The 243,793-nt window shown below is 40.5% G+C and overlaps 1 protein-coding gene across 1 annotated transcript; it reads right to left on the bottom strand.

Moving 5' to 3' along the window:
• Positions 1-813: 813 nt before the first annotated feature.
• Positions 814-123,954, bottom strand: LOC126298423 (metalloendopeptidase OMA1, mitochondrial-like). Its single transcript, XM_049989752.1, has 8 exons — positions 123,763-123,954; positions 94,073-94,860; positions 73,475-73,614; positions 57,322-57,498; positions 43,325-43,432; positions 33,448-33,648; positions 15,085-15,258; positions 814-4,343 (listed from the first exon to the last, which is right to left on the bottom strand). The coding sequence occupies exons 2-8, from the start codon at positions 94,497-94,499 to the stop codon at positions 4,275-4,277; spliced, it is 1,296 nt and encodes a 431-aa protein (XP_049845709.1). The 5' UTR covers positions 94,500-94,860; positions 123,763-123,954; the 3' UTR covers positions 814-4,274.
• Between the last annotated feature and the right edge of the window lie 119,839 nt (positions 123,955-243,793).

The following is a 243,793-nucleotide window of genomic DNA, read 5'->3' as shown; positions in this document are numbered from 1 at the left end:
TTATTTACTGAATATTTTTGAAGACCATTCTGTCAATGTATGGGTTTTAAAAGAACCATACACCAATGATGATAAACAGTCTTTTGGTATAAGGGGCCCATGCTCTCCAGTGGCTTGTTACAGAATAAATAATTGTGTCCCATTTAACTTCTTGCTCTTGCTTGTTGTCGTATCTGTATTGCATTGAAAATATCTGCAAAACAGTGCACTTGCTGACAGTATGCACTCTGCAGCTTGACTGGAAACAAACTTGCTCTATACACCCACAGTAACTGATGCTAATAAGAGTAACATCCACTTTATTATCCACCCTCAATCGTTTGCTCAGTTCTGGGTCAAGTTTGCTTTCTGGCAGTGTTAGTTGTATGTTAACAGTGCCACACAGCAACAGATAGGTTTACTGATGAAGAGTTGGCCAACATGCACCTCAAAAATGATAATATGCTGTGCTGTTCCCACGGTGACAGGAATCATATTACAGTAGTTTTGTATCTATACTGAGGCACCTACAAGAAACCAGATCCTTCACTGCTGTGAAGATATTTTCACAGAAACAAAGATAATTAGGGTAAAAAACAAAATAAATTATAATTACATTATTACTTAGTACCAAACCACTAGAGACTCAAATATCCCTGAACAACTATGAAACTTTGGTGGGAGAGTTTGGGCTCCCCCCTGCTAAGCCCTCTTGTAGTTCTGTTGAGATTCCCACAGACAGTTTATGTATTACATTTGGTTGTAAAATTATTAAATACACAACAATTTCTGGGGGAATATATCAACACTCAATGAAGGAACTGTACACAAAAAAATTAGAGGACTACATTTTTAGAGCAATGTATTTTATTGCAACCTCATTTTTCTACATTGTGGCCAATGGTATAGTCATAAGTATATAATTGTATCATGACTTTCACATTCTCAATACTTTTAATACACATTTTAAAAACATTTAGTTTAGGACTGCACATGTTTGTTAATGATAATCACAAAAACTTTATCACAAATTAAGCCATTTCTGATACATAATTTTAAGCACTGAATATACAAAACTATTCAATAAATAGTTCACAAAAACACACTTATGTAGAACTATAAAAATTTCCAAAAAAAAGGCCAACCTCATAAGGTAACATACCAAACATGACAATTAACTAATTACTTCACACTGATTATTTCTGACAGAATGCAAAAATGAATTTCAATGTTTGGGGACATTTGTGAATATAAAAGTGGCATTTATACAGCAGAAAGACCTTCTAATAAGAGAAGAATGAAACATCAAAGAGTGTGAAAGAAAGGAACTGAATATTTTTCACACAGTTTTACTGTAAGTACTACCAGTTTGATGGTAAAAGCTAATATTTTCACATTTATTTTCATAATATAGACACATTTTGATACTACAAAGGCATGGAAAGCCAAACTCAAAATTAGTACCAACATGAGGTTGAAATTTGACATATTAGTCATTAAGGGTTTGGTTTTTAACCAGTCTTCTGTAACTCTGTACATCTCATTTCAGGTTACACCTCAAGCATAGTTAACAAAACGGAACAAGTATCAAATATTACTTTACTTCTCCAACCCATGCACAAAAATATAAGCAGGTATCACAGAATGGACCCATAAACACAAATTATGCAACAGTCCTTTCACGAGTAACAAACATGCGCTTTTTCAAATGTGCTGATGTTTTAGTTTTATAAGAGTGGATAGGTTATGGGATAGTTGCAGGATCACTGGAGAGAAAAATGTTTTTCTCTGATTTGATCTGATGCAAGTGAATTTAATATTGGGCTTCTGGGCATTCAGCCACACCGTTTCCATTTTATGCACAATATTTTGATGACAGACCCAGCATGAAGGCTGGGATGGTCACTTAAATATTGCACAAAAATGGAAATAACAGTTCATATGAACAGAAGAAAGCTCACTATTAATCACTCAACCTGAGAACATCTCAGAAATCACAAGCAAGTTTACTTTAAATAGCCCCATTTACATTCCAAATGAAAAGAGAGCTTCCAGATATTAATTTTAAGTTCTGACAGATGTACTGGCCCCAATGCCATGCTCTATTTTTCTGTTGGACTCTGTATTACACTCAGAATCCAACTGAAGTTTTTCACGATGAGAAATTACAATTTGGGTGCACTGCTTACAGCTGACAGCTAACTACATTGTGTCAGTATCCATTTGTAACAAAATGGAGGCAGTTAAAGAAATGTCAACACAGACCAAAAGGGAAAAGATATAATAAATGCAAGTGTAGAAGAAACATATAAGCAACAGTGGAAATAGTAACATTACAAATTTCATTTCAATTTCCACACTCCTAGTGGAACTACTACTGTACATAAAAATAATCCAGTAGGTAATATCATTACAGATACAGCTAAGCCACCAGAATGAGTTACATATTTCATAAAACACACATTGCAGTGAATTGGGAAATGCGATATGAGCTTGACAGATACATCCAAGAGAAGGCATGATGACCAAATTAAAGCAGTAATGTATTTTTGAGAAGCATTTTTTTTTTCAGACCAGCAAATGCGAAATCTAAAAAAAATTTTAAGAACCAATACTCAGTGTTCAGTTCATGAATGACTGGAAGGAGTATAGTTATTTATGCATTCCTACATTATCATTAAATTCCCAAATACAATACAGTTTCAGGGCTGCAGTAACGTGCCTGTATGAAGCTGCTGAAGTTCCCATGAAACAGATTCTCACAACACTCACAATGTGAGCACTTTCAAAACAGAGTGTGATCATTGAAATAAGACAACAGGTCCACTTTCGTATCTATGAATGGGCAGAAATGATAGTAACATAGTCACGAGGCTGTACCCTTTACTGTCACACTAACAAACACTGTTCCACAACAACTTCTGCATGACAAATGATCCATGTTACTGGACAATGTTACTCTTGCAGAAAAACAACAGATGTGGTTCATGCACAATGGGGCACCATTTCATCTTCTATCTTTAACCAAAACATTTAATGAGTGATGGATTCATCAAAATGGTCTAGCAGTGTGGTGTCCCTGTTCACTTGAATGTTATGGCAAATGGGACATTTAAAAGCATTGTGTATGACACACATTTCAACAACATGCACAACTTACAGGCGGCTGTTTCTTGTACATATAATTAAATCGGATTATGGTGATGATTTTAAGATTGCCTGGGCGCATGACATTGAGGCCATTGATGCCTACCAAATCTGAGTGCTTTCAGGTGTGTTTGCATGGTTGTTTAATAAGTGCTAAAGGATGATAACACACACCTACTGGAGTGATGAGAAACCAATGGCTGTTCTGACAGAATGGCCCATACATTAACAAGTCTTTGTTTTCACACATATGCTTGCAGGACTTTTGTTAGATTTTGACAAATATTATCTCCAGTATGAACATGGTACACATTTTAAACACCCTGTACCCAAAGTGTTAAATTTAAAAATGTAAATTCTGTCTTTCAGTCAAGAATAGACTGAAAAATAGAAACAGGCTGCTTGCAGACATGCAATCAGGAAAAATACAGAATGCTTTGACAACATTATGCTATTAAATTTCCACACAAGAAAATCCATAGCAGGAGTTGGACCACATATGTTACATATTCATGCAAGTACACTATGGGAAAACTGACAGCCAACAAGTCACTAAAAACTGGTGGCTATCACTATAAAATAATGGAAGCATCATTATTTTGTTGTTTTATAATTTCAAATTACAAATGCACACAAAAATGCAATATAAATTTAAACTGTTGGGATACAGGAAATTCTGTTTAGTATAGACATCAATGTGTTATAGACTACTATTACAAAGCATATGTTGAACACTCCTTAGCAAGATGCACTAACAACTGACAAAAAACAAGATCAATTTCATTTATTTTCTGAGAAAACACACACATCCTGATATCAAGTACAAAAGAATAAGATAGGCTTTAACATTCAGTCGACAAGGTCATCTTTAGAGGTGGAGCACAAGCTCCAATTGTAGAAAGATGGAGTGAAGGAAATCAGGCGTGTAACCTTTACAAAGGAACTACCTTGGCTTATCCTATTTGGGGAAACCATGGAATATTTAAGTCTACATGACTGAATGGGGATTTGAACCACTGTCCTCCCACACAGTTCCAGTGTCTTACCACTGTGATACCTCATATGGTCCTGATCTCAAGTGTTACATGTCCATATATGATGAAACTCCTGTCACCAAGGAGTCTGCGCTGTTGAATCTTGCAACGTTATTATAGTATTTTCCGTGAAATTTCAGTCTTAATAATAGTTCTTGGGTCAAGAGGTGAAAGAGCTGGACACTGAAAAGAATTAAAAATACAACATTTAAAAATAATTACGCAAAATAATAACAATACCAACAATAACAATAATAATAAATAGTGAAAAACATTAAAATATACAGGGAGGCCAAAATAAAAATAGGCACAGTAACACTGACAGAAATAACTTGCTGTCACATGTCTGAACCACTGGAATAAATATAGTTATTTATGACACTTCTACATGATCATTAAATTCCCAAAAGGAGATAGCTGAGAAAGCAGTAAGTGTAATATTCACTGTTTCTGCAATGTCATCTCAAGAAGAGTTTGTTGCTGGTGCAAGACTATAAAGGTCAGCCACAGTTGGAAACAGCACACGCGTGTTCCAGTATGAGTATTCATCTCTGCAGTACAGTGCACACTATTCTGGAACTTCTTGACATTAAAACTGTGTGTTGCATCAGAATACCTTTGCCCCTTTTCAGCAAAGTTCTTACTGGCTAAAGCTAAGCAGGCAGATTGTCAACATGCTTAACAGCTTACATTTGCTGATATCTTTTTCCTATGGTACAAATTCCACATGAGGAGGAGATTAGTGTTTGATGTCCTGCCAAAAACAAGGTCATTAGAGACAGAGCACAAGCAAGGATTAGGGAAATCATGAAACACCTAAATCTGGATGACCAGACATGGGTTTACACCTTCATGTTCCCCAACACAAGTCCAGTGTGCTAAGCACTGAGCCACATTCCCCAGAAGATTCCACATCAGTTTTCCTGTATATCTTACTGGATTAGCACTCCTAAGAGAAAGGATTTTACGATTTTTGGTATAAATAGAATATACATTCCAAGTTCATAATTACACTGGCACAATATTCAATAATTCCGACACACAATAGTCAGTGTGATAATGTGAGGTGTATACATTAAGAAAGATCAATAAGGGTGTTGCAAGTAAACAAGGTAAGTGACGGTCGCTAAACATTAGATAAAACAAGTAGATAAAGAAGTATATCACATTATCTGAAATACAAATAGCTATTATGTTGTTATATCTAATACTGAGTGGGAACAACATTCTGCGTAGGGTCATTCCATGTGAAGTGTCCTAGGGCTCCCAGCTCGACCATCTTCAGTTTTGATGAGATTTGTACAGGATGTACCTGATGGCCTTACATGAACTTATGCAAAATGTCAGGCTCACCTGTAACTTGGTTGAGGCGCTATAGCCACTTTCGTGAAGAAATCATCAAGTTTAGCATTCCATTGTTCCTAATGTAAAAGAGCTAGACTCGTGCTTCTGGGTATAGTAGTAGAACTTTGTGTGCTCTACACACAAATGTTGCAAGCAGAGTTCAGAAAGCAATGCATTTGGCATAACTTCAGTTCAAAGTGGGCAACAAATCATGTCGTGAGAAATTTGCCCTATAGTTTAACGAGGCATAAGTAGTGGAGAAAGTGCGCTATGGACCTGATCTTTTGCCAAACTACTGTCTGTCTGGATGCTAAGTATATCACAAAATTTGGCCTGTCTTGTGTGTTTAATTACTGTTCTACCATCCTGTAAATTTGCTAAAAAACATGAATGTATCAAAATATACCTGTGTTCAAAGTCATGTATCTCAAAATGCACACCTAGCACATTAACACCGTTCAACAGAGCACATTTCATACTGTTAGAAAAACTTATTTTCATTTTGATATCTCTTTGGGTAAGGCACAAAAATGTCGCCAAAAATTTGGAATTTTATTGATTATGTCAACATTGTTTAAATATTCATTTTGCTGTTTATTCGGTGATTTTTAAACCTGTTTGTGACAGGTTCACTGCTAAATTTAACCATTTAACTGTACTAGAGACTGCTACAAAATTTTGGGGAATTTGAATGCTTATTAATTTTATTTCTTTTCTTTATTTAATTTTATTTTCTTTATTTAATTTTAGTGTCTGAAGCATATCAAGTTGTTGCTAAAATGGAAGAATAAGATCAAGATAATTTATGTCATTTAACAACATACAGATGCCTTAAAAGGACTCAAAGCTGTAAAGCAACTTTCCTTAGAAGAACAAGAATTGCTTACTTGATGGAGTGGTCTACACTCTACTGAAAATACTCAAGTATGCTTCCATCGTGAAGCTTTACTCCTAAAAAGATTTGACTTTTTGCAAAAGTCATGCTGCAGGCCATTTGGCAAGAAAAACCACACTGCACGGTAAAGCTTGCACTCGATTAACATAGAAACAGCTGACCTACTAAAAAGGATAACCATGTCTGATATTAAACCAGGCCAAAAAATGTGCCCTTCTACAAAGAATCTGATACACTGAAATATTCACAAATGGATGTTACATATCAGTCAGATGAAGATGATGAGACTAGTGTTGGTCACAATTTGAATACAAGCTTTACATCTGTTGGAATATCGCCATTAAAATTTCAATGAATTGGTGCAAGGGATACAAAAGGATATGCAAAGCACAAAATACATCAAGTTGAAGATGCAATTATTAAGAAAATTGCAGAAGTGGGAGGACTTGATCCCAGTGAATTGGAGCAACCATCCACAAGCAAGCAATGCTTGACCTGTTCAGATTACATTGAGCTGATGCAAGAATTGAAAGAAAAATTACATTTATCAAATAATAATGAGAAAATTCAAATTTTGACCTTAGTTCCCCAAAGTTGGTCTATCGAAAAGACTATGGAATAATTTTGTGTTTCAGAAATAGTGGTAAGGAAGGCTAGGGAAAGCTGAACAGGGAATATTGGCACAGCCCAAAGGTAAATGTGGGAAAACCATTCTGAGAGTCATAGAACATTTTTATGAAGAAGAGTTTAGTCAGATTTGTCCAGTAAAAAAGGACTGTATTACTGTTCGGATGGATGGAGAAAATTTTAAAAAACTGAAATACTTATTACTGAGCAACTTAAAAGAAAGGTTTGTTGCGTACCGCAGTAAAAATGGACCGGTAATTGGATTTTCCATATTTTGTGAATTAAGTCCAAAACGGTGTGTGACTGGAGGCACAGCTAGTTCACATTCAGTTTGTGTCTGCACAATACATCAAAATGTGCAATTAATGTTGGCACATAGTCCAATAAAAGAAGATTACAAAATTTTACTGAGTAAAATCATCTGTAATTTAGAAACAACGGATTGCATACTTCATCACTGTGAAGTATGTCCAGGAACAGAAGCTCTAAATGAATATTTAGAAAGCACTTTTGCAGATATTGATCCTGAGGATACAATTCAGTTCAAACAATGGACTAACAGTGATAGAGATACACTTGAAACCATAGAAATGACAATTGAAGAATTCATTGAACTATTAGTTACAAAACTACTGGTCCTTTCTACTGACCACTACATTGCAAAACATCAGAGCAAGCATTTGCAGTTCACTAAAGGTGGTCTCAAACCAGGAGAATTGATTATATTAATGGATTTCACAGAAAATTACTCCTTTATTGTTCAAGATGCAGTGCAGGGATGCCATTGGGAAAATAGTCAAGCTACAATACATCAATTTGTCATTTACTACAGAAGTAATGAAGACCAAAAGAGTGTCATCTACTGCATTAACAGTGATTGCCTCCGACATGACACAATTGCAGTGCACGTGTTTTTAACGTACTTGATCAAATCCGTTAAGTGCATTTTTAAAGAAATTAGGCATAGCCATTATTTTAGCGATGGTTCTGCAGCTCAGGACAAAACTTTTAAGAGCTTCCTAAATCTTTGCCATCATCAAAAAGGTTTTGGCATTACTGCAGAATGGAATTTTTTCAGAACAAGCCATGGGAAACCACCATGTGATGGAATTGGGGACACAGTTAAGCATTTACCATCAAGAGCTACCCTTCAATGCCCAATAGACAACCAAATCTTAACACCAACTGATCTGTTTGAATACTGTAAAAAAAAAGTTCATGGCATTGAATTTATTTATGTTGTTGTTGTTGTCTTCAGTCCTGAGACTGGTTTGATGCAGCTCTCCATGCTACTCTATCCTGTGCAAGGTGCTTCATCTCCCAGTACCTACTGCAACCTACATCCTTCTGAATCTGCTTAGTGTACTCATCTCTCGGTCTCCCTCTACGATTTTTACCCTCCACGCTGCCCTCCAATGCTAAATTTGTGATCCCTTGATGCCTCAAAACATGTCCTACCAACCGATCCCTTCTTCTAGTCAAGTTGTGCCACAAACTTCTCTTCTCCCCAATCCTATTCAATACCTCCTCATTAGTTACGTGATCTATCCACCCTATCTTCAGTATTCTTCTGTAGCACCACATTTCGAAAGCTTCTATTCTCTTCTTGTCCAAACTAGTTATCGTCCATGTTTCACTTCCATACATGGCTACACTCCAAACAAATACTTTCAGAAACGACTTCCTGATACATAAATCTATATTCGATGTTAACAAATTTCTCTTCTTCAGAAACGCTTTCCTTGCCATTGCCAGTCTACATTTTATATCCTCTCTACTTCGACCATCATCAGTTATTTTACTTCCTAAATAGCAAAACTCCTTTACTACTTTAAGTGTCTCATTTCCTAATCTAATTCCCTCAGCATCACCCGATTTAATTTGACTACATTCCATTATCCTCGTTTTGCTTTTGTTAATGTTCATGTTATATCCTCCTTTCAAGACACTGTCCATTCCGTTCAACTGCTCTTCCAAGTCCTTTGCCATCTCTGACAGAATTACAATGTCATCGGCGAACCTCAAAGTTTTTACTTCGTCTCCATGAATTTTAATACCTACTCCAAATTTTTCTTTTGTTTCCTTTACTGCTTGCTCAATATACAGATTGAATAACATCGGGGAGAGGCTACAACCCTGTCTCACTCCTTTCCCAACCACTGCTTCCCTTTCATGCCCCTCGACTCTTATGACTGCCATCTGGTTTCTGTACAAATTATAAATAGCCTTTCGCTCCCTGTATTTTACCCCTGCCACCTTTAGAATTTGAAAAAGAGTATTCCAGTCAACATTGTCAAAAGCTTTCTCTAAGTCTACAAATGCTAGAAACGTAGGTTTGCCTTTTCTTAATCTTTCTTCTAAGATAAGTCGTAAGGTCAGTATTGCCTCACGTGTTCCAACATTTCGACGGAATCCAAACTGATCCTCCCCGAGGTCTGCATCTACCAGTTTTTCCATTCGTCTGTAAAGAATTCGCGTTAGTATTTTGCAGCCGTGGCTTATTAAACTGATAGTTCGGTAATTTTCACATCTGTCAGCACCTGCTTTCTTTGGGATTGGAATTATTATATTCTTCTTGAAGTCTGAGGGTATTTCGCCTGTCTCATACATCTTGCTCACCAGATGGAAGAGTGTAGTCAGGACTGGCTCTCCCAAGGCCGTCAGTAGTTCTAATGGAATGTTGTCTACTCCGGGGGCCTTGTTTCGACTCAGGTCTTTCAGTGCTCTGTCAAACTCTTCACGCAGTATCGTATCTCCCATTTCGTCTTCATCTACATCCTCTTCCATTTCCATAATATTGTCCTCAAGTACATCACCCTTGTATAAACCTTCTATATACTCCTTCCACCTTTCTGCCTTCCCTTCTTTGCTTAGAACTGGGCTGCCATCTGAGCTCTTGATATTCATACACTTGGTTCTCTTCTCTCCAAAGGTCTCTTTGATTTTCCTGTAGGCAGTATCTATCTTACCCCTAGTGAGATAAGCTTCTACATCCTTACATTTGTCCTCTAGCCATCCCTGCTTAGCCATTTTGCACTTCCTGTCGATCTCATTTTTGAGACGTTTGTATTCCTTTTTGCCTGCTTCATTTACTGCATTTTTATATTTTCTCCTTTCATCAATTAAATTCAATATTTCTTCTGTTACCCAAGGATTTCTAGCAGCCCTCGTCTTTGTACCTACTTTATCCTCTGCTGCCTTCACTACTACATCCCTCAGAGCTACCCATTCTTCTTCTACTGTATTTCTTTCCCCTATTCCTGTCAATTGTTCCCCTATGCTCTCCCTGAAGCTCTGTACAACCTCTGGTTCTTTCAGTTTATCCAGGTCCCATCTCCTTAATTTCCCACATTTTTGCAGTTTCTTCAGTTTTAATCTACAGGTCATAACCAATAGATTGTGGTCAGAGTCCACATCTGCCCCTGGAAATGTCTTACAACTTAAAACCTGGTTCCTAAATCTCTGTCTTACCATTATATAATCTATCTGATACCTTTTAGTATCTCCAGGGTTCTTCCACGTATACAACCTTCTTTCATGATTTTTAAACCAAGTGTTAGCTATGATTAAGCTGTGCTCTGTGCAAAATTCTACTAGGCGGCTTCCTCTTTCATTTCTTAGCCCCAATCCATATTCACCTACTATGTTTCCTTCTCTCCCTTTTCCTACACTCGAATTCCAGTCACCCATTACTATTAAATTTTCGTCTCCCTTCACTATCTGAATAATTTCTTTTATTTCATCATACATTTCTTCAATTTCTTCATCATCTGCAGAGCCAGTTGGCATATAAACTTGTACTACTGTAGTAGGTGTGGGCTTCGTATGTATCTTGGCCACAATAATGCGTTCACTATGCTGTTTGTAGTAGCTTACCCGCATTCCTATTTTCCTATTCATTATTAAACCTACTCCTGCATTACCCCTATTTGATTGTGTGTTTATAACCCTGTAGTCACCTGACCAGAAGTCTTGTTCCTCCTGCCACCGAACTTCACTAATTCCCACTATATCTAACTTTAACCTATCCATTTCCCTTTTTAAATTTTCTAACCTACCTGCCCGATTAAGGGATCTGACATTCCACGCTCCGATCCGTAGAACGCCAGTTTTCTTTCTCCTGATAACGACATCCTCCTGAGTAGTCCCCGCCCGGAGATCCGAATGGGGGACTATTTTACCTCCGGAGTATTTTACCCAAGAGGATGCCATCATCATTTAATCATACAGTAAAGCTGCATGTCCTCGGGAAGAATTACGGCTGTAGTTTCCCCTTGCTTTCAGCCGTTCGCAGTACCAGCACAGCAAGGCCGTTTTGGTTAATGTTGCAAGGCCAGATCAGTCAATCATCCAGACTGTTGCCCCTGCAACTACTGAAAAGGCTGCTGCCCCTTTTCAGGAACCACACGTTTGTCTGGCCTCTCAACAGATACCCCTCCGTTGTGGTTGCACCTACGGTACGGCCATCTGTATCGCTGAGGCACGCAAGCCTCCCCACCAACGGCAAGGTCCATGGTTCATGGGGGGGAAATTTATTTATATTAAAAAATAAATTATTGAAGATGCAAAAATTGATCAAGAGAAACGTTTGGAGGATGGATGTACAGTGTCTGGTACAAGAGACCATCACCATTTTGTGCCAGTTGATGAAAAGTGACTTAAGATTCACAGAGTATCAAATGATACATTGTCCTTTATAGCAAATGTTAACCGACATGCTGAAGTTGCTACTGAGCATGTTGCCATTGATGAACTACAGCCTGGCCAGTATGTTTCTTGCGTTTATGATGGGAAATGGCGGATAGGAAATATCTGTGAAGTTTCATGTGAAGAAAAAGATGCCTTGATTAATTTCATGCATCCTCATGGAGCTGCTCAATCATTTCATTGGCCTACTAGAAAAGACATATGCTGGATCCCGCAACAACAGATAATTGCAGTCATACAAGTCCCAGCTGCTTCAATGATGGGGCAGCAATACAGTTTGCCAAAAGCAATAGTTTTGGACATCAGCAAAAAATTTAAAACATTTAACAACTGAATAATTCTGTATTACAGCTTGGGAATCACAGATAGACCCAAAAAAGGCTTGGAAACCTGAAAGATACCCACATTCAGACTTGGGAACCTGCTAGATATTCACATTGAGGCTTGGGAACCTGCTAGACACCCTCTTTCAGGCTTGGGAACCTGCAGTAAAGAAACCCACCCATGGCTGACCTTGCAAGGCTATCGGGCGTGGCCCCTTGGCGATTAGGTTACCAGTCTTGAGATTGGTAGTGGCATAGCCACCATAATGGAAGGATTTTCCGAATTACCAAAAAGTCAATAGTTTAGGCTAATTTTTTGCACCTTACCCAAAGTGGCACCAAAATAGAAATAAGTTTTTCTAATTGTATGAAATGTGCTCTATTGAATGGTATAAATGAATTTCATGTGCTATGTGTCCATTTTGAGATACATGACTTTGAACACAGATATATTTTGATACATTCACGTTTTTTAGCAAATTTACAGGATGGTAGCACAGTAATTAAACACACAAGACAGGCCAAAATTTGTGATATAATAACACCCAGACTGACATTAGTTTGGCAAAAGACCAGGTCCATAGCGCACTTTCTCCACTACTTATGCCTCGTTAAACTATGGGGCAAATTTCTTGTGACATGATTTGTTGCCCACTTTGAACTGAGATTATGCCAAATGCATTGCTTGCTGAACTCTACTTGCAACATTTGTGTGTAGAGCACACAAAATTGTACCATTATACCCAGAAGCAAGAGTCTAGCTCTTTTACATTAGGAACAGTGGAATGCCAAACTTGATGATTTCTTCATGACTTTACGGTCTCTGTAAAAGTGGTCTTCACAAAAATGGTTCTAGCATCTCAACCAAGTTACAGGTGAGCCTGAAACTTTGCATAAGTTCATGTAAGGGCCTCAGGTACATCCTGTACAAATTTCATCAAAATTGAAGATGGTCGAGCTGCGATCATCTTCTAAACTGGGACACTTGACATGGAATGACCCCATAACAAAATCCAGAACAGCAACAGAATTATTTTACAATATACAAGTAATGTACTTTAAACATTAAACCATTTGGACATCTTTATACAGTACATACATAGGTTGGAACTTAAATAGTGGCAACACTGCTGTGAGACACTATGCAATGGAACCTACTATTGTCACTGATAGCACACGTTGACATACCTACCTTACCTCCGAGCAAATGGACTCGCCCATCCCACGTCACCAGGGTGCGCACAATAGTGGCCAACACAGTCACTTGTGAGTGAGCGATCTAGCGTAATGGTGTCACTATGTTTTCGAAACAGGAACAGTGGAGTTGGATAAAGACTGAATGTTTCAGAGCTCGTACAGCACGACAGTGTCTTCAAAATCTTCAAGAGGTGTGCAGGAAATCAGCATTGCCGTGCGGAACAGTGGCACATTGGGTAAAAGCCTTCAACCAAGGTGAGCAAACTGTGGCAGACATGCATTGAGCAGGTAGTCCTAGCATCTCTGAAGAAGAAGTGCATGCTGTTGCCACGTTAGTGGACAGTGATTGACGCCATACGATTATTGAGCTCGCCCATGAAACCGGATAAGTGCATACAACTGTGCTTCGCATCCTGAGGGAACGCCTGGGCATGTGAAAAGCTGCATCACGATGGGTTCCACATGACTTGACAGAAATGCAGAAATGGATGTGTTACGACACTGCTCAGACACACTTGGAGCATTATGAGTGCGAAGGGGAGGTTTTCTTACACCATATCATATCACTGTATGAGACATGGCCACATCGTAAAAGCCAAAACTGAAATGCCAATCCAATGAATGGTGTCATTATGGGTCGCTGCAAAGGTCAAAGGTCAAAAGTGCATCAAAGCCCCAGTATGGTGAACGTTACGGTGATTCTCGTGTACAACTGTGATGGTGTTATCCTAATGCATTATGTTCCTCCACAGCAGACCATCAATGCACAGTACTACTGTTCATTTTTGTCACTTGTGACTAGCTTTGCGAAACGAGCAGCAACACTTTCTGCGCAACCCACCCATCATTTTGCACGACAATGTGCGGGCGCATACAGCGCAAGCTGTGGCTGCTCTGTTCAGTTGATGGGACTGGGAAGTACTGTACCATCCACCATACTACCTGGACGTAAGTCCTTGTGACTTTGATTTGATTCTGAAGACGAAGGAACCACTTCGTGGCATTTGCTCCAGAACTGTTCCAGAGATTCGACAGGCAGTAGACTGCACCATTTGCACCATCAACAGAACAGGCTCTGCTAACAGTATACCACACCTTCCACATTGCTGGCAACAGGTTCTACACAACACTGGTGACTACTTTGAAGGACAGTAACAGGTGCAAACATGTAACTCTTTTGTATCGGTTGTGAATAAATAGTTGCCACTATTGAGGTTCCAACCCTCATGGAAACACTTCAGATCTTTAGTTACCTGTGAGCTGTCTTGCTAAACTTTCCAAGGTTTAACAGGAAGTTTGGATTCATGTTTCTATGGTCACAAAACTTATTGTGTATGAAGCCTCTCACACATGACATTCATGCTATCCTTTCACATATTCTTCCAAAATTTTCTGCACTCTGCAGTCACAAGGTTCTATCTCTGTTTTTTTTATCTACACTAGCTCTCTCCATATTACTGAAACAACCAGAGCACTCAAATTATACAAATGTCATTTATTATTCTATGACCTTTAACTCCACAATTCCCTCAATGACATTCTCACACTATACAATGAGCTCTGGTTCACCTCACTATCCTCCATAATTCCATCCCCCTAACGAAGATATAAAATAGTCTATCTTTCTGGCTCCTTTAACATACATTACTGCATTTTCAAATTCCAAAGCAGATTATTACATTTTTTTTAAAAACTTAGAGCATGCATATTTCCTTTTTGTGTTCCATAAGGATTCACTGTAGTTATATACATCACCTATTACGATTCATTTCCTTAGCACTCTTTTACAGTGAGGGATACAAAAACAACAACAAATAAACAGCAGACTCACATTGCATTTTTCTCGGAGTTTCATGGCTTCTGGAACTTTCGAATCCAAAAACTTCTTTCTCGTGTCATATGCAGGATGGGTAGACAAGAATTCAATTACTTCCTCAGATTCACTATCACTGAGTGATTTCATCTTCTCCCAAAATGCACTGGCCTCTCTTACATCCAGACATGCCTATGAAAGGAGTATTATTTAACTAAATTATGCAAATGGGGAAACAATTTACGAAGTAATCAATGGCAAGAATTACATCATTGTGGCCACAGTAGTAGTAATAAGGAAGCAGCAGAGGGAGAGAGAATGGATTGATTCATTCAGGTGTTAGACAAAATAATATGATTATCATGTCCAAACCTTCCAACTTCTCTGCAAAGTACTATACTATTGTATGTTTTCAATTTTTAGTATAATATCTGTTGAAGTGTTCTGAGCTGTCAGTATGTTCGATCATATTGGTACTGTACTGATATACTGTGATACCAGACCCCATTACGGCCAACAAGGACAAACTATTGCTATCTGCTTAGTTTCTGTATCTATCACAACAGTTACAAATTGACTAAGGATAACTAGAGATTCCTATGAAAATATGGCAACAACAAAAGTATGACACATTATCTTGCCCTATACTGTACAGGAAAACTGTTGTCGTTCATAACAGCTTCCAAATCATCTTGGAATGGATAAACATAAGTCCTGTATGGTTTTCAACAGAATCTTACGTACCATTCTGCCTGCAATATATGTACGTTCAGGTAATGATGATGTGGCTGGATAGTGATTGTCCATCTCTCTCTCTCCAAAATAGACCACAAAGACTCAATAATATTGAGGTCTGGCATATGTGGCGGCCAGGGGAGATTCTCAGTTCATCCTCATGCTCACAAAACTAATCCTAGATGATGTGAGCTGAGTGAAGAGGGCCCTGCCATCTTGGAACACAGCACCATCACTGGCGAACAAATATTATGCATGGGAAGGACGTGATCAGCCAAACAGGTCAGATAATCCTTGGCAGCAATGTGACCTTGCAGAATAACCACTGGGCCCATGGAATACCATGATATTGCTGCTCAAATCATTACCAAACTCCTGTCATGTTTCACTCTTAGCAGCAAGCAGTCTGCATCACAGGCTTGGGATGACGTATGCCAGATGTACACTCGGTTGGAAGTTGGAAACAGTGTGAAACAACACTCATCAGACCAAATGAGTTACTTCCATAGTCCAGGTTTTATGGCTTCAACACCATGCTTTCACATTACAGGCTTTTGCATCACCGATGAGTGGTTTTGGAATTCCAACTCACTCTTAAGTTCCCATTTTACAGAGTTCTCCCTTTAATACTCTATGTCACTATCACTCAACACTAGTGCTACCAGATGTCCTGTATTTCCCGGGGTATTCCGTATTCCTGACATAGTTTTGAATGTGCCACTGGGACAAGCTCTGTACCATATTTCAACCTTGTTCAATTATTACTGTGAAATCTTTCACACTACAGCTGGCAAGTACATATTATCTATGCATGTACCACATGAAGATACAACTAGCTTGGCTATCAGTCTATAATAGTGCCGAGCAGGGCTAATATTCACTGATTCCCAGCCACTCGTGTGGCGCCGTGTCTCTCTGTTTGCCTCTGTCTGCTTGTTTTATATTCTTCTATTTGTTTATTATCCATCTCACTTTCATTCTACAATTTTGTGTTTAACATTTCATTTGTTTCCTAATTAGTTTAAATTCTATGTCAATGCGTGTTAACAATACTGGAAGGATTTTTTAATTCCAATTTTGGTTGTCATTTTAGTTTATTGTTTTCCAAGAACTGCTACATGTTGAACATGTTAAGCTAGTGAATTATTTCAAAAACTATGGACAAAATGAGTGATTTAAGTGATAGTGACAGACAATTCATCCAGAAATGGTGGAATACCTTCTAAGAAAGATAAAAGGCTGACTAAGTATAATCAGAACTGGGACAATAGTTGTTCCTAGTTAAGACAAGTAAAAGAAAGCTTGTACAATGTGTACTGTTGCCTGTGCAATACAGATTTCTCATGTGCTCATGGAGGCATTGCTGCTGTAAAACAACATGTATCTACTAAATCTCACATGACTGTTGGTAGCAACAGAGCATCAAGTATCTTATGCAAATATTCTGTGAAGTGTGAACCATCTGCCTTGGAGACAGGCAAGATTATTGCTGGGGGAATTGTACTGGCCAAAGAATCGGTTAAAAATATTTTACAGGCCACCCAATGAAAAAATTTACACTTTTCTATAGTGACAGATGCAAGTAATTAAAAAATAAATGTTTCTCATTTGCTTATGATTCTTTGATTATGATACTGGGGTTGTAAACCATCCACTGGAATTTGAAGAATATAACAATGCAAGTTTATATTAAGTTTTGAGGTTATTAATATACACACTGGAGACAAATGGATTGTTTTTAAATAAAATTTCAGCATTCACTGCTGACAACACAAATGTAAACTTCAGAGGAAAGCATTCCATTTATACACTTCCTTTAGCTAAAAATGATGAATTCTCAAAGCTGGCTGCCATGTCCATATTCTCCACAATGCCACAAAATACAGAACTGATAAACTGAAAGTGGATGTAGAAAGTTTGATACTGAAAATATGCAGTCACATCAATAGATCTGTGAAATGAAGAGCGGACTTGCAACTCCAATTTGAAGCGAATGAGGTTCAATAGGAAGAAATAACAAAACATGTTGCCACAAGATTTTTCTCCCTTGGGCCTGCTGTAGAAAGAGAGTTACAAATGTGATCTGCACTAAAAATCTCATTTTCTGGAATTCTGCAAAGCATGTCCTCATTTATTATGAAAGATGATCACATGTAAGAAGACGAGGAAAAAAACTTTGGTGTATTTGTCATTTCTGCATAATATAACATTTTGATAATGAAAAAGACTAATTAACATTCTCTGTCAGTTGCTGAAATGCATGGGATTTGCAAAAAGCTTGACAAATAATAAAAGAATACTTTTTTTTTGGAAGTAAGGCACTAATGCAAAAGAATCTATTCGGAATGATTTTCTGCAGTTCTACACCAATTTTGTAGGATATTTGTTACCATGATATGATTTCTCAGAAAACAACATCCTTTCCAATATGCTGTTTTTAAACTCAAAATCACCAAAAAATACGACCATTTTCAAAAAGCTGTGTAACTTTTAAGGATTGATCAACTGAGTATAGACTCCTTATACAAAGAATTTTAAATAATTAAAAGAAGCCTGGACAAGGCACAGACTTTTGATGACAAAAATAAGAGCACAATGGATAAACGCAAGAAAATCATGGGAGGGTTTTTCAAGAATGAAATCCCTAACATTTTTCACATCCCTAGTTCCAACTGCTTCAGAAAAAGTATTTTTTTTACAGATGGCATTAAAATGAATTGGCGTATGAAATAAATGTACCCAAATTTGGTAAAAAGTGAATTAATGACCATTTTCAACTATGATTATAACTGCATTGACTTTTTTAAAAAAAATTGTAAAATCAAACAACAGAATGTTAAAACTTACACATTATTTGTTAAAATATAATAAAGACCAATAAATCACAAAAAACTGTCCCAGGCAAACAAGGGAAATCCCATTTTTTTGCCAACTGAACATTTGTCCCTTACTGGATACAAAAACTGGCAACACTACTCAGCACACACTTTCATCTGTTATGTGCCTTAGCACATGGTGTTTTTTCTGCTTTCCCTGAATGCTGTATAAATGTTCATAACAGTGTCTTTTAAAACACCAAACACTTTGGCTACCTTGACTATGGAAGCACCCACCATACGAGCACCAACAATTTGCCTACATTCGAATTCACTTAGCTCCAACATAATGCACTCATGATGCAGAACATTGACCTGAACATGGCTGACATTTGCAACATATTTGGGGGCATTAAACAGGTGCCATTTCTGATAAAATGTAACAGCACCACTTGCAGGCTTGGCTACCATCTGCTTTCATTTGTTTACTTATTTCTTTGTTTACTTAACCTGATATGATTAGGGCCAGGGTTTCACATATACAGTACATTTTTTACATTGTAGTTACATAAGAACTTACAATTTCAATGTGACAAATAGTATTAAAATGACATATAGTGACAATGTGAGAAAGTAATACTGACACTCAACTAATAAAGTTAATACTGGTAGTACTTGTACCACTACCATTACTACCACTACTACTACTATTACTACTGCTGCTGCTGCTGCTGCTGCCATCACTAATAGTGATAACACTAATAATAATAATAATAATAATAATAATAATAATAATAATAAACCCCGTGGAGGCCCGGGAAAAGAATAGGCCTCCGGTATATTCTGCCAGTCATAAAAGGCGACGAAAAGAACTAACCATTAATAGGGCTAACCCCCCTTTTAGTGTGATTAGTTGGTTCAGGACAGAACTAAAGAAGCCTTGGACAAGTGCCATCATGATAAGGGACGACGTTTGAACCCTATGCCCACCCACAATGGTAACGACACTGCTAGCCAACTGGAAAATGATTTAAATCCAAATAGAGGTGTTTTGCAGGATATGCTTCCTGCAACCACCCTAGAAGGAAAACAAAGACAGAGGATGAGATGGTCAGATGAAGTTAATCGACACCTCATGTTCTGTTATTACCAAGCAACAAACCTAGGAACCAACACAACTGGATACAGATCACAAGTATACACAACATTTATTATCAGATACCCAGAATTAAAATTTTTAACAGAACAATGACTAGCTGATCAGATCCGTGTAATAATAAAAAATAACAGGATACCCCAGTCAGAAGTAGAAAACATCAAACAACAAGTACAACAAATACTGGAACAAAATAATGTGCAATCAGAAGAAGAAGAAAATACAGTAATGGACTCAAACATCCCAGAGCAAACAAACAAAGTACAACACACATCAATTAAACAATCAGAGGAAAACGAAACCCTAAGACAGCCACCAGAACAAGCACAAATAGAACACAAAGTGACACACATGCTAGATATAGAAGAAAAATTTCAGCTGACATATATAGAATACAAAGATACAAATACAGACATTAGACCATTCTTGCATAGACCACCAAATAACCCACAAGTTGAAACAACAATAAAAACTATCAATACAATCATACACAACAAAATAAATGAAAATACAACTATGGAAGAGTTACAACTACTGGTTTATATAGGAGCATTCACTACACTAAATATACACACTAGGCAGAGATAAGAACCAACCAATGCACAGAAGAAACCCACAAAACCAGCATGGCAACACAGGCTACAGATCAGAATCGAAAAACTGAGAAAAGACATCGGACAGCTAACACAGTTTATAAGAAATGAAATATCAGACAAAAAACGAAAACGGTTAGGTAAAATCTCACAACAAGAAGCGATAGAGCAATCAGATGAAAAGAAGCAGAAATTACAAGCATTGGCCAAACAACTTAGAAGATACAAAAAAAGTGAAAATATAAAGAACGAAAACCAATCATTCAACACAAACCAAAAGAAATTTTTCCAGACAATAGACAACACACACATTAAAATAGACAAAGACATGGAACACTTCTGGAGAAACATATGGTCAACCCGGTATAACATAACAGGCATGCATGGTGGATACTAGCAGAAACAGATACATACAAGATGATACCACAAATGCCTGAAGTGATAATTTTGCAACATGAAGTCACCCAAGCAATTAATTCTACTGACAATTGAAAAGCCCCTGCAAAAGATAAAATAGCAAATTTCTGGCTAAAGAAGTTCACCTATACACATTCACAACTAACTAAATTATTTACCAGTTACATTGCAGACCCATACACATTCCCTGACACACTTACACATGGAATAACTTATCTGAAACCTAAAGATCAAGCACACACAGCAAACCCAGCTAAATATCGCCCCATAACATGCCTACCAACAATATACAAAATATTAACTTCAGTCATTACACAGAAATTAATGACACATACAACACAGAACAAAATTATAAATGAAGAACAAAAAGGCTGTTGCAAAGGAGCACGAGGATGTAAAGAGCAACTGATAATAGATGCAGAGGTGACATATCAAGCTAAAACTAAACAACGGTCGCTATACTATGCATACATTGATTACCAAAAAGCTTTTGATAGCGTACCCCACTAATGGTTACTACAAATATTGGAAATACACAAAGTAGATCCTAAATTGATACAGTTCCTAAACATAGTAATGAAAAATTGGAAAACCACACTTAATATCCAAACAAATTCAAATAATTTCACATCACAGCCAATACAGATTAAGCGTGGAATATACCAAGGAGACTCATTAAGTCCTTTATGGTTCTGCCTTGCTCTGAACCCACTATCCAACATGCTAAATAATAAAACTTATGGATACAATATTACTGGAACATACCCACACAAAATCACACATTTGCTATACATGGATGATCTAAAACTACTGGCAGCAACAAATCAACAACTCAACCAATTACTAAAGATAACAGAAGTATTCAGCAATGATATAAATGTGGCTTTTGGAACAGACAAATTTAAGAAAACTAGCATAGTCAAGGGAAAACACACTAAACGGGAAGATTACATATTGGATAACTACAGTGACTGTAGAGAAGCAATGGAAAAAACAGATGCCTATAAATATCTAGGATACAGACAAAAAATAGGAATAGATAATACAAATATTAAAGAAGAACTAAAAGAAAAATATAGACAGAGACTAACAAAAATACTGAAAACAGAATTGACAGCAAGAAACAAGATAAAAGCTATAAATACTTATGCTATACCAATTTTGACCTACTCATTTGGAGTAGTGAAATGGAGTAACACAGACCTAGAAGCACTCAATACACTTACACGATCACAATGCCACAAATATAGAATACATCACACACATTCAGCAACTGAAAGATTCACATTAAGCAGAAAGGAAGGAGGAAGGGGATTTATCAACATAAAAAAACCTACATTATGGACAGGTAGACAATTTAAGAAAATTCTTTCTAGAACGCGCAGAAACTAGCAAAATACACAAAGCAATCACGCTACAGTCACAGGTTCGAATCCTGCCTCAGGAATGGATGTGTGTGATGTCCTTAGGTTAGTTAGGTTTAAGTAGTTCTATGTTCTAGGGGACTGATGACTTCAAATGCTAAGTCCCATAGTGCTCAGAGTCATTTGAACTCCCAGTGCTGTCAGCAGCAGCAGGCGTAGTAGCAGAAGTACCAATAATAATAACAATAATTATATTATAGTTATTACTATTATTACTATAGTAATAATAGTGGCAAGAGGTGTACAAGATAGATATTTTATGATATAGTTCAGGGGAAAGGAAATATAAGGACACTGCACCAGCTAACAATACTGGGAAATGAGGAAGATTTAGTCAGAAGGAAGGATGTACAAGGGTAATGGATACACACAGGGACAATGGCAATCATTATTGTTGCTTTAGTACGTATGACATCAACTGTCTGGAGATGTTATTCAGTTCTCTAATATAATGCAGGAACAGTGGCTATTTGTAAGTATACATTCTGGGTGTTCACATATTTTTAGATTCAGAAAATTTTGAGAGTGTGAAATCAAGAGCATCTGGTGTATACCAGTTATGATTATCAACAAGTTTTCACAACTACAGCCACTGCCAATAATAATAATAATAATAATAATAATAATAATAATAATAATATGTATAATTTATCTGACAAAAGAAAGAACAAATGGTTCAAATGGCTCTGAGCACTATGGGACTTAACTGCTGTGGTCATCAGTCCCCTAGAACTTAGAACTAGTTAAACCTAACTAACCTAAGGGCATCACTCACATCCATACCCGAGGCAGGATTCGAACCTGCGACCGTAGCAGCCGCGCAGTTCCAGACTGTACCGCGTAGAACTGCTCGGCCACTCCGGCCAGCAAAGAAAGAACACTTTTTGTGGAATTTTGTTGTTTTGTACATCATTAAGAACAGTTTAGGGCAACAACAAAATAATGTGTAAGCTTTTCCAACTCTCCATTTAGCATTTTTGTGTAAGTGAAAGGTTTCATGCTTCTCCATTTTTTCAGTTAATGTACAAGGTCTCTAACAGATGTATTAGTTCACGAATTTACTTCCAGGCTGAAAATCAGATAATCTTGCACTGCACACATACAACAACTTGTGCTAACTGTACACTTCCTTGTTAAGTGTTCACTTGTAGTCACACTAAATACTTAGGGATTACAATTACAAATAACCTAAATTGGGACGATCACATAGATAATATTGTGGGTAGAGCAAACCAAAGACTGTGATTCATTGGCAGAACACTTAGAAGGTGCAACAGGTCTACCAAAGAGACTGCTTACAGTACCCTTGTCCGCCCTATTCTGGAGTACTGCAGTACGGTGTGGGATCCGCATCAGGTGGGACTGACGGATGACATTGAAAAAGAAAGGCAGCTTGTTTTGTATTATCGTGAAATAGGGGAGATAGTGTCACAGACATGATACATGAATTGGAGTGGCAATCATTAAAACAAAGGCGTTTTTCGTTGCGAAGGGATCTTCTCATGAAATTTCAATCACCACTTCTCTCCTCCGATTGCAAAAACAGTCTGTTGGCACCCACCTACATAGGGAGAAATGATCATCATGATAAAATAAGAGAAATCAGGGCTCGCACAGAAAAATTTAAGTGCTTGTTTTTCCAGCGTGCCGTTCGAGAGAGACAGCATGACAGTGGTTCATTGAACCCTCTGCCAGGCACTTTATTGTGAATAGCAGAGTAATCACGTAGATGTATTTGATTTCCTCACTCTCTTGGTCAAAGGATCTGTTCTCGGACGTCCTAGTTCCTTTGCTGCTAACTTTTCCTGGTAATTTAATTTTTTGTTCCCAGAATGAGATTTTCACTCTGCAGTGGAGTTTGCACTGATATGGAACTTCCTGTCAGATTAAATCTGTGTAAAAGACTGAGACTCAAACTCAGGACCTTTCCTTTCGCAGTCAATGGGTCTACTAACTGAGCTACCCAAGCACGACTCACGACCCGTCCTGACAGCTTTACTTTTCCATTAGCATTTAAAATAGATTCAACATAGTTTATGTTTACACTGCACATGAAAGCTGATTCCAGCACAGTAGACAACCAATTCCGAACACAAAGTGCCATTTGTGGAAATGATTACACTCAAGTAGTAATATCTACCAGTATGGTCACTTGACTAGAATAAAAATGAGGCACTGCGATCCATAAGGGCCTAAACCACACCGCTGTTAATCCCACATTTAAGTGAATATCAGAAAAACCAGTGATAGAGCATTTTGTGAATTTTCATATGTACAATGTGGGCCTACAGGGCAGATAAACCTAACTCACCATAAGGTCAATGGATTTCAGAAGTACAAGTAAATGCTACAATTTCACAATTGACAGTGATGTTCTTTAGGTTCTTATGATTCCCACAAGGGAAACTCCCCCTTGCAAACACCTTAGATTTAGTGGTAAGAGGGCCCAGTGGAAAGCCTGTCAAGAATTGAACAAAGATTATGCATGAAAACAGGAAGAAGGTGTACTGAACTGGGGAAAAAGGCAAAACAGAAACAGTGAACAGTCCTGGGTCAAGAAGTACAACATAGAGCACAAACAAAAAGACAGGGTGTCATGGTTAAGTGGCGAACTCTATTAGCAGCCAAAAGAAAGTGGGTTTCACATGGGAACTGCAAACGTTTGATGATAATGCGACAATTCAATTGATCCTCCACCAGAAAACATGTCTGGTGTGTCATACACAGCATTAGTGACAGTATGTGTGTCATATAATAGAAATCTCTTATTGATGCACCAAACCTGTAAGCCTGATGAATGAGTGAGATATGCCTCCTTGCCCTATTTAGGTGTTTGTGTGAATGTGAATGGGATAATTCCCAAAGAAATGATGAAAATATAATAATCTGTCATACAAGCTGTAACAAATGAATGCAACAATTTCACAATCTCTGAGATCTATAAAAAAAACATACATTTTTAGCATTTTTGAAGTTGTGTTTTTTTTGGAAGTTTTGACTCTCGAATTCCTTTGTTGTAACATTGTTCACACATGTTTATTTGTTGTTTTCATGTCTGTGAGATGTCTATGTGGTATCTCACCTGCTCTCACTATTCACCACATTTACTTGTGAATTTATGTATTCTTACCACACAACTCTCATATTCTATCATCAATATATAGAATGAAAATTGCCAAGCCTACAGAAAAAGAACAAACATTCCAATTACCAGAGGTACAGTTAAAATTTTGTTCAAAAAAGTAAATTAAAAAATTTAGTACTATGGAGTTTTGAACACTCCCTATCCATTCTGAAGTCCAACACTGTGACCACTGAACTATGACACTACGGCTGTTGAAACACGCTTGATGCTGTACGTGTTAAGCTTAGACTGTTCACTGTTTCCTGTCCTGAGATTAGATATAGGGTAACTGTAAGTTAAAATCACCAAATATATGTTTACAGTACATTAAAATACTGCTGTGCAGGATTAACACTTGTTTACTGCAAAAATGTGAAGCATCAATCTGAGCAGATAAAATGTTTTCTTAGGCATCTTTGGCAGTTTGCACAGGTCCAGGCACAGACCAGGATTGCAATGTTGCTGGTTCCAAGCGAGAGTTGTGATACGTGCATACATGTGCTTTAGATTTGAAGAAAGTGTGTAGGTAACAAATCATGTCTCTCACTTGCTTATGTAGACATTTTTGCTTACCTCAGCTGTCATCGGCGACAGCTTGCAACAAAGGGAACAAAAATTCACTAAATAACTCACTACAATTATGTTTAATGCTCACATCGGCTATGATATTCACAGCAGAGCACTTAGAACATTACTGGATGGTAATTGATAGTTGGAGAATGGGAGACATAAATGCACATCACAAGCATAAACTCAACTGCCATTGTTCATGACTCCAACTGTAATGATTTGAACCAGCCTTCCCTTCACAGACCTATTTAAGCACAGGTCATGTCCTGTAATGGACCAATTACAGATAGTTGAGACTGGTGCAAGCCCAAATGCATGCAATGTCAGTCATCATTACAGCCATTTCCAACAACCAATAAACTCGATCCACAGGACTGTTGAAACATGGCCAATTATGATGCCAAAACAACTTGATAAAATACACACCACTGACATGAGTTTCAGAAGTTATGTTTTGTCATGGCAACCACTGATATTACATGTCTCATTCATATCTAGGATGCTACCCACACAATCCACTATCACTACATGACCCTCCTGTAAGAAGTTCTTGAACAGAGATCCTGTATCATCTGTTCCCTGAATGATACTAGCATTTGATATGAATATGTTAATGACTTTGCATTCTTGCCCTAGTATTTCCTGCAACTGACTTTTTACACCATATCTGTGTCTACCATCTAGCTGGAGAATATGGTCAACCTACAGTCTGCTGCATTTTTATTATACCTATCTAACATTTCTTTGTTCCACCCATAGCTGATGTGCTCCATTTCTATCTGCTTTTCTACCAACTAACAATTAACTGGATGCAAGATGGTCAAATCAGCAACTGTTGTCAAATAAATACTATGATATGTAAAAATGCAAATTTCTTCTCTTTACCAAGTGAAACTGTAGATTTACTATCTAAGCAGTTACTGGTCTATCAAGATTATTGTAATTGCTACAGCGTGGGAGATTTAGTTCTGACCAGCGGCCGTTTGTCTAGCCATTCGAACATCTGTCTTACTGTAGCTTTGTTACAGTATATTGAGAAAGGGTTGAAAAATGAACTGGAGGTGGGGTTCATGCAAACTGTGTAAATTGATTATTTCCATTTGCAAATGATTTTAATTGGTATAAAATTAATGATCAGCTAATGGCACCACTTGTATGTGCACTGATCAGATTTTATGTGCAAAAGCAGTCACCCTTAAATAACTCCAGACTGGTGTGAGACTAATGGTTCAAATTTGGTCCACCAGTGTATCAAACCTTGGTTTAAGACAACTCTTAATCATATGAATGAAAAAAAATCTTGTTTCATTTGAATTTTATGTGCAAGAAAACATGCTTTTCTGAGACTTTTTGAAACATGCCACTTCTATACTTTAAACTTGTAGGAGTTGGTTCAAACTTTGCATGAAGATTGATAAGTGGATAAAGTACAAACAATTTTTTGAAATCCAATAATCTCTATCCATTGTTGAGATACAATGGTTTACAGACGAGGTACATGTAGCATGTGAAATTCCATGTTTACATGAACTGAGTATGCCAAAATGGTTTTATGTGAATTAAATAAATAAAAAATGCATTCTCATGATAAAATTGAAAACTCACTCTCAAAACTCTAACTTTATTCAGATTTTATGCACAAGAAACACATTGTGTGTGTGTGTGTGTGTGTGTGTGTGTGTGTGTGTGTGTGTGTGTGTGTGTGTGTGCGTGTGTTTTCTTTTTACATGCACCACTTTTATGTTTCAAACTAATGTGAATTGGTTCAAATTTTGTAATAATATGGACAAATATATGTAATTAATGATCATGTTTTGTGAAAGCTTATCCATTGCCATCATATAGCAGTCTAAAGTTGCACATAAAGTGCATGTAAAATCCAGTTTTACACAAATCATACATGTTGAGAAAGTGACACAGATTGTGATAAAAATACATTCTTATGGTAATTATAAAAAGCATATGCAAAAATCCCATTGACGGGTTTTTTGTGCAAAAAGAAAATCACACATTTGCACATGAAACTGTGTTTTGTAGAAATGCACTGCATTTTAAATGCAGAATTTGGATATAATTTAAAATATGGTTATTACAATCTATCATCATTGCATTATTTATACGTTAAAGATTTTATTCACCAATGGCTTAAAATCATTGAACAAATCTTTGGTTGCTCAAAACAATGCACATACCAAACCAGAATTATGCCCAGCTCTGTACAAAACGATACACTGTTTTATCAAGCACTTTCAGCTTTATCAATGACCACCAGAAAATTAATCTAACCCAAACAGGGTATAAAAATAATTGTCAGAAAAAGGTCGCCTTATTTCTAACCAGAATCAAATGTTTTACAGCTTTTTATTTTTTTTCAAAAATTTCTGTTATCTCACAGAAAATTTATTTTCAGACAAAACAAGCTTAAGTTTGTCAATTTTAATAACAGGACTGAAAAGTTGGTAGTATTTTGTTGTGCCCACAATGTTTCACAGTTATTTTCCTTATTTCAGCCAGTAATACTCTTAAGTAATTTACATTGATTGTTGCAATATTTTGCATCAAAATTGTTAATGTGAGTTTTCTTACAGCAGTTTCTTAATTTTCAGTTTTATTATCCATAATAGTAGCAACCTTCAATAACCATTCAGCTTATCATAAAAATTATAACAATTAAAAAGTCAAGAATGACGCGGTGTTTCCAAAAGCCACGTAGCTGCATGAAGGTGCTTTATTCCGAACTAAGTTTCACGTCAGTAGAGATGCAAGTTCAGGTTTACATTTCCATAATGTAGATGGACAATTATGGAGCCCCGGCTTGTGGGAAGTTACTCACATTAAAAGTGAAACATAATGGTGGGTTGTAAAAGTGTACAAAGAATGACTGCTGAATGAGCCAGGCCAGATAACACCATGTAGAATATATTATAAGATTCAGTAGACACCAACTGTATAAAACCAATGAAGTAAAACTTATTTAATATTTCATTTGGTATCATATTATGTTTGCCGTTATTTGGTGCATTGTATTAAGTATATAAGGATATTTTTCACATGTTTGTTTTTTGCATATACAATCTCATGTGTAAATGAATAAAATGTGAGTAAGAAGATTGTGTGTGTGTGTGTGTGTGTGTGTGTGTGTGTGTGTGTGTGTGTGTGTGTGTGTACATGGACATGCTCAACTATACCAGGCAGATAGCCGTAGAAAGGCCAGACTAATGATGCCCAACTCAAGCAACATGGTTCAACAGTCAATTAAAAAAACCTATACCAGACTACTACTCACCTGAGTCAGCAAAAATCTACATTGGTTACTATACTATTGTGGTCTAATGTCAAATTATGATAGAGTAAAAGTTGGGACCCAGAATGAAAAATTTTCCAACCATAGCACAAAAGAAGGCAAATATGTCCTAGGTAGGGTTAGGGATATACAAGAAGGGAACTAGCTTTTGACTTATTTAGCAGCTTCAGAGACATTTAAATGAAAACATCTACAATAGGAAGTATCCAAGAGTGAGCATCCATCTATTAAAGGAAGTATCCCAGAGTGGGGATGCAAGTATCTTAAACTTTAATGACACATTGTGTTATATTGCAAGACATGACAAATGCCTTGTTGGATGACACAATGGCATGAATCATGTTATACAACATTGTTTGTATTGTATTGTATTTTTATTGGTTCTGTTGTCTACATAGCAGCTTATGCATAAGGCATTAGACAAGTCAAGTTATAAATATACAGGCTGAAAGTCATTTCAAGGCATACATATTTAAGGTTACAATAATACACTTAACGAGTAAGTATTTATAAAACACATTTCATGAATTTAAATATTCTTCAATGGAGTAAAAGCTGTGATGCTGTAAATATGAATTTAGAAATTTTCCAAATGTATTGACCTCAGTTATAGCTTTTATGTTTTCAGGAAGTTTGTTATAAAGCTTAACTCCCATATGAAAAGTACATTTTTGGCACAGTGCTGTGCTGATTTGAGTCATATGTAAGTTTCTGTTTTGTCTGGTAAAGTGATCATGTATATCACAGTTTTTTTGCAGTATCCAGTCCTTGGCTATTACATTTAATTTAAAGAACAAAAGGGTTTCCATGATGTATACACATAGTAATGGAGGAATACCATATTTCTTAAACAGGGGTTTACAAGAGTCTCTAGGCTTGTACCCAAAAACGATTCTAATGGCCATTTTTTGTAGATTAAAAGTGCTATTAGCTGTTTCAGAGGTTCCCCAAAAGGTGACCCCATATCTAAGACGAGAATGAGAGTATGCATGATATGCATTCAATACTGTTTTCTCACTACAGCATGATTTTATTGAACAAAGAAGGTAACATGTTTTGCTCAGTTCTGCATTGAGATATTCAATATGCTTATTCCAACTGCTGTTATTCTGAAGCCAAAGTGCTAAGAATTTGGTTTCAGTATTGTTACCAACTGGTTCGTCATTGATAGAGACTGATGGGATAAACATGTCCTTGTTAGGAACATTGTGGAGTTTTAGAGCAATGGTTTTCTTACTGTTTATTACAAGCTGATTACTCTGTGCCCAGCTGCTAAGTTGTTTCGTGACCATGTTTACTGTCTGCTGTAACTGTTCAGCATCGTCTCCTTTCAGTAGAATCATGGTGTCATCTGCAAATATGATTGTTTTGTGTGCATCAACATTTAAGCTTAGATCATTTATGTACAGAAGAAACAGAAGGGGTCCCAATACTGATCCTTGGGGTACACCACATTTAATTTGTTTATAGTCAGATAAGTGATTAGATACAGTTTTTAGTTCAATATTTGTGTGCTTGATGCACACTGCCTGCATACGATTAGTCAGGAAGGAACTGATCCACTTGTTGGACAGACCTCTAATACCGTATCTTTCTAGCTTTGATAGCAGAATTTTATGATCCACCATGTCAAAAGCTTTTGACAAGTCAATAAAGACTGCTATTGTTTCCTGTTTTTTGTCCATCAGGTTTAGGATGGAATTGATGCACTCACAGAAAGCAGTTGTTGTTGGCCTCTTATTTCTGAATCCATGTTGTTCATTACATAGGATGCTGTTTTTATTTATAAATTTCATAAGTATATCATACATAACTTCTTCCAGTACTTTAGAGATGCAGGAGGAAATTGTGATGGGTCTGTAGTTATTTACATTGTCTTTATCCCCTTTTTTTACATACAGGAATAACTTTTAACATTTTCAACACATCGGGGAAAGTGCCTGCCTGAAGTGAGCAGTTGCATATGTGTGTGAGTAGTTCAATTAGGCTCGATGCGCTCTTCTTTAACATTGTTGCATGTATACCATCAACACCTGCAGATTTGGAATTTTTTAGTCCTTTTATTGCTTTAGCTACTTCATCTTGTGAAACAGAACTGATGTACATTGATCCTCTACATGCACTTATTTTATATTCATTTGCCTGGGTGCTCTTAAAGTTTAATTGTAACATATTATCAGCAACACCTGTGAAAAAGTTGTTAAATGTGTTGGCTACTTCTAAGAGGTTTGTTACTTTTTTATTTTTATGTGATAGTGTTATATTTTTGCAAGGTTGTCTGTATTCTCCACATTCTCTTTTCTCAATATTTTGGAGTATTTTTATAGTATGTGTGTACTACAAGTGAGGAATTTTTTGAGTTACATATTTCATGAAGGAGTCTTTTCTTCTGGCATGAAACCCTTATTCCCTTTGTGATCCAGCCATTTGTTCTAGAGTTCCCCCATATGGTTAATGTTATCAGTGGGAATGCAAGTTCAAAGAAATGGGTTAATATAACAATGAAAGCGTTGAATTTTTCCATTTATATCGTTCATTTTGTACACTCCTAGCCATTTTTCTTTCTGTAATAAGTTGTTGAAGTAGTTTACATTATGCTGATTATAACTTTGATATGCTGTTCTGAAAGATATGTTGTTAATATTACTGCCTTGTACTTTTATGCTTAATATTTGAGCAAGATGATCACTAAAACCTGCATTGAAAATTTTTAGTGAGGTGTTGTGTAAACTCTTCTTGACTAGAAATTGATCAAAAGCTGTTTGGCAAGTTTCTGTTACTCGGGAAGCTGCTTTTACTTCAGCCTTTAAATTTTAGGACATTGCAAGGTTCAAAATGGTCTCCCTATTTCCACTATTCATGAGGAAGTCAATATTGAAGTCACCACAGATTATCAATTCACAATCCATGTTATTTACTTTATTTAGCTATGTCTCCATTTTGTTTAAGAAAAGTTCAAAATTCCCAGATGGGATGTAGCAATAACCAGGTTGAACTGAGTAATTTTTATAGCTGCAATTTCATAATCCTTTTCGACATTTACCCTAGTTAAGTAAGGTAGTGTAATAAAATCTACATTATCCTTTGTGTAAATTGCTACCCCACCCTGCTTGCTGTTTTTCCTGCAGTAGTAAGCAGCCAAAACAAATTTGTTTATTTTCGTATTCTGGATTAATTCTGGGTTTAGCCAGTGACATCATGTATCATATTACTTTACTTGACATGATGCATTATATTACATGACATGAGTACTAACATTAACAAGTGAAAAAGCACAAATATGCAATATGTTTTGATTTAAATGTCTTTGAAGCTGTCAAATAAGTTGGAAAGCTAGTTCCCTTTCTTTAAATGCCTAATTCTATATATGAAATAGTCGCCTTTTTGTGCTATGATAAGAGCATTTTTCATTCTGGTTCTGTTAATATTTAAGAAGATAAAAAAATAATTTTATTACAGTAGCTTCTGAGAATCAGAAGAAGACAGTAAGTCAGAGGAGAGGCAGCACAATACACAAGATGGTGATTCAGACACTTTGCTAGAAGGCTGCATGTAATAGCACTCTTCTAAGGTTTTGCATGCAGGGTTAGCTTTCAGTAGGTTTCTTCCCTCACTTCATTGTCAGATAGGGCTCTTGGCAATTGCAAAGCACATGTGGTGTTCAGCAATAGTTTTTACCGTAGTTATGATGATGCATTTAGTTCGATCAGAAACAAAATATTGAGTTTACGCATCCAAATTGCGCTTATTTCAGCAGTACCATCTTATTTAACACTGGTGAATGGGAAACACTAGTGTGTCATGTTCTGATTTTTTAATATCTCACAAAAAAAAGACAAGAGTGAAATTTATGTACAGTGAAATCACCAGAATAATGCAACAGCTCACAAATTGTAATCATCATATCTAGTATTACCACAGTACACAAAAATTCTGTTTAATAATAGGAATTATTTCCTGAAACACATCTTGCAAAAAATAAATAAGGAAAATTGTGACTGGCAGCAGCAAACATAACTTTATAATAAAAAAAAAACTGACTTTTATTCACAATAACAAATGACATGTTTATCATGTGTCAGGCAGTTTCTTCAATGTAACTTCAGTCATTTTCTAATTACTAGCAGTAGTTTATGTTCAATACTTTTTATACACAAAAGATGAAGGATAGAGAAATTTCCATGTACAGGAGCATGTAACATTACAAATATATCATATGCTTAATACAGTCTAAGACATTACCTTGGCAGCCAACTGCAAACCTACTTCATCAGCTTCAGACTCAACACTGCGACTAAACGGTAAGTGAACAAGAGTATTTACAAACAAATTGGACAACCATTGAGAAAACATGGCAACACCATCAGGAAACAATGCCCATAATATAATAATTGGCACAATCATCAATAATTCATGTAAATGCAATCTGCTCATCTGCTCTGCCTGGAAACAAAAGAAAAAAATACACATTAGGACATTGTAATTAATTCCATGACTGGCTTTTACAGAAATACATACATTATATGTTTGCTTCCTATAGTTCAGTCACTGAATGTCCAAACTATTAAAGAAATGTATTGAATAAACTGTTAACAGAGAGAGTGTGGAAAATAAGGACAAGTTGACAGAAGTGGATGGACAACATATTTGACACCATGGCCATAACAGTAAAAGATGTAATGGCATCAGGTAGTTTCTCAGACAATCTAAAGATAACACAAGTAGCCCCATTTACAAGCACCTGTAAATTAGAGGAAGAACTGGCTATGAGTTAATAAAATAGTATATTAGCAATGGGAAACAATTTAATTGATGTGAAGCCATCATAAAACTGTTATTCAAGCAATATTAAGGATTGTTTTATTTGATTTCCTTATTTTTTGCACTTTAAAATGGGATAATATCATCCCGAAATACATTGTGGCAAGGAGGATTGTTTTATCAGGTTTCCTCATTTTTAGCACTTGAAAATGGGGTAAAGTTGTTCCAAAACATGCTGTGGCAATGATCACATGATTGACAACTGGTATGAATGTCCTCAATATTGAAGGAAACAATTTTTGAAGGAAACAATTTTTGATGCTTAAAACAAACATTGGGTCCTTCAAATCCAAAATTACAGATATCATATATGGAGTGCCTCAAGGTTCCATGTTGGGACCCCTTCTTTTCTTGATTTATGTTAACAATATAAAGTACTGTTCTCCTAATTCTAAGAAAAAAATATTGTATGCAGATGATATATCACTTGTGTGCAAATACAAATCCTGTAACAGCCTGGAGGTGCTGTGCAACAGTGTTACCAATGAACCAGCCAAGTATTTCAATGAAGGCACCTATATGAAAGTGCTCCAGGGACTGTAATAATGGCATTTAACACCAGGAAACAAATAAAATTTGATATGAAACTATCCATAGGATATGACACTGTAAAAAAAGGAAAAATGGACAAAATTCTTGGGAATCACAATCCAAGACAACCTGAAGTGGGACATGCATACAGATTCCTTAGGCTGTAAACTATCTAAAAGCAGCTTATGGTTCATTAGTCTCATAAAATTTAAACTAAGCAGTAGAAATATAGGGTGAAACAACACAAACCAACATCAGCACATTATTAACACTGAAGAAGAAGAAAAGAAACTATCAGAATTATTTGTGGTACCAAACCCAAACAATCATGTCAAAACTTGTTCCCAAATTAGGTGTGTTAAACTAAACATAACTTTTCTTATGAACATAATTAATCCAACCTTAAACACTGACCAACACCAGCATAATACAAAACACAAAATTAAGATACCATGTAAATAGCCACTGAACAGCACTACATGAAAAAAAATGAACTATATGCTGGGCTGGCACTAGACAATACCTTACCAAGAAGTCTCACAATTTTCCTGCCAGCAAATTAAAAGAGCAATTAAAAAGGATTTTAAGTGAAAATCCATTTCATTCCCTAAATGAATTTTTATCTTTATTAAATACGCTTTTTAAGTATGTCAAAAATCATAGTTTTAGGTGATTCACAAGTAATCTAATCATACTAATATTTTTCCAACACTGTTATTTGTGTATTAACAAATTTAAAATCTATTAAAATGTAAATTTATTGCTAAAAAGAAATTCTTAATTTATTATTAATAAACTGACATATTCAGAAGAATAGTCTGTGTGATGTTCTGAAACTGTATTATTTCTAGGGATTATATTTGATTAGTTGATGCTGAATAATAATAATAATAATAATAATAATAATACGAGAGTGAATAAAACGGGGACAGGACAATAAATAATAATAATAATAATAATAATAATAATAATAATAATAATTATTATTATTATTATTATTATTATTATTATTATTATTATTTATTGTCCTGTCCCAGTTTTATTCACTCTCGTGTTATTATTATTATTATTATTATTTATTGTCCTGTCCCCGTTTTATTCACTCTCGTGTTATTATTATTATTATTATTATTATTATTATTATTATTTGGTCAATAATCTGAATTGTCATTTCCATTTAAGCAATTTGCATTTTTCATACAGCAGGTTCACTGAGACTGGAATGGCCAATAGAAAGTATTTAGCAGAGATAAAACAGGGAATTATTCTGTGTGTGTCCCTCTGGTAACAATGCACTAATAGTGTAGAAAAAACGCAAGGGGGAACACCAGAAAGTACTTACGAAGACGCAGATAAACAAAATAAAAGAGTTAGATCTTTTTGGACAAGTCAGTCAAAGTAATAAAACAAAAGACACGAGCAGCTGCTCGAGCTTCATCAGCTGAAAGTTCCTGTAAGGTAAACGGCAGACACAGGACAACACGAGAGTGAATAAAACGGGGACAGGACAATAAAACATGGTGCACTGTCAATGGATAACCACAAGGGCACTGTGGGGCAGGGTCACTGGACAACAGGTAGCGGTGGCTAAATCGGCAATGCCCAATCCGCAATGTGGCCAAAATGACCTCCTCTTGCCAGGAAGGTCATGAGTAGGTCATCCAAGCCACTGGGATCAGTTTGATGGCCCTAAGCTTATTTTCATGGAGAGAGGACCAAGCCTTATGCCACAATGATGAAACACACCGACAAAGAACCTCACTAACATCAGTTGATGGAACACAAAAGTAAGCTGTCTGAGGCAGGAGGACAGCAGCCTTGGTCGCAACATCAGCAGCTTAGTTCCCAGGCACACCAATGTGGCCAGGAATCCAAAAAGACATGAGCGCCGGTGTCAGCTAGCGACTGAAGGGACCGTTGAATTTGTTGCACGAGAGGGTGGTCCGAATATGGGTCATGGAGACTCTAAATGGTGCTCAAAGAATCAGAGCAGATGGCATAGCAATAATGATCATGGCGGCGGATATACTGAACAGTCTGATAGAGAGCAAAAGGTATCATCCCCAACGACAAATGCACATGCGACACCAGCAACAGTCTTGGAGCCATCTGTGTAAATAAAGGCATTATTAGAAAGCCTCGAACGAAGTTCGACAAACCTCGAGCGGTATATCGAATCCACGGTCCTCTCCTTTGGGAGTGAGCTGAGTTCAAGGTGAACGCAAACCTGAGCCTGAAGTCAAGGTGGTGTTGGGTTCTCACCCACTCGAAAAGTCATAGGGAGGGTAAAATCAAGTTGCTGAAGCAGGTGACGAAAGCAAACTCCAGGAGGTAACAGGGCAGAGACATACAGCCCGTATTGGCAGTCAAGAGAGTCATCAGAGAAGGAGAAATATGACAAGTGGTCGGGCAATGACATCAGTCGGCAGGCGTACCAACAAAGCAGCATATTGCGCCGGTAGTTTAGCGGTAATGCGGCAGCTTTGGCATACTGACTTTCAACAGGGCTGGTGTAGACTGCTCCAGTTGCCAGATGTAACCCCCGATGGTGGATAGAGTTTAGACAGCCCAAGATGGACGGCCGGGCAGAAGAGTAGACAAAGCTCCCATAATCCAGCTTTGATCGGACAATGGACCGATATAAGCGAAGGAGGACCATTCGCTCTGCTCCCCATGACGTACTGCTGAGAACATGGGGGACATTTAGGGAACACGTACAATGAGCAGCCAAGTACAACACATGTGGAGAACAGCAAATTTTCCTGTCAAATGTAAGACCTAAAAATTTTGTTGTCTCCACAAATGGCAGAGCAATGGGACCGAGATGTAAGGATGGTGGAAGAAACTGTTTGTAACACAGAAAAACAGAAACCGTTAGCAACACTCCAAGAATATAGATGGTCTAGACAATGTTGAAGACATCACTCCAAGAGACATGTCTTCTGAGCGCTGCAGTAGATCATAAAGTCAACCACAAAAAGGGAGCCTGAAACGTCATTGGATTGATAGCTATGGCAAAAAGGGCCATGCTCAAAACGGAACCCTGGGGCACCCCATTCTCCTGGCGAAAGGCATCTGACAAAACAGAACCCACACGTACCCTGAACATTCGATCCATTAAAAACGCATTAATGAAAAGAGGGATGCAACCGCGAAGCACCCAAGTCTGCATGGTGCGGAGAATGCCCACCCTCCAACAGGTGTCGTAAGCCTTCTCCAAATCGAAGAACACAGCCACCGTCTGGCGCTTATGCAAAAAGTTGTTCATACTGTAGGTCGACAAGGTAATTAGGTGGTCAACAGGAGAGCGGTGCCTACGAAAGCCACATAGGACATTGGTAAGGAGGCATCGAGATTCAAGGAGCCAAACCAATCAAGAATTTACCATGCGCTCCATCACCTTGCAGACGCACCTGGTAAGGGAGATGGGGTGATAACTGAAAAGAAAGTTGTTTGTCCTTTCCTGGTTTGGGTACGGGAACAACAATTGCTTCACGCCAGCGTGTGGAAACACGACATTCAGTACAGATGCGATTATAGGTGTGAAGGAGAAAGGTTCTTCAGCATCTGAATATGGATACCATCGGGCCCCGGAGCAGACGATCGGGACCGGGCAAGTGCACTTTAGAGTTCCCACACGGTGAAGGTGGCATTGTAACTTTCACGATTCAAAGATTGGAAAGAAGGTGGCCGTGCCTCCTCTGCTTGTTTTCAGGGGAGGAAGGCAGGGTGGTATTGGGCAGAGCTCAAGCCCTCTGCGAAAAAGCGGCCAAATGCATTTGAGACATCCTCAGGATTCACAAGGACTTCATTCGCTACACTCAGGCCAGAAATCGGGGAGTGGACCTTGGTGCTAGATAGCCGGCGCAGGCCACCCCAGACAACCGAAGGAGGAGTAAAACTGTTGAATGAGCTGGTGAAAGCCACCCAGCAAGCCTTTTTGCTTTCTTTGATAACGACGACAACATTCTACACAGAGTCGTTTGTAAATGATACAGTTCACCATCTTAGGGTGGCGTTGGAAGGTGCGTAAAGCACGTTGCTGAGCATGAATAGCGTCGCTGCATGCTGTAGTCCAACAGGGGACTGGGACTCGACGTGCAGAAGAGAAAGTACGAGGGATAGAATATTCAGCAGCAGTGAGAATAACGTCCGTGAGGTATGCAATCTGACTATCGCAGCTGGAGAAGGTTTGATCATGGAAGGTCGCCAGGGAGGTGAAAAGCCCCCAGTCGGCTTTGGAGATGTTCCAGCTAGTGGAATGTGGAGAAGGGGTTTGATGCAGGAGATGGATTACGCAGGGAAAAAGGTCGCTCGAGTATGTGTCAGACAGAGCAAACCACTCGAACCGACGTGCAGGTTGGATAGTGGATATTGAGAGGTCCAAGTGGGAATAGGTATGCATTGTGTCTGAAAGGAAGGTAGGTGCACCGGTATTTAAGCAGACTAGATGGAGGTTGTTCAAAAGGTCTGCCAAGAGGGAGCCTCTTGGGCAGGATGCTGGAGAGCCCCAAAGGGGATGGTGGGCATTAAAGTCTCCAATCAACAAAAATGGTGTAGGAAGCTGAGCAATCAGTTGTATCACGACTGTCCTAGTAAAAGCAGTGTAAACAGTACAAATGGAAAATGTGGAAGTGGGGAGAGTATTTCGGATAGCAACTGCCAGAAGATATGTATGCAATGTCATTGGATCATAGTAGAAATCATCCCGAACCAGCAACATGACCCCTCCGTGAGCCGCGATACCTGCCACAGGGGGTAGGTCAAAATGCATGGAGGTATAGTGTATCAGGTCAATACGATCACATGGTGTAACTTCGTTTCTTGGAGACATACGACAAGCGGGCAGAGCATTCAAAGGAGGAATTTTAGTTCCTCTCGGTTGGACCGAATGTCGCGACTATTCCATTGAAGAAGTGCCATTAGGTAAACGAAAAGAAAAAGAAGAAACAAGAAAGAGTCACCTTGATGGCTGCTGAGGGCCTGGCTTCGAGGGAGCACTGCTGCTGCAATCAATAGGTGGTGAGTCATGGTCCATCAACTCAACAGTTGTGTCTGCCACCTTCCTGAGTTGGTCAGGGGGGGGGGGGGGGGGGGGGCAGCTTCCTCTGCTGGTGAAATGCCAGATGAGCGGCTACCAGCAGTGTGACCTGGCGAAACTGAAGATGGCCAGGGACGACAACTGCTGGGTGGTGCAGGAGAAGAAACGTGCCTCTGCGGAGATGGAGAACTCTTTTTTCTATGAGCCTTCTTTGAAGAATTACGTTTTGTCGAAAGAACAGTTGATGGCCGTGAAGTTTGTGTACACAAGAAATCTTCATGTGTCGGTTCTTTTTTGAAGGTCCGAGCATCTGATTTAGAGGTCCTCGTCTTAGCAGTAGCAGATGACGATGTTTGAGCCTTAGGGTTGGTGGGAGGAAGAGGAGACGTTGATCGGGCGAACTTAGCACTGGCCGATCTGGTGACCGAATCGCTAAATGTTCGATCGCATACCTGTGTAGGCCGAGGAGAGGTGAGAACAGTACTGTATTGACCTGCCGGAAGCACAGTGGGCTTTCTGCTATTGAATAACTTGCGAGCAGCCGAGGTCGACACCTTCTCTTTCACTCAAATTTCCTGTATACTTTTCTCATCTTTGTAGATGGGGCAGTCGCAAGAGGGGGCAGCATGGTCACCCATACAATTAATGCAACGAGGGGATGGAGGTGGACAGTCTCCCTCATGGGTGTCCCTGCAGTAGGTAACGCATTTAGCCGCACTTGAACAAGACCGCTGACATTGGTAACCCCTTGTAGGGCTCGGTACATGCGGCTGAAGAGAAATGATCTCATAACCCACTTTAATTCGTGAAGGCAATTGTACATTGTCGAATGTCAGGAATATGGTTCGGGTCGGTATGAGGTCCTTGTTGACCCTTTTCATGACCCGATGGACAGCCGTCACTCCCTGATCAGTTAGTCTTTCGAGTGATCTGGTATACACCACACCATGCGACGAATTGAAGGTGCGGTGGGTCTCCACCCATACAGGAAATGTGTGTAAGAGAGTGACTCGAAGTAATTTTTGGGCCTGGAAGGCGCTCTCTATCTCCAATAGTAAGGTACCGTTGCGCAACCAAGTACAAGATTTCACTGGTCCTGCAATCGCATCTACACCCTTCTGAATGACGAAAGGGTTGACTGTTGAGAAATCGTGACCGTCAGATCTTGTGACAACAAGAAACTTCGGTGCTGGTGGTAGAATTTTTGGAACAGGAGTTGCAGCTAGCTTTCTTTTTTGGGCAGAAGACAGGGAAGAAGAAGAAGAAGAAGAAGAAGAAGAAGAAGAAGAAGAAGAAGAGAAATCCATTCTGGATGAATCCCCCATAATTGCCAACGTCTCCGATGGGGTGCTCCTTCCTTGTGGGGGCCCTCTCAGATGGCACTCCCGCCTTAGGTGATTGTCCACACCTCAGGTCACAGCTCCCGACAAAAGAACGGAGGGACCGATTGACACGTTTGGACGGTAACAGCTCAGGCAATCACCCCTCCCTGGGCCTGGCCTTTACCAGGGGGTACGTGCGTGCCTTACTTGTCTACCCAGGGCGGGGAATTATGCGTTACCCCATCACCGGCTACACAGACATGCACAGGGAGGAAAGAAGAGAGGAAAGAGAGAGAGGGATAGAAGAAAGAATCTCAAACGCCAAAGCGGAGAATAAGACACGAAAAAGAAGACAAGGAGAATAGGGCAAGGAGAATAAGGCAGAGATAGAAGTAAGGGCATGAAAGCAAAGAGAAGAGTGAACGTAGGGAAAGACCAATAAAGGAAAAAAGCGCAAGGAAGGAAAAAAACAAAAGAAACAGGATCCTGGAGTTTTCAAACGTCCGTCTCCGTACAAAGGCTTGATACATTACTCCCAAGAAGAAGGAGTGTGAAAGAGAGGTAAGGGGGGGGGGGGGAGGATTGGGGACGAGGAGGGATGGGGAATGGGGGTAGGGCAGTCCGGAAAGGAATGAGAACTGCACTAACTCGGGGGCTGTGCTTGCCACGCACATATCCACAAGGGAGCTGTGGACCCCCTGGGGGGTTACTGGATTGTGATATTGAATTAATTACAAGACCCTGACTATGCAGCTTGCTCAAATATATTGTCACAAAGAGGGGTAAATACCACAAGCAGCCATAGGCCTAACCACAGTTACCAATGCAGAATCCTTGCCATCATAACAGTCTTAAGCAGTGAAAAACCTGAAATTTTGGCAAGTATTATGCTAAATATAATAACAATGAGTACAGACAGTTCCATGAAGCCAAAGTTTCACAATGTCACACTGGTATACTTGTTAAAATCAGAAGAGAGAGGATCTTTAGTAAAAGTGATTGAGATCTATAGTATAAATATCTCTGATAAATTATGTTATGCTATTACTCCACGTAACATTGCAGACACACTGTTCATCTACCCCAGCACTTTAATCCAACATCTGTTGCTCAGATGAAAAAATTACACACTATGACTCTTCCTGTACTGGGCAAATACTGCTAATGAAAATTCCTTCACTCTGCAAATTATCCAGGTATCTTGGCCAACCATAGGCAACAAGCAACCCACTCTTAAAACCTACATGAAATTGCACTCAAAACTGGATTCCAAATCTAACATGTAAATACACAATTTGCAGAAGGGTGTCCATTATACCTAGTCAACCTTTAGCAACTCAGTTATGCAAAGAAGCTGAAAAATCTGAATTCAAATATCTAGTAGAAATCCTCAAGATTACAAGGCAAACCCAGAAAGTAATTCAATTATATATGTAAAAAGCATGTTAGCGAAGATATTGTTGCAAACATTTCAAATCTTTCAAGTAGTCCCCTCTGGCATCTACAGATTTTTTCCAGTGAATATGCCATGCACTGTGAATAGCCTGGAAGGCAATGGAAAGGCTCTCACTTAGAGTTCTTACCATAGAAGTCTGCATTGCTACAGTGGTCACAGCACTGACTACTTTGAGGTTGGTCTTGGTGCTCCGGAACATAAAAAATTCTGTCACAGCCAGGTCGGGACCGCACGTTGGCCAGAAACTACCAAAAAATGCAGAGAAGTACGGATGGGAGCACTATCGTGGTGTAACTGCAGGTTTTGACAATCTCCCTTCCCATTTAGGTGAGCCTTTTTCTTAATCTATTGAAAAACTGAGTGTTTCTGCTATCATTTTCATACTCATTTGACGGTCAGAACTCATGAGATCACTTTTTCTAGTCAAGATCCACCTTAAATGACTTAAATTAGCACATAACTGTCATACTGTGTTGTTCAAATGCTGAGTCCATCACATGACATACACACTATCCAGAAACAGCATCACAATACCAGCAAAGGTTCGAGTGGATTGGGCAAGGCAGTACTTTAAAGTTAAGAGTCTCTCTGATCTTACCCAGCAGACTGGACCAACATTACTTTGCACAAACACTTTGTAAACTGCAAAGTTAATCTAGAGAGTATATAAAAATTAAAGAGTACCTGTAGGATTACCTAAAACAGAAAAAACAATATAATCAGTACCCTGGTATAGGAAACCCAAATACTGCAATCTGGTAATTTATCTTGAATCATTATGTATATGAACTTTAATTTACTATAGGAACTTTGATAATTGCAGACAGATGGCTAATTAAGGATATAGGAGCAAGAAACTCAAATGTATTGGGGTTTATGATCATATACTACATATTTTGGCACGGAACTTCACAGATGAGGATTTCTTTTGAAGGCATAAAAACTTACCATATGTGACAGAAGTACATGTGCTACTTCGTGAGATATAATAATCCCCAGCTGGTCTATGCTATTGCACACTGTCAGCATTCCCGTAAATATAAATATTGTGCCATTCTGAAAGTGAAAGAAATATGTAGGTAAAAAGCCAGTATATGTACAGTTTACTCCTACAGACACATAAGGCAACATTCTGTAAAAATAAAAATGACCACCAAATCAAAATTAATAAAATATTACAGAGCTGCTGTGGATTCTTTCTTTGCATATATCGGAGGACATGTAAGTGTCTATCACTTTTATACCATGGACACACAGTGGAGAATTACTTTTCCTAGCATTAACCTGCCCCCCCCCCCCCCCCCCCCTCCCAAAAAAAATGTAGTCCAATAATGCAGCTGATTCTTAAACCACATGTCTATGCTAGAACAAAAAGTGTGCCTCGCCTCCATTGATCAAAAATAAATTAAGATACTCTGGATGATGAGTTGGGCACATTCTACTACAATTGACTCCCAGTAAGACTGCATCCAATGAAATGGTTTGTAATTACGCTATAGAAATGTTACAGAAGCAATGAACTACATATGCTTAAAATATCAAACTTATTACACAGGTAATATTTCATTAACATTTATTATTCACCAGTTTAACTGAGCTGAGTCTAATGGTATCCATAGTTTATCAGCAAATTTCTTTTAAGACAAATCTGTAATTAATTATGTTTAGGCATCATGTACTCACAAAAAGGTATTGAACAAATAAGTCTTTGTTTTTAAAATGATATAGATCATTTAAAAGTCCTAATTTCCTTTTTTTGAGTAAATGTTTTACTTTTTCTGCAAAGTCATTAATTAAAAAAGGTATCTCTACCTAAAGTTTCTATGTTCCAAAAAATACTTTTGTGATTTCTGCCTTTAATCATGTTTAATTCCAAGAACTAAAGCCATAATTTAGTTCCTCCAATTTTTCTGACCTAGAAAATACATTTGGTTATCAGAATAATGTACTAATTGAGAAATTAAGGAAATCGGGAAATTTGCAAATGTGTGAAATTTACATGAAGCTTGGTACATTCCTGCAAAGGTATACATGGTATTAACAAAATATCCATCTAACTACGTTAATTTTATAGTTATCTAGCAAAGTTAAAACCAAACTGTAACTTGATTCATTGTGGTTCCATAGTGCCTAATTATGACCTTTATATCTCATTATAAAGCAAAATGTAAGTGCTAAATATGATTTGTTCTTAAAATATTTGGAAATAGTACTACTATACATTGTTTCAGACAGTCTGCACCTAGTAACCAATCCAGTAACACGTCTGTATCAGAGTCTTCATTTAGTCACCAATATGAAAAGATCTAAATGTTAAAGTTAACATCTCCACATACATAATTGATTTGTGCTGCAACTAGTTTTCTTTGTTCACCTTCATGAAGTTACATACACATATGAACAGTGTAGACCAGTCTGCATTTAATATTGATGTTGATATTATTGTTGTGTTAAATGTTTGTGACTCAGTCTGAGAACTGTCAATGACTGTCAGTTTTCTTTTAAATTATGATTGGTGGAGTGCCAGTGTTTGTAAAAACATGAGAGCTGAGGAGGTTACAGACTGATATTTAAGTATATTCCCACATCTACACATATCAAAAAAAGTTTTGCATCACCTCAGTTCTGAGAGTTAAGGAAACTGTACAGAAAACTGGAATAGAGATCAACATAAACATCATTTCCACCCTTTTTATTGCTCATGAAAACCACACATTGCATGTTGTACCACCAAACAGAGAGACCTTCAGAGGTCGTGTCCCAGATTGCTGTATGCACCAGTAGCACATCCTCTTGCACTGGTGCATGCCTGTATTCACCGTGGCATACTATCCACAAGTTCATGAAGGTACTGTTGGTCCAGATTGTCCTACTCCTCAATGGTAATTCAGTGTAGATCCCTCAGAGTGGTTGGTGGGTCACATCATCCATATCAGTCCTTTTCAATCTATCCCAGGCATGTTCAATAGGGTTCATGTCTGGAGATCATGATGGCCACTCTAGTTGAATGATATCGTTATCCTGAAGGAAGTCATTTACAAGATGTGCACGATGGTGGTGTGAATTGTCGTCCATAAAAACGAATGCTTTGCCAATATAGTGCCAATATGGTTGCACTATTGGTCGAAGGATGGCATTCATGTATCATAGAGCCGTTACGGCGCCTTCCATGACCACCAGCGGCATACGTCAGCCCCACATAATGCCACCCCAAAACATCAGGGAACCTCCACCTTGCTCATTCAGCATGTTGTTGGACCCATCTGTACCGCACTGCATGATGTGGTTGCAAAGATGGACCTCATCATGGATGGCGGTTGTGAAGTTGCACATTATGCAGCCTATTGCTCACAGTTTGAGTCGTAATACGACATCCTGTGGCTGCACGATAAGCATTATTCAAGATGGTGGCGTTGTTGTCAGGGTTCCTCTGAACCATAGTCCATAGGCAGCAGTCATCCACTGTAGTAGTAGCCCTTGGGCAGCCTGAGCAAGGCGTATCATTGACAGTTCCTGTCTCTCTGTATCTCCTCCATGTCTGAAAGACATTGCTTTGGCTCACTGCAAGACGCCTGGACACTTCCCTTGTTGACAGCCCTTCCTGGGACAAAGAAACAATGCGGACATGACTGAACTACGTTATTGACTGTCTAGGCATGGTTTAACTATAGCTAACATGAGCTGTGTACCTCCTTCCTGGTGGAATGACAGGAGCTGATCAGTTGTCGGACCCCCTCCGTCTAATAGGTGCCTCTCGTGCACGGTTGTTTACATTATTCGGCGGGTTTTGTGACATCTTGGTTTGGTTTGTGGGATTAAAGGGACCAGACTGCGACAGTCATAGGTCCCTTTTTCCAAAAAAAATTAAAACCAACTAAAGAGAATAAAAACGAACAGCAGGAAAGATGTCAGATGACACAGGACAAGAAATACTCTGACAGAGATCAGACAAAACAAATTTAAATCACACAGGGTGTGACAGTGGTTGGCCGACCATAGAGAAAAAAAGGAAAAGCCAACCACCGAGAACACATTAAAAACTCAATTTAAAAAACTGTAGGCCAAAGGCCAGAATCAACACAAAACAATAAAATAAAATAGAAAAATTCAGATTAAATGATAAAAAAAACCTGCCCGAATAAAACGCAAAACTAAGACAGCCTTAGCAGGGTCATCTGTTAAAAGAGCAGAGAGCGTGTCAGGCAGTGCGAACGACTGCCTGAGCACAGCTAAAAGCGGACACTCCAGTAAAATGTGGACCACAGATAAAACAGTCGCAGCGACATAGAGGTGGGTCCTCACGGCGCAATAAGTGGCCGTGCGTCAGCCGAGTGTGCCCAATGCACAGCTGGCAGAGGACAACAGACTCCTGGTGGGAGACCCGCATGGACGACCGCCACACAGTCGTCATCACCTTGATGGGACGGAGTTTGTTGGGCGTGGGCAAATTGCACCAGTCAGTGTCCCACAGCTATAGAACTTTGCGGGGTAAGACTGCCCACAAATCAGTCTCTGGGATGCCAATCTCCAGAGATGGTTAACTGGTGGCCTCTTTTGGCAGGTGGTCAACATTCTCATGGCTGGGTATCCCAACATGGCCTGGGGTCCACACAAAGACCACAGAGCGGCCGTAACGGGCAAGAGTACGCAGGGACTCCTGGATAGCCATCACCAGATGAGAACGAGGGAAACACTGGTCGAGAGCTCGTAAACCGCTCAGGGAATCGCTACAGAGCACAAAGGATTCACCTGAGCAGGAGCGGATATACTCTACAGTACGTAAGATGGCCACCAGCTCAGCAGTGTAAACGCTGCAGCCAGCCAGCAATGAACGTTGTTCGGAATGGTCCCTAGAGTTAGTGCATAACCGACACGACCAGCAACCATCGAGCCGTCAGTGCAAACAATGCCAGAGCCCTGATACGTGGCCAGGATGGAATAAAAGCAGCAGCGGAAGGCCTCCGGAGGGACTGAGTCCTTCGGGCCCTGTGCCAAGTCGAGCCGAAGGCAAGGGCGAGGCACACACCACGGGGGTGTATGCAGAGGGGCCCGGAAAGGAGGTGGAACAGGGAAAAACCCAAGAACAGAGAGAAGCTCTTTGACACATACAGCGATCGGACAACCCGACCGGGGCCTACGTTCTGGCAGATGGACGACTGACTGTGGGAACAGGACACAATAATTTGGATGCCCAGGCAAGCTAAAAACATGGGCAGCATAAGCGGCCAGTAATTGTTGGCGTCCTAACTACAGTGGAGGGACACCTGCCTCCACAAGTATGCTGTCCACAGGGCTGCTCCGGAAGGCACCAGTGGCAAGTCGTATCCCGCTGTGTAGTACTGGGTCCAGCACCCGCAACGCAGATGGGGATGCTGAGCCATAAGCCAGACTCCCATAGTCCAGACGGGACTGGATTAACGCCTGGTAAAGCCGTAGGAGAGTAGACCAGTCGGCGCCCCACCTGGTGTGGCTCAGGCATCGCAGAGCATTTAGATGCCGCCAACACGCCTGTTTAAGCTGCCAAAAATGAGACAGCCAAGTTAACCGGGCATCAAAAACCACCCCCAAAAACCTATGTGACGCCACCACTGTAAGAAGCTCGCCGTCAAGATAAAGCCAGGGCTCCGGGTGGACAGTGTGTCGCTGGCAGAAATTCATAACGCAGGTCTTGGCTGCCAAAAACTGAAAACCATGCGCTACAGCCCAAGACTAAGCCTTGCGGATAGTGCCCTGTAGCTGACATTCAACAGCTGCAATACCAGTAGAGCTGTAGTAAAGGCAGAAGTCGTCAGCATACAGGGAAGCGGAGACAGAATTTCTCACCGCTGCAGCGAGCCCGTTTCTTGCGATTAAAAACAGACAGACACTGAGGACAGATCACTGTAGTACCCCGTTCTGCTGGACTCGGGAGGAACTCTGAGAGGCTGCAACTTGCACGCGGAAGGTACGATACGACAGGAAATTTCAGATAAAGATCGGCAGAGGGCCCCGAAGACCCCATCCATGAAGTGTAGAAAGTATGTGATGATGCCATGTCGTATCGTACGCCTTCCACATGTCGAAAAAGACAGCGACCAGGTGCTGACGGTGGGCAAAGGCAGTATGGATGGCCGACTCCAGACTCACCAGATTGTCGGTGGCGGAGTGGCCTTTACAGAACAAACCCTGAGACGGAGCCAGAAGGCCCCGAGACTCCAGAACCCAATTCAAGCGCCGGCTCACCATCCATACGAGAAGCTTGCAAAGAACATTGGTGAGGCTAATGGGGCGGTAGCTGTCCACCTCCAAAGGGCTCTTGCCCGGTTTCAAAATGGGGATGACAATACTCTCCCGCCATTGCAACGGAAACTCACCCTCGACCCAGAGACTGTTGTAAAGGTCAAGGAGGCGTCGCTTGCAGTCCACTGAAAGGTGTTTCAGCATCTGACAGTGAATGCGATCTGGCCCAGGAGAGGTATCAGGGCAAGTGGCAAGGGCACTGTGAAATTCCCACTCACTGAATGGAGCATTGTAGGATTCAGAATGGTGGGTGCGAAACGAAAGGCTCCGACGTTCCATCCTCTCTTTAATGGAGCGGAAGGCCAGTGGGTAATTGGAAGAAGCGGAATTAAGAGCAAAGTGCTCTGCCAAGCTGTTGGCAATTTCGTCTGAGTCTGTACAAACTGCTCCATTCAGTGAGAGCGCAGGGATGCTGACAGGGGTCTGATAGCCATAGAGGTGTCGGATCTTGGCCCAGATCTGCGATGGAGAGACATGGAGGCCAATGGTGGACAGATATCGCTCCCAGCACTCCTGCTTGCTTTGGCAGATAAGGCAGCGGGCCCGCGCATGCAGCTGATTGAAGGTGATGAGGTATTCAATGCAGGGATGTTGCTTGTGACGCTGTAGCACCCCGGCCGGAGATCTTTAATCGCCTCGGCGATCTCAGGCGACCACCAAGGCACAGTCCGCCACCGAGGGGACCCAGAAGAACTGGGAATGGCAGATTCTGCGGCAGTAACAATGCTGGTGGTGACTGAGTGAACCACCGCATCAATGTCGTCATTAGAGAAAGGCTCACTAGCGGCAATGGAGGAGAACAAGTCCCAGTCAGCCTTATTCATAGCCCATCTGCTGGGGCGTCCAGAAGAGTGATGCCGTGGCAGTGATAGAAAGATTGGAAAATGGTCACTACCACACAGGTCGTCAGGCACTCTCCATTGGACAGACGGTAAGAGGCGAGGGCTACAGATCGAAAGGTCAATGGCGGAGTATGTGCCATGTGCCACACTGAAGTGTGTGGAGGCACCATCATTTAAAATAGAGAGATCGAGCTGCGCCAATAAATGCTCAACGGTGGCACCTCGACCAGTTGCCACTGACCCACCCCACAGAGGGTTATGGGCGTTAAAGTCGCCCAGTAACAAGAAAGGTGGCGGCAATTGGGCTATCAGCACAGACAGGACATGCTGCGTGACATCACCATCCGGTGGAAGGTAAAGACTGCAGACAGTAACAGCCTGTAGCGTCCACACCCGAACAGCGACAGCCTCTAAAGCTGTTTGCAGAGGGACAGACTTGCTGTGAAGAGAGGTAAGGACGTAGATGCAGATGCCACCAGACATCCTTTCATAAGCTGCCCGGTTCTTATAATAACCCAGATAGCCACAGAGGGCGGGGATTCGCATTGCTGGAAACCAAGTTTCCTGAAGAGCAATGCAGAAGAAATGGTGAAGGCTGATAAGTTGGCGGAGCTCAGCTAGATAGTGGAAGAAACTGCTGCAGTTCCACTGGAGGATGGTATTGTCCATGTCTGAGAAAGGCGTGACGGGACTGGGAAGGCAGATTACGCCGCTGGGTCACCTGCCGCCTCCCGATTTAACACCTGTGCTAGTGCTTTCCATGGCATCTGAGGGACCGGGGAGATCGAGGTCCACAACGGACGCCAGAATCTCCACCTCGTCCTCAGACGCAGAGCTTGTAGGAAGCGGTGGGACGGGCGCCACCATAATGTCGGTATTCTTGGGGACTTTCTTCTGTTTCTGTTTCTGTTTCTCTCGTTGTGTCTTCGGTGGTTCAGGCTTGGAGGGATTCACAGGGTCAGTCTCAGGGACGGACGATGACCGTGAGGCCCTACGAGCAGGGACTGGCGGCTGTTTGAGCCGCTTGCGGGTGTCTGGTCGGAACTTGCGAGGGGAGGTCCCCAAGGGACCCCTTCCTTGCGAGAGTAGCCAAAGAAGTCTTACTCTTCTCCGGCTGGGAAGGGGGAACTAATGTCCCCGATTTTGGGGATGGGGGGGTGGGGTGGGGGGTGTTGCTCCTGAAGTAGATGGAGTAGGAACAACAGGTTCAGAAGTGCCCCCCACAAGCAAGGGGGCTGGTGGATTCTGACCGATCTTAGAGCTGATACGTGATGATGGGAGAACCACCGTTGCAGCAGCGGGGTAGGTTGACGTTATTGCCACAGGATGAAGTCGCTCATATTTCCGCCGAGCCTCGAGGTAGGTCAGGTGGTCCAGGGCCTTATATTCCATTATCTTCCTGTCTTTCTGGAAGATCCTACAGTCCGGTGAGCAGGGGGAATGGTGTTCCCCGCAGTTAACACAGATGGGAGGCGGAGCACATGGATTATTGGGATGCGAAGGACGTGCACAATCTCGACATGTGATGCCGGAAGTGCAGCAGGATGACATGTGCCCGAACTTCCAGCATTTAAAACACCGCATTGGAGGAGGGATATATGGTTTCATATCACAGCGGTAAACCATCACCTTGACCTTTTCGGGTAAGACGTCACCCTCAAAGGCCAAGATGAAGGCACCGGTGGCCACCTGATTATCCTTCGGACCCAGATGGACGCGCCGGACGAAGTGAACACCTCGTCGTTCTAGGTTGGCGCGTAGTTCATCGTTGGACTGCAGAAGTAGATTCCTGTGGAATATAATGCCCTGGACCATGTTGAGACTCTTATGCGGTGTGATGCTGACAGAAACGTCCCCTAACTTATTCCAACCGACCAACCTCCGTGACTGGGCAAAGGATTTTGACTGGATTAGAACTGAACCAGAGCGCATTTCAGACAAGCCCTCCACCCTCCCCGAAATTGTCCTCTATATGCTCCACAAAAAACTGGGGCTTGGTTGACATAAAAGATCCACCATTGACTTGGGTACAGACTAGATACCGGGGTGAATAATCTGCACCACCTTCTTTAGTCATACGTTCCTCCCATGGAGTGACCAGGGAGGGAAATGATCTCGGATCAAATTTCTTCCCGTTAAGGTTAGACCTCGATCGATTAGATACAGCGAGAGATGATGTACCACGCTTCATTGTGGGTCATCGCCCTGATGCCACCCACTCCGACCAGGGGCTCTCCCCACAGGCGCCACCCAGCCACAGCAAAGACCACCTGGCAGGATGGCCTTTGCCGGGAGTCCCGATGCCCCAAAGGGATAGGCATCTACTCCTCGGCATACATGGGGAGGTAGCAGCTCAGGCATCATCAGCAGTGCGATCCCTGTATAGTCAGAGGGCTACCACCAAGAGGGTACATGACGACCCCACCACAACGGACTGGCTACCATGCTGGAAGTCGGGTGTCGAAATATCCATGTACATCACGAGGGCAAAGATGGAAGTGCACAATGGAGGGAATATATGCTATCTGGAACACACTGTAGCGGATGTGGCCGGAAGCTCGATGTAAGTCCAACTCCATGAAAATATCAGGTGTGCCAGATCTTAGGGCAAGATGGATTTAAGATGCACCACATAAGGCGTCCTTCCCCAAATGGTACGCACCAACGGAAAATTTAGAAAGGTAGTGGTCAAACCCCATGGGGGACCATCACATTAAAGGCCGAAACAGATGAGACTCCTTTTAGTCGCCTCTTACGACAGGCAGGAATACCACAGGCCTATTCTTACCCCCGAACCCACAGGGGGGGGGGGGGGGAGGGGGGGGAGGGGGCTGGGGGGAGGGGGGAGGCGGCTGGGGGGAGGGGAGGAGGGGGGGAGGGGGCTGGGGGGGAAGGGGGGAGGGGGGAGGGTTGTGACATCTCTGAACAGTCAAAGGGACTGTGTCTGTGATACAATACCCATAGTCAACATCTATGCTCAGGAGTTCTCGTGACCTGGGTGAAGCAAAACTTTTTTTTTTGGTCTGTGTATGTTCATCAATGGTGATTACTAGCCTTAGTTATGTAAACAATATACACAGCTAATACAAAAGCTGATTATAGTAATCTGTTCAGGAAGCAATACATGTTCAAATAATTAAAGTTTAATCCAAGTGTATTGTGTTAGTTATTGAACAACCTGGTTACAAATCTAACAATTTTCAGGGAAGTGGGTCAAGAATACTGTGTTAATGAGGAACTACTGTCATTGACCAGGTTAGTTAACACACATACGTACTGAAGAAATAAGCACTACAGGTCATGAGAGGTACATCTGCCACTACAAAACGAGGTGAGGAGTACAGTGTTGTCAGTAGAGAAACAGTAACAACAGAATGGGTCACTCAGTGACTTCGAACATGGACTAGTCATTGGATGTCAACTGAGTAACAAATCCACCAGGGATATTTCAGCCCATTTAAATCTGCCCAAATTGACTGTCGGTGGTGTGATTATGAAATGGAAGTGCAAAAGAACAACCACCAAGAAAACCTCACATACTGAGAGGCAGGGTCCAATGAGCATTGTGGCGGATGGTTGTAGAAAATATCACAAAACCAGCAGAAGAAATCACTTGAGAGCTCTGACATGCTACCACAATCCAGCTTACACAATGTCCTTGTGTAGAGAGCTAAAAAGAATGGGATGCAATGGTTGAGGAGCTCCTTACAAGGCACAGACTTCTGTAGTCAGTGCTAAGCAATGCTTGAGTGGTGTAAAGAGCAACATCACTGGACAGTGGATGACTGGAAATAAGTGATTTGGAATGATGAATCATGCTGTAACCTGTGGCAATTCAATGGAATGGTTTGGTTTCGGCAAATGCCTGAAGAATGTTACTGCCACAGTGGTGTCACCGCCAGACACCACACTTGCTAGGTGGTAGCCTTTAAATCGGCCGCGGTCCATTAGTATACGTCAGACCCGCGTGTCACCTCTATCAGTGATTGCAGACTGAGTGCTGCCACACGGCAGGTCTAGTCTAGAGAGAATCCCTAGCACTCGCCCCAGTTGTACAGCCGACTTTGCTAGTGATGGTTCACTGTATACAGACGCTCTCATTTGCAGAGATGACAGTTTAGCATAGCCTTCAGCTACGTCATTTGCTACGACCTAGCAAGGCGCCATATTCAGTTACTATATCTTCTGAACAGATAATATTGTGACTCATGTACTGTCAACAGCGACGTTCTTCATTAATGGATTAAAGTTAAGTATCAAACTAATTATGTGCGCTTTCTGAATTCTAATTCCTTGTCATGTTGCAGACCTCACGTCAGTGTAGTCCTTCCCTCTTCACACCATCCTGCGTGAACTAAAACGCGTGCATTTTGGCCTCCACTAGTAACACGGTGTTGGCTCTTCTGCCAACACAACAGCCACCATGTGTAGTGCCAACAGAGAAATATGGAGGAGGTGACGTTACGATCATAATAATGCACCCTATCATAAATCAGCAACTGTGACACAATGGTTTGCACACAATAACTTTTTTTGAAATGGATTGGCCTGCCCAGCGTCCTGACATGAACCCAACAGAACACCTTTGAGATGAGTAAGAATGTTCACTTTGCACAAGACTGCAGCCTGCAACATCACTATATTCTCTAGTTTGTCCCTTAAGGACACGTCCATGTAACCTGTAAGTACATTTCAAAATATTACTACATAGTAGCAAAAAGTAACCACCAGAACTGTTTATAACCTACAGTTTCATTGACCAAAATGTACACTAAATAGCAAAAATATGTACATATTCCAGGCCACTGACAATGCCTTGCAGAAAATAAAGGCAAAATGCGAATGGCACGAAAATTGTGTTTCATTCAGTTGTAGTCAGACAGTTCATGAAGTCAAAAATATCAATATACCATAAAGTTAAAGCTGTCACAAAGGTGAAGGGTGGGCTTTTGATCAGTCAGTGTATAATCTGTATTATACGTTCGATTCTTTCTAATCATCAGTTTTGAAACTTGCAAAGCGACAAGACCTGCAATCTATGAATATGAGGTAATGTTAAGTCAATTAGTGACCTGAACAAAAGAGCTTTCCTCATCCATAGACTAGTATGGAGTGTCATTATAGGATTCACTGCCATATTAGGCAGCAATGGATGATCAACTGACTCATAAGGTTATAGGTCCCAGAGTCATGCTTATACAGTCAGCTTCAATTTGCCATTCATCAATTTAATGTGTGTTATAAAATATTAGTATCAAAAACTGTATTACTTAAACCTCTATTTAATGTTTCATAATGATCTTCAATTACAGAAGACTCAGGCCCAGTGAAAATAGGCGTCAACTGATGGACTCAGTCACAACAGTTTCACATCTTTGCATTTTTGTGACAGGTAAACGAGGGAAGTGCAGAATGGTTTCCTTTGATCAAAGAAATTGAAAAAACAGGATTCATATTTTCAGTGAACAATTTCCTGTCATCCATTTAAGTGTCTGCATGAACAGTAAGTAAAATGATAGAATATTTCCTTTTCATCAGATACTTTCATTTATACCTATGTAGACAGGAATGTGCATATTCTGTATTTTATTTACCTTTTTCATATTTTAAATATTCCAAATTTTTCGGAACCTGTGGTCTGCTTTCAATGCAACTTTCTGGAGCTATTATTAAACACAGTTGATCTTGGCAATTCCAAATTTCCATGCTCACTGTATATTCCCATGTGCTGAATTATACATTTAAACTCATGGAAAGTTCCTCCAATTTCCTCAGATGAATTGAATGTATGGAACTGGCTACACATGTAATTCACATCTGTCTCAGAATACGCGACAGGAAAAAAAAGTTTAGTTGTATTACTTTAACTCTGTACCATTATTCTTCTAATATAACTGCCTGCTAAGTAGGGTAGCAAATCAATCATTTCCTAACGCACTATACTTTTTGGTGTCAATAAACTTTTTCTTTAATAATTGGTGTCAAAATTTTGTGATTCACCAGCATATCTATAGGCACAATAAACAAATTCACACAACACAATTGTTGTTTGATGCATATAATTTTAATATGGAATCTGAACATCACAAACTGTAAGACTGATGTTTGTTAAAAACACTACATAAAGAAACAGGGAGGGGGAGGGGGAGGGGGAGGATAAAAAGGAGGGGGTTAAGTTATAGAACTAATTTCATCCATCATTCACCAACACAAATGAGAGAAACAGTACAACCAGTCACAATTTTGTCAATTATTATTTATCTGTAATTAGTATTTATCTGTAATTAGTTTATGAACTTATCCTGTCTTCAGGCTACTGAAAACGATTCTTGTGAAAAACACAAGTTTTTATTGTATTACAAACAAATAAATGTTAATAATAGTATAGATTAAATTTATTAACCCTCGACTCAGCATATTGTTTTTCGTGACAGGAGCAGGCACGCGTCACACTTTGTACACATATAAACAATAGTCATCTTTATTTTACCAAGGTAAACATGTATGAGCAGACTCACAGTTTAATCTTAGTTTAATTCAACAATAATAAAAAAAACTTACACTATATAAGCTAAAGCTATGTTTAATTAGACAATAATAAAATAAACATACATTATATCACTCTTTTGTCACGTGCGAGCGTTAGCCCACAGTAATGACTCAGTCAAAGCATTAAACAGCACAGTTGCTTCAGATCGCAGCCAACCACTTATTCTATTACTAATTATCTCTCAGACAATTTCCTCATAATGGGATGTGCTGCTAGCTTGTAATCTAGGTCATTTTCTTGCACAGGTCGTAATTTTTTTCTCACATAACTCACTATTTATTTTATGTTACTGCTGCTCATTTGTATGTACAACAACACAGTTTACCACTGTCTTAGCTGATGCAATAATGAAAGAATATGTATAGGCTCACAAGTTTAAAACAGCGGTGGACTGGTACAAGACAACATTGTTTGTGGCTGGTGCACTTTATACATACGTGTACTCACTTGAGGCTTAACAGACCACTGCACTCCCTTGCACTGACAATGTTATTTTAATGAAATGGGCACAAAATATGTGCATCACCAACTGGGAACTGACTTAAGTGTATTACTTCTCATGCATAAATACATCACTCATTCTGCAAAATTGTGACTGATTGAAGTGTTTTTCTTATAGTTACAATTCTGAACACCCATGAATGAAAAGTGAGAATTATGTATCTAATGGTAAAGTTCCAATGACCATTTATATAAACAGACATATTCTCATAAAAAATGAACCATAATATCACCTGATCCCTGAGTTACTATTTTATATACTGTAGTGGAAACATCTGCAACTCTTACCTACAAACAATATGGGCAGATCTGCCAACATACAACATTATTATATGATCTCCCTACATTTTGAAAATACAATCAAATAATTGATGGAAGCAAAATTGTTGCAGGACAATGTTAGACTGAACATAATGCTGAATATAATGATCAAATCTCGAGAGTTCTATGGAAAATCAAATGGTATTAACCACACAGCAGGAGTACTATATGATATTCACATAGTGTAAAAAAAAGTGCTATATGTGTATATGTCTGACAGTGCAAATGTTTCTGTGTGTATAGAGTTCCCTTTCAAAACTGAATAAGAGTAAATAGCTTTTTTATCTTTTACATCACTGGCCTAGGTCATCTGCATTTGTTGCAGCCATATAGTTACATGAGAAATGATGCAAAAACAACAATAGACTGTTGTGAAACTAACAACACTAAGAAGACCAAAGACTGAACACACTATAAGTTAAATTCAAAGTTCAAAGTTGACATAAACTCACCGGAAGAACAAATGCATTTTTATCATCAATGCTGTTGATGACAATGAGAGACCAGTTTGTGTGTTTAACTTTGTCAATATCCATATTGCTTTCCAGAATATGCATTGCCACTTTAGCCACCTCTTTGTAAACTGGATGGGAGGCTGGTAAGACACATCCATGAAACTTACTTAGCATCTGTGATTGTAGAGAATTTTTGTTAGAACAATAATAAAAATAAAAGAAAAGAAATAAACAAATGAATTCATGTTCTAAAATATTTTGTATGTATTTGTCCAAAACACAAAAGATACGTTTCTTAACCTAATGTCTAAAAACAAGATCCAGTGCATAAACCAGCAAGATTACACATAAGTGACACTAATTTCAATTCCTCCAGTTTTCCTTTTCTTCAGTAGTAAGTCTCTACTAGCATTACCTTTGAGAACCAATGGCTTGGATGCCGTAAGTATGTATACTCTTTCCCACACTTGAAGCATGGTTAGCATTCAAGTACCATACAAGTTTCACTAAGGCTTTTGATTACCACACTAAAATTCTGGAAATCATTTCTGTAAGCAGCAGATAAAGGGACTGTAATCAGGATGCATCAATTCAGTGTGACAAGCAGACTGACATATTAAAGCAAGGCAGACAGAGACAAACTCAGCTCTTTGCTTTTCATGGTTAATTATACCTCTCACACAAGGTGTTAAGTTTTAATCTGTCAGGTAGTTCAACTCAGTACGAATTTCTCAGTTTAGTTCCCTTGTAAATATGCCAGTGAAAGGTTGAAATAAATGGAAGTATACCTTGAAATATTTCCATTTTCCTGCAAATTGCTTGTGATCACAAAATTCACTTCCACATGAGGGAACATGCTTATGTTCAAAATAATTCCAAGACTCAGAGAAAATATTTGTGTTGTTATGGCATGTCAAGTCAATAGTGATACTGCAACTCTATTTCTAAATCTACATCTACATCCATACTCCGCAAGCCACCTGACGGTGTGTGGCGGAGGGTACCCTGAGTACCTCTATCGGTTCTCCCTTCTATTCCAGTCTCGTATTGTACATGGAAAGAAGGATTGTCGGTATGCTTCTGTGTGGGCTCTAATCTCTCTGATTTTATCCTCATGGTCTCTTCGCGAGACATACGTAGGAGGGAGCAATAGACTGCTTGACTCTTCGGTGAAGGTATGTTCTCGAAACTTTAACAAAAGCCCGTACCGAGCTACTGAGCGTCTCTCCTGCAGAGTCTTCCACTGGAGTTTATCTATCATCTCCGTAACGCTTTCGCAATTACTAAATGATCCTGTAACGAAGCGCACTGCTCTCCGTTGGATCTTCTCTATCTCTTCTATCAACCCTACCTGGTGCGGATCCCACACTGCTGAGCAGTATTCAAGCATTGGGCGAACAAGCGTACTGTAACCTACTTCCTTTGTTGTCGGATTGCATTTCCTTAGGATTCTTCCAATGAATCTCAGTCTGGCATCTGCATTTAATCTTTTAGGCTACACACTGACTATATTTTGTAATATGTAACTATGCAATACCTGGCATATGGGGGAAGTCCCATTCCTGCATTTGCATTTGTGTCTATCTACATTCACACTCCACAAGTCATATGTTGTATGACACAAGGCACCCTACATCCATATTATTTTCCCATCCTATTCAATTCACAGTTGCTGTGTGGCAGACGTGACTAGTTAAATGGCTATGAATGTACAAAGCTCCTTATTTTTACTGTAGTGATCCATATGTGGGGTGTATTTTACAGGTTCAAAATAAACCCATTGCTTCAAAACTTGAGTTAACTATGTTTATAATAATAACTGCCACATAAAAATTACAGTATCTAGACCATAACACAATTCACTCTTCTATGATGATATATTTGTTTGGGCACCCAATACTTAGGTCTACAACACCCAAACAAAAATGCTATTAGTTTAGTTAAAAATAATAAAATGCTTAAAACTTTGATTGAAATAAGAATTAAAATCCTGTGGAAAAAATTGTATGTATGCACATGTAACATCACTTCTCATATTTACATTAACACAGGAGAAAATCCGAATGAAAATAAATATAATATTACAGCACGTAAATATGGTTCATTGATCACTAGATTAAAAATAGATATGGTCAACCACTCAGGATTACACTTAAACCTTCCATCTGTACATTTAGGCTGGAGTCCAGACAGCACACAAAATTTTAAAATTTGTACCCGAACCATCTTTTCATCCATTAAATTGGAGGACAGGTCCCCAACTAAGTTTACTCTCTGATAACCCCACATTTGCTCTAATACCTAGTATCACACAAAGTTTTGCACTGAAGACTGTATTTTCATTCTGAATAAGGAGATATGGTCAGGGTAAACAATTGGACAGCCTTGCTTTGAGTCACCAGTTCATATTACTGTCGACCTGTACATACAGTTCAGTACAGGGAAAGGCATAACACCGGAAATAAATATAGAGTGTGGGGGAAAATCTTTAGCTAAAGCAGATTGTTCAAAATTTCTGGGTGTCTGTATTGATCAGAATTTAAACTGGAAGACACACATTGACAATCTACTGAAACGATTGAGCTCAGCTACCTATGCTATTAGTGTCATTGCAAATTTTGGAGACAAGCACATCAGTAAGTTAGCTTACCATGCATATTTTCATTCGTTGCTTTCTTACAGAATCATCTTTTGGGGCAATTCATCACAAGAAAGAACGTATTTATTGCACAAAAACGTGTTATCAGAATAACGTCTGGGGCTCATCCAAGATCATCTTGTAGACAATTATTTAAAGAATTAGGGATATTGCCAGTAGCTTCACAATATATATACAGCCTAATGAAATTTGTTGTTAGTAACCCAGATCACTTCAGAATTAATAGCACAGTCCACAGCTACAATACTAGGAGACAGGGTGACCTTCACTACCGTTCATTGAATTTGACATTGGCACAAAAGGGGGTGAATTATACTGCCACAAAGATTTTTGGTCACTTGCCAAACAATATCAAAAGTCTGACAGACAACCAATCGGCATTCAAAAGTAAGTTAAGGGAATTCCTGAATGACAACTCCTTCTACTCCATAGATGAATTTTTAGACATAGGCTAAAGAAATACAGTAAGTATTAACAATTGTACCGTATATAAGACTAACAAAGATTATTTGGGATAAATGAATCTTTTGTACTTTGACACGTTCCACATCATTACGAAAGAATCGTGTTCATGATCCATGGAACAAGTAATATAACTAACTAACTAACTAACCTGTGACATTTATCTGAAATACTATAAAATGAAGACAAAAATTACATTAAGATCATGGTCTTTTCCAGGCTCTGTTAAATCTACAATAATTCTGTCTCTTACAAGAAATCAAGGCGACATGATCCAATACTGGTGTAAAATGCCAATATGAGACATTCATTTGAAATACACAGTCCGAAAAGGCCTGATTGCTCACTGATGTTTATTAAAAAAGCATTTCACTGGTGGCTGTGGCTTGGATGAAATTATATAGGCTCAGTACATCATGACAAGTCGCCACCTCAAGTGCTGGCTCACTGATTTCAGAGGAGTAGAAAGAAACAGGGCTCATCCTAAAAGCCCAACTGACCAGTCATACTCTCTCATGGTACACCACATCTACTATTCTTTAATCGAAATAGGCCAACCAACCCACAGACTGAACGGTCCAACAAACCTGTAGATTATGTACCTATAATCAATACCGCAAAAACAGTTGCACACAAAGCCTGTGTAAAAGAACAGAAAGGTCAATCTGCTTCCTAGGACTACAGAATTTAAAAGTCTAAAGAGTATGCTTTGATATTCCCATTCCGAGTGGTGTATACCTCGATAATTACAGCATTCTGCCCACATTTTTTTTCAATTTCTGCTTCTGCTTCTTTTCCTTCTGTGTTAGTTTCTTGCTACTTCATTTTTAACTTTATTTTAACAGTTAACTCTCTTTCATCACATATATAAACTTTCACTAATGACCACAGCTGTTTTGCGCCCTAAAAACCATAATATAATATACACCTTTTGCATCCCCCCCCCCCCCCCCCCCACAACACCATCCCACAACATTTTTGAGTGATGATTCTTCTCTAGAAATCTGGCAAGTTACATATAATTTAAGAGCAACATTTTCAAAAACTTCTCACTTGTCATCTTCAAGTGAAGTAAGTTCACTACAAGATGAGAAGTAAGGAACTAGTTAAAATGTTGCTATAAAACAAACATACTACTCACCAGCTTTCCTGAGAAAAATTCATCAGAGTAAACCTGAATTCACATATACTGAATAGCTGAAGAAACTGGTACACTTGCCCAATATCATGCAGGACCCCCGTGGACATGCAGAAATGCCACAATATGATGTGGTATGGAGCAGACAAATGTCTGAAGTGGTGCTGGAGGGAACTGACACCATGAAACCTGCAGAGCTGTCCATAAATCTGTAAGAGTATAAGGGGGGGGGGGGGGGGGGGGGGGGAGAGATCTCTTCTGAACAGCATGTTGCAAGGTATCCCAGATATGCTCAATAATGTTCATGTCTCGGGAGTTAGGTGGACAATTCTGGATGTGTGGGGTGTCACATTGCCCTGCTGGAATTGCCCAACTCTGTTGGAATGCACAACTGACATGAATGAATGCAGGTGATCAGACAGAATGCTTAGGGATGTGTCACCTGTCAGAGTCGTATCTAGATGTATCAGGGGTCCCATATCACTCCAACTGCACATGCCCCATACAATTCACAGAGCCTCCACCAGCTTGACCAATCCCTTGCTGACATGCAGGGTCCATGGATTCATGAGGTAGTCTCCACATCCGTACATGTCCATCCACTCTATATCATTTGAAGCTAGACTTGTCTGACCAGGTAACATGTTTGCAGTCATCAACAGTCCAATATTGGTGTCGACAGGCCCATGTGAGGTGTAAAGCTTTTTGTGGTGTAGTCATGAAGGGTATATGAGTGGGCATTGGCTCTGAAAAACCCATAGTGATTATGTTTCACTGAATGGTTTGCATGCTGACAATTGTTGATGGCCCAGCATTGAAATCTGCAGCAATTTGCATAAAGGTTGCACGTCTGTCATGTTGAAAGCTTCTCTTCAGTCATCATTGGTCCTCTTCTTGCCGGATCTTTTTCTGAACATGGCTATGTCAGAGATTTGATGTTTTACCGGATTCCTGGTATTCACGGAACACTCGTGAAATGGTTGTATGGCAAAATTCCCAATTCATTGCTAACTTGGAGATAATGTGTCCCATTTCTCACATGCTGACTATAACACCATGTTCAAACTCACATAAATTTTGATAACCTGCCACTATAGCAGCACTAACCGATTTAACAACTGGGCCAGACACTTGTTGTCTTATATAGACGTCGCCAATGCACTGCCGTATTCTGCCTGTTTACATATCTCTTGTATTTGAATATGCACTCCTACACCACTTTCTTTGATGCTTCAGTGTACAATACACAGTAAGACTGTGTAGTAAAATGAAGAAAATTAGCTCTTACGACTAGAACACCACAACAATAAAATGACAAAGTCTTTACACTTACACTAAATATGCTCTAAATGTGAAATTTGTTTGCTGTGGCAGCTCCTAACTCATTAATGGTTCAGTTATCTTTAACTAACATTTGTTGCTGCTTACTCCCACATTTTTACACAAATACACTCCTGGAAATTGAAATAAGAACACCATGAATTCATTGTCCAAGGAAGGGGAAACTTTATTGACACATTCCTGGGGTCAGATACATCACATGATCACACTGACAGAACCACAGGCACATAGACACAGGCAACAGAGCATGCACAATGTCGGCACTAGTACAGTGTATATCCACCTTTTGCAGCAATGCAGGCTTCTATTCTCCCATGGAGACGATCGTAGAGATGCTGGATGTAGTCCTGTGGAACGGCTTGCCATGCCATTTCCACCTGGCACCTCAGTTGGACCAGCGTTCGTGCTGGACGTGCAGACCGCGTGAGACGACGCTTCATCCAGTCCCAAACATGCTAATGGGGGACAGATCCGGAGATCTTGCTGGCCAGGGTAGTTGACTTGCACCTTCTAGAGCACGTTGGGTGGCACGGGATACATGCGGACGTGCATTGTCCTGTTGGAACAGCAAGTTCCCTTGCCGGTCTAGGAACGGTAGAACGATGGGTTCGATGACGGTTTAGATGTACCGTGCACTATTCAGTGTCCCCTCGACGATCACCAGAGGTGTACGGCCAGTGTAGGAGATCGCTCCCCACACCACGATGCCGGGTGTTGGCCCTGTGTGCCTCGGTCGTATGCAGTCCTGATTGTGGCGCTCACCTGCACGGCGCCAAACACGCATACAACCATCATTGGCACCAAGGCAGAAGCGACTCTCATCACTGAAGACGACACGTCTCCATTCGTCCCTCCATTCACGCCTGTCGCGACACCACTGGAGGCGGGCTGCACGATGTTGGGGCGTGAGCGGAAGACGGCCTAACGGTGTGCGGGACCGTAGCCCAGCTTCATGGAGACGGTTGCGAATGGTCCACACCGATACCCCAGGAGCAACAGTGTCCCTAATTTGCTGGGAAGTGGCGGTGCGGTCCCCTACGGCACTGCGTAGGATCCTATGGTCTTGGCGTGCATCCGTGCGTCGCTGCGGTCCGGTCCCAGGTCGACGGGCACGTGCACCTTCCGCCGACCACTGGCGACAACATCGATGTACTGTGGAGACCTCACGCCCCACGTGTCGAGCAATTCGGTGGTACGTCCATCTGGCCTCCCGCATGCCCACTATACGCCCTCGCTCAAAGTCCGTCAACTGCACATACGGTTCACGTCCATGCTGTCTCGGCATGCTACCAGTATTAAAGACTGCGATGGAGCTCCGTATGCCACGGCAAACTGGCTGACACTGACGGCGGCGGTGCACAAATACTGCACAGCTAGCGCCATTCGACGGCCAACACCGCGGTTCCTGGTGTGTCCGCTCTGCTGTGCGTGTGATCATTGCTTGTACAGCCCTCTCGCAGTGTCCGGAACAAGTATGGTGGGTCTGACACACCGGTGTCAATGTGTTCTTTTTTCCATTTCCAGGAGTGTATTTCTTCACTGTGTGTTCAGCAGCTGAATTTGTTAAATGTCAGATTAGCAATTTAAGTTCCTATTATTGGTTACAACTACAAGTTTTCCGTATCATCTAGCTTGATTTTCACCCCTCAAGATACAATACAGGAAAATGGCCAAATTGCTCTGTGCCTCAGCATTCACCTAAAACTGACCAGACCAACTCAGTATCTAAACAGCAATGTCACAAATAGGAAAACATGGAGTAATTATCAAAACAAACAGGGTCTTGCCTAATTAAGCACTTACGCGATCAAACAAACCTTACGAGTAAAGCAAGAACTCTTACAGAAGGACAAGAAACCATGTCCATGGACTCAATAGCAAATCTGGTTTCTTTTTTGTTTGTGTATTTTGCTTTCAATTACAGTAATTTATTGGCTAAGAAACACAGTCATATCCATTCAGAAACAGTAAAAGGCTTTCGGTATTTATCTGCAGTTATTTATAGTGACAGCAACCCTTACTCATAAAAGAAACTAATTAAAGGCACTGAAATTAAATGAATAGATTAATGGGGATGAAATCAGTAAAGATGTGATGGCATGAAGTAGTATCAGTGGAAACTGTGCACATATGGTGAACCAGAACTGTAGTAAACCTATAGTAACAACTGAAAACTTGCAACAGGCTGGAATTCAGATCCAAATTTTCTACTAATTGTTAGATCAGCTTAATCATTTAGCTATCCGAGTACACCTCCAAGCCTGACTCAAACCTTCATTGTCACTAATCTTTCCGTCTACAATTTCTCAACACTGGATGTGTGCTCAGAGTCCCACTGGTTAAGGCAACTCCTTGTGATAAATGGAGAATCTAGGTTTGTGTCATAACCCTATAGATACAAGTGCCTCCACAGTTGGCCCAGGCAGATCACCTCACAACTTAGACAGACACCGCAGTGAGTGCTGTGCCGTGTGCACAACAGGCTAATATAAGGCCAGGGCACTGGCCCTCAACCTCACTTATCTTTACTTGATTATTGTATGCTCATCTAAAAGACTGTATACTGATGTGTTCTGTAGTTATGAGATTTTGCACTGTTCTATATATCATTAGTGTTGTCGTGGATCTCTTCATGTGGAAGCCTTATAAAACTTAGTTGGTGTTTCTTCTGATATTGCGTCTGTACAACATTGCAGCATACTTGGCAACAAGTGCGGTTTTCTACTCCATGTGTTTCACTTCTTTGGTTTGATATACAGCCAATATGTCAGTGGAAGAAGTTCTTCAACCTCCTGTTGAACAACAGTGAACTGTCACCAACCAGCAGAAGGCCCTCACCATGCCAATAAACAATGCGGCAGCCTTGTTGATACACCAGGGTCCAGCACTGTTGATGTAACCTCCACCATTTCCGACATATCATGGTTCTGTGGAAGACTGGGACAAATATGAACAATGCCTTCGGCAACCCTTTCAAGCTTTTGGAGTCACCGAGCTCTCTAATTATCATTCTCTAATTATCATTCCAAATGTTCTCATGTTATTGTTGCTCGCATTGAGTTCTACCATTGCCAAAAGTAGCCACAACAGTTGTACAGAGTTTTGGCAGCAGAACTTCATAGGCTTAGGTGTCATTGGCAGTTTATTACTGTGGCCCATCGGCACTCATATGCTGATTCAGTGGTTCATGATGCTGTAACACACCTGGCCCCTGATAGGGAAGCTTGTGAACATGTTTTACATTGTGAAAATCCCTCTCTCACAGAGGTTCTGAATGTTGCTAATTCTTTTGAAGTATCTAGGACAACAGGGAATCAGACAGAAGCATGGTGTTAAGTAGCTATCATTGCTTTCTCTCCTCCTCAGCTGTTGTTGGTTAGTTCATAGGAGGGGGGAGCGGGGCGGAGACAACTATGTGGTGGTCATCCACCCGCAGCCTCCATGCCGCATGGGACAGTGCTGTGCTAAGCAGTGGAAGAAGCAGCAGCAGCAGTATCACAACAGCGGCCACATGAATCTCTTCTGTCGTGCCCTTATTATTCAGTTCAACATGGCCAGGCCACATGCCCAATGTGTTGGGCGATATGCAACCACTGTATAAAAAAAGGGCAACTCTCAACCTTCTTCACCAAACATAAACATCTTTATGAACAGTATTTGCCAAGTGATGGTAGCCCCAAACAAACACTATATTGAAGTACATGTAATGGACAAGATGTTAAAAATGAAAGTGGACACAGGTGCAGTAGTGACTTTGTTAAATTCTCAAACCTATGTGGATCTTGGATGACCAGCATTGTCGCCTGCCTCTAGTTGGTTGGTGAATTACTACAAAAAATACCCCTATTGGGACAGTTTTACATTGATTTATGTCTCTGGGCATTATCACACCTGTCTCCTCTAGTGAACAGTCTACTCCATTGGTAATTGTCAAAAACCTACTCGCAACCTTTGGCTCTGTGGTGATTATAAAGTTTCTGTAAATTCACATTCTACTATTCATACTTATACATTACCCCATCTGGATGAAATCCTAGCACATATTTCCTAAGGCCAATATTTTTCCAATATAAACTTGTCACAAGTCTACTAACACCTGTCTGTGGATGTTGATTCCAAACATGTATGTGCTGTGAATACCCCTTTGGGTTACATCAATACTATAGCCTGCCATTCAAAATGGCTACCACAGTTGACATTTTCCAACAATTTTTGGAGCAACTCACAGCCTCCATTCTACGGTGCATTAACTACCTCGAAGATATTGTGGTCCCTGGTGCCTCAGTAGATGAACATTTTTGGAAATTTCATGTATCATTCACGGTGCGACAGGCAGCCAGTTTGAAAAGTAACTTGGACAAATCATAATATTTTCACCCTGTATCATCTATCTCAGTTTTGAAGTATCTTGTACTGGGGTCAAGCCTTTATGCCAGCATGTCAGTGTCATTATTGTTTTCACGTATCCTACAAATGTCAAAGAGTTGCAAGCTTTTGTCGGGAATACTATATACTACCATAAATTTCTTCCCGGTGTGACCACATTGGCCCAGCCACTTCATGCTCTCTTACATAAAGATGTTCCTTTCCATTATTCACCTGCCTATTAAGGTCCAAATTACAGTCAGCATCTTGCTTGGTTACCTTCCAACCAGATCAACACCTCATTCTGGACACAGACACATCCCGGTATGGCCTCAGGGCCATTCTTGCACACAAATATGTGGCCAGTTCTGAATGCCCAATAGCAAATGCTTCCAAAACTCTGAATCAGATGCAACAGCACTACTCACAGATAGCAAATCAAGACCTTGCTATTGCATTTGCATTCCAAAAATTTCATGTTTTCCTACATAGTTCTAAGTTTCATTTGGTTACTGACCATAAACCTCTGGTTTCTCTTTTCACTCATTTGGCATCTTCACCGGACAATGCAGCCCATCACTCACAATGCTGGGCTCTGTTTTTGTTGGCTCTGTTTTTGTCATGCTGTAAGTATGAGATTCAATTCCAACCCACAATGCAAAACACAAATGCAAATGCTCTCTCTTGATTGCCAGTTACCTCTGATCTGGCATTTGTTCAGGATGAACTGTTGGGTTTCCATTTAGAAGTTAAAGCCCATAACACCGCAGATGGTCTTCCCATTACCAGTTCTCAGATTTCAGTGCCTGTCACGGCCAACCCTGTTTTATGTCAGGTTGTTGAATTTGTTCACAATGGCTGGCCAGATAAATCACTGAGCCAAGTGTCAGACTCTTTGCATATTTATTATGCTCTAAATCATCTCTCAACTGGTTACTGAACAGTCAGTACCCAATGCTGTGATCCCGTCCGCATCGTGGCTGGACATTATGCTGCTTCTCCACCTGAACCATTGTGGTGTTTCTCGTACAAAATTGCTGGCCCACCACCATACGTTTTGGCTGGGTCTTGTAAATAAGATCATGTCCTTCAGGATGCCATGAAGGGTACAGGGTGTACCCATCTGCAGGTGGTCACTCATGTCGGCACCAATGATGTGTGTCGCTATGGATCGGAGGAAATCCTCTCCGGCTTCCGGCGGCTATCTGATTTGGTGATGACTACCAGTCTTGCTAGTGAGATGAAAGCACAGCTCACCATCTGCAGCATCGTCGACAGGACTGACTGCGGACCTTTGGTACAGAGCCGAGTGGAGGGTCTGAATCAGAGGCTGAGACGGTTCTGCGACCGTGTGGGCTGCAGGTTCCTCGACTTGCGCCATAGGGTGGTGGGGTTTCGGGTTCCGCTGGATAGGTCAGGAGTCCACTACACGCAACAAGTGGCTGCACGGGTAGCACGGGTTGTGTGGCATGGACTGGGCGGTTTTTTAGGTTAGATGGCCTCGGGCAAGTACAGAAAGGGCAACAGCCTCAAAGGGTGCGGGGCAAAGTCAGGACATGCAGGGACCAAGCAGCAATCGGTATTGTAATTCTAAACTGTCGAAGCTGCATTGGTAAAGTACCGGAACTTCAAGCACTGATAGAAAGCACCGAAGCTGAAATTGTTATAGGTACAGAAAGCTGGCTGAAGCCAGAGATAAACTCTGCCGAAATTTTTACAAAGGCACAGACGGTGTTTAGAAAGGATAGATTGCATGCAACCGGTGGTGGCGTGTTTGTCACTGTTAGTAGTAGTTTATCCTGTAGTGAAGTAGAAGTGGATAGTTCCTGTGAATTATTATGGGTGGAGGTTACACTCAACAACCGAGCTAGGTTAATAATTGGCTCCTTTTACCGACCTCCCGACTCAGTAGCATTAGTGGCAGAAAAACTGAGAGAAAATTTGGAATACATTTCACATAAATTTTCTAAGCATGTTATAGTCTTAGGTGGAGATTTCAATTTACCAGATATAGACTGGGACACTCAGATGTTTAGGATGGGTGGTAGGGACAGAGCATCGAGCAACATTATAGTCGGTGCACAATCCGAAAATTACCTCGAGCAATTAAACAGAGAACAGACTCATGGAGATAACATCTTGGACCTACTGATAACAAACAGACCCAAACTTTTCGACTCTGTAAGTGCAGAACAGGGAATCAGTGATCATAAGGCTGTTGCAGCATCCCTGAATATGGAAGTTAATAGGAATATAAAAAAAAGGGAGGAAGGTTTGTTTATCTGTTTAGCAAGAGTAATAGAAGGCAGATTTCAGACTACCTAACAGATCAAAATGAAAATTTCTGTTCCGACACTGACAATGTTGAGTGTTTATGGAAAAAGTTTAAGGCAATCATAAAATGCGTTTTAGACAGGTACGTGCTGAGTAAAACTGTGAGGGACGGGAAAAACCCACTGTGGTTCAACAACAAAGTTAGCAAACTACTGCTAAAGCAAAGAGACCTACACTCCAAGTTTAAACGCAGCCAAAGCCTCTCAGACAAACAGAAGCTAAATGATGTCAAAGTTAGCGTAAGGAGGGCTATGCGTGAAGCATTCAGTGAATTCGAAAGGAAAATTCTATGTACCGACTTGACAGAAAATCCTAGGAAGTTCTGGTCTTAGGTTAAATCAGTAAGAGGCTCGAAACAGCATATCCAGACACTCCGGGATGATGATGGCATTGAAACAGAGGATGACACACGTAAAGCTGAAATACTAAACACCTTTTTCCAAAGTTTTTTCACAGAGGAAGACCGCACTGCAGTTCCTTCTCTAAATCCTCGCACAAATGAAAAAAATGGCTGACATCGAAATAAGTGTCCAAGGAACAGAAAATCAACTGGAATCACTCAACAGAGGAAAGTCCACTGGACCTGATGGGATACCAATTCGGTTCTACACAGAGTACGCAAAAGAACTTGCCCCCCTTCTAACAGCCGTGTACCGCAAGTCTCTAGAGGAACGGAAGGTTCCAAATGATTGGAAAAGAGCACAGGTAGCCCCAGTCTTCAAGAAGGGTCATCGATCAGATGCGCAAAACTATAGACCTATATCTCTGACGTCGATCTGTTGTAGAATTTTAGAACATGTTTTAGCTCGAGTATCATGTCGTTTTTGGAAACCCAGAATCTACTCTGTAGGAATCAACATGGATTCCGGAAACAGCGATAGTGTGAGACCCAACTCGCTTTATTTGTTCATAAGACCCAGAAAATATTAGATACAGGCTCCCAGGTAGATGCTATTTTCCTTGACTTCCGGAAGGCGTTCGATACAGTTCTGCACTGTCGCCTGATAAACAAAGTAAGAGCCTATGGAATATCAGGCCAGCTGTGTGGCTGGATTGAAGAGTTTTTAGCAAGCAGAACGCAGCATGTTGTTATCAATGGAGAGACGTCTACAGATGTTAAAGTAACCTCTGGCGTGCCACAGGGGAGTGTTATGGGACCATTGCTTTTCACAATATATATAAATGACGTAGTAGATACTGTCGGAAGTTCCATGCAGCTTTTCGCAGATGATGCTGTAGTATACAGAGAAGTTGCAGCATTAGAAAATTGTAGCGAAATGCAGGAAGATCTGCAGCAGATAAGCACTTGGTGCAGGGAGTGACAAATGTAATATATTGCGAATACATAGAAAGAAGGATCCTTTATTGTATGATTATATGATAGCGGAACAAACACTGGTAGCAGTTACTTATGTAAAATATCTGGGAGTATGCGTGCGTAACGATTTGAAGTGGAATGATCATATAAAATTAATTGTTGGTAAGGCGGGTACCAGGTTGAGATTCATTGGGAGAGTCCTAAGAAAATGTAGTCCATCAATAAAGGAGGTGGCTTACAAAACACTCGTTCGACCTATACTTGAGTATTGCTCTTCAGTGTGGGATCCGTACCAGATCAGGTTGACAGAGGAGATAGAGAAGATCCAAAGAAGAGCGGCACGTTTCGTCACAGGGTTATTTGGTAACCGTGATAGCGTTATGGAGATGTTTAGGAAACTCAAGTGGCAGACTCTGCAAGAGAGGCACTCTGCATCGCAGTGTAGCTTGCTCGCCGGGTTTTGAGAGGGTGTGTTTCTGGATGAGGTATTGATTATATTGCTTCCCCCTACTTATACCTCCCGAGGAGATCACGAATGTAAAATTAGAGAGAGAGATTCAAGCGCGCATGGAGGCTTTCAGTCATTCTTCCCGCGAACCATACGCGACTGGAACAGAAAAGGGAGGTAATGACAGTGGCACGTAAAGTGCCCTCCGCCACACACCGTTGGGTGGCTTGCGGAGTATAAATGTAGATGTAGATGTAGATGTGCGTTATGACAACCTGCCTGCAATGCACCACTTGTCAAGCACCACCATGGGCCTGTCTTTCCCTGTGGCCTACCCCAAAGAGTCCTTGGGAGAATATTCACAAATTTTCAGTTGTCACAACAGAATTAATCAGAAATCATACCTACTTTCTTTATGTCTGTCATATCATTTTCAAAGGAAGCGTCCTGACATTTGTCTTAATCAATTTAGTGTAGTCACAGAAACTGCCAGTCTGGGTGGCCAACTGAGGTTTGTGATATCTTGTCCTCCCAAACACAATACCACTGTCTAAACTACTATGCTATTTCACTAACTGGAACACAGTTATAGTGCTTTGTGTGTTTTCAGTGTTTTAAAACTATGAAGTGTGGTGGCTGTCCTCCTGATGTTCAATGGACATTAACTTCATTCCAAACATTCAGTTTTGGTGAAATAAACAGGTAATTACTTTAATTGATGAATACTTCATCAAATTTCACTTGTCTTATTGCTCCTGATGGTCAACGAATTTCTTCCTGAGATGTGTGAATTTTCTAATTCTCTCTCGTACAGAAGGATGATCAAAATGAGGAAGTCACTTACACTTTTCCTATGACTACTTCATGTTCCTCCCTGACTGATAACAAAACTGCAAAATATGTAGTCCATTTCAATTGCCATTTTTAGCAATTGCTTTTCAATATCCTAATGAATAATTTGTTCAGTTTTATAGTTGCTGTAAATGATGATGTAATGAAAATGTACATCTCAGTTTACCAACTTAATTAATGGTGTACTAAAGTTCAATCTGAAAATGCCTCTTCTTATGACAACTGAACAAGAAATGTGCATTAAGATTCGCCTCTTGTCTTTCATGGCTGTCATTTTAGTCCGTGTAATGAGAGCAGTTTTCTCTGATATGTCTCAACATTGATGAAGGTTTTTCTTTTTCTTTTCTATGTCACTAAGCTCTCACAAATACACTTTAAAGTACTTTTTGCACAGCCAATCAAATATTTTGAATGTATTCCATGATGCCAGTTCTTTTCAAAGACAGAGTATTATTATTTAACAAGTGCTTTGTCATACATTTCAACAGTAATAACACCATATTGTTCCTGTGATACTAGGCTTATAGTCAAGATGACTTCTATCAAATTCTGTACAAATCCTGTACAGAACTATACCATAATCAGCAGGAAATTTTTCCATGTGCCACTTTTTGCTTCAGCATCCAATGTAATTTGCATTTTCAACATTTGTACACCACACTTGATGTCATTTTGAAAATAATCTCCATGTGAATATTTATTAGCACCATCCATGATGGAAACTGGTATGCCACACAACTATTACACATAACACAGCTCTAACTGGGTGAAGAATTGAGACACTGCAGCAACCATGACAGCGCAACTAGTATATAAGCTTATCTCAGTACTCAAGTGATCCTGTGACCTTCCTGAGGAGAGTGGAGAATTTATTCTTATTACCACTACTACTGTCAAAATGAGTGTCAACTGTGCATACAAAACTAGTTGAGAGAGAATTTTTTGCACAGCATAGAGCTCTAATAACTGTAACAGCTGCATTGAGAAGTTTGGCAATTTAATTTTAGTGCAATGTTTGTACAACATATAGATTAATTTTGGTGCAATGAATCTGAACTTTGCAGGGTCTCCTTACACATAACCATAATTACTATATATTTATGCAGTATTTAGAAATGTGTCTGTAACTGAATTCCTTGAGACTAAGTCACTTTGCACAATGATAATATAATATCACAAATCACTGTAATACATAACAACTAGTTGCAGAAGACTGACAAAGATGTATCTTACCGCCTCTTGTTCTATCTTCGCCATTGCTTTCATTTGGTCATCAGAGAAGGCAATAAACCTCTCTCGTTTTGTCAGTGGATCAACTTCTAGGTGCGTTATATAAAAATAACAAATTCCACCTCCAATGGATGCCCCAAGACCTATGGACAGAATTATGTAACAGCTGATTCAGTACTTATCCATTATATAATATAACAGTAAACAAGTAGTAGTAAAAGTAGTAGGAGTTGTTGTTGTTGTTGTTGGTGGTGGTGGTGGTGGTGGTGGTGGTGTTTGGGATGTATGGGCACTTAATGGCAAGGTTACCAGCACCCTTATAAATATTAAAACAAACAAAAACGGGGAAAAGAGCTAAAAAGTTTGGCACAATCACACACTCGCGTGTTCCCTCAGCAGCCACCCACTCATCCATCCACCCACTTACACTTCACATACATTGACCAACACAATCACTGCATATCACATGCCACAACACACAGGAGATATACTGAAAGGTGCTCCACCTGAGATGAAAAGAGAAGTAAAATGACACAGGAGATAAAACAATGGAACAGGAAAATGTGACTGGCTGACAAATTACAAAAAAACATGGGTGAGACGGTCACCCTGTTAGCACATTAAGAACATCTCCCTAAAATTTTCAGAAACAAGATGGACAGACCACAAAACGTTAAAATGTTAACCACATTTATTTCAGTACCACTTAAAACAGAGGGGAAAATCTACCACTGCCCTCTGGGCCGAAAACAAAACACAGGCTACTAAAATTTGGCACACAGTGATCTGTATGCCACAAGCACCACATATTGGACGGTCCTCTCATAAGAGCAAAAAGTCACGCTTCGTGGTTGAGAGGAGGTACATCACAGCCACATGCAGCCACTCTTCTTCCCAAAGATATACGACATTATACCTCAACAGAGAGATGGTAGCATGCAGAGAAATGGTACACTGAAATAAAAGAGGATCACAACATGCTCCCTTGGCCGCTACAGCCTCTGTTTTATTCCCCACAATACCCATGTGCCCTGGTACCCAGCAGAAAGACACCACCTTCCCCAGCCATTGCAGTTGGAGGAGGGCATCCTGGATATTCTGCACTACTTTATCTGCCAGATATAAGCATTGCATAGAATGAAGGACACTCAGATCATCATTACAGACAAGGAACTTAGCATTCAAGGCACATGCTCCTGTGCCCACAAAATCACATATAATTCTGCGTCGAAGACAGTGAAGTCTCAAGTCAGTCATAACTTGAGGACATGATCAGGGAAAACAACAGAGCAACCAACGGAGTTCCCCTGCTTCCACCCTTCCATAAAGACAGATGTGGAGCTGTGGTGGTCATTTACAATGCTATAAAATAATGTATTAAAAACATATGCAGGCGTGCAATCTCTCCTTATGGCACCAAATCTGAAATTACTCTGCACCTCTGCACTACCCATGGTACAAGGTTATTAAAAAGCTGGATTTAGAGTTGTGTGTGCTCCACACCACGTGACTCCAGCACACACTGCATGCAGATCCCGAACAGCATTGTTGCTCATGGACAACTGAAGTAAATGCATTCCAGAGGTGGACGAGCAACAGTATGGCATGCAGGTGAAGTTGCAGCAGCAAGAAACTTACATGTCTGATGCATCATGAGGACCTTCCACAGGATGGTGAGTGGTAGTTCCCCATCCTTAACACAAAGACTGGCCCTATCAGCACCACTGGCCAGCTTAATCCCCTCATGGTGGATAGAGCCAATAGTCCTCAGGAAGGAAGGCCTCTATATCCCATACAATGTGCACCCATAGTCTAGCTCTGAACACACGAAAACCCTATAAAACTGGAGCAGACTCACTCTGTCTGCTCTCCAAGACCTGTGGCTAGGACACCTTATTATATTCAGTGCCTTCTGGGTTCTGGCTTTCAAATCACACAGGTGTGGTAAACACACACACTTATCAGCAGAACACTGAAAACCAGTCTTTGCAACCCACTCCTCTAATCACCACTCAGTAATTTGCAACTGATGAGTCACTGTTGCAACAGAAAAAGCAAAATAATCCACAAATATGGAGCATTTTACGGGACTCCATACCGCAGATGTAATACCGTTTATGGCTATGGCAAAGAGGTTCAGACTTAAAATATTGCCCTGAGGTACACCATTCTCTTGCTCAAAATGATCTAACAGCGTGTCACCAACGTGGGACCTAAGAAAATGCTTCAAGGGCCATATCAAGGTCTTTGGGGTGGGGGGGGGGGGGGGGGGGGGAGGGGTGACCATAAAATGCCCATCGATGAAGTTTCTCGAGAATATTGAGTCTCCAAGTAGCGTCATAAGCCTTTCTGATGTCAAAGAATACACCAAGACTTAGCGAAGCCTGTTGAACAGCCACCTCTGCGAGCATGAGTTTGTTGACAGTGGACCGTAATCTCTGGAATCCACAATGAGAGCGGTTAAGGACTTGCCTTGTCTCTAACAACCAGACCAGTTGACAGTTAACCATTCACTCCATGGCCTTTCTGACACAGCAATCAAGGAGGATTGCCTTTGATGCTATAGGTAAATGTCGAAGCATGCAGTACCGGATACGGTTGTGACTGGGTGCAGTATCACGGCTCTCAGACGGTGTCAATTCTAGATCCCACATGGAGAAATGGTAGTTGTAAGACTCAGAATTGTTGGAGCTGAAATCCAACTTGTGCCTCTCCATAGCTGAATGGTAGTGATGAAGGGCTGGATCCTGGCTGGCACTGGTCTGTAGTCTGTGCATGAGCGATGTCTCTGGGCGTTATTTGGAGACACCCTTCTTTCAGCACGCTGCTTTTGGTAAATGACTGTGTTCACCAGAAATCCACCAGATCGTTTGCTATAATTTCGTAGAGCAAGTGGAATAGTTGAGAGTTAATGACACATCAAGCCTTGACTCTCATGACTTAAAAGACAGTGAGTTTGTCTTAATAAACAGTCAAAGAGCCGCATCTCTGTCCAGGATTGCTGAATAACACTCTATAATACTATAGGTTGCCTCCTAAGATGACCTGAAGAGTTTGGGATGGACAAGTCAGCGGCATGATGGATCCCTTGTTTAATATGGTTACATCCATTCCTGGAAGCTGCCACGGTGGTCAAACACAACTGGGTGGTGAAACAGCACCCAGTGAGTCCTGCTGATAATCTGTTTTGGTGGCTCTGTGCAAGCAATCCTCCATTCAGTATGTGGATCCACAGTGGAAAGTGGTCACTGGAATGAAGGTGATCACTTGCTTCCCCATTGTGCTGTGTCTTCAGTGTCTGAAGGGCAGAAAGAGAGGTCAATGGCTGAGGACAATACAGTAGTTTGACCCCTGGGGCTAGTATAGTTTGACCCCATAATACATTATGGGCACTGAAATCACAAGGGAGTTGTGCAATAACACCTGCAAGAGCCTCAGATCAATCGCATCCTGTGGAGGTACAATGGGGACTAGATAGTGATCTTCTGACTCGTATAAACAGCAAGAGCCAGCCTGCTGAGTGCTGCTGTCAAGCGGGGTGCACTCTGCCCTTGTGAGGCAAACTGAGGAACTACTTGATTGAGAAGTAGCGGCTCCGGTCTTGGAAACTGACATACGGCCGGGAGAGCAGTGTGCTGACCACATGCCCCTCCATATCTCCATCCAGTGACGCCTCTGGGCTGAGGATAACACGGTGGCCGGTTGCTTACTGTTGGGCCTTCATGGCCTGTTCGGGAAATGTAAGAGAGAGCAACATCAAAACTGTCAGACTGCTTACCCTCAGTCTCCATCAGTGGCTTGGTCTTTGCCTTTGTCATCAATTCTTTACCAGTGTAGACTTTGGAGCCACAACTATGGCCGTGGTGGCGTCAGCACTGGACAGTCAACCACACTAAACCTTTGGAGGAGCAGAGAGCTCCACAATGCTGGCTACCACAGCCTTGTCTAATGTTCTGGGAGGAAGTGTAAACTTTTAAGTAACTGCAGCAGCACAAGTGCACGGACAAACCTAAGTACCAGTGCTGACACTAACAACCTCCATTTGTGTAGTAGCATCAGCCTTCTGAATAGGCTGTTTAACAACTGAAGCAAAGAAGGTAGCAAACATTGCTGCATGGCCTTATATATCTTCTTGGCCTTACCATAGGGAACCTGTCTTGTACTTTACCCCTGTATCTCCTGTTCTTCAAGGAAGACACAGCAGTCCCTACTCCAGACAGGGTGAGCCCCAGAGAAATTCACACATTTTGGAGGAGATGAACATTCGACTCCTTTGTTGGCAGCCTTACCATGTTTTCCACAAGTGGATCCTGCTTTACATCCAAAAATGGAGAGCACAAAGTGCTGGCATTAAACAGGGTGCATTGGGTTGGGTACGTAGGGCTGCTCGGTTAATCAAATAAAACCTGCCCCAATATGTTCTGGGAGTTTTGTGCTATTAAAAGTGAGGATGAAAGTCAAATTTAATCAGATCCCTCCCATCTTTTCATAATGTTCTGCATGTCTACAATTTCTTCCTGGGCCCACTCAACTTTCAGGTCGTCTTTGGAGGTGGCCACCAAGTCCCTCCATGTCACAATACCTTTACTGTAGTTTAATGGGCTCAGTCTCAATGGCATAGTCTCTAATGCTTTCTGCAAGTTTGTCACTTATTGGGAACTTCAGGTTCCCACCAATAGCGTCCCATTTCACAACTGCTTAACAGATTTTAATGTACACACAATGCCCTCTAAACCCTAATAAATGTAAAAACATCAGTCTTTGATACAGCTTCCCTCTTTCCTTTTAACTAACAAAAATACATTCTGACTAGTACCATGTAAAAATGCTAATTATCAACCAGGGATAGCTCAAGTTAAAAGTTATGGGTAGTTTTATACAAGGAAGAGTTCATTTGTTATTTGTTGTTGCTGTTCAACATACAGAATGACGGCACAAGAACACATACAAAAATTCACTACATTGATTCATGTCAAGGAACCTTTTCTAATCTTCAAGGTATAGCTCCTAGGATGCAGCTGACGACTCTGATCATCACATTCAAAGTGGTTGTTTAATGAGTGATTCCTGTGTAGAGTTTTCTGATTTTCCTGCTGTAAAATTATCTGTATTTAAAAGAAGCAAGAGAGCAGACTTAATGTTCCACTTTTAATAAGAAGAAAAGGATATCAGTATTCCTGATTTCACATGATTCAAAACCACTGCATTTGTTTGAACTGAATTGTGTTTAGTTGAACTGAATTGAATTTTACTTGATCCTGTAGGATTACAATGGCTATTGTAAAGGTATGGTAAATGTAAGTGTAATACAGGACATATCAAGAAACATAAAACCTCCAACATCACCGATTGTAAGAAACAATATAAACAACTTTAATTTTGCGGATACACTTTTTTAAAGGTGTAGAATTCCTTTTCCACCAGAGAGTCTTTAGGTTTCTTTGGAACATTACTGCACGTATATTACCACACAAGTTTTCAAGGCTGACTTCTTAGCAGCTTGACAGTCGAGTACTGAGGTACATTTCCATGAACTGTCAGTCACTGCGGTGTGCTTCGTATATTGTTCTTTCTCTGTGTGTTGTGGGTGTGTACACTGGCAGTTGTAAACCACTGTGAACCATCTTTATTGTTGTTTTATACATGTAAAAAGATGTAAAAGTTAACATGAATAGATTTTTGAAGCTGTTCTGCATATTTCAGATGTCCTCCTACTTAGCATGATTCTAAATGCTTTTTACTGTAAAGTGAACACACTTTCTGTTTCTTGAATGTTGGAATTTCCACACACTGTCACTCCATACTACAGGTACAGTTCAAACAATCGATGGTATCCTGTGCACAGAAGCTGTCTGTCTGTATATTGTAACAGCTGCTTCATTACGAATATGGAAGAGCTGAATTTCTTACAAACAGAGATAATATGCTGTTTCCTACCAGCTCATTGTCCACAGTAATGCCTAAGAATCTTGTTGATTGTACTTCTTCCAAATTTGTATCATCAATCTCTAAATTCATGTTCACAGACTTCATCTCTGAACACTGCATACATAGTCTTTACCAAATTTACAATCAGTTCATTTCCTGTGAATCATCAATTTGTGAAGTTTGCAGAAATATATGCTCTTCTCTCCCATTAGTGTAATATCTTAGTTTTGTATAATTATCATTCACAGTTTTTATATACAGGGTGTACATAAAGTCTTTGAACACTTTCAATTATTTATTGCACAAGAACCAAACATTGTACAGATACTATAAATATGTCAATTTTTTTTTCCATGTATACTGCCACAGCTTAGGTTGGTAATTTGTCAATAGTCAGCACTAGTTGCAAATCATAGCAAGTTCAGGTGCAGAGCGAGCTTTTGTGTGTTGCAGTTTCACGAAAACAAGTGTGCTACAGCTGTTCAATGGATGTTTAGAACCAAGTATGGTAAGAAGCCACCAACAAAGGAGGTCATTTACCACTGGCACAACAAAATCATTACGATGGATTGCTTGTGCCCGGCAAAGAGACGCGGACGTACGAGTGCGAGTGAAGTTAATGTGGAGCGCATACAAGAGACATTCATAAGGAGTGGAAAGAAATCGGTGCATTGTGCATCCTGAGAACTCAAAATGGCTCCAATGAGAGTGGAAAGTCCTGCGACAGAAACTGTCTATGAAACCATTCAAATGGGAGCTAGTGCAGAAGCTCAATGATGACAACAAAGACAACCATTTTGAGTTTTGTTCGCAGTTGCAAAAACTGAATGAGGATGGGGATGGCATTGTTGACAGCTTAATTTTTAGTGACGAAGCCACTTTTCACACTAATGGGAAAGTGAACAGGCATAACTGTCGAATCTGTGCACAAAGCAGCCACATGAATGCATTGAATTTGATTGTGATGCCCCAAAGGTAAATGTTTTTTGTGTCTTGTCATGGGCGAAAACTGTATGGGCCATTCTTCTTCACCAAGAGCACTGTCATTGGATATTCCTACTTGGACATGTTGCAACAATGGTTGATGCCTCAAATGCAATCGGACTCTCTGTTCATCTTTCAGCAGGATGGGGCTCTACCCCACTTTCATCGTAAAGTTCCTGGGTACGTGAACAAGGAGCTGCCGCATCAACTGATCGGCCATGTTACAGAAGGGGACAGCTGTTTCATGAAATGGCCTCCCTGATCAACATATTTCACTCCATGCGAGTTTTTTTCTATGGGGACACATTAAAGATCAGGTGTATGTATTGCCTCTACCATGCAATGCAGCAGAGCTCCAGGAGAGAATACGAGAAGCGATTGCCACAGTCAATGAGCCATGCTGGGATGGGTAAGGCAAGAATTCAATTAATGTATTGACATCTGCTAGGTCACTCATGGTTCACATATCAAATGTTTGTAAAAAAACTTTCAGAGTTTCTCTTCAAAATGCAATATGTATGACATCTGTACAATGTTTAGTTTTTGTGCAATAAATAACTGAAAGAGTTCCCAAACTTTATATACAACCTGTATTTTGGTGTTAGTTAACCCTGTACACTTAAGACACACTTTCATCTCAGAAATGACTACTTTACACCTAACACATTTTGGTGTAAACTCCATTGTGGATGAAATGTAAGTAACATTTTGTTATTTCTTTCACATGGAATAACAATTCAGTTCAGTAGTAAATCCATTTCACTTAAAGGCACTGATGCCATAGATGCCTTGCATGTTCCTAAACATGTGGACTGAAATTCAGAGTAGGTTAATTACAATTTTCTACATCTATGACCATTTCATCCACATTAGTGTCTGGTGTTAGTATATTTATGGTCATTACAATACTTCTGAAACATAATTCAGCATTGTAATTACACACTGAAGACCCAAAGAAACTGGTACACCTGCCTAATATTGTGTAGGGTCCCCTTGAGCATGCAGAAGTGCCACAACACATTGTGACATGAAGTCGATTAATATCTGAAGTAGTTCTGGTAGGAACTGACACCATGAATCCTGCAAGTGTGTCCATAAATCCATATGAGTATAATGGGGTGGAGATTTCTTCTCAACAGCACTTTGCAAGGCATCCCAAATATGCTCAATAATGCTCATGTCTGGGGTGTTTGGTGGACAGCAAGGTGTTTTAACTCAGCAGAGTGTTCCTGGAGCCACTCTGTAGCAATTCTGGATGTATGGGGTGTAACATTGTCCTGCTGGAATTGCCTACGTCCGTTGGAATGCACAATTGACATGAATGGATGCAGGTGATCAGACAGGATGCTTATGTACATGTCACAGTCGTATCTAGACATATCAGGGATCCCATATCACTCCAACTGCACACGCCCTACACCATTACAGAGCCTCCACTAGCTTGAACAGTCTCCTGCAGACATGCAGGGTCCATAGATTCATGAGGTTGTCTCCATACCCGTACACGTCCATCTGCTCGACACAATTTGAATTTGAAATGAGACTTGTCCGACCAGGCAACATGTTTGCAGTCATCAACAGTCCAATGTTGGTGTTGATGGGCCCAGGCGAGGCATAAACCTTTGTGTCATGTAGTCATCAAGGGTACACGAGTGGGCCTTCAGCTCCAAAACTCATATTGATGATGTTTCAGTGAATAGTTCACATGCTCACAATTGTTGATGGCCAAGAGCGGAAATCTGCAGCAATTTGCGGAAGGGTTGCACTTCTGTCACACTGAACAATTCTCTTCAGTCTTCGTTGGTCCTGTTCTTGCAGGATCTCTTTCCGGCAACAGCCATGTCTGAGATTCGATGTTTTACTGGATTCCTGATATTCACGATACACTAGTGAAATGGTCATACGGCAAAATCCCCACTTCACTGCTACCTCAGAGATGTTGTGTCCATTGCTCATGCGCCGACTACAAAACCACATTCAAACTCACTTAAATCTTGATAAAATGCCATTTTAGCAGTAGTAACTGATCTAACAACTACACCAGACACTTGTTGTCTTATATAGGCGTTGCTGACCGTGCCGCCATCTTCTGCCTGTTTACATATCTCTGCATTTGAATACGCATGCCTATAACAGTTTCTTTGGCGCTTCAGTGTATAACAGGTTCAAGTTCTTAATATTAGTTTCTCTTTTGATGCATCTAGGTCCCCAAAACTGCGAAACCATACCATTTTGTTTTGCATCATCATTATCGAGTGCCGACATCATAATGCTAGATGGTGCACTATACTGTGGTGGTGTAAAATGAAATTAACAGTGTCTCAGCATCTATTTTTTACAGTGACTTAAACTGGAAAGTAAAGTTTGTTTCCTCATTTAAGTTTTTTAATGCCTATCTTAACTTACAACCATTTGCTACAGTGTGACACCATTAACTATTTGTTATCACTTCACCACATTCTGCAATTCTGTACAGATAATCTATTGTCTTCTATTCTAGAGAAGACTGCACACTTACTCAATACATTGTTTCCTTGATTCATGTGCATTTACATTCTAGTTTTTTAAATTTTAATTTGGTTTTGTTTTATTTTTTGGTTCATGGCAACAAGTACATCACGTCGATAACTGGTGTTTACGTTTAAAACATTTCACAGTTACATCAGCAGAATCATACAAGGCGTTATGCCAATGCTTCAAATTAAATTCATGCCTATGCTTCTGTAGCTATTGTCATCTAACAATTAGAAGGAAGTCAGAAGGATTCCAGTGCAAACAGAATTTCCCAGATTGTGTTTGAGCTATTGGCAGAGGGCATCGGTAAATTTTTTGTCTTGTCAACAGTGGCTCCCTGTTCTTCACTTATGAAGACTATTTCCCCAATTACAAATTCATTTTCACTCAATGTTTCACATTGCAGAAAAGAAGACACAATAGAACTTGGGATTAAACATACAGGGTTACCTTATGTAGTAAGGTGTTATCATCTATCTGTAAACTTATAAATTCTGGCAATCTGCCAGGAAGTTTCATTCTGGCAATTATTTGCCATCTTTCAACTGAATTCAAATATGATGACATCCTTTACCCACCTAGCTACAATTGCTGGCAATCAGAAAGTAATTTTAATGACCATCAATGTCACACTCAGAGTTCTTGAAACTTCTTTTTATTCTGTTTAGGTTATTTCACTTTTTTAAGAAAATGAGAATGCAGTGTAACTATTCTCCATTTCACTAATATACAGAGTCCACACAGTATAATTCTTAATTGACATCTCTATGAATTCCAAAAGTTCCTTCCAAGCCCTGTCTTTCATATTTTGGTCTTTATACACTGGACTGGCTACATCAAACATACAAGGAAACTTTGAGATCGTTTAAACCAGTTTTTGTTTTGACAACTGTTAATGACCCTATTTTAGTAGACATTTTCATTGACCAATATGGTAACACGACTGTACTTTGTTCTTCAGCAGCAGATTCTTCCCTCTCACAACAATGTGGCAGTACAGCTTGTCCAGCCCATCATTTACCACAGACACCTGACGCAATTAAGGAACCACTCATAAGAGTTTTAACCTTTGTACGCTGTGTCAGCTGCCACAACCGCTAGTCATATCATAAGAACAACTTTTTGTAGAAAAGTACACTAAGATTGAGTATTAATATACAAGTTTTAGTCTTTACTATAGTCTGTTATAGTTTCCATTCTATCTACACGTTATAATCTGGTATTTTTTACATCGATGTCTGAACAGCACACATTTAGACTCTTCAGTTGGTTCATGGAATTTGTTGTTGATACATGTTTTATGATGAAAAACATCTATTGAGATGTCTTGTTGTTACATTTCTCTGGTTCCTATATTCTCTGGCCCAGCTATCATCCAGCATGGCTGGTGTGCTGTTGAAATCTAGATCAATCTCCTCCTCCTTATGATTCACGATGTTATTCATTTCCTGATAGGGTCCTGTGGGAGGTAGCCAGTATTGCAACCTGAGGTCCTCTATGAAATAAGTTTCTTTCTTGAGTTCATACCTATGTCAGGGTAGTACTGTTTTTCCCACTCCCAATATCCATTTTGAGATCATCTTGGTTTTTTTTCTGTTCTTATCATACTGCTGAACTCAAATTTTTCCCATACAATCTCTATTCATTATGTTATGACTGTTGCCACTGTCACTTTGAATAGTGTCATCACTGTGCTTGTACATATATCAATCATGTTTGGGATATTGCACAAGGTTTTTGATGGCGGCTGCTGGTACTGCTGCTCTTTCCTGAACATGCACACCGAAAGAAGATGCTGTTGCCTCTAACGCAATTCACTGGTACTTATATATAATATATAATGTTCACATTCACATTAATATTTCCCTACTATTTCTTGAGGTTCATAGTAGAAAGTTATACTAACTTTGGGTGATATTTATCCTCCCTTCCTGAATGTCATTTGAACAGTCTTCTCTTTGTTTACCTTTATGTCATTTTCCTTTGACCAAATCCCTAGTCATTATAGTGCTTTCTGTACGTCCTCTCTTACTGCTGATCCTATCACCATGTCGTCTGCATACAAAATCGTTCCTGCTTTTGAGTCTTCCTCTGTTATATTTGCCACAACTGATGTATAGATGTTGAACAATGATGTACTCATAGGACTTCCTTGGAGATCTCCATTCATTTTTTCTGAGAGATTTCAACACTGTTGTTTATTTGGATCAGTTTTTGTTGAGGGCATGTCTGTATACCTCCCACTAGCGAGTCTCCATCTCTGGTTATTCCTTTTATATTTACTAAGTCAAACGTTTTCTTGAGATCTATGAAAACTATGTAGTACTTTCCTCTTTGGTGCCTCAATGTGTCTTCTACCTGGTCCCTAAAGTATTTCACTGCCTGTATCGTGCTCTTGCCGTTCATAAAGCCAAATTGGCATTCCAGTATGTTTCCCTCGACTGTATCAAGCAGTCTTATGTTGAGTATTATTGTAAATATACTGAAAGAGCATTTTCTAGCACGACTACTTGGAACAGATCTGGGAATGCTCAGCCCACTTACTCTTTATAGTTCTCCATGCTTTCAATGGAGTCTTTGAGATGATTCATTATATGTTGCACGGACCCACCATTTTTTGTTTCTTCCTTCTTTGATTGCTTTTCTGACTACAGCAGTCATTTTTAATTCAAAGATGTACATTTCTTCATATGGATTTCTTCCGTGGTGGGTGAGACTTTCTTCCTCACTGGTGTGAATGGGTCTGATTTTGCATCTAGTGATAATTTTCTTGCCTCTTCCTCAATATATTCCGCTCTTTTCCTTTTAATTGCAGATTTGTACTTCCTTCTTTTAATGCATACACAGTTCAATCTGCCTGTTGTGATAGAATATGGGATTACATTTTTTTAGATTAACTAAGAGCAATTTCTCATAATAGAAATATTTTTTGTTATGTTCTTGAGCCCTTATAGGCACTCTTAAAAGTTTCATTTCAGACATGGGGGAAACATTCCTACACACTGCTTCACTTTGTTACAACTTTGTTATTTGAAACGGAACACTGATGAAGGATTGGAGGCATTTTGCAGCTTCTGTGTGTATTCTTCCCAGGCTGCTCAAAAACTTCCTAGATAAGGGAGATTTAATTATATCAAAAGGCCGCAAGTCATTATAAAACTAGAAATGAACTGCTAGTAAGATGGAGAAACAGCAAAGTAATAGTAATTTTGTTCAAAACCAATAAGACCATAGAAGCAATTATCATAACGGCTATCCGTATCACCTCCTATCTCCAAGAATTCCCCCAACGTCTGACAAAAGGACCATCAGAACTGTTGATCGTGGTTTTGATGAGTCTTAGCTATTTTGTAAAGGGACCTCTCCTGAGTATTTCGCTAGTGGCTTTTCATGTGAAGGCCCCTAGTTTCCAAGAAAATCGATGTGACAGTTTTACGCATACTTCCTCTACCCTTAATGTTAGTCATGTTTTGACCCAGTGAGTGTAGTGCAATGGCTAAGATTCATGGTTACCACACTGGTGGTATGTGTTTAAACCCTGCTTGCACGTTTTGCCCCCTTATTTCATTGTACAAAATATCATTAAAAATATGTGTCATGCAAAATTACTGAAAAATAGTCATTTTTTTGCTGAGGTAATTTGATTAATAAATCAATCATCACAGCAAACTTTTTCCAATGTGTATTAGGTTTGTGGTTCGCATTTAAAATTCTCAATGGTTGGACAGCTCCCAAGAGTTTTCAACAATATACGAAGTATTAGCAGCTGAGGAAAGATCATAGATACAAACGAAAGTACTCGCTCCTCATTTTGACCTTGATTATGTAGCTGATACTAATCAAGCCTGCTACCAGCCTGGTCAACTTTCATGCAGTAACATTAGGTCATGTCAACTAAGAGAACATGCAAAAAAAGAAACGCCTAAAGTAGAGTTTAAAATATGCTACCTCAACATTCAGGGTATGGCAGATAAAAACTTAATAGCCAACGAATTTTCAAATGAAAATGTGGTAGATATTCTATGTTTAAGTGAACATTGGTGTAAAGAGGATGAGCTTGGGTACAAAGTATTGGACGATTACACACTACTTAGTTGCTATTGCAGAAATCTGCACTTAAGTGGTGGGGGTAACAATATATGCAAAAACACCTCTTGCACCAAATTGTGGCAGGATAGATCTCAATACCCTTTTTGATGAAATGCATTTTGAAATATCAGGTCTAGTAACTGAGAGCCTTAAGCTAATGGTGGTAGTAGTAGTGTACAGGTCACCTAGTGGTGACCTCCATATCTTTCTGCAGAAACTTGAGGAACTCTTAATGTACATATGTATACCGAAATGGAAGAAAAAAAAAAAAAAAAAAAAAAAAAAAAAAAAAAAAACAATATTATCATTGGTGGGGATATCAATTCAAGCTTTGATAACATTAACTGCAAACCTACCAGAGGCTCATCCTATCTAGACAACATATTTACAAATATTAAGAGAACTTGTATGTCCATTAATGTAATTAGTTTCCCTTTCTCAGACCATAATGCAGTATATCTTAGTCTTAATAATTTAACTCCAGACTGCACCAAACCAGAATCTAAAATTTTGATTACTAGACCAGTGAGCAGAGATAGGATGGATAGGTTTAGATATGACCTCACTTATTTCAGTTCAGACACACGTTTTATTAGGCTTCAACACTGTTCAGCTGATATTGTTTTCACCAAGTTTTTCTCCATATTTTTAAGTATATTTGAAAATAAGATCCCTCTGAAAAATTTACAGTGAATATTAGTAGTAATTACAAGAAAAGGAAAATGAAGCAATGGTACACTCCACAGTTAGGACAACTGAAAAATACTGTTATGCTGTATTCTAGTCTGTACAAAACCAGTATATCAGAACTGTATAAAGAACTGTATGCTAAAGCTAAATACACGTATAGGAAGGCAATAAATGAAGCAAAGAAACTGCATAACACAGTAAACATTGAAAAGTCTAACAATAAATGCAAAAAAGCCTGTAGTGTAAAACTCCATTGCACACACTTAACACAAAGAGGAAATCACCACTACCCCAGAAGAATTTAATAAATATTGCATTCAGTCCAATGAGGAAATTGGTAGCTCAATAAACAAACTCCCTGAAAATGCACTTAGTATTACGGGCAGCTGCTTTGAAAAGATTCCCCCAAGCACTTCACTTTCACAGAAGTGAGCCCAAATAATATCCTAAAAATAGTGAAAAATTTCAAACCTTCAGTTACTGTCGATTACTATGATATCTCATGTAGTCTGTTGAAAGATGTTATTGATTGTGTGATTTATCCTTTCACTTTTTGTATTAACAAATGCATAGTTGAAAGTAAGTTCTCTGACATACTAAAAATTTCTAGAGTTGTTCCCATATATAAAAAAGGGGTAAAGAACTGTCTCGCTAGTTACAGACCTATATCCATAACACCAGTTTTTTCAAAAATTTTAGACACAATTATGTATGAGCAAGTTAGTGTCTACTTAGGTAAACTAAATATAATTAGTGATAAACAGTTTGAATTTAGGAAAGATAACTCCACAACGGATGCAATGGACTCCCTCGTAAAATTAGTCCTAGATGTGTTCTAGGCTAGGGACTATGTCCAAGCTAAATTTTGTGACCTGAGCAGAGCCTTTGACTGTGTAGAGCATGACACTGTGCTGAATAAGCTACTTTTACTATGGCTTTGATGACAACAGTATAAATATGGTCAGGTCTTTTCTAGAGAACCATCAACAAGTCGTGTGCATTGGTAGGGAGAAATCAAATCTGGTTCATGTTAGGTAGGGAGTGCCTCAAGGGTCGGTGCTTGTACCTTGACTGTTTATAATAATGATCAATGATCTGCCCTTACTCATAAATTCTCACGCAATATTGTATGCTGATGACACAACTTTTCTTCATAAAAGCTCTGATCTAGGTACACTGAAACACTGACTGAAAATACCCTTGCTCAGTCCTCATTATAGTTCAAAGCTAATGGCTTGTAACTAGACAAGTGATGTGTTATTAAGATTGAAAGTCAGGGATAAGAACATTTCGAGAAATGAAACTGTCAGGTAGTTTCATAGTTAACAATCCCACTTGTGTGCTTTTGTTTTCTGTTGAACAAAATGTCATTAAATAATGTGTGTTATGCAGGTTATTGAAAAATATTCATTTTGCCATAGAAATTTCATTAATGGCTATGAATATCACTTCTCAACACAAAATTAGAGACATAATACTAGAAACAGAACATCTGTAGACGTGCCATATCATAGATTATCAAAATCACAGAATTCCTACCTAGTTCTTGGACTAAGGATGTTCAATAGACGAAGTGCTGACTTTAAAGAACTGCCTGTAAATATTTTTAAGGCTAAATTATATAAGCTACTAGTGAACAATCTGTTTTACATCACTGATGAATTTTTTGAAGATGAAAGTACTGTATTCTAATGTATACATATTTTATGTAAACCAATTTACATCAACATAATAGTTTATGTAGAAATATATGTTCTTGACTTTGTCTATTGCTGTACTCAGCCAAATGACAATAAAATAATAATAATAATAATAATAATAATAATAATAATAATAATTATTATTATTATTATATTATTATTATTATTATTACTACTACTACTATTATAATCAACACATAATAGATCCCTTGTGGAACAATGGGTGAAAACTGATTTGAGCTTAGTCATCCTATAGAGTATAGTATAGCTTCATCAGGAAAGATATGTCCTTACCTTTTCTTATGTATGCAAAAATCATTTAGGAAATTTAGTCAGATTGTTCAACTGAAAGTTGACGAATTGACTCATAAATTAAAAAATTATGGAAGTTCATTAAAATACAGGACAAAGAGTTTTTAAAACCTTTCATTCTTCCATACGTGGGACAAGAAATATTAGTTTCTTTACTGATTGGTGGGGAATGCAGATTGATCAGACATTTTACGATAAGTCCTTGTACATGAAAAAAAGCATGCAAATGTACCATAAAAATTATCCCAGCCAAACATACTCCTTTTTCCCAGACCTGTGATATTTATTTCTACATGCAAGTTAAAATTTTTGTGACAAAATTCAAAATGCACCTGAATTGGCATTTCAAGGGAAGAAGCCATAAAAATACAATTCTTTAATTCTGCACCAAGGTAGTGCACATGCTTTCACAGAAATACTCAAATAAGAGTGGTCCGCATCAAAGTTGATCAAGAAAGAACAATCTTTCTGTATTTAAATGAAATGTGATTTCTGAAAAATCCATGTGACTCAAAGCTTTCATCAAATGTGTGTAGTGCTCTACACCTTTCTTCTACATCAAATATGGCCCAGAATTATGTTCTAGAATTCTAGCATAGCAAGCGATACCAAGCAAGATTACCCTGTAATCTTTTCTGTAACAAATTGCATACACATCAAAAAATGTTTGCTGATTGATTTATTAATGAAATTTCTATTGCAAAATGAATATTTTTCAATAACCTGCATAACACACATTATTTAATGACATTTTGTTCAACAGAAAACAAAAGCACACAAGTGGGATTGTTAACTATGAAACTACCTGACAGTTTAATTTCTCGAAATATTCTTGTCCCTGACTTTCAATCTTAATAACACATCACTTGTGTCAATCCATCGCACTGGAACTTATCTCCAAATGAAAAATCATTTCACTATTCTCTCACCAATGATAGTCATAGAAGAAACCACACTCAATTAGACCTCTGGAAGAGAAACTGCAACAAACAGCCAGCGTTTTTTAATGTAACACTCACTTGACTACTGAACAATGATTGAGTTACCTTCAATTTAGCAACTGAATTTCATTATGTGGCACAATTAAACATGCCAACTGTATGTATCCATTAAAAATGATGTGTATATATCTAGCAAAAACCTAATTATCTTTTATTATTGTGTTTTAAGACTTCGTGTGCTTCTGTAATGTCTCGTGCACACTTAGCGATACAAAAGATCAAACATCAGGAAATAATCATTCTCTCTCATGTATATATGATAACTGGATATGAGCAAACAGAATTTGATTTTATTTGATTCTCATTCACATATCCTCATGTGGTTTTGTTTGTTGGTCTTTTGGTGGAACTTGGAAATAACTTCACATACTCTGTTCCGGTGACATCATTGGTGCAAACAGCACACAGTGCATGCATTTTCACAATATGTTGTTTTTAAACACAAGCTACCTTTGTTTTTAAATTTAATACACATCAGGGATAGGACAGTTAGAACACAAAATAAAGCAGCCAGTTCAAAAATATAGATGTCACATGTGCTTGTGGGATCCAAGATATCCACAGCACAAAGTGTAGAACAAACAAAACTTTCAAAAAGACTGGCAGGAAATGTATGCTGTAGAACTCAGCATTTCAAAAAGTCGAGGTATAGAAAAAGATAAATTATTTGTTTCCTTCAGCTGGGAGCATAATTATGAGTGCAGAGCTCTGGAATATTAGAAATCCAAAACCAAAATTAAGAATAGTGAAAGACTCTGGATTGGGGCATAAGTGCTTGCCTCCTTTTTTCAGTTGATGATGTTCTTTGATAGTTGTGATCTGCTTTTCAACTATCCCCTCACGTTCTGGAATAAGGATAAGTAAGGATGATGCTGCAATTCAGTGAGAAGTGCAGTGCCCCCCAACTGTTCCAAGTTTACATAAAAATTTGGATACTTTTCCTATGGAATTCTGTTTGCTGATCACCAACAACACTCTTGTCAAACAAAACAACACTATTTGAATCTCACTGTTTTGTATTGGAACTATGACGACTCTTGCAACCAATGAAACCTATGTGCTGATGATTTTAGCACCAAAGAAGTGATAATACAGTGTTCAAAGCTCTGCACTGTGAGCATAACTTCATCAGTGATGAGACACTTTTTTCAAAAGGTTTATGCCTGAAACTGACTCACAACAGAGCACACATACGCCAATTTGCATCAGTTAAAGAGTATTCCCTCAGGCAGAAACAATAACTACATGCAAATAAACAGTATTTGGTTACATTTTGTGTGTATTCACAGGAACTGGCTCATTTTTGCTGGTTTTTAATGTTTCAGTAAATCATAAAGCTTAACTCAGTGTAAATAGCCCAGACTAAATCCCCCAAAGTGATGAACACTTTTGTTATTGAACAAGAATTGCATACTGATGGAGGGGTTAGAGGAGAATTTAATGTAAAAACAGAAGACTATGGCTATCAAAGGTGCTTACGGAATCCAAGAGATCCACAGCACGCATTGCACTGGTAGGGAATTTCCAAAGCATTCTAAGTTGAATATGGAGATGTGAGGAACAAAATAAATTCAATGTTTGCTTCTTTCTCATGGGAATGGAGTAAAGAGGGCATAAATAAGGAAATGGGTTCAATGAGGAATTGTACTGAAAGAACTGTCTCCAGAGGCTAAGAACCTGAGAACAGGTTCTTCAGCTGATATTACTCTCCAACAGCATGCACATCATATGAAATAATCCTATGTAAATATTACAGTTCACAATTATGAGTATAACAAACATGGCACTAAATGAAATTCCAGGGCCAGTTCCATTGGTGGGAAATGAAAAAGGAGCAATATTAAGAGTTTGCATCCTTTGACACTTGCTCTCTCCCATCCTCTTTCATTTTCTCCAATGAAAACATCTGTTTACAGATACAAACAAATGGTAGTGAACAGTCAGTTTTTATGTGAATATCTGTTTACATGTGTTTACTCTCATTTGCTCTGGTGTAAATGACACTTGTGATTAGAGAATATAGTCCATTTGGTGACAGACTGCACACGACAGATGAAGTAAGGTTGGTGTGGTTGCTTCATTGATCTGCTATGACCAACCATACCACATAATTTTGTTTACAATTCTATGGTTATGTCTCAGTTTTGCCACAGTTCTAAAAGCTGGAAACAGAGCTGCTAGGAACCAGAGATTTTCTATTGCCGAATAGACTATAGCAATTAACTAGGATGGACTGAAGTCAATTACCCATGGTAAAATTTTTAGTGTGATAATGGGAATTTGTAGAACTGTATTGCAGACATCATAATTAACCTGAATAGGAGATTCAATTTAGAAAAAAAAGCAAAATAACTGGCCATAGTTGTACTTAAACCCAACAGAAGTTGAACCAGTGCCCCTGCCAGCTGTTGAATCATCATGTCATATCCAAGACCACCTGTCAGAACACAAGGCAACCACTCAAAGGCCAATTCCATTATGCTTTCTGAAGATAAGGCATAAGATTCAAAACGTCTCATCCAAAGTTATGAAATAATAATGCTACAACGCAAGAATACCAAAAAATGTACAACTGCCTCCACTTCCATTTTTCTTTTAGTGTACAAAATTTTCACTGAGGTCCTAATTTCATACAGTACTGTTACTGCAAACAATTCATCCATTATTGAGAAAGCTCTCCTCCTCCTCCCCCATAAAAGAAAACCCTGATGATCCTTTCTCCTATCAGCATCACTAACTTTCCAGAAGTGCCCAACACCACAACTATCAGTTAATTTTCTATACATACTCACACCTCTCCTTCAGATTGCTTCTGACCAATCTCCACATTCTGCAAACTTCATAACAAAGTTTCAGCGATTCAGTCCGTAACTTACTTAGTGTCACAATATTATATTATCACATTCTCTGTATTTATGATTACTTCCTTGACACAGGGCATTCCTCTCTATACATCTCACTATATGCTTCCTATTCACACTCCTTATCCTGCCATCATCATCATCATCATCATCATCATCATCATCATCATCATCATCATCATCATCATCATCATCATTGTACTTTCCCAAGTTTATAACTTTACTGCTTACTTGTTACTCGTAAACATCTTATGTGAATATATTTTTAATCAATAAAAGAAACCAACACATATTTATGATCCTGAAGGGAAAATTTTCCCCTGAGGTTCTGATAACTTTCTTTGTCGTTATGCAATAAATACACATTTATGTTTAATAGATTCTTGAATGCTACCTGCTTCAATAATCTATTTCCAAATAACACTGACAGAGGTCTGATGCTGAATATACCATGAAAGTTTCTCAACAATCTTACTTTATCATCATAAGTAATAATGTAATGTTTTCTTTTGAAGTACTTACCAAGAAGGAGGTATCTATGGCTTCGAAATGCTTCTAACATGAACAGTCTTTTATCAGCAGGTAATTTCTTCCACCACATACGTAATGAGCGGCCAAACAAAATAGCCGCAAATTTAGACAGGGGCCTCAAAAATAACAACAGCGCTGGAGGCAATGCACACTTTGGAGATGATGTATGTAAATATCGGTTGCCGGCATTGTTCACAGAGAAATGTACAAATGTTTGTCTTTGAGACTTCACTTGTGGACATAAAACACCACCATTCCTCAGAACTGGGTAATACTGTCTGATATAATGCTGACTAGTATTATACTTTCTGTAATAGCATTGCCATGACACATTTCCCAGTCTATTATGTGGAACTAGGCTGTGGCATGGGTACATTGATTTTATCAGAGACTTAAAACTTACAGCTACTATTTCCATTTTACAATATACCTGCCAAAACAAAGTTTATTCATTGAGCATTTAAAATTTATGTCACTGAAAGACACCAATGCACAACCATAATATCTGTGCAAGTAAGGAATAACAACTCATCCAAAGACAACTGTGTACATACACACAAAAGGTGTTGACAAGAAACAAGTCAACCAAAGGCCACAAAGTACATCACTAGCAGGAATCCCAAACACTTATAACGCATCATTAAGCCTGCTGCACTGCTTATCTTCAAGGCAAGCATTAGAACTCTTCGTCTGAAGAAAATCCTAATAAATGTCAACCATGTAGGAGGTGCTCTTTTTAACTCCAACTCATGAGCAGCTTCTTCATTCATTTCTTGTAACTGCAACAAAAGAATACCAAATGTGAGACCAGTAAGTAAATGTGAGCTAAAACGAGAAAAAAAGACAATATACATTAAAAAATCGGAGTCAATTTAGTCTCACTTTTTGTGCATCCTAGTGATGCAATCAGCTGTCATGCAAATATTAATTCATTTTTTCATAATTTTCTCAACTTTTTGGCAAAGATAATGTGTTGGGTTCATAGCCAACAACATTTAACAGGACTTCACCTTTATGAGAACTATATCTTTTCAATCTTTACATTCATCTTAGAACATTTTTGTGGTGTTTGTGAGGTTGGTTTGGAATATTGGTTTAAAGAAGCGCCTTGTATGTTCATATGGGTGTGACCTAACTATCAAATTTGTTTACCTCTTTTTCTATATGTGACTGTAATGGCTGTACTAAGAGCATTTCAAAATCAGGTACCAAACTTTACATGTGAATACATTGTCACTTTCATCCACATTACACACTCAGTAATGGATTAAAAAGTGATACTAAATATGGAACAAAGAAATTTTATAAATAATAATAATAAAAACTTAGGTGGAAAAATATTGCATTTTTTATAAATTTATGGCTGTGGTGCCCACTAAGAAGAAGAAGAAGAAGAAGAAGAAGAAGAAGAAGTTAAATGCAAGGGAAGCCTGGCTGTGAATTTTCCTCCCTTCATTACAAGAGCAAGGTTAAATTTTGGATAGTGGAGGTTATTTTTTATTTCAAGTTTTATACGACAACATTAATATTATCTTCCAACTGTGGTTGATGCTTCATGATAAACTTCCTAAGAGCTAAAAGTATTGTGATGCTACTGTTAGTTTGCCTTGTTTTTCAAACAGTTGCCTATATAACGGATGAAGACGAACACCATATATTATCCTCACAGCATGTTTTTGTGTAATGTATAATTTTTTTACTAGTTCTGGGATTGCATCCAAAAATTTTTCACATGTCAGTGGACCGAGTATGCCAGCTAAGCCAAGTTTCTAATACTTTCATCAGCACATTCAGCAATAAGACACAGAAGAAAACTTTAAACATTCCTTGAAAGAATGTCGTGAGTGGTCAACATATGTACACAGAATATAACCAACTTCAGCAACAGGAAAGAAAGGAGACAGGAACAAGTAGACATAACTGCAGGCCATTAAAACTGAAACATGATGAGGACATGCAACAAACATCAACTGATATAAAGTCTACTAAATGCTTGGGTACACAAATGATTAACATTTCAGCATAACTGCACACAGCAGACAAGAGTAAAGCCATCTACATTTTGTATATAAGGAACTATTACGTAGTGGGCTTCTCATTCAAAAATCCCATTTGAACATTAAATGTTTGTGAAAAGGTTGTGTGATGCCTTATGTAAGAAGGAGAAACATTTAATAGCATGTATCGGAATTTGACAGTGGCAGGTCATGAGCTTTGAAGACTGTGGTTTGTTGCTTCGTGATATTGCTGCTTGCATTGGCTGGGATCCCATGACTGTCAGGCAAATACAGAATCAATGAGGTTAAGAGGGCCATATTCAACAACACACACAATTTCAACATCTCTGTGCATACAGTCCTGAGAAGTCAGGCATAATATCAGTCAGCTATGCAGGATTATACAGTCACATTATGTACTTTCAGTCAAGAAATGCACTTGTTTCCAACAATACCAGTATCCAGATGGCCAATGCAACAATATCTGGAGCACCATGAAGATATGTGGATATTACGCTATGGATATGCTTATTTTGCCTGAATGGAAGCATGCATAATATGCCTGAATGACAGTTGACATACTTGCACTTTGGTTTAGCGCACAAAGAGCATAACACGCTTTCAAAAGCGTTTTTCCACATGACATTTCTATTTTAAATTGTCTTGTACCCAGATCCTTAGAACTTTAATTTCAGTAACTGATTTCAGTAATGTGTTGTGAAGATATGGTACTGTATCAAATTCTTGTACAAGTGGAGAAAAGTGGAAATTCACTAAGACAGTTTTTTCTTTTAAATTTTTTTGGAAGGTGACTGTCAAAAGCTGTCGAGTAATGTATAAAATGCATGTTTGACCATCAGCTGCTTTTATTTTAAACCCAAATATCAACCGGTTTCAGTCCCAGATCATCTCCTCAGATTTGGGTTAAAACAGTTTAATCCACATCATCACATCTGTCATTACTTAAATAATGGCCATTTCTCATGTGCACAGAATTTCATGAATTCCAGTATACAACACAGGACTTTTAGAAGCAAAATACTAATATCAACCATAAACAGAGCAGTACTGAAGAAAAGATCAGAAGTATAATTAAAACAACTGTACAAAATATTTTGTACAATTTTAATACTTATACTTCTTATCTTCTCTTCAGTACTGCTCTGTTCATGCTTGTTATTAGTGTGCCTGCTTCTAAAAGTCCTGTGTAGTATACTGGAATTCATGACATGCTCTACAGATGAGACGCAGCCATTATTTAAGTAATGACAGATGTGATTGGCTTAAACTGTCTTAATCCTAATCCATGAAGATGGTCTGTAACTGAAACCGGTCAATGTTTGAGGTTAAAATAAAAGCAGCTCATTGTCAAACATGCATTTTATACAGTTTTTTCCTTTACTTATTATTCTTATATTTTTGAAACAAGCTAGCAACTAGTATCCATTCCTATTTTTATAGAGATTTTGTCAGCATCTATCAGCAAATAAAAGTTATTTTTTCCACTTCAATAAAAGTCATTTAAATCATCAGCGTAAAAGAGGGACAATAGAGGTCTTAGGATAGAGCCTGGTGGCTCTCAAGTTTTTATTGGTGATTTACTGGATAGATGTGTTGTTATTGTTGACGTAATGACATTTTCCTCTTAAAACCACCATTTGCTGCCTGTCTTCTAGATAAGATCTTATGCATTGATTTGGGGCTCCCTGACATCTTTTTGGCTAATCTGTGAATAAGAAAGTCATGGTCAACTATATCAAACACTTTTGAGAGACCTAGAAAAATGCCAGCGGCATTGTCTGTCATCCAGTGCTTTAAAAAGAGCTTCTAAATGAACAACTGAAACAACTCACTAACGGTTGCCAACAATGACAAAGGTTTCTACATTCTTAATGGAAAGTAAACAAATTTACTTTTATAATAATATTTGCTTCTCTGGATGTTCTGGAAAACTACTGCAGATACACCAGACCAATAACAACAAAATAAAGGGAAATCGCGCTTTACTTTAACCTTGTACAGTTTTGCAATGGCTTCATATTAGCAAAGTTGCTAAATTTGAGACAAAATCTTTTATTTGCTGTAACTCCGTAACTAAACATTTGCATACCTGTGTTTATATGAACTTTTTTCTTTAGTTTTACTTGTAGAATAACATATTAAAATATTTGCATATCTTCATGACTTACCCTGAATATATTAGTAGTTTCATTACATAATCGCAGAACTTTTTAAATACATAACTGACAGACCACTATGCCCACATGATTATTTGTTTTTGAGTGACATCATTTGCTTCATCTCTATTTCTGTGAATGCTTGATGGAACACAGACTTAAGGCTAGCAATTAAATAATGTGGTAGGCACACAGATCTGTCTTCATACTGATTTTGGATTAATTGATTTGCTATATTAGTAAAATACACAAACTTATCAGCTACCTCTTTTGGATCTGGAAGTCCATTATTCTCAATTTGCAAGGAGATATTCTTTGATGATGACCATTCTGTAGCAGTTTCTGCTCTAATAACCTTCAAGACAGCTTTTGTTTCATTTTTTTCAGTTGAAATGTAGTTATTATTTTGTCACTTGCCTTCTTTTATGACCTTGTTGAATATTTGGATATATTTTTTCACATAATTTCTAATGTCTGGAGTAGTGTCATTGTGTGTGATGAAAGAGGGGAGAATTTTTTTTTACATTTCTGCTGGAAACTGTAATAACTTTTGTTATCCAACATTTGTTTTCACCACCTTCATCTTCTTTTTGTTCACTGAAAATCCTACATGAAAAATAACGCAAATACACATTGTGGAAACTGTTGAATACGCTATCTACTTCAGTTTTGATTCATTAAATTTATTAAGCATTGTCACTATGACAACATGATCACCAATCCCTGTCTCTACATTGATGCTGTCAATAGGATCAGATGTGTTTGTAGCTATACAGTCTAAAATATTTCAATTTTATGTGGGTTGTTGAACTAAAGTTCTCAAGGCAGCATTCAGAAAATCTCTTCAGAACTACTTCACAAGACTGTCTGTATACAACATCTGCACTGAGTCCCAAGACGCCCCAATCTATACTCATTAGGGAAAAGTCGCCTACAACTAATACTAGGAAATCAGAGTAGTCCTGTTCTGTTCAACAGACAATATTTTTATCAGTTGCAATGAATATAGCATAGCTGGTTATTTGGGTAGGTATTACATTTTGGATGTCTTAAGACTGGTGCCTATGCCCTACATTTATGATTTCCATTATTTTACCTTTCAACAAGATAGTGCAAGACTGTCAGTGCTGTCCTGACCTACCACATCAAAGAGTGTGTTCCATCCATTGCCCTGGTCAGCATGTTCTCCAGATAAATCATCCACTGAAAAAGTTTGGTTATGGGATGCTAGGTGACTGACATGTCACCACTCACCAGCCACTAAGATTGATGAGCTCCGGTACAGAGTTGAAGTAGCATGGAATTATGTACCCGCATCTGTTATCCAAGTCCAGTTTCACCCAATACCAAGCCTGGTTACAGCTGTTGTTGCAGTCACAGGTGGCTGCTCTGTGTACTTATTTTCACACCTTGTTTACTTCAAAGTTACTTACAAATTTAATCACATATTCCTCCCACTATGCTATATACTCACAATAAGTAGAATTCCATCGTTCCCACCATTCATTAGCCCTACTGGTTACAGCAGTGGTGTGAGATGGTAAGGAGAAGAGACAAAAGAAGAGATGATAGGAAATGGAGTAGTATGTAACAAGCAGGTAGGACAAGGAGAGGGACTTAATAGGCGCTACAAAAAGGAACAAGTTCAGGTGTAGTCAATGGTGGGAGCCACATGCTAGAGGACCTGGCCTTGTAGAAATTATGAAAAACCACTAAGTAGCAATGAAGACATCTCTTGGAGTGTGTAATAAAAATATCCTGATTCCTACCTCTACATGCAGTCAAAGCCTGATCATGTATCCACCTTAAGTAATTACGTGCAGTATAGGTTTCTACTGGCCATTACATCTGCAACACTCTTCATTTTTAAAGGGTAGCCATGAAAATGCAAATAAGGGGATTACAAACACGGGGAGCTAGTTATTTACAGAAAGCCAAAGTGTGGGTTGGTTGCAGTGTGGCAAGTGCTCTTTCAGTCTGACACACCCACCATTCACAATTACATTCATACATTCAATTTTTTTCAACAGCTGAACAACTGTCATATCACGTACCACAAAAAGGATGTGGTATTTTTCATTGTGATGTGTTAGTACACACACTACAAGCAGCCAGCAGTACACTGTCGAGTTCTTCAGTGTAGTGCAGAAGTGAACGACTTGTTGATTCTTCAGAATAATTGTTTTCGAGTTCAGCAGTCTCCTCTGATAAAACTGTAAAGTGTCAATGGAAGCTGCAGATGTTCCATCACATTTCCACTTCACTATAAAATTAGAACAACACTTTGGATAAGTACAGGAGTGTTGTAGTGCATAGCACCAGCTAACCTGTTGCTGTGGAAATAGAATGACAAAGTCTCAGAGAACCCATGGAAAAGACCATTCTTCTTCTCCCACACTGACCTCCTGTGACTACATGTGTTACTCCTTTCCAGTGGTTTCTACACACCACACTACCCAACAGAATGACTTTTTTACCTTGCTTCTGCAACAGGATATGAATGTGTTAAATGTTGTGAATAATGTATTTTTTGGCTGCATGCAATAAACTTTCTGAATGGCTATTAACAATCAAAGTAGATGGCAAGATACAAACTTTTCAAATGAATATTTATTTGTAAACATGGAATTTGTGAACATACATTCTTATCAGTTGCTCCATTATTTTATTTGAGTGCACCATAGACAATGTGGCCAAAGATGTTAGCACAGTCAAAAGCTATAACCTAAATGACCATGTAGTTCTGATTTCTGATCCACATAACTGACAGTTCCTATACATGCTGTAATAAAATAACTTGCACACAAAACCTGAGAATGAGAGTGCTTAAAATGGGCTTGTAGATATCTGTTATTGACAAGTAATTATGGTTTATTCAAATAAAAGTATGTTACTATCCATACATACTATTTTCGTAATTTATTTAAAAAAGTCTCCACTGAATACCCAATTTCTCATTTTAACTGTGGTGATCATTCTAGCATTATTTTACTTACACTTTAAAGTGTGTGTAATACACCATAACATGACTTGGGGAATATATAGGGTATCCCAGGAGGAATGCTCAATATTCAGGGATGTGACAGGAACACTCATTTGAAGCCAACGAACTTTGTATGGACATATGTCTACTCTGAATGACTTTTGAGATAGAACACATTTAATGTACATTTGTTTTTAGGCAAGTGGCACACACGTATATGTCTTACCCACCCAATCTGTTTGACATTTTATTCTAACCCAAAATACCTCACTGATTTCAGCCTCTTTGCTTGGGATGTCTTTCTGCTATTAAACTAACCCACTGAATGCACAGTTGTCTATGGTCTGTTGTGAATGAAGCAGTGCGAGGGATTGAGAGTGTATCAGAGAGAAGAATTGGTTAACTGTGTTTGCGCATGCACCAGCTAAAATACCACACATCTGCACTAATGAAGAAAATGGGAATATAGTTTACATTTATGGCTTCAGCTGCTGTTGAGGAATACTGTCGGCACTTTCCGACACATCAAATTCCAGATTTTAGAGTGTTTACCAGAGTTTTCAGCATGTTGCATGAAACAGGTATTCTCTTAAGTCTCCATTTTTCTTCTGAAAGTATAGTTCAACAACCTGTGCAGAAACAGCAACACACTGTTGAAATGGCAAAGCATAGTCCTACTACCAGCACACCACGACTTTCTGCACATATCAGTATCCCAGAAAACAGATATGCCAAACATTAAATTCTTAATACCCATTACACATACAGTGTGTCCACAATCTTCACACTGGTGACGATGCCACATTACTTAAATTTTGTCGCTGCTTAAGTGACGGTCATCATTTGCTTCCATTAGCACTATTCACCGATGAAATCATGTTAACACAGAATGAAACCAACAACACAACTAAGTAAGCACCAATAGTCGCAGGAAAATCCACATGCTACAGTGGAAACCAATTTCCAAGATCGTTTTTCAATCAACTTTTGGTGCAGTGTGATCAGTAACATGTTGATAGGTTCATTCATTTTAGAAGATTAAATTAAGGGGCAGCATTACTTGTATTTTTTGGAAATTTTTTTGCTGAATACATTCAGTACATTACTTGGACCACACAAACTGCAATGCATTTCTAGCACAATAAAACCCCTTAACGTTTTACCAGACACGAGAAGGAACATCTCAACTGCATTTATCCACATTGTTGGATCCGTTGTAGTAGCACACTTACCTGGCCAGACCTTACATCATTAGATTTCTGGTTATGGGGTTGGATGAAGTCTGAGGTATACAAACAAAAGGTGAATACATTAAATGAAGTGCTTGGTTGCAAAATGGACACTTCTGCCACCATTAGGGAATGTGTAGAGGCACTCAGACAAGCAACACAACACATTCTCTCAAGAGAGCATATATGCATTTGAACTTGGAGGTAGGATATATGAACATTTATTGTGAACTGAACAGCAGCTGTTATCCGAGATGTATGATAATGCTTAGAGACGAATATGTTAAAAACATGTATTTTTCAATTGATACTTGTAAAATACACATTGCATATGAGTACATATGAAAAAAACCATTCAGAATAGGGCATATGTCCATATGAAGGTTTTTGCTCCAAGGGATCATTCGTATCATATCCCCGTATATTGATCATTCCTTTGTCTAATCCCTGTATATTGACCATTCCTCCTGGGATACCCTGTAGATGTAGACAATTATATTTTCATCATCCAGTAATATCATCTCCATTTTGATGAAGTATGCAACTCATAGTAAGCATGGTTTCAACAAATGGAAGAAATATTGTCATGTAGCCACTGGAGCCTTGTACTGAACATAAGAGAAGTTTCATCAATGAAAGGCAAAACTTAATTTTGAAAGCAGGTTTACTACATGAACACAAAACAAAGCACAAAAAGATCTTACTGCTTCTTGAACAGTGAGTGTGATGTCAAATTTTGTATGATCATTAAAACGTTCTTCTAATGCTAAGTAAGTAGAATTTTTGTATATGAAACTGTTAATGGCAGCAAGAATTCAGAAATGAATCTGGGACCTGCACACTGCCAGATTCCAGCTCCAAGAGTTACACAGCACTGAACAATTCACCCACTGCAGCATTATTCCCCCTCCTGGGAAAGAATGGCCTGCCTTTCAGATGCTTTTCAGAATCACCTAAAGAATTATGGTTCTGGATTCTGTCAATTATGATCGCTACAGCAATGTGATAGCATCCTAGTGTTCTAACATTTTCACACCATTATCATAACATCTATGGCAGCCCATTCATCCAGGCTTATCAGTCAGACAGTAGGTCTTCTGGAACTTTACATCAAAAGTTCTCATTATCAGTTTGTGGCTTAGGACTGTAACAGGACATGATTCTACTTCTGTCTTCTTCAAGTCATAAATGACATCTAACAAGCAGTGCAGGATTCAGTATGGACTAATGAAAACGTTTAGGGCTTTTCTCACAGCCCATCTTCCAACAGTGTACAAAAAAATTCATAAGAAGTCACCTCATCAGTATCTTTTGACTTATTTGGCATTATAACACTCCTGGTCATTAAAGTGTTTGTCTAAGATCTATATGTTTATCACCTGTCTTGTTTACTCAGTTCTGGTGATAATTTGTTTGATGTAACCATTCTGAATATCTTCAGGTCAATATGAGGACATACAATCAATTTCAATTTCTGCCAAAACCTTAGAAAATGTTAATAGTGGATATTTGTCAGTGGATGGTAGGCAGCTTTCATGCCAGAAGCAATACTGCAAAATGGAATTACCTGTTTTTATGAAATACAACATTTTTATCACTTATGCTTTATTGCAATTTGTCTTATTACAATTTTTATTTCCAGATAGTCACATTTATATTTTCAGATTACTAATTTTGAGTGTAACATGTGGTCATTTTCAGAGCAATGTGTCCTTTGACAGAATCAAAACTAGTAATCTAAAAATATAAATTTAATTTTACCTGAAAATAAAAATACTTTTAAGGAATCACCTCTTACACTACTTTTGACTGAAAGTTTTATATTTCATGATTACAAATGGTTCTCAGTACTTCACTTCTGTAAGAAACTTGGTGACTCATGCTGCTTGGGCAATCCATATAGCATTTGCAATAGCATAACAAGTAAGATAGTTAAGCAGTACGCATGTGACAGCATGCACAACTAGTATGTTTCATGTATAAAAATGACACTTTCCAGTGGCCTACCTCAGGGTCTATTGGTGATAAAAAGATAAGGAGAACTGTTTTGAATAGCCCTTGGACTAGGGACCATTTGTATACCCAACTGGAGGATTGTCTTAGTGTGACTATCCTACAGAACAGGGTCGAAGTATGAGTATTACATATTTCCTACTGTTTAAGCAAATGGAGCAAATCAGTCGGTTCTTTTTGCATTTGATATGGTCTACTGTGGGCTTGATGGGACTTATGGAGGCACCATTAGTTCACGAGCGGTCCCTCGGAAAACCCCACAAAAAGATTTTTCTTTTCTATATTTTCACCATCATCAATGGACCGAAACTCAGTTGAGGCTCTAAGATGACTATGCAAAGCAAATAGCTGAAATTTTTACCATGTACTCCTCAGATCCCACTCTTTAATAACCTTGAAAATTTTCTTGATAGCTTTATCAGTTTCCAAGGTACAGAAGTTCAAAGTTGCACTACTTCTACATGTGCAATCCACTATGAGGCGAAATCTAAATAATAGACAACTTGCTCAAATTTTAACAGTATATTTTCGAGGCATTTATTTACAAGAGCCATCTCCCTGTCTTTAAAAATCTTTATCCATTGTCAAGAAATGTACTCCTCAGATCCCACTCTTTAATAACCTTGAAAATTTTCTTGATAGCTTTATCAGTTTCCAAGGTACAGAAGTTCAAAGTTGCACTACTTCTACATGTGCAATCCACTATGAGGCGAAATCTAAATAATAGACAACTTGCTCAAATTTTAACAGTATATTTTCGAGGCATTTATTTACAAGAGCCATCTCCCTGTCTTTAAAAATCTTTATCCATTGTCAAGAAATGCCTCAAAAACTTGCTTTCTGAGTACAAAAACCCAGCCACCGATTCAGAGACAGCTATACACAGCAAATCACTGTAATTTTTACAATGTATTCCTGAGATTCTGATCTCTAACAACCATGAAAATTTTCTTAATATCTTTATTTCCAAGATCAGATGTTCAAAGTTACCCTACTAGTACATCTAAAATATGCACATAAAATCCAGTGCAAGGTGAAAATGTAGCTTATAAAGTGATGTAGCAAAGAGAAACGTGCTGTAAAGTGTTCCGTTAGAACCTGGGAAACCCATGCTGTAGCAGTGAAGCACATGCCAAACTTTTTTGTACAAAAAATCCTATCTGAGGTGAAAAATTAGTTTTCCATTATTTCAGTTTCACATATGTAAATTATTTAAATTTTACTGACCAATACATTTCTTTTCATATGAGTTACATGCCTTTCTGGAGCAGGGTAATGAAGGGAACCAGCAGAAAATGCACACTAAAATGTGAATATCTTCCTGTTTATTTAAAAGAATACCTGCAAAATGGGTTAGCAGCTACCTTATTCTACCTGCTTCAGCACCTTTAAAAATGTTCTCAAAAATTTTGGTGTGCAAACATTGGTTGGTTGGTTTAAAAGCAGGAGAAGGGACCAAACTTGTTCCTAATAAAACAATACCACAAGAATGAAGGGAAGGCAACGAACACTAAAAGGAACAAAAAAGGACAAGAAAACAACAGAGAGATGCTAGAAACGGAAGCGAATAAAACATGAAAGCAGATTACAGTGGCTGTCCAACCACGAGAATAAAAAGGGAAAGCCAGCCACTCTGCAACACCCTAAAAGCACTAGGGTGGAGGACACAGAGGGACAAAGGACATGCGCTAAAAACTACATAGAAGTATAAAACCCACTCTCACGGATAAAACTTAAAACTAAAGCTGCTGTGGAGGCATTGTCACCCAACACCGAAGGCAGGGTGCTGGGAAAGTTAAAAGTCTACCGCAGAGCAGCTAAAAGTGGGCAGTCCAGCAAGAGGTGGATGACTGTCATTTGGGAGACACAGCAACACTGAGGTGGGTCCTCGCGACGTAGTAGGTAACCATGCCAGGTATGGCCAATGCGGAGCCGACAGAGAACAACTGATTCCCTGCGAGAGGCCTGCATGGAAGACTTCCACACATTCATAGTCTCCTTAATGGCACACAGTTTGTTGCGCGTGCTGTTATGCCATTCCATCTCCCAAAGCCGGAAAACCCTGAGGTGTAAGACAGAATGCAGGTCAGCTTCAGAGATGCCTATCTCCAGAAGCGGTTTCCGCGTCGCCTGTTTGGCCAGCCTGTCGGCAAGTTCATTGCCAGGGATTCCGACGTGTCCTAGCCTCCCCACAAACACCATGGAACGGTGGGACTGTTCCAGGGCATAGATGGACTCCTGAATGGATGCTACCAGACGGTGGCAAGGGTAGCACTGACAGATAGCTTGTAGGTTGCTCAATGACTCAGTACGCAGGAGAAATGACTCCCCAGGGCATGAGTGGATGTACTCAAGAGCACAAGATATGGCCACCAGCTCTGCAGTGAAAACACTGCATCCAACTGGCAAGGAGTGCTGCTCAATACATCCTCCATGAACATATGCGAAGCCTACGTGACCATCAGCCATTAAGCCATCGGTGTAAACCACTTCAGAGATCCACAACACGACAAGAATCGAGAGGAAGTGACAGCGGAGAGCAGTGGGGTTAATGGAGTCCTTAGGGCCATGCAAAAGGTCCAGACAAAGCTGCAGCTGAGGAATACACCATGGAGGCATACGTGAACGGACCGCAAGTAGAGGTGGTAAAGGGAAGGACTCCAGCTCGGAGAGAAGGGACCGCACGCGAACCGCAATCGTTAGCCCCAATCTGGGCCACCGCTGTGGGATATGGACTGCCACGGGTGGGAAAAGGAGACGGTAATTTTTACACACGTCTGATCTGCAGCGGAGGGACACCACCTCCAACAGTAAGCCAGTCACTAGACTCATCCTAAAAGCTCCTGTTGTTAATCAAACCCCACAGTGGTGCACAGGGTTGAGTAAATGCAATGCTGAAAGCTCTACCGAACCATAAATCACACTCCCATAGGCAAATCAGGATTGGACAAGGGCTCTGTAGAGCTGCAGCAGTGTACAGCGATCTGCAGCCCAATTGGTGTTGCTCAGGCAACAGAGGGCATTGATGTGCTGCCAGCAGTTTTGCTTAAGCTGATGAAGATGAGGGAGCCAAGTCAATCGAGCATCGAAAACCCATCCTAGGAACTGATATGTCTCCACTACAGTGAGTGGATCGTCATGAAGGTAAAGTGCAGGTTCCAGATGAACAGTATGACGCCGACAGATGTGCATGACGCACGACTTTGTGGCTGGAAACTGGAAGCCGTGGGCTAGAGCCCATGACTGCGCCTTGTGGATGGCTCCCTGGAGGCGCTGCTCAGCAACAACAGTACTGGAGCAGCAGTACCAAATGCAAAAGTCATCTGCATACAGAGAAGGTGAGACGGAGGGCCCAACAGCTGCTGCTAGACTGTTAATGGCCACTAAAAATAGAGAAACTCACTACAGAGTTCTGCAGGCCTCCATTCTCCTGGATATGGATGGAACTATGGGAGTCACCAACTTGGACACGGAAAGTATGGAGTGACAGGAAGTTTTGGATAAAAATCGAGAGTGGTCCCCGGAGACCCCACTCATATAATGTGGCAAGGATATGATGTCGCCAAGCGGTGTTGTATGCTTTATGTAAGTCAAAAAAGATGGCAATCAGGTGTTGGCGTCTGGAAAAGGCTGTTCAGATGCAGACTCGATGGACACAAGATTATCAGTGATAGAGCGACCCTGGTGGAAGCCACCCTGACATGGAGCCAGCAAGCCACGTAATTCCAGGACCCAACACAACTGCCGACATACCATATGTTCCAGCAGCTTAAAAAGAATGTTGGTGAGGCTGATGGAGCAATGGCTATTCACATCAAGCAGGTTTTTACTGGGTTTGAGCACTGGAATGATGATGCTCTCCCGCCATTGCGATGGAAAGATGCCATCGCACCAGATCTGGTTGAAGATGATGATAAGATGTCGCTTGTAGTCAGATGAGAGATGTTTAATCATCTGGCTGTGGATGCCATCAGGCCCAGGAGCTGTGTTGGGGCAATCAATGTGCAAGGGCACTGAGGACCATTTGTGTTGGTACATAACACGCCATTTATGGTAACACCAGGGACAGCTGTTGGGACCTGGTACCCGAAAAGACGTTTGATCTTTGCCTAGACTTGGGAAGGTGACATGTGGCACCAAATGGTGGAGACTTATCTCTCCAAACACTCCTCCTTCCATTGTTTGATAAGGTAGCAAACACGGGCACCAAGCCATTTAAAGGCTATGAGATGCTCCAGGAAAGGGTGCCGCTTATGCCGCTGTAGAGCTCGCCAACGCTCCTTAATTGCTTCAGTGACTTCTGACAACCACCAAGGGACTGCCTTAAGCCTCAGGCACCATAAAGAGTGAGGGGTCACATTTTCTGCCACAGAAACAATTGTGCTAGTCACCTGCTCAACCATCACATCGATGTTACCACGTGGGGGAGATTCAGCAGTGACAGCAGAGGTGAAAGTTCCCCAGTCCGCCTTGTTCAAAGCCCATCTGGGGAGGCGTCCGTGTGCCTGATGCTGGGGCAGTGACAAGAAGATGGGGAAGTGGTCACTACCACACAGATCGTCATGTGCTCTCCAGTGGATAGATGGAAGAAGTCCTGGGCTGCAAATCAATGGCCAAGTAACTACTATGAGCCACACTCAAATGTGTGGCGGCCCCAATATTTAAGAGGCAGAGGTCAAATTGTGACAGTAAAGTTTCGACACCTCTGCTCAGGCCAGTATGCATGGTACCACCCCACAAGGGGTTATGGGCATTAAAATTTCCCAGAAGTAGGGAAGGTTTAGGGAGTTGTTCAATCAGTGCAGCTAATATATTCAGGGATACTGCACCATCTGGAAGAAGATATACATTGCAAACAGTTACTTCCTGCGTCGTCGTCATTCTGACAGCCACAGCTTCAAGAGGGGTTTGAAGGGGCACATGTTCACTACAGACCGAGTTTAGGACATAAACGCAAACTCCACCTAACACTTGATTATAGTCGCTACGGTTCCTGTAATATCCCTTATAGCCACGGAGTGCAGGGGTCCGCATTGCTGGGAACAAGGTTTCCTGGAGGGCAATGCACGTAGCAGGTGTAAAGCTTAGCAGTTGCCATAGCTCAGCCAGGTGGTGGAAAAAACCGCCGCAATTCCACTGGAGGATGACATCTTGAGACTGGGAAGACATGGAACATTCAATGAGGCAGTTTACGCTTCAGAGTTAGCTGCTGCCACTGATATATTGCCTGAGCAGTCTATATCCATTGTGCCTGAGGGTCTGGCGAGATCTAGGTCTTCAGCGGATGCCAAAATCTCCACCCTATCCTCAACCGCAGAGCTTGTAGGTAGTGGCGGTGTGTGTGCAACTGCAATTTCCTTGGTCTTAGGGGTTTTCTTTTGTTATTTCTCTTGCTGCTCCTTGGGTTTCCCTGGCTGAGAGGACTTCACTGGCTCAGTCTCTGGGACTGAGGATGAGGTGAAGCCCTACGATAAGCTGCTTTCGGGCTCTTCAGCCACTGGTGGGTGTCATCTTTCCCACTAGAAGAAACCTGTGGAGGGAGTGACCCAAGGGGACTCCTTCCTAGCGAGAGAAGCTGAAGAAGACTTGTGCTTCTCCGGCTTATGTGCAAACTTTCAGGCATTTTTATGCCGAGAGAGAGAGAGAGAGAGAGAGAGAGAGAGAGAGAGAGAGAGAGAGAGAGAGAGAGAGAGAGAGAGAGAGAGAAAGAAAGAGAGAGAGAGAGACAGAGAGAGAGAGAGAGAGAGAGATAGTACCGGTGGAACATAGCTGACAGTGACAGACCAGTTCCAGGAAAAGAGTGAAGAGGACAGTGCCAGGGGTTGAGAATAAAGAGAAAGAGAAAGTGGAAATGGGTGAGAGCCTGTGATCATGAGAGACAGAGTATATGACTATGACAATTAGTATGAGGAAGAGAGAGATAGTGACAGTGAAAAGAGATAGCAGCAGTTGGAAGAAAGGAAGAAATGAAATATTAGCAGCAATAGACAGCAAGATGGAGATAGTGACAGTGGAAGGAGACTGGGCTGTAACAAAGGAGACACTGACAGAGACACACACAAAGAGTTAATGACAATGAGACGGGCTGAATGAGTGAGAGAGAAATGGTAATTGTGAGTGGACGGGAATGAGTGAGTTACAGCAATGGGCTAGCAGGTGTGAGCAAATTACAGCTAGGGGAGCTTATGGGAGTTTGAGGCGAGTTGTATGTTTAAAAAAGTGTGACTATTTTTGCATGCCAAAATTTTTGAGAAAATGTTCAAAGGTGTGAGGAAGGTAGAATGTGGCAGCCAGTACCCCATTTTTCAGTCAGAGTCTCTTAAATTAAGATATTTACATGTTTTGTGCTCTGATAGCAGCATTTGTCCACTAGTGCACAGTATCATGCATTCATTCCCATTTGTCAACTTGCAGAACCTCAACATTTTCTATACTGCTTTGTCAACTTATAACCAAAATATGATTATATGATGTATCTTCACATAAATATGATTGGCTTAAAGAATTTTTGGATTATAAGACTTAGTATGTTATACAGGAAGAGGAAATGTTCAACAGAAATAAAAGTAACATCAGTTTCCTGCAAAGGAAGACAAGTTGCACTGGTAATGTCCTCTATACACAGAAAAAAATTATCAGATAGGCTTAGACTGTTCCCATGAAAGGCTGTTGTCCACAGAAAAGAATCACCACTAGATAATCATACAGAAATGCAGAACATAATTTCCATGTCATGTGATTAATAGCAACCCTCCAAAATGTGGATACATGCAAGTTAATGGCCATAAGAAAATGAACCCAGTAGCATCCAATACAATGTTAGTGGTAACTTCTGGACTGCCACACATTGTTTTCATATTCAGGGGCTGTACTCGGAAATGGCATTTAATAGGGGTAAATCAGTGGTAAGGTGAATGGAGAACTACACAGATTTGTTTGGAGAGGTCTAGGAAATACCACTGTAATTCTGATGGAATTTGAAGTGCTTGTCAAGTAAGTATGCTAGTAGAGCTTATCCATCAAACAAAATTCACAGACAAGCTGCTACAATCTTAACAGGTCAATACAGCTCATGCAAAAGTGTAATAGGCTAAATCAAACAATGGAAAATCCAGGATAGAATGTAAAAATATTACAAAAATTATAGCTGAATAATAGTCTAGACTGCTTACGAATTATTATTTACTGCATTACTTCATAACATGTTTTGGCTACTGTCTTCATCAGATCGAAACAAAGTTCTGAAACATGGTCAATGTAAGAGTGAGGTAAAACCTATGGCCCAATAAATGGATCATAAGTCCAACTGAGTCACTGTGCTGTGGTGTAGTATTACAGTAAAAGAGACACTCTCCTGAACCTTCTACACTAAGAGTTTTATTGGATGCCCTACAACTCTGTAGTCATACATTCAGTGGTTCTTGCATGAAATTTGTATGAGACACTGGTCACAGTGACTTGCTGGCCCTTTTAAGAAACCCTGCTGGTAAAAGTTGGTCTAAAATTAGGAAGTAGCCGTGGTTGACATCACCACTACATGAGGACATGAAATGAGAATATTAAATGTCATCCCAAGTTTAAAGATTGAATGTATCCTCAATTCTATTCAATCTTTGTGATTTAGTTCAAATCTGTAGTTCATGTTACAATAAATAGACATATCAACATTTACAGAAAATAAACAAGAAATTTTAGTTATCCGAAGCAGTCATAAGCTGCTGTCAGGTGCACATGAAAAAAATTTTATGTTCTACACAATAAAAAGCCTCAGCAAGGTTATAGAAGAACCAACAAGACTTTCTCCAAGTTTCATTTTGCCAGAACTTCAGTTATGAAATTAAAAAAAAAAAAAGAAAAGAAAAAGAAATGCTTACTGTTGAGAGAAGCCTTGTGGAAGCTGAATTGAGAGATTGTTGACATATTACAGATAACTTTCTCAAAACTTTTGTATAAAAATATTAAAACTGCAAAAATTAGAAGCTGTGAAATATTTGTAAACAAATATTCTGTGCTTGTTTACACTTTTACAAAAGGGCATTACAAATACGCGTTGCAGTCTGTCAGAAAATGCCACTGGGTTGTTAACTGGGGGCACAGATTTGTGATAGCATGTCACATGAAATGTAGCACATGAATTTAATGCTTTGTCAAAAACACCCTTATAACTGGAATCAATACTGTTATTTCATTAATAAATGGTTTCTATGCTATTTTAGAAGGTTTTGTCGAAGAAACTGCTACCTGCCTATGCTCTCTGCAACATTACAGCTAATTCAACTTGAAGCTTCTCTACAATATGATGGAATGCATTTAGCCTAGAGGCTAGACCGTCATTCTATAAGTGAAAAGAATTTTCAGCATGCAGCTATCAATTATGTTTACTTTTCATACCGGCTTCAGAGAATTACAGCTGGATTTTCTCAATCCAAATAATTTATTTAAAATATTAGGGTTTTCCAAGTACTACACTAATAGCACATCACAGTAATGAATCATCAGTAATTAAAAAGAGTAAAACACCTTCAAGAAACTGCATATGTTGATCCCAAATAGGCACCATACACAAGAATGACATTTAAAAGATTAGATATATGAGTGACAGATGATGTTTACCTCCATCTCCCCACCCCCACGATTGTCAAGGGACTGAACCTCATTTACACCGTCATTTTCATGTTTATTACATAATAATAGTTCACATCAGTATTGCATTTTTCCTTTTTATTATATGGTGTAGGACTGCACAGTATTAATTGTAATTTAAATTCAGTTCTCAATAATAGAAGGAAAGAATAACTAGTGTTAAACATCCCGTTGATAGTAAGGTCATCAAAGATTGATCACAAGCTCTACTTGGTGAAGGATAGGGAAGGAAATAAGCTGAACAGTATGTTTCACTATTATTATATGACCCTCTTACTATGTTAAATCAAGTATTATGGGCTTAATATCCAGTTCATTAAATACTGCAGAACCTATAAACTGTCCCTGGCAGTCATGCTTTGTCCTTGAAAACAATGTTACTGTGAGGTATTGGCCAAAGCAATTATAATTACATCAGTAATTATAAATCTATACAGTAAAAAAATTTTGGCATAAAATCTCCATAAAAGCCACCATGTATCCATGATTGCCCAATTACTTTTGCTAAATATTAACACACTTGACAAGTGGCTGGTATGGATTGGAACATACCCTTCTAGCAGTGGTTTGTTCTGGAAACAATTCCTAGACTGTGGCTGAGCTATTTATCCACAATATCCTTCCTAGAGTGCCAATCTCACAAGGAGTACAGGAGAATAATTGAGAAGTTTGGAAGGTATTAGAAGAGGTACTGCTGGAAGTAAAGCTATGAAGGTAGGTCACAAATTGTGCTTGGGTAGCCCAGTTGCTAGAGCACTTGCCTACAACAAGCAAAGAGACCAGGTTTCAGTCCTAGTCCAACACATGAATTTGATATGTAAGTTGGTAATTAGAGCATACTTCACTAATGTGAAAATTATTTCTGGAATATAATTACCTATAACACACTTGAACATTTCAGCCACAAATAACAAAAAGTCTTACATTTGCTTTTAAATGGTTTACCATTTATGAACTCCCACATAATCCAACCAAACCATGCTACATTCTCTTCCAATTATGAGCGGATGTACAAATTTTATTGGGTAAAACTTTTAGGTACTCACATTAATTGCAAAGTACCATTCACACCTGGAATAACTTACCTCTGGTATCGTATCTCATGCACAAACAGTCATGGTGAACAATGACTATCTTCAGGTGTCTATTGTGCGCTATTCTGTTCCTATATTTCATTGGACACGTTTGTTCGAGACAATCCTTACACATTAACATTTCCATTGCATGAAAAAAAGTCTTTGAAAAATTGTCTTTTTTTTTACCCAGCTCTTAGCATTTATGATAGTTAAATTGAAGATTAAGTACAGAAACTCTCACCAAGTGAATCCACGAAGACTTTACAAAGAACTCTGCTGAGTCCATGCCACTATTTTTTTATTGTATTGACAATATAAGGAAATGTATAGATTGCAACTCACAATAAAGATGACCCCTTGAGGTGCAGACAGGCACAATGAAAAGACTGTCACACATTTAGCTTTTGGCCAAAGCCTTCTTCAGAAAGGCAAGAGAGATACACATTCATTCACACAAGCAATCACACCTCATGCACACACACTGCTGCCAGTCCAAGCTGCCAGAGATGGTTGTCATGTGTGTATGAGGTGTGTTTGGTTTGTGTGCACGCACACGTGCTTTCCTTTCCTGAAGAAGGCCTTGTGCGAAAGCTAAATGTATAGCAGTGTTTTCATTGTGTCTGTCTGCATTCAACATGTCACCTTTCCTTATATTGTTGATATTACAATCTGTAGTTTTAATTGCTTTAAGTTTTTTTTATATGCATGATAATGACATTACCACAACCATTTTTCTTTTACTTTTAGTGATTAATGTATTATGTACTATATTATTAAGGACCAATGACAAAGCAAAGTTATGTGCAAGATAAACAATAAATAATGTATTTTATGTACAATCTTAGATTGCTTAAAGTGAATTCTAGGATGGCATTGTTGAAGAGCCTGCACAGGATTTCACCCATTGAAACAGCATAATTTTTATGATTATTATTATTATTATTATTATTATTATTATTATTATTATTATTATTATTATTATTAGTGTTATCAGTGTTGGGGCACAACAGATTGGCCTTGAGTACCTGTGGGCAACCCCAGTATTCACCTTAGGCAACCCTGGAAAACCTAAATCTTGATGTCATACATGTGTTTGAATCTCGCTTCTTTTAAATGCAGGCATATTACTCAGTTTTAATTGTGTGTATATAAAATCACTGTTTATAACTGTCCCACCCCCACACAAAACATTGTTTTATTTTATTACTTTATATTTAAAATTATGGGCCTGTTAATTAAAATTTTTATGATTCTAACAGCACATGCTTTTAATTGTGCACGTTTTGTCATTCTGCCTCTCATGAGAAACTGCTAGGGAAAAATGAGGTTAACAAACATAAGATTTTTTCTACATCTACATCCATATTCCAAACACCACTATGAAGTGTATGGCATAGTGTGTTTCCCATTGTATTAGTTATTAGCACTTCTTCCTGTTCCATTCACATATGGACCACGGGGGAGAATGGCTGTTTAATCATCTCTATGGGCACTTTAATTAATCTAATTTTATACTTGCAACCTTAAGGGAGCGTCATGAAGGGGCTGTAGTATATTTCTACACTCATCATTTAAAGCTGGTTCTTGCTAGTAGGCTTTCTTGGGATGGCTTGTATCTATCTTAAAGTATTTACCAGTTTAGTTTCTTCTGCATCTACGTGAAACTCTCCCGGAGATCAAACAAATCTATGAACATTCATGATGTCCTCCTCTGCATACATTCAAAATTCTCCATAAATCCTATTTTGTAGAGATATATTTGAGTAATATTCTAGGATATAGCCTTTGTAGATTGATTGCATTTCCCTAATGCTCTACCAATGAACCAAAACCTGCCACCTGATTTACCTATGACTGAGCCTATGTGATTGTTTCATTTCATATCCAACAAACTGTTACACCCATATATTTGTATGAGTTGACCAATTCTAATTATGAGTCATTGATATTTTAGTCACATAATACTATTTTTTTTTCCGCTTTGTGAAATGTACATTTTAACATCTTCAACATTTAAAGCAAGTTGCCAATCTTTGCAATACTTTGAAATCTTATCACGATCTGACAGAATTTTTGTGCAGCTTAAAAGACAGTATTTGATTATACACGACTACATCATGTGTGAAAAGTCCAAGGTTACTGTTAACATTATCTGCAAGGTCATTAATATACAATGCGAACAGCAAGGATTAATGCACACTTGAAGGTACTTCTTCATCTGTCAATAACCCTCCATCCAAGATAAAATGCTGCAGTCTCCCTGCCACGAAATCATCAATCTAGTCACAAATTACACTCAGTACCCCATATGAACATACCTTCGATAATAAGCACAGGTGTGGTACTGAGTCAACTATTTGTTGGAAATCAAGAAATACTGCATCTAACTGGCTGTCTTCATCCATGGCTTTCAGGATGTCAAGTGAGAAAAGTTCAAGTTGGGTTTCACATGATCGGTGTTTTCGGAATCCATATTGGTTGGGATGAAGGACGACATTCTGTTCAAGATACCACATTATGTTTTAGTTCAGAATGCATGTTAAGATTCTACAACAAATGGATGTCAAGGGTACTGGGCAGTAGTTCTATGGATAATTTCGGCTAATCCTCTTACAAGATTGTGATTTGTGCTTTCTTCCAGCTTCTGGGGATGGTTTTTCACCTGAGGAGTCTACAGTAGATTATGGTTCAATGAGGAGTTAACTCTGCCACAAATTCAATATAGAACCTGCCAGGAATTCCACTGGACCTGGTGTCGTGTTCAGTTTTAGCAGTTTAATCTGTTTTTCAACACCACTTGACTAAATCTGTATCACTCATATATGCAGTGGTCAAGAATTAAAGTGGAGCAATACTCCTGGATTTTCCTTTGTAAAGGAACATTTGTAAATGGAATTCAGCATTTCTGTTTTTCCTTTGCTACCCTCAGTTTCATTTGCTGTCATCCACATGGGTCAAGAACTAGTCTTGGAATGATTAATAGCCTTCACACACAACCAGAACTTCTTCAGGTTTGGTGACAGATTCTTTGATATTATTCTGCTATGACAATCGCCGAAGGCTTGAAGCATAGCCTTCTCGACAGCCAAATGTTTTTCATCCAGAAACTCACTATCCATGACACTATGCTTTACTTTACACCTATCATGCAGTACACACAGTATCTTTACAAGTTTGCTTACAGTTCCATCATTAACTGTTCTACTGGGTACACATCTATCAAGTGCATGGTCAACTATTCTTCTAAACCTAACCCACAGCTCTCCGTTCTCCCCTCCAAAGCTAAATGTTTAGAGTTATTCACTGGGATACGACACTGCTGCTGTTCACTTGTTTGCTCACCATATAAATCATTTTACTTGTTTTAGTTGTCCTTTGTACTTCAGTGATCATTGTTGCTACATCTGCCTTACAGTCACTGTTACCAGTTTTACTGTGGACCTAATCAAAGGGGTCAGGTGTCTTTGTTGCAGTAGATTTAACGTATTTCCATCACGAATGGGTTTCTGAACATTACTCTCATTATTTTTCAGAGAATGCATTTTGCAATGAGTCACAGGATATTTGTCTCCTGTCACAAACACCACTTACAAAACTGGAACTTTTGCCAAATGACTGTTGGATGATTTATGCCTTCTCTGATGATGACAGTGCAATTGGTGAAGTTACATCTGGAGGTTAGTCTGGTTGTTGATAGAAGGATCTGATAACAAGATTATGCTCACCTTTATTAATGAATCCTGCAGATAAAATCTCATGTTCAGTTTCAATTTCTGTCTCAATGGATTTGAGTTTCTTGTCTACTGTGAAAAATACACTTCTATTTCCATTTCTATATCATCTCAATACACACTTAAATTTTCCTCAAAAATCTCACTGCTATCAATTTTGGGTCTTAACCACCTTTCTGTAACTAGTATTACATGAGCTCCATTGTTTTTCTAGGAAGCTTTAAACTATGACACTTTGTTCTGAACACTCCAGCAGTTAATCACAACAATTTTAATAGTATCACCTGTAGGTTTTTTTTCTTTTTTATCTTATAGTGACACTTCAAAGCCTCTACAGCTATCATTATCTAGACTTTTTGGAATGCCATCTAATCTAAAAAAAAAAAAAAAAAAAAAAAAAAAAGTGTGCACCCCCACAAAAGTCAACTATCTGGAAAGCAGCCTCTGAAGGTTAAGTGGGGACCCTATTGTTCTCAACCCTGTGATACTTGTCCAGGAAGTCACAGCCTAGCTTGTCGCAGAACCTTCAAAGTCTCTGAATCAGTCTCTCCATTCTGATCAGAAACAGGCAGCCACAATGAGTTCTTGGAGCAACGATGCAAACTGTGAGCTTCACTGAAACTCTCTGATCAAGACTGGTCTTCTCAACCTTCTCTGCCAATTGCTGGAATGATCCATGTCTGACCTTGGAGCCCAGATAACAAGGATCATTTATTCCAATGTGTGCCACAATCTGTAATTGGTTGCACTCTGTTCTCTGAATGGCTGTTGGAACAGGCTCTTCAACACGTTGAATGATGCTCCCAGATATTTACACTGAGTACTCCTGGTGTTTCTTCTCATCCCTTGCCGTCATTTTCCAAAGGAGTACCATTATAGACCGTACATTTGAACTGCTCATGATTAATACACCCTAACCATTTGTATTTGCCTTTTTTTGCCACAGAACACAGTAGGTTTCCCAACAAATGAGATGAGTCTCACTGGCTCAGTTTTTATTTCGGTGGAAGACAGCACCTCAAACTTGTTGGTTAAGGGGATAGTTGATAGCTGTAACAAAACCCCTCAGGTTTTTCCTGGGCCCTGTCTCCCCTGTAAAGGGTGCCTAGCTCAAACACTGACAACGCACTCACAAACAACTGGATAAGTAGTGACAGATTCCACATCTCTACTGGACAAGATAGTATCCACAGGAGAGGTTAATACTTGAGCTATCTTTGGTACCCCTAGTACAGGACTCTGGAGAACTCTCCCAAAACACCCATTTACAGCAGCTTCCAATCATTTGACAGTATTAGGACAATGTCCAACTGCTTACAAATGTCAGCTAACGCATCCCACATTCAAGAACAGCTTCACTGTGGGGCTGCATTGGAGCTGGTGCAATGATTTACTGTTTTCCAGAGCAGTAAACAAATAACTTTGAAACAAGCTTGTTGACACACTATACCATATGAAAAATGATTTGCAATCTTCACTGTCCAAATTACATTCACATATCCTCGAACATCTGATAACCTCAAGATGTGTGTGTGTGTGTGTGTGTGTGTGTGTGTGTGTGTGTGTGTGTGTGTGTGTGTGTGTGTGTGTGTGTGGGCACGCGCGCCACTGCTGATCTCACAATTCAGTTGCTCAAGGGCTCTGTTGTTACTTCTTGCATGAGATCAATGTTTAAGTTACAGAATTCCAACCTAAGAAAGCAAATTCTCAGGGCTGCAATTTTATTTGCTATCAAAAGATAATATAGTACACTGCTACAAGTTTTCTCATGTATTTGACCTCACATTTAAGTTACAAGCAACAAAATTTTGCATTTGGTTGTCACACTTTAAAAAGCTTGTAATAATAATTCTGCCCCTCTTAATTACTGTGATATTCACTCACTTTCAATACTCATAACTGGCAGCAGCAGCAGTGTTATTACAGACAAAATGGGAAACTTGTCTATTTACTACTATCAGAGAGAGAGAGAGAGAGAGAGAGAGAGAGAGAGAGAGAGAGAGAGAAACAGCTTGCTCACTAATTTCTAAGAAATGTATTGGATATGGCTGAACACACAATGTCACTTTTGATTAGTACACAAACTGAAATATACCTTCACATTCCAAATGTTATGTGGACTAACATTTCTGCTAAGGTCATATCTTCAAGCTATATTTGCCCATTGTAATATTACAATGTCTCTCCCATTGGAACTCATTTGTATGAACACTGACATATACAAAAACAAAAGTATTCATGAATATGCTAGAATCCATCAGGTTTGACCATTAATGCTATCAAACACATTGGTGATTACAAAGTCAGTCAGTTTCATGTTCTACAGATCATTTTGTACAATAAATCGCAATGTGGAAAGAGTCATTTTACATTCACATTGCAAATTAATTTTTAAATATGACTGCATGCTGAACATTTATTTTTTGTTAAAAAAAGAAAAGTGAAAAAATAAAGATAGAAACAAAAAGAACAACATACAGATGTGTTAGTAATTGCTACCCACCACCTTTTACACATTACAATAACAGAAATTTTTCTACAGAGTGGAGTTGTCATGGAGAAACTTTTCAGTTTGTTTTTAAATTTAACTTTGCTGCCGCCAGACATTTTATATCTCCCGCTAAGTATTCAAACATTGTAGCTGCAGCATTATACAGCCCTTTTTGTGCTAAACACAACCATAATGTCGAGTAATGAATGTCAATTTTAACCTTCTGGTATTGTAATTATGTATATCACTGCTCCTTTTGAACTGCAGTGAATTATTTACAAAAAAACTTCAGGAGGGAATAAATATGCTATGAAACAGTAGTCAGAATGCCCAACTCCTTAAACACATGCTTACTACATGATTGTGGGTGAGCACCATATATTTCTTACAGCATGTTTTTGACCTATGAAGACTTACTTTCTTAAAGTTGATTTACTCTAAAACGTAATTCCACATGACATTTTTGAATGAAAATATGCAAAATATGTCAACTTACTGATTTCTCTCTCCCTAAGATTTGCAACGATTCTAAGTGCAAATGTGGCTGAACTAAGTTGATTTAGGAGGTAGAGAATGTTCTTTTCCAAGTTTAAATTCTCATCAATATGCACACACAAAAATTTTGAAGTTCCCACCAAATTTATTATTTCCTCACCAGGTGTTACATTTGTCACTGCAGTAGTACCCCTTTTTAAAATTGAGAGGTAGACCATTTGCATAAAATCAGTCAATGATACTTTTGAGAACATTGTTTACCATTCGTTCTGTTTCTGTACATATACCTGGATTAATTACAATACTATTGTCATCTGTAAAAAGAACTAATTCTGCTTATTGTATATTAGATGGAAGATTGTTTTTATGAGAAACAATACTGAACTTAAGACTGAGCCTTGTGCAATCTCACAAGTGATTTCTTCCCAGTTGGAATAACACATCCCAACTATATTGGCTGGATTACTAAGTACTACTTTCTGCATTCTTTTCGATAGATATGACATCCACTGGTTGGCTATACCCTCAAATGCCTAAAACTTCAATTTATCTTCAAGAATACTGTGATTCACACACTCAAATCTTTTTAGATAGGTTGCACAAAATACCATCCAGCACTATTTTACTATTTAATGCATGTAAAATTTTGTGAGTGAACACTGCCATTAGAGAATCTCTTCTTAAATCCAAACAGTAATTTGCTGAGGATATTATTGTTCCTCAAGTGATATACCTTCACAAAAATTTTGGAAAATGTCAGCGGTGAACAACTGTGCAACCACCATGGTGAACCTATAAAATCTGTAAAGCCAAATGAAGTGAATGCATTAAAGATGAAAGGTAAGAGTTAACATTAAATCGAAAACATGGCACAGAACTCACTTTATCAAAGCTCTGTCGTCACATTCATCAAAAGACATGTAAGGAAACTTACTGCTCCTGTTACCATAGTCTACTATCCATCTCATGATTACCCTCACATGATCTATCTTCCAATATGATAGACTACAATAATTTATGGAATGTCTTGTTGATGATACAGTCATTAGAGACAGATATCAAGCTTTTCAAATAAACCAGTCTGTATTTCATGTTAAACATTTCAGGGAAATTATACAAAATCTAGATCTCAGTGACTAGACAGGGATATGAACAGTGTCTCATCCAAATGTGAGTCCAATGTCTGAAACACTGCACTATTTCATTCAGTGAGTAATCCGAAATAAAACTGGTAAGACACAACAGCAGAGTCAGATTTATGACTAAGCATACATCACAGGTCCAGTACACCTATAACATTACACTTTGTGAATACCAATATCATGAAACCAAACTCTTATGATGTATTTATTTATTCATGCACACTTATGGATTTTAAGGCAATCAATAGCATTCTTAGTCACTTAAAACATACTTTACAACGGGGGTTGACACGTTACAAAGCTTAACTACATACAGAATAGTATCAGTCACTGCCAATGACAGTACACATGACAAATGGAGAGAAAGGAAGATAAAAGATTCAGTAAACATTATTTCTCAATTCTGTACAATGTGGTTAATGGTTAAATGTTGAGCTGCATGCTGTTAAGTAGGTAACTTCACATACAGGACAGAATACAACAGTAGAAAATACAAATAGCTTAGAAAGAACATACAATTTTGGTATTTTGAAATGTTAAATAAATAACATCTTTTGAACTATTTTCAAATTTTGATATTCAAAACTTCCAAAAATTTAGACTGTTCTAAGAAATATCTGGAGAACTGCTGGATGAAACTTCCTGACACATTGTTTCAGGATAGAATCTTCTGGTCATCTTCTGGTACATAATCACTCAATATCAAGTTTGGACATATGTTGAAAATAACATTCATAGTTCCCTCCAAAGCAGCCCCTCCCCTCTGCCCATATAGTCAGCTGATTATCTTCAAACCAAGTATTATGTAACTTAATACACACTTTGTTCTGTGGTTATAGTATGCTACACTTTTCCCAAAAATAAGAAATTTGTCTGGATTGAGTCATGCAAACCATTAAGGTACCTGTATTGTAGTGCATGCAATTTAAAACGATTATAAGTAGCAGTGGTCCATGCAATGATCCTTGTGGATCATCTCATGAGATTCGAGACCTATGCCTTTTGGTTACAGTGCTTTCTGTTGCTGAAATTAGTTTTAACGAGGCCAAGTTAAAAATGTCAGTTTAAACACCACAGTGCTTTGCTAGGTAACATCCTATAGGAGGTGGTATGCTGTTGCCTTCGTCCTACAACTGAAACTACTTAGCCAGCCACTTGTGGTGAGTGGGAGTTACAGATAAACATTCTAGATTGACTGGGGACCGAAAACACGAGCTTTAGATCAGTAGTCTGGTACGTTAAGACTGAGTCACATAGGCGTAATTCTATTTTACTCGACTTAACACTGGTATCGTTGTTGATAACCAAATTTTTCGTAACTTCTACCTATACCTAATACTGTCGTAACGATCCTCATTGCACACATGTATTTATTATCGTAATTTTCGATGCAGTCATTTACCCTACATTTGATGGTCGTGTACCATGTATTTAGTCTCTTCAGGTTAATGAGGGTGCTTTATATATACTATCAACATTTTCCCAACTGTTGTTTTTAGTATCAGTTCCAGCAGCTTATTTGTCAGTCATTTTACAAATATTTGGACACGATGAATTGCAAATGCCTCAGAGAATGTTGATAAACTCATCGATTCCACGAGCAGGCGATAAAAATATTTTTTACTTGGCTATTTTCCCTAATTAACACGTCAAAGAAATAGATCGACTGGAAAATTAATTAAACTTTATTATCCAACAACTTACATTTAGGACTTCCACCTATTACTACAGGGAGGAGTGACCAAATGGTAAATCAGATTCAATTCTACATCTTAAACTTCGGTCGTCACAAAATTTCACAAAACATTATTTATTGATGTTCACTAGCAGAAAACATATTAAGACTTGCTTTCGCTCAAAGTCATTCGCTCTCAGAGATATTCACTGTGACAGAATAACTCATTCCTCAGAATAATAGTGTGTGCAAGTAATCAATACCGCATTGACAAGCACCTTAAATTTCAAGAATCAGTGTTTACTTCGAAAAAATTATTTTTGTATTTAGACAGCTGAAGTCAAAAAATTTAAGTAGATAACGAATATTAATTAAGACTGTCTTAACAGCAGAACTACCAAACCTCAAATATTCTCAAACTGATTAACTTAAAATCCTGCTTTCGTAATGTGTAAATACCGAAACAATTTGCCTAATGAACTAATAGAATACTGTATAAACGTTTTATATAATATTGATAATTTTAAGTTATCCAGGAGGTCCGGCATTCTTATTGATTCTTCAGTACATTACCAAGAAAGACAAAATTTTAATCATCGGACTAGACTTTGCTTTGGAGTTGTTCTGTAGAGTTGACTGGTGTGAACACTGTGTTTATAACAATCTGTAGAATTCCTGGATATACTGTAACAGAGGTGTTCGTATTTAAAGTCCAATGTCTCTTGGAAAAATTCAGAAATGGGTTAATAAACTTAAAATAAAATGTGTTAGTTGAAACCAGTGTATAATCGAAATTCCGTGACTTCATTTAAAAATCTGGTTTACAGTAAATTTTTCTGAAGGCACTAGAAAAATAAGCAGTGCATTGGTATTATTACGATCTACAAATGTGACAACACAAATAAGTACTGCTCAAACCATGTATTTCAAATCATTCATTTCTGCTATTGAGTCCCCAAAATCAAATAAATTACAGACTCCAGAAATGCATAAAAAAGGAATTTCAGCAAAAGTAATATGGATATTCGCAACAGTAAACTAACTGTTGTAAGCTGACCTGTAGACCACTACAGGTCAATCATCAGGAACTATGTTCTTAAACTGTTTCTTAACTGTATTCAATTAATCTTTTCCTACCAGAACATGGCAAAAGAATGTGAGCAGCAAACTTAAGTGGATTACACCAGAAATAAAAATCTCTACTATCAAAAGGAAATAGCTTCACAATGAGCTAAAATCAAACAGAAATCCTGATTTTAAGATCTACATTAAATGCTAAAATTTGTGTTCAGGAAAGCTGTGTGGTCAGTTGTTCAGTCAGAATTTGAAGCCAAAGTCAAACGTCAAGCAATTTAGAAAACTGGATCTGAAAATGACATTATAGTAAACCCTGTACCAGTGTCCAGTTATGTAAATGAATTATTGTTCTTAAAGGTATCAAGATCAGATGCAGAATGGAAGCCTATTGAGACAAAGTAAATTTAATAATCTTGGAAAACAATCAGAACACATCATTTAAACAATTTGAAAAAAAAATCCCTCCCAAAGGATGTGGAAAATGAAATATTGTTTATGCTGGCCGCTTTGGTCTCGCAGTTAAGGCGCTCAGTCCGGAACCGCGTGACTGCTACAGTCGCAGGTTCGAATCCTGCCTCAGGCATGGATGTGTGTGATGTCCTTAGGTTAGTTAGGTTAAGTAGTTCTAAGTTCTAGGGGACTGATGACCTCAGATGTTAAGTCCCATAGAGCTCAGAGCAATTTTTCGAAATATTGTTTATAAAAATAACCTCATTTCACAGAAATGAAATACACGTATCTGTAATCAAGGGTTCCATGGTAGTGTTTCAATACTACTGTTGATTATTATAAACCAGCACATATTTTTTTCCAAATCTATTGAAATATGCTGAGATGAAAACATTATTCAAAAAGGCTTCGAAAGAAGATATGTAAAATTATTGTCTCATTTCTCTTCTGTCAGTCTTCTCTAAAGCGTTTAGAAAGATTGCAGGAAAATATATTCTTTTTTTGCTCTAAGTGACATACTTTCCAAAAATCAGTTTGGTTTCCAAAAAGGCAAAAGCATTGCAAATGTCATCAGAAATACGCTCCACATTAGATAAGGACAGAAAGGTCACAGGAATATTCTATGATCTGACAAAAAGCATTTGATACAGTGAGCTACACCTCACTCCTACACAAACTACAGATATATGGAATCAGGGACATTACTTCCAATGATTCAACTCAAACTTAACAGATAGAAAATAAAGATTAGTTTAACTGTAACTTCAAATTCAAACAATTACTCCTAAAACTGGAAAACTGTTTCCCAAGGAGTGCCACAAGGTTTGATATTTGGTCGTTGTCTATTGCTCTTCAACATAAATGACGTACTGCATGTTATTGAAGTTCATTCAGTTGTATTTGGTGATGACAGATCAGCTTTAATTGAAAATGAGGTACCTGAAATAATCCAAGAAAGCTTAAAAATATTCTAGAAAATCCTGAATCACAATTTCAACAAAATGGACTGAAGCTAAAGGTAACTAAAAGTAAAATGTAGGAATCTGAAACTAAATCGTTAGGCTAGAGTGAAATAAAAATAACTTGCCATGATTAGGGCATCACAGAAGCAAATAATGTGAATTTCGTTGGTGTAAATCTTGATAAAAATTTGAATTTGAAGGTATACATTGACTGCATAGCAAATAGATTCAAGAGCTTAGCATTTTAAATATGTATTTTATCATGTGCCACAAACACAAACACCAGAAAGATAGTCTACCACTGCCACTTTGAGTCAGTTATACATTGTAGCAATAATTAAGAACAAATATGTTGCAAAACAGTGGGTAAGGTGTGGACCACTGCTAAAAAATTTAATAATATTGTCCATTTCATTTCTTTACATGAACGATGTGTTGATTTTCTTATAAAAAAAAGAGTGTGCAACTGACATTTTTCATTTCCACCACAACTATAGCACTCATCACAAAGAAAATGTTTAACCTCCGATACACTTTTTAAAGCTGTATGCCCAGACACCAGAATACATGAGGTTAAAAATTTACAATAAAGTAAAAGGCAGTAATAAATGAGAGATGGAGCTGGTTCACTAAAAAACATTGCTCTTTGCTTTCTCAGGTGAGAATGTGCCACTATTCTATTGAAGAATGCATTGAGGCACATTTCTCTGTTTTTATTTTGTTTTATTTTACTGTGCACTGAAAACTGTGATAAGTATTTGTGCAACTGTATCTCCAAAATGTATATAAAATAATGTGAGCTTCTGTTCTGTGAATTACCTCTAAAAACTCGACATATTTCCCATACAGAAAAATCAAAATATTTTTAAATTGTGTGTAATGAGTTGAATAAATGACATTTCACATTTCACCAGGGAAAAATCCATTCATCAAATAACATAGAGTACAATGGAAATACTTTTCCTCAACATTAGGCAGCCACATAAATATTGCTTGTCCCATTGTATCCATAAATCTGAATATGGGAAATGCTAAGCGATGGATAACATCAAACATTATAAAATAAAGGATGGTCTGCAGATGGCAAATCATGTTTCATAAACAAAACTACAGTCAACACTGACACTTGCAAGGACAAAAAAGACAACTTACGGGAGGATAATAACAGAAACTAAATCTAGTTTTTACTAAACTGGAATTTCAGTTTCCAAAAACATTTGTATTGGAGTGGTTTTGAGAGGAAAGATAACAGTAATATAAATTTAGAGAAAGATGGGGAGGTATGTAGAAATCCAAATGATGCCAGCAATAGTTGTAATGAACATTATGATGAAGTAGAGGAAAAACACGTAAAAGATTCCAGCAACTCCCAAAAATCACGAAATATCAATAATATCTCCAGTGTAACACAATGCAGAGATAGCAAAAATAACACATACTGTAAACCACAAAAACATTTAAGGTTTTCACGGAATACCTATTTGTGTAGCAACATGATGTGGTTACTGGTTAGAAAGACCTATGACTGATTTGATAGACTCAGCTATGGAAAATAGGATATTTTCTAGATGCTTCAAGAACAATAAGATTGTGTCTCTTTATAGGAATGTTGTAAGAAAAGTCCTACAAACTATAGCCCAATTACAGTTACATCAGTCTTATCTAAAACTATGAAATATGCCTTCAAGGAAAGATTATTATATATTTTAGAGGAAAATAAGGTTTTAGAAAAAGTAGGTCTACTGCCACACCTAACTTTGTAGCTGATATTATTAGGGCGTTAGATGAGCAAAGAAAAGTCTGTGGAATTTTCCTTTACCTTTGAAAGGCATTTAATTGTGTATCTCACAGCAGATTAATACAAACATTAAACTGTTACAGCATTAGAAGCAAGGCAGCTGACATCATAAAAGAATTAGTGGGACACAGAGAGCAGAGTATAGTAGTAAAGCATAAAATAAGTGACATTACTATAAATACATGCTCTAATTATCAGCTAGGAAATTATGGTTTACCTTTAGGATAAGTTCTGGGAAACAGCCTTTTCATTCTGTATGTAAATGATACGACATCAGCAATGGGTGACAAAGTAGTTATGTTTACAGATGACACTCATAGTAAAAAGTGACTCAATAGAAAAACTGGTGTCAAGTACCTTTGCAAATCTGAGGGGGCTTACAAATATTTCAGTGAATGCAAGGTCTTTGTAAATGCAAATAATACAACATACATATAATCACAAACAAATATAACTGCAAAGATTAACAACATTTGCCTTAAACTTGGTAATTCAGTTCTCAAAGAAGTAAGGAGTCACACGTTTTTGGGTGTTACCATTGATAAACACCTGGAAAGGAAGCATCATATCAGCAACATATGCTCAAAAATAAGCACTAGCATATTCTTCCTGAGAAGGATGCCTAGAACAGCAAATAAAGACAACAATGTAATTTTACAATCTACTCCCACTTATCATACTGCCTTATAGTTAAGGGAAGTGCTGCACGTGTGCGGATACATACATTAGGTGAACGTTCAGAAGAAATGTGTTGTGCATTGGAAATTTGACGCCAAGACAATCGTGCAGAAATAATTTCCGAGAACTTAATATCATGACAGTCACTTTACTATATATATATAGTTGCAACAATAATAGACACAGAAGAAAATAGTATGGCTTAGTTAAATAGAGACAAGCTAGATTACAATATGTGAAGTAGGTTTCAAAACCCCTCTTTATAAACTTTCCAAAAACAGTTAGTTGCATTAAAAATTGATATAGAATAAAGTGTAAACAATGATATTGCAACCAAACACACAGTAAGTCATGATACAAAAAAATTGCTTGAGTCAGACACTCGTACATCTATGGACCACAACACAATGAAGAACTTAAAGAAGAAAATTACTGAAACTAACAATATCAATATTCTCATGAAATGTGCTAAAAGTAGTGCTTTGGTTCTCGTTATTTTGTTGAGAAAGTGAAAGAAGAATTCACACAAAATTCTTACCACATTCTGACCAAAGATCCCACCAAAACCTTTAATGAAGAAATTAAAGGCTTAACCAACACCTGCAAAAGCATAATACCTCAAAATGAAAATAAGTAAGTATTTAATCAATATGAAACCAGTAGCTCCTAAACTACACAAGGAAGGTCTACCTTTATGACCTCTTGGACCAACCTGCAACATATCATACTACAAAATTATCAAAGAATTACATTTCTGTTTCAAAAGCAAAACAAAATTTAAATCTAAATTTGGAATCGTGAATTCTGTGGAATGCATTAACAAAATTAGAAACATCCCTATTCCACATAGTGAAAATAGTATTTTCTCAAGTTAGCAGCTTATTTACAAACATACCAGTCAAAGAATGCCTCAGTAGTTTGACAGAACTCCTATACACAGCATGTGTTAACCATATGCAAGTAGAAGACATAAGACTGGCCACTGAGATATGTTAACAACAAAATTATTTTCAATTTGAAAGTACTTAACACGTACAGCTAGCTGGCTTGGCAATGGGGTCTCCACTCAATGCTCTTTTAGCAGAAATCGTGATGGACCATTTGAATAAATAGTTCCAACATATGAATCTCTCAGTGGTACTATCAAATATTGGTGTAGGTATGTAGATGATGTACTGTTTGTGTGGACTGTTAGCAAAAGACAGTTGGACACATTCCTATAATCTAATCTCGCACCACAAAAACATACAGTTCACCATGGAGATTGATGAAAAAACCATTAACTTCCTAGATTTCAATATAGATATGACTAAAAGTATACATAGTTTCAAAATTTATAGTTAATTCATAACAACAGACATGGTAATACGCTCATGTTACAACATCCAGCTATAGACAAAAATACTGTCTTCCATTCCATGACACATCGTCTTACATCCACACCAATGTCAAATGTTATTTTCAGACAGAATTAAACGTCATTAAATGTATTGCATCTAACAGTAGCTATAACCCTGATGTAATTGATAACATTCTACATATGAAAGAAATAAGTAAAATGTTGCCCTACATGTAGGCCCCTCTACAGCAATGGAGTATTACCACATATTTACAAAAACTATCCAACAAATTAGCCAGAACTCTCAAATCCTGCAATTATAAAACTTCATTTTATGTAAGAGACACTACAGCTCATATCTAATTCAAAAGAAAGGGCAAAACAGATTTATCAAGTAACCATTATATTTATAAAATCACTTGCAGTTACTACTAAAAACTGTAATTGGTGAAACAGGCAGGGTTATAGCAATTTGGCTGATTGTACATTAATGCAGTTGGAGAGCGCATAAGTCAGATTCCACCTTTGCTGAACATGAGCTGAAGGAAGGAAACAGACACCAAGTCCACACAAAAGTGCTACATATAGCCAACAAAGGAAGAAAACTAAGCCTGTTCGAAGCACTTGAGATAAACGAAAACTTGGCTCAAAATTTTCCAGCTGCATCTAAATAATCAATTACAGCTGAGTACATCCGCTCTTTTAAGCATCACATGATGCAGTCAACCAGCAACCTGTCCACAGACAGTCATAATGACATACTGCTGCATAAAATTCAAACACAAATGAATTTCAAATTCCATATCCTACTTACCTCACTAATTTCAACATTATAGCAACATTACTTGACTGTGTTTAACATTGTCCATTGCATAAACTATAATTTACCATGTAAAACGTGGTTGTCGTACAAGATAAGTGACTAGCACTGAACTAGACAGTTCTGAACCAAAGTCATGACCACAAATACTACAGCATCTTAGCCATAGAATCTGTTATACTGTAATATTGTATAGTGTAATTATTTATTACATCTCACAGCGTCCATTTCATAAACTGTGATTTACGATGTTAAAAAACAAGTTTGGTGCACAACTTTCTCTGCTTATAAGGTTTGGTTACCTAAGAACCAGTTCCCCTTGGGGGTGCTAGTCAGTTATTTCTTGAAAGCGGCCCAATAAGCTGAAAACTAGCTAGAAATAAACAAAAACCAGTAGAACAAAAACATCTTACTTGCTATTCAACCTTAAATATGGAATTATTCTATTAAGAAGAGACAGAAGAATCAATAACTAAGAAATGATTGCTATTTATATTGTAAGTGGTGGAGGAATCCGCAAATAATCTACATTGGAAGTGGTTTAACTGAACTGATAGCGATAGTACTGCTGGGCACATTTTATACAATAAATTATCACTCAGAATTAAAATGCATGGAAAAGATATCAGTATTCAAAAATAAATTAAGAAGTTATTTAGTTTCTTCATGTCTATATAGCCAAAAGATTAGCTAGAATGTAACAGTATAGAGGATCACCTTCAAATAAGAAGTTATTAAGACAATCTGTGTATTGACAAACCAAGAATAATAAATAAATAATGTGTTTACTTTCTCATTATATTATAATAATCCTGTTACTGCTTGCTCTTTTTTCTTGTTTGTTCAAGGTGTCCTAAACACACATATTGCTACATAGTCAGGCTACCAGAATGTAAGTTAGTGAACATTTGTGAGTACATGGTTTATGTTGCAAAAATGAAATGGTGAAAGTCTATAATTGTGAAAATACGAAGATGAGTGTGTGAAACACGTTGACATCATGGTGTAATTAATTATATTTTTATTGTATCCAGATTACGGTAAGGAGATCTTGGAATAGTGTTGGGTATTTATCCAAGGATTACTTCATTAAGTTTTGGCTTAGTTAAGATATTTCTATGTTATGTAATGTATATAAGTAAAATTGAAACTGTTTATGTCCTGACTACTTCGATACATTGAAATTTGTCTGCACTTGAAATAATGAATAAATAAATAAATCGTTGATTAGCTATGTACATTCTGTTACAATCAACATGTTGCCTCATACAGAACTGAGCAAGAATCTTCGACTTGTCGACTAAAACATTCCATTCAAACATTTAAATGATAACTTGTTCCAAGTTAAATTACTGAAATCGTGAAACACCAATAAAAGACGATTATATGAGTAATTTTCGAAAGTGCCTAGTCACAATATTAGATTAGATTACATACATTTTTTGTACCATAGATCACAGTGAGGAGATTCTCAATGATGTAGAACATATGATAAATCAAGAATACATAACACATATTCTTAAAAAAAGAAGCATCTATTGTCCCTTCCACAGATCTCAAGTGAATGGTCCTAGTGGATGTGGAGTAAGTCAAAATGGTCCTAATGGATTTGGAGTAAGTCAAAAAAACTTAAACATATTTTCATGTAAGAGGTAATAACATATCTGTCACAAGACATATGTGTAAGAAGAATTTAAATGAAATCGAGACAGACTAAATAACAAACATGGCATGGATGTCTTAACGAAAGTAGGTGTTTGTATGGAAATGAGCTATGTCGGGAATCAGAAAGGAAAAGCATGAAGGTTCACCACTGTGAAATTTCTTTGTACTAGTATGTCTGTACTTGTAAGAGATGGTTACAAGGACTTCAACTATTCAACATGAGATGAAAAATAAAAGATCTGCAGTCATCCCTTTTGTATTTGATTTATCTATGCAACCAGATTCTGTGTTCCATTACACCATCTTCAGCCCCCTTGACCAATGTAAATTGGGAGGAATCCAGTCTGGTGTGCAGTCATCAAAGGAGCCAATGTTAAATAACTGGTGTCTGTAGATCTCTAGTTCACATGACACTATGCCTTCATTCATCACCCAGTGGCTATCTGGACAACATCCAAACCAGAACGACACTGGTTTGAATAGTGTCCTCACAGTTGTCATTAGATGAACAAAGGGATAGTATTTTGTAAATCAGAGCCCTTTGCACACCAGTTATTTCATGTTGATTCTTGTTCTGACTGCAAACAAAATTGGATTTCTCGTAATTTACGTTGGTCAAGGAGCCTAAAGATAGTGTAGTGGAACCAGGGTGCAGGGGAACAGGAGCACAGTCATAGACAATATTTTTATTCTTTCTTCATTACTAGAGGGGCATTCTGTTATTAAAAGGGTGACTGGTCTTTCAGATCATGATAAGCAAATTTTAACACTAAAAGGTTTTTGCACTCAAACAAATGTTATATATAATTACAAACTATGTAGAAAAACTAATTCAATGACAATAGAGAGTTTTTTAAACGTTGTTAAGGAACAAGAGTGACAGGATATTTATAGTCTCAATAACATAGCTGACAAATATAATGATTTCCTTAATAATTTTCCATGCTCTTTGAGAGTAATTTCCATTAGAACGTTCTAAACAAGCTACTAGTAGTAAAAGGCATTCTGGGTGGCTGACTAGTGGGATAAGGATATCATGTAGATCAAAGCGTGAATTACATCAAAATGTTAGAAGTAGTTACAGTAGCCCATTACAAACAGTATTGTAAGGTGCTTAAAAATATTAGGAAGGCAAAGAGTATGTGGCACACAAATAGAACAGCTAATTCACAGAATAAAACTAAAACCATATGATCAGTCATGACGGAAGTGTCTGGTCAGCACCACAAGATCGATGATATAAAGTCAGTTCACAGTAGAAATATTGCTGTTACTGATACGTCAGACATATGTACAGCATTTAACTATCACTTACTGAGAATTGCTGGTGAACTAAATAAAAACTTAGTTTCTGCAGGGAATTATATAACTTTCTTAGAAAATACCTGTCCCAAACTGATGTCTGAAATACTCCTCTGTGAGACTGACAGGGGGAGATAGAGTCAATAATTAAATAATTGAAAACTAAGGACTTTCATGGATATGATGAAGGCCTTGAAGAATATTAAAGTACTGAGCTGCACATGTTAGCCCTATACTGAGTAATATTTGTAATTTTTCTTTTAAGAATGATCAGTTTCCTGAACGATTAAGGTACCCAGTAGTAAAGCCACTTTATAAAAAGGGAGAAAGGGCTAAAGTAAACAATTTTAGACCTATTTCTATGCCATCAGTGTTTGCAAATGTTATTGAAAAGGCTGTATATGTAAGTACAATTGATCATTTTATTTCACATAATTTGCTATCAAATGACAGTTTTCATGGTGAGGCAGTGGGTGGATTTAACATAAGGTTTCGAACACTAGGTACATTTTTTGCTTTAATTAATGCATTTGATTGTGTTGATCACAAAATATTGCTCCAGAAGTTGAACTATTCTGGAGTATGGGAAGTATCTCACAGGTGGTACACTTTTTGCTTTAACAACAGACAGCAAAATGTCATTATCCACAGTGTCAAGAATGGCTATGATGTGGGGTCTGAGTGGGGCACACTCAAATGGGGGTGCCCCAGGGATCAGTGCTGGGGCCACTCCTGTTCCTTATTTATATAAATGATGTGCCCTCCAGTATTACAGCTGATGCTAAAACATTTCTGTTTTTGCTGATAACTCTAGCTTGATAGACAACATTGCCACTATTTCAAATATCAGTTCAGGACATCAGTTCATGGCTTGTAGAAAATAATCTATCGCTAAATCATAGTAAGGCTCAGTTTTTACAGTTTCTAACGCACAATTCAACAAAATCAGACGTTTTAATTTCATAGAATGGGTGTATGATTAGTGAAACTGAACAGTTCAGATTTCTTGGTTTTCAGATAGATAGGAAACTGTCATGCAAAGCCCATGTTCAGGATCTTGTTGAAAGAGTTAATGCTGAATTTTTGCTATTCAAACGGTATCTGAAGGAAGTGATAGTTTGACATGGACAGTAGTCTACTTTGCTTATTTTCATTCGCTTGTGACATATGGTATTATACACTCCTGGAAATGGAAAAAAGAACACATTGACACCGGTGTGCCAGACCCACCATACTTGCTCCGGACACTGCGAGAGGGCTGTACAAGCAATGATCACACGCACGGCACAGCGGACACACCAGGAACCGCGGTGGTGGCCGTCGAATGGCGCTAGCTGCGCAGCATTTGTGCACCGCCGCCGTCAGTGTCAGCCAGTTTGCCGTGGCATACGGAGCTCCATCGCAGTCTTTAACACTGATAGCATGCCACGACAGCGTGGACGTGAACCGTATGTGCAGTTGACGGACTTTGAGCGAGGGCGTATAGTGGGCATGCAGGAGGCCGGGTGGACGTACCGCCGAATTGCTCAACACGTGGGGCGTGAGGTCTCCACAGTACATCGATGTTGTCGCCAGTGGTCGGCGGAAGGTGCACGTGCCCGTCGACCTAGCGACGCACGGATGCACGCCAAGACCGTAGGATCCTATGCAGTGCCGTAGGGGACCGCACCGCCACTTCCCAGCAAATTAGGGACACTGTTGCTCCTGGGGTATCGGCGAGGACCATTCGCAACCGTCTTCATGAAGCTGGGCTACGGTCCCGCACACCATAGGCCGTCTTCCGCTCACGCCCCAACATCGTGCAGCCCGCCTCCAGTGGTGTCGTGACAGGCGTGAATGGAGGGACGAATGGAGACGTGTCGTCTTCAGCGATGAGAGTCGCTTCTGCCTTGGTGCCAATGATGGTCGTATGCGTGTTTGGCGCCGTGCAGGTGAGCGCCACAATCAGGACTGCATACGACCGAGGCACACAGGGCCAACACCCAGCATCATGGTGTGGGGATCGATCTCCTACACTGGCCGTACACCTCTGGTGATCGTCGAGGGGACACTGAATAGTGCACGGTACATCCAAACCATCATCGAACCCATCGTTCTACCATTCCTAGACCGGCAAGGGAACTTGCTGTTCCAACAGGACAATGCACGTCCGCATGCATCCCGTGCCACCCAACGTGCTCTAGAAGGTGTAAGTCAACTACCCTGGCCAGCAAGATCTCCGGATCTGTCCCCCATTGAGCATGTTTGGGACTGGATGAAGTGTCGTCTCACGCGGTCTGCACGTCCAGCACGAACGCTGGTCCAACTGAGGCGCCAGGTGGAAATGGCATGGCAAGCCGTTCCACAGGACTACATCCAGCATCTCTACGATCGTCTCCATGGGAGACTAGCAGCCTGCATTGCTGCGAAAGGTGGATATACACTGTACTAGTGCCGACATTGTGCATGCTCTGTTGCCTGTGTCTATGTGCCTGTGGTTCTGTCAGTGTGATCATGTGATGTATCTGACCCCAGGAATGTGTCAAAAAAGTTTCCCCTTCCTGAGACAATGAATTCACGGTGTTCTTATTTCAATTTCCAGGAGTGTATTTAGGGGTAACTCTTCCCATTCTCAAAGGATATTTTTGGGTTGGAAATGGGCGGTTCAGGCAATAAGTGGTGTAAGTTCACAGACCTCTTGTTGACCCCTGTTCATTAGTCTAGGTATTCTGACATTGACTTCTCAATATATATATTCTTTATTATCGTTTCTTGTTAACAATGTCACCTTATTCCCAAGAATTAACAGGTTTCACTCAGTTCATACTACTTAGAAATTCAATCTGCATTTGGATCACAGTTCCTTGACACTTATGCATAAAGGTGTGCAGTATACTGCGGCATCCATTTTCAGTAATCTACCACAAGAGTTCAAACATCTTAGCAGTAATCCACATGCTTTCAAATTGACACTGAAGAGATTTCATGTGTCACTCTTTCTATTCAAGCAAATAACATTAATAGTTTTTATTACAAATAAGAAGATTGACAATATTTAACTTGTATTTACAACAAGTGGTTTGCAAGCGATGGGTGACATGCAAATAAGTGTTCATGCAAGCAATTGATATGAATCACATGTCACTGCTATCATAGCACTCTCTGATAGGCCATGCTAATACTGTCTGAATTCTGAGCCTATATTGAAGGCGGAGGCTGGCAGGGGCGGCGTTATATTTTCCTCTTGTAGAGGCCGCTCCCGTCGTGATGTAGTCCTAATCAGAGGACCATTGGCCAACGTCGTTTCACCGCCTTCTATTCTCTTGCGTTCTTCATCTTCGTTCCAGAACTTGTGGTTAGACCAGGACATTCCCCCCCCCCCTCCCAAAAGCAACACACTGTCGTCGGGTAGGGAGTGCGATCACGGAGGCAGGAGTGTGGGCGCATCGCTGGGCCAGAAGCTGTGGCTGCAGGGGACGTCAAGCTTCTGGCCGTACCCCGCCGTCAGGCCTGTCCTCTGACGGAAACGTCCCCCAGAAAACGAGCAGAAGGGTACACATCCACCTGCTACTGGCATGAACAAGGTGAAGAAGGCAGCGTCTGCTGCGGTGTGGGCGGGTCCAGCTCCATCGATAGGACGAGAGGAAACGGGGGAGGCGAAGGCTCCGTCTCCATGGGGTCGTCCTGAGGTGTCGTGATGACACCCTCTGGCGGCTGCTGTGGCCTCACTGTCCTCTGGATCCGCGATTCTGCGGGAAGAGAGACTGAAATATCATCGTTTACATGACAGAGGCGAAGATGATTTTGATGGCGGCGCTGCAAGTCATGTGGACCTGAAAGAAGATACATGCAAGCGCCAAGTCTACAGACGATATCGCTTCGCGCCCACCGTCTGCTGCCACTTAAAACCTGTAAAAGACAATACCATGGGGCGCGAAACGATACTTACGGCCTTCCTTCGGCGCCGGATGCTGAGGAGGGTGCAGCAGAGTACAGTGTCGGATGGCGGCGGCCGAGAAGCAATTCCACCGGCGGTGGTCCATCGCGTGGGTGCGAACGATACGAGGCGAGAACAGTTGCAATGCTTGATACCTGGTGTGTGCATAGCGAAGTTTGTCCATCTACTGATTCGCCGTTTGACTGTGGATGGAACGCTGCACTAGTTAAGATGATGTATGCCATTGTGTTCACAGAGTGTTTCAAACTCATTTGGCGTGAACCGAAGGCCGTTGTCTGACTCTATTACTTCAGGTAAACCTTCGAGGCAAAAAATCGACGACAACACCTGAATTGTGCTACGTGACGTTGTCGAGTTCATGGGCACAGCAAAAGGAAACTTGCTATGTGAGTCAACCACAATCAACCAACGATTGTTCCAAAATGGTCCCGAAAAGTCTATGTGCACACGTTGCTATGGCGATTGCGACTTAGGCCAAGCAGAGAATTTTTGTGGCGGAGCAGAATGATTTTCCACACATGCGTGACACTGTGACGTCATCTGTTCTATTTCGGTGTCCACACCATTCCAAGTACAGTGTGCCGGCCGCGGTGGCGGAGCGGTTCTAGGCACTTCAGTCCGGAACCGCGCGACCGCTACGGTTGCAGGTTCGAATCCTGCCTCGGGCATGGATGTGTGTGATGTCCTTAGGTTAGTTAGGTTTAAGTAGTTCTAAGTTCTAGGGGACTGATGACCTGAGCTGTTAAGTCCCATAGTGCTCAGGGCCAACCAAGTACAGTGTCGACGGGCTAACTGTTTCGTACAAACAAACCCCCAGTGTCCTTGGTGAAGTAACTGCAACACTTCTTTTTGCAAAGCTTTAGGGCTCAACACACGTGACCGTCCACTGTCATTCTGAACAAGAATCACACCCTTCTGTACAACGAGGCTTTACCGACGGCCAAAGTATCGGCGCACTATAGGGTTCTGTATGCTACGCAAGGAAAGAGGCCAAGATGTGTGAATGTTTGTTAGCAAAATGTTCAAATCTTGATCAACTTCCATGGCCTGTGCAATTTTCTTATATTTCAGCGGAAAAGACAGAAGCAATTCAGAGTCCTGAGCATCGATGTGAAAACAAGATGAGCAGAAGCGTCAAAGTCTGTATCATGGCCAATTAAAAGACTCGAAAGTGCGTCCGCATTTGCAATTTTTGGATAGTTCGTACCGGAACTGGTTTCGTCGGATGAAACAACGACTGCACAGGATTGTCATCCATTACGAAGTAGAATTTTCTGCCATGGAAATAGTGGTGAAATTTGGCGACAACATACACAATAGCCAAAGCCTCTTTCTCGATACGTGAATAGTTACACTGAGCTTTGGACAACACTATTGATGAGAATGCAATAGGCCTGTCTTTATCATAAATTCTGTGCAAAAGCACTGCACCGAATCCGTAAGAGGAAGCGTAAACTTCCAATACAACTGGTTTGGCAGGATCAAAGTGAACTAAGCATCGATCACTAAGCAATGCATCTTTAAGTTTTTGAAAAGCTACTTGGCATTCATCTGTCCAAACAACGGGGACATTCTTGCGTCGCAAGCGATGCAATGGAGCTGCGATTTGTGCAGCATTCGGTATGAACCGAATATAATAGTTTATTTTCCCTAAAACAGACTGCAATTCTGTGATAGTGTGAGGAACTGGCAAGTCGTGTATGGCTACCAAATGCGACTGAAGAGGATGTACGCTTTGACTGTTTATGAGATGACCAAGATACTGCAACTCAGGTTTTAAAAAAAATCACAGTTTTCCAGTCTACACGTTGGTACTGCATCAGATAATACACTATCAAATCAATTTTCGTGAAGTAGCGTCCAACGCCTAATTTGTCCTTGAGATTCTCTAGGAGTCGCAATAGATAAGTATCAATGATAGTTTGTGGGTTGACTGTAGACTTAAAAAGTCAACACAGACTAGAATGCGATCTTAAGGTTTGGGGAGCAAAACTAGTGGACTTGCCCATTGACTAGCTGATATGGGTGCAGTAACTCCGTTATCTTGGAATTGTTTAAGTTCAGCAGCGACTTTGTCCCATAATACAATGGGAACAGTTCTGGCCCAGCAAAATTTCGTCTGAGCGTTGTTTTTCGGAATAATATGTGCAACAAAATTTTAGCTTTTCCTATACCTTCAGAAAAGAGTTCTGGAAATTCTTGTAGCTAGCTAGCTACACTGTCATTTGCATTGAATGCAGACACTGTCAACACATGGTCCTGAATGCTAAAGCCAAACAAACTAAAAGAATCAAGACCAAATATGTTCTCATACTCATGGGACTGTAGCACTGTGAAAGTCACTGTTCGCGTATGCGAGTGATACATGGCAGAAAAAGTGCATGTTTCGAGAACGGGAATGTCTTGTTCATTACAAGCCGTCAGTTGCGTGTTAGTTTTAGACAAGTGTTGGGAGCCTGTAAGACGTTGTGGTCTCCTGACCTTGATTGCTTACATATTCCTCCCTTAACAATCATATTCCGGACATCAAGACGCTTCATTCGAACCCAAACTCGATAAGATAAAGTCAATGTTGTATGAATTCATGTACACGATATGCAAATAACTAGTAAATCGCAAGTGCGCACCGAGATTGAAATACTCGAGACTGGCGTACACACACACATTCAGGACACGACGGTCGCAGGGGCTTTTAGTTCAGGAGAGGCAAACTGCACACTGGGGGGGCGATCCCTTCAGAGGACGAGTCATCCTGTCTACATCGGCCAGCGACCGCCCGTAGAGCAGACAGTGTTTGCCAGAGTGAAAGGGAGAATGACCTCGTGTTCGGCTTAAAAGCAAATTCCGCTACATTGTGTGGGAACGCCCAGCCTACGCATTCTTTACAAACATAGCATAAAGTTTCAGAGGTTTTCACAGGGAGACAGCAAACGCCAAACGCTGATGCTACAGATTTCCGGATTGGTCGCCTTAAACGAAACGTCATTCTACCGTTTTAGAAGAGCAATGCTGATTGGCAGACGATATTCCTGACGCCTTGAGGTGAAGGAGTAATGGAAGAGACCAAAAGTTATACCCCTTCATGTCTGGCGTGAAGAGGGACCGTTCCGTTGTCACTCTTGGAGCGAGAAAATGTAACGAGAGCGTGTGCGCTCGTACGTGTACTCAAAGAGCGAGGAAGAAGTCTTTCCTCAGTACTTCACTGCGAGAGCACCTCTATCGAGAGCGAATCGGAGTGTGACTCTATATTGAGTCCTTGCGATTAAGCATTGTTCACTGTGTTGGCCAACACACTTATTGTACGGTGTGAATGTACAGAGTTATAGTTAAACGCCTGCGAGCAAATTTTGGAGTGGCATCGTGGTGGACTGGTTATCTGACCAGTGTACCACGCCAGTAGTTAGACTAGGGGCGAATAGGAGTCCTTCACTTCATCAAGGCGTAGGGAGAGTTTGATTGGCGAAGGTCAATCCAGATAGAGCGAGAGTTATGTTATTTGTCAACAGCGAGCGGCGCAGACAGCAGTCATTGCAGCTTACGGTATTGTGCGCTACAGCTCTTGTGAGCCCCATATTTCCTCCACAACAGTACACTTCTCTGCCTTTCACACACGACAGCCTCGACCGTACCTAGCAACATTCTAACAGATAATTATTCAAGTTGAGTAGGCGCGGCTCTCAGTCATTCTGCCAAGTCAATAACAATCTTAAACTTTGTATAGAAATTTCATTAGCGAATCCTATCCTTAAGAGGTAACTTCACAAATGGTTCAAATAGCTCTGAGCACTATGGGACTTAACATCTGTTGTCATCAGTCCCCTAGAATTTAGAACTACTTAAACCTAACTAACCTAAGGACATCACACACATCCATGCCCAAGGCAGGATCCGAACCTGCGACCGTAGCGGTCACGCAGTTCCAGACTGAAGCGCCTAAAACCGCACGGCCACACCGGCCGGCGGTAACTTCACATTCCGAAAAGAACCCGGAAATAACTTGTTCAGTACATAACTAAAAGTGCCATTGTGATTTCTCAGAATTTTAACAAAATAAATAATAATTTTCGTTAGTTTCATGTTTTTCTTACACTAACTAGCACTACTCCAGTACCCAAGTATCCCACTAGTTACGTAAGAAATTTTGTGAATTTTTGTGTAATTTTCCTTGCAGGGTACGATTCCAGAAGATATTTATTGCTGAAAGTTTTTCAGGCATTTCTCTTTAGAACGTTAGGAGCGTCTGTCTGACTTCTGTAGTAGTATGGGGTGGAAATTGCATATTGCAGGAGCCACAGGGTAAAGGGTACATTTAAGATTAATCCGTTGCGCAGAATGACAAAATAACATCCTGTCGCTCACAAGCCTAACAGTTCATATGTGTGACGATTGAGCAATGTGACAGAGGCACCTGTGTCTAACTGATATTTCATATGTTTCCCACAAATAAGTAAATGAACAAAATGTTTGTTTGACTAGTGTATCACTGAAGAAACTGCATGCTTGCTAGTGTTGCTAATGCCTGTTGCAGACTTTGGGGATACTGAATTAATGACATGGGCCTTATGACTAGATTTTTGTGAGTGGGCCGAATTCTTATCTTCGTTCCGCTGCAAACATGCGGATTGTACATGTCCCTTCCTATCACAAGCGTAACACTGAGCGTGTAGGGAGAGGCAGTCTTGGTGTTAGTGCTGTAAATAACACCGAGGGCATGACTTAATTCTGTTCGCCTGTGTAGCCGCCTGTTTAGCGAACTGCTTACGCAGCGTGGAGAGGTGTTGTTTACACGGTGTGGCTAGCGCAAGCCGCCGTTACGGAATAGTGCGATCACAAGCAAGGGACTAAACCCAACAAATATCTAGCTGCTCATATGAATGAGCCGAAAAGGCACAGGAATCGTACTGATGTAGCACTTGCACTACCTGCTGAAATGATGGATCTGACTGTTTCATAATTTATTCTCTTAGTTTGACATCAGAGACACTGTACACGGTCGCATCATGCAACATAACATCTGAATAAAAAGCACCGCAACCACATCTGAATTTACAGTTCCTTGTGATACCCTACACATCTGTTATCCATTTGCGATAAGATTGTTCTGACCGTTTCTTGCAATTAAAGAATTGATATATGGCTGCTACCACATTCACTTTTTGGTTATAATGGTCAGTTAACGACTGTACCACCTGTTCATAACGAAGTTCACACGGAGTGGAGTTAGGGAGAAGTTTTTGTAGGGGCCTTAACACTGCACTTCCTACTTTTGATGTTAGATAGGGAAGTTTCACAGTATCTGGTACATTATTAGCGTGGGTATGGGCTTCGAACTGTGACAACCACTCGAGCTTCTCCTCTTCTTGTCCACGAAATTGTAGAAAAGGCGGTGTAGCAGCTGCGGTAGGCCGTGCTTTTTCCGTCGGGTACGCAGCATTGGCCAGTAGCTGATGCAACGTGTTGAATAACGTAGAGATCTGCTATGTGTCTGGAACTGAAACGTCTGCTGTGTGGCACCTAACGCTCGCGGCTGCGGCGCCGTAGCAGGGGGCGGAACAGGTGGGGTGGCAGACACACATGCAACAAATAGACTAAGCAAAGAAAATTTCTGCAACCTTCCTCCCCCTGAAAACACTGATCAGCAAAAACACAATAAACTGTTAAAACAAATAAGCGCTCCTGCAAAGTAAAGACAAAGTGAGAATTAAGGCGCCAGCACAATATAAACGAAAATACCGCGGCCGTCAGGCACTGGGTTCGGCGGATACTCGTCGCCACATGTGAGGTTCTGCCCACTCGTCTCGTATAGGATGCCTAAAGGATTCCGCGTTCTACTAATTCTATACAATATTTCAAGCAAATAACATTAATAGTTTTTATTACAAATAAAAAAACTGACAATATTTAACTTGTATTTACAAGTTGTCTCAAGCGATTGGCGACGTGCAAATAAGCGTCCTTTGCTACACTACTGGCCATTAAAATTGCTATACCACGAAGATGACGTGTTACAGACGCGAAATTTAACAGACAGGAAGAAGATGCTGTGATATGCAAATGATTAGCTTTTCAGAGCATTCATACAAGGTTGGCGCCGGTGGCGACACCTACAACGTGCTGGCATGAGGAAAGTTTCCAACCGATTTCTCATACACAAACAGCAGTTGACTGGCGTTGCCTCGTGAAACGTTGTTGTGATGCCTTGTGTAAGAAGGAGAAATGCGTACCATCGCGTTTCCGACTTTGATAAAGGTCGGATTGTAGCCTATCGCGACTGCGGTTTATCAAATCGCTGCTCGCGTTGGTCGAGATCCGATTACTGTTAGCAGAATATGGAATCGGTGGGTTCAGGAGGGTAATACGGAACGCCGTGCTGGATCCCAACGGCCTCGTATCACTAGCAGTCGAGATGACAGACATCTTATCCGTATGGCTGTAACGGATCGCACAGCCACGTCTCGATCCCTGAGTCAACAGATGGGGACGTTTGCAAGACAACAACCATCTGCACGAACAGTCGACGACGTTTGCAGCAGCATGGACTATCAACTCAGATACAATGGCTGCGGTTATCCTTGACGCTGCATCACAGACAGGAGCGCCTGCGATGGTGTACTCTAAGACGAACGTGGGTGCACGAATGCCAAAACGTCATTTTTTCGGATGAATCCAGGTTCTGTTTACAGCAACATGATGGTCGTATTGACGCAAAACTGAGGCACTACAACACTGTCGTACTTTCGGAGGCACTGTATGCATCTGAAACAACACAAATAGGTGGGCAAACTAAAATCAAAGAAATAGAGAAGCAAGAAAGGAAAATTCTCAGGAAAATTTTTGGCCCGATACAAGAGGAAGGAATCTGGAAGAAGAGACCAACATCAGAATTATATAAATACACAGACAAGATTACGGATACAATAAGGAAAAGAAGAATGCCGTTCTACGGACATATACACAGGATGAATGAAAATAGAATTTCAAAGCGAATCCTTAAAGTCATCATCTGAGGCAGGGGAAAAACAAAATGGATAAAAGAAGTTGAAGAGGATCTCAGACAAGCACACATAACAGTAAACGATGCAGAAAATAGAACTGAATTCAGGAACATCATCAAAAAAACATAAATTTGACACCACAACACAGAAGAGACCAGGATAGAAATGGACAGCGGAGCGAAAGAAACAACACAGTGAACACATGAAGAAAATTTGGGCTCAGAGATAACATAAACAATCATCATAAAGGAATTCAAGTTCAAACGCTCTCTTTAAATGGGGATAATCGAAAATTATAATAATAATAATAATAAAATAAAATAAAATAAATTAAAAAACACCAAAACTGCTTGTGTAAATAAATTAAATGGTAAAAGAGATAGCTGGAGGTGTTTTAATTTTCATTTCAGTGTGCTCTTCGTCTGTTAGACGTGCGTGACTTCAAGTCAGCTAGTCATGTGTATGTCCAATATCACTGGTGAGAAGAACAGTGAGGTGTGTTAAGTTACGCCGATTTAGGGGAACTAATCAATAGCCTAGTATCGTTACGAGGTATGATGAATTTGTTGCATGGCTCAACAGTAGCAGGTACAGATCTTAGGGTGTGCTGTGGCAGCTCCGGTTTCTGGCTCGGTGTCTGAGACGAATGAGTCGAAGTACGAAGACCAGCAGCAAAGGACCGGATGTGGGTTAATTTTGGGAGCAGACAGTCGCTTAGGAGGACAGACAATGCTCCAAAAAATGGCGGAGAGTCAGACAGTGTTAAAGTTGGTACGTTACAGCTCTCTGAACTTCGACAATAAATCACAGTTACATATTAAAGAGAATATGAATTCATCCACGATCTCAGAAAATGAGGCATATCCAATGACACAACAACATTTCAGTATCTTTAAAACTATGGACGTTAATATTTCATAGCGAATAAACATTTACACAATGAACCTTTGAATTAACACCTTTTAATCGCTTCATGCGAATGCAACAAATGATATTTCAGATGATATCGACGCACTATAGCCATCACCTCTGAAAGCTACGTATCTGTATCTGTTTTATTTATTGCGTCTTTTATGTCTTTTTTTATTACAAATTTGTTTGTCAGAACATCATATTCTCCCCATTTACACAGCTAGTGAATACAGTATGAACACCTCACACGGTGTCATACTTGTGTAGTTAGTTAATCGACAGTTTATTGTTTTGCCAGTAATTTTATTTAAATGTTGATTGCAAGTGCTATTAAAACACTTTGCTAGCTTTTAAGCGGTCAATCTCATGTGTTACCAGACACCACGATTGAAAAGAGAACCAAAAGACGCTTCTGTTAAGATGGCGATAACCTGTAGTCATTTAATGTGGGTGCACTTGCGCAAGAATACTAGCTTATTTATTCATGAACCAACTATTACTTATACTCACTGTAAATGATCTGAATGTAACCGACAGTTTATAGAATTTCTTTTATTTAAATATTATTGTAATACAATAGATTAGTGTAGAAAAATGGTCAAAAGAGTCAAATCATGTTTGTAGTGCGTAAGAGGGATGTATTTTTGTTGGGTGTGGCCTTCAACCAATGGAGAAGCAGACAGTAGTGGAACAACATGAAAACGTCACGTGGAGGCTGGGACGTTTAGAGTGAAGACCTCAAGGGAGCGAGTCTGGACACTTTTAAGTTTGTTCTTGAAGAAGGCAGGAAAATTTGGAAACTTGTGGTAAGGTCTTATGAGATGAAACTACTTAGGTCATCGATCCCTAGGCCTACACATTACTTAATCTAACTTAAACTAGCTTACGCTACGGACAACACACACACACATGCCCGAGGAAGGACTCGAAGCTCCAACGGGGGAAGCCGCAAGGACCGTGTCAAGGCCCCTCAAACCGCGTGGCTCCCCCGCGCGGCGAAAAAGGCAGACCTGCCTGTGATATTGTGCTTTATTTGGTAATGTGGTTGATAGATTCTGGGTGGTGAATGGCCGATATAAGACTAACTTTTACATTACATGTCGAAGAAGGAGGACACTTTATGTCGAGTTCTGGAAAAAGGCAGACCTGCCTGCAGTAACGTGTGTGATGTGGTCTTGTAACTGACATTCTGGCCAGTGAAAATACTTGTATTTCGAGAGGTCTGAATGGGTAAGTTGTACCTTTTGATTCATGCAATTGAGAATAGTCACTGTATGAGTTACTATTCTTCATAGCGCATATGTTAATTTGCGAATCATCATGTTGAACTCTGAACTATTTTGAGAAGGAGAATCTTTCGTCTAATGCAGTTACAAAATAGACTTAGTTTTCACATATCTTCGATGACTATTTAGTTTGGGGATTTTGCTCTTTCAATGTAACTTTACTACATTTGATAAGGGTATTTTTTTGTCTGTACTTTAACTGAATGTCGTAGAATCACATCCCATTTACACACATCAAAAAAAGTTTTGCATCACCTCAGTTCTGAGAGTTCCGGACCCTGTACAGAAAATTGGAATAGAGATCAATATAAACATCATTTCCACCATTTTTATTGCTCATGAAAACCACACATTGCATGTTGTACCACCCTACAGCAAGACTTTCAGAGGTGGTGGTCCAGATTGCTGTACACACTGGTACCTCTAATACCCAGTAGCACGTCCTTTTGCACTGATGCATGCCTGTATTCACCGTGGCAGTTCATCAATGCACCCTTGGTCCAGATTGTCCCACTCCTCAATGGCGATTCGGCGTAGATCCCTCAGAGTGGTTGGTGGGTCACGTCGTCCATAAACAGCCCTTTTCAATCTATCCCAGGCATGTTCCATGGGGTTCATGTCTGGAAAACATGCTGGCCACTCTAGTCGAGCGAAGTCGTTATCCTAAAGCAAGTTATTCACAAGATGTGCACGGTGGGGGCGGGAATTGTCGTCCATGAAGACGAATGCCTCGCCAATATGCTGCTGATACGGTTGCACTATCGGTAGGAGGATGGCATTCACGTATCTTACAGCCGTTACGGCGCCTTCCATGACCACCATTGGCGTACGTCGGCCCGACGTAATGCCATCCCAAAACATCATGGAGCCTCCACCTTGCTGCACTCGCCAGACAGAGTATCTAACGCGTTCAGCCTGACCACCGGATTGCCTCCAAACAAGTCTCCAACGATGGTCTGGTTGAAGCCATATGCTACATTCATCAGTGAAGAGAACGTGATGCCAATCCTGAGGCCGGCAGGGGTGGCCGAGCGGTTCTAGGCGCTACAGCCTGGAACCGCGTGACCGCTACGGTCGCCGGTTCGAATCCTGCCTCGGGCATGGATGTGTGTGATGTCCTTAGGTTAGTTAGGTTTAAGTAGTTCGACGTCTAGGGGACTGATGACGTCAGATGTTAAGTCCCATAGTGCTCTGAGCCATTTGAACCATTTTTGAACCAATCCTGAGTGGTCCATTCGGCATGTTGTGGGGCCCAACTGTAGCGCGTTACATGATATCGTGGTTGCAAAGATGGACCTCGCCATGGACGTCGGGAGTGAAATTGCGCATAATGCAGCCTACTGCGTACAGTTTGAGTCGTAACACGACGTCCTATGGCTGTACGAAAAGCATTATTCAACATGGTGGCGTTGCTGTCAGGGTTCCTCCGAACCATAATCCGCAGGTAGCGGTCATCCACTGCAGTATTAACCCTTGGGCGGTCTGAGCGAGGCACGTCATCGACAGTTCCTGTCTCTCTGTGTCTCCTCCATGTCCAAACAACATCGTTTTGGTTCACTCCGAGACGCCTGGACACTTCCCTTGTTGAGAACTCTTCCTGACACGAAGTAACAATGCGGACGGGATCCAACAGCGTTATTGACCATCTAGGCAAGATTGAACAACAGACAACACCAGCCATGTACCTTCTTCCTAGTGGAATGACTGGAACTGATCAGCTGTCGGACCCCCTCCGTCTAATAGACGCTGCTCATGCATGGTTGTTTATGTTTTTCGCCAGGTTTTGTGCCATCTCTGAACAATCAAAGGGTCTGCGTCTGTTATGCAATACCCACAGTCAAAGTTTATCTTCAGGAGTTCCCAGAACCGGGGTGATGCAAAAGTTTTTTTGATGTGTGTATTTGAGATGTCCATTCTTGAATATACATTGTTCAACATAACTCTTCATCAATTAAAGACGATCGAACAGAACCTTTGTTATGATTCATTTAAATTGAATTTTGTGTTTCTGCATATTGTATTAACTCGCAATTCTAGCCAATTCAGAGACTGTTTGGCGGCAGGATCACAGCTACAGGTTATTATTTGCTGCAATTAGTTGTGGAGCATGAAATCCGATGTGCATGGACCCTGGGACTACATCCAGCCATTCCTTTTAAACAGATCCGTGAACATCCCACGAGTAGCCACAGATAAAGATGCAACTGGTGTGGTTATATGGGATGCTGTTTTGGAAGAACAATTACTCAGCAGTAACTGTTAGGTACCGTTATAGGTATGGTGCGGCTTGGCTGTGGAAGGAGTGTCAGGAAATGAAATTCATGTTTGAGTGTCTGCCATGTATGGCAAGCATCGTTTGTCACATGTACATATGTTGCATGAAATAAACTATTTTGAGAAGGTCGAGTGTCATTGAAAGATAGCACTCAATCAGAGGGGGCTCATCATGTCATTATCCCTTCTGTTATTGCTGCAGAGGATGTTGCTGGCAGAAATGACCAGTGGTGATGGTGGAAGACATTCATGTCATGTTGGAAATTTTGAAATTTGTGGTAAGTTTCTATGGGACCAAACTGCTGAGGTCATCGGTCGCTACACTTACACACTAGTTAATCTAACTTAAACTAACTTAGGCTGAGAACAACACACACACCCATGCCCAAGGGAGGACTTGAACCTCCGACAGGGGGAGCCACGCGAACCGTGACAAGGCGTCTCAGAGTGCACGGCAGCTCATGTTGGGCATGCGTCATGGTACCACTCATGCCATAATGACACAGCATTTGAAGCTCCAAAAAATCTGCACATTGTGTGTTCCCTACAACCTGATTGACAAGCAGAAGTTGAACAGAGTATCAACATTACTGCAGCACCTGGAATGGTATCACAATGAAAAATATCGTTTCTTGTCCCATATTGTCACAAGACATGAAATGTGGTGTCTTCATTTTCAGCGAGAATGCAAGTGTCATAGCCAACAATGGAAGTACATTGACTCACCCTCAGTTTAAAAAATCCAAAGCTGTCCATTCAAATTCTGGGAAAGTTATGGTGTCCATTTCCTTAGACTACAAGGACCTGCTGTTCATTGACTTTCAGGAACATGACACCACAATAATCAGACAGCAGTACACCGACACTTAAAAAATTGAAATGCAACAAACACACAGGAATGTTGAAAGACAGCATAATTCTGTTGCAGGAGAATGCCCACCTACATGGTGCCAATATTGTTTCTCCTACACTGTAGAAGTTACACTGAGAAGTCCTTGCACACAGTCCATAGTCCCCATATATTTCCATGTGGTTTACATGTACTTGGAGCACTGAAAAAAGACAGTTGTGGCCATCAGTTTGCTTTGGACGAGGAGGTGCTCACCTAGGTGCAATCATGGTTTCATAGGCATTTGCAAACATTTTTCCATGAAGGCACTGATTGGCTTGTGTCTCAGGAGGATAAATGTATTAACAGGTATGGGGACTACTTTTGACATAATAAATGGCTGACTTACTTTTTTCCATCTGCCTCATTTTCATTTGACTGACACTTATACAATGCACTGAGGCCCATATGACAATTCTTTAGCTATTGCACCCATGCAGCACCGGATATAAAATACTTTACAGTACTTACATTGATCACATTATGACATTGAAGATGTGTCGGAGTCGTGTTTTAAGCAATAATCATGTTATTTGATATTTTCAACAGTATATACACACAAGTCAATTCCACAAATAAATTTGTAAATTGAGCAGCAGGTATAGGCCACGAACACACCATTTAGACTTCTTTAAAACTGAACTTTATTAATAGTTAACCTCTTTATATTGGCTGGAAAGTTATTCAGAATGTGAATAATGGACACTTTCCTGGACTTAAGTAAGTAACTTTACACTTTTATGCACATTTCTCTTATGCCTTATATTGATTCCATGGACTGAACTGCTCGTTTGAGACAGAGATATGTTAGTTATGACAGACATCATTAAGGAACTGACATGATGGCAAGTGTTATCCCCAGATTCTTGAACAGGCAACTGCAGGACATTCTTGAGTTCAAACCACAAAAAGTATGTACTATACAAATATGTGCTCAGAAAACGCTAGCTTCACTTGATGGATTATCGCTAAAAATGACCCCAAATGATATTATCGAATGAAAGTTAGCAAAGCAAATTAGTTTTTCTTCTTTTATATCATCTACGAGAACATAGTTTTGATTGAAAGCTTTCTATGATAAGGTTTCTCAGAGTTCCTAGAGTGCTAGATTTGTTGGTAAAATGAAGCTTTTAACGATTTCCTCTGTCATCATCATCACCATCACGAGTTATGTCATATTCATGGGCTAATTAGTACAAGATGAATCCTGACCATGATGACAGAGGAAATCAGTGAAAGTTTGAGTTTATGAACAAATCTGATGTGACAAAAAATTATATCACCTATGTGTGACCAAATTTGTTTACATGCTTCAGCAGTCTGCCATATCACTAACTATTTTATATTCCGTGCAACTGCAGTCACTGAAAGGCATGATATTAGAAAGAAGTCCGCTCTCAGCTGGTAAAATGGTAGTTTATTAAAACACGATCGGTTTCACGGCTTTAAGCTGCATCAGAAGGCGAATAATGTTAAAAGATCATAGGCATTCCTATCACTCCTAGTCAAAAGTTACTATATTTCTGGATGGTATCTTTAGACTTTGAGTGATGGGTATACCTATGATCTCTTAACATTGTTCACCTGATGATGCGGGTTAATGATCCTAGTCAAAAGATACTATTCAGAGAATATAAAATTTTTTGACTAGGCTTGATGGGTATGCCTATGATCTTTTAACATTGTTCACCTGATGATGTGGGTTAAAACCGCGAAACCAGTCGTGTTAAATGAACAACAGTTTTACCAGCTGTGAGCAGAGTTCTTCCTAAAATCAAGTCTGCCATATGCTCTTCCCAACTGAATTCATTATCAGGTTGTAATACGAAGAATTTAATATTGTCTAGCTCTTCTACCTGCATGACATCATACTTAAAGCGAATATTGGGAGGAAACCTCTTACAGGCTCAGAGCTGCATATGGTACACCTTTTCAAAAGTGGCTTGTCAGCAGTGCCACTGATGGGCAATGCTCCACAGTGGCGCATCTGCATTAAGCCTACCGTTAAGCATCACAGAAGTACAATCACAATGTATGTCTCATGTCATCTACCAATACTTTGCTAGCAGTAGCACCACCAAGAATTTCTTCTTGGTGACACTGTGTGAAGGGGCTCTAAGCACATACATGTTCCCAGAAACACAGACGATGCAATCCCTTTTTTACAGCAGTTTCTATCAGAACAATTAACACAAAGTATGAATGCATTTATGATAAACGTAACTGACACAAATAGATGTTGAAATGGTTCCACAAAAGAAATATCGCTAGCTGTTCTATGCTTAAGAAGAATATATACAATATTGTCTCTCCAGGCAATGTGCTGTGTTACGAATGCAGAACACTCACAAATGTATTTCACTTCCTTCCTTCGGCTACCGAGCCATTGCCAGCTGTCGTCAGCATTGTAGTAGTTTTGCAGCACAAGAAGTGTGCCATTAGCAGAGGTAGGAGCGCAGGTTGTAGGCATATCGCAGCATGGCTGCCGGCGTGGCTGCATGCACCATGGTGACGGGCACTCGCACTTTGGGGTCTGTGTGCAGAAGCCACTGCAGCTGTGAACCGCCATCCACTGGACACACCAGCCAGCAGCTCCAAACCAGGGCCCTGCACACCAAATCCAATGTCACTCCATATTATCTTACATATGCTCTATGGCTACTCGCCTCCATCATTGAGCTAACCCATGCATACATGTACAATGCTAGCCAACTTAGATGTAGCTGGTTTAAATCCTCTAACTTCCATTATCAATATGTGGTCTGCATGGGAAGAAGAATTGGTGGCACATGGAGTCTGATCACTGAACTGGCGCCAATAGTCTGGTCTTAAAAAGATAAACGTGTCTTCAATCTGAAATTTGATTTGAACACGACAGTGCTTTTCTAAGGAAGGTCATTCTGCAGGTGGTATGTCCTCATCTTTATATGGCATAAAATTGACTTACCCAGACAGCTGTAGGGGAACTACAGTTTAATTTGACCTCCAAATCACGATAACACTTGTTATTTTTCATATTAACAAAGACTGTCAGAGGTGAAAAACGTTACAAGTGACAGGTAAAAATCCCAACACAGGCTGGAGATCAAAACCCACACCTTTGAGTCTGTTGCTGGGCACTTTATTACTGAACCACAGAACCTGGACTTCATCCTGTAGTTATCCAGCTGTCTCATGAAATAAGTCAGTGTAAAGCTATTGATGGAAATCCATGTGTAGCGGGAATTTCAAGATCAGAGTCCCCCTTCGCATTACTCGAAGTTCGAAGTATTAGATTTTAACGTTATGTTGTCATCACATACTAAGAGTAGAAAGGGGAAAGAAAGAGTGGAAGAAAAAGGAAAGAAACTTCCAAAGCTTGTGCAAGGCAGTATTCTGATTTTCGCTGGGATTTATGAAATCCATGGCAAACCTAAAAAGAATGATGGCCAGACAGTTATTTAAAACCAACTTTTTGAACATAAGTTGAGTATCTTGGCCACTGCACTTCACTTTGCAGTGTTCTTCGCGAGAGTAGTTTGTAAATGCCTTCCTTTAATTTTAGGAAGTATAAATGTAGGATGGAAGTGTAGACTAAGGAGTCCACTCGAGATATTGCCATCTAAATCGGGAGCATTCTATTTTTTCTTGAGTTTTGCGTTTGAAATGTCACTGTTTCACGAGTGCTTGTGCATTGTAAGGGCGTGAGTGTGCCCTGAACAACAATGAGAATAGGTAGTGTGAAGGTCGGTCCAAGTATGTAACTCGCTATTCACAAATAGCACTAAGGGGCCATCAAGCTTGACGAACCTGCTATACAAATCACCATTAGCAATGCCAAAGGTACATCTAATTGAAAGATTTTGGCTTTAACCCGAGACCCATAACATATAGTATTGTGATAAAAAAATTTAATGTCGTCCTTTTGCTTCTCTTTATTGTCCACCAGTATTCAGTCTCAAATTCGAACGCCACCGCACAACCGTACATTAATTTCTTCTCCTTTAGAGGGTGCACTTTCATTTCGTTAATTATGTGTAGCAACATAAAAACGACACAACATGCTGAAAGATTCATTACAATAGTTCATATGGCACAGATCGCCCTATGAGGAGAGAATGTGGGCTTTACCTCAATGTTGCTGTGTGTTCTGGGTACATGCTCGACAATGTGTCACTGTGTTTGGGTTCGAACTAACGACTAGGCGAGGCACACTGAAAAATAACTGAATTATGAAAACTTGGCCAACCAGAAAACTTGGTTAAATACAAATATTATAATCGTGGTAAATTTCTGAACAATCATTGTCATGGGAGGAGAAAATGATTTTTCATTGCTTTGTACAGGATAACAGTGAGATTGCAGTGGGCTGCTTTCTGATCCAGCATACACATCGAGGATATATGCTCCACAACAGAGCTTTTTCAGTAACCTCGTGGCATGTTACATGTTTGTTCATTAGCAGGAATGGTGGCTGGATGTTATGTGGTGGGAAGAACATATCAAATCACATGCAAAGCAGCAATTCCAAGGAATAGGAAAGGTTAGAATCTAACGTCCCATCGAGATCTATGTCAGTACAGATGGTACTCAGTCTCCGTTGGACAAGAAATGGACGTGGCATTTTTGTAGAAACTATCACAGTATTCACATGAAGTGAAGCTTCCCAGAATGCAGTTCACGTTGACTGGGTATGGTCTGCGACCTGCTTCATCTGGACAATCCAGTGTCTTAAGCTCTGTATCAATTTGTTCTGTTTGCAGTTTCATAGAAAACACAAATACGAAATATGCTGCCACAATATCCTTGGATAAAATAATTTTGGTACTCTTGTGATGTAAAATTTGAAGAAAATTACTTGCATAGTACTGGACACAAGAAGGTATTTGATGGCGATTAACATATAATGATTCTCCTTTTCATGTGGAGCACAGTAATCAGTATACTAACTAACTTACGAGTTGTTTACTGTCGTTGCGAGTACGTTATACTTGTTACACAGCAATAAACTTCCAGCCCACTCAGTCAGCTACCTGATTTCACTCTCTCCGAGCCAAATTGCATCCAACACTATAGAGTGAATAAAATAATTTTGTGAATGAAATTTTCAGCGGTACAACAGTGTTGCCAGTGTGCAGCCAGCCAAGCTTGACAATGTTCTACATGTACACACCAAAGAAACAGATAACACAGCATGAGTATGTGCGGCGCTCAAGAAAGAATTTTAAGTGGTGATTGGTCCTACCATTCGACTCTCTGAGACGCCTGTCACAAAGTTATTTTAGTAGATGTATATCTCCAGACTGGGGACAAGGGAGCAACACCAGGTATGTCACCTGGGAAGGTAAATATAAAGCTGGAATTAGCTGCTAAGCTGGTTGGAAGTTACACAACAAGATATAAAAATTACAACACATAAAAGTTGACATGCGAAAACGTAAAATTGTCATGAAATTCATTTCAAGCTTGGACAAGCTAATGATTAGTATTTCAGCCCAATCTGCACAAAGTAGGTAGGAGTATCACCATATGCATTCTGTATATATGAAAAAAATTATGAAACCTCATTTGAATGTTGATTGTTTGTGAGAAGATCGTGCTATGCCTCCTGTAAAATGGACAGATATCAGTATTGGAATTTGACAGTGGCACATTTTGGCCTATCCATGACACAGCTGTACGTATTGACCAGGATCCAAAGACTGTCAAGCGAAAATGGAATCAATGATTTTAGGAGGCCACGCTAAATGCCACGAGGGATCTCAATGGCCTCATTCAACCAGCACCTGAGAGGCTAGATACATATTTTTCATTTAGCTGTGGAGGATGGTACAGCCAAGCCACGTAATTTCAGTCAGGAAACAGACTTGTGTGAACCCACTGACAGTGTAATGACGTCTGTAATGCCATAGACTGACGACAAGGTAACCATTATTGTGGCTTTCTTTGTTGTTACAGAGAGAGCCACATCGCCAGTGGTAGGCCAAAAGACAATGCTGGACACAGGAGTGGAATAATATCACCTCTTCAGACGAGTTCCAGTTCTGTGTACGGTTTATGATGTAGCCGAGCGTGGAAGCTTCAAGGACAACAAATGTTACCAGATTGCTTTCGTCATCATCATACAAGCTCAGTTCCTGGCGTGATGATATGTTGTGTCACTGGGTACACAATAAAACTTCTGGTTTTTAAAACTAGTAATGTGGATAGAACCTGTTACATACATTACTGACATGTTTAGGCTACTGACTTGCCCTCTCTTTGAGTCCTCCTCCTTGTTATTTTTCGACAAGTCCATGCAAATTTCCATTTTGCTCATGTTGTCCTTACTTACCTTAATACAGAGGATCTTCTGCCATGTACCTTAAAGTGGCTTGTGGATTATCTATGTAGATGTAGATGTTCCTGTAGACCCAGAGGGTGTTTGGCTATTGACCTGGCTATCACGTTCTCCATAACTCTGGCTAGAGTACTGCATCAATGTGATGGAATCATGTGAGCAGCATGCCCATTACTCGCTTTGCACGCACAAGCATGCGACTGACTGTTTCCACATTCGGCATCACATTGTTTCACTTGGTATCATGCAGCGCTCACTCACCGAGTGCTGAGTGGCAGATACAAGACCCTTCTGTACAGCTAGGAAACATTAACACAGCCTCAATACTACACAGCGCCACTAATGGACCCAGCAAGCGGTGGAATGCATTTAGGATAAGAATTTAGTTTAGGTGCCGATTTTCCATGTTTTCTATGGAGCAAGTGACTGCTGTATATATGAGATTCATAAAGTATTACGGTAGCACAGAGACTGAGTATGGCTATATATAATGAAACTTACTAATCGAATATTGAGTGTCATAGCAGGTCATTGATTTAACTATGGAAGTATAAATTTGTAATAATGAAAGCTGATGCAATAATTCTCACATTCAGTCCCCAGCTAAAATCGCACCGATAAGGAGACATATTTTTGACAGAACAAATGAAACGGATTTATGTTGATGGACATGACAACTGATTAAAATTGTGTACTTCGTTTACAATTAACAAAAAATTTCAGTCTAGCTATGTTGTAAGTTCTCGTAAGTAAATACAGCAAATGAACTAATAGGACTTGTTACAGCTGATAATATTAACTGCAAAGACCACAAAGACAAAGGAAGTATAAGATATGGTGGTGAGAAGAGATGGGCATTATTCTAATAAACTTCTATCTGGATAATTACTGTATTAGAAAAAATCATTCAAAGAAATGTATTCGCTAATAAATAATGAATATCATATACTGCATTTCATTTGTTTACTTTTTGTACTGAATTCTATAACTTGATGCAGTTGCTATTTGAAAAATGATATATTAATGAGTTATACAGAAATTTGTTTCAGTGACACAGTGGTTTAAGTTCCAGGTTACCAAACTAAAGGTTTGGGGTTCAGTCGCCTTAAGGTTTTATGATTTTCTCTGTTACTGATGGCTTCTTTTACCTATAACAATGAAAAAAAATGTGGAGTCAAATCGCTCCATTGACCTGGCTATCACATTCTCTATAACCGTCGCTAGAGCACTGCATCAATGTGTCGAAACCATGTGAGTAGCATGCCCCTTTCTCGCTTCACATGAACACACAATAGCATTCGTTTGTTCATGTTTTTTGTGCTAGAAAATGAGTGAGCTAAGCAGGAACTCAGTGGTTGCTAAGGATTAACATGACCAGACTTTTAACCTAAACTCCCCCACAGCGTTTATGGAATGCTGATGAACGTTTGAAGTCATTCGAAAATGTTTTGGGATGAACTCAGAGAAAGTTTCCTTATAAGATGTCATAATTTTTCGATGCAACCTCTGTATATGTAGTTACATATAGCTTTGAGGCACAAAAAGTTCAGACGGGACACTGGGTTTGGATAGACAAAAGGGCTCATAATATTGCTGAACAGTGGCAACGTTTTTTTTATAGTGGATACTTTTTCCATCTTTCTACAACAACCACAATTACTGCAGCATTGTCTTACCCACAATTTAAAAACAAATAGTTGTCTGTGATCGAGGGAGCGTACAACAAAAATAGACAAATAATAGCCAAAGAAACTGGGTCACGAATTTCAAATCATGTTATGCCTTAAAAATAAAATTTTATTTTGAATATGACTTGAAAGGTGAAGATAACGAGGAACTATTACGAATTGTTTGCAAAATAAAAATACGGTAGAACTGACGATTTCCATTTTTTGCTGAAGAAAATTGTGGTTTGAAAATCTTGTATTGTTATTTTGAAATAAGGACGATTTCAGAAGATACTCTTCACATGTGTGAAATATGTTTTCTTTCATGTCTCACAATAGCAGATATTTGCAAATAGAATAAACATTCTGATGAGATGTAAAAAAGAGTTGTTTTGAAACCTAATTTAAAAGGAAAAAGTACATTTTCTTAACAAATAACAACTGGCATACTAAGTGTTGCTTCATTTTAATTTATCTATTATTCCCACAGTTTTTTCTATCCATAGATGGTGAACTAGTGAACTAGTTTGGACAAGAAGAGAATAGAAGCTTTCGAAATGTGGTGCTACAGAAGAATGCTGAAGATTAGATGAGTAGATCACATAACTAATGAGGAAGTATTGAATAGGATTGGGGAGAAGAGAAGTTTGTGGCACAACTTGACCAGAAGAAGGGATCGGTTGGTAGGACATGTTCTGAGGCATCAAGGGATCAGCAATTTAGTATTAGAGGGCAGTGTGGAGGGTAAAAATCGTAGAGGGAGACCAAGAGAAGACTACACTAAGCAGATTGAGAAGGATGTAGGTTGCAGTAGGTACTGGGAGATGAAGAAGTTTGCACAAGATAGAGTAGCATGGAGAGCTGCATCAAACCAGTCTCAGGACTGAAGACCACAACAACAACAACAGATGGTGAATAAATTTTTGTGGTTACATAATGAATATTATTTAGAATAAATAGTTTTATTTGATGTACATGAATAATAAATAACAATTTTTAATCTGTGTTCATCATTTGTCATTTGAATAAATCAGAGCAAAACGCAGTGCCCATGTGCACACTGCAGATTCACATTCTATATGCAAGTGACTGTGAGCATGTGATATCTGTGTGTCTGTGGATAAGCATTTGACATTTGCATGGGCACAACCAAGTGTTCACTCGCTTGATTTAGTAGGTGAGGAAGCAGAGGTCATATTTGGCAACTTCCGCCAATTTTCAAAAAATCTATTATCACTCCCTGCTTCACTGCAGGCATAAGCAGACAGCGCAGATAGGCTACATGTTTGTAAGGCCCACTCATCCATGAGAAAGATCTGGTCATAGGTTGCTGAGAGACTACATCCCAACCAATCACCCATCACTATAATTGATGGACTCTTAAAGAGCTGAATCAGCTTGGAATGATAGGTATTTCTAATCTAAGCCCAGTTTGGCTTGACACCCAGCCAGGTTAGAGCAATTGTTGCTGCTATAGATGGCTGGATTGTGTATTTCATACCCCATATACCCTCAAATCATCTACAGATTTAATGTGGATACTTTCTGCTGTACTGTAATGCAGAGTAAATGTAACAATTTCACTGCCCTGCAATTTATGTAAACGCAACAATTCTAGATCTGTTTCTAGATGTGTTTCTGTTTTACTTTTAACATGGAAAAACAGAAACCTCTCTTCTTTGGTACATGCATTTCCTTCATAATACTATTCTTTTTGTGTAATTTTGAGACAACAATGTGTTAAAACAGTTACTCTTCTTGTTAATGAAAGTGCTATCTTTTCGTTATTGGTTATATTTATAACAATGCTTTGAAATTAAATAACATATAGCACATAATTTTCAGTCTTTGCAGTGGAAAAAGTAGTAAATACCTGCTTTAAGTTGGATTTGCCTTCCATCAAATTTTTCCAGTCAACTATCAGTAAATAGATTTCACATTCACCACACCAAACGTTCTCATACAGAGTATGTAGGTATAAATCACTAGATCAGATCGTTCAAGATATCAAGATGGGATTTAGGCAAATTAAAACACTTGAAGCAATTAATATTTTAGTGTAAGGTTAATAGCAGAAACCTTTTAGTTTATTGAGATGCAAAAGTAACTTTTTTAAGTTGAACTTTTTTTATCAGCAGTTGACATCTCTCAAAGAGGGAATAACACTGATATACAATGTGTTAGCATGAAATTTTTCATAAAATAGTAGCTGTACAATCTTCCGCACTGGTATAATTCAAATCAGTAGCTGTTTCTCAACTCTGGTGCTGTAATTCTGATTCTTGCTATCAATTACATCACTGTCAGTGCTACTGGAGACTCCTCTACCCCCTCCCAACACTTGCTAGAAAAACTCTAAGAGATTGGGAACAACCATTTTGTGCTCTACAAAACATGGTGAGAAATTAAAATTAATATCTACTGTGTCAATCTAAAATTAAGAATTAGTTGTGAAGGAGAGGTGTTCTCTCCCTCTTGCGTCCTGGATCAAGATGTCTGAATCTGTTTCACTCCATCATACACTCTGTAGACATGAAGAAGACATCCTGAAAAAATTTCCCTGAGCACATTATGTCCTCTTTGAACTAATGATGCTCACTTGGGGTTTTCCACCAGAGGGGTCATGGGTTTGCATACAAATTATGACATTTTTCATCATAAATACGTAAGTTTCGTGATTTTTGCATTTTCATGTATTACACAAACATTTATCACACATCGGCACATCACACTAGTCATGGCTTATAGTCTTGAACCCCACAGACAACATTATTTTTAACAAACTTCTAGAAATTCACAATTTACACACTCTTTACATATCAGATTAGTCCATCTTTGTGGATATCGATCCCAGGGCCAGTAATTAAGTACTGTTCTGGATCTGAGTCCCAAGAACAGTAATGGCATCGGTTAGCCAACTCCCCGTTTCAACTTTTGTGAGGCTTTTTGCAATGACACAATATCATATTTCAAAGCATGAGAGACTTTAATGATATACCCTACACCGAGACCTCAATTTTATTTTTTTAGCATTTTCTAAATATTAAATAGTTGAGGCAATTAAAATATGACAATTCTGAATAAGGCATAGGGTATAAGATTTGGGATGTGGCTCAAGGTCTCTTGATGATTAAGAATACAAAAATAGTGTATACATACCATATGTTTCAGAAATTACATACAACATCATACATTATCAGCCTATAATAATATTTTATAGTGTTTTTATGTCCTGTCGACTTCGAATTTATTAGAGATGGAACACAAGTTTGGATTAGAGAAGGATGGAGAAGGAAGGAGGCCATGCTCTTCTGGAGGAATTATCTAAGCATTTGCCTTACGCAATTTAGGAAAATCATAGTAAAACTAATTCAGGATGGTGAGACATGGGTTTGAACTATTGTCCTCCTGAATGTGAGTCCAGTATACTAACCACTGCGTTGCCCCACTCGGTTTGTTATATGAGTCATTAGGTTACACCAAGTCTATCCCTGAGATATATTGTGTAGGTATCATGTGGAATGTCTGAAAAATCTGTATCATCGATGTCTTAATATGTCAGCTATTGGATCCCTCTAACAAGCTCAGGTTGTTAAATGACTTGTCTGTATAAATTGTTAATTTCCAAGTACAGCATGTAACTTTCATTGATAACTGAGTTAAATGACCTCTTCATTCCACTGTTATCTGTCTTGGTGTATCAATGAACACAATTCAAACCTTATGTTCAAAAAATAATACCATGGTCATGTGGCATCCAGATGAACATGCATGTTCTTGAGCATTTTCATCTCATGCTTAAGAGTTGTACAGGTTAGTGCCAAAAGAGAGATATAAAATACTTTGCTATGTTACCAGTCTGCTTTCTATTCATGCCACACAGTCCCATTGTTCTCTCCTAAGGTAAATGTAACCTCTGGTGTACAATTCACACAGGAATACATGAGATTAATTCAGACTATTTACGCCACACAGTCTCACTGTTCTCTGGGTAAATGTAAACTCTGGTGTAAAATTCACAAAGGGGGACATAAGATTGATTCAGACTAGATGTCAACACATTAAATGGAATGTCAACACATAACTTCAATTAGTTCATTACGATAAAAGTCTGAAGATACAGCAGAGTTAAGGAACTTGCAATGCTGAAGTTCATTAGTGGTCGAAAGTAAAATTCATAATGGATGTTCTTGACATAGTGTGTGTAGTAAACCACCGAGAAGTGAAACAATTGGAAAAGTTTCGTCCAAACACTCAGAACATTGGAATTTTTTGCTAAAGAAAATATCCACATACAAAAACATAAGCAATATGTAGAAGGTAATCCACAGAGTCTTTCAAAACTTTTCACTAGCATGCTGCATCCTCCCCTTCAAGAAATCCTCAGTCCAGTCACAACCCCATAAGAAAATACCTTTTATAAATGCACATTGTAGGGTTTTTCTTTTTCCAGGCATTTAGTTTCAGTTATCTGGTCTATTTCCTGGAATGACGCTGATAGGAAAAATATGCAAGTTATTATGGAACCTTTATCATATGTAACGGGGAAAAGGGCAAATATTAAAAACAAAGACTAAGAAGAAACAAAAGCACAAATTCTGAAACTATACTATAAGACAGCACGTCTGGAACTGGTTAACTTTCGATGTCAGCAAACGACGTCATTGCCCCCCACTAACATCAACGTCAAAACTTTCTTGCAGAGCAACCTTGAAGATGACAGCCTATATGAATGCAGCCATTTAAAATACATTGTGGGATGTTTTTATATTATGTTCTGTCAAGAACAAAATGATCTTGATTTGGCTTCTCAGTCTCTATCTAAAAATATATATATTTCTCAAGCTTTCGCTATCACTTCTTAAATTACAGTAAAAGTTGGGAATTTTGTGAGTTAGGTATTACTTTGTGATGACATTACGCTGTAGCTTTTTATTGCTAAATACTGTAATTCAGCCCAACATTAAATATATAGCTCTGCAGCAATGTGTACTTGCATAGTGCTGCTATTGCTGATGGGAACTACAAGTAGATGGATTATACTTGAGTTGGTCACAAAGTCATTTTGTTTGCTGGTGGAAAGGTGAGTTTATGGATCTGCCACTGCCAATAAATTTGAAGCACTGACTAACTGTAGATAAGATGATATATATACATATGTATGTGTTATACATGCAGACCATTCTGCGTAAGTGTTAAATTTTATAAAAATATTCTTCAGAGATTAGAAAGCAAATTTCTGTAGTTTATAGGAGTAACTTTGTGACAGACTACATACCTGCAGAAACGAATGTGACAATTAACATTGTAGAAAACAATTCTCATTAATGAAATTAGGGGTATTTGAGAATGGTTTGGCAAAAAAAACAATGTATTATTTCATATTATAAGTTTGTTTTGTACATAACATACAGTTATTCAGAATATGGTATTAATTATGTCATCACTTCTTTCTCTTACAACTGAATTTGTAAATAAGTGTGTAACAGTCTGCTCTAATTAGCTTGCTTGGAGGATACTATGCTAAATGTAAGTGTTGTGGCCTGTTTTTTTTGTCACACAGTTACACCAAACAGGCTTGTAAATAAGAGTGTAAAAATTTTGTATAATTTCCTTGCTGACAAATATTGTTACAAATATTTTTCTGTTTACTGATGAAAGAAAATTCAATAAACTGCGCAAATTTGTAATAACTTTATAAGTCACAAAGAAACGCTGGGTCAGCCCATCTCTTGACAGATGAATATAACTCTAGTTTCCCTTGCCTAGACTTCATATCACGATGTTCTCCAGAGCTGGGGGCCAGTAACTATGTGACAATTGATATGTCATATTCATTGACATAAAAACTTTGTTACCATCAAAATTAAAGAATGAAGGTTATAAAATTACTTATAAGTGGAAATTAAGGTTGCAATATGCATTTGTATAACTAATGTTGCGAAAAGTACTGAAGTGTTACAAAAATGTCCTATTTTATGGCAACGCTTTGTTTTGCCCCATTTCGTCATTAATTGACACTTAATGGCTGAATAGTATCATTAAACCTACACTAACATTAAAATCCATCATAAATGCTATACCTGCATTGCTAACTGCATGCTACAGGTAAATCCAGACAACAGGTTCCCCTGCTCAATGAGTATTTCCAGTAGTTTAAAAAATACTAAAACAACTAGTTAAAAGACAGATTTTAACACTCCAAATATCACACATACCAGATGTCACAAAGAAAAACAAACCATTGGAAAGAGTAACATGGGGCATTTCACAGACTTAACAATCCTCCATCAAAATATGCAGTCAATAAAAAATAAAATACAACTATTAAAAATTGAGCTCCATTCTTTGAACTGCACAGTAGTTTGTGTGACTGAGCACTGGTATAGAGACACAGAAATCCAACATGTAGTATTATCATTGTATGAAAGGGCAAACTCTTACTTTAGAACTGCTTCAAGGGGTGGAGGATCATGCATTTATATCAGAAAAGGAGCACTGTTCAAATCAAGATATGACCTCAGTACAGTAAGTGAAGACAAACACTTTGAAATGTCAGCAATTGAATTAATAGGGGTTGATATCACCAAGAAATTAATCATTTGGTGTGTGTATACATCTCCCAGTGGTAGTGTGTACAATTTTTTCAATAAATTAACAGATTATAGATAAAATCTCAAGTACAAAGGTCAACATAATTCTATGTGAGGACATTAACATCAACACTAATGTCATAAATGAATCGACCAGCACCCTAATAAATATTCTTCACAGTTTTTTCATGTCCCTATTGGTCAGTTCGGTCAAGAATACTAACATATCGACCGGGAGAGCGATGTGCTGAGCCCACGCCCCTCCTATCCGCATGCTCTTCTGAGGATGGCACGACGGTCGAATGGTCCCGGTAGACCACTCGTGGCCTGAAGACGGACTGCATTTATTGGTCAATAGTGCAAGAGGGGTTACTACAATGAATGCATCAGTAATTCACCATGTGGCCACAAATATGGACAGGGAAAACAGTGATATAGTTGTAAGACATCTTGGACTATCAGCCCATCTTTATCAAATAAGGATAGTAAAATCAGGCATCGAATCATTCCCTAAACTAAAAGCCTACAAACGACAGCTATCAGAAATCACAATAAAAGATTTTTCAAAAGAACTAGCAAAACAAAGCTGGAATGAAGAGTATAGGGAAACCAACGTGAATATGAAATTCTCTAAATTCTCCACATTATTTAAAATGAACTTTCAAAAGGCATTTCCAAAAGTATGCCTGTCTGTATCAACATTTCACAAAAACAGATGTTTCACAAAAACAGCATGTATTAAGAAGTCCTCCCAAACTCTTAAATACACTCCTGGAAATGGAAAAAAGAACACATTGACACCGGTGTGTCAGACCCACCATACTTGCTCCGGACACTGCGAGAGGGCTGTACAAGCAATGATCACACGCACGGCACAGCGGACACACCAGGAACCGCGGTGTTGGCCGTCGAATGGCGCTAGCTGCGCAGCATTTGTGCACCGCCGCCGTCAGTGTCAGCCAGTTTGCCGTGGCATACGGAGCTCCATCGCAGTCTTTAACACTGGTAGCATGCCGCGACAGCGTGGACGTGAACCGTATGTGCAGTTGACGGACTTTGAGCGAGGGCGTATAGTGGGCATGCGGGAGGCCGGGTGGACGTACCGCCGAATTGCTCAACACGTGGGGCGTGAGGTCTCCACAGTACATCGATGTTGTCACCAGTGGTCGGCGGAAGGTGCACGTGCCCGTCGACCTAGCGACGCACGGATGCATGCCAAGACCGTAGGATCCTATGCAGTGCCGTAGGGGACCGCACCGCCACTTCCCAGCAAATTAGGGATAATGTTGCTCCTGGGGTATCGGCGAGGACCATTCGCAACCGTCTCCATGAAGCTGGGCTACGGTCCCGCACACCGTTAGGCCGTCTTCCACTCACGCCCCAACATCGTGCAGCCCGCCTCCAGTGGTGTCGCGACAGGCGTGAATGGAGGGACGAATGGAGACGTGTCGTCTTCAGCGATGAGAGTCGCTTCTGCCTAGGTGCCAATGATGGTCGTATGCGTGTTTGGCGCCGTGCTGGTGAGCGCCACAATCAGGACTGCATACGACCGAGGCACACAGGGCCAACACCCGGCATCATGGAGTGGGGAGCGATCTCCTACACTGGCCGTACACCTCTGGTGATCGTCGAGGGGACACTGAATAGTGCACGGTACATCCAAACCGTCATCGAACCCATCGTGTAAGTCAACTACCCTGGCCAGCAAGATCTCCGGATCTGTCCCCCATTGAGCATGTTTGGGACTGGATGAAGCGTCGTCTCACGCGGTCTGCACATCCAGCACGAACGCTGGTCCAACTGAGGCGCCAGGTGGAAATGGCATGGCAAGCCGTTCCACAGGACTACATCCAGCATCTCTACGATCGTCTCCATGGGAGAATAGCAGCGAAAGGTGGAACACTGTACTAGTGCCGACATTGTGCATGCTCTGTTGCCTGTGTCTATGTGCCTGTGGTTCTGTCAGTGTGATCATGTGATGTATCTGACCCCAGGAATGTGTCAATAAAGTTTCCCCTTCCTGGGACAATGAATTCACGGTGTTCTTATTTCAATTTCCAGGAGTGTACCTCAGTTCCATGAAACAGAGTCACAATGGTCCAGAATTCTTAAATTTCTATCATATACACAAAAATATCTGTAGGGAGGTGCAGATGGCTGCAGAAAAGTCATTTAATGACAAAATAATCTACAATGCAGAGAATAAAAGCAAAGCACTCTGGGATGTTATAAAAAAGGGAATGGGGAGAGACAAACAAATGCAGAATAAATTACTGCTAAGGGAGTGAAATAAGGTAATAAATGATTCACAAAACTTAGCAAACTATATAAAGTTTCTGTTACATAACGCTATTTAAAGCATTTTTAAGTACTGGAGAGAAGTTACAGCAAAAATTCCCCAAAACAAATATAACACTTGTAAATAATGTTGCACTAAATACAATGATGTTATTTCCAACCACAGAGAAGAAGTCAATAAAAATGTTCAAAAACTAAAAAATAAAAGTCAGTAGGCTTAGATGAAGTATCAGTGTGTATACTGAAACAATGCATAGAGATTATACAAGGCCTCTTAAGAAATATAATAAGAGAATCCTTCACATCAGGGACATTTCCAGAGCATTTAAAACAGGGAAGAGTCGTACCTTTGTTTAAGAAAGGTAAAGTAGAAGGCATAGAATATTCATTTTCCCTGCTTTCACCATTCTCAGCAATTGTAGAAGCAATTATGAAAGGCAGATTAATGAATAATCTGAATAAATTCAATCTTTTAAGCGAATCACAGTTTGGTTTTCGAAGTGGCAAAAATATGGTGTCAGCCATAATAAAATTCAAAAAAATTATACTTGACAAAGATGAGTGTGTCACAGGCATATTTTTCGATTTTTCTAAGGCCTTTGATACAGTGAACCACGAGATTCTACTAAATAGATTAGAAACATTAGAAACAAAAAAGGTAGCTAATGACTGGTTTCGATCATACCTAGAAGATAGGGTACAAAGAGTAGAGATAACACATACTTCAAATAGTTCTAAACATTTAGTAAAACACTTATCAGAATGACCGATGACCTAGCAGTTTGGTCCCTCCCCCCTCTTTTAAATGAACCAACTTATCAGAATCAAAATACATTAATATAGGGGTTCCACAAGAAGGCATATTAGGACCAACGCTATTCCCAATATTCAGCCATGACTTTCCCAGTAGTGTTACTCATGGTGAAAAAATTCTCTTTGATGATGACAGCATTATCATAGCCACTGAGAAAACCAGAGAACTCCTTGCAGAGAAAGCAAATGAGACTCTCAAAGAAGTTTTTGAGTGGTCAATAAGCAATAAAGTGACACTGAAAATATAGAAAACTAATGCTATGAATGAAGAGGGAAAATGACAATATTAAATTAAATGCAGATGCCACCTCTATAGACTGTGTAAGAAATGTAAAATTTCTAGGAATGAATATTGATTCTCAATTGAAGTGGTGTGAACACACAAAGGTACTTGCAAACAGAATGTCATCAGCATGTTATACCCTTAGAATCCTATCATCAACATGCACTGTCTTTTAGTTACATACTATTCATATGTAAACTCAATTATTAGCTATGGCATTCATTTTGGGGAACAAATACACAAAATATGAACACAATTTTTAAACTCTGGGAAAGAGACATAAGAATAATAACCAAAAATAGTAGTCAAGCTCATTCTAAAGATCTGTTCAAAACAATGGGGATTTTAACTGTTCCATGTGAATACATTTACAAGTAAATTGTACACATCAAAAATAACAATGGTAACTCCTACAGAAAACAAGCTCTGTCTATGATCATGGGACAATGCTACACTCAACTTACATTTACCAAGAAAAAAACATGTAACTCAAATCAGTATTATCTACAAAGGTATAACACTGGACAATAAATTACCAAAAGAGATTGAAGAAATTGCAAAAATACAATTATTTAAAAAGGCAGCTAAGGAGTACTTGCTATGGAATACATTTTATACATTGAAGGATTACATAGATAAAACAGAGATTGATAAAAAATATTAACAAATAAATTATAATAGTGATTATAAAACAACCAACGTGCCACATAATATCTTCACACTATGTTTTCTTCCTTCTTTTTCCTTTTATGGGAAAACTTACCCCCAAACTATGCATAGCACTATACCAACACCTCTTCCTCTTTCTGAGCCCAACATCTCACCAGTTATAGAGGGATACTTACTCAGTTTTTCGTGATAGCAAATAGGAACAGAAAAAGACCCAGAGATCACCAGTATGTGTGTGTGTGTGTGTGTGTGTGTGTGTGTGTGTGTGTGTGTGTGTGTGTGTGTGTGTGTCTGTCTGTTTGTGTGTGTGTGTGTGTGTGTGTGTGTGTGTGTGTGTGTGTGTGTGTGTGTCTGTCTGTTTGTGTGTGTGTGTGTGTGTGTGTGTGTGTGTGTGTGTTTGTGTGTGTAGTGAGTGAAGTGTTATGAAAACAATGTGTGTATAGTGTGTGTAGTGACTGATAGTAAGATATGAGTAAACAGTGCAGCATTGCATTATTTAATAAGTTATTTGTAAAAAAGTATTGTATACCAGGAGTAAATCTAATAATTACCTCTAACTAAAGTCTGTCAATGTATGTGTGTACGAATTAGCTTATTTTAAATTGGTCTAAACTTCTAAATACTTCGACAGTACTATATCCTTGTAAAAAGAGTTCTACAGATGAATAAAGCTACTACTACTACTACTACTACTACTACTACTACTGCAGACAGAGGCAGCAGAATATCGCTATTGGTTGGTCGTTATATGGTACAGTTCTTCTTCCAGCTCCTACATACTTACTTTTTTTATTTTATCAATGACAGATCCAATAGCGGCGGGGTCATATGTGTCATGAATCCCACAATCTTACTTTTTTTGCAGAAATGTTTATATGTGTGAACTGAAGTAATAAACAACGCATTTATATTTTTACATGTATCAATTTCCAAAGTTTACACCTAACTTTCGGAGTACAAGGTAGCAGGAAAATTAAGAGTTCTTAAAATGGCAAGGAATTATAAAAATTAGAAGCTACATTTAAAATAGCATACATTTATCTGCCTTCTTGACGTCTTGATAATGTGCATGAGTTTGGCGACTGACAGGTAACATTTCACTCAGGTAAATCACACATTTCCTGGATGACTGCAGGTGAGGGTGTTGTACCTTCGAATACTTTTCAGACTTTCACCTCTAGTCAGTTCGATAATAGAAGCTTAATATAATGTCTTACTCCATTCTGAATCGACAAAATTTAGTTTATTTATGCTACAGAGTTCTTCAGAAATTCCAAAAATTACTACAGAAAAGTTAGATTTTACAAATGTGGGAAATTGTTTCAGAGTAGAATTTTGTTATGCACGTAGGAAAAATGTTGTATTAAAATTTAAATCAAGAAAATCTTGTGAATACTGTATATAATAGTCTGTGTTACTTTATTACTCTAAAACACACCAACAAGCAGTAAGGGAAATCAAATTGAGAGGAAATATTATCAAAACCTGTTGCAAATTGCAGACATGTTGAAACATAAGATTTCGATTTTTAAGACAGAGAATAAACATTAAATAGAATCAGTTCATTTGTATGTATCCAATGGTCCATGGTTAAATACCTCCTTCTTTTTCAAGGTGCAAGGTAGTGCATGACTGAAGAAATTTATCTTAACTGTCCACACACTATGTAAACAGTTTAAAAAATTTATGGACTTGTACTCACCATAAAACCCTGTAACTGAAGAATAATTTACAGTTTTCTCCAAATAGCTTTAATATATGATATAGTACTTAAATATGTTAATATTTACAAATGCTGTACAAAACAGTATATTATGTCTCACAACAACAAAACTGTATAAAATACCAAAAATAGCTTATGGCAGTTTCTAGTAGGCATTCCTTCCATTCCCTCATCTGATTGTAAAATGTGTTACTAGATTGAAACACCTACCAGGACACATCATGTCTTTCTAGGTACACTATCTTCTATGAACAACACCCTTCCCTACCCGCTATCAACAAAGAATCTGACATGGATCATGACTGTACAAGTAGAACTGGCAAACCATAGAAAGCTTATTAAAGGAAGACATAGGCAAAAGACTCTCCACTCAGTAAGAAAAACATTAAAAAACTGAATTCCTAAATGTGAGTGGAAAGAAGCATTACTCCCCCGATTTATAAGCTCATATAGACATAATTGGCAGATTAGCGTTCACATCTGAAGTGCTTTATGAAATTTCGATAATTGTGGTTGCATATTTAGAATTTATACTTTGTAAATTATGATGTTTTCAGAGTTGTGAAAGTTTGTTGCTATTATAGTTAATATTGTGACATATATATACTTCTCAAACTTTCAGACATATGCTTTTAAAGGACTACATATTTCTGAATTGTAATTTCTTTGACATTTTGCTAAAGCTATGTGCTACTCACATATTATTATTATTAGTTGTATTATTATTGTTATTGTTATTATTATTGTTTATTGCATTGAAATAATTTATGGTAGTTAAGAATGTATTATTATAATTTTAATGCATATTATATATTTTACTGTTATTATAATCATCACTGTACACATCTGTGGCACATTAAATGTGAGGGGAGACAATAAGTTATATTTCAGGGAGAGAGGTCATGAAAGAGTGACACTAACTATGACCCCTCCCCCCTACAGAACAGAAAAATATATCCACACCAACTCTAGTCTGCTCTATACAAGCATCTTATTAACATACATAATACTTGACTAATTTATTACAAAACGTCCATGGTTCCATTTCAGGCGAAACAGCAAAAAACGGGAGTGCCAAGACATTGGAAAGTTCTGTTACTCCTTTAAACAGTACACACATGTAATATGAGCTTGGAATTTCTTCTTCTACCTATATCTACGTGATTACTCTGCTATTCACTAGTAAGTGTCGGGCACAGGGTTCAGTGAACTACCTTCAAGCTGCCTCTGTACCGTTCCACTCTTGAATAGTGCGCAAGAGAAACGAGCACTTAAATTTTTCTGTTCGAGCCTTGATTTCTCTTATTTAAACGTGATGGTCATTTCTGCCTATGTAGGTGGGTGCCAACAGAATGTTTTCACAATCAGAGGAGAGAACTGGTGATGATATTTCATGAGAAGATCCCAACTCAACGAAAAACGCCTTTGTTTTAATGACTGCCACTCCAATTCACGTATCATGTCTGTCGCACTATCTCCACTATTTCGCGATAATACAAAACGAGTTGCCCTTCTTTGTACCTACTCGATGTCATCCGCCAGTCCCATCTGATGCAGATCCCACACCGCACAGCGATACTCCAGAATAGGGCGGACAAGCATGGTTTAAGCAGACTCTTAGTAGATCTGTTGCACTTTCTAAGTGTTCTGCCAATGAATCGCAGTCTATGGTTTTCTCTATCCACGACATTATCTATGTGATCGTTGTAATTTAGGTTATCTGTAATTGTAACCCCTAAGTATTCATTTGAATTTACAGTCTTCAGATTTGTGTGACTTGTCATGTAATCGAAATTTAGCGGATTTCTTTTACTACTCTTGTGAGTAACTTTACACTTGTGCCTCTTTAGTAACATCTTCATTGCCTGTGATTACACTCAGGGATTTCACAAGAACAGTGGTAACGGATTGGCCTTCTTGTCACATCAACATTTACACTTCAGTGATATTGTATGCAATACAGATATCAGTATCACCAGCGCTAAAGTTTTGCTAATATGTAATAGTAGGCACAGAATCACTGAGTATAAAATATTTAGATCCAATCGTCGACAAGCAAAATTATAGTGCTTCTAGCATGACCTGGTGTTGATTGGACTCTCAGCCCTAACCTTCTTTCTTGCCTCTATCATGACTGCATGTTCCACAGTATTGACTGGTAATGTTAACCAAGTAGATTAATGCAAACATGAAAGATTTTATGGTATAGTATTCTGGGGTAAAACTAAATCACACTTAATAGATGTTTTCAAACTATAGAATAGAGCTGTTCGAATAATAACACACATTTATCCAAGAACTCGCTTTACAATGCTCTGCTAGTGTATATGAAGGAAACAGAAGAAGTAACATTTAAGACAGGGCTTCAAAATTACCTTTTAATCAAAAGTTACTATGACATAGCTGAGTACTTTGAATGTGTGTAAAGTGATTTTTTTAACATTTATGTATATGTCCATGACATGTCGACGATTGGATCTAAATATTTTATACTCAGTGATTCTGTGCCTACTATTACATATTAGCAAAACTTTAGCGCTGGTGATACTGATATCTCAAAAATGCATTGAAAATAGCTGTTTAAGTGATATTCTGTTATTATGGTTGTATTACATGTATTTTGCATGTTATTTAAACGTGTGATGATTTCTATATAAGGTAAATGATTTACAGGAAGACAGTAAATTTAAAAAATGATAATGAAAAAGGGAGAAACCACTTTCAACAGAGGTACTATCAGGGTGGATATGACTTGTTTCAGTGGACTGTCTTGAAGATTGTGTCAGTATTTTATTATTTAAGTATGGGCTATGTTCCAAAGAAATGACTCTTACTACTTTCACCTGCCATATTGTTACTGAGAGTGAGTGTTAAATCTGTCCAGTTGAGGTGGCCTCATTATCTGCTTATAATCCCACTGACTATTAACATACAATTTAACTAATGAAGAAACAGTCCTAGTTATCCAGAGGCACCCAATTAACCATTTTGAAGGTCAAACTTGAAACCATCTTTCTGGGAGCATTCTGTTCAACTTGAGCTCATGTAAAAAGGAAATCTGCATTGAGGCATCACCAGTTTAGATGAGTCCATGCCTCATAGCTTCAATCAACAATGCACTGTATATTGATATTTGTTAATTCTGTCAAGACAGATGTCCATGGCTAGTCCATAACAACCAGCGCCAGAATCAGTAACTGTGCATTCCATAACCTGTTTATGCAATTGAGATGTACAGACATTATAATGTCTCTCATTGTATTGACAGATGTCTCAGACATCTTGACAACTTGTGTTGTTTGTATTTGAATTCATAATCCTTAAATACTGTACATTTATTGCAAAACATTCTCTCAACCTCAGATATAAAAACTACACATCTTGAACAAGCTAACACTCCCAGAGTCTTAAATTTGCTTTTACGTGTAGGTCTCTGATTAAATCCAATTTCTGTCATCTTAGCTCTTCCTCATCTGACTTCTACACATCAGGTATTGCTACTCCTGCTCTTTACAAAATATCAGAAACACTTCTGTGTTCAACATAAACTACAACTCAGTTCCACCATATACCGGGTGATCAAGAAGTCAGTATAAATTTGAAAACTTAATAAACCACGGAATAATGGAGATAGAGAGGTAAAAATTGACACACATGTTTGGAATGACATGGGGTTTTATTAGAACAAAAAAAAGTTCACAAAATGTCCAACAGATGGCGCAGGACAGCAAAACGTCAGCGACTGCACATGACGTTTCAACAGATGGCGGAAGACGACGATTGGTTGAGTAACATGTTGCGGACCGAGAAAGCTCATTTCACGCTCTGAAGGTCTGTCAACGCCCATAACTGCAGAATTTGGGCTACCGAAAATCCTACAACTGCCGTGGAAACTACATTGGACGACGAGAAAGTCATGGTATGGGTTGGATTTACCACATCTACCGTTGTCGGGCCTTTTTTCTTCGAGGAAATGCGTGATTCTGGTTTTGGAACTGCTACCGTGATGGGTGAGAGATACGCCGAAATGTTACAAAATCACACCATCCCCAGCCTGGCTGATAAACACCTGCTGGAACGTACGATGTTTATGCAGGATGGCGCTCCACCCCATATTTTTAGACGTGTGAAAGATCTTTTGCGCGTGTCGTTTGGTGATGATTGTGTGCTCATCCACCACATTCGTCATGCTTGGCCTCCCAGGTCCCCTTACCTCAGTCTGTGCGATTATTGGCTTTGGGGTTACCTGAAGTCGCAAGTTTATAGTGATCGACCGACATCTCTAGGGATGCTGAAAGACAACATCCAACGCCAATGCCTCACCACAACTTCAGACTTGATTTACAGTGCTCTTCACAACATTATTCCTCGACTACACCTATTGTTGAGGAATGATGCTGGACATATTGAGCATTTCCTGTAAAGAACATCACCTTTGCTTTGTCTTACTCTGTTATGCTAATTATTGCTATTCTGATCAGATGAAGCGCCATCCGTCGGACATTTTTTGAACTTTTGTATTTTTTTTGTTCTAATAAAACCCCACGTCATTCCAAGCATGTGTGTCAATTTGTACCTCTCTATCTACATTATTCCGTTATTTATTCAGTTTTCAAACTTATACAACGATACCTTCCACCTAAAACATGTAACAACAAATACGGCAAGGAAAGCAATAATGAGAATCTCTTCTAATGCAATAGGCAACGACAGTATCGGTATAACCATGATTAAGTATGTTGCCGATATCTTAGTACCTGTCTTATCTGTCATATTTAATTTTTCCCTCGTGAACGGAATACACCCCACTACATGGAAAAGGAGCATAATTCGACCCATCCCTAAGATCGAAAACCCGCAACTGCCTAGTGATTACCGTACAATTAGCATACTGCCTGCTGTTTCCAAAGCACTTAAATATATTGTTCATGACCAAATCACTGAACACTTGCATGAATTCAGTCTATATGTCAAATTTCAATCCGGTTTCCGTAAACATCACAGTACAAACACTGCTCTAATTAAAGTAACTGATAACCAGAAATATGCTATCGACAATCGAAAGACAACAATATTGACGCTACTGGACTTCAGCAAAGCTTTTGACACTGTTAACTTTGACATATTGCTCACAAAAATGCAACAGCTTAATTTCTCTGATAGTGCAATGAGATGGTTTGAAAGCTATTTAAAAGACAGACAGCAATGTGTTGTCCGCGTAAATGAAAAATCTTCCTGGAAATATGTTTTTTCGGGAGTGCCACAAGGATCAGTCTTACAACCACTTTTGTTTTCTTTATATGTCAACGATATTTCGTCGGTTTTGTCCTCCTGTAAATATCATTTCTATGCCGACGACCTCCAGCTCTACCTAAGTGTCAGACCTGAAGATGTAAACACTGCAATCGCTCTGATGAATGATGATCTGTCTTCAGTAGTGACATGGGCGAAAAACCTGGGGCTTGAATTAAATGCAAAAAAGACGCAAGTTATCTTAATAGCCCATCAGAAATTAATAAGTTCAGATTTCCGCGAACAGCTACCTCCTATTCTGCTCGACGGTACTCCAATACCATATCAGAATACAGTGAAGAACTTGGGTGTAACTTTGGACGAGCATCTCCACTGGGCAGAGAATACAGTGGCAGTGTGCCGAAAGACGTCTGCTTGTCTCTATGCACTCAAAAAGTTTCGGAACATATTTCCACAGGACTTGAAACGCCAGCTCGTGCAAGCACTCGTTCTACCGAACCTCCACTATTGTGATGTGATTCAACAAGGCATCAGTAGTGAAAACAAAAGACGGCTAGAGTAGTAGTAGTAGTAGTAGTAGTAGTAGTAGTTTTATTCATCCGTAGATCTCTTTTTACAAGGATATAGGACATGTCAAAGTATTTACAAGCTTAGATCAATTTACAATAAGCTAATTCGTATACATATATATTTACAGACTTCTAGTTAGAGACAATCATTAGATTTTACTCCTGGTATACAATAATTTATTTACAAATAACTCATTAAATAATGTAATGCCACACTATTCACTCATATTTCACTATCAGTCTCTGCACACACTATACACACATTGTTTCATAACACTTCACTCACTACATACACACACACACACACACACACACACACACACACACACACACACACACACACACACACAGGTGATCCTTGGGCCATTTTCTGTACTGCAAGTTCCCATTTGCTATCCTGAAAAACTGAGTCAGCATCCCTTCATAATGAGTGAGATGTTGAGCTCAGAAAGAGGAAGAGGTGTTAGTATTGTGCTATGCATAGCTTGAGGGGAGAGTGTCTCTAGAAAGGAAAAAAGAAGAAAAATAATAAAGTGAAGGTGTTATGTGGAATATTGGATGTTTTATAATCATCATTATTATTATTATTTGTTTGTATAACATTTTTTTATCAAACCCCTACTCTGCTTTATCTAAGTAATCCTTCAATGTATAAAATGTATTGCATAACAGGTACTTTTTAGCTGCCTTCTTAAATAAGTATATTTTTGAAATTTCTTTAATCTCTTTTGGTAATTTATTGTACAGTTTTATTCCTTGGTAGAAAATGCTGTTTTGAGTTTTATGTTTATTTTTTCTTGGTAAATGTAAGTTGAGTTTATCTCTTGTTGCATGGTCATGGACAGAGGTGTTTGTGCAGTAATTGCCAATGTTACTTTTGATGTGTACAACTGACTGGTAAATGTGTTCACATGGAGCAGTTAAAATTCCCAGTGTTTTGAACAGATCTTTACAATGAGCTCGACTACTATTTCTGGTTATTATTCTTATGGCTCTTTTCTGGAGTTTGAAAATTGTGTTCATATTTTGTGGATTTGTTCCCCAAAAAAGAATGCCATAGCTAAGAATTGAGTGTACATATGAATAATATGTAACTAAAAGACACTGCATGTTACACACAGATGATAGAATTCTAAGGGCATAACATGCTGATGACATTCTGTTTGCAAGTACCTTTGTGTGTTCACACCACTTCAGCTGAGAGTCAATATTCATTCCTAGAAATTTTGCATTTGTTACACAGTCTATAGAGGTGCCATCTACATTTAATTTAACATTGTCATTTTTCCTCTTCAAACTGAAGTTCATGGCATTAGTTTTCTTTATGTTTAATGTCAATTTGTTGCTTATTGACCAATCGTAAACTTCCTTGAGAGTTTCATTTGCTTTCTCGGTAAGGAGTTCTCTTGTTCTCTCAGTGACTATAATATTGCTGTCATCAGCGAAGAGAATTTTCTCACCATGAGTAACACTACTGGGAAAGTCATTGATGTATATCAGGAATAGTATTGGTCCTAATATGCTACCTTGTGGAACCCCTATATTAATATGTTTTGGTTCTGATAAGTATTTTACTAAATGTTTAGATCTATTTGAAGTATGTGTTATCTCTACTCTTTGTACCCTATCTGTTAGGTATGATCGAAACCAGTCATTAGCTACCCCTCTTATTCCTAATGCTTCTAGTTTATTTAATAGAATCTTGTGGTCGACTGTATCAAAAGCCTTAGAAAGATCCAAAAATATGCCTGTGACACACTCATCTTTATCAAGAGCATTAAGTACAACTTTTGTGAATTCTACTATGGCTGACTCCGTATTTTTGCCACTTCGAAAACCAAACTGTGATTTGCTTAAAAGATTGTATTTATTCAGATAATTCATTAATCTGTCTTTCATAATTGCTTCTATTATTTTTGAGAATGCTGACAGCAGGGAAATGGGTCGGTAATTTTCTATGTCTTCTGCATTACCTTTCTTAAGCAAAGTTACAACTCTTGCCTGTTTTAGCTGCTTTGGAAATGTCCCTGATGTGAAGGATTCATTTATTATATTTGTTAATGGGCCTTGTATAATCCCTATGCATTGTTTCAGTACACACATTGGTACATCATCTAAGCCTTCTGACTTTTTATTTTTTAGCTTTTGAACAGTTTTATTGACTTCATTCTCTGTGGTTGGAAGTAACATCATTGTATCTAGTGCAACAATTTTTGCAGGTGTTATATTTGTTTTGGGGAATTTTTGCTGTAACTTCTCTGCAATACTTGAAAAATGCTCGTTTACATAGTTTGCTAAGTGTTGTGGATCATTTATTACCTTATCCCCCTCCCTTAGCAGTATGTTATTCTGCGTTTGTTTGCCTCTCCCGGTTTCCTTTTTTATAACATCCCAGACTGCTTTGCTTTTATTCTCTGCATTATATATTATTTTGTCATTAAATGACTTTTTTGCAGCAATCAGCACCTTCCTATAAATCTTTTTGTATCTATGATAGAAATTTAAGAATTCTGGATCATTGTGAATCTTTTTCATGGAACTGAGGTGTTTAAGTGTTTGGGAGGACTTCTTAATACCTGCTGTTATCCATCTGTTTTTGTGAGATGTTGATACAGTCATGCATACTTTTGGAAATGCTGTTTCAAAGTTCAATTTAAACAATGTGGGGAATTTGGAGAATTTCATATTCACATTGGTTTCCTTATACACTTCATCCCAGCTTTGTTTTTCTAGTTCTTTTGAAAAATCTTTTATTTTGATTTCTGATAGATGTCGTTTATAGGCTTGTAGTTTAGGGAATGATTCGATGCCTGATTTTACTGTTGTTATTTGACAGAGATGGTCTGATAGTCCGAGATCTTTTACAGCTACATCACATTTTTCCCTGTCTATATTTGTGGCCACATGGTCAATTACTGATGCAGTCATTGTAGTAACCCTTGTTGCACTATTGACCAATAGGGACATGCCAAAACTTTGAAGGATATTTATGAAGGTGCTGCTGGATTCATTTATGATATTAATGTTGATGTTTATGTCCCCACACAGAATTATGTTGACCTTTGTACTTGAGACTTTATCTAGAACTTCTGTTAATTTATTGAAAAAAGTGTCCACACTACCACTGGGAGATCTATACACACACAAAATGATTAATTTCTTGGTGATATCGAGCCCTGATAATTCAATAGCTGATATTTCAATGTGTTTGTCTTCACTTACTGTACTGAGGTCATGTCTAGATTTGAACTGTGTTCCTTTTCTGATATAAATGCATGATCCTCCACCCCTTGAAGTAGTTCTGCAGTAAGAGTTTGCCCTTTCATGCAATGATAATACTACATGTTGGATATCTGTGTCTCTACACCAGTGCTCAGTAATACAAACTACTGTGCAGTTCAAAGATTGGAGCTCAACTTCTAATGCTTGTATTTTATTTTTTATTGATTGCATGTTTTGATGGAGGATTGTTAAGTCTGTGAAATGCCCCATGTTACTCTTTCCGATAGTTTGTTTTTCTTTGTGACATCTGGTATGTGTGATTTTTGAAGTGTTATAATCTGTCTTGTGAGTGATTGTTTCAGTATTTTTTGAACTGCTAGAGATACTCTTTAGGCAGGGGAACCTGTTGTCTGGATTTATCCTAAAAAAGACCTACTTTTCCTACATATGACAACAGGTATTTGACCATGTGTGGCCCGAGATCCACCCCCTATACTTTCATGAATCAGCTGTACCAATCTTCCCTTCCCAGTCCTGTTTAGGTGTAGGCCATGCCTAGTGAAACCCCATCTGTTGATAGTCCCGACGGGCACCAGAGAAACATGAGCAAAGTTGGCCGTCCTCAGAGCCATCTCCAGCCCCACATTGATTCGCCTCACAGCTCCATCAAGGCGTGGCTGATCATGACGCCGGAACAGCTCAACAAAGTGTACATTGGTGCCATGAGTCAGGGAAGCTATCTTGTCCAGGTCACCACCTATTTCATATGCCCCATCCCTGCCCAAACTGTTTCCCGCCCCACCCACTATCACTACATGGTCCTCTTTTGTAAAATCCTTACATAAAGACCCTAGGTCCTCTATCACATGACTTAGCCCTGCATTTGGTTTGAAGATACTGGTGGCCTGGTACGCTGCCCCTAAACTTTCCTGTAACTGAGGGCCTACACCTCGCCCATGGCTACTACCTAGCAGCAGCACTTTCTTCTTCCTAACACTTTGTACATTCCTAGGCTTCTTGATCTCGGTTGAAGTGTGCTGCACATTTCCTACTCCTCGTTCTACCTGAGGCTCTTCTCCACTTAACTCTGGCAGTGGCAGATACCTGTTTTTGGTGTTGATGATAAAACTATCAGATCGCGTTCTCGTTCTTCCTATCCTCCTCCCAGCTGCCAGTTCCCAACCACCCTCCTCCCCCCTATTTCCCTTGATCCTTATCAGTTCCTTCCTTGCTTCCTCCAACTGTGCCTGAAGGGCACAGATTTTCCTTTCCTGCTCCCCAATCAAGATGTTCCTACTGCATACTCTGCAGTTCCAGGAGAGAGCCTCTTCTGTTCTCCCAACATTCTCCCCACTGCATCCCCCCCAGTGAAAATATTTCCTACAAGATTGGCAACAAATCCCTCTACTCACTACCCTATAACAACTCCCACATTTTTCACTCATGGTCAGTTTCGAAAGAATAGTTAAGTTTAAAGAATGTTTTAAATTTGTCAAGGTCGCGAGATTGTATGTCTGCAAGCAAAAAAAACGACACAAAGATCTTATGTGCGGTGGTTGTTGTTTTTCTACTGATTTAGAGATGCAAAAACAGAAGAATGAATTTATAATTACTTTGCTTTTAGGGAATTTAAGTTATCAGGAGTGTTTGGTCAGGTTTTTAAACGTTTATAACTCGGAAAATTTAGACCTAGATCGCGTCTATCTAACTAGTAAACAATACGAAATGTGTTAGTTAAATACGATTTAGAAATGTTTAATTACACTTTTATTGCGACAATAGACACTGATGAAACTAGTAGCTGTCTTTTTTAAATGATTTTTGCACTATCAAGAAAACTTGAATAGAATTTGTTGTGTTTATGTCACGCAAAATTACGGGTTATGTCGCGATTATCGGGACCTCAGCTAAAGAACAAGTTTTTTCAAGAACAAGCTCTGCTTGGACGCTAATATTCAGTTGTGTGACAAGAACGGACACTACAGTAAGTAATAAAAACAAAGAATATTTAAACTTGGCACTATTTCCTCTTAAATAAGTTATTTTAGCGGACGAAGAAAATACCTGTGATCTCACTCGGCGGCCATCTATGCTGTGTGTGTTACACCTGCAACATTCGCCGATATGATCATGTTAGTGCTTCATACTCCGAGCTAGGGTGGCTGCGGCCGGACAAACTGCGTGACTACCACACTCTATGTCTACTTCACCGACTCCTTGTCACGCAAGCACCCCAGTACCTTGCTTCAGAGATTAAAAACCTGTCATGCCATCATAATCGAAACACGAGGTCACTCTTATCTGGTATCCCAACTGTGCCCACTCACAAAACAAAAACTTTTGCAAACTCCTTCTCAGTTGCCGCTGTCCGCCTCTGGAATAAACTGCCCCTTACCTTGAGGAAAATTCAATCTCCTGTTGCTTTTAAGAAGAAGTTAAAGCATTTCCTACTATCATCCTCATAAAGTTCTCCACAAAATTAATGTACAAGGCCAATCCTCTCATCTGTCAAATAGCAAAGCTAGCGTCTCCTATCTAGCTCCTGAGATGCCTTCCTCTTCATCTATCTCTATTAGCCACACAGTCATCTTTTCCTTTATATTTCCTTAATTATGTTTCATCATGTCTCTCTATTCTTCTCCTCCCTTCACCATGAGACTCCCTCATACTCCCTGCTGCCAGCACTCCTATCTAAAATCTTTCTCTTCAATAATGTATTTTTCCAGGTGTACTATTCTAATTGTTTATTTCACTTTTTGTATTAAATTTAGTTTAACATGCCTAGTAAAACATATGAATGTAAAATACGTAGAATGTCTGGTTAGATGTAAGAGAGGGCCTGATGGCCCTAATCTTGCCAGGTTAAATAAATAAATAAATAAGTAAGTATACTGACTTTTTGATCACCTGGTATATTAATAGCCTATGCTCTATCCACTTCCTCTTCCTTTCTACGAAATTTTCTTTCCAATAGCCTGAAAGTGTCATTTACGGGTTCTCAACTAGCTTGTAGTAATTTTATCAAATCTGTATGCCTATTTGACAAAAAATAAAAGAGAAGCGCCTAATTAGCGCAAATAAGGAATTAAAGCTGGTGCACACCCTACATTCTCTAGCTGTCCACTTGAAGTGTTGTGAAGGTCTGAAGCAACGTCTTTGCTTCCATCCAGCTGTTGAGCTTTCAACTATGACAGAATGGGGGGACACATGGTTTCTGGCTACTTAGTACACAGTGGTATGACACAGTTGTTTGTGGGTTGCCACTGGTGGAGTTGGAATGCTGTGAGTATGTATAATCATAGTTTAGTGAAACTGCATCAGTTTCAAGTTTGGTTTCCTACCTTTCACAATTATAGATCTTCTCTACTATGGTTTATTGTTTTAAATAATCTTGTCATAGTAAATGCATAAGTCAACTACAAATTTTATTCTTTTACCCCAGAGAACTGCATAACATTCAGTCAAATAAATAATTAAATTTTGGGTCCTCTCAAATTTAGATCAGTGCTACCAATTGTTTTGTCATTGCTTTATGGTTTTATGTGACTTAATGATATGTAAATTAGCATCACATGTTTGGTACTGGAGTTTCTTGACAAGTTGCTTTGTGTGGGTTCGTGCGGCCTTTGTCACTGGAGTTTATAAACGCTTTCAGTACATGTTTTAAATTATTTTTGTCATGAAGGGACCTTGTAAAACCGAGTTTCTGTTTTCCATAATCTTTAGGAATAGTTTCATTCACTCTTTGTGTAATAATATTGTATGTCTGAGAGTTGTTGGAAATGAATTCTTATATAACACTCATGCTTTTCCAAAGTAAGTGTAAGTTTATTGAAGAAAAAACTTGAATGTTCAGAGATTTTGAATCTTCTTTTGAAAGTGGTAAATTTAAGCCATCTGGCACAGTGACTAAATATATCATTGTTATAAGGAAATTGGTGTCACGTTAGTAATTCTTGATGGACTCATCTGTTATTCAGCCAATGATTTGTCCTTTTGGGAATATTATAAATGACTGTATGCTTTGCCAGTTCATATCAATTTTAAAATACCAGAATTTAAAATTCGTTTTTAGATAGTGTGGCATAGGTTACTGAAGGATAGAACTGTAATGTTTTCTAACATGTTACAGTACATGCATGCCACTACTTTTATTACAGCCATTGTTTGCATCACAGTTGTAAGTGCAAGTCAATTCAGAAGCATGAGCAGATTAAGACATGCATGGAAGACGTTTTAAGTGGACAGGTTATGTTTAAATAATTGCGCCAAGTAATGTAAATATGCGCTATATTATGTGGCAATCAGTAGTTTATTCAACAATCAGCATTAAGCAAATAGTTTAAAATCCACTTCAAGACATAATATTTCTTAATTCCAATATGTTTCATCTTACATTAGTAATTATGGTAGGTTTCAAGCTTATCTATTTCTTTTTATCTCAGTGTACACTCTTGCCACCTACCAGAGCAAACCCATCAACTTTCACCATGCCATAAACGGAAATAATGCCATCAACAGCAAGAAGTAACTAGCAACATTGTTATTCTGTGATACATTAGCATACAAAACACACAGTTTTTAAGTTAATAGTTTTGATGATACGTAGTAAATAGGTCAGTTAACAGCTTCAATAATTCCATGTTATGAGCTCAAAATTAAGATAGCATCAGAAACATACAGTACTGGACATGAAAATTGCTACACCACGACGATGACATGCTACAGACGCGAAATTTAACCGACAGGAAGAAGATGCTGTGATATGCAAATGATTTCCTTTTCAGAGCATTCACACAAGGTTGGCGCCGGTGGCGACGCCTACCACGTGCTGACATGAGGAAAGTTTGCAACCGATTTCTCATATACAAACAGCAGTTGACCGGCGTTGCCTGGTGAAACGTTGTTGTTATGCCAGCGTCTAAGGAGGAGAAATGCGTACCATCACGTTTCCGATTTTGATAAGGTCGGAGTGTAGCCAATCGCGAATCCGGTTTATCGTATCGCGACATTGCTGCTCGCGTTGGTCGAGATCCAATGACTGTTAGCAGAATATGGAATCCGTGGGTTCAGGAGGGTAATACGGAACGCCGCAACGACCTCGTATCACTATCAGTCGAGATGACAGGCATCTTATCCGCATGGCTGCAACGGATCGTGCAGCATCGTCTCGATCCCTGAGTCAACAGATGGGGACGTTTGCAAGACAACAACCATCTGCACGAACAGTTCGACGACGTTTGCAGCAGCATTGACTATCAGCTCGGAGACCATGGCTGCAGTTAGCGTAGACGCTGCATCACAGACAGTAGCGCCTGCGATGGTGTACTCAACGACGAACCTGGGTGCACGAATGGCAAAACGCCATTTTTTCGGATGAATCCAGGTTCTGTTTACAGCATCATGATGGTCGCATCCGTGTTTGGCGACATCGCGGTGAACGTGCATTGGGAGCGTGTATTCGTCATCGCCATACTGGCGTATCACCCAGTGTGATGGTACGGGGTGCCATTGGTTACACATCTCGGTCACCTCTTGTTCGCATTGACGGCACTTTGAACAGTGGACGTTACATTTCAGATGTGTTACGACCCGTGGCTCTACCCTTCATTCGATCTCTGCGAAACCCTACATTTCAGCAGGATAATGTACGACCGCATGTTGCAGGTCCTGTACATCTACATCTACATCCATACTCCGCAAGCCACCTGACGGTGTGTGGCGGAGGGTACCCTGAGTACCTCTATCGGTTCTCCCTTCTATTCCAGTTTCGTATTGTACGTGGAAAGAAGGATTGTCGGTATGCTTCTGTGTGGGCTCTAATCTCTCTGATTTTATCCTCATGGTCTCTTCGCGAGATATACGTAGGAGGGAGCAATATACTGCTTGACTCTTCGGTGAAGGTATGTTCTCGAAACTTTAACAAAAGCCCGTACCGAGCTACTGCGCGTCTCTCCTGCAGAGTCTTCCACTGGAGTTTATCTACCATCTCCGTAACGCTTTCGCAATTACTAAATGATCCTGTAACGAAGCGCGCTGCTCTCCGTTGGATCTTCTCTATCTCTTCTATCAACCCTACCTGGTGCGGATCCCACACTGCTGAGCAGTATTCAAGCATTGGGCGAACAAGCGTACTGTAACCTACTTCCTTTGTTGTCGGATTGCATTTCCTTAGGATTCTTCCAATGAATCTCAGTCTGGCATCTGCTTTACCGACGATCAACTTTATATGATCATTCCATTTTAAATCACTCCTAATGAGTACTCCCAGATAATTTATGGAATTAACTGCTTCCAGTTGCTGACCTGCTATTTTGTAGCTAAATGATAAGGGACCTATCTTTCTATGTATTCGCATCACATTACACTTGTCTACATTGAGATTCAATTGCCATTCCGTGCACCATGCGTCAATTCGCTGCAGATCCTCCTGCATTTCAGTACAATTTTCCATTGTTGCAACCTCTCGATACACCACAGCATCATCTGCAAAAAGCCTCAGTGAACTTCCGATGTCATCCACCAGGTCATTTATGTATATTGTGAATAGCAACGGTCCTATGACACTCCCCTGCGGCACACCTGAAATCACTCTTACGTCGGAAGACTTCTCTCCATTGAGAATGACATGCTGCGTTCTGTTATCTAGGATACAGAAAATGTTGGACTGCTGCCCTGGCCAGCACATTCTACAGATCTCTCACCAATTGAAAACGTCTGGTCAATGGTGGCCGAGCAACTGTCTCGTCACAATACGCCAGTCACTACTCTTTGTGAACTGTGGCATCGTGTTGAAGCTGCATGGGCAGCTGTACCTGTACACGTCATCCAAGCTCTGTTTGACTCAATGCCCAGGCGTATCAAGGCCGTTATTACGGCCAGAAGTGGTTGTTCTGGGTGCAGATTTCCCAGGATCCATGCACCCAAATGGCGTGAAAATGTAATCACATGCCAATTCTAGTATAATGTATTTGTCCAATGAATACCCGTTTATCAAATGCATTTCTTCTTTGTGTAGCAATTTTAATGGCCAGCAGTGTAATATGGACCACATAACTCCAAAATAAAATACATAAAAAAGGTATTGCCCTACACACCAAGCAACATGGGGCTCATCGAATAGGCCATATAGATTCGAATCTGTGACTAAGAAAGTGGCTATAATCATAATGGTGCACAGAATGGAACTCTCATATTTTAGAAATTACAGATAATTTTTCCGAGTTTTTAACATTCTGATGGAAGCAATGGCAAAACTAGCATCCTTCCACTGCAGACCCTGACACCACCTCTAACATGATGGCAAAGGTAGACCAACCACAAGTGGGCTACTGGTTATGAATGACCCTCAAAGATGTAGTTATGGCAGTCAGTTTCTTCTGACATTGACTGTGGAGGTAATAATCAAAAGGTCGAGTTTTCCTCAAATTTGACGTGGCAAAAAGATCGAAAACATTCTACACAGGCATATTGTCGTGAATATCTACATTCTCAATTCTAACATGAAGTTTATTGGATGAGTAACCTGGTCAGCCTGGAGGGTGTGAGGCTTGGTGGTGCGATGGTGGTTGACATAGGGGCGGCAGCAGCTAGCCAGCAGGCACCCAGGCGCATCCATGTCCTGGCAGACACCACTGAGCGACGCGTGATGGCGCCGATGTACACCTCCTGCTCCGCCACGTCCGTCTGGGCTGTCACCTGCATCATACACAGTCGTGGCTTCCTCAGTGTTCTTCGCTGACATTAAGCAAACTGGCAATATACCACAAGAATGTAAACGCTGTAAGATAAGCACTCCGTGCTCAGTAGTGATGGTATGCCCTGGTGCGCCACACCAGTGCCTCTGACGAATAAATAGCGTTAAAATAACGTTTTAAGAAGTTTAAATTTTAAAAAAAGCACCCCAAGTAGGTCACAGTACTGGAACTCCTTTCCTCATAAATCAAGCGCTGGAACACTATATTAAAAATCTAGAAAACCAACTGATCCCTCAAGAGCTACTGGCAATGTAGCAATGTAGGCTTCCAGCAAAACAGAGCTGCATAAATTAGCTTCTGTCACTCACCACCTACATTGAGTGGGATTTAAATAAATTAAAAAAAAATAAAAAGCTTGAAATTCCAGCTATATTCACCGACCTATCAGCAGCCTAGAACATAGTGTGAAGAGAAGACATGATGTACAAGCTTCTTCTTGTTAATCCCTTGCAAACCAGCCACCCTACTAAATGACAATATGCGAAACAACCGAGTGTAAAATGTGGTAAGTGGTGCCAGTGACATAGGGACGCTAACGCAAGAACATCAGCCAAAAAGATAGACCTCTCCAGGTGACGCCAAGCGTTGGTAGACAGACAGAACATACAAGGTGGCAGATAGGTGCAGAATAGCAGGAGAGACAGGCACAGATAGACGGGGAAAGAGACAGAAGGGTGACAGGTGTGGATGTACACACAAGTTGTAAGACGAGGTGAGTGATGTCGGATTATGTAAAGCAAGAAAGAATAATAAACAGTGCTGAGACAGAATACAAAAGGGAAAGATAGTGGTGAATACTGACTACAAAATCCCTGAACAAGTTTAATTTTGACAAAATGCTGCATAGTGAGAGAGGTAGTGCTATAGGCAAAAATAGTATAAGATAGCAGTTGGTGTCACAAAATACCAGCGGAAATAATAGTTCATAATAAAAAACAGAATGGGTGTAAGTCTCTCTTATTTCAAAATGCCGCAGGTAAGGATTGATGGAACATTTCTCAGCGTCACCACATCGCAAGCTATCGAAGAACTGAATAATACTGCAATATGTAGAACTCTTCGGCAGTCGAAGACGACGATCTGAAAGTGTTAGTGGTTTGCGTATAACACAGTGTTGTAACTTCCCTTGCAGTCAGATTCCAATAGTAAATAGAGCCAGATTCAAAAATATAGACAGACATATAACTCCGTTGTTTGTAAATGTTAACATTCAATCGATAGATAATATTAGTCACATTACACTTGCCGAGATGTGACTGTGATAGGTAGCATATTGGCTTCCTATGTGAAAATAAACAGTGTGACAACGAAAGATCTCTATACATGATCTCTATACAAGATCTCAATGCAGATCTCGTTCAGCTTGCCAGGATAAAATAGCTGTCGTATTATGCGTTATAAGAATAAATAGGTATAGTGAAAGGACACGTTATGCCTGTTGTCCCATGCCAGGAAAAGATATCACATATAATATACCTGTCGCCCTGTGCCGGGATAAGAAAGCACACGTGTTATAAATTCAGCAGCAGAAAACTCAAGATACAGATTGAAAATACTACACTTACTCACAATGAAACACCAGAGATTTTGGGGGTAACCCTTCATAGAACCCTATCTTTCATAAGACATCTTAAAACCATACCAGTCGACCAAATGTGCCAGATGCAACTGTACAGAGGGAGAGGGAAAGTTTCGTACGCAGCAGTTCAAATTAAAAATCAGTGGTCTGCACAAGCCACGTACTTTGGAACACCGCAGTAAACGGTGTGAAAGATTTTGCGACGGCGTTTACATTTCAGACAGTACCGTCTACAGCTCTTGGAGCAATTAAAATGGCAAGATTGTGGCAGGCTCCTTCAATTTTACATCACAATGCGGCAAGTATTTGTGAATGAATATTTCGCTTCCAAGCTGATATTCAGAAGCGAAGCAACCTTCCATTTATCTGGAAAAGCTAATCGCCACAATGTGAGAGTTTGGGACAATGAAACTCCTCATGACATTGTGGCTCATGAACGGTATTCGTCGAAGGTTTATGTTTCCTCTACAGTGTCACAGGCGAAGCTATATAGACCGTTTTCCCTCTGTGAGAAGACAGGGACGGGCACATCAGTGTTGCGATCGTGGTTGTTTCCATAACTGACTGCTGATTGCGAGAATTTCATCTTTCAACAAGACGGGACACTCCCTCATTGGAGCATCGATGTTCATCGCTACCTAAACGACGTACTTCCCCATCTCTGTATTGGGCGTAACGATGAAGATGGTGTGGCCACCCAGGTCGCCTGACTTAACGCGTTGGATTTTTTTTTTCCTTCGGGTATACATTAAGGACCGCGTTTACGTATCCCTTCTGCAAAGAACTGTTGATTAACTCAGAGAACGCGTCTATGATGCTGTGATGATCAATGACAGGATGTTGCTACATAAGGAACGAACTTGACTACCGCTTGAACGTGAGTCGTGTGACCAGAGGGGCACTCACAGAATATTTGTATAGTACAAAACTCAAACTTGGTGAGCTTACAGTTCTATTCATGCATCATTTATATTTGTACATGTAATATATAGGAAAATGTAGAGCTCTGAAAATGAGTGAATCATTTATAGTGATCCTGTAAATAAATAAATAAAATTTCAGAAGTTTTCATCACAAAAAATCGTTACCTGTTAATTGATGCACATGTAAACCATCTTTCTCAGTAGGCGCACTGTGACTTCAATAACGCAATATATAAGAAACTATCAGCCTCTATTGCGGTGGTGAAACCAACCTTTACCTAGGTTTCACCCCAAATAATTGAGCCTTCTGCAGAAGATATACCTGAATCTATAATTTGTCTATGAGGGCATGGTCTAGAAATAAAACTAAACAGCCTGAATAGGCGTAGTCACATTTTAAAAATACGGTAGATACTGTTAAAAAAAATCTTTTCTTCTGCAAGCTCTTTGCTTTCCATATTTTGATACGGTAGTATGGACCAAAACAAAGAAAAAAAAGTCTAGTAACATGGGCTCTAAAGTGCATACCTTAAGAACTATGAGAACTTGTTCATCTTCGCTTCTGTGAAACACATCTCTTCTACTGAACAAGTGCTTATAGCTCTTTAAGGTGTGAATTTTAGAGCCCATGTTACTAGACTTTTTTGCTTCGAATGGTCGTTCCTGTACTATCCGTGAATAGTGACCATTCCTCCTGGATCTCCTCACATACAGGGTGGATGGAAACAGTCTGAAAAGATTGTAACGGTGTTGCACGGTAGTTTGTGCTGAGAAATAACGTTAAGAAAAAAAAATTCGATACGTTGCGCATTTTTCGAGCTGATGAGGAATGAATTTAGCCAATTAGGCCATTCCACGCGCAAACTGAAGCGGCCCACCAGAGACGGTGTCGCCATACGTGTTCTTCATTGGGTTTCCTTAAACCGAACAAGAGGGATGCAAAAACTAAACATGGGAGTTTAGTAAGGATCGAATCCGAGCCAAAGGCTGAGCAGTCTCGTTTGCTATCTTCTGGGCTATGAGAACAACTGACACTAACTGTATCTGGCGGCCGCTCGACTACGTGCAAGCAACTGGCTGATTGGCTACCTTCAATGCTAATTAATTCGGGAAGGCCGCAACGTATCAATTTTTTCTTAACAATCATTTCTCAGCACAATCTATCCTGCAACAACCTTACAAGCTTTTCAGACTGTTTCCGACCACTTTGTATGCGGAGCTTCCATCGTCAGAAAACTGTAGCGATGTGGAGAATAACTTGCAGCTTACCAACACTCAATACAGTTGTTGGCAATTCACATATACAGATGGAAATGTAGTAACACTCTTGTAGACAGACGAAAAGGTCCGATATTATTTGACTCGACAGTCAACGAGCAGTGAGTCGGAATATTTAAATGCTACCACCTGGCGCGATTTAATGTGGAATGACACCACAGATGAAACAGTGATAATCGTCAGGTGCACATGGACTCATTAGAGGAGCCTTAATGAACTGCAACACATTCACGAAGAGTTTACTTTCAGAATTTCAGAAGTACCACAATCAATTCTTGAGTGTTGTTCGTCGGTCCGTGTCGCTCACCAACGTCGGATAAATAAAAAATAAAAAAAAAAAAAAAAACTATGAGCACTATGGGACTTAATTTGTGAGGTCATCAGTCCCCTAGAACTTAGAACAGCTTAAACCTAGCTAACCTAAGGACATGACACACATCCATGCCCGAGGCAGGATTCGAACCTGCGACCGTAGCTCGGATAACAGATAGAGAAGATTCAGAAAAGAGCTGTTTGACACATCATACGTTCGTTCAGTCACTGTGAAAATATTATAGATGCACTCTATGTATTCCCCTTGGAACACTACTAGAAAACCAAAAGTGTTGCTACATCAAAAATCTTCCTTCATATCACACTCAGTTTGTCTTTGTCCAGCTAGTACTTCTACTCAAACGCTCTATGGTACACTCTTTCATCTGTGAATATGTTAAATGGTAGTGCATGTTGTATGTACGCATTCCAATTTGAAGTGTGTTGTAAAATTCAGCAATGTATCGATTACCAAAAGGAAGTGCAGAACACCGATACTCTCTTGGGAATATAGGCCGAGATGTGCTAGATTGGTTTACCACATTTTGATGATTCTCGATCTTATTACAAATCTACCCAGGAAAGTTTTGCGAGTCATTCTGTGCAGTTATTGGACAACTCCTCCATGATTATGTGATGTCGACGTAGTTCAGAAATAACTGGAATTATTTGACTGCTCTGAACCGTATTCCAAATTGGCTAGGAAAACATGAGACTGTGAGACGTTTTACGAAGCCGTTATGGCTGGAATAATATTTATATTCTGTAAATTTTTGTGTGGTTTATATGCGCGGTCCTGCATAATCATTAATTGTTAATGCACGTTTGGACAATGCTTGCGTACTTCCCACAGCATGGAATTTCTGGTCTGCTAGTTGATAGTCAATGGTCATGTTCAGAATTTCATTATGTATTTAAAATCATTACATAGGCCTATATAGTTTTTTTTGCCTGTCGGAGATAATTGTAATAAGCAATAAGGAACACTGATGTATCTTGCAGTGTTCTCCCGTGAGAGTGTAGTGTGTGGCGAGGGGTGAGTTACGACCGCCTATCTGACAGGACCACTATGGTCACAAGTGCTGGCCCACTGCAACACCATTGTGAATAAATTACGACCAGCAGAGGAGGAGCATCAGCTGTTTAGCTTTCACAGCTCAAACTGCTGCTCCCAATCACGTTTGAACGACTGTTGCCTATGACGTCTCTTGCGCTTTCCAGTGGGCATGCTAGAGACAAAATATGCATGTGCTTGGGCTTCGGACATGGATTTTAAGGGATCTAAAGGACATTTCATTTGCTATAACCGACTGCCTTGTGCTCATTATTGTTTGCACCCAGTCATTTTATGTATGACGCAGCAATGCAATAAGCAACGCGACGTAGTGCCAACAGAGTACTGATTATGAGTTTCTTGGACTTCACGCGATATCAATTCTACATCGAGATACCCTATAATTCCTAATTTTTGCACTGAAATATCAAGTGCACCTAAATACTTTGTGTGTGTGTGTGTGTGTGTGTGTGTGTGTGTGTGTGTGTGTGCTTGCGTAATCGAGCTAAACCATACAATGAAGTGAGAACTGTCATGATGTCATGTGATACCTCGTAATATCGCGTCGGAACTCCTTTTGCCAAGCATAGTGAAGCAGCTCGGCGTGGCATGGACTTAACAAATCGTTGAGGGTCGCCTACAGAAATATTTATCCATGCTGTGTCTATAACCGTCCGTAATTGCGGAAGTGTTGACGGTGCAGGGTTTTCTGCACGAACTAACCTCTCGCTTATGTCCCATTAATGTTTTATGGGATTCATGTCAGGCGATCTGGGTAAGAAAACCATTAAAATTCCATCGTAGTTTGAGAACATGAAGTTCATGAATGGAAGCAAATTGTCACCAAGTAGCCGAACATAAGCATTTTCAGTCAATGATCAGTTGAGTTAGACCAGGGGACCCAGTCAATTCCATGTAAACACAGCCCATAACATTATGGAGCTACCAGAAACTTGCACAGTGCCTTGTTGATATCTTGGGTCCATGGGTTCGTGGGGTGTGCGTCACACTCGAACCCGACCATCAGTTATTAATAACTGAAATCAGGACTGATCTGACTAGGACACTATTTTCCAGTCGTCTAGGATCCGACTGAAATAGTCACTAGCCCAGGAGAGGCGCTGCAGGCGATGTCGTGCTGTTTAGCAAAGGCACTCGCGTCGCTCGTCTGCTGGTATAACCCATTAACGCCAAACGTCGCCGCACTGTCCTCACAGATATGTTCGTCAGTGAACACATGGTGTGTCGTGGGGCGAGCACTCTGTTTTTAAAATAATTGAAAAGCCACGATCGCTTCAATCGTTTATTAGATGACCGGTTTCAGCACTCTGAAGTGCCATCATCAGATCTGTGAAGGTGTAACGTAACAGGTTTGAGGGAGGGCTTACATGAGTTAACTATATACATTACAATTATTACAGAACCACATACCTGAAACGTGGATTAACATTTATAAAACCATATTGACATCGTGGCATATGAGGCAGACCATCTGATAAAATCATTGTCACAACCAACAAAAATAATAAAAAACTGCTCTCGTGGTCGTTCTTTCCATAAAATATAAAACTGAAGTCACCAAATGAAACTACCACTGCTCGTCTAACACCAGTCGACATCATCACTGCCCTATTCCGCGCAGGCTTACCTGCTGTGATTCTAGCGGTTCACAACCAGCCACCAGATAGCATTGTCCAAGCAGCGCATACAAAGTCCCACGGTATAACCACTCGTTGTTGTTGTTGTTGTGGTCTTCAGTCCTGAAACTGGTTTGATGCAGCTCTCCATGCTACTCTATCCTGTGCAAGCTTCTTCATTTCCCAGTACCTACTGCAACCTACATCCTTCTGAATCTGCTTAGTGTATTCATCTCTTGGTCTCCCTCTACGATTTTTACGCTCCACGCTGCCCTACAATACTAAATTGGTGATCCCTTGATGCCTCAGAATATGTCCTCCCAACCGATCCCTTCTTCTGGTCAAGTTGTGCCACAAACCTCTCCCCAAACCGATTCAATACTTCCTCATTAGTTATGTGATCTACCCATCTAATCTTCAGCATTCTTCTGTAGCACCACGTTTCGAAAGCTTCTATTCTCTTCTTGTCCAAACTAAATAACCACTCATTACTACTAAAACACAACTTTACTGTAACTGCGCAGGTACGCCTGCGCGGAACAGGGCAGTAATGATGCCGACCGGTGTTAGACGAGCAGTGGTGGTTTCATCTTGTGACTTCAGTTTTATATTTTATAGAAAGAACTACCATGAGAGCAGTTTTTTATTATTTTTTATTGGTTGTGACAATGATTTTATCAGATGGTCTGCCTCATATGTCCATTTGGTTTTATAAATGTTAATCCACGTTTCAGGTATGTGGTTCTGTAATAATTGTAATGTATATAGTTAACTCATATAAGCCCTCCCTCAAACCTGTTATGTTATACCTTCACAGTCTGATGATGGCACCTTCAGAGTGTTGAAACCGGTCATCTAATAAACGACTGAAGCGATCGCGGCTTTTCATTTATTTTAAAGATATGTTTGTTGTACGTCACACATTGATTTCTGCTGTTATTTCACCCAGTGCTGCATGGAAGTTAGCACTGGCAACTCCACGCAAACGCCGCTGGTCTCGGTCGTTCAGTGAAGTCACGGCCATTGTGTTGTCCGTGGAGAGAGGTATTGCCTGAAATTCGGTATTCTCGACACACACTTGACACTGTGGATTTCGGAATATTGAATTCCCTAATGGTTTCAGAAATGGAGCCTCCAATGCATCTATCTCCAACTACAATTCCGCGTCCAAAGTCTGCAGTCAGACTCACTTCGGAAACTTTTTCACATGGACCACTAAGTACAAATGACAGTTCCGCCAATACACTGCCCTTTTATACCTTGTGCACACGATACTTCCGCCACCTATATATGTGCGCTTCGGTATCCCACGAGTTTTATCACCTCAGTGCACATTATCGGAATGCCTTTGTCATGGATAATCAGAAAGAAACGCAATCACAACGACCCTGGCGTCTAGCTGTACACAGTCCAGAAAATAAAGTTCCCGTAACACCTCCATATGAACATGAGCCTGCAATGGCTCGAAAACTAGTTATTGGTACAATAAATCGTTTGAAACTTAAGAAAAGTGACTGTTTGTGTATCATCCCTACAAAAAAAAACAGTATAAATCTTAGTTGTTGTTCGTCACCCACAATTCAAACGGTTCTAATGGCTCTGAGCACTATGGGTCTTAACATCTGAGGTCACCAGTCCCCTAGAACTTAGAGCTACTTAAACCTAACTAACCTAAGGACAGCACATACATCCAAGCCCGAGGTAGGATTTGAACCTGCGACCGTAGAGGTCGTGCGGTTCCAGACTGAAGTGTCTAGAACTGCTCGGCCACAACGGCCGGCTCATCCACAATGAATACAATAAATTCTATAATATGCCTTGCGTCAGTAACGCCGAGAAAATCTTGTAAGTTCCTGAATCTACAATACTCATTTAATTAAAAACTACTTTCGAGAGCTGCCACGCACTTGCGCCACACATACCTGGTGCAGCCGCGAGTGCGCCAAGTCGGAATCCCAAAGCTGCGAGCCAAACAGAATACTGTCCAGGACTCGCCGAGGTGCCGCCTGCACACCCACCTGCAATATTCACCAGCCTTAACATCTCCACTCATTCATCACAACATATTGTCATAACAATGTAGTTTCAGTTAATGATTCGATACACTCATAATAAAACAAAATTGCTGCTCACTGGCATTTAATATTTTATAATTCCTATGGATTAATAGTAATTAACCCACCCGGGTTGCAGTGTGTATCTAAGTGCTAATTTCGGGAGAGGGTCTTGCGCCGATACCGGATCGAATCCGCCCGGTGGAGTAATGAGGTTCGTTGTGCCGGCCAGCCTGGATTTGATTTTTAGGCTGCTTTCCACATCCAAGTACGTGAATGCCGCGCTGGTACCCGTCTTTCCTCAGTTATATGATTCACAAACGTTTAGAAAAGTTTCGCTCTCTTTCACACAAATAACACTACAAGCAGACAGTTGGGGTACACATATTCCAATGGACTCGCATTCGGGAGGACGACGGTTCAATCCTGTCTCCAGCCATCCTGATTTCGGTTTTCCGTGATTTCCCTAAATCGCTCCAGGCAAAGGCCGGGATGGTTCCTCTGAAAGGGCACGGCCGACTTCCTTCCCCGTCCTTCCCTAATCCGATGAGACCGATGACCTTGATGTTTGGTCTCTTCTTCCAAACAACCAACCAACACATATTCCATCCTTACGGGGTAGGGGGTAACGGGGTGGCGGTGGTAGGACATCGAGCCACTCTTAAATTAACCATGTCAAATCCGTAAATAACCATGCTGACCCTGCGCCGATGAAGAACAAAGGCACTAGAAAAAGAAGAACGCATTAACAGTACTTTATACATATCCATTTATACACTGAAGTGACAAAAGTCAAGGGATACGTCCTAATATCGTGTCGAATCTCCTTTTGCCGGGCGTAGTGAAGCAGCTCGATGAGGAATCGACTCAAGAAGTCCTTGGAAGTCCCCTGCAGAAATATTGAGTCATGCTGGCTCTGTAGCCGTCCAAAATCGAGAAAGTGTTGTCGAGGAAATGGGAATACCAAAGACCCATGTGGGGGACAAAAAGGACAACAGGGCTCGTGTGGACTGCCTAGCCTTTACAGACAACATAGAAACAGTAAGTGAGACGAAAGAAGACGAAAAGACACAACTCGACAACTTAAGTAAGGTAGCCGGAAAGATGGGACTGAGGATCGCCTATAACAAGACAAAGACATTAAATACCACTGCAGACTGGGAAACACTGGAAGGCACTGTGAAAATGGTGGACAAATTTAAATACCTGGGAGAATGTATAACAGGAAGGAACAGGTGCAAGGAGGGAATAACAGAGAGGATAAAGAAGACGAGGCCAGCCTTCTGCATGACGAGAGAGATATACAATAAAAACAATATATACACAGAGGCAAAGATAAGCCACTACAAGGCAACGGTGAGGAATGTAGTATTATATGCTGCTGAGACGATGACATTAGGAAAAAATGGGGCAGAACAATTAGAGAAAGAAGAGAGAAAAATAATGAGAAAAATACTAGGTCCCAAAAGAGGTGGAGAGAGGTGGATGCAAATACACTCCTGGAAATTGAAATAAGAACACCGTGAATTCATTGTCCCAGGGGGTCAGATACATCACACGATCACACTGACAGAACCACAGGCACATACACACAGGCAACAGAGCATACACAATGTCGGCACTAGTACAGTGTATATCCACCTTTCGCAGCAATGCAGGCTGCTATTCTCCCATGGAGACGATCGTAGAGATGCTGGATGTAGTCCTGTGGAACGGCTTGCCATGCCATTTCCACCTGGCGCCTCAGTTGGACCAGCGTTCGTGCTGGACGTGCAGACCGCGTGAGACGACACTTCATCCAGTCCCAAACATGCTCAATGGGGGACAGATCCGGAGATCTTGCTGGCCAGGGTAGTTGACTTACACCTTCTAGAGCACGTTGGGTGGCACGGGATGCATGCGGACGTGCATTGTCCTGTTGGAACAGCAAGTTCCCTTGCCGGTCTAGGAATGGTAGAACGATGGGTTCGATGACGGTTTGGATGTACCGTGCACTATTCAGTGTCCCCTCGACGATCACCAGAGGTGTACGGCCAGTGTAGGAGATCGATCCCCACACCATGATGCCGGGTGTTGGCCCTGTGTGCCTCGGTCGTATGCAGTCCTGATTGTGGCGCTCACCTGCACGGCGCCAAACACGCATACGACCATCATTGGCACCAAGGCAGAAGCGACTCTCATCGCTGAAGACGACACGTCTCCATTCGTCCCTCCATTCACGCCTGTCGCGACACCACTGGAGGCGGGCTGCACGATGTTGGGGCGTGAGCGGAAGACGGCCTAACGGTGTGCGGGACCGTAGCCCAGCTTCATGGAGACGGTTGCGAATGGTCCTCGCCGATACCAGAGGAGCAACAGTGTCCCTAATTTGGTGGGAAGTGGCGGTGCGGTCCCCTACGGCACTGCGTAGGATCCTACGGTCTTGGCGTGCATCCGTGCGTCGCTGCGGTCCGGTCCCAGGTCGACGGGCACGTGCACCTTCCGCCGACCACTGGCGACAACATCGATGTACTGTGGAGACCTCACGCCCAACGTGTTGAGCAATTCGGCGGTACGTCCACCCGGCCTCCCGCATGCCCACTATACGCCCTCGCTCAACGTCCGTCAACTGCACATATGGTTCACGTTCACGCTGTCGCGGCATGCTACCAGTGTTAAAGACTGCGATGGAGCTCCGTATGCCACGGCAAACTGGCTGACACTGACGGCAGCGGTGCACAAATGCTGCGCAGCTAGCGCCATTCGACGGCCACCACCGCGGTTCCTGGTGTGTCCGCTGTGCCGTGCGTGTGATCATTGCTTGTACAGCCCTCTCGCAGTGTCCGGAGCAAGTATGGTGGGTCTGACACACCGGTGTCAATGTGTTCTTTTTTCCATTTCCAGGAGTGTACCTAGGGAAGAATTGTACCGGAACATGAGAACAATATCCGGGGAAATCAGAGTCAAAAGGGCAAAAAGTGCAAGGTTTGCTGGACATGTAGTTAGGATGAATATGGACAGAATGACGAAGAGAGTGTGGGAAACAACAGGGAGGACAAGGGGAAAGACTGGAACCTAGTGGGTTGTTGAACTTCGGAAGGACTGGTTGGAATTGGGGATCAAGGTCGAAGGAAAGGAAAATAGGAGGAACAAATATACACAAACAAATATGCCGGAGATCGGTGACAGAGAAGAATACAAGAAAAGATTAGAGTGTCACCAGTGGAGCTGACAGGAGAAACGGAAACTGAAGATCTCGGTTCAAATGGTTGAAATGGCTCTGAGCACTATGGGACTCAACTGCTGTGGTTATTAGTCCCCTAGAACTTAGAACTACTTAAACCTAACTAACCTAAGGACATCACACACATCCATGCCCGAGGCAGGATTCGAACCTGCGACCGTAGCAGTCGCACGGTTCCGGACTGCGCGCCTAGAACCGCGAGACCACCGCGGCCGGCACTGAAGATCTCGGAAGAAGAGCGGGAGAGAAGACGAGAAAGAATGCAGAGGTTCTGGGAGAAGAAGAGGAAAATTCAGTTCATGAAGGAACTACTCCTGGTCCTACAGAGGCCGTAACGCAAGAAGAAGAAGAAGAAGAAGAAGAAGGCGCAGGATTTTCTGCACAAACTAACCTCTCGATTGTTACATAAATGTTCGTTTGGATTCATGTCAGGCGATATGGGTGACACTTCGTACACTGACTTCTTATCTGTCCACTGTATTATTCATAGAGAACATCTAGCATCTAAATATTTTCAATATGCACACGTTATTCAGGTGCTGCTAAAAATTGTCAGCTATATTCGTTCAAATACCAAAACACACATATTGCTTAGTGAGATGGCTACCAGTAGGTAATGTTCTAGGCTGATTTTTCTAATTACTGAATCCAATCAAGCAATTTCTGCAAGAAAAAGGAAAATCTTTCCTTCAGCTTGACGAGCCACTGTGGTTGTTACATATGACCTTTTTTAACGATATTGTTCAGCATTTACAAACACTAAACACATCATTATAAGCAAGAGTTAAAATTATTTCTGATTTAGCGCATCCTGTGTTCAGCTTCCATAACAAATTAAGGCTCTTTCGGAGAGACCTTGAGACTAAAACATTTAGTTTCTAACTAATCGTTGCAGCCATTCACCGCTCAGAATCAGTCACCTACACGACTGAATAACTCACGTCACCTTAGGGAGATCTGCTTACTTCCAGAACTCGACATGAAGTGTCTCAGAGTTGAAGTCTCGTAGTAGCCATTCACCACGCAAAATCAATCACCCATACGACCGAATCACACACGTAACCACAGGCAGGTCTGTCCTCTTCCAGAACAAAAATAAAAGTGCCCTCCTTCTTCGGGATCTAACGCAAGAGTGCTACGAACCTTTGCCGTCAGTGCACCACTCGAAAAGTGTCCATCTACACCTGACTCCAGTGATAATCCTTCACTGCCTGCTTTTCCATTGGCTGAAGGCCATCAGCAGCAAAAATATATCGTTCTTAAGTACTACAGACATGATTTTACTCAACATGACAACTTCCTGCACTGATCTAATAAACTGTTGTTGTCGTCTTCAGTCCAAAGACTGGTTTGCTGCAGCTCTCCATGCACTCTACCCTGTGCAAGCCGCTTCATCTCTGAGTAACTACTACAACATACATCCTTCTGAATCTGCTTACTGTATTCATCTCTTGGTCTCCCTCTACGATTTTTACCCCCCATGCTTCCCTCCAGTACTAAATTGGTGATCCCTTGATGCCTCAAAATGTGTACTACCAACTGATCCCTTCCTCTAGTCAGGTTGTATAACAAATTTCCAGTTCTGTTCAGTACCTCCTCATTAGTTACGTTGTAAGGTGTCAAGAAAATCCAACACCTTCCATGAAAACCCTGACATGATAAGCAAATCCAGTAGTATGTCACATAGCTCCGAATAAATCGTGACATTAAATTAACCAAAGCAATACGAGTAACGAGTGAGCAAATGGAATACCACAGACTAACACAAGAGTGCCTAAATGCATGTCGTACCTTCCCACAAGGAGACCGACGCAGTTCCGAGGGGAGAAACGAGAGTAGAAGCCGAGAGCAGAACCGTGTTAACCTAGAAGGCCCTACGATAAGGGACGGACTGGACACCCACGTCAGCAGCCTACCTCTAAGACTACCACCCGCACGTTTTAGCGTGAGACTTTTTCGCGTCTCTGTTACGTCAAGGACCACCCCCTAGCCCATGTTAAAAGCTAGAGCCCTCCAGAAAAACAGTATAGATCCTACGATAACACAAAAAGGGCCACTACCACCCACAAGTTTTAGCGTGAGCCTTTTCGCTTGTCTGTTACATTAGGACCATCCTCCAGCCCATGTTAAAAGATAGAGCCCTCCAGAAGAACAGTATAGATCTTACGATAACGCTAAAAGGACCACACCAGCTGCATGTTTTAGCGTGAGACTTTTTAGCGTCTCTGTTACGTTGCAAACTTTAAAAAACATTGCCCCACCACGAAAAGTATAACGTTTCCCATTGGATAGACAGAATTTTTGTAGGCGGAGCTTAAGGTTAACATTGAGACCCTGATTGGTCAGATGAAAACACAGCCAGATAGTTTTTTTTTCTTTTTTTTAAACCAACTTCGGTAAATGTAGTAAGGAGAAGTTAGGAGAGAGTTTCTTCCGAGATGGGGAGGTGAGCGGAGCTGTGCTGCCCGCCGCTGCCCTGACGCTGCCTAAACACCGACAAGGTAATGAACGCACGAGATGCCGCATTTTTGAGCGCGTAAGGCTTCACTCAGAACTGCAGAAGTCTCATATGTTAACCTCCTTTTTGCGTAATACTAGTGTCGATCGTTAATTAAAACTCATGGTGTTCACATTTGCCACTTGAAGAACAGATCTGAAACGCGATGATTTTTCTTTTATATAATTATTGAGAAGCCACATCAGCCACTGTAATTTACAACAAGTTAGATAAGTAATTAAAGATAATTGAGGGTCACTGTAGACCATTTTGATAGTTTTCTCTTTTGTGAAACTTAAATTAAACCTAGATTATATATGTGATATGGCATAGGCCATCCTTCGATCCATTGTAGAACTTGGAAACCCATTCAGGGAATATTCGTTCACATTTTTGTTGAACGCTGTTGGTTTTTGCCATCCTGTATTAAAACACTTCCTTTTATCAATAGTACAATTTATAAACAATGTTTTGTGAGTAGAATAAAATTTCCAATGGTAAACTTAACTGCTTTTTCGACGTTATTTTACCAGCTAACTAAAAATAGGAAAGCCTTGAACCCCTTCCACTAAATTTAGTTAGTATTAAGATTATTTTACAGGGAGTGCAGTGGAGCTGACGCTGAGATCATTTAGTATTTGGTTATATCATCGCAAGTCTCACTGAACTCTTCTGAATTCTACATGTCATGTGTGGTCTGGCGTCTCCTTACCAGCAACAGGTCCCAGGTTCAAACTAGTCATTTCCCTAAGAAACACGCTCAGAGCGTCGTTGCGCGAAAGTGGTAGGGAGACACGATATACAACAAACAGACACCACCATGAATGTTTGGAACGTGATCTATTCTTCTAATCTTCAGCATTCTTCTGTACCACTGTATCTCATAAGCTTCCATTCTCTTCTTGTCTAAAGTGTTTACTGTGCATATTTCACTTCCATAAATGGCTACACTCCACACAAATACTTTTAGAAAGAACTTCCCGACACTTAAATCTGTACTCGATGTTAACAAATTTCTCATCTTGCCATTGTCAATCTACATTTTATATCCTCCCTACTTCGATCATCATCAGTTATTTCGCTTCCCAAAAAGCAAAACTCATCTAGTACTTTAAGTGCCTCATTTCATAATCTAATTCTATCAGAATCACTTGATTTAATTCGACCACATTCCATTATCTTCGTTTTGCTTTTGTTGATGTTCATCTTATATCCTCCTTCCAAGACACTGTCCATTCCGTTTAACTGCTCTTCCAAGTCCTTTGCTATCTCTGACAGAATTAAAATGGCATCGGCAAACCTCAAAGGTTTTATTTCTCTCCCTGGACTTTCATTCTGACTCATAATTTTTCTTTTATTTCCCTTACTGCTTGCTCCATATACAGATTGAATAACATTATGGACGGGCCACAAACCTGTGTCACTCCATTCTCAACCACTGCTTCCCTTATGTGCCTCTTGACTCTTATTAACTGCCATCTGATTTATGTGCAAATTGCAATTAGCCTTCCGCTCCCTGTATTTTAGTCCTGCCACCTTTAGAATTTTAAAGAGAGTATTGCAGGCAACATTGTTAAATGTTGTGAAATGCTATGAACGTACATTTATCTTCCTTAACCCATCTTCGATGAGAAGTCGTAGGATCAGTATTGCCTCGCGTGCTCCTACATTTTTGCTGGATCCAAACTGGTCTTCCCCGAGGTTGATTTCTATCAGTATTCTCATTCTTCTGTAAAGGATTCGTGTTAGTATTTTGCAACCGTGATTTGTTAAACTGATAGTTCGGTTATTTTCACACCTGTCAACATCTCCTCTTTTTGGAATTGGGATTATTATATCCTTCATAGTTGGGTTTTTTTCACACCTGTCAGCATCTCCTCTTTTTGGAATTGGAATTATTATATCCTTCATAGTTCGGTTATTTCCACACCTGTCAGCATCTCCTCTTTTTGGAAATGGGATTATTATATCCTTCTTGAAGTCTTAAGGTATTTCGCCTGTCTGATACATCTTGCTCAACAAATGGAAGAGTTTTGTCATGGCTGGCTCTCCCAAGGGAGCAGTTCTAAGGGAATGTTGTCTACTCCCGGAGCCTTGTTTCGACTCAAGTCTTCCAGTGCTTTTGTCAAATTCTTCTCGCAGTATTATATCTCCCTTCTCAGCTTCATCTACATCCTCTTCCATTTCCATATTGTTGCCTTAAAGTACATCTCCCTCGTATAGACCCTCTATATAACCCTTCCACCTTTCTGCTTTCCCTTCTTTGCTTAGGACTGGTTTTCTATCTGAGCTCTTGATATTCTTTTCTCCAAAGGTCTCTCTAATTTTCCTGTAGGCAGTACCTGTCTTACCCCTAGTGATCTTCCCGTTATGCTTCTACATCCTCTACATCCTTACATCTGTCCTATAGCCATTCCTGGTTAGCCATTTTGCGCTTCCAGTCTAGCTCATTTTTTAGACTTTTGTATTCCCTTTCACCGGCCTCATTTATTGCGTATTTATTTTGTAAATTCAATATCTCTTGCATCACCCAAGGATCTCTACTAGCCCTCGTTTTTTTACCTACTTGGTCCTTTGCTGCCATCATTATTTCGCCTCTCAAAGCTACGCATTCTGCTTCTACTGTATTCCTTTTTATCGTTCTTGTCAGTCGTCCCCTAACGCTCTCTCTGAAACCCTTAACAAACTCTGATTCTTTCAGTTTATCCAGGTCCCATCTCCTTAAATGCCGGCCTTTTTGCAGTTTCTTCAGATTTAATCTGCAATTCATAACCGCTAAATTGTGGTCAGAGTTCACATCTGTCCATAGAAATGACTCACAATTTAAAACCTGGTTCCGAAATCGCTGTCTTACCATTATATAACCAATCTGAAAGATTCCCGTGTATCCAGATCTCTTCCACGTATACAACCTTCTTTCATGATTCTCAAACCAAGTGTGCAAAATTCTAACAGATGGCTTCCTCTTTCGTTCATTTCCTCCAGTCCATTTTCACCTACCACTTTCCGCTCTCTTCCTTTTACTGCTTTCTAATTCCTGTCCCCTTGACTACCTGAATAATTTCTGTTATCTCATCATACATTTCCTCCATCTCCTCGTCATCTACGGACGTAGTTGACATATAAACTTGCACTACTGTGGTGGGTGGGGGCTTCGTTTTTATCTTCGCTACAATAATGCGTTCACTATGCTGTTCGTAGTAGTTTACTCGTGTTCCTATTTCGTTATTCGATATCGAACATACTCCTGCATTACCTCTATCTGATTTTGTATTTATAAACCTGGTTCAAATAGTTCAAATGGCTCTGAGCACTATGGGACTTAACTTCTGAGGTCATCAGTCTCCTAGAACTTAGAACTACTTAAGCCCAACTAACCGTAGCTATCGCACGGTTCCAGACTGTAGCGTCTAGAACCGCTCAGCCACCACGACCGGCTTATAACCCTCTGTTCACCTGACCAGAAGTCATGTTTCTCCTGTCACAGACTTCACTGATTTCCGCTATATCTAGTTTTGACCTATCCATTTCCCTTTTGAAATTTTTGTAACCTACCTGCCCGATTAAGAGATCTGACATTTCACTCTCCGATCCTTAGCACGCCAATTTTGTTTCTCCTGATAATGACGTCCTCCTGAGTTGTCCTCGCCCGAAGATCCGAATGAGCGACTATTTTACCTCCGGAATATTTTACCCACGAGGTTGCCAACATCTTTTAACCATACAGTAAACTGCATGCCCTCGGGAAAAATTACGGCTGTAGTTTCCCTTTGCTTTCGACTGTTCGCAGTACCAGCACAGCAGGGCCGTTTTGGCTGATGTTACAGAGCCAGGTCAGTCAATCAACAAGACTGTTGCCCCAGCAACTACTGAAAAGGCTGCTGCCCCTCTTCAGGAACCACACGTTAGTCTGGCCTCTCAACAGAACTCCTGCGTTGTGGTTGCACCTGCGGTACGGCTATCTGTACCTCTGAGGGAAGCAAGCCTCCCCACCAATGTCAAGGTCCATGGTTCATGGGGAGAACTAATATACACTCCTGGAAATGGAAAAAAGAACACATTGACACCGGTGTGTCAGACCCACCATACTTGCTCCGGACACTGTGAGAGGGCTGTACAAGCAATGATCACACGCACAGCACAGCGGACACACCAGGAACCGCGGTGTTGGCCGTCGAATGGTGCTAGCTGCGCAGCATTTGTGCTCCGCTGCCGTGACTGTCAGGCAGTTTGCCGTGGCATACGGAGCTCCATCGCAGTCTTTAACACTGGTAGCATGCCGCGACAGCGTGGACGTGAACCGTATGTGCAGTTGACGGACTTTGAGCGAGGGCATATAGTGGGCATGCGGGAGGCCGGGTGGACGTACCGCCGAATTGCTCAACACGTGGGGCGTGAGGTCTCCACAGTACATCGATGTTGTCGCCAGTGGTCGGCGGAAGGTGCACGTGCCCGTCGACCTGGGACCGGACCGCAGCGACGCACGGATGCACGCCAAGACCGTAGGATCCTACGCAGTGCCGTAGGGGACCGCACCGCCACTTCCCACCAAATTAGGGACACTGTTGCTCCTGGGGTATCGGCGAGGACTATTCGCAACCGTCTCCATGAAGCTGGGCTACAGTCCCGCACACCGTTAGGCCGTCTTCCGCTCACGCCCCAACATCGTGCAGCCCGCCTCCAGTGGTGTCGCGACAGGCGTGAATGGAGGGACGAATGGAGACGTGTCGTCTTCAGCGATGAGAGTCGCTTCTGCCTTGGTGCCAATGATGGTCGTATGCGTGTTTGGCGCCGTGCAGGTGAGCGCCACAATCAGGACTGCATACGACCGAGGCACACAGGGCCAACACCCGGCATCATGGTGTGGGGATCGATCTCCTACACTGGCCGTACACCTCTGGTGATCGTCGAGGGGACACTGAATAGTGCACGGTGCATCCAAACCGTCATCGAACCCATCGTTCTACCATTCCTAGACCGGCAAGGGAAGTTGCTGTTCCAACAGGACAATGCACGTCCGCATGCATCCCGTGCCACCCAACGTGCTCTAGAAGGTGTAAGTCAACTACCCTGGCCAGCAAGATCTCCGGATCTGTCCCCCATTGAGCATGTTTGGGACTGGATGAAGCGTCGTCTCACGCGGTCTGCACGTCCAGCACGAACGCTGGTCCAACTGAGGCGCCAGGTGGAAATGGCATGGCAAGCCGTTCCACAGGACTACATCCAGCATCTCTACGATCGTCTCCATGGGAGAATAGCAGCCTGCATTGCTGCGAAAGGTGGATATACACTGTACTAGTGCCGACATTGTGCATGCTCTGTTGCCTGTGTCTATGTGCCTGTGGTTCTGTCAGTGTGACCATGTGATGTATCTGACCCCAGGAATGTGTCAATAAAGTTTCCCCTTCCTGGGACAATGAATTCACGGTGTTCTTATTTCAATTTCCAGGAGTATATTACAACAATATTTAAATAGAGAAATGTTATAAACATTCAGTATCACCCAATTGATTCACAATAATTACAAATAAAGGTATGTTCATAAATAAGTAAGCAAGTATTATTGCGCAAGTGCACTCTCCTTAAATGTCAACAAATTGTCAGTAAATATTGTTTAAACAATTATTTAGATCTGCTTGTTAGAAACGTCTTTTGGATCTCTTTTCAATACTTGTGTTAAATAACACATGGGATTAACCACTTCTTTACTATGCTTTTGTATTAGTAATTGTAATCAACAGTTAAAAAAATATCTGGCAAAAGTAATAACGTGTACGTTAAATGAATACGACAAGATCTGAGGTATTCATGCTGCATTCAGTTGCTGTGTTATTGAGGAGAATATGATGTTCTGACAGACATTTGCACAATGAAAAAGATCTGAAAAAAGCACCAATAAATGAAACAGATAAAGATATGCAGCTTTCAGGGATGGCAGCTGTAGTACCAAACTATCATCTGAGATAACGTTTGTTGAAATCGCACGAAGCATTTAAAAGTTGATAATGCAGAGGTTCCTTTCGAAAATGCTCACTCACTGTAAAATATTGCCTTCCTTAGTTTTAAAGATATTGAAATTGTTGTTGCGTCACTGGATACGCCTAATTTTTTTGAGATCGTAGTGTGTTCATATTTGGTTTATTTGACTGTGATTTATTGCGGACGCCTTTTTACAGATTATCTGACCCTCCGCCATTGTGTGTGCATCGCCGGCCCTCTTAAGCGATCGACCGTCGTTCAGATCCCCCGTACCGGGATTTACCCACATCTGGCCCTTCGCTGGCGTGTCAGCACCTTGACTCACCTGGCACGGTCGCTCCCGCGGCTCTTTGGCTGAGCTTGTCACGCCCACGCCCTGAGCCCCGGGCCTGCTAATATCCAGGCACACAAACTAGTTCATCTTACTTCATATTAATTGTAGGCGGCCAAATAGCTTGCCTACAAAGGCATAAGGTTAGAACTCCACTTAAATTCGGACCATCTCAGAGGTAATGTAGTGAGGGATGTGAAGCAAAGACTGCATTTCATTGGCAGAACACTTAGAAGATGCAACAGGTCTAGTAAAGAGGCTTTCTACACTACGCTTGTCTGTCCCCTTCAGGAGCACTGCTGCACAGAATGGCATCGTTACCAGCCAGGACTGGTGGAGGAAATCGAAAAAGTCCAGCCCTTTTCGTATTATCGCGAAACAGGGGAAAGACTGTCACCAATTTGATAAGCAAGGTGGGGTGGCAATCACTAAAACAAAGGCGTTTCTCGTAGCGGCGAGATATTTTAACGAAATTTCGATCACCAACTTTCTCCACCAAATGCCAAAATATTTTGTTGCTTCTCACCTGTATAGGGAGAAATGACCATCGAAATAAAATAAGAGAAATCAGAGCTCGCATGGAAAGATCTCTGTATTCATTTTATCCATGTGTTATTCGAGAGTGTAACGGTCGAAAAATATTCTGAAAGTGGTTCTGGGAACCTTATTCCAAAGTGTAAAGTGCAGAGTAATCATACCTACGTAGATTTAAACTACTCAAAATAAGTTTTGCACTACTCCAATGATTTTGATAGCTTGTGTTTTTCAGCACAGGAAATCGCAACGTACAGCCACCTGCATAAGGAAGGTACAAGTTAACCTGCAGAACAAGGTCAATAAATATCACATCTTTCTTTATGCTGTTTTTGGGACACAACCTACGACCAGCTTAGAGACAGAAGTGATGACAATTTCTGCAGGACCTGACTATCATTTTGCAGAACAATGCTCAAGCACGTACAGTGCAAGCTGTTACTGATTTGTTAGACTGATGGGGATGCTAAGTGCTATACCATCTACTGCACTCCCCTGACTTAAGCCCTAGTGAGTTCAACTCGATTTCTAAACTGAAGGAAACACTTCACGGAATTCACTTCAGAACTGTTACAAATTCGTCGGGCGACAGACCGCGCCGCTCGAATTTTCAACGCAACTGGCACTGCTAAGCGTATCCTACGACTTCCACATCGCTGGCAACGGGTTATACGCAATGCTGGTGACTACTTTGAAGGTCAGTAAAACTTTGAAACATGTATCTATTTTGTACGAGCTGTAAATAAATAGTTGCCACTATTAAAGTCCCAACCCTCGTAGTTTTCCGTCTAACCTGGACCACATAGCGGGAGTTTAATTACAACCACCTCCTACATCTCAGGCATACAGTCCCACGGTTTCAGCAGGGAGCTGGTCAGAAATGGATTTGACCGGTATTTTGCACGAACATTGGACACTTCTCATCACTATTGGGGGTAATTTGATAGCTTCACATTATCGCAACAGCATCATCTAACATACTGCGCGCATTAATTAAACTTGTATTTTTTCGCATTGTATGGCTTGCAGTGTAATATAGGTCGCAGTAAGACGTTTCAATGAATAGTTAATTCCTATTAGCTGCTTAGAGTTTATTATTCTTTCGTGCTATAAGCTTATTTCGGCGTTATTGTCATTTCCTAGTACAATCTACAACCATTATACACTGAGGTGGCAAAAATCATGGGATACTTCCTAATATTGGGTCAGATTTTTTTATCCGGTTCAGAGCAGCAACTCGGCGTGGCATGGAAATCCCCTGCAGAAGTACTGGCCCATGCTGCCTCTACAGCCATCCATAATTGCGTAAATGTTGCCAGTGCAGGATTTTGTGCACGAACTGACCTCTCGATTATGTCCCATAGATGTGAGATGGAATTCATGTCGGGCGATATGAGTGGCGAAATCATTCACTCAAACTGTCCAGAACATTCTTTAATCGCCAACAGTTGCAGCCTGGTGACATGGCGAATTGTCATCAATAAAGATTCCAGCATAGCTTAGGAACATGAAATTCATGAATGGCTGAACATGGTCTACCAAAAACAAAATATAAACATTATCAGTCAATGATCGATTCAGCTGGACCAGAGGACCCAGTTCATTCCACGTAAACACAGCCCACACCATTATGGAGCCACCAGAAGCTTCCACAGTGCCTTGTTGACAACTTGAGTCCATGGGTTTGTGAGGTTCACGACAGACTCGAACTCTACTATCAGCTATTACCAACTGTAACCGAGACTCATCTGGCCAAGCCTCGGTTTTTGCAGTCGTCTACAGTCCAATTGATATGGTCACAAGCCCAGTGAAGGCGCTGCAGGCAATGACGTGTAGTTAGCGCAGTGTTATAGGATGACCAGAGCGGGTGACGTGGTCAGGGTTGTAGGGCGTGGCTGGGTAGAAGAAGGTGGCTGTTTTTAGCAATCTTCCTCTTTATTGTTGGTTCTTCCAATACATTTTCCGGTAGCTCAGCCGCACCGCTTGTGTCGTGGTGGAGACGTGCTGATACGCACAGCCCAGGGCACGTGACGCCGTGTTCGGTCAGCGGCTGCGCAGGCGGTAGGAGGTTAGCAGCACAAGGCCCGGTCTAGCTCGCCTCCTTCTGATGCTGTGGCTCGTGACGACGCCGGGAGTCACGGGTGCAGCAGCGGGCAAGGGCCTCCGTCGGCTGTTCCTCGGGGACAGCGTCATTGATGACAACGACGTAACAGCGACCGAACGCCCAATCGGTCGAACCAATGCTGATGCCCATCTGTGATGCCCTTAAATAGTGCAGATCGCTGCTGAATCCGCCGGATACGCGGCGCCGTGTTTATTAGAACGTTCTCGATGAGTTGGCTAACGCAACCACGCCACACGCCATACGTAATTGTACACAATATAAGACAGCAAGAAATTTATGGCCATACATAAAATCAATATTCGTATGAAGACGATATAACAACGTGAGTAAACCTTAATCAAGTTAATAAACTGTCAAAACATAACCGACAGTCAAATCTTACGAAAAATACATAATTGTTCTTAAGACAGAAAGAAAATGGCGACCAGACACAGGAGCAGCATGTACATATGTTAGGAACAACTTAAAGTCAGTATGTATTTCAACATGTTGTTTGTTAATTACTATCTAATTGACAACATCTATACGATGTATAATGATTTCAGGCTGTATTAAAAAGGGGCAATAACGCCGAAATAAGCAATAATGCGAAAGAATTATAAATTCTAAGCAGCTAACAAGAATTCACTACTTATTGTCCTAGCCTTGTTTTCGGAGCTCCTACAGGAGCGACAATAGGCTGAAGAATGTCTCTAGACTCTTCACCAAATACCAGTGCTTGAAACTCTGTACGCAGGCTTCCGCAGGATAGTTGATCTTCAAGCGTGAGCCAAGTCTTGTTCTTCACAATTTCCGTGACGCCTTCCTGTGAATCAAACGAGCCTGTAACCATTAATGACGCCCTTCTTTTGTATACGTTCAGTATCTCTTGTTATTCCTTCTTGGTATGAGTCTCATACATTTGAGCAATATTCTAACACTGGATAGCCAAGTGAACTGTAAGCAGTCTCCTTTGTAGAGTAACGAATTTTCCCAGCAGCCTGCTAATGAACCGAAGTCTGCTACCTGCCTTTCCTACGACGTAACTTGTGGGATCATTCCATTTGGCGGCCGCTGCGGGCGAGCTGTTCTAGGCGCTTCAGTCCGGAACCACGCTGCTGCTACGATCGCAGGTTCGAATCCTGCCTCGGGCATGGATGTGTGTGATGTCCTTAGGTTAGTTAGGTGTAAGTAGTTGGGACTGATGACCTCAGATGTTAAGTCCCATAGTGCCTAGAGTCATTTGAACCATTTGAATCATTCCGTTTCATACTTCTACAAATTGATCAACCCAACTGTGTAGAGTTGTCGGTAGTCATAGACAAGCAACGCTGCATTAAAAACTTCAGAAATAAATGTGGGACGTAGGACGAACGTATCTGCTAGGACAGAGCAGCGAAATTTGGGGTTAATGTGCTATGGAGCAGACGACTGACGCGAGTGCCTTTGCTAACAGTACGACATCGCCTTCAGCGCCTCTCCTGAGTTCGTGACCATGTGTTTTCAAACGGCTAATCACTATGCCTGTCTCGATATGAGAAGCTGAGCGGCGCTTTTCAATGCTGAAGATAACTAAAACATTCTTACGAAACACCATGAAAGGCGAACGACTGAGTGCCTTAGTGATGCTATCCTGTGAAAAGTCATTCGTGTGTAAAACTGAAGACTCCAATTTGAGAGTAACAGATTTATTTACCAACAACAAGAAGGAGCGATGAATGGATTTCCAATACCGTTCCTACTAATTATTGTGAAGCTGTCTTCCCAAAGTCATGGGGCGTAAAAGTAACAGCACATACCCCGTGAGCAGTGAAGAATTGTGCTATTGATATGTGCGCACGCGTGCATTTCTGTGTGAGAAAGAGATTTTCGGAGTTAGTGTTACATTTTATATCTCATGCAGACATGCGAAAAATGGAGCTAAAGCAACACCCCTCTCTCTCTCTCTCTCTCTCTCTCTCTCTCTCTCTCTCTCTCTCTTATAGTCCGCCACTGGTAGCTGATTGGTCTCAGCGTGTTCGGTCAGAGGATTAGCTGCCCTCTGTAATAAAAAAAAAACTTAGTTAATCGATTACCAACGAACTTAAACGGGTGTCTTACGATGTCCTCCCCGAGCAGGTGCAACGAACGAAAGCGAACAAACATGAGTTAAAAAGAAAGTGGTCAGCGCGACGGAATGTCATACCTAACGACCCGCGTTCGATCCCCGGCTGGGTCGGAGATTTTCTCCGCTCATGGACTGGGTGTTGTGTTGTCCTTATCATTATCATTTCATCCCCATCGCCACGCAAGTCGCCGAGGTGGTGTCAACTCGAAAGACTTGCACCAGGTGAACGGTCTACCCGACGGGAGGCCCTAGCCACACGGCATTTCCATTGTCTCTCTTATACAAGCGCTTTCCAGCATGCTCTCCAGGAGTATATCAAACTCTTACTGTGTATAGGAAGGGCAGTGCTGTAGTGTTTTTTTCTGTTTCCCTATATGTTTTGTTTGATATAATATCTTATGAAATGTACAACAAAATTCCGTAGTACGTTCGATGCTACCAACAATAGAATGTAATTATTTTAATAACTGTTATCAAACAGAAGCCAGTATGTTATTCTAAATGGCGATTATTCATCAAAAAAAGTAAACTCTACTATCCACAAAATAAACGCGATGGACTTTACTGTTTTCAGCACACATATACAATCAGTTTTAGTGGCCAACATGCTTAGAGTGTTTCGCTTAAGTTTGTGTTTTGTACTGAAAAGTATCGTAACTGACGGAGCATTAAGAGCCACATAAAACAAACAAACAAACAAACACCGTCCGATCAGGCCTTGAAGGTCAGATGGTACTGACTAGCTGGTGTGTCATCCTCAGCCCTTAGACGTCACGGACGCGGATACAGAGGGGCATGTGGTCAGCACACCCCTTTTCCAGCTGTTGCCAGTCTTCGTGTTCGGTGCCACTACTTCTCACTCACGCAGCTCCTCAATTGGCCGCACAAGGGCTGAGTGCAACCCGGCAGACTCGGCAGACGCAGACTGTGACCCGTGTAACTGCTAACCAAGCCCGACAACGCTTAACTTGTGTCTGACGGGAACAGGTATTACCAATGCGGCATGGCCGTTGGCAACCATATAAAATAAAAGATAGAAAAGTTCGTTTAAAACTGTCCCTTCGATACTGTAACATCGAAGTCAAGTGTAGGAAGGACGGCGGAAATGCGTGGTTTATCGGTTGAACGCAGGTAAAATGCAGCGCATTCGAACACAGGCTGCCTATGAGCAGGTTCTGCCACTATTCGTGGATATTGTTGAAACGTTTGAGATCATCGTCAAGTTGGACTAATAGAAGAATTGAAAAGATTTCAAGGATGTGCTGTTTGAGTTGTAGCCGTTACATTCTGGCAGTGTAGGAGGCCAGTGGACTTAACGCGGAGGTTAAGATACATTCGGGAGAAGCGGAGTTCGAGCTTCTGCCCAGCCTAACTTGTCAAAGGGAAATACCCGAATGTTTTCCCTTACACGAAGACGTCATCCACCAACTCTCTTGTCCGACCTGAGCTTGTACTCCGACTCTAATGACCTTGTCGTCAACGGGACGCTAAGCCCCTGTCTTCTTTCCTTCCCTTTCATACCAGTACACTTCGATTTTTTTAAAGAGTCGAACAACCATGAAAAAAGCAGCTTCATACTTCTGATTAATTTACAAATGAGTTATGTGATACGTATTTGACGACAAACTTGTAAGCGAGAAAAGGTTTAGAAAAGGTTTGACATTATTCTTAAAGCTTGCTGCAAGTCGCTAAGTGAAATACACTGAAGAGCCAAAGAAACTGGTACACCTGCCTAAAATCGTGTAGGGCCCCCGCGAGCAAGCAGAAGTGCCGCAGCACAACGTGGCATGCACTCGACTAATGTTTGAAGTAGAACTGGAGGGAATTGACACCATTAATCTTGCAGGGCTGTCCATACATCCCTAAGAGTACGAGGGGGTGGATACCTCTTCTGGATAGCACGTTGCAAGGCATTCAAGATATGCTCAATAATGTTCATGTCTGGGGAGTTGGTGGCCAGCGGAAGTGTTTAAAATCAAAAGAGTGTTCCTGGAGCCACTATGTAGCAATTCTGGACGTGTAGGGTTTCGCATTGTCCTGCTGGAATTGCCCAAGTCCGTCAGAATGCACAACGGACATGAATGGATGCAGGTTATCAGACAGGATCACCTGTCAGAGTCGTATCTAGACGTATCAGGGGTCCATATCACTACAACTGCACACGACCCCCACCCAATTACAGAGCCTTCACCAGATTGAGCAGTCCACTGCTGACATGCACTATAAAGTGATTTTGGTGAATATCGTAAATCTCGTGTAAGGAAAACATGAGGCAGAGTTGAGTGAGTGCATAAGCAAGGTGATTTTTCCACCGAGTACAAACCCTAGGAACTGATCGATGAGAGGATACAGAAAAAAAGGTCTAATGAACTTATGTTAGGAAATGCATGGTTTCCATGCTAGGGACCATTTATTTGATCATACTTTGTTACAGAGGTTGCGGTCTGATACGCAATGTACCATGCAGCCACTATTACAGTATTCATGGTTTCCTCCTAGAGGGTGGTACTGTTCCTCATAGTTCGTGCCCTAGCGCCCTTTCCTGTCTAGTAATTGGTAATGTTGTGTCCGATTCCTTCTCTTGCTGACTCACCTTGTAGTGGATGTAATACAGCGTTGTACACAATGGTTTCGTATTCGAATCGAGAGCTTTCCGATATGGTGTTTATTTACCGAAAGGCAAATGGCAATGGGTGGCGGGCAGCAAGGTTGTATCATGAGACTATCCCCGCCGACAACAACCACAGCATTCAATGTTTGCAACAATGTTTCGCCGTTTATCTGAGACAGGGTCGTTCAGGAAGCAGGAAACTATGAAGCACGTACCCAAAATGTTCGGACACCAGACTTGGAGGGAAATGTGAAGGCGACCGCAGTTTTAGTACCACGCTGTTGGCCCGCCAGTACAGGGCGACCGACAATTCTTAGTACCCTTACCACTTACAGCGTGTGCAGGGCTTATTAGCGACAGACTTTCCACATCGGGAGCAGTTTTGTCGCTGGTTTCTTCAACAGGCTACAACGATTCTGGGATTTGTGTCACCCATCCTACTCGCAGATGAGGCTACCTTTACGCGGAGTGGTATCTTCATTTTTCATAGCAGTCTTCTATGGGATAGTAAACAGAAGCCCCATGGTATGGTGACAGCGAATCATCAGCGTCGGTGCAGCTGGAATGTATTTGCCGGGATAATTGACGAACGTATTTTGAGACCAGACTTCCTTCCACGTCGCCTAACAGGGCGGAACTATCGGCGCTCCTTGCGGGTGACTTTTCCTTTCCTGCTGGAAGAGGTGCCATTGATGACTCGAAGGTTTATGTGGCTGCTACATGATGGTGCTCCGGCCCACTTTACCGTTAACGTCGGGACGCATCTCAGTCGTTTCTTTCCTGGTCGATGGATAGGACGAGGGGGTCCAGTTGCATGGCCTGCTCGCTCACCAGACCTCAAAACGTGAGATTAGTGGTTATGGGGCCATTTCAATAGTATTCTGTATGCAAAACCCATCCCAGATGTGGAGACACTAGAGCAGCGTATTCATGCCGCCTTTGACTCTGTTCAGATGCAGCCTGGCGGAAGTAAACGTGTGACACAAAATATACTACGGCGCGTACACGCTTGCGTTGAGGCACATGGAAACCGTTTTCACCACATACTGTAACTGTGGCTGCATGTTACCGAGCGTATTAGAACGCAATCAACAAGTCGTTGGAAGTCCCCTGCAGAAATTTAGAGAGATGCTGCCTCTATAACTGTCTATAATTGCGAAAGTGTTGCCGGTGCAGATGTTGTACACGAAATGACCTCTCGATTATGTCCCATAAATGTTAGATAGCATTCATGTCGGACGATCTAGGTGGCCAAACCATTCGCTCGAATTTTTCACAATGATCTTCAAACCTACTGCGAGCAACTGTCTCCCCGTGACATGACATTGTTGTTTGGGAACATGATGTCCATGAATTGCTGAAAATGGTCTCCAAGAAGCCTAAAGTAACTATTTCCAGTCAATGATCGTTTCAGTCGGACCAGAGGACCCAGTTTATTTCATGTAAACACAGTCAACAGCATTATGGTACCACTTCAAGCTCGCACAGTGCCTCGTTGAAAACTTGGCTCCGTGGCTGCGTGGGGTCTGCGCCACACACGGATCCTACCATCAGCTCTTACAAACTAAATCGGAACTCATCTGACCTACCACGGGTTTCCAGTTGTCTAGCGCCGAGCTGATATGGTCACGAACCCAGGAGAGGCGCTGCAGGTGATGTCGTGCCGTTAGCAAAAACACTCGAGACGGCCGTCTGTTACCATAGCCCATTAACGCCAAATTTCGCCACACTGTCCTAACGGATGCGTCTCACATTGATTTCTCTGGTTATTTGTTGCTTACGTGTTAGCACTGAAAAGTCTACGCAAACGCCACTGCTGTCAGTCGTTAAGGCCGACCGTTGTAGCCGAACGGTTCATCGCGCTCAGTCCGGAACCGCGCTGCTACCATAGATGGAAACATAATAGACTAAAGACATTATTAGCAAGAAACGAAACATATATGGACCATAGCACGCTAACACGACAGTACTGGCGACCTCCTGCAACACAGCTACTACTGGCAACCCCAGATGCTCGATCCGCCGAAAAACAGGTTATCGCAGGGAAACCGTACTGTACACAGCACGCAAACCAGCCACACTCACCCCCTACACTGTGAGCTAATCTATGACCGATTGCCCACTAATGTATGATGCCCTGAATTGTACTGCCCTTACTACCCGTCCTACTGTCGCAGAGGTTTTTTTTTCCTTTGCGCTTGCCTTGGCACATTTTTCCCTCTGCCCTTACAAACCGGTACCCTTCGATCGCTTTCGTCCACTTTCTGTCTCCTGATGGACTATGTCAATGAGTAATCCTACCCAGGCGCATGGATAACATCATAGCCCGCATCCTGTGACTCAAGATTTGAAAACTAATATTTTATACGGAGGTGACAGTAGAACTTTTGGTTTGGTCACCACGCTGCTGGGGGCGTGGAGGGGCCCCATCCTCTGCTGCTACTGTCGCAGGTTCGAATCCTGCCTCGGGCATGGATGTGTGTGATGTCCTGAGGTTAGTTGGTTTAAATAGTCCTGAGTCTAGGGGACTGATGACCTCAGATGTTAAGTCCAATAGTGCCCAGAGCCGGTTGATCAGTCGGTAAGTGCACGCCGTCAGCCACTGCATTGGCCGCAGTGGGAGGTAATGCTTGAATTTTGGTACTCTCTGCCTACTCTTGACACTGTGGATCTCGGGATATTCAATTCCCTAACGATTTCCGAAATGGAATGTCTTTTGCGTCTAGCTCCAACTATCATTCCGCGTTCAGAATCTATTATATCCCATAGTGAGGACATAATCGCTTAGAAACCTTTTCACATAAATGACCTGAGTGCAAATAAGAGCTCCGACAATACACTACCCTTTTATACAGTGAGTCCAAAAAGTATTCGTCTAGCTACATATCTTTTAGAAACCAAAGTCTATGTAACATGAAAAGAAATGTATACAAAATCTAAAGAACCAGTCCTGTAAAAAGTACCTTGGTAAGTAATTTTTGTTGAGAATGCAGGGAAAGAAATACATCCAGATCGACAACAAGGTTAACAAAATATATAATGTAATACAAGAGCTACTTCGTAAAGCATTCGTCCACCATCTGAACATGGCGAAATTCTGCACGCAGTGAGCCGGTCGCGGTGGCCGAGCGGTTCTAGGCACTACAGTCTGGAACCGCGCGGCCGCTACAGTCGCAGGTTCGAATCCTGCCTTGGGCATGGATGTGTGTGAGGTCCTTAGGTTAGTTGGGTTTAAATAGTTCTAAGTTCTAGGGGACTGATGACCTCAGAAGTTAAGTCCCATTGTGCTCAGAGCCATTTGAACCATTTTTTGCGCGCAGTGATTAAACTATAACGTTGACCAGCGGCACACACTAGAGTCAACCGTGTGCGGCCCCTCTCTATCGTCCGTCGTAGTTCTGAACGGCGGCGATACAGTGCAATTAGCGCCATGGGCCGTAAGGGTAGTGAGACGACGCTGACCAAAAGGTAACTTATTCTGCGCATACACAATAAGTTCATAAAATGGTTCAAATGGCTCTGAGCACTATGGGACTTAACATCTATGGTCATCAGTCCGCTGGAACTTAGAACTACTTAAACCTAGCTAACCTAAGAACATCACACAACACCCAGTCATCACGAGGCAGGGAAAATCCCTGACACCGCCGGGAATTGAATACGGGAACCCGGGCGGGGGAAGCGAGAACGCTACCGCACGACCACGAGCTGCGTACACACAATAAGTGCAAATCTTCTTACGAGATTGCTAAAGTAGTTGGTAGACCTAGATCGACGGTGCAGCCGGAAATAGATCTATTTTACGCAACAAAATCATTAAGAAACCAACCACGTACCGGACGCCCTCACACTTTGACTGTTGCAGACGTGAGATTTACCATGAGGGAAATGAAGAAGAAGCCTAAAATCAGCGTTCCTAAGTTGGCTGGGGAGTTAAGAGTCTAGGGGAAAGAAGGTATGTGGCAACATAATCAGAAATATCTCCAAACGAATGGGTATCCCAGCCGGGTAGCGCGCAAGAAATTTTGGGTCAGTGAACAGAATCGAAAGAAACGTCTTTATTTTGCGATGGAACATAGATTAAAAAAGGAAGACATCTAGAATAGAGTAATAATTTCTGATGAGAGTAAATATAACGTATTCGGGTCGGATGGCAGGCGAATGGTGTGTCGTAAGAAGAATGCGGAAATGTTACCACGCAATTTTGTGCCAACCGATAAACACGGTGGTGGCTACCTGATGGTGTGAGGCTGTATGTGTGCTGCAGGTGTTGGAAAATTACATTTCATACAAGGTATAATGGATTACCATACGTATATCAACATTTTAAAGGACAATCGGAATACTAGCGCCGAAAAATTAGGTCTGCAAGGAAATTACATTTTTCGACAAGATAACGACTCAAAGCTAAATACAAGGCTGTGGCTCCTGTACAATACCCCAAAACAACTTAACATCCCCTCTCACAGCCCAACCATTAATCCTGTCGAACACCTTTGGAAAGTACCGGAAGGTAGCATCAGGAGAAGACACATTTCTAACAAGAGAGAGCAGTATTAGCTGCAAAAGGGAAACCCCACTAAACATTAATTTTTGTAATTAAAATCATATTTTCAAATCGTCAATAAAAAAATATGAGTAGCTGAAGTAGCCCTCCATTTTGTGAAGTTTGCTATCGCTATAGAGGTATTTATTTCCTTGTCCATCAATAAATATGCGTTACCAAGGTTTGTTGCATATGACTGGATATTCACATTTTATGTCCCCTTCCTTTCACGTGACATATACTTAGTTTTTTAAAAAAAATTACAACTAGACGAATACTTTTTGGACTCACTGTACCTAGTGAACGCGACACTACCGCCATCTGTATATGGGCATATCGCTATCCCACCGCAGAGTACATCACACAGATTTGTTAGGTACATTTAGAAACTAGCAGAAAAAGTTTGTTCTGCGTTGCAGCGTAAACTGAAGTCAGCGAATGCTTCCACCTTAGAATGCAGCTGGGCCTGAACGTTGCAAAACAGCAGTGAGACACCGCATTCCAGACCTCATTTGTGGCGGTTGCACGCACAGTTTATGGCCGCCGGCGTCCTAGAAACAGCTGCGTAAAACTGACTGTCCCAAGGCTGCTGCATACTGCGCCAGTAGCTTAGCGAAGTGCCGAATGATTTAGTACCTAGGCGTCTCGGGACGGCATTGTTTAGTGAAGTGGTGTAGTAAAACAATGTAATGGGCCCGTTCCTGTAAGCTAAGCCTGCATATACGTATACAGGGTGGTCCATTGATAGTGACCGGGCCAAATATGTCACGAAATAAGCGTCAAACGAAAAGACTACAAAGAACGAAACTCGTCTAGCTTGAAGGAGGAAACAAGATGGTGCTATGGTTGGTTGGCCCGCTAGATTGCGCTGCCATATATCAAACGGATATCAACAGCGTTTTTTTTAAAATGGGAACCCCTACTTTTTTATTACATATTCGTGTAGTACGTAAAGAAGTATGAATGTTTTAGTTGTACCACTTTTTTCGTTTGTGACAGATGGCGCTGTAATAGTCACAAACGTATAAGTACGTGGTATCATGTAACATTCCGCCAGTGCGGGCGGTACTTGCTTCGTGATACATTACCCGGGTTAAAATGGACCGTTTACCAATTGCGGAAAAGGTCGATATCGTGTTGATGTGCGGCTATTGTGATCAAAATGCCCAACGGGCGTGTGCTATGTATGCTGCTCGGTGTCCTGGACGACATCATCCAAGTGTCCGGTCCGTTCGCCGGATAGTTACGTTATTTAAGGAAACAGGAAGTGTTCAGCCACATGCGAAACGTCAACCACGACCTGCAAAAAATGATGATGCCCAAGCAGGTGTTTTAGCTGCTGTCGTGACTAATCCGGACATCAGTAGCAGACAAACTGTGCGGGAATCGGGAATCTCAAAAATGTCGGTGTTGAGAATGCTATATCAACATCGATCGCACCCGTCCCATATTTCTATGCACCAGGAATTGCATGGCGACGACTTTCAACGTCGTGTACAGTTTTGCCACTGAGCACAAGAGAAATTACCGGACGATGACAGATTTTTTGCACGCGTTCTATTTAGCGACGAAGCGTCATTCACCAACAGCGGTAACGTAAGCCGGCGTAATATGCACTGTTGGACAACGGAAAATCCACGATGGCTGCGACAAGTGGAACATCAGCGACCCTGGCGCGTTAGTGTATGGTGTGGCATTAAGGGAGGAAGGATAATTGGCCCCCATTTTATCGATGGCATTCTAAATGGTGCAATGTTTGCTGATTTCCTACGTAATGTTCTACCGATGTTACTACAAAATGTTTCACTGCATGACAGAATGGCGATGTACTTCCAACATGAAGGAATTAAAATGTTCAAACGTACCTACCTTCTGTATTTTAATTTAAAAAACCTACCTGTTACCAACTGTTCGTCTAAAATTGTGTTCAAAAATGTTCAAATGTGTGAGAAATCTTATGGAATTTAACTGCTAAGATCATCAGTCCCTAAGCTTACGCACTACTTAACCTAAATTATCCTAAGGACAAACACACACACATACACACACACCCATGCCTGAGGGAGGACTCGAACCTCGGCAGCGATCAGCCGCTCAGTCCATGACTGCAGCGCCTTAAACCGCTCAGCTAATCCCGCGCGGCTACAGTTATGAGCCATATGTTTCTGATTATTACAGCGCCAGCTATCACAAAGCGAAAAAAGTGGTCCAACTAAAACATTCATATTTCTTTACGTAGTACACGCATTTGTAATAAAAAATGGGGGTTCCTATTTAAAAAAAAAACGCAGTTGATATCCGTTTGAGCTATGGCAGCGCCATCTAGCGGGCCAACCATAGCGCTATCTGGTTTCTCCATTCAAGCTAGACAAGTTTCGTTCTTTGTAGTTTTTTTTGTTTGACGTTTATTTCGTGAGATATTTGGCCCGGTCACGATCAATGGACCACCCTGTGTACTCTGCAAACCATCGTAAGTGCATTCAATAGACAGCATTAGTAGCTTGTTGCGCTCTCTCTTGTCAGTCAGTTTCTTGAGAATGGGTAACACGATTCGTTGCAGTGATGATACAATGATGAAGTTTGTTACGGCTTATGTAGGATCGGAGCCTTTGTGGAATGTGAAATGTCCCCAGAACAAAAATAAAAGAGACAAAGTAGCCGCAATCGCAGAGTTGGTAAAGGTGCTGGGAATACCGGGGTTTCGAGAGAAGGACAGTAAACAGAACAGTAAAAGCATCATATTAGGAAGACAGAAACAGTTTATTCCCTTAGTCGAACGAGTTAAGTTATATTTCTTAAAGTAATGCCTTCGAATCTATTATGTGATAACTCTTGAAGCTTTTTAAATGAAACAAACGTTGTTATCATTCTACATTTTTATTCTTCATTACACTTACTTATGTCTCAAAATAGTCACCCTGGCGACGCTCATATTTCTCCCAATGAGAGACCAGTTTGTTGATACCGTCACTGTAGAATTTTTGACTTTGTTGACAGAGTCACAACCTCACCTCCGCATGCACTGCTTCATCACCATCAAAGTGAAGTCCTCGGGGTTGTTTTTGTAAGTTTTGGAAACAGATGAATTAGGATGGGGCCAAGTCAGGACTGCACGGACCATTATCGATGGCAATAACCCAAGGCGTCCGACTGCTTCAGATACCGAAACGCTCGTGTGTGGTCTGGCATTGTCATGCTGAAGAAGAGGGTGTTACATATGTGGACTAACTCTTCCAGTTCTAAACTCGATTATAGCACGCTGTTTCCCACGCACAGACGAAGTTATGTAACGCACTGACATGTTGCTCGCTACAATTCGGATCCTTCTAGCGGCAGAGGGCTGCAAATTATGTAGACATGAAGAATAAAGATGTAGAATGTTAATGACATTTGTGATATTTAAAAATCTTTAAGAGTTTTCACAATAAATTTCGGAGGCATTACTTTTCAGCACGCCCACGTAGTATTCACTATGTGTGTTTTTATTTCCTTTTAAAAATAATTGTATGTTATCAATCAGGGATTGGAAAAGGGCACAGGTCATCCCCGTTTTCAATAAGAGACGTCGAACAGATGTACACAACTATAGACCTGTGTCTCTAACGTCGATCAGTTGTAGAATTTTGGAACACGTACTATGTTCGGGTATAATGACTTTTCTGGAGACTAGAAATCTACTCTGTAAGAATCAATATGGGTTTCGAAAAAGACTATCGTGTGAAACCCAGCTCGCGCTATTCGTCCACGAGACTCAGAGGGCCATAGACATGGGTTCCCAGGTAGATGCCGTGTTTCTTGACTTCCGGAGGCGTTTGATACAGTTCCCCACAGTCGTTTAATGAACAAAGTAAGAGCATGTGGATTATTAAACCAACTGTGTGATTAGATTGAAGAGTTCCTAGATAACAAAACGCAGCATGTCACCCTCAATGGAGAGAAGTCTTCCGAAGTAAGAGTGATTTCAGGTGTACCGCAGAGGAGTGTCATAGGACCGTTGCTATTCACAATATACATAAATGACCTTGTGGATAACATCGGAAGTTCACTGAGGCTTTTTGCGGATGATGCTGTAGTATATCGAGAGGTTGTAACAATGGAAAATGTACTGAAATGCAGGAGGATCTGCAGCGATTTGACGCATGGAGCAGGAAATGGCAATTGAATCTCAATGTAGACAAGTGTGATGTGCTGCGAATACATAAAAAGAAAGATCCTTTATCATTTAGCTACAATATAGCAGGTCAGCAACTGGAAGCAGTTAATTCCATAAATTATCTGGGAGTAGGCATTAGGAGTGGTTTAAAATGGAATGACCATATAAAACTAATCGTCGGTAAAGCAGATGCCAGACTGAGATTCATTGGAAGAATCCTAAGGAAATGCAATCCGAAAACAAAGGAAGTAGGTTACAGTACACTCGTTTGCCCACTGCTTGAATATTGATCATCGGTGTGGGGTCCGTCCCAATTGGGGTTGATAGAAGAGATAGAGAAGATCCAACGGAGAGCAGCGCACTTCGTTACATTTAGTAATCGCCAAAGCGTTACGGAGATGATAGATAAATTCCAGTGGAAGACTCTGCAAGAGAGACGCTCAGTAGCTCGGTAAGGGCATTTGTTGAAGTTTCGAGAACATACCTTCACCAAGGAGTCAACCAGTATATTACTCCCTCCTACGAATATCTCGCGAAGAGACCATGAGGATGAAATCAGAGAGATTAGAGCCCACACAGAGGCATACCGACAACCTTTCTTTCCACGAACAATACGAAACTGGAATGGAAGGGAGAACCGATAGAGGTACTCAAAGTACCCAACGCCACACACCGTCAGGTGGCTTGCGGAGTATGGATGTAGATGTAGATATCGCAAGGTAATATGTGGTTTTCTGTTGGTACACAACTTTTTTAGTCAAAATGGTCCAGTGTAAAAGGCCAGCCTATCTGCTATGATACCCGCCTCAAAGACCATTGACAACAGTTTTTGTTGAAAGAGAAAACGGAGACAACGAGGGTATAGCTATTCTAGCTCTGCTCATGACATTTCCCAAGCTATTTAATCACCTCATGTTGAAGAGCATAGTGTGCTTCGAAAAGTTTCTGGACACACCATTATCGTACTAAGCATCACGTTGGGCTATGTATGAGAGAGAATATAAATGCGAGCAAAGTGCGTCGTCAATACAGAAATCGCATTTCCCGACAGAATGAGTCCACAGAGAGAACTGACACGCCCGAAACAGACACGCTTGTAGATACCCATCTTCGTCGAGTGCTCTGTCAGAAAGATGCCAGACAGTGAATCATTGGAGGATTCCTAAAAATATGTTATTAATCTAGAAAAGAAGTTAATTGCTAACCAGTCGTTGCCGATGCCTAAGAATTTCTCGTGACTCTGGGACCCTTAAGTGATAATATTAATACAGAAGACAAAGACGATCCAAAGAAGGTTGGCGCGCTTTGTCACGGCTTCTTTTAGTAGGTGCAAGATCTCTATGGAGATGCTATCAAAATCAAGTGACAGATGCTTCAAGAGAAGCATGGTATATCGCAGAGAGGTTTCTTGTTAAAATTATCAGAGCGTAAATTCCACGGAGAGTCAAGCAACACATTACTTCCTTCCACATTCATCGAGGCCCCAGGACGAGAAAATCTGAGAAGTTAGAGCTCATGCGGAGACTTACTGACAGTCGCACTATTTGCGAATGGAACAGTAAAGTTGGAAAATTATGGTGATAAGAAAAGTACCCTCAGACACCTACCGTAATGGCGTTCATGCAATATACAGGGTGTTAATAAAGCATTCCATGAGACGTTGTATATGAGACAAAACAGGAAAAATGTCCAATAAACATGGGCTCTGAAATGCAAACCTTAAGAGTTGTGAATAGGGTTGCCAGACTGAACTCGAGGCATACCCGGACACCAAACAAGGAGCCACGGACATTTGAGTAATTGGGGACAGAATTTGTTAAACAGATTTTGAGTGTTGTTACAGTCACAACTTTTGCTGACATAATAAAATTAACTACTACTACTACTACTACTAGTCACATACTAATGCTGTCATTACAACTAACCGAACCTATACCATGCCAAATAAAAAAATTGCTGTTACAAACGTGAACCTTATTATTCATATTTTGTTGAGGATCTTGCTGCATTCAGAAGAACCTTGGTTTTAAGAACCACACAGCAGAAATCTTCACGTGTCATTTTCAAATTCTTACGAGAAAGAAATCTCGGTTTGCACAAGTGCAATGGATATTCTGCTTCCAGAATCCGACAATAACGCACTCATTACACCAAACTTTACGCGGGCCGACAGTGCGGGCTGCGCGTGGACCCAAGTTCGGCCTGTCTCGGCTTCGGTCGGTCCTTTTCGGAAGTACCCGTGAAGCGCATTTTATTCGGTATTGCCGTGCGGCATTTTCCAGCCGGTACGACTCTCTTCAGTTCGGCAGAATCGTTGTGTCAGCGCTATTCACCCTTCGCTATTCGTTCGAGGTATGATGGATTTTCACAGGTCCAATGGTTGCTTGCACAGAAAGAAGCACGTTAGCGATCTACGTCAAAAGCCTTTAAAAATGCACGGGAATGACAGAAGAGGGATGAGAGTTCTCAGTATCTATTACACATTTGCATATTGACGTGTACTGCAAATTCGTTATGAAACGACATTACAGCACCGTGCAGAAGGAACAGAAAGACTTATTGGACAACGAAAAAACAAAGAATTACAACGATCGACAGACAGTGTTCATTGCTCTGTACATCAAGAAGCACTTTTGTGCTAAATTTGCAGGCATTGAGCACGTGAAGGAATTGAATTAAATTACGAAGTCGCTCGCATTATTCCACTATCTCTTACAGCAGTTTTCGATGGAACTGAGAGAAGAGTATGGAGACTTTATATATTTCTGCAAAATATGTTAGTTAAGTCCAGGAGCATGCCGGGCACGGTTTTTCGATTAAAAGCGCGCTATTGTAGAATTTGGGAATGAAAAATAAGTGTAGGAACGAGAATTAGAACATCCGGAATGGATTGGAGGCCTCACATTTTAAGTGAACTTGACTACACACTGCTCATAGTAAGACACAGCAAGGTGAGAAACAACTTATTTCTAATTTGATGCGTATGCACTTAAAAGGAAAATCGCATTGTGGAAGGGACAAGTTCTGACAAAAATTCAGTGCAGTTCCCTACAAAAGTTCAAAGGCGTTGAAGAAAACGTTAGGTTTGAAGAATTCATTGTAGATTGCTTTTTCTACATTATCTGCGGTATGTTGTTCTATCTGTAGGTGTTGAAAGAAGGTTGATGGGTTGCGTTCAGTGTTTCTAGTGTGTTCTCTGTATCTGATATTAAAGTTGCGGCCTGTCTGACCTATATAGAACTTATCACAATCTTTACAATGAATTTTGTGTATACCAGGATACGAGTGTATTACAGTAGCAGTCGAGCAGCCGACCCGAGCGGACCGCTGCTCTCTGCACCTGGCGTAGCTGCCCGTTGGATAGCTCTTCGGAGTGGTCCCAAAAAGCTGCATAGGCCGGTAACGCTCGTCCGAGCGACGCGAACCAGCGCTAGCCGTTAAACGCTTCCGAGCGCTAACGGCAAGAGCTTCGGCTCAACACCCCGCAACTCTTGTTGCAAATTCCCCAGCGGGACTCTCCCGTTCTTTGGTAGGGTATTTCAGTGTCAGGGGCCCGTTCACGTCGGATAACCCCGCGCACTGTAGGCCGCTCTCTTCCTTCCGCGCTCTCTTGCGCCGCGCATTGCACTTCGCGCAGATAGGTCGTAGGGACTCCCCTCTTCCGTAGGTACACGATAAACTGCACTCTCGCAGAAAAAGCATTAATTGTCGCTTCGAAAAGAGCAAAATTGTCGTGCACTCCTTCTATCCTAATAAAACTTCCCTATGCAGAGATGTCTGATCTTCCCCTCCTGTAACCCGCAGCAAAGCTGCAGCACAAGAGGCGGTGATGCCGGCTACTCCCGCCGTCATCTCCATCCCACTCTCCACGTTCCAAGAGGCAGTCGCCTCAAAGGACCAGCAGATTGCGGACCAGCAACGGCTGATCGAGCAACTGATGGGGAGTGAACACACACAAACAGAGAAACGCACTCCGCACACACAGACGCCTGCTGCAAACACAATAGATTTGCCCTCACCCACACCTCTGGCGGCACAGGCACCGAAGGAACCGGAGCCAGAGCCGACAGGGGATGACAACAACACTGAAGACGGACCATGGCAAGCAGGTCGGTCCACGACGCAAACCACCAGTAAACACACAAACAAGTGAGCCCACAAACTCACAAGGCAAGCGCCCAGCGCTTCTGCCAGCTCCTACCACATCGCAGGCTAGCAACACCAGCAACAGAGGGAACAACACGAACGACCTTGCGTCTGCAGCACCCTCAAACTCTCAAGCAGCTACGCAGAATCCAAACACATCCTCGGCTGGCTTCCCAACAGTCATCATACATAACTATGGAGATCTCAGTCTCTTAAACAAAGAATTCAGTTCAAAACGCAAGCCCACAACATACTACTCCAAACTCACTGGGGACCACGCCGCACTGTACGTGGCAAACAAGACAGATTTCACAGCTCTGCTGGACTTTCTCAAAGAAAGAAAGGTAGAGCATTTCACGTACAGAACTGTATTTGAGAAAACACAGCAGTACGTGATTAAGGGGATAGATTCACGAACCCCTACCGAGACAGTACACTAAGAACTCACCGCCCTCGGATAGGACTGCATTCGCGTAAACCGAATGACAGAGTTCGGCACAGCGAGACCGTCGCATAACTACATGGCGGAGTTGGCCGACACGGCCAAGTCCCGCGACCTGCTGAAGTTAAAGCTTTTTCTTCACATGGTCGTAAGTGTAGAGGTGTACAACACACCGCGCACCCCCCAACAGTGCCCCAACTGCCAGCGATTTGCGCACGCGGGTATCCGATGCGGTCTCGCTCCCCGCTGCCGCAGTTGCGCTGGCGGCCACACAACCCAACGCTGTTAACTCCCAAACACAGCGCCACGCAAGTGCGCCAACTGTGGCGTGGCCCATCCGGCCAACTACAGGGGGTGCATTGCGTACAAAGAAGCTCTGAGGCGCAAAATAGCCAAACAAACAAAGACTACCGCCATCACAGCTCCAAAACCGCCCCCGCGCCCAGTAAGAAGTGGAATATCCTTCGCTGGAGTGATCGCTGGCAACGCCAGCAGCGCGGGACGCGCAGCGGAACCTCAGAGCTCCGAACACGCACTACAAACACCCCCAGCAACAGACATACAGTCAATACAGACAACACCCGACACCACACCCGCAGCGAGCACCGCACGCAGCACCATTAACAACACCACCCTACCCCCTCAGATCACGGACTGCACCCAACCACTGGCCACAGAAGACGCACCCACACAGGGACGACCACAACGCCAGAGAAGGGGAAGGAGAAAGAACCAAATCAGGAGGAACACGACCGCACCACAACAAAGAAACAGCCAACAGAACACCAACACACATGAACACAACCCGGATACCAATACTACGACCCACACAACACACCCACTCATCACAGAGAACACACAGGCGCCCACAAACGTAACCCAGGCACCCGACACACAAGCCAGCCCTCACCAAACGCCAACACAAGCACCAGCGGCCGTTAACACGACCAACAACTCTCAGGCTGACACGCCCAACATTACCACAACATTCCAGAGAATAATGGAGACATTATTCCCCGGGCTCACGACCACCGAAGTAGTTATGAAGATTATGGGGTGTGTCACACAACTCTTCACGCTGTTCATGTCGGGCTCGCTCAACTGGACTAGCATCCAAGCCACTATCACGCCACTTCTCACACCAATACATGGATAATACACTACACCAGCCCCGAAACGCAGACGCTAACACGAACTCACAGATCCTGTTTTGGAATGCCAACGGGATCGCAAGCAAAAGAACCGAATTGGTCGCGTTCATGGAGCGAAAGGGTATCCGAATCGCTCTAGAGAACGAAACACTGCTCACGCCTCGCAAACAGCTAAACATCCCGGGCTATTGCGTTTATCGTACCGACCGAATGGATGGCAGGAGGGGAGGCGGCACGGCGATCGTCATACACAAAGACATAGACCACACGAACATAGAGCTCCCTGTGCTTGAGAGATTAGAGGCCACGGCCGTCAGGGTCAAGTTCAACGGAGCCAATACCGCACTGGTATCGCTATACAATCCTCCTAAAAACATAGTAACACGCGATATCAGCACAGTTCTCAACATTGCACCGCGAGTAATCGCCGCTGGAGATCTAAACGCAAAACACCCCGACTGGAACTCACGAATACGTACCTCCAACGGCAAAAAACTGTACGAACACACACTAGGCCGAAAGTACATAATACTCGGGCCGGACGTCCCCACGTTCCTGCCTACACAGGCCCGACACAGGCCAGACGTGCTAGACATAGCCCTCATCAAGGGCATCACATGGCACACTCAACCTCACGGTTGAAAACGATCTGGACTCAGACCACATGCCTGTAATACTGCACACGGAAGAAACACTGCAGGACACTGAACCACGCAGGATGCTGAACTACAAGCGCGCGAATTGGACTCTGTTCAAGGAAACGCTTGATAGTCGCATTCCTGACACCCACGAAATTAACAACACACAACAAATCGATGAGGCAGTGGAGGCTCTCACTGCTGCCGTCCAAGACGCAATGTCCGACGCCATTCCACAAACAACACCGAAACAACACTCGATGGCCCTGCCCCAGGAGATCCTGGGCCTTATCTCAATGAGGAACCGCCTCAGGAGATACTGGCAGCGTACCAGGCGCCAGTTCTATAAACTGCACGTCAACAGACTCCAGGGTGTAATACGGGGTAAAATACAAACATTCAAAAACGAACAATGGAGACAGAAACTCGCTGGGCTAGATACCACACGTCCTGGCGTGTGGAAGCTAGCCAGACACTTCACCAGGGAGAAACACTACATTCCAACGCTACAGGGACCAGACGGCCCAGCCTACTCCGCGATGGAGAAGGCAGAGCTTATGGCCACCACACTTGCAGCGTTTTTCATGCCGAATCTGGCTCCTTCAGATCCAGTATTCACACTTGAAACGGACCAGGAGGTTACACGACTTGTAGCCCAGCCCACGCGCGACGACATTAGACGCACTAGCACAAACGAAGTCACATGGGCTATCAAGCATACCAACGCTAGGAAAGCCCCTGGGCCAGATGGCATTCAAAACCGTGTCCTCCAGGAGTTCACGGATAGAGCCGTAGAATACCTTACACACATAACGAATGCCATCCTAAAACACCAACACTTCCCTGACTTTTGGAAGGCGGCCAAGGTCCTGATGTTCAGGAAGCCAGGGAAAGACCACTCCCTCCCACAAAATTACCGACCCATCAGTCTGCTGTGCTCGCTCAGCAAGATTGTTGAGAAGGTGATTTTAAAACGCATCACTAGGCACTGCATCACCAATGACACCCTAAGACCGGAGCAATTCGGCTTTAGGAATCACCACTTGACAACACAACAACTCCTACGCGTAGTCGAACACATAACACACGGCTACAACATGAACAAAGCAACCGGTGCGGTGTTCCTGGACATCGAGAAGGCTTTCGATCGTCTATAGCACAACGGCCTCATACGCAAACTAAGCGAAGCTGGTTTCCCAGACGGACTCGTGCGTCTCATACACTCATACCTCACTAACAGATGTTTCAACACTGACGTGCAGGGCAAACAATCAACACAACACGGTATCCAAGCTGGAGTACCCCAGGGAAGCATCCTGGGGCCCATCTTGTTCAACCTGTACATTAACGACTTCCCAGCAACACATAACACGACGCTAGCCATCTACGCGGATGACACAGCCATCCTTGCGCAAGATTGGAAACCGTCGAACATAAATTCACGAATACAGACGGCACTCAGAACTGCAGAGCCTTGGTTGGAGAGATGGCGTATTAAAGTAAACGTCGACAAGTGCGAAGCAGTTCTGTTTACACGCAGACCGAAACTACTGCGCAAACACCAACACAGTAGACAAATAACACTACATGCACGCCCAATACGTTTCCGAGAGAAGGTCAGATATCTCGGTGTCTGGCTGGACCGGAAACTCACATGGGGGGACCACATTGAATACGTTGCCAACAGAGCGCACGCGAGGCTCAAACAGCTCTACCAAATGCTCAACAGGGAAAGCACACTGAATAGGAGGGTGTCGAGGTCCATCTACATGACACTGATTAGACCTCTGATGACGTACGCAGCTCCCGTCTGGGGATATGCGGCTCCTACACGAATGCGCCGCCTGCAGATCATACAGAACAAAGTACTACGAATCATTAGCAACGCTCCACGCTACACACGCAACGTGGACCTTCACAATGAATACCGCCTTGAAACTCTCAAGGAAGTATTCAAAAAACACGCCACACGACTATACAGGAACTCGAGACACTCGAACAATCCTTTCATCCTTACTCTGGGTAACTACGATCACAACCATAGGTGGAAGCATAAACGGCCAAAAACACTCCTAGGTAGGGCATAACCACCTATGGCAAGATAACCTACACTAACAAGCGACAAAACTTCGGTAAGCCCCTGTTTATCAGCAACATTGACTGGAAGTACCAGCTGCTATCAAAGCCGGCAAACAGGCTATCGCAGGGAAACCGACGAGCTCGCCCACTGACGCACAAACAATTGCCAACATCACCCAACACTGTGCTTCCGATATATGACCTATTGGACACAAAATGATGACAAACCTAACTGTTGCAGGTTGATGACGCTGAGCAAGAGCCCAACGCAGCCACCAGCGGCAGCCGCCGAGCAGCAGCAACGCACTACGTAAAGGTTGCTGACGCTGAGCAAGAGCCCAACGCAGCCACCAGCGGCAGCCGCCGAGCAGCAGCAACGCACTACGTAAAAGGTTGCTGACGCTGAGCAAGAGCCCAACGCAGCCACCAGCGGCAGCCGCCGAGCAGCAGCAACGCACTACGTAAAGGTATCGACAAGCATGATACCCACTACTAACAAAGCCTACCCTTGCACGACCTATCGCAGGCAGCAAGACATCCGCTGCTGCTCTTACCACCCGACCTAACTATCGCAGAGGTTTTTTTCCCATGGCTCTTGCCATGGCACTTTTTTTCCTCTGCCCTTCAAACCGCTACCCTTCGTTCGCTCCAGATGAGCGCGTATTAATGGTTAACCATAACCAGACGTACGCACACGTCGCAGTACCCACATCCTGCGACACCCCACATTAGTGAATACTAACCCTTATGAGAGATGGCAGTAGACCTTTTGAGTTGGCCATCATGCCGGTGTGGGCGTGGAGGGGCTCCACCTCTCTTCTTTACGAGTGTATTGGTAATTTAACTTCTCCCCGTCTAATTTTTAATTTTTCTTTAGTGTGGTATACAAGGCGTACTTCTTTTTAACATTGTGTTTAGTGTGTTCGATATGTTGCCTATATATTGATTGGCGACTCCATGCAGTGCTGTGTGCACAACGTCCATATACACTCCTGGAATTGGAAAAAGAACACATTGACACCGGTGTGTCAGACCCACCATACTTGCTCCGGACACTGCGAGAGGGCTGTACAAGCAATGATCACACGCACGGCACAGCGGACACACCAGGAACCGCGGTGTTGGCCGTCGAATGGCGCTAGCTGCGCAGCATTTGTGCACCGCCGCCGTCAGTGTCAGCCAGTTTGCCGTGGCATACGGAGCTCCATCGCAGTCTTTAACACTGGTAGCATGCCGCGACAGCGTGGACGTGAACCGTATGTGCAGTTGACGGACTTTGAGCGAGGGCGTATAGTGGGCATGCGGGAGGCCGGGTGGACGTACCGCCGAATTCCTCAACACGTGGGGCGTGAGGTCTCCACAGTACATCGATGTTGTCGCCAGTGGTCGGCGGAAGGTGCACGTGCCCGTCGACCTGGGACCGGACCGCAGCGACACACGGATGCACGCCAAGACCGTAGGATCCTACGCAGTGCCGTAGGGGACCGCACCGCCACTTCCCACCAAATTAGGGACACTGTTGCTCCTGGGGTATCGGCGAGGACCATTCGCAACCGTCTCCATGAAGCTGGGCTACGGTCCCGCACACCGTTAGGCCGTCTTCCGCTCACGCCCCAACATCGTGCAGCCCGCCTCCAGTGGTGTCGCGAGAGGCGTGAATGGAGGGACGAATGGAGACGTGTCGTCTTCAGCGATGAGAGTCGCTTCTGCCTTGGTGCCAATGATGGTCGTATGGACTGCATACGACCGAGGCACACAGGGCCAACACCCGGCATCATGGTGTGGGGAGCGATCTCCTACACTGGCCGTACACCTCTGGTGATCGTCGAGGGGACACTGAATAGTGCACGGTACATCCAAACCGTCATCGAACCCATCGTTCTACCATTCCTAGACCGGCAAGGGAACTTGCTGTTCCAACAGGACAATGCACGTCCCCATGTATCCCGTGCCACCCAACGTGCTCTAGAGGGTGTAAGTCAACTACCCTGGCCAGCAAGATCTCCGGATCTGTCCCCCATTGAGCATGTTTGGGACTGGATGAAGCGTCGTCTCACGCGGTCTGCACGTCCAGCACGAACGCTGGTCCAACTGAGGCGCCAGGTGGAAATGGCATGGCAAGCCGTTCCACAGGACTACATCCAGCATCTCTACGATCGTCTCCATGGGAGAATAGCAGGCTGCATTGCTGTGAAAGGTGGATATACACTGTACTAGTGCCGACATTGTGCATGCTCTGTTGCCTGTGGTTGTGTCAGTGTTATCATGTGATGTATCTGACCCCAGGAATGTGTCAATAAAGTTTCCCCTTCCTGGGACAATGAATTCACGGTGTTCTTATTTCATTTTCCAGGAGTGTATGTTAAATTAAAAGGAAGGTCAGCGTTGGTCGTAATACTGATGTTTTATTGATAGCAGAAGCGATTTTCGATCAAATTGATAACTTGATACCATTGTCTGAGTTTAATTTGCTCAGCACTGAAGATGATCACTACGTGATCGAAAATCGATTCTGCTATCAATAGAACATCAATATTACGATCAACGCTGACCTTCCTTTTAATTTGCCTATATATGTGTCGGTATATATGCGAATTTCTGTTTGCTTTGTGTTTTTCGCTGTTAAGAATTCCATAAATTTATGGTTGTCAATCTCATATATGACAAGTAGGCTACCATCTGCCCTAGAAAATAGTAGATAATAAAACCATTACTTTCAGATCGCTTGGTGATGGCAGTAGTGCTGAAGCAGGCTTGTCGTGATTAAATAAACATCTCAAAACAGAAGCAGCTTTTTGGACTTAATTCATAATGTCTTTACACGACTTATATCGAGCAGCGGGCCCATTGGAAACAAAAAAAAATTATAAAAAAAATTGTGGCTTTGAAAGAATTACAAGGATAGTTTTCTAAACATTTTTGAGGATACTGTCAATCTAAAATCTGTTTTCGAACTGTTTTCGAGACCGTTTACTGTTTCAGGTGAAAGTGCTCTTGTACTTTGTACGTATGTGGCTGACTTATCTGCATTGTAATTGCCGTTTTAAATACAGATCCTTTTAAGTTAAAACTGCGCAGGACGTCTCTATTGTTTCTCTCAGGGACAGTTTCCACGTCTCCATAAGAGTTTGCAGACGCGATAAAATGTTTCTATCATGTTATGTGTATGAAAGGCGTTATTACGTGGCAACCCGAGTGCGGAATTATGTGAAATTGTCGAATTATGTGAAATTGTCTCCATCTGTCTGTATCCCGATAATTAGCATCAGATAAAAATTATATTATATCTTCAGCGTGCCAAAAATAGTTAAGATATACTGAAAACGTGTTTCGTTTGTGGTTTCTGTTGTTGAGAAATATGAAATCAAATCGTATGCAGTACGACTGCATTACCATTGAGATATGACGCGTTCGCCATTTACTCGTCTTCCCTCTCTTCCCGCTCAGCAACGTGGCGCGGCAGTGGGAGAAATAATAATGAGTTTGACTGGAGCACTATGTCACGCTGCTTAAGGCATGGCTCGCGAGCCGAATTCTTGGCCACCCTTGCACTGAACGCTCGTTCAACGTGCATGTTACTAACAGGAATGGCGAGGACATGCTGCACTATTTTGAAGAGGTTTGGTGCATTTGCATTTTCGGAAAACTCACTCCACGCATTACAACAATTATTGTCCATCCTATAAATATCTGATACTACCGGTTTCAAAACATAAAACTCAAGATACCATTCGTTTCCATCGATACTAATTTTCAGTTTCTTTCCCACTTCAGCCAAGTCATTAAATGAATAGTTGACATAAATCCAACATGGGCATAATTTTATACACATTTTCATTTCCACTAAATTTTTACCATTAGTTAAAACAGTTTAATGATTTGTCGTAAACAGCTGCACACTCTTGTACTAGAATATTCTTTTCTTCTTCTGTAAGAGTTCTAAAGACATATTAACTTCAAATTCATAAAACTTATCGTCCTTATGACCCGCTGTTTGTTTCATCTCTTCCAACATAACCTTGTGAACATTTGTGGAAAGTGTGTCCTCTTTTACTGAAAGTCTAGTTGCTTTATAAAATGCAGGTGAAGTTGTTTTTAAAAATACAGAAAACGCTCTGGTAATGGTAGTAAGTACTCGTTTATTTCATCTTATTCTAATTTCCAAATTACGGGGTGTGTTTTTTCTTCGCCCCATGCTACACAGTATACCTTTAAAACTCTCCGCAGCTTAAAAAAACGCTCCGCCGTTGACTGCAAAGACAACCATGACACAACAGTGTGTCACAATATTTCACCATAGTCATTCTGAGGACTCTCGCAAAATGTGTTTCTTTCTTGAGAATTCTTTTATGCTGAGGAAAAGTCTGAATATAATTTAAAAATTAGAATTCTATGTCATATTTTAGAAGCTTGAATCCAAACTTAGCACATTTATGTTATACATAACAACAGCAACTGGCTTTGATTGAGTTTGCGTTTTCTTTTTTTAATCTAGTAAAGACTGAATTAGGTTTACCGTACTTAACTGAAGCATATACGACTGAGTAAGAAACTGCTTTACAATAAAACATATTTTAGTTTATTTGGATTGGCTTCTACAGATTCATTTGCATCTTGATAGAAATCAAGAACTTCGTCACATTTTCCCTTATCTTTGGAGACGCTCGTTACAACTATCGGATAATGCTTTTTATTGCTCTTATTTGAGCGTCTGAACCTAATGAAAATGAAACATTTTGCTTTAATTCCCTTAGTAGCTTCTCTTTTTAGGATAAGGATGAAGCACATTTTTTACTAACGCCTCGCTTTTAGTTCGGCGCGCATCTTACTTTTGTTGTTACAGAGGAGTCTCTGAAAACATGTGGATATAAATTATTACCACAATCTTGAGAATTGTAGTAATGGTGGTGTCAGTCAAAGTTAATGCCATTGCAGTGATTCTATCATCTTATGCAGAAAATTACCTAGGCAAGTATTTAAGAAGAGAATGATTTTTCTTTTGTGTGATAATTTTCTCTTTGTATCTTTCTGATTGCAAACGTTTATTCACGCCCTTCAAGCCGTCATATTTAATAGTAAATGAGATGCTACAAATTCTGCACTTACACATACACTCATAACTATCAACTTTATGTAACCACTCTCTATAATTTTTATCCTGTAACCATTCTTCACGGAACGCACTTATATAGTGTCTTCTCATTTCACTGTTATTACTCACTGTTGTGAATTATGAAGGATAGTCTATTCACGCACTATCCTAGCTTTCCAGCAACTGCTGGTAAACTGATAAATGACAATAAACGAACGAATACAAAAAAATAGGCAATGCCAGTTGACATGTTGCCGCGAATAACCAGTGTTCCTTTAATAATGTGCTAGCCGAATATTACAAACGCAAGAATGAAAGGTTGTCATAATAAGAATAGAATGGCAGCGTTCTGTTACAATAAGAAATAAACATTGGAAGAAACTTATCCAGATACATTAAAGGGTAGGATCACATTCAAGCCCGTAAATTAGAGTCATTGTCCTGAAAACGTGGAAAATTCATTTCAAACTCTGGTACTCCGGGTAGCACACAGTGGCCAACAAGCTTCAAAACCTGGACAGAATAGAAATAGAAAAGAGATGCGCGTTCCGACTTCAGTCACACGAAATCTTGTGTAGGTACTGGTGTGTACTTCTCCAGTGCTGCTGTAGCATTCTAGCCACCGGTCGAAATAATACGTAGTGTGGCATCTGCTGGTAAACAGTGAATCGGTCAACGACACATTTTTCTTATGTTGTTTGTGTGGCCTGTTTAATATATGACAGCGACCCAGCCCAGTTTTCTGGATAAAATAAGATTGGGAGCTCTCCAGAAAGTACGCTTATTATGTTTTAATCGATATAATGACGTATATCAACTTAAAAGTTCAATGGTATCCATTTTATCCGAAATTTCCTCTGCGTGGATGCACTTTTGTAAATAGCTCTCCTACTACCTAAATAGTCTAGATAACTAGTTCAAATGTGTTTTTCGAGCTCTTATTTTCTCGTGTTTGGTGTACGGTAATATTTGTACAGTACGGCGGAGCCGCATGGAAGACAGTTATTGTGCAATAATGCACAATAATTAATATTTCAATTAACAATCAATTAAGTAATTGCTTAACTATTGACCTGAAAATTTGTCAATAAACTGTGTGTTGTAGATAATTCTGCAAGGAACATTTTGAATGGTTTCTTTTTCATCATCTACTTCCAGTTCTAAAGCCTGCACACATATGCAAATATTTGACTTAGTGGCAAGATGTATAGCTCCGGACACTGACAATCAACTTGCGGCTGTACAGTCAAAATTGTCTCAAGTCGTAGGCACTCCGTTTCAGCTGACTGCTGCAAATGAAAAGCAATTGCGATTAATTTTGTTGAAACTGTGGACGAGGTGGTACCAGGCTCAACGGAAACGCGACCTATTTTGACGTTCCCAATAAACAGTGGTTGGACGGACCAATTACATTTGTTGTGGGTACCGTCCGCATTCATACTATCGTTCATTTCAACACTTTTTGTTTTATGTTAGTGTGATAATAATAATTTTGCATTATAGAATGGCGTAGCCACAGAACAGCAGCTCTGACAAAAGACTGAAAGAAAGACTTCTGGTCGGACTCGTTCCCTATCAGTCGACTCTACGGAAAAAAAGGTAGTGTCACAAGATGCAGGAACTCAGATCATCGATCAGCAGAGCCGAGTTGGTGTAGGCTAGACAAACGAGTCTTCGTTCGGACGGTGCCCCTGCATCCTCCAGTTTTTGAAAGTGGCTTCAACAAATTCACAGGAGCGAGCCGACAAATACTAGTGCTGAGCGAGATATCCGCCAACTTAGCTCTGAACGTTATTGTCTCCGATAAAATTACTAAGGCAACATATCTCATGATACGAGATGTGACGAATAAGAACCGTTGGTCGTCCATGTATCCATCGTGTGCCAAAATATTGTCAGATAACAAACGTTGCTATTCACTAATAACGAATATCAGGGTAACTGAGACCACAGCAGAAGTGCAGCTACAGGCACTGCTGGACCATATTTCAGTGATGTTGACTGGCGTGGCGAAAATAAATAAATAAATAAATAAATTATCGCGTCACATTCCAACTTTCTTGACAGTTGTACCTTGATTTGAAAGTGGGGCTGGAACAGACCAGTAGGTCAAATATACAAGCAAACGGTTGTCAGCGAGAACAGTAGTGATGCAATTGTGTTCTTCACTTTGTTCACACCTCTGGAACTACATCTACATCTAAATCTACGACAGTATAAGCAGTCCACCTTACGGCGCGTGACGGAGGGTATTCCTTACACTACTAGTCGTTTTGTTTCCTGTTCCACTGGCAACAAGAATAAGGGAAAAACGACTGTCTATGTGTCTCCGTATGAGCCCTAATTTCTCGTATCTTTTCTTCGTGATCCTTACGTGCGATGTATGTTGGAGGCAACAGAATCGTTCTGCAGTCAGCTTCAAATGCAGGTTCTATAAAATTTTCTCAATAGTGCTCCTCGAAAAGAACATCACCTTGCTTCCATGGATTCCCATTTGATTTCCCGAAGTATCTGCGTAGCACTTGCGTGTTGTTCGAACCTACCAGTAACAAACCTAGCAGCCTTGGAATTGCTTCTATGTCTTCCTTAAATACGACCTGATACAGATCCCAGACACTCGAGCAGTACTCAAGTATTGGTCGCACTAGCGCCCTATATGCGGTCTCCTTTACAAATGAACTGTACTTTCCTAGAATTCTCCCAATAAATCGAAGTCGACTATTCGCCTTTCCTACCACAATCCTCACATGCTTGTTCCATTTCATATTGCTTTGTAACGTTAAAACGACGTGACTGTGTCAAGCAGGACTCTACTAAAGCAGTCTCCGAATATTCCGGGTTTGTTTTTCCTACTCATCCGCATTAACTTAACATTTTTCTACATTCAGAGCTAGCTTCCACTCGTTACGCCAACCAGAAATTTTGCCTAAGTCGCCTTGTATCCTCCTACAGTCGCGGAACTTTGACACCTTACCGTACACCACAGCGTCATCAGCAAACAACCGCAGATCGCTACCCATCCTGTCCGCCAAATCATTTATGTATACAGAGAATAACAGCGGGCCGCGCGCGAGTAGCCGAGCGGTCTCGGGCGCTGCAGTCACGGACCGTGTGGCTGGTCCCGGCGGAGGTTCGCGTCCTCCCTCGGTCATGGGTGTTTGTGTTTGTCCTTAGGATAATTTAGGTGAAGTAGTGTGTAACCTTAGGAACTGGTGACCTTAGCAGTTAAGTCCCATGAGATTTCACACACATTTGAACATTTGAACAATAACAGCGGTCCTATCAAACTTTCCTGGGGCACTTCTGACGATACCCTTGTCCCTGATGGACACTCGCCGTCGAGAACAACACTCTGGGTTCTTACTGCTCTGTCTGACAAAGGAGGTAAAAGTGTTATTTGAAAAAATACGAATCCATCATCGACACGTTTTTGAAGACCGCAAAGATTCCAAGTTTTGAAAGAGTCTGTTGACAATATTCGTGCTGATAAACAAGGTGAGAGAATCAGATTCATTTTCTTGTCAATGACAGAAATATGGTGTTTAAATAACACTTGGTTTTGACTGCGGTCGATGGCACAGTGAAAACTGCTGTGACGGACACTTTACTGTTGGCTCATCGTTGTTATATTTGTGAGATGACAACCAAAATGTTTAATAATGTTGATTCACTTGTGGATAAGGGGATCAACTCCGCAAAACTTACTCTCGTAATGTCTTCACTCCAGGCCTGGATAAGATTTAAGGATTGGTTTACACATTTAGGTTGCAGAACTGCTATGACGAAACGGAGAAAACATGGCAGGCTCGGTCTGTAGAGCGGAAATAGCCTCTCGCAGCTCTCAACGTGAAAATTCAATGCGGTTTCAGACACAATTACGTTTGGCTCATTGACGTTGCCAAACAATGACTGGGCACAACAAATGATGGTAAAACTGCTAAGAGCATTTTGACGATGTGCCCTTAATTGTACAGAGTTTGGGGATTAATGAAGAGCTTGAGATGAAAAGCAAATTAATCTTGCAGACAATGTCAAGCGGGTGTACCACTGACGTCGAGAAATTTAATACGTGCTGCTTTAATGTCCCCAGAAGCACCATTACGTTTAAACTCATGGCTCGCGATGCCGACATTAGTCCAGTTTTGATTCACAGATGTGCCATAATCTAAGCTGCTCCGTTGCCGATTAGCCTGCTGTCTGCAGATACGGAGAGAGCTCGACATAAGGATATCCTGTATCGCCGAGTATATGTTACGTGCAAATGGTCTCACGAAAAACCGATGCATGAGGTATGCCATCATCGGCTTCTGGCGTCTTCAGATCCACTCATCTCGAGCTTCCAGAAAATTACTGGAGAAGATAAATGAATACCATCTGAGATAAAAGATCTTGTTTTCGAACAATAAACCAACAGCGACCCTCGTAACAGCAGTAATGACCAAACCCATTATGTGGTGCCCGGAGATAATGACAATACTAGCTATGAGCACTTGTTCATTTTCACTACTGTGAAATATATTTTTTCTCCTTCAAGCTCTTTGGTGTTACGAAAGACCTACAAAAGGCATTAACAAATGAGGGAACATTCATCTGTTATCGTCCCATGAACACAACATGCAGTAAAAATCTATAAGTATTGTTACTGCGAACTATATGCGCTGTTCTGAGTAAGTATAGCGCTTACATTAGTTGCAATGGGACCAATTTCTGTTGTGTTTGTGAAATGCTTCTACACTACATTACTGAACACAAAAATTCTTACGATTTCAACAACTAAAGAATATGCGGCTACAGGTAGCAACAAAACATTTGAAAAAAAAAAAGCGAAGCGATATCGTTTTCCTTCAGGCACAAAACTACAGCGCTGGCGGTGAGATAAGTAGGAAACAAACGTGAGGGAGAAAGGGAAGCATTTACAGACAAGGACAGAAATAGATATCGTCCCGTAATACAAAATATTCTCCTCCCTTGGTGGACAATACTGGTAACGCAACGGCAATACGGCGGCAACTCTCTGCAGCAGCATTCAACATGAGCAATATTGCACAGCCATAACGCGTAACTGCTGTATGTTGCAACCACATAACAGCACAGCTATTCCGGCCAAATATTGCCGTCAATTACAGCCCATCTAAACGCACCTTAACGCTGTGCGGCGATAACTGCTCACTAGACTGGGCCGTGTTCTTACTCCAGTGGCAGTAAAATTTTATTCACTGTTGTCCTCAGCAACGCTTTGTAACTATTGGCAATGCGAAATGTTGCTCTTTATTTCTTCCACCACGCCTAAGCGCAGTCACGTTGGTATCCCACCGACGCGGGACTCAATACTGAAGGCGATTCTACTTCATCACATTGCAGTGGTGCCAGTTGAGTCTATCAATAGATCGGGTTTCACTGGGCATGGCGTGCACCTCAATAGGTATGGGAAGGGGAGGCTGACAAAGCTTATAGGTGACAGTGTAGTGGGTGGTGTAGGGATCACTCATGGAAAAATTCCTGTAGTAGCTAGTGTTAGAGCTGCACCCTTTTTGATTACAGTCAGCTGGTAGGTATGCCCGCTTAAAGGAAGACCCTTTAACAAAGGAATCACCTTCAGAGGAGGTCAGGTATCCAAGTAGAGAGGGAATCAGCACATTCCATCAAAATATAAGAGGTATAAGAGATAAAGTTAGCGAACTGCTTATAGATGTTGGCTCTGGCATTATTGTTATATCGGAGCACCACTTAAATAATTTGACAATTCAGAGGTTTCCTTTATCAGCATACAGATTAGCTGGCTGTATTTCCAGGACTTCCTTCGGGAGTGGGGGAGTGGCCATGTACGTAAAAAACAGTATTCCATTGGAGTCCGTAGTCGTATCGCAGCACTGCACTAAACAGATATTTGAAACTAAACTTCTAATTTTTGTTGGTCTTAGGTCCTCTGACTTCAGAGCATTTCTGCTCAAGCTAGAGAGGGTTCTTGGTTCGCTTTGTAGGAAGCACCAAAAATTAGTTATATGTGGTGACTTCAGCATTAATTTCGTATGTGGTTGTG

The sequence above is a fragment of the Schistocerca gregaria genome, chromosome X (genome assembly GCF_023897955.1).
Source record: "Schistocerca gregaria isolate iqSchGreg1 chromosome X, iqSchGreg1.2, whole genome shotgun sequence".
Taxonomy (NCBI): domain Eukaryota; kingdom Metazoa; phylum Arthropoda; class Insecta; order Orthoptera; family Acrididae; genus Schistocerca; species Schistocerca gregaria.
This window is presented reverse-complemented; position numbering and strand designations above follow the sequence as displayed.

Excerpts from the sequence above, each read along its gene's own strand:
- LOC126298423 (XM_049989752.1), bottom strand. The coding sequence starts at position 94,499 with ATGGAAATAGTAGCTGTAAGTTTTAAGTCTCTGATAAAATCAATGTAC. Across the intron at positions 73,615-94,072 it reads CCATAGATACCTCCTTCTTG|GTCTTGGGGCATCCATTGGA; the intron begins GTAAGTACTTCA and ends TTCTGTCCATAG. Across the intron at positions 15,259-33,447 it reads GTTTGCAGTTGGCTGCCAAG|GCATGTCTGGATGTAAGAGA; the intron begins GTAATGTCTTAG and ends CTCCTTTCATAG.